We start from the raw sequence: 231763 nt of genomic DNA on the forward strand, positions 1-231763 counted from the left end.
CTTTGCCATCTAGGCCAGACGCTTGTCTCATCTTTTCTCTACATTCCTGGACATCTTTTTCTTGGATTCTACCTTTTCCATATCTTGGTTTATTCCCTTTTTGTGCTAGTGTACATTATCCAGTAACTTCCTAAGAAAGGGTGCGTAAGAGGTGGTCTTTCTGAGTCCACTCTTCTGTGTCTGAGAATAGGCATGTTCTATTTCATTCTTGATTGATAATTTAGTTCAGGATCAGCCAACTACTGTCCATGGGCCAAATCTGTTTTTTTGCACAGTTCATAAGTTATAGGATAACCTTTTTACATTTTTAAATGGATGAAGAAAAAAAGTCAAAGGAAGAAGAAGCATACCCTGGGACACAAGAAAATTATATATAATTCAAATTCTAATGTCCATCAATAAAATTTTGTCAGACCATAACCAGTTCATTCATTTACATGTTGTCTGTGGCTGCTTTCATGCTACAACAACAGAGTTGAATAGTTGGAATGTGACTCTTTACTATTTAAATATAGTATCTGGTCCATTTCAGAAAAAGTTTGCTGACTCCCTCCTGGTTTAGTTTTGGTCAGAGCCAAAACCCCAAGTACTCACTATGACCCCATGTGATCTAACCATAACCATGTATGGCCTGGCTTCTCTTGCTTTCCTTTCTCCTCTCTTCAGTTCCAGCCAAGCCCACCTCCTTGCTTTTCTTCTAGTATACCAGTGAAGCTCTGGAGGCCCCAGGACTTTAGCACTTGCTGTTCCCACTCTATGTTATCGTCTTTCCTCAGCTGTCAGCTGGCTCACTTACTTCCTTCAGATCATTGCTCAGAGGTCATCTTCTCTGTCAATCGTTCCCTGGCTACATAATCTAATTTTTAGTCTAATTTTCTTCCTTGACTCAATATATTTCCTATCTTGCTTTTTTTTTTCCCCCTCCTAAGCACTTATTACTACTGAACACATGATCTTTTACTTATCTTGCTTAGAGTGTATGCCATCCTAATTGAAGACTGGCAGCATTTTCTTTATTGCTCATTTTCTGCTGTATTTCCCGTGCCCAGAGCGGTGCTCCAAAATTTGTGTTGAGTGAGTGAAAACAATTCTAGGGCAAAATTATGGTGTTACAGAATTTTGCTCATTTGCCTTCTAACTCTCAATGCTACTTAGAAGAAATCTGGAATCTTTCAGTTCCTTGCATCTGAGGAAGTGGCTTATTTTCTCTATTGGGGAGATTTTAGTATTTTCTCTTTGTCTTTGGAGTGTGAGACTTTTACATTAACCTGAAATTCCTCATCCTGAGCGTTCAGTGAGAACTTTGAATCCCAATACTCATAGACTTTTATTATGGGAAATCTTTTATGATATTGCTTTAAAGAGGTCATTGAATAATATATCCTGAAGGATTTACTTGAATTTATCACCCATCCCTTCCATTAACATCTTTATTTGGCAATCATACTTATAATATCCAAAAGCTCTTTCTCGTTTTTAGGTTCCTTATTTTTCTTAGCACTCGTTTCATTTTTCTGATACAATATCTTCATGAATCTTTGAGGGGGAGATCAATTAGAAGGTCACTTTCTCCACTTACTTACAACAGTTTACAGTTACCCCAGCACATGCTGAGTGATGCTCTAATACCAGAATGTGGAGTTTTCATGCTGGGGTGCCCATATCCACATACATTGTCTGTAATCTTCACATAATTTCAATATTTTTAGAGGTAAATCTTCCACAATATTGCTTGGGGTGGGGTAAAATGGCTGTCCACAGCCTGGTGCATGCTTGCTGTGTAAAGGCTGGGCTGTTAGAGATATTTGAAAGGGGAGTCTGCGCAGGGGTGCCAGTTGGTAGTTTCTTAGAGACTTTCAATCAATCTTCCTTCTTTCAGCCCCATCACTTACTTAGATTTTCTTTTTTCAAATATCTTTAATGTTTATTTACTTTTGCGAGAGAAAGAGAGAGTGAGAGGGAGAGAGAGAGAACGAGTAGAAAGAGATGGAGAAAGAGAGGGAGACACAAAATGGGAAGCAGACTCCAGGCTCTGAGCCGTCAGTGCAGAGCCCGATGCAGAGCTTGAACTCACAAACCATGATATCAAGACCTGAGCTGAAGTCAGATGCTCAACCAATTGAGCCACACAGGCGTCCCTAGATTTTCAAACTTCTCGTGGATTTTTGTCTTAGTTTTTGTCTTCTTATGAAATGAATATAAAAGAAATTAGAGGAAGTCTGAAACCAGAGACTGAAATAGTTTTTCCACTATTTTCTATTTCCCAAAGGCAATCACTTTCACCAAGTGGTAACTTTATTATATGTCCTTGTTTTCTCTGCTCCTCCAACAGAATTACTTATTTTTAATAGTTTTTAATTGACATTTCGATTGTGAGGCATAGGCATAGGGCATTTTGGAGTGTAGGCTATGTGTAACCTGTAAATTTAAAAACTTCTGAAGAAGCAGAGACACCAAGCATGACATACAGAGGATCTCCACTTGGATTTTGAAAATGTTGCCTTGAGTCTTTTGCCACTTAAACTGTGGATCAAATGTCACTGGTTTCTATCTGGATGTCAGCTGTTAACTGCACATCTTTAATTTAGGAAGATACAAGGGCAATTGAATTATTTACTTCTCTACCCAGAATGACCATTTCCTCCTTGCCCCCAGTGGATGTAGGCCAGGAAACAGCCCTTAAAAATGCTTACAAAGGAAGAAGGAAGGAGTGGTATGCTTTTGTACCAATGCTGGGTTGGTGGGGCTACAGCAATGAAGCCTGGTCATTCTTAGGAGGGACTCATTGAGTGTCAAGAGGGGAAAAGCCGGGGTGCCTGGGTGGCTCAGTTGGCTGAGCATTTGACTTAAGCTCAGGTCATGATCTTGAGGTTCACAAGTTCGAGCCCCATGTCAGGCTCTGTGCTGACAGCTCAGAGCCTGGGACCTGCTTCATATTCTTTATCTCCTTCTCTCTCTCTGCCCCTACCCTGCTCATTCTCTGTCTCTCTTTCTTGCAAAAATAAACTAAAAAATTTTTAAAAATTTTTTAAAAGGAGGAAAAAAGCCAGGTATTGAGGAGTTCTGATCCCATTGAGATGGATGCTTAAGGAGATTATATAAACCCACTAAGAAATCTCTGAGTTTGTTTGGAGGCTTCTCATGCTTGTGGTTAGGTGAAAAGTTGTTCCTTTGATTGAAATTGCAGATTCTAAGCTAGTTTTATAGTTTATTGTAGGGTTTGCTTATATATTAATTTGTGTCTTGGAGATGGAATAATTAGAGTCATTGGGTTTTCACATCTGAGCAGTATGATCTTGGTATATCTTGGGCAGCAGGATTTTCTTGTAGCGGTGTGACTATGCTTATGATTTTATTTTTAGATGAGTTTTCCCTTTTGTTAGCATTTGGCTGGACAGTGACGACTTGAATTTGGGTAAAATTTTACATACTGTATCTAAACCTAAAAGATGGTCATGTATCATCCCTGTCCTTGGAATTCACACTGCATGACTCCTTCCTGGGGAAGGACTCCATGCTGGGGGAAGCCTTTGTAAGTGTCCATGGTCAGGTCAGAAGGACCAGACGTAGGACTTTAACCAGGAGCTGTACTCCTCACTCTCATTGCCTTTCACTATTGCTTTGTCACTCTGGTGAAGCCAGCTGTCATGTTGTGAGCTCCTCTACAGAGAGGCCTATGTGAGGATGCCCTTGGTCCACAGCTAGCAGGAATTGAGTTCCTCAGTCTCATAGCCATGAGAAACTGAATCCTAGCAACAACTGCATGAGTGAGCATGGGAGAGCTCATTTCTCCAGTCCAGCCTCAAGGTGGCTGTAGCCCCAGCTGACCCCCTGCGGTTATAGCCTGCAGGAGATTCTTAGTGGGAGAACCCAGCTAAGCTGGGTCCAGACTTCTGACCCACACAAGCCTTAAGGTCACGTGTGTTTGTTGTTTTAAGCCTCTAAGTATCAGCATAATCAGATAACTAATACACATGCTAATAATTTAGCTCCCGCATTCTGGAAGATTGCATTGGTCATGAGCTCAGTTTTAATGGTTTTTTTCCTTCTCTTTGAAAGCAGAGTATAAACATAGTGAGATTGTATTCTCCCTAAGAAGCTCTAAAATAACAAGATGCTGCCGTTGGAAAGGAGAGGAGAAAGGGCAGGAATTTAGGTGAGGAGTTCAAATATCTCTGACTCTCAGCCCGTCATTTCCTTGCCTGGTGTGGAAAAGATAAGTTTCACTGTTGGAGAATTTATTTTTTGTGCTGCAAAACAGGGGCAGGCTAAGACTTTTTTTTTTCTTTTTTTCTTTTTTTTTTTTTTTTTTACCATAAAGTGGTTTTAATCTCTATTTAGAAGAGCATTATGGACTATTAGGAAAAAGAAGAGAAATTTGAAGTAAGACTGAGCCTAAAAGAGGATGATGGTTAACAAGTGGCCTCTCCACTAACCACACTGAGAACAGCTCTGTGAACGTTCCCACCCTCCATACCTGTGTATAAACATCTTTGCCTCCAAAACAACAACAACAACAACAAAACCAAAACAAAACACAAAACCAGGTAGTGTTTTGTACGTGTGTCCTGGAAATGAATACACTACATAGTGTTTAGGGAGAAGGGAAGTCAGATGGATGGGACACGCCCACTTTGTGTGCATGGTGCCCTGGATTTGGGAATCGAGGCAGGGATCAATAACAATAAGAGGGAAGAACAAGAAAATTGAGGAAGTAGAGATGATAGATACTTCCCCTTCTTTCGAAAGAGCTTACTCTCTGCTCAGCTTCGGATCTAGTCCTGCGTTAGACTGAGCCTCCAGAACTGTAGCTGCTTAGAGTGGAATCCTCAACCTTTTCCTCAGTGGATTATGAGTTTTCTGAATTCAGGGATAACTAGCCAGCTCTTGGATTTACCCTCTTTTTCTTGCATGTAAGTAAAGTCACTCCTTGGCTGATGTATCAGAAGTCATTGCTTGGCTTATCAAGATGGCAAAGGAATTGCTATCCTAGCACTCTCTTCAGAATGGTGAGAAGTTTTAAAATGTGACTTTGGGGGCACATGGAGGACTCTGTTAACTATCCGACTTGGTTTTGGCTCAGGTCATGATCTCACCATTTGTGAGATCGAAACCTGAATCGGGTTCTGTGCTGACAGCGGGAAGCCTTCTTGGGATTCTCTCTCTCTCTCTCTCTCTCTCTCTCTCTCCCCCTCTCTTTCTCCTCCCCCAAATAAATTAAAAAATTAAAAAAATAAAATGTGACTCTCGGGATATGATGTTTGCTCAGCTCTTCATAAACCTGCTGCTGGGAAGTCCCGTGTTAAAGTCACTCTTCAGCTCTCTTAGAGAATGATTGTAAACTCATTCTGCTTTTCTCTTTCTTAAATGGATGTTGTATTGATAGTTGCTTGGACTGCAGACCCAGGGTTTGCTCTAGAAAAGTGCCGTTTAGCATTTGTTGGGGGTCCTGAGGGGTTTGCTTGGGGAAACACTCTGTGGCCACCCCCTTTTGTGAAGCTGTGTTCTCTACGCAGAGTCCCCTTTGCATGCAGGCAGCTGGAAGGGATTTTACTCTTAGGTAAAGCTCAGGCTTGAAAAAATACCTGCATAAAAATAAGAACTTAGGTAATGTTGGTTCCCAGGTATTTACCAAGTGCATCTGGAGCATTTGGTTTTCTTTGACTGCGTATATGTGAAAGAAATTTAATTGTAGGAGTCAGAGTAGTCACTCTCCAAGGCATCTTTGACTGTAGTAGTGGATTTTATTTGTCTGCAGGGGCCCGGATGTTCCTAGTACTGTTCTGGGCATTGTGTAGTCATATATAGATCCTGATTCCTCTACTACTAATCATTTTACATAGAAAATAGGAACAGAAAGAATATGGGTTTCTTTTACGCAAGTGAGAAGGAAAAGGATTTTAGCATATGTAATTGTTGAGGCACTCTTTCATTTTTTTTTTAATTTTTATTTATTTTTGAGAGAGAGACAGAGAGTGAAAGGGGCAGAGAGAGAAAATCCCAAGCAGGCTCCATACCGTCAGCATGGACCCCAATGTGGGGCTTGAACTCACAAACTGTGAGATCATGACCTGAACTGAAACCAGTCAGATGCTAACCAATTGAGGCACCCAGGTGTCCTGAGGCACTCATTCTTTAATCGATGTTTTAATTTTCTTCCTTTCTTCTTGTATATCAAGGGTCTTTTCTGGAGAGGGTCTGTGTATAAACTATTGCAGGCTAGCTGCATTAAGCAAATACCTATGATCTGAGTAGGGAAATAGGAAGTTCTTGCCTGCGGTAGTTTTCTGTGGCAATAAGCGATAAGAGATTACTTCATGACTATTGCCTGAGACTTTCCTTTTGACTCGTGTATCCTTCTCAAACAGCTCACTTCTGTTTTCCATCCAGCATGGAGGCTAGTCTGTGTGAACTGGTAATGTAAACACAGGCTGACAATCTGCAAGCATGTTTCATATGGTGAAAATGAAGAAAGTCCTAAAAAACAAATGAGCTCTTGGTGTTGAAAAAAATCCTGCAAATGGGGGAGTTAACTATACTCTGAGCACTCAAAACAATGTCCACCACATAGTATGCTCTCAGGTTTTGTTGAATGGATAGATGATTAGGATTGCTCATACAATGATCATAGTAGGGTGGCCTTTGCTTTATCTCTGTTATCCGGGTACTTAAGGAAATGCTTGTTGGAGGTTGAAGTGAAGCAGGCGAGGAAGAGAATATAAAGGTGAAGAGAGGAGAAAGGGTATGTAGGCATGAGATCAAAAGAAGTAGTGACGGAGATAAGAAGCTCTAAGGGTGGAGATACAGTGGTGATGGAGGTGGTGGGATAGAGTTGGAGCTGGTGGTGAAGGTGATGGCCGAGGTGGTAGAAGTAGCAGTGAAGATGGTGGAGGTGGTGGTCATAGACGTGGTGGTGGAATGGAGATGGTTATGGGAGAGCAGTATGACATAGTCAGGAGAATACATGGGGTCAGATGCATCTATTTAAAATCTGTATTTACCTCTTACTAGTTCTATGAACTCTAGACCCATAAAGCAGTGATTATAATACTCTGAGCTTTTTGGATTATGTGTAAAGATCACAAATCTGACTGCACAGAGGCTGCTACATCAGGATCTTGATGAAATGGCAGTTGTCAATGTATTTTCTTCAGCTTTAAAATTATCACAGCCACATTTAAAAATTTAACTATCAATTTATTTTTTCTTCTTTTTATTTTAAAATAATTTTACCTTTATTTATTATTGAGAGACAAAGAGAGACAGAGCACAAATGGGGGAGGGTCAGAGAGAGAAGGAGACACAGAATCCAAAGCAGGCTCCAGGCTCTGAGCAAGTTGTCAGCACAGATCCCAAAGCGGGGCCCGAACCCACGAACCATGAGATCATGACTTCCTGAGCTGAAGTCGGACCTTCAACCGACTGAGCCACCCAGGTGTCCCTATATTTTCTTCTTTAAAAATTATCATTTTTATTTGAGAGAGAGAGAGAGCAAGCAGGGGAGAGGGGCAGAGGGACAGAGAAAGAGAGAGAATCCCAAGCAGTTTCCATGTTCAGCATAGAGCCTAATGCAGGGCTTGATCTCAAGACCCTAGGATTATGACAGAGTCCAAATTAGGAGTCAGATATTCAACCAACTGAGGCATCCAGAAGCCCCTATCTTTTTTTCTTTTTGCTTTTCAGTATTTTCTAAATTACATAAATAAGCATGATTATTTAAAAAAATTATGTATTAAAAATAAATGTTACAAGCCTAATTATCAGGAAGGTTAAGCACATGGCAGTATATACCATCAACACAGTGATGCTTATGGAAGTCTTGCCATTAATTAGTGCTAAGTAAAAAAAGACGCACAACCTTTTCAACTATGTAAAAATATTGTAGAGAAGCAGGATGGAGGTAAATATGTTTAAATGTTACTATATGATTAGTAGATTTGTAGCTTATACTTGTCTTTGTAACTTCCTATTGTTTTTTCCAAATATTCCATTAGTAAAGCATATCTGGATTATTTTAATAATCCAAATACAAAGTAAGTGTTGAATTAAAATAAGTGAAAAGAAATTTAGCCCTCTTTTAATTTTCCACCAAAAATAAAACAAAAGCAGGGGCGCCTGGTTGGCTCAGTCAGTTGAACGGCTGACTCTTGATTTCAGCACAGGTCATGATCCCAGGGTTATAAGATCAAGCCCCTTGTTGGGCTCCACACTTAGTGTGGAGTCTGCTTAAGATTCCCTCTCTCCCTCTGCTTCTCTCCCTGGCTCATGCTATCTCTAAAATAAATAACTAATCTAAAATAAACAAACAAAGGAATGAATGAATGGATGGATGAAACAAAAGTGGCTTCTTAGTTATAGTGTGCTAATATTTGTGTTCATTGCAATCTAAGGAATGACACAATTTATGTTATTTAATCTTTGTATGGGGATTCCTTTGGAGATAAAGACTGGTATGGAGTCATGTGAAAGCTCTAAAGTGAGAACAAGCAAGTCAGATCTCACCTGGGACTGACTGGTCTCATTAGTGCCTATAATCACATAAGAATGGGTTATTTTCTTTGGATGATTTATAACTGCCTCTAAACCTGTATTGGATGACTTTCTAGCAAATTCAACAGTCAATTCAACACTTAATGGTTCTAAATTAAATCTAGACTTGACAGCATAAGAGTACTTAATTTAAAAAAAAGTTTATTCATTGTTGAGAGAGAGAGAAAGAGGAAGAGAGAGAGGAGAGAGAGGATCTCAAGGAGTCTCTGCACTGTTAGTGCAGAGCCTGATGTAGGCTTGAACTTATGAACCAAGAGATCATGACCAGAGCTGAAATAAAGAGTCAGACACTTAACCAAGTGAGCCACCAGTTACCCCAAGATTAATTAACTCTTTTAGGGCAAATTGACTTATCTTTATCATCTTAGCATATATAAGGAGAGATCAGGAAAACATTTTTGTGAAGTCAGGAAGTAATTCTTGTTGGGCCCTGGCCATCCCATCCCGTGTGCCAGCCTGTCACTGAGTCGCTGATCAGAGACTAAGCCAGAATCCAGTATCTTGGCTTATAGGTGGTGAGCAAATCTCCTTTGTCTCATAAATGATCAAGTGAGAGATATTTGCCCAAGAGACAAAAGATGAATGGTTGTGAGCTGAAGACAGGCCTCCCAAACTGAATGACTATTGGAATAGAAGTATTTGGAAAGTGAAATTTAGCAAGTTTTAAGTTCACCCCAATTGCAAGAATGTAGATAAACCCTTTCAAAAATGTCTGAATACGTTAGTGAAGATGAGTTAAGGTTAGATATGCAAGAATTAACCTAACAGACAAGCAAACTCATGCCCAAACAGGCCAGCACGGAATATGAACTGCACTAGAAATAGCAGACTTTTGAATAGAGAGTCCATAGCATTTTCTGAATATTTCATGTGGGGAACACTAAAGAAAGACCAGTGATATTACTGAACACTTGCTATGTTCCAGGCACTATAACCGGCGCTTTTACTTTACATGAACAATTTCAGTCACTTCTCAAGACAATCCTAAGAAACAGCACTGTTGGCCTCCCCATGAACCTGAAGACCAGAGAGGAAAGTACTCTGTCTAAACCCTCATGCAATGCAGGGGCAGAGACAGGATTCTAAGCCAGATCTCTGTGTCTCCCCTGGGGCCTGACTACTGTGCTACAGGGCCCTATGTTGTTTTCATTCGCATTAGAGATTTTCTTACATAAACTAGTGGTTCGAGGCCAAGAACTGCGAGGCAAAGTGTGGGTCTGAACAGATGCATCATCTACTTTGAAATTTTTTTAAGTGAAATTCCTTTCCATTTCCTGACTGAGGAGGTCAAAAAGGAATTTTTCTTTTGTCTTCAGGGAACTTCCCCTGCCCTGACATGATGGCACGTATGGTTGTTATCATAAGCCAACTTCTAGAGTGTCTGGTGGTACTGTGTAGGGACCACCACCCAACCGGCGGCAGGAAAGAGGTCTGGGGGACAGTGGCATGCAAAGCTCTCAGGACCATCCCCGTGCTGTCCACAACCCCAATCAAGGTACACACAGTTTCATCTCCACAAGGATCCTTTTATAACAATACCTTATCTAATTTGGAAACATTCAACTTGCATTTTGAGTGTCAGTGGACCCATACTGATTGCGGCTTTATATTAGGCTCTGTGTGTTAGTGGGGGCAGCTGAGATCCACAGATGAGGAGACCCAGGCTGCCCATGACATATGACAGTTGGGTGCTACCAACCAAGTCATTTAACATGAGTCTCCTCACCTATAAAACCTGAGATAAAAATTCCCAACCAGTATGCTCTAGGGTGTGGAAGAAAACAAACACATTATAAAGCAATGGGTACTTCTGTTTTCATTCCTATTCCAGTTTCTTACCATGTCGAGACTCATCTGGCATACAAGAGCTTTGTGGCAGAAGAGGGGTAAAGGTGTTGAGGGGTGTTATGGTCTCGGTTGTGCTTCCCTCCCCCCAAAAGATATGCTGAGGCCCTAACTCTCAGAACCTCGGAATGTGATCTTATTTGAAAATAAAGTGGTTGTGGTTGTCTTTAGCTGAATTAAGGTGAGTTTCATAGTGGATTGGGCCCCTAATCCAATATGACTGATGTCTTATAAGAAGGCAGTCCTGTAAACACAGCCACACAGGGAGAATGCCATGTGATGATGAAAAGAGAGATTGGAGGTACAGAGCTGCAAGCCAATGAAAGCCAATGAATGGTCACCCAGCACCAGAAGTGTAGGAAGAGGCAAGGAAGGATTCTCTCTTATAGTTTTGGAGGGAGCACAGTCCTGCCACCATCTTGATTTCAGACTTCTGGTCTCCAGAGCTGTGAGGGCATACTTGTTTGTTGTTTTGAGCCACTCAGTTTATAGGATTTTGCTACTACAGCCCTAGAAAACATACAAGGGGAAAGAATAAAAGCCATTTTAAGTGCTAGTGATAAACTCATCCGTATTGCTGGCAAGCACTTTTAGGGACCAGATCCAGCATGACTCATTTCTCTGATTTAACCTGTGGCTTTGGGCCTCAAACAGTAGAGTCACTTCATCGTTGAGTGGGGATGAATAAAGACACTAAACAATGAAAGACATTTACAAAATGAAAATCAGGATATTGTGAAATCCATAAAAGGGCATCCTTTCATAAATTGAATTGAGCTAGGGATTCCAGATTATTGCACCAATGTAGTCATTTGCTAGACATGGAACATTTGTGCCTACTTGGGAGGATATTTACTTCCCCAAGTTGTATATTGGAAGCAAAGTTTAAATATTCTGGCTTGGAAAATAAATGTGATGGTGCTTTGGTACCATCAGTATAAAATCTACTTCAGTCTAAGCATATAGCAAATGGAAACTCCCTAGTTAAAAAGATATCAGGTGATCATAGTGGTTTAATCTACAACTGTTGACTCCTTTGGTACATAAAACTAATGTAGTACCTACATAGCTATTAGTGACAGCATAAATAACCTGGATTTCAAGCATATTCTTGGGTTTCTCTGCAATATAAGAATATGTTAAAAGATCTCTTAAATCCCCTTTTCAATAGAGTTTAAATTACCCTAATTCTTATTACCATAATTACCCCTAGGAGAACAACATTCTTTTAGCAGGAAAACATCATTGTATGAGGCTAATCATTTAATCTGCATAAAACTAAAAATATAGTCTTGCTTCCCTTTTTAATTGATCCCTATTTGATTTTCTATAGTATATGTGCTGCCGAAGCGAACACTATTTAATTTTCTTTAGACTTGTTATTCATTTTATATAATCTCTTTCAAAATGCTAGACAGAAATTTGTGAAGTTTGATTTCAAATTTGAACAGGGTAGTTTTTTCCTCTCATGAAGGAAAATGCTTTCTTAGGAGGCTCATGCACTCTTCTGTAATGTCAGACAGAAATAGAACATTTAACTACTTATGGGCAAATGTGAGCCTTGGTTTAAAATAGGAAAATACAGACCTCTCAGAAAGAAAAGAAATGAAGCTGACTCAAAATACTTCCCAGGAACCTCAATTTAACATTGTTCATCCCTGTAGAATAGAATTCAGTGTTAGGTGATATGGCTCACTTGGGTGAACTTACACTAAGTCAGGTTTAATGTAAAACCTTTAATCTTTTCAAAAATTGAGCCTTTAAACACAGAAACCATACTTTCTAGGCTACTTGTTTATGAGTATTCTGTTTGGATACCAGAGAGTATAGCATGGTATCGGTGAAGTGCTTCTGGAACAAATTTGAAGATTCTTGCCTAATATTTTCCAGGTGTTTTATTGCCAGAGCACCAACAAGAATACCTTTTCAGTTCCCTTATACATATAAATTGACAGTACGTTTGCTTGGTTAGGTTTAGTTACAGCCATCTGTCACAGAGAAGGATCTGAACTTGAACTCTCTTGGTCAAATGTGGCCAAAGTTTTCCAGCTAGAACTAGATTTCACCCTGGTACACAAACTACCGAGATTTCCTGTAGCTGGATTTTCAACTTGATTAATCAAGTGGAGCCACCTTTGCGTAGGTAATGGGGACTTAAGAGGGAATTGTCAAGCAAGATTTGAGATAGGCAGAAGAGTACCATTTAGTTTCATTTTGTGAGCACTTGTAAACATTCCGAGGTTATGCACAAATCCATTGCCTTGAGAGGAACGCCAGTTATTCTGAGCCGAGAAGCCAGCAAGCTAGTGTGAGAAGAGAGACACCAGAGCATGTATCAAAGCAGAGTAAGTGAGCAGAGCAAGTAAGCCTCAGGGATTCTCCCTGAGGTGACTTCGCTTTCAAGTTTTGGTATTCCTCTTAGCAGCAGCATTCTAGACTTGGGGTATGGTCTTTGCATTAAATATCTACTCCTGTGTGCTTTGCACTGGGAGCCAGCTAGCAAGAGCCTCCCTTCTTAATCCTGGACTGACTTCTGGCATTGAGGACCTCTGTCTATGCCCCACAGGCTTGTGTTTCTTACCACTGCTCTCAGAGACTCCACTTTGGTCAAATCTGGGGTCTTTCTCTCTACTCAGCCCTTGGATTCAGCTCTTTCCAGATGGATCACGTATCCAAATTATTACTTCTATAGACTTCAGGACTCACAGCTTTCTACCACTCCTACTTTAATGCACTTAATTTTCTCCTTAAGCCTTTCAACTGTAGCATCTGCTCTGATTTACTTCTTGGTTTCTCTGTCTTGCAGTCTCTAGAGTTTCTCTCTTGGGAAATTCCCTGACTTCAATTCTCTTCAGGTGTTGTTGCACAAAATGATCAGACCACGCATCCTTCCAGTCCTGATCTAACCTCTGGTTCCCCACTCAGTCTCCTCTTGCCAGCAGGGTGACGCATCTGCACTGACATTATTGTCATGTTTAAAGTTGAATTATTACCCAACATTCGCTGGATGTTCTCCTTTGGGAATTCATGGAGAGTTGTTCAAAACAAATGAACTTGGTTAGGTATAATGTTTAAAACAGACATTAGATTCTCTTCTTCCCTCATTTGGGGGTTGACAGCACTTTATCCGATCATACTATCTTACACATTGATACTGTGTGCTTGTGCTTGTCCCTGGGTCAAGTTAGCTTTGTGTCTAATACTTTTCTTCCTGGCCAGCTGGTCATTCAAATAAGAAAAACTTTCTTCTTTTTCCCATGTTCGGCCCAATCAATAGTCCCCAGGCAGTCTTGGCTGTGGCCAAATGTCTTTTCTTCCCTGCTACCCCCAGTTTCTGTACTTCTTCTTCATGATTATTCAGGCACCTTGGACTAATCTCTCCACTGAGCTCTACCCTGTGCTTGCCGCCTCCGCATGTGTCCTGTTTGTTGGTGTAAAGGAAAGATTCTGTGATCCTTTGACTTACCTGAATGTCTTGCATCCTCTGGGGCTTTGGGCAAGTACGACAAAGGCTTGGGTTTAGTAGTCTTTTTATTATATAGACCTTTCCATCAAAAGTCTCCTTTATTCTCCTGGAGAGCCTAGAGAAGTTTCACATATGGACATTTCAGGGTCTATATCTTAGGATTGGGCAAGTAGGAAGCTGCTTTTTAAAAAAAATGTTTTTCTAGCCCTTTTGTTTTCTGTTTTTGTTCTGTTCTTTCACAGGGAGATGTCCTTCTAAACCTAAATGTCTATTCCCATGGAAGCTCTGAGCTGTGGCTGCTTTACAATTTACTGAGCATGTGAATGTGCATTTTCTTATACTGATACCAAGACATTGTGCTGTCTGTATGTGGGCCAGATAGTAACACATCCATTGAGGAAACTGAGGCTCAGAATGGTTCAGTGGTGTGTCCAGGCAATAAATGGCTGAGCTGAGTCTTGCACTCTGGTTTACTGTCTCTTACAGGAGGTTTTTCCCATTTGGAGCATCCTATTGTCTGGCCTTTATAGGTAAGTTGTCTCTACTGATTTATCATCAGGGTGAAGTTTGAGTTCAAGTCTAGTCATCTTCTACCTCTCAGTGTCTCCCAGTCTGGATCATCCCACCAGGCATGTATTCTTAACCTTATACTTGCATGGGTTGGGAGGCCCCCACTCATCTGTCTCAGATGCCTGGTGTCAATGCTTATATCATAGGATCAGATGTCGAACCTATTTTAGCTCAGAGGGAATTTAGACTCCATTTACTCTAACGCTGCCACTTTATGGATAGGGAACTGAAGTCCAAAGAGATTTTGTGATTTCTGTATACAGCTTGTTGTGATTGCTATGTATGGCTTGCTGGAAGTAATACTCAGTTCACTGCCTGGATTTCCTTATTCTAGATGTTCTTCACTGTTAAATCTGGGTTAAAGTGGACACATTCTCAGAAGAGCAAGGTCTTTAAGTTGTCATGAGTTATTAACACCAATGTGTGAATTAGCCTCTCAGATCCTTCCAACCAAGAGCTAATTCAGATTGCCAACCCAACTGGCCCACATACCCAACCTCGAGCTGACGGATGCCTCATCTAGACTCTCTAAATGTTAACTGTCCGACAGCAAAACTGCATCATTTATTTTGTAAGGTTATTTCAGCTTTTGTCATTTTAAATGTCTTTCTGTCAAAGACTTGATGATTTGGAAGTCTGTACAAGATGGAGGTGGAGAAGGGCACTCTTAATTGGAATAGAAGTAATGGGAATTCCAGTACAACCTCCACAAAATGCTTAAGCCTCTGAAGAGAGAATCTCTTAAAACTTTTGCCAGATTTTTAATCAGAAAGTTTTTAAATACACACATACACAACAACCAATTTTATCTTCTTGATTTATCAAGCTTAGACTCTCAGATGAGTACTTGTCATTCACAGGCTTTCCCCAGAATTTGAATTTGCTTCATAAAAAGTTATCAGTAGGCCAAATGTCTGGCGGGGTACCATGTATGAAAATATCATGTGTCTAAATGTGAATTAATGAAATTGTAGCAGATTATTCTTGGTGGGAACTGTGTCTTTTAAATATGGAAACAAAAGATTCATTTATTAAGGTTCACCTTTAGCGAAAAGACTGTAGAAAATGCTGTATCAAACTTCAGAACTAAGCAAAGCTATTTTTGCCCTTGGGAGTCTCGAAGGCAATGTACAGTGATAAAAGTCAAAAGGTAATCAGCACTTAGGAAGCCTGGTTCCATGGCTGAACATACTCATGAGGGGCACTGTAAGAGAAAATTCTTGGATTGGTTTTAGAGTTGCAACCAGTAGAACTTCCTTGGGCAGAGTGTTAGTTGAAAGGGAGGCTGTAATTTCAAATGTGCTGTTGGTATTCTGTTAAAAGGAAGGTTGTTTCCCACCATATTTTGTTCTGGGGGAGTGGTTTGAATTGGATCTCTTTTGTCCCATACTTTAAAAAATTGGATTCTGCATCTGTTGTTGGTTATTGATGTATCAGAGAGGATTATCCTTATGAGGAAGTGTTCTGGTAGGTAATATGGAATTTCAGTTCTTCCCACCCCACACATACTTAGTCTTTTCATTTTCTTCTTCCCCGGGGAACAAGAGGGTGCTCCTTAAGACAGAGGTACGTTGTGCTGTAATTCATACAGATGGGAACTTTAGGTTAGCTGTGAGCTAATACAAAATTTTAGCAGCATGGATTCAGAGCACAGCTAGAGAGTGCTCTAGAATACGTGGAGAGGAAAACAAAGATTCAAAACTGAAACTGGTCCCGATTTGAGCTGAGAATATAAATTTCTTTGATGTCAGGAGATGGCTTAATTAGCATAAACTTGTCCGGAAATCTATTCTTTTTATCACTTGTTTCCTCAGTCTTTGGAGGCATTTGACCTTTCATAACACAAGGCTAGTTTCATAACACGGAACTATTTGGCACTCACACAAGTAGAAAATCCATGAAGAAATCATCTATTTTCTTTTTTGTATGACTGATCTAGGAAGACATGGCAAAGTTGTTCCTGTGAATAGTTACTCATAAATGTTACTCTTAGTTGTGTTTTCAAAAAGGTAATTTTAAACTTTTTTCTCTTTCCCAGAAAAAATTAGAACCTGAATGAATACTTTTTTTGTACAGCTTGGTGTCTAAGATTATTTCTGTCATCTTCTGAGGCTATGCTTAGTAGCCTTGAAAAGGGCTTTACACTATTTTTGCTTGCTATTTCTGATGCACCAGTCTGTCTTTTAGGTTGAGTGTCACTCCCTATCACATTAATCAACCCTAAAGCATACATTGGAATTCCCTAACAGCCGATTGTTTTTACTTGGCAGTGTTTTGAATAATTAGATGGCATTGAATCCTTAAGTCGCTTAATTTTTCTAAAGTGAAACCAAGAATCTAGAATGATAAAGTAGAATGGGAACCTCAGACATCATCTGGCATCAACACTTAGATTTTAGACACAAGAACCGTGAGGCTGGAGAGAATCTGAGTCTTCCGTGAGGTCATACTGCTAACTCATGGCAGAGAGAAGAGTGGAAGAAAGAGAGGCTCAAAAGTTAGGCAACATTCTTCACTGAAGGATTTTTTTTTAGAGCCACTGATATGCTGACATGTGTTGTAAATCCCCAATGTGGAGAAAATGTTTAGTTGTAGGGAAATTTAATAAGCAGCTTTCCCCAATTTATTGGCCAAAGAGCTACCTTTCTGGCAGAACTGAACAAGCTTAGTGTTCATTAAGCATGCTTTAGAAATATTGTTCTTTTACTTACTCCATGCTTTAACCAAAATATGCTTTTTTTTTTTTTTTTCAAATGAAATGATCTTGACAGCTGTAATTTTACATTTTTGTTGGCCTAATTGTTTATAACCAGAGGAAAAGCTATGGAGATGCAGTGGAAATGAGAACAGTAAGTGACATTGGAATTGTCTTTGCTCTGAATCCTCAGGACACAAATTAGATTTAAATCCTAAAAAAAACCTGAATTAAGTGGCAAGGGAATGAGAAGTTTCTTAACTCTCGATAGGTAAACCATAAAACAAAGACAGAGAATCAGCAATGTTTTGTCGCAAGGGGAACAAAATTCTTAAATGTTATGAAGAGATGTGGATGCATAAAGGATGAACCTTGCCTTGCATCTCCTAAGTTGGCAAAGTCTATCCAAATCATGATAATGACAATTGTGTCAATAAAAAACTATAGTAACTATGTTATATGAAACTGAATGTATCCACTTAAATAAAACAAGGGACATCCAAAGGAAATGTTCATGAAATGGCCATCAAAATTACTAGACTGAACAGAATTCAATAGAGACTTTTATTATTCTCTCCTCCGGAGCACGTTAGAGCTCTGAGGACAGAGACTCACATTTGTTGTCCACTACCTGAACTCCCAGAGCTTAAAAGAGTGAGGGGTATAAAGCGGATGCTCAGTAAATACTTGTTGAATAAAATAATTTAGTTTGTTTTATTAAATATTCTTCATTGATAAGGCGATGCAGACATTCATTTAAAAATTTAAACATTACTCGGGCACCTGGGTGGCTCAGTTGGTTAAGCATCTGACTTTGGCTCAGGTCATGATCTTACGATTCGTGAGTTTGAGCCCTGCTTAGGGTGAGCTCATGCCTCACTTCAGTGAGCCTTGCTTCTCTCTCTCTGTCCCTTGTTGGTTTGTACCCCCCCAAATATTTAAACATTATGAAAGAACACAGGTTGAAAAGTTATATTTACTCGTCATCCAAAACTTCCACACTCCTACCATAGAAGAAACCACAGTAACCAGTTTGTATAATATTCTTCTAGAATGCTCTATGCAAATCAAAGCATACATATATATACACGCATATATAAAATTAAAAATTTATCTAATTTTTAATTTTTTTAGGAGGAGAGAGCACATGCAAGTGGGAGAGGGGCAAGGGAAAAAAGAGAGAATCTCTTTTTTTGTTGAGAGAGAGAGAATCTTAAGTAGGCTTCATGCTCAGTGTGGAGGCCATTGTGCGGCTCACCCCCATGACTCCAGGATCATGACCTGAGCCAAAACCAGGAGTCAGAAGCTCAACTGACTGAGCCACTGAGGCACCTCTACACACATATTTATAAATACCGTTGTTTTTAAACAGGTAGAGGCACACTATATAGATTGTTCTACATCTTGATTTTTTTCACTTAAATATCTATCTTAATGACATAGATTTTAAGAATCGCTTCCAATAAATGAAAAGCTGTATAATATTGACATTTTATTTTTCATTTCTTGATGATTTCATATGTTATAAACCATTTGTGTTTCTTTTCTATGAACTGCCTCTAAGTTCTTTGTCAAATTTTCTATTGGTTTAATGGCCTTTTATGACTGATTTGTAAGAGGTCTTTATATATGAAGGAAATGAGCTCATTGTCATATGTGTTGAAATATTTTCCCCCGTTGATCATTTGTATTTTGACTTTGTAGGATATTTTTTTCTGTGCAGAAAAAAACATTTTTTTAAATGTAGTCTTATTCACTAATCTTTCTGGAATTTGCATTTTGTGTATCGCTTAGTAAAGCTTTCTCATCTCCAAAAAGAAATTCCCCAATATTTACTCCTCATCTGAACAACATCAATAGAATTTATTTTGTCAATTTTCTAAATGTCTAAGTGGATTTGTAATATTTTCTCAGCATAGAGAAAATATAGAAGCAAGTGTTGGGTGACAGTATGTATTAGTGTATTTTGTTATTTTGTGTTTCTGGCAATATTTTAAGTTTTATCTTAATTATTTTTCAATTTATACCTAGCTAGATTTGGTGAACCAAAGGCACAGCTAGTGTTAAAATATGCTGTTGCATTAAAATATAATCACTGCCAGAGAATGAGAAGACAAGCCACAGACTTAGGAAAATATTTGCACAAGGCCTATCTGATAAAGGACTACTATCCAAAATATACAAGGAATTCTTGGGGTGCCTGGGTGGCTTAGTCGGTTAAGCGTCCGACTTTCGCTTAGGTCATGATCTCGCGGTTTGTGGGTTCGAGCCCCGCGTCGGGCTCTGTGCTGACTGCCAGCTCAGAGCCTGGAGCCTATTTCAGAGTCTGTGTCTCCCTCTCTCTCTGACCCTCCCCTGCTCACTCTGTCTCTCTCTCTCTCCTAGAAATAAATAAAAATATTAAATATATATATATGTATATATATACAAGGAATTCTTAAAACTCAACACAAAAAAAACAAACAACACAAATAAAAAATGGGCGGAATATTTGCACATACACCTCCCCAAAGATACAGAAGAGAAATAAGCATATGAAAGATGCTTAGCATTTTATGTTGTTCGGGAAACGCAATTAAAACAACCCATTAGCGTGGCCCAAATCCAGACCACCGACAACACCAAATGCCGGTAGGGGAGTAGAGCAACAGAAACTCTCCTACGTTGATAATGAGATTGAAAAAGAGCACAGTTATTTTGGAAGAGAGTTGGGTGGTTTCTTACAGAACAAAACCTATCCTTACTGTACTATCCTTCAATCACACTCTGTGGTATTTATCCAAAGGACTGGAAAACTTATGTCCACACAAAAACCTGCACAACAGACATTGATAGAAGCTTTGTTCAGAATTGCCAACGCTTGGAAGTAACCAAGATTTCCTTAATAGGGAAATGGGTAAATTGTGGCCCATCCATAACAATGGAATGCTATTAAGTGCTAAATGGATATGAGCTTTCCAGTCATGGCGGAACCTTAAATGAATCTTCTAAGTTGAAGAACGCAGTTTTGAAAAGGCTGCCACAGTATGAGTCTAACTGTATCACATTCTGGAAAAGGTAAAACTATGAAGACAGTAAAAAATCAGAGGATGATGGGTTGGGGGTAAGGAGAGGTTTTTTTAGGGCAGTGAAAATATTCTGTATGTTACTATACTGGTAGATACATGTCATTATAGATTTTTCAAAACCCATAGAATGTACAGCACCAAGCATGAGCTGTCATGTAAACTATGGACTTTGGATGATAATGAGATGTCAGTATAGGTTCATAAATTGTCACAAATGTATCACTGGTGGCAGGAGAGAGAGTAGCTGAATTCTCTGTCTGTAATGGTGAGTTTTCTATTTTTTTTTTTTTTCTGGCAGTTTTTATCAGCTTTTGCTACTTGTATTTTGAAGCTCTGTTACTATATGTTTAAACTTGTAGGGGTTTAGGGCACCTGTGTGGCTCAGGTGGTTAAGCAGACTCTCGATTTCGGCTTAGGTCATGATCTCCTGGTGTGTCATTTCGAGTCCCTGATTGGGTTCTGTGCTGATGGTGTGGAACATTCCTGGGATTCTCTCTCTCCATCTCTCTGTGCCCCTCCCCAGCTCTCACTCTCTCAAAATAAGTAAATAAACTAAAAAAGAAAAGAAAAAACTTGTAGGGTTTTCAGAGGTTCTTGATGAATCAACTCCTTTGGCATTGTGAGATGTCCCTTTATATTCCAGCTAATATACTTTGCCCCAGATTAACATAGCTTTCTTCTGATTGTTTCCATGGTTCATAATTTTTCTATCCTTTCTCTTAACCTATTTGTGTCTTTATTTTTGATGCATATTTTGTAGGATAGTTGGATATTGCTTATTTATATCCAATTTGACAATCTCCATCTTTTATTGGAGTGTTAGAGCATTTACATTAAAAATAATTATTTATGTAGTTGGGTTTTAAACCTACCATATTGCTATTTGCTTTCTATTTGTCATGTTGATTTTTTGTCCCCTTTCCTCTAATTCTTTCTTCTTTGTTTTTAGTTCTTTTTGTTTGTTTGTTTGTTTGTTTGTTTTAGAGATAGCATGAGCAGTGGACAGGGGCAGAGAGAGAGAGAGAGAGAGAGAGAATCTAAGCAGGCCTCATGCTTAGCATGAAGCCCAAAGTGGGGCTCAGTCCTACTACACTGGAATCATGACTTGAGCTGAAATCAAGAGTTGGAAACTCATCCAGCTGAGTAACACAGGTGGCCTTATTCTGTCTCCTTCATGATTAATTGTATATATTTTTATAATTTTATTTTGTCTCCTTTGTTGGCTTATTTACTATTACTCCTTATGAATACATAATTGGGATTCTCTGCAAATCTCTGAGAGTCATTTTCTGTATAGCTTTCTTTTCTCACTTCCTCTGTCCTGTGAACTCTGATTGCCTTGGTGTTCCCAACAAAGTTTTCTCAACTTAGAAAGACCTCTACACTCTGCCTAGGGTCCCCCCAACTCTTCTGGGGACTGAAAGCATTCTCCATGCACTAAACTGAAGTGATCATGAGGCTTACCTCACTTGGTTTCCTATCTCTCAGGCACCACTCTCCTACATTTCCTGACTTCCAATGTCATGAAAGCCATTGTTTCATATAGTTTGTCCAAATTTTGTTGTTGTATTAGGAAGGAGGGTAAATCCTGTATCTGTTACTCCATCTTGCCAGGAAATGGAAGTACTTATGAGGACTTTTGTGATAGTTGTTCCCTCTGCCTGTGGTACTCTTCCATTTGAACTTAACATGGCAGAATCTTTTTTAACCATTTAGATCTTAGTCAAATGTTAGCCCCTTAGAGAAGTTCTTGATCCTCAATCCAGAAGAGCCACCTGACACTATTACACTTTTCTATCCCTTTGTCCCTGATACTACTTTCTGATATTTTCCCCAGATGATTTAATTATTAGGTTTTAAAAAAAATCTATGCTTTTTTTTTTTTTTTTTTTTTACCAGATTGTAAACTTCAAGAGATTAGGGATGTTTAGATCATATTCACACTGATCCCCAATTGCCTGTGGCGGTGCTCGACACATGGTAAGCATTTGACGTGAGTGAATGAATGAATGAATGAATGAATCCTTATTTATGTTGCATTGCAAATTATGTAATTCTGTCTCCAAATGTGGTCTGTCGGGGGCGCCTGGGTGGCTCCATCGGTTAAATGTCTGACTCTTGGTTTTGGCTCAGGACATGATCTCAAGGTTTGTGTGTTTAAGCTCCACATTGGGCTTTGAGCTGACAGTATGGAACTTGCTTGGGGTTCTGCCTCCCTCTCTCTCTCTGCCCCTCTCCTGCTTGTGCACACACACAAAAACAAATAAATAAACTTTTAGAAAAATGTGATCTTTGGACTAGTGTCAGCTCACAAAATTACTGGTCTGAATTTCTCAATTCATAAATTGAGAGTAACTTTAGAAACCTTCTATCAATTCAACACAGCAATTTTGTGTTTCTTAAATCTAATAACAAAAATTTGAGTTCTTGTAGCTTGTGTGCTTTTTAAAAAATTTTCTTTTTCTTGTAACTAATTTGTCTTTTATAGAAGCATCAGTCTGTGATGGATTAGAAATAAAAATAAAAATTGGCCCTTTCAAACTGTAGATAGTTCATTATTTTGGTTTCTTTTTTTGTTTTTTTGAAGTTTATTTATTTTTAGAGAGAGAGAGAGAAAGAGAGAGAGAGAAGGCATGCTCAGGAGCAAGGGAGGGACACACAGAGAGGGAGAGAGGGAATCCCAAGCAGGATCCATGCCTTCTGCACAGAGCCTGATGCAGGGCTTGAACCCACTAACCACGAGATCATGACCCAAGCCAAGATCAACAGTTGGATGCTTAACCAGGTGCCCTTCAAACTGTAGATAGTTTGATAATCTCCCGATCATATGCCATGGGCAAAAGAGTATTGAATTTTTAAAGGAATCAAGTTTCATGAAAGTCATTTATTTTCTACTTAATTCTGGCTCAATATACATTAATTTGAGGTTTTCATATGACAATGAGGGTGATGCACAATATCAAGAGTTACTACTTTTCTTTTTTCATACTCTGTTCTGTGGAAGCAAATTTGCTTCCCTTCTTGGAGGGAAGGTATCTATGTGTATTTGGAATTCTTCTGTCATAAGGATTTGTCTCTTCTCCTTTATTTATTATTCAATCTTTTATTTATATCAGTAAGGGCTCATGAATACTTCTTTTATATTTTTGGTTAGAATTCAATAATATGTTATTACTTTGTTGTTCTAGTCTTGGTGATTGAGTTCTTTTCAGATTGGCTAATGTGTCCCTTTGACACATCTCTGTCCTTTTCTCTTTTGAACACTTCCTTATTAAGTGTGCAATTTCAGATTTTATGAGCGTATATATCCACATAATCATCACTCCACTCGGAAATTAGAACTTTTCCTTATTCCAGAATGTTTCCTGAATTTCCTTCCTGTAAGTTTCCACCCACTGTAGGCAACCACTGTTCTGATTTTTATCACTATAGATTAGTTTTCCTTTATCTTGAACTTCATATTGATGGAATCATATAGTAGGTACTCTTACGTATTTCTAAGATGCTTCATGTTGTTTTTGTATCAGCAGTTCATTCTTTTTTATTGCTGAATGTAAGTACATTATTTGGATATATGATAATGTATTTATCTGTTATTTTGTTGATGAATATTTGAGCTTTTCAAAATTTTTGCTATTATAATTAAGGTGCTATGAACAGCTTTGAGGACATTTACTCTTATTACTTTGAGTAATTATTTGGAGTGGAATTGGTAGGGTACGTGCAGTTGAATATTTCCCACAGTGTTTATCATATCTTAAAATCCAGCAGCAATACTTAATGGTCATGGTTATTCTACATATTCTCCAATAATCAGTACTGTTAGCCTGTTGATTTTAGTTATTCTGTTAAAGTAAAATTTGTGTTTCCTTGATGAAATATTGAACACATTTTTCTCATGTACTTATTAGCTTTTATATGTCTTTTTTTGTAAAAAATTTGTTCAAATTTATTTTCTATTTTTAATTGGAGTGTTCATCTTTTTTTTTTCTATTTGTAAGACTTTTTATATATTCTGGATAAAATCTTTTTTCTTACATATATTTATAATGCATATTTTCTCCTGGCCTATAAGTTGCTTTTCTATCTTAAGATATCTTGATGAGCAATAGTTTTTTTTTTATTTCATCGAATTTATCAAATTATTTTATGTTTTTCCCTGTTTGTATCATATCTAAGAAATCTTTCCCTATTCTGAGGCTGTGAAGATATTATCCTGTGTTTTGATCCAGAAACAGTATTGTTATAGTATTTAGTTTGGATGTATAAGGCATTTCAAATTAAGTTCTGTTTGTGGAGTGAGTAGAAGTTGATATTTACTTTTTCCCATATGAGTATCCAAATTTCCAGATATGTTTAAGGAAGAAAAAGAAAAAAGAAAACACTTCCATTTTCCCATTGAATTATTTTGGTTTCTTTGTTGAAAATAAATTGACCGATGTGAATTTATTTCTGGATTCTGTATTTCATATTAGTGATCTATTTGTCTTTTCTTGCACCAATGCCGTATTGTCTGGATTCTCTAGCTTTGTAGTAAGTTTTGAATTAAGAAGTACTATGAATCCTCCACCTTTCTTTTTCTTTCTCAAAATTACTTTTTGCTACTGTAGGTCATTTGCATTTCTACAAAATTTTAGAATCACTTGTCAATTTCTACAGAAATAGATTGCTGGGATTTTGATTGGGAGTGAATGACTATACTGGCTAATTTGATGAGAACTGACATCTGAACAATATTAAGTCTTATCTATAAACATAGTATATCTCTCTATTTAGGTCTTCTTTAGATCTTCTCTTAGCAAGTCACAGTAGTCTTCAGTTTAAAGACCTTACATCCTTTTGTTAAAATTATCCCTAAATATTCTTTGATGATATTGTAAAGGAAATTATTTTTTAAATGTTATTTCCCAATTTTTTGCTACTACATAGAAACATAATAGATTTTTTTTATATTAATCTTTTATCCTGTGACCATGCTAAATTCAATGATTACTTTTAAGATTTTTTAAAGAAGATTTATTAGGATTTCCTACATGGATTTCTTAGGGTTTTCTAAGCAATGTTTTGATTTTCCTTAAGATTTTCTTTAGGAGACAGTTATGTCTTTTCCTTTCTAAGTCTCTAAGCCTTTTATTATTTTTTTCTTCTTACTTTATTGCACTAGTTATCACTACCCATATGAGGATAAATAGAAGTAGTGAGATGAGAAATCCTTTGCTTTGTTCCTAACCATATTTTTATTTAATATTTTAATATTTAATAATAATATTTAATATATAATATTTATTTATTATATAATATTTAATATATTATATTATATTAAATATTATATATTATATTATATTATATATTATATAATATATAATATATTAAATATAAAATTTTTTAATATTTAATATTTTACCATAAGTATGATGTTAGTGGTAAGTTTTTTTCATAGATGGGCTTTTATTAGATAAGGTTCCCTTCTGTTACTTGCATACTTGGAGGTCTTTCGCTTTTTAATCACGAATGGGTTTTGAATTTTGGGAAATACATTTTCTGCATCTATTGAGATGATCCTGTGGTTTTCTCTCTTTACTTTTTAAATATGGTCATTTATATTGATATTCGAATGTTACGTCTGGGATCAACTCCCCATAGTTATGATATAATATTCTTTCTATATATTCCTGGATTCAACTGCCAATATTTTGTTATAAATTTTTACATCTATGTTCATGAAAAGTGCTGGTCTGTAATTTTCTTATAATATCTGTGTCAAGTTTTGGTATCAGGGTTGTGCTGTCATAAAAAGAATTGCAAACTCTTCCCTCCTCTGCCTTCTGAAAAGTTTGATAAGATTCCTTGGGTTTTTGGATGCTCATGTTTTACCTCTCCAAAAGTTGGAAATTTTATTTATTTATTTACTTACAATGTTTATTTACTTTGAGAAAAAGAGATAGTGTGTGCACAAGTGGGGGAGGAGCAGAGAGAGAGATGAGGAGAGAGAATCTCAAGCAGGCTCCACGCTGTCAGCACAGAGCCAGACGCAGGGCTCAATCTCACAGTTGGTGAGAGCATGAGCTGAGCCAAAACTAAGAGCCAGACACTTAACCAACTGACTGAGCCACTCAGGTACACAGAGAAAGAGAAAGAAATTTAAATGTACATACTATTCCCTTTCCTGAAATGTTTATCTGCTACATAATGAAAGGTCATAAGGCAAAAAATTTTTGCATCACCTGCAGGTTGTCTTTATCCACACATTTTAATTACTTACCTTTTTCTAAAATGATCATAAATATTTGAAGTTTCAGAACAGCAAACAAAAATTGAAATGTATTCATTTGTGCGTGCTCATGTGTGTACTTATGTGTGTACATATATTTGTTTGAGAAAAGATATAGTATTCAAAGTAGTACTTCTCTTAGTGTACAGTGTGATAGCTGGATTTGAGCAACTTTTCATATTATTTCATAAAATAGAATGCCTACAAATAGTATGACTAAAAATTTATTCTTGTGCTTTTTATTCAGTATGACAGAAATTAAGGATATTGAAGATAAGTTGCATTCTCAGAAGCACAAAAAGCTTTATTAGAGCCAGGTTTTCTAGGCTTCCTTAAAATAAAGTTTTTTCTCAGGGGTGTTGAGGCCAATTGCACTCATTTTAGTTTCATCTCATTTTATTTTACCCAATATCTTTCTTTCTAGAGTGTAATGAGCTGTGAAGTGGCCAAAATATAACCAGGGAAGAGAAAAGAAAAAACTGAAGCTCTTGAATTAGACACAGATTGGAAAAATAAAACTCAAAATAGTTGAAAACAATCATTCCTTACTTTCTAGCTTCTTCGATACATAGGAACTATAGTCAGCTTCTAAGATTTATAAATCACTCAGGAATTTTCGTTTTCATTTTACTTTGCTATTGCTTCTGGTAACAATATATGAATAGAAATAAGAGAACAGATATGTGGATTAAAACCCAAAGCAACAGAATGAAATTCAGACAAGATCAATTTATTCTAAATTAGTGTTCTGAGAATACTCTCACAATTTAACTATGCTTTATATTTTTGGGAAAATGTATGAATTTAAAATATGATTCACTTTGTTAAACAGACAGGGGAAGAATTTGAACAGATGTTTGTGTTGTGATTTAAAATTTTGGGGACTTAGAAATGATTACCTCTTGAAAGCCAAGAATTTTCTTTTCTTCTTCCTCTCTTCCTCCTCCTCCTCTTTCTTGTTCTTCTTCCTTTTGTTTTGTATTTGGAAAAACCATGCTTGAGGTTGGAACACTGGAAACATGAAACAGACTTCATGCATTTTTATATCAGCAAGAACTTTATTCAAAGGCAATCTTGCTAACCTTGGAGTACCACAGCCAAAGACCATTGTTGCTTTTGGTGGTTCTTAAAAAAATCTAAATAGATTACTTTCCCCTTCATATCTCTATTAAATTTTGTGTTTTTCACATACTGATACAAATAAGACATGACCCATATGCTGGTCAGGGTTGGGAGGTAACGATTGATACCAAGAGGGGATCCTGAAGCCAGAGAAGGGAATGGAGAAGGAAACAACGCCTGAGAAGGACCATTTTATCTTGTTTTCTTTATATAGAAATGTCTCAAGATGAGAGCAGAAACAATGTTTTGGACAACTATATTAAAAACATATTTAGGAGGCACATTTTCCAGTCATGTTATGATGAGAAACAGATGTAGATGCTGTTAAATCATGTCAAATATGAACTGCCTATGTACCCTGTGAGTATGTGTAAATATTTAACTAGAAAAACAGTCACATGAGAATGGCTCTGGAGTAATCTTGGAAGCAGGAAGCCACAAATTATAGGTCTGAAATTTACCATGCATGGCTTATGAGTTCAGATAAGTGAAACCAAATGAAGAGACTGAACGTTTTATAAATAGTTCAAGTTTTTTGGTAGGGGGAGGGAAGAGAAAGGATTAGGGAGAATTTTTAATGTACTTCAAGTACAATCAGTACAATTAATTATAACCAGAGCACCAAGAATCATATGATAGGAATTCAGTTATGCATTTGAATCGATAGTCATGATCTATGAATTCAGAGAATTATGCACCTATATTCACAATCTGCATTTATTTTACTTACCAATTTACACAGGAACAATTACTGTGAAATCATAGCTTATTCTTTTTTTTAAATGTTTATTTATTTTTGAGAGAGAGAGAGAGACAGAGTGCAAGCAGAAAAGGGTAGAGAGAGAGAGGGAGACACAGAATCCGAAGCAGGCTCCAGGCTCTGAGCTGTCAGCACAGAGCCCGATGCGGGGATTGAACTCACAAACTGTGAGATCATGACCTGAGAAGTCAGACACTTAACCAACTGAGCCACCCAGGTGGCCCAAATTCATAGCTTATTCTAATTAGGTTCTAAAGTCAGCATAGACTTACCCTGACAGTCTTCCTGGAAGACATCCTGTTGGAGACAGAAATACATGGCTCTACTAACACGGCTAGTTTTGCAACTGACCCCCATACTTTCTGCAGGTTTTGGAGGATGAGGATAGCTTTGGTTATGGGCCAAACACGAAGGGCTAACAATTGACATCCAGAACATGTTGCATGGGAAATATGTGTCTTTAAAACTAGAAGCACACTGTGATTCTAGTGAGATGGAGATGAAAACAGATTTGTGCTTTCTATCTCATCCCCAGCCTGGAGCTTATACTCCTACAGGGAAAAAGTGGAATGAATTTGCTCTATTTTATTGCTTTATTTGTTTTCATGTTTAATTCTCACTTCATCAAAATAATATTGTCTAATTACCTTCTGTGCTTTAAATCATTTTATTGGAATGTAGTCTCCATATAGTGAAATGCATAGCTAGTAAATATTACAGTTAGTTCTCGGAGATTTTTTTTTTAAGTTTATTCATTTATTATTTCTGAGAGAGAGAGATAGAGAGAGAGAGAGAGAGAGCACAAGCAGGGTTAGGAGAGCAGAGAGAGAGAGGGAAATACAGAATTCGAAGCAGGATCCATGCTCTGAGCTGTCAGCATAGAGCCCAACGTGGGGCTCGAATTCATAACCCATGAGATCATGACCTGAGCCAAAGTTGGATGCTTAACCAACTGAGCCACCCAAGGACCCATGTAGTTCTAGGAGATTTAACAAATGCACATATCCATGTAACTCACACTGTTACTAAGATACAGAATATTTTTCTTCTTGCTCTATTACAATAAATCCCACCTCTCTCTTCTCTCCAGCCACATTGTTCAGATGTCCTTCTCCACATATTGGTTTTGTCTGTTCCAGAACTTCCTAACAATGGCATCACTTGCATGCACTCATGGATCTGGCTTCTTTTGTTCAGCATAATGTGTGTGAGATTAATTTACATGGTTGCATGTGTCAGTAATAGTTCATTTCTGTTTATTGCTGCCTATTGTATCATATAAATATATTGCAATTTGTTTACTTCTTTTCCTGTTTTTGGACATTTGGGTTGTTTCCAGTAGGAGACTATTATAAATAAAGTCACTATGAATATTCATACACAAGTCTAGGTGCAGATGTATGCCTTCCTTTCTCTTGAGTAAATACTAAAGAGTAGAGCTGGTGGACATAGGGTTCTGTTTGCTTAACTTTATGAAGAAACTGCCAAATATTTCAAAAGAATGTTGTAGCTTTTTACACACTCATCAGTAATGTCTGAGACTTCTGGTTGTTTCCCATCTGGCCAACATTGTTTAATCATCATTAATTGTCATTATAGCTTGTATCTCACTGCAGGGCTGTGGCGTTTTCCCAATGATTCACTATGTTGAGCACTAGTTCATGTGCTTCTTGGCCTTTTGCATATCTTTTGTGAAGTGTCTATTCAAGCCGTTGCCCATTTTTAATTGGTCTACATGTCACTGTATTAATGAGTTGGAAAAATTCTTCATATATACTTGATGTGGGTCCTTTGCCTGATAGACTTTTTGTGAATACTTTCTCTAATATGTTGCTTGCTTATTTTATTAATGTCATCATTAATGAGCAGATATTTTTAGTACTTTCTTTTATATTTTCTGCATCCTGGGTATGAAATCTTTGCCTACCTCAAGATTTTGAAAATATCTCTTTATATTTTCTTCTGCAAGCTTTATAGTGTTAACTTTTATATTTAGGTCTATGAAGTAGGAAATGAAGTTAGTTTTTTAAATAAGGATGTCCACTTGTTCCAGGAGTATTAATGAAATGTCTTTTCTTTCTGCATTGATTTGCTCTGCTTTTTTTTTTTTGACAATTGATTGTGTGTCTCTATCTCTTAGCTCCCTCCTCCGTCCCATGGTCAATGTGCATATCCTTATTACACCCATATCATGCTCTCAATTGCCATAGCTTTATTATAGATCCCTTTTAGTTTTTCTTAACCATGCTTTGAATGTTTATTTATTTATTCTTGAGAGAGAGGGAGAGACAGTGTGGGAGAGGGACTGAGAGAGGTGACAAGAATCTGAAGCAGGCTCCAGGCACCGAGCTGTCAGTGCAGAGTCCGACATGGGGCTTGAACCCATGAACTGCAAGATCATGACCTGAGCTGAAGCCGGACCCTTAACCTGCTGGGCCACCCAGGTGTCCCATTCTTTGCCATGTTTTGTAGTTTTTAGTGTAGAGGAGTTAGATAACCTTTTGCTAGATTTAGCTATCATTATTTTTTGATGCTTTATAAGGAGTATTAATTTTTAAATATAATTTTCCATTTTTTCATCACTGTTGTATAGAAATACTATTGTTTTTAATGTTGACTCTGTTGCCTGAGGCCTTGCTAATTCCATTAGTTAGATATAGAAGAGTTATCTTGTAGATATCTTTGGATTTTTCTGTGTATATAATCATGCTGTTTGAGATTAGGACAGTTTTATTTCTTTTTATTTATTCTTTTTTAAGATTTATGTTTTTTATTTATTCTTCCTGCATTACTATACTGGCTAAACCTACCAGAACAATTTTGAGTAGAAATGGTAAGGATGAATATCCTGGTGTTCTTGATCTTAATTGGCAAGTGGTCAGCCTTTCCCCATTAAGTATGGTATTAACTGTCGCATTTTATGTATCTCATTTCTCATATTGAAGAAATTCCTGTTATTAATTTGCCAACAGTCTTTATTTTATCATGAAGGAGTACTGAATTTTTTCAAATGTTTTTTCTGAATCTACTAAGATGTAGGATTCTTCTCTTTTGTCAGTGTGCAGAATTCAATTGATTGGTTTTTAAAAGTGACAACAAACTAGTATTCCTGGAATATATTTTGCATTTTATATATAGTAAATATTTTAAAGGCATTTTGTGTTTGTGTTCATGTAGGATGTTTGCAATATTCTTTGGGGCACCTGTGTGGTGCAGTCGGTTGAGCATCTGACTTTGGCTCAGGTCATGATCTCATAGTTTGTGGGTTCAAGCCCTGCATCAGGCTCTGTGCTGACAGCTCAGAGCCTATGCTTCAGATTCTATGTCTCCCTCTCTCTCTGCCCTTTCCCACTTGTGCTCTGTCTCTCTCTCAAAAATAAATAAACATTAAAAAAGCTTTAATACTATTTTTTCTCATAATTTCATTCTTTGTTTCGATAAAAGTTACTGCTAGCCTCATAAAAATAGTTAAGAAGTGTTTCCTTTACCCTTTTCTGGAAAATAGAGTTAATAACCTTGTCTAAATTATATGGTTATTTTGAGAATTGATTGAATGAATTTATATTAAATCTTTAAAATATAAATGTGGTATACTATACACGCAAAATATTATTTTATCTTTTTGTTAATATTACATTAGTGTACCACATATGCATCTATTAAATGAAATGTTGCATTCCGACATTTCTAAGCTGTGGCAATACCATTTATTTACTTATTTGACATACTTAATTGGAAAACAGTATATTTAGTTCCAGGGTTATAAAAAAATAAATCAGATATGGTCTGCTTTTTCATAGATTTTTCTTATAATTATGAGTAGACACATTAGGAAATCCAAAGTTCATTCTGAAATATCAAATATATCTCCAATATGGTTTTGTATTAATATTTAAGTGTATCTTAGTTTTTGAAATGGGTGGTTCATGTATGGGGGAATTTGTAGTAATTATCCACCACACATTACACTACCCCTTCATACTTCTCCCCATCCTTGATCTTGTTGGCAAGTAGAATTTGTCCTAACTGTATGGCTAGAAGATATATATTTGATTATATACATGTCTTCTGAAAATATTCTGGGGTTCATCCTTATTCTTTCAAAAAAGATGATACTTAAAGTAGAACTTTATTTGAAAGCCAATAAACCTACCACTTTTGACATGCAAGGCACCCTCATTTTAATAAAATAAAAATTATTTTGAAATAAGATGTAGCAGGGCACCTGGCTGGCTCAGCCAATAGACCACATGACTCTTGATCTCAGGGTTATGAGTTTGAGCCCCACATTGGGTGCAGAGATTAGTTAAAAAAATAAATAAAATGTAGCTTCTTAAAGAAAAAAGTTATTTTGTAGGAAGTTATGCAGCAATTTTCACAGAGGGTGAACTGGGGGAAGAGAAGATTATGTTTGTACCTAAGTGTCTGAAATGCAAATGTATACTTATTATTATGAGATTCATCTACAGACACCTTTGTGTCAGTTAACAATCTGTTGTTTTACTTGACCAAGGTCACAATTCTTGTCCACATGTGGAGGCATCTGGAAAAGAAGGAAGGGACCTACCAAAGAGCCAATGGGTGGTACTTGAAGCAGGAGAGTCCAATATCGGGGCAGCCCAACCAGTACTTTACTGAGTGCTACCTCAAGTACGAGTTAAGAATTTATACACTTAATCTGGATTCTGTGTTTCTGTATCTTGAATTTCATTCCTTTCCTAACAAATATTTATGTTAAAAACTTTAACTTGACTTTGTGTTCTCTATCTGAAGACAGATAGGGGAGTCAGTATTCCGTGGCTACATAGAGAGGCCCTGGTGGACCTGGGCTATTAGCTCCCGAGCTTGGAGTAGATCCACAGGCCTGAGAGCTAAGATATGAGACTTAGAACACTGTCAACATCAGTGTGGTGGTTATCGGCCATTCCCATCTGTGATCTTTGCCACAGAGGAGATTAACTTAAGCCTCTGACCCTTTTCCTTCACTTCACCTTATGCCTTATATTATAACCATGTTTGAAGTAAAGATCTTCCCATTGATCTCTGCACTGGGGATCTGGGCTACTTGTAAATCATTTTATTCATGTTAACAAACAGCTGTTATTGGAGAAAACCCTTCGCTTGTGGTATTTAAAAGATCTTCAAATATCTAGTACTTTATACTTTTTGTGGGCCCTCTGTTTCCCTATGGAAATGTCATACAGGAATGATTTGTCCTGTGTCCCACAGAAGTGTCCTATAAATATTTATTGAACACCAAGACTATTGAGTGCTTAGGGCACAAGGGCAAGCAAAACCATTCACTCCACCTGTTCTCCTGAGGCTTTCAGTCTGATGTGGAGACAGATGTGAATCAAATAGTCATGTTAATGAAGACATAATTACAAAGTAGATGGGCCATCAAGGGAAAGGAACCCACTAGTATGAGAGCTTATCCCTGAAACCTCGAGACTGTTAGAGAGAAAAGGTCTTTTCAAGGACTTCTTTCATTGTCCTGATCTTACTCAGTTTTTCATTTACAAAACTGAGAACTTTTCAGAATGTTGTACTTTTCACATCAAGACTTGAGATCAACTAGTGAGATGACCAATGTGTGTGGAGAATTCAATTAGAACCACAACAATCAATGCATTTCCGGGTTTTCTTTTACTGTTGGGAGGGGCCAAAGAATCCTTAGGATCCTAAGACTAAAGAAGGAAACATGAGAGAAAGAAGAGATTGAAGAAAGTGAGATGTGGAAATGTTTTCCAGGTAGATAGTTTTGACCTTTGATTGGTTTGTCCTTAGTATTTTAGTTGTAAATATGCAGATAGGTATTTTTATATATTCCTTCATTTCTACTGTTTGGATCAAGCTTGCATATACACCAGCATCTCATTCATCTTTCCAGTCTGCTGGGCATTCTTTTGGAAGATCTGTTGGGCGCAGGGCCATAACATCTGATTTAATTTTTCTGCTGTCATTACCTTAAGCAGGTTCCCTTGACTCTGCTCAGTTTCGGCATCTATATGTTTTTATGATCAAAATAAAATCAGGTCAACTAGAAAGAGTACTCAAGTATAAGTGATGTGATTATAAGCCACGGAGCAAGGTAAGCTTCCTTCTTAAAGTCAGAGGAAATGTCAGGGCGACACGGCAGAGGCCATCTGTGGAACAGAGATGGAAACAGGAACAAAAGATGAAGTTTCACCTCTTTAGAGCTTTCTGCCTCTTTTATATGTGGATGGGTCCAGTTACACATCATTTTGGAGTATATTAGCTTAAATAATAATTCAGAAAAGCCTTTTTAATTGGAACAAAGATTGGGCCTAACAGGGGCTAGAGTTAACTAAAAATATCTTTGCTTAATTGAAACAATAGACAAATAACAAAGGAAAATGTTTCACATATTCACTAGAATTGACTTCTCTAGCCCCTTAAAACATCTTGGAAACATAATCTATATAGCATTAATCTGACCTGCCTTCTATTTCTTAGCTTCTCTAAGATATATGTGGGGCATTGATTTGTTGTCATAAAGCAAATAAAAACATAGCTTAAAAATATTATAAATATAATTTTCAGAATGTAGTTGAATAATGCTATTTTTTATATTCACAAGTTAATATAGTTAATTCATTTATTGATAATGTGAAAATAGAGAATATAAGTAGATATCAGACTGGGGAACAGAGGAGATGGGTAATGCCATTCATCAAGATGAAGATGAAGAGTGGGGCACCTGGGTGGCTCAGGTGGTTAAGCGTCCGGCTTCGGCTCAGGTCATGATCTCACGGTTCATGGGTTCGAGCCCTGTGTCGGGCTCTGTGCTGACAGGTAGCTCAGAGCCTGGAGCCTGCTTCAGAGTCTGTGTCTCCCTCTCTCTCTGACCCTCCCCTGCTCACACTGTCTTTCTCTCTCTCAGAAAAAAAAAAAAAAACCACATAAAAAAAAAAAGATGAGGATGAAGAGCACATTTTTTACAAGAAAGACAATAATTTGGGGGCAGTTGGGTCTGACTTTGGCTCAGGTCATGATCTTGCACTCATGGATTCGAACCCCACATCAGGCTCTGTGCTGACAGCTCAGAGCCTGGAGCCTACTTTGGAATCTGTGTCTCCCTCTCTCTCTGCCCCTCCCTTGCTCACACTCTTTCTCTGTCTCTCAAAAAAATAAAATAAACTATTAAAAATTTTTAAAAAGGAAGATGATAAGTTCATCTTTTTGCACATTTAGGAAACTATAGTACTTGGAAATGTGGGGTGCCAGTGAGCAATCTAAAAGACATCTCAGGAGCTCAGAATGTAATTCTAGCTTGAAATATGGATTTGGGATCCATTGTCATTGGTGACAGTTAAATAAAAATGTAATATGAGAAAGGAAACACATGAACAGGGCTCTAGGGAGCACCGATATTTAAGAGGTGAAAGGAGACAAGGGGGGCGGTAAGGAGTCTGAGGAGAGATGACAGGGAGGTGGAAAGAAGACTGGGAATCTTGAGAGCCAACGGAGGAGAATATTGAGACAGCATCCAGTGCTGTGGGGAGGTTAGTAAGAAAGGGTTGAAAAGTGCCCATTGAATGCAGCAAAAAAAAAAAAAAAAAAAGCCTGCCAGTTTTGATGTGAGTATCCGGATACAGCTGTGCCTGAAGTTCACTTGCAGGGCTTTGAGAACCAAGTGCATGGTGAGAACTAGAGCAATAAGAGGAATTTTTTTTCAAGCACCATGAATGGAGATTAAAAAACAAGCAGTGACTAAGTAGGGCTTTAGCAGGAGGCATTGTTTTAGAGATAGGAGGGATTTAATGATTGTTGTGCACTGAGAGGAGAGAAAGTAAAAAGGGATTCTCTGAAGGTACAAGAGATAGAAGGAGTGATAAATGTGCTTTCTTTGAAGGATTGGGAAGGGGTTGCTCCCAAACATGGTGTAGGGACTGGTCTTCAATGGGACAAGAAAGGCAACAAGTAAAAAGAATGGTTCTAACTCCACTGGGCCATAAAGGCTGAGGTGGCTGAGTGAGAGATGGAAGAAGGAAGGATGCATTAGATGTGCAGATAGAAAGAACTGCTGTCTCCTGTCAGTCACAAAGTCATTAAGCACATGTCCTGAGCTCTTCTTGCATAATGGGGATTAACCGATGAAGCAAAACAAGTATGATTCCTGTCACCACCGAGTGTTGGAGGAGGCAGACATTAATCTTTTATTGTCTTTGTTTTGCATTTTTCAGGAGATGGTCCACAGCGTCATCACCTTTTCGGTGCCTTCAAGGAAGGCCCATAAACCAGTGGCTAAAGATTAAACTAAATTCTAAATTTTTTTACCTTCATTTTTAATACTGATATATAATGGACATATTATATTAGTTTCAGATGTATAATGTAATGATTTGATACATGGGTCTATTGCAAAATGATCTCCACAGTAAATCTGATTAAAATTTATCACCACACATAGTTACAAATTTTTTTTTCTTGTGATGCAACCTTTTACGATCTACTTTCTTAGCAACTTTCAAATATTCAGTACGGTATTGTTACCTATAGTCACATGCTATACATTACCTCCCCAGAACGTATTTATATTATAAATGGAAGTTTGTATCTTTTGACAACTTTCACCCATCTTGCCACCCCTGCCCCTCCCAGTTCTGGCAACCACCCATTTGTTCTCAGTATCTGTGAACTTGGTTTTCTATTTTGGTTTTTGTTCCTTTTTAAAGATTACCTAATTAAATGAAATCATATTGTATTTGTCTTTCTCTTTCTTACTTAATTTCATTTAACAAAAGGTCTTTGAAGCCTATTTTTGTTGTCATATATGACAGGATTTCCTTTTTCATGATTGACTATATTCCAGTGTGTGTGTGTGTGTGTGTGTGTCCATGTGTGTGCACCATATTTGCTTTATCCATTCATCCATCAATGGACACTTAGGTCTTGCTATTGTAAATAATGCTGCAATGAATATAGAGGTGCAGAAATCTTTTCTAGTTAGTGTCTCATTTCTTTTGGATAAATACCCAGTGTAGGATTACTGAATCATAAGGTAGGTGTATTTTTAATTTTATGAGGAACCTCCATACTGTTTTCTGTAGAACAGACAAATAAATACAAATTTTTGGTATTTAAAAATTTTTTTAATGTTTTTTATTTATTTCTGGGAGAGAGAGAGAGTCAGCGTGAGCAGGGGAGGGTCAAAGAGAGAGGGAGTCACAGACTGAAACAGGCTCCAGGCTCTGAGCTGGCAGTCAGCACAGAGCCCGATGGGGGCTCGAACCCACGAACCGTGAGATCATGACCTGCGATGAAGTTGGACGCTTAACCAACCGAGCCACCCAGTCGCCCCTCAAATTTTTGGTATTGATAAGAGCTCTGAACAAGAAGTTTTTGGAGTTCTGGGTATTTTGACTCAGTCGAAGAGCTGAGGGAAGTTTACCTGACAGATTTTTGGAAAGTGGGGAGAGAAGCCTAGATACATAATATTTAATAAATGTTAGTTTTTCTTTTTCTTTTTGAAAATCATATCACTTGGAAGAGACAGTGTGTTTAGCATGCAATAATCTTCTTCCCCATATGTCCCTTTACAAAACTTTCCTCATCTAAGATGACTTGACATACTTATAAGGGAGTTCCTTATTTTAAAAAAATGTACGTGTTTACACTTCTAAAATGAGAACCATGAGGGACTGTATCACCCATTTTTAATAAACTGTGTTCCTCGGTTGCATACATCACAACTAATCTTAAGCTGAAAAATATTCTCATCCTGTGAGACTGACAACACATTAAAACATTCAAAATATTATAGCCTTATGGATAATGTAGAAATTAAAAGTACACATTACCATCCTCTGTATTGCAATATGGCTGGTGTATTTATAATTCCTTTACTGTCCCTACACAGGAAATCTGAAATTAATATGAAGTGTGAGTCTGATTTCTGGTTAAGTTTTTTTAAAAAAAAATGCATTCAGTGGTAACTTTAAATATTGGACACTCATTCATATATTTCAGGAAGGAGGGCTGCCTGGGTGGCTCAGTCAGTTGAGCGTCCAACTCTTGATTTTGGCTCAGGTCATGATCCCAGGGTCATGGGATCAAGCCCCTCCAATGGGTTCTGTGCAGACGGTGGAGCCCACTTGGGATTCTCTCTTTCTCTCTCTGCCCCTCCCTGGCTCCCATATGCACATGCTCTTTCTCTTTTTCTCTCTCTCAAAAAATGTTTTTTTCAGAAAGGAATATAAGCACATTTATCATATATTTGGCCCCTTTTCATTCTGTTCTTATTTATTTCCACAACCACCATCCTTTCTTCTTTTGTTTAAATTCAAGTATAATTAGCATAGAGTGTTATATTAATTTCAGGCGTACAATGAAGTGTTTCAATAGTTATGTACATTATTCAGTGCTCATCACAATAAGTGTACTCCTAATTCCCTTTACATATTTCACCCATCCCTCAGCCACCTCTCCTCTGGTAACCAGTTTGTTTGTTATATTCGAGAGTCTTTTTTTGTCTTTATTTTTCTTTGTTCATTTGTTTTATTTCTTAAATTTCACATATGAGTGAAATCATACGGCATTTGTCTTTTCTCTTTTTCTAAATGCTTATTTATTGACTTAGAAAGAGAGGGAGAATCTTAAGCAGGCTCTGCACTGTCAGCACAGAGCCCCCACAGGGGCTTAAACCCATGAACCATGAGATCATGACTTGAGCTGAAACCGAGAGTCAGACGCTTAACCAACTGAGCCACCCAGGCGCCATGGTATTTGTCTTTCTCTGATCGACTTATTTTGCTTAGCATAATGCACTCTACCTCCATCCATCTTGCCAATGGCAAGATTTCATTCTTTTTTTTTTTTTAATGTTTTATTTATTTCTAGGAGAGAGAGAGAGAGACAGCGTGAGCAGGGGAGGGTCAGCGAGAGAGGGAGTCACAGACTGAAACAGGCTCCGGGCTCTGAGCTGGCAGTCAGCACAGAGCCCGACGCGGGGCTCGAACCCACGAACCGCGAGATCATGACCTAAGCGAAAGTCGGACGCTTAACCGACTAAGCCACCCAGGCGCCCCGATTTCATTCTTTTTGATGGCTGAGTAATATTCCATTTTGTGTGTTTGTGTGTGTGTGTGTGTGTGTGTGTGTGTGTACATCTTCCTTACCCATTTATCAGTTGATGGACATGTAAAATTGCTAGATCTTAGGATAGTTATGTTTTTAACTTTTTGAGGAAACTCCATACTGTTTTCTACAGTGGCTGTATGAGTTTGCCTTCCCATTCCCAGTGCAAGAGGATTCCCCTTTCTCCACGTCCTCACCAATACCTGTTGTTTCCTGTGTTGTTGATCTTAGCCATGCTGACGGGTGTGAGGTGATATTTTGTAATATTGATTTGTATTTTCCTAATGATGAGTGATGCTGAGCATATAGTTTATAAGTACATGTTTGTAGGAATTTATCCATTTCTTCCAGGTTGTCTAATTTGTTGGCATATAATTTTTTATAATATACTCTTATAATTGTTTGTATTTCTGTAATGTTGGTTGTTATTTTTCCTTTCTCATTAGTGATTTTATTTATTTGGGTCCTATCTCTTTTCTTTTTGATAAGCCTGGCCAGAGGTTTATCAATTTTATTGATTTTTTTTCAAAGAACCAGCTCCTGGTTTCATTGATCTGTTCAATTATTTATTTTAAGTTTTATGTCATTTAACTCTGCTCTAGTTTTATTTATTTCATTTTTTATGGTGGCTTTAGCTTCATTTGTTGTTATTTTTCTAGCTTCTTTAGGCATAAGGTTAGGTTGCTCATTTGAGATTTTTTTTTTGCTTTGGGGGCGCCGGGGTGGCTTAGTCGGTTAAGTGTCCAACTTTCGCTTAGGTCATGATCTCGCAGTTCGTGGGTTCGAGCCCCGTGTCGGGCTCTGTGCTGACAGCCAGCTCGGAGCCTGGAGCCTGTTTCAGTCTGTGACTCCCTCTCTCTCTGACCCTCCCCTGCTCATGTTGTCTCTCTCTCTCTCTCCCCTAGAAATAAATAAAACACTTAAAAAAAAAGAGAGATTTTTTTTGCTTTGTGATGTTGGCTTGTATTTCTATATACTTCCCTTTTAGGATCATGTTTGCTGCATTCCAAAGGTTTTGGAACATTTGTTTTCATTTTAATTTGTTTCCATGTATTTTTTTATCCTTCCTTGATTTAGTAGCATGTTGTTTAAACCTCCATGAATTTGTGGGCTTTCCAATATTTTTTCTTGCGGTTCGCTTCTAGTTTCTTAGCATTATAGTAAAAAAAGGTGCCTGGTGTGATTTCAATCTTTTTGTATTTATTGAAGCCCCATTTGTGAACTAATATGTAATCTATTGTGGAGAATACTCCATGTTCACTTGAACAGAATGTGTATTCTGCCATTTTAGGATGGAATGTTCTGAATGCATCTGTTAACTCTGGCTGGTTCAGTGTGTCATTCAAAGCCTTTGTTTCCTTGTTTATTTTTCTATTTGGATGATCTGTCCATTGTTGTAACTGGAATGTTTACGTCCCCTACTACAATTGTGTTATTAACAATTAGTTCCTTTAGGTTTGTTATTATTACTTTTTTATGCATTTGAGTGTTCCATTTTGGTTGCATAAATATTTACAATTGTTATATCTTCTTATTGAATTGTCTCCTTTATGAATAATGTCCTTCTTTCTCTCTTTCTATAGTCTTTGTTTTGAAGCCTAGTTTATCTGATTGCTACTCAGGGTTTCTTTTGACATCCACTTGCATGATAAGTGTTTCTCCCCCCATCGCTTTAGTGCAGGGCTCTCTATGGGACGTGATCTCACTAACTGAGAGATCATGACCTGAGCCGAAACCAAGAGTTGGTTGCTTAACTGACTGAGCCACCAGGTGTCCTTGCCCTCACTTTCAATCTGCAAGTGCCTTTAGGTCTAAAATGAGTCTCTTGTAGGCTTCATTATCAATGAGTGTTGTTTTTAATTTATTCTGACACCTATGTCTTTTGATTAGAGTGTTTAGTTCAATTGCATTCAAAGTAATTATTGATTAGATAGGCATTTAGTGTGATTTTAATACTTGTTTTGTCATTGTTTCTGGAGATTTTCTCTGATCCTTTTTTGTCTTTGTCATTTTTTTGTCTCTTCTCTGCATTCAAAGAGTCCCCTTGATATTTCTTGTAGGTCTGGTTTAGTGGTCATGAACTCCTTTAGTTTTTGTTTGTCTGGAAACTCTTTATCTCTCCTTCTATTCTAAATGATAGCCTTGTTGCCTAGAGTATTCCTGGTTTCAGCTTTTTCCCATTCAGCACTTTGACTGTATCTTGCCATTCCTTCTGGCTTGCCAAGTTTCTGTGGAGAAATCTCCAGCTAGCCTTATGGCTTTTCCTTTATAAGTTAAGGACTTCTTATGCCTTTCTGCTTTTAAGAATTTTTCTTTATCATTAAATTTTGCAAATTTAATTGCAATATGACTTGGTGTTGGGCTCCTTTTGTTGATTTTTGTGGGAGTTCTCTGTGCCTCCTAGATCTGGATATCTGTTTCCTTCCTCAAATTAGGAAAGTTTTCTGCTATTGCTTCTTGAAATAAGTATTCTTCCCCCTTTACTCTTTCCTGTTCTGGGACTCCCGTAATATGAATGTCATTATGTTTGATGGAGTCACTGAGTTCCCTAAATCTGTTTTTGTGTTGTATAATTCTTCCTCTCTTTTGTTCAGCATTGAACAATTGTTCAGCATTGTTAATTTTCATTATTTTGTCTTCTAGGTCACTAATTCATTTCTCTGCTTCTTCCAGCCTGCCGTTCATTGCATCAAGCATGCTTCCAAACTTGTTTATTGCATCTCCATCTCTGACTGATTCTTTTTTAACTCTTTTATCATAGTGGTAAGGATTTCACTGATGTCTTCTCTTCTCAGCCCAGTGAGTAACCTTATGACTGTTGGTTTAAGTTCTCCATCAGGCATACTACTTATATTTGTTTTGCTTAGATCTCTGGCCATACCCTTATCTTGTTCTTTCATTTGGGATAAATTCCTCCATCTTGACATTTTGTCTAAGTCTCTACCTTATACTGTGTGTTAGAAAAGCCAGTTATCTCTCCTGCTCCTGAAAGTAATGGCCTTATGAAGAAGAGGTAAAGTAGTGCCCAGGGCTTAATTCCTCAGGGAGTATACCTGGTGTGAGCTGCATGCACTTTGCTATTGTGTTTTGGCCTCTCTGTCCTTCAGGCCAGTTATCTATAGAGGCTCTGAAGGCAGTGTTTGGTCCCTCGTCTGAATGTGGTGAGTTTTAATTAGGTGTGCTCTGGTCTGCCTGTAAAATGAGACCTGATACCAACTCCACCAGAACTGAGGCCCTGAAGAACTCATTTGGGATATGTGGTGTGGACAGAGGTTTGTGCTGGTCTTTGGGAGAAGCCTGCTGCACTGGGACTGAAGCCAGCTTGTCTGAGAAGGGCAGTTCTGCCAGAGTGCATGGGGCTGGGGCAAGTTAGGCAGCCAGGGTTGGTGTTGCACTGCTTACTGCAAGTGGGTCTGTGTTTATGCTGGTGGGGGGTGGGGGAGAAGGAAAATGGTAGCTTCTAGTTCCTTTGTTCCCAGAAAGACAATTTCACAAACATTGCTTCTCAGGGACATTCTTGGAGAAGAGTGAATATTCTCTCCTTGTGTGCACAGGCATTCCTCAGATCTGCCCTTTCCATTCTGTCTGCTCCTGGGTTTGTTGCCTGGCCTCTTTCCAGGAGTAGTGAAGTACCTTGAGGGCTCTATCCTGGCCAAGCCTGCTGACCTTTAAAACTCCATGCTTTAAGCCTCACTGGTTGTAAGAACTCATGAAATTCAGTCCATCTCATTTTCTAAGCCAATAGCTTTGAGGAAATGTTCTCCTTGTGCATTTGCCTGTATCCTCTTTCTCTCTCTTGCCCGTTTTCATGATCATGGCTCCCCCCACTCCACAGCACCTGCGATCCATTTCTTCCCCTAAGCCATGCATCCACACTTCCTACCTTCTTTGATGTGGCCTCTTCTCTACCATTAGTTGTGAGCTTGTTCTGCCAGACTGCAGGTAAATTTCTGGTGTCTTTAAGATGATTTGATAGTTATCTTGTGTTCTTGGGATGAGATAGATGAGCCTAGGGTCTTCCTACTCCACTGTCATCTTCCTCCCCTTACTATTTGACCTTTCTGGGCTTCATATTTGTCTCACATACAATGGGTTCACTGTGAGGATCACATGTCACAGTGATTCTAAGTCTCAGCTTAGAATAGAGCTGGTGGGTGTTCCATAGTATTCATCTCCCTGTCTCTATCTGGCCATGTAAGTGCTTTCCTGAGAGGAGCTGATAAAGTTTGGTGTGTGATCCTGAGAGCTTTCTGACAGTTGGATGTCACAAACCATCTTTGGGTCTTAGTTTCTTGACTGCAAAAAGATGAGGGGATCAAACTGCACTATTGGATGGTAACTGAAGGTCTTCTATTTTTTTACTCTAAAATGTTATGGTTTTAAGGAATTGAAGGAATTTTAAAGAATTGAGAAGGTGAGGAAGGGGGTTCTCAATAAAGGTATATTATAAAATAATGAGAAAACAAGCTAATTTTGTAAAATTGGGGCTAATTTTACTTCCATGGTGAGTTTCCTAGAATTAGATGACAAGAGTGGGGTAGCCAGGGAGAAGAAGAAAGCTGGGGGTGATTTCATTGGTTGCCAAAGAAAGCAAGAGATCGAGAACTATTATTGATGTTTTTAAACCAGTGAGATGTAATTTTTGTGAAAGATTTTTCTGAGTATGTATAGAATGGACAAGTGGAGAAAGAGGGAGAAGGCCGAAATTTAAGGATAAGCAAAAAGATAGGTGAACCTAGTGATTGTCGTGGAAATGGAAATAATCCATGGTGAGGAATGCACAGGAGAAAATGATCAAGAGGGTGAAGGAAAAGGGAGATCTAAACTGCAAGGCAAGCGTGATGAACCAGGATGTTTAGCTAAAGCTTTTTTTTTTCTCTCCTAAGAAAGACACCTGACTGAATAAACATTGATATAGAGAGAGCTGAGTGGACAGCTGGAGGCACCAGCCTCCTTACTTATTTTTCTATGATTTAAAATAGACAGACTATTTTAGGCATAGCAGACTGACTCTGTCTAGAAATGCAGATGAAGAGTTGTTTGCTTTCCTGAATTGAAGATATGGTTGGAAATTTCCCAGGTTAATGTTATGAACTGGGTGTGGTGGTGGGAGGGCAGCAGAAAAGCATGGGTAGGTAACATCTATGGATTTGGTCATCTTCACCTCCTGTTTTTCAGGATCTCTGGCTTCTGATCCAGATTTTTATGATACCAGATTAGGAATCTCCTAATATACGCAAACTTTTGTTCAAGATATCTAAATAGTGATTCATGCTTTTACTCATCTATTAAATGTTTGCAAATGTCCTAGGTCACGGGCTAAGAGTTCGGAATACAATGGTGCATGAGATGCCAACCCTCTCTTCAAGAAACTCCTGGTCTGAGCGCTGACAGTCATGTTCATGTACATGTTCATAAGACACCGTGAAAAGCGCTGTCATACAGCTGTATTCAAAATCTGATGGGGACTTAGGAAGAGTTACTAAAGCTGTTAGCTGGTGATCCACGATGCCTTTTGTATTTTGAAGGCCATCTAATATGTCTGGGTGCTACAAAGTCAATAAACAGGAAAGTGGAGGAACATGTCAAAGGATAGGAAACAAATAATGCTTAAGCATCTGATCCTACCTGGGTAAATGTTTGGAAATATGTCATTTCATCCTCACAAACATCCTGGGTCCTAAGTTGTCATATATTCACTTTACAGATGAAAACACTATGACTTGAAAATAACTATTTTCCCCAAAGTTCCGCAGCTAGCTGGAGGCAGAAGCAGGATCTCAATATATGTCCACAGCCTTTCCACCACCTCGTGTGGTTACAACTAAATGAGACAAATTAAGGCTCGGGTGAAAGAGGAAGTGGGAACGCTTGGTTTTGCTGCCTCTGTGAAAATGTGTATATGACTCAGAGATTTCAGACACTGGGTCCTGGTGGTTTGGGTTGTCAAGGTCTGTAAATATTTCAGTTACTGAATTCAGGATGCTAACTCAACAGTAGAAGCTTGCTGTCAGTCAGACACCAGGATAAGCTTTGTTTTTGAGTTCATATAGAGACATGTATATGGCAACAATGAGACCTCTTTGAATGATTTTCACAGAAAACCAAGTAGTGTTGAATCTCACTTATTTGGAAGCTGGACTCTAATCTCACACATCTAGCACTCATCAAAGAATCAGCAAGTAAGTGAAACTCTGTGAATACTCAAATAAGTGTCGTAAACAACAAATAAATCTCATGCATTGTATTTTTTTATTCCATTCAAAATACTCATGCCCTCTATCTATTCATTATTGCATATCTGATTTCCAAAGCTACTGTGAGGGTAAAAGTAATGTCTGACAAAAAAGCATTAGACAAAAATAGAAGAAGCAGCTTCAAGAAATCAAAGATCTCAGCATCAGTTCAGATAATGGTTAAAGACCTTGCATGGATCCTGGACATGATAAAGAAATTACCCTTGTAATGTGCTTGCTCAAGAAAGCAGACATTCTCAGTGTTGACCTAGAGTCATCAGTATAAGATTAAGCTAATTTCAGGCTACCCTTCTAAGTATGTGAGGGCTATAAATTACATTTATAATACATTCAGTTGTTTAAGAGAACTAGCATCAAGAAGGTGTCATTGCTGGAAAACTTATCAATTATACAAAGTGATGTATACTCAGGATTTAGATAATTTGGTGCTTTATTTATTTATAAGCTTCAATTTCCAACTACATCTTTCACTGGACTAGTGCAGGTGGCCCATGGATAACATCCTTCTGATGGCCCAGAGGAGAGAGGAAAAAACTCCCCTGTCCCAGGGGAGTCCACCATACCTCCTCACTCTGGGTTCCTGATGGAGTTGCAGTGTGGTGGGGACGGGAAATTTCTCTGTTTCATAATCAGTCTCCTGATCTTAGATCCAGGGACATGGGAAGTGGGGTCAAAGGCCTTTCTGCCCATGGCCTTTTGGGGGTGGTCTTACCACAAGTATACTCTTCCCTTCAACACACCCACACAGACACTCACACTTCTTTGTACCAGGTCCTCATTGTGAATGTCACAACAGTAACTAAAAATAATTCTGAAGTGTGTGTTAAGTAATCCTACTGACAGCCTTTTGTTTTACTTCCTTATTCTTGCCCTATTCCAATTGTGCTAAAAGTGTCAAAGCGTCTGGTAAAAATTGAAAAGAAGTTTGACATGCAAGGGAGAGAAAAAAAAATAAACGGCAGAGCCTCAGGTAATTTGCAAAACAGATAACGAGTCTTTACATGATTGAGTCAAAGTACTGCTTCTTGGTAGAGGTTTTAAATGTTAAATCAATTGGGTTTTTTTTCTCTTAGTAACCGAAATGCTGACCCAAAGTTTCACAGAACTGTTAAATGTTTTTTCAGAAGTTGCAAGGGCAGACCTAAGAAAAAGGGGGCTGACCATGACTTTATCTTGTAAAATAATAGGAAGGCCCAGGCAGCTTCTACTTTTCCCTTGTATTGAAAATAGGAGGCCACTGTTTTCCAATCAAGAGAAACCAGCATTCCATAATCATGGCACAGATCTCAGTGAGGTATCTGCAAAGATACCTGTAAAGATGTTACCAAATACAGTTTGTGTTTGTCAGAGTTTTAAATTCTTTTATGCCCTGGACACCCTTGATACTCTTAGGAAGCCTATGGGCTCCTTTTCAGAGTACTGTATTTTTTTTTTAATGTTTTATTTATTTCTAGGAGAGAGAGAGAGAGACAGCGTGAGCAGGGGAGGGTCAGAGAGAGAGGGAGTCACAGACCGAAACAGGCTCCAGGCTCTGAGCTGGCAGTCAGCACAGAGCCCGACGCGGGGCTCGAACCCACGAACCGCGAGATCATGACCTAAGCGAAGTCGGACGCTTAACCGACTAAGCCACCCAGGCGCCCCTTCAGAGTACTGTATTTAAATGTACGAAACAAAGTACAAAAGATTACAAGGAAACCAAATATATAAAAATAGGATCATAAAAAATTGTGATATAGTAATAATATGTGTTTCTTTATCAATGCATTAATTAACATGATCCAGCAGCAAGTCTAGTGACATTTGAAGGTGATGATGAGTGTAAGTGATATTTTCAGAGAGCTGCTACAACCCAAATAAGAGATGGGGACACCTGGGATTTCTACGGAAAACAAACTCACAGATACTGCTCATACTTCCGTGGTTTGTTGCCAATATTCATTTTTGAAGGAAATGTTAAAATCAGTGAAAATGAAGATCAATTTCCCCACCTAAGAGTGTAGACCCCCTGAATTCTGTCCACACACCCTCTGGAGGGTCCACAAGCCCTAAGATAAGAGCCCCTGGAATACATCAATCGTTTTCATGTTTATGAGCATGGCTGAGATAAATCCAATTTCTTCAAGTAAATATTTGTATATAATTCCAAATGCAGTAATGAACACTTATTTTTTAAATTATCAAATGGAAATGTCATTCATTCATTTATTCATTCATATTCTTCCTTATTACCTGCCTTGTTTGTTAAAGGATTTGAGGCAACTTCCGTAGATGTATACAGCAAAATAGAATACAATTAACAGTAAGTGGAAGAGAAAGAAGGAAGAGAAGAAAAGGTTGTGTGAAAAGTAAGAAGTGTCTTTCAGTGAAGTTAATACCCAAAGTGTATGTGGGAAGGCTCTAGATCTTTACTAGAGTGCAATGGATATATTGATTCTAAGTTTTATGATATGCAATTCAAAGGGTAAAAGACAATTAGTTACAGACTCATGATCACATCTCCTGTAAAATAAAATGAGATGCCCCACTTTTTGGATTCTGAAACTAGAGAGAAATTTCTTCCATAGACTTTGTCTCATAATGACTGTCAGGGTCGGCTTGAGTGCCTGTAGTGAAAAACTATAGACTAAGTTGCTTAAACAACTTATTTCTCAGTTTCGGAGGTGGGAAGTCCTAGATCAGGGTGCCCAGATGGTCAGGTTCTGGTGACACCTCTCTTTCCAGCTTGCAGATGGCTATCTTCCTGCTGTGTCTTCCTAGGGAGGTGAGCGTGTGCTCTCTTCATATAGAAATGGGTTGAAATATATCTAGTGTAGGGGCGCCTGAGTGGCTCGGTTGGTTGAGCATCCAGCTCTTGATTTCTGCTCAGGTCATGATCCCAGGGTTGTGGGATTGAGCCTTGCATTGGGCTCCTTGCAGGGCATGGGGACTGGTTGAAATTCTCTCTCTCTCTCTCTCTCTCTCTCTCTCTCTCTCCCCCTCTACCCCTCCCCCCACTCACACACATGCTCTCGTTCTCTCCAAACTAGAAAACAATTTTTTAAAAATCTCGTGTAAGTTTTAACACCATTTTGGAAGTTTAAAGTATCATTATTACTTTCTTTTTGGTACCACCTCCTAGGAGGTACTTATTCTTAAAATGCAGATTATTAATTTTTACATGTCATGGACCTATTTGAGACTCTGATGAAAGCTATAAATGCAGACACACATTAAATTCTGCCTATAATTTTAGGGAATCATACACCTCTTAAAGCCTCAGCACTTTGAGTAGTAAATAACTCTGGGATATAGAGTAATGGATATGTCTTTAAACATATTATATAAGTATTGCTTATTGTAACTGAGTGTTTGACATGGATTGAGAACAAGCCAGTGGATTTAAGGCTCTTGGCAAGCATGGGAATGGAGCTATTCTATGCTGCAGAGTAACCAAATGCTTTCCTCGCTTGGAGAATAAGAAACCTGCAGGCACATTTAACAACACAACATACAATGCTAATATTTCAAGGTTGGAGGGATGCCTGGATCGTACAGCCTCAAATCTTGTGCCTGAAGTTCTCATGCCTCTTGGAGGACATCACAAGTCTCTGACTACCACTATTGTATCTATATATCATCTAAGGACATGACCACCCAAATGTGGGTACAGCTTCCAGACCACCCCCTCAACCTCTCCACCACCACCCTCATCATTTGCCAGAGTCCATCTGAGACCAAGCTCTTATGTGAGTAATCAGATGGCCAGGATTGATCTAGACTTTGTGGGGCCTGAATCTTAATACAGCTTGGAGAGTCTTCTTTAGGAGAAATAATAACAAAATTACAAAGAGAGAGTTGTAAGAAACTTAATATTTAAAAGACATGCTGGAAATGAGAATGAATTTCAAATTTTAAAAAGCTGACAAAATACCAAAAGCAACACATTATCTAGAAAAATAAGATAATTTTAAAATTATCTGTCTGACATGTCTCTAAAACACATTTTCCTACATTTTTAGCTGTGTGATTTTTGGTTGCTTCTTTATATAATGATTTTGTAAAATCATTTTGTCTAGAGAATATAGAAAGTAAATCCAGTCTGTCATCTAGTGTGAGTTGATCAGAATTGTTTTTTGTTTTTATTGATTATTTAGAAAAACTTCTGGCTTCCCAGTTGATTACTGGGAATGTACCTTTTTAAAATTTCTCTCTTATGTTTCTTTCAACTCTGAGGTTTACAATTTGGAAGATTTCCTCATAAAGTTGTTTCTGGTTCTGTGCATTAAAAGCCTTATTTGTCTCCACTACCCATAGAGACAGGGAGACACAGGACTTGTTTATAGTGTAATATGACCTCTGGCCCTGAGCCAGCATGTCGCCATGCCACATGAATTGGCCAGTGGGAAGTAGAGTGTCACTGGAAATTATCACTACACTTGAACTGCTAGTAGTAACTTAACTCTACATGGAAGAGAGTATGAGCAACATAAGTATATCCCGTTAACTACAAAATGAATACGTCCATCTCTAGAAATGCTGGCTCTCAGCACCGTTAGGCCACAGCTCACCCTCATGCGATTTTTTTCACTTTGCTCTCTCTCAGCCCACTCAAAGCACTGGCTCATGAGGCTGCAGCCATCTTTACAGCACCTCCGCAGAGTCATCTAGTAAGATTCCTTAGGGTATAGGTTCATGAGAACAAGGCCAAGACAGAAAAGAAGAGATAAATTTTTCTTACCATGTCTCAGTGTCCAAATCTTTCCAAGTTTTTTTTTTGTTTCTTTTTTTTTTTTTTTTTTTTTTTGACACTGGGAATGTATACTCTCTCCTGGAAAGACCTCATTCCCAATTGCAGGAGAAACATCTTACTATAGGTTCCAATAAGACAAATACCTCAGAACATCCCAGCCTAAAATCAGCATGAGAAAAGGCCACTTGGAACAGTTTGGGATCTATTTCCATTAATAGGTACAAGAGTATTTAAGGCCATAGACACATGGACCACAATATGACTACAGTGATTTTTATGATGGAAAATTTAAGCCTGATAGAACCATATGCTCCTTTCAACTATAAAACGCAGTACAGCACACATGGAATATTTTAACTGATTAATATAACTTTCTGGCAAATGCCCCAAGGTAACTGGCTGCAAAATATATGTTTGGAAAGTGGCTGAGTTAACTTATTTTATAGTTGTACTGACTACAAGCCAATTAAATGTGGAGTTAAGTCTAACAAAGATATTCCCTTTGGGCTGAGAATAGTTGGTCTGCAGCTCTTTTCAGGGTCGAAGTACCAAGGCAACTTCTCCAAAACCAGCTACAATTTAACACTCCTGGCTGGCAGCAATAATAGCTATTGTTTTTTGAATATAAGAATTACAATTTTATTACGTATCAAAGGGGAGTGTCTGTTGATTTCATCAAAAGTAGAGTAAATTGCAAAGGCACATGAAATGAATGTCTGCTTCTTCAATGCCAATGGGAAGCACAGTGTTTGTTTGAATATACTTTGCTTGTTTGTTAAAGAAGAAAGATCCAGGGGCGCATGGATGGCTTGGTCAGTTGAGCGTCCGACTTCGGCTCAGGTCATGACCACATGGTTCGTGGGTTCGAGCCCCACATCGGGCTCTGTGCTGACAGCTTGGAGCCTGGAGCCTGTCTTCAGATTCTGTGCTTCCCTCTTTCTCTGACCCTCCCCTGCTCATGCTGTCTCTCTCTCTCTCTCAAAAATAAATAAAAACATTAAAAATTTTTTTAAAGAAAGAAGAAAGATCCATTTCTCTCAATGCCTACATTCAAATAAATTAAAAATAAAAATGTTCAGAGACTAAGAACAAGTGAGAATTCTTTTAGTATAATGGTTTAACCTAAAATTTCCTCTTTTTTGGTCTTTATCTACAAAGAGGCCAAACCTGTGTTTCATTTTTAATGGAAATGGAGAGAATCTGTCCTTTTCTTCTGGGAGGAGATGTGAACACCATATACAGCAGTGGGAAAAATTTCCTCCTTTGTATATAAGGGCTTAGAAAATGAGTGATGACGTGGGGGACTGGAAGTGGCAATATGTCCACATTAGCTTCAAATGGTTAATAACAGGCATAGGATCTCTGAACTTTGGAAAAATAAATTAGATAAAATAAATTAGATAAAATAAATTAGAATACAGGTTCTAAATTTCTAAAGAAAATTTTTTTTTAAGTCATAGAACCCTTTCTTTGGAGGCAAGTATGACCTGTGGTCCTGGGTGAAACCAACACGTGCAGAGACCCCCACCCTACCCAGGCTCCCCGCAGCCCCTTCCTAGGTCCTTCCTCTTCCCACACAGAACTGGTATGTGGGTGGGCACAGAACACATACCCAGCATCATGAAGCACTGGCTGGGGATGGACTGTTTAGGTTTTAGGAGGCATTTTAAGTCATGGATGATTCACAACCTTTCTGTGATATTTGAAGAGAGCTTCTGCGTGAAGTACCCCAACAAATAGAAATACAGGTGTCCTTTCTTCCTTTGATACTGTGTGTGTGTGTGTGTGTGTGTGTGTGAGAGAGAGAGAGAGAGAGAGAGAGAGAGAGAGAGAATGGAGGGAGGGAGAGAGGAGAATAGAAGAAATATTGATAATATTGATGCTAGAAATCTAAATAGGAGTTTTTCATGCTACACTGAAAGGAGAGGAGACCCTGAACAGTTTTTCATTTTTTAAAGGAAAGCTACTCTCCGTGTCCCTTGCTTTCTTTTGGGTTTGCATCATTTTTCAGTTGAATGAACTAGGCACATTCTCAACAAATAAAAATGTCCTCTTGATTTGAGATTATATAATTGATTATATAATAACTCATGAAGTGTTTGGGAAGTTAAAGTTAAGCTTCTGGCTTAAATTTAGCTTGAGTTATTATTAAGTTTTCTACAAGTCAATTCTAGAAAAGCACTTGAGGGACGATTAGAGAAATTGTTAACGTGGTGTGTATATGAAATACATTCTAATATATTTTCTAATGTGTCCTTAAATTTTTTTAAGGAAATTATTTTAAGGTTCTCTAAAATTGAGCTGGATGACCCTGAATCTTACGCTTTCCTATTAACAGTAGACTTGAGGCAAACAATCTCTGCATTCTGCTGCTTATGTGGCTCTTTCCCTAAAAGAACATAAAAGCTTTAAAGAATGAAATATTTGAGGTTGTTCCAATCGTTGAACCTTGAAAGTGTTACTGGTCTTGTTCTCAAAAGCACTTTTGTGCTTCATGTGCTGGTTTTCAAACACTGAAAATGTACATGTGGACTTTCAGATTATTCTGCACCCTAGGACCTCTGGCTCAACAACTGAGATAAGAAAAGAATGCTCTTCAGAATATTACAGCTCATTAGGGTGCTGCCTAAAATCTCATCCATGCCTGATAAAGTTAGTGGAATGTCATGGCCTCTGCTGTGATTAAAGGTTCTAAATATGAGTTATCAAGCAGCTCAGATATATTATATTAGCTATAATCCACATCCATGCAGAGCTCTAAGATGAGGCCTTGTAGACACAGAGCTGTATATACAGAATACCTCTGGTTGCATTACAACTTTTCCAAATGAATGGAAGAAAATGGAGCAGGAAGTACACATTAGGAACAGGTGTCTCTGGGCTTTGAGATTATAGGTGATTTTTGTTTTGTTTTAGCAACTTTTCTATTGTATTTTAAAATTTATAACAAGGCAGATATGTATTTTTTTTGTATCAAAGTTTTATTCCTAAGCAGTGGAATAGATGCTGTAGTTATTGGCAGAACCAACCTTTTAGTAAGGACACGCTGAATATACCCTGTGGCTTCCAACACTCAATAGTAGGCACCATTGTCAGACGTGCATATCAACTTTGGGTTTAAAATCACACCCATGGTGGTGATCAAGAGGCAGCTCTATGCAAGAAGGACCAAACAGCTAGAAATGTAGTCACTTTAGACCAATAGGGAAGAGAAGAGAAGCGGGAGATTTACTGTGTAATAAACATTTAGCACCTGCAGGCTATCTCCTCCTCCCTCCTACCATTGGAAATTGGGAGTGGGTGGCTCCTGACAGTCTCTTTCACTTTAATGTTTTCTTTGACCTTACCTAAAACCAGGGACGCGGATACCCATGTAAACAGCATTTTATGTGGAATGTACATTTTGGTCAGAGAGAGGTACAGAAGAAGACTTTTCCTCCCTGGAGGAAGTTGACACAGATGAGCCTCTACTCCTGGGAGTGTCTAGGGAGAGGGCAACGGAACTTTGGAGTGGGCTAATAAGGTTAAAATATGTGATTTTGGCCTCTGAGAGAAGCAGAGTCGGGAGTGGCAAAACTCTGAAGTGACTTTTGTTCTTAGAATTCTCCTGCCTTCTTTATGTTCCCCTTCTGGGGCAGCTCGCTTCCTGCCCTCATGGCCATCTCTGGCGGTCAAGATCCCTACAATAATACGCCCTTGAAATTCCTCACCCCCAAGGCCTTTTTTCCTTCAGTTTTCTCTTCGTTCTTTTCTTTTTCCCAGTGCTTTGCCTTCATCCTCGTCAAACGTACCACAGAGCTCACAGTATATCAAGGATCAAAACATGGAAAAGTTTGAGTCATGCACTTGCCTCCTTCACATAGCTAATAATTTGGAATAGTTTATTTATTTATTATAATTTACAATGATTCCAAATTATTGAAAACAATAGTATTTTGAACCGTGTCAGGGCGAGAGTCCGCTGACAAGATCTGTGAGGTCAGACAGCAGCCAACCCACCGCTAATGCGCACGCGAGTCAAGGCGGGTCGCCTCCCCCGCAGGCAGTGAGCAGCTGAACCATTTCAGAAAGGGCTCAGGGAGAGTCAGGTGCCCTGCCCGGAGGGTGGGGTGGGGGGAGGGTGTGAGTGTCTCAGAGCCCTGGGGAAGAGGGGCTAAACTTCTCTGCAGTTGAGGTTTAGGCATTACACACGTGCCTGAAGCCCAGGTCCCCAAAAGGAGGGGACTGGGAGAGCCCCGGGAATGCTGGTAAAAGCCTAGATGAGCGAAGAAGTCTGGCTGCGTGGGAAGAGGCATTGCTCTGGCATTGACCCTTCCTGTTCTTGCCCCTCCGTAGCCCCTCTCTCTTCTAGAGTGTCTGTGGGTTCCTAAGGGAGAGAGCTGTGGTCAAAGGAAGGCATGTATCACTGCGGAGAGTCCTCATCAACGTAAGGGTCAGAAACAGGGGCACCTGGGTGCCCCGCTTCGGCTCAGGTCATGACCTCCTGGTCTGCCTGCACAAATTAAGTAATAATCAGAGTTCAATAAATGTTGGCTATTTTTATCTTCATTGTTTTGGGGAGATCCCTTCTGTCTACTTAACCATCTACTTACTTTCAAGTGATTATGTAGATTTTATGTGATCCAATATGATGAATTTTGGCTGTGTTTTTAAGCAGAGGAATTGCTTCTCAGGATGTATTAGAAAACGGTTAGATTAAACCTTAAGTGGACTGAACTTTTAAAAGTTCAGAGGAAAGTTTTAAAAGTCATTGTGGCATCTCGAAGTTGAATTTTTACCAAATAAAAAAATTGGGCACTGATGTCATTTTATGCTCCAGGAAGATTGTGAGAATAACTAATAACACTTGGTGGAGGTTAATATAGTATTGAAAGTAGTAATTTTAACAATTTTGAACTCATTTTCAAAGACATAATTGGAATAATTTTCAATAGACATCAGTCTTTATTTGGGGGGAAATTACAGTGATTAAATTAACGGCAGGCAGCCTCTCTTATTGTTATTTGAAGATAATAGTCTGTTGGGGATTGGTGGGAAAAAAATGAATGATACATGTTCTATTAAAGACTTTATAACTGAAAAAAATTTCATCACTCATCTGTCTGGCTACAATTTATATACTAAAAGCGTAATGATCAGATGCAGCTTCCTTTACTGTATTTGGCCTGGAAAACTAATCCAAATGAACAATGAGAATAATGCTTTTCCTAGGATTAAAATATAGATTTTTCTTTTAGGGAGATGAATAATATGCCAGTTCAAAAGAAAATAATATGCTTGCAGAACTCTGTGCAAGTTGAAAGAAAAGAGATTTGTTCCTTTGTTAAGTATTTTCAGGTTTCTGTCTCTGCTTCCTTATGAAATTGAACACTGGACAAGGGCAATAATATCATACCCATTATGTAGGCATTTGAAATTACTCTTTTACTTTGAAATGAGGCAATCAAATCACTGAATGCTGATAAATTGTTCATGGATGAAAGAATAAGTGGATCTTGATCTGTCATCTCAGCTTTAGGCTCTTTGGGTGTGGCAAAGTGGCTTTTATCAGTGGAAAATATCACTCTGTGTCCTCAAGATCTTTCCAAACTCAGTAGGATTTAGATAGTGTGTCTGAGTGTAAATACCACCCAAATAGGCATCTGCACTTGTTCTTACCTGGACATGGGTGTAAAAGTTGTCTGTAAAAGTTGTCTGGCTTTTACTCCCATAAGTACCCATGACTTACGGATAGGAAATCCTAATGTTTAAGCTCTTTCTGGCTGGAATGTCTACTTAAGGATCTATGCATTGGTTGTGAATCAAGTTACATACACTGATAACCAAACTTTTCCTGATTGGATCCTAAACTAAACATTATTGGGACTGTGAGGTTCAAAAGTAAAAGGAAAATTAAAAAGTAACTAATTTAATATGCTTAGAAGTTCTTGTAGTAATATTGATTACTATGCTATGAAAAAGAAATGCTGTTTTCATGCTTTGGGAAGCAGAAGGAATTGACAAAAAGTCTTGTTCTGGGGAGAAAAGAAGAGCTGGTGAATTACTAGTTACACCAAATGCAAAGACATAAAAGTGAACAAAGCCAATTACTTGGCATTCAATACAGCTAACATTCATCTTCTTTTATATTGTTTCTGCTTTGATTATTGTAATTTCAAGTCATTACAGTTAGAAAATGTTTTGATAAGGCATAATATTACATTGCCTTGTAATTTAGCGTACTAGAGCTGTAAGGCACAGAGTGTGGACAATGGAGAGTGCAGGCTGTAGAAGAGAAAAATCGTCTAGATTTATTTCATGTGAAAGCACAGGGCTTCTTACTCAGGATGAGACTTGCAGTATTACTATCCTTAATTTTTGGCCACAGATACTGTCTCCTAGTTCCATAAACTTGCAAAAATTGTCATTCAAACAGAAAAGATGATCAAAAATACCTACCTGGTGGAGTTGTGCAAATCGAGTAAATGAATCCCATGGCAGAGCATTTTGTAAATTGCAAACTATGACATTAATTTACTTTGTAGAAGGCAATCACAAAGTGTTATTAAGTGACTGAAAGAACATATTAACCCAACCTAATTTGTACTTTTTCTAATGTATAAAAAGAAGAAAAACATTCCAACTTCACATGTGTCTCTGCCAAAATTTTCACCTGAGTGTAATTGTGAAGAGACAATTAGATAAACTTAATTTGAGGGACATTACACAGAAAACAACAGGTGTGAACTCTACAAAAATGTCAATTGTCAAAGACAATTTGTATATATTGTCATATGTATATGACATATATACAATAATGATTCTTGATTGAATCCTGGCTTTAAAATAAAATGTAATAACTACCCAGACTGAGACAATTGGGAAAATTTGAGCTGTTTATTAGATAACGTTATTATATCAAATTTCCTAAGTGTGTTTATTGTTTTGTAATTATGGTAGGATATTTGTTCTTAGGAGGTACATGCTACAGTTGTGTTTTTTAAAGTTTTTATTTATATTCCAATTAGTTAATACACAGTGTAATGTTAGTTTCAGGTATACAATTTAGTGATTCAACACTTCCTATATATCACCAGATGCCCATCACAAAACTGCATTCTTTAATATCCATCATCTATTTAACCCATCCCCCCAAACATCTCCCTTTGGTAACTATCGTTTTGTTCTCCAGAGTTAAGAGTTTGTTTCTTGGTTTGCCTCTCTCTCTCTCTCTCTCTCTCTCTCCCCCCACCCCCATCTCTTTGTTTGTTTGCTTTGTTTCTTAAATTCCACATATGAGTGAAATCATATGGTATTTGCTTTTCTCTGACTGACTTCATTTAGTTAATACTCTCTAGCTCCATCCATGTCATTGCAAATGGCAAGATTTCATTCTTTTTTTATGGTGGAGTAATATTCCATTATATAATACACACACACACACACACACACACACACACACATACACACACACATCACCTCTTCCACTTGGGTTATTTACAAAGTTTGGCTATTGTAGATAAAGCTGCTATAAAACATTGCAATATATGTATCCCTTTGGATTAGTAATTTTGTATTCTTTGGATAAATACATAGTAGTGCAATTGCTGAATCATAGGTAGTTATATTTTTAACTTTTTGAGGAACCTCCATACTGTTTTCCAGAGTGGTTGTGCCAGTGTGCATTCCCACCAGCAGTGCAGGAGGGTTCCCCTTTCTCCACATCCTCTCCAACACCTATTTCTTGTGTTGTTGATTTTAGCCATTCTGACAGGTACAAGGTGATATCCATGCTAAAGATTTTCCGGATGAACCATCTTTATAGGTAATTCTCAAATGGTTTGGTAAAATATTTACATATATAGACAGAGGTAAAGCAAATGTGGCAAAATGGTAATAATTTTAGAATCTAGTGAAGGCTACTCAGGTGTTCATTGTTAAATATTCCCACAGATTTTTATTGTTTAAAAAAATTCAAAATGAAAAGTTGGAGGAAGATTTATAAAGTTAAAAAGCCCAAATACTCAAAACACTTGAGTCATTAAAAAACAGATCTTTAAATATATCTGTCCTTTACAGATCATGTTTTTCTACCATCTCATTGTGCTGTGAGATATAAATATATAGGCTTAAAAAAGAAGAATCTTGCAGCAAAAGCGGTGCTTGAAGGAAATTTATAGAATGGAATGCATATATTAGAAAAGAAGGAAGATCTAAAATCAATAACCTAAGTTTCCATTTTGGAAGCTTAGAAAAAGAAGAACAAATTAAATCCAAAGTAAGAAGAAGAAAAATAATAATATTATTAGCAACAATCAATGAAATGGAAAACAGGCAATTAACCAGCTTTCATGGAAGCTGTAATCATGTCACCTCTTTCATTTCTGATATTAGTAACTTGTGTCTTCTCTCTTTTTTTCTCACTTAGCCTGGCTTGAAGTTAATTGATTTTATTGGTCTTCTCAAAGATGCAGCTTTTGGTGTCATTGAGTTTCTCTATTGAAAACTTACGTCTGCACAAAAATCTGCACGTGGATATTTATAGCAACTTATTCACAACTGCTACAACTGAGAAGCAACCAAAATGCCCTTCAGTGGGTGAAGGGATAAAGAAACTGATACGTTTAGACAATGGAATATTATTAAGTGCTAAAAGGAAATATGTTATTGAGCTATAAAAAGACATGGAGGAAACTTTAATGCATATTACTGGGTGAAAGGAGCCCATATGAGAAGGCTACACACTGTATGACTACAGCTCTTTGACATTCTGGAAAACACAAAACTATGGAGACAATAAAAGTTCAGTGGTTGTAAGGGTGGGAGAAATGAATATGCAGAGCACAGAGGACTTTAAGGGTGATGAAAATGCTATAATATTATATCATATGATATTATAATGTATGATATAATGATAGATATATGTCATTGTACATTTTTCTATAAACATAGAGTGTACAACACCAATAGCGAACTGTAAGGTAAACTATGAACTTTAGCTAATTACAGTGTGTCATGTAGGTTCATCCTTGGTAAAAAAAAAAAAAAAAGTATATATATACATATACATATACCATTCTGGTGAATGATGTTAATAATGGGGGAGACTATGCACCTGTGCAGGCACATGTGGGACATAGGGGACATCTCTATATCTTCCTCTCAATTTTACTGTAAACCTAAAACCGCTCTGAAAACTGAAGCCTTACAAAAATCTGTACTTTTCAAAACTTATGATTTAGGCAATGAGTGGGATGATTATTACTAATATGAAACATTTTCCCACTGACAGAATTCCAGGAAAACAGATGGAAGTTCTAAATCAATGGGCACATCTTTCAAGATATTTAAAAGCAAAGTAAAAATATATCTTGAGGAGTGTTCAAAGGAATTTGAACATTATTTTCACTTTATCTTTTAGAAAGCATTCAATTCCAAGGGATCTCAGTTTAATGATTTTCCTGCTAGTTTACTACCTAGGTCTTCTTTCTGATGAGATAGAACTTTTTGTCTCATTTTCTAATCAGATAGTTATTATGATGAGTGAGTTATTGTTTTGTTGCTTTCTTCTTGGGGTTGATATAACAGGATTATGACTTCCTTCTAGGCACTTGGGTCCAGAAAGGAATCTTATGACCACTTTCTTGTCTTTTTCTTGTACAGATCAGCGGCAAAGGAACTGGAACGAGAACACTCATAGCTTTTTTGGTATGTAATTGAAAATTCCTCAAAACTAATCCTTTCTTTTAGTGACTTTTATGACCTGAAGGGCCTGTACTCCACTTTGTTATTCTAATTTGCGAACCAAACTGTAATAGCCTAGCTATATTTATCCCTTGGCTAGTATTAATGCAGAGCGAAGCTAATAGTATTAATAAATAACCACCTATGTTTGGTTCTCTAGATTTCCCTTGAAAATGGATTCTTGGTGGTAATTCCTTGTCAGTGGGAGCAATTTTTAGTAAAGCATTTTATATACGTAATGATCTTTTTTGACCTCCTGGGTGGTAAGCAATGTAGCGTATTGATCAAAGTACCATAGATGTATAATTATGTGAGGAACCTATTTTATAAGCAAGTATGTGTTTAGAGGCCCAAGTGCAAACTGCATGCTCTAGAAAATGAGGCATTTACTGATCTAAATTTACTACTGATTCAAATAAAATATTTATATTTAATAACTATAAAAATTAAGATAATCTTGTTCTTGCCTTCAAAGTTCATCACTAGGGGATCTAGGCAAGACTGGAGTACTTTGAATATGTGTGTAGTTCTCATTATTCCTTTGATTTTATATTTATAAAATAATCTTTTAAAAGAATTATTATATGTCTTTGCTCCTGACTAAGACATCCATCTCCTGTTCGGTTTAAGTCCTTTATAAAGATGAAATACAATTCTAAACTTGCTGGGGAATGCATGGGAAGCATTCTTTTCAGAGCTTTCTATCAAGGACACATTTTTTGGTATGTGACTCTATGGATATAACTGAAAATCTGGTAGTTTTCCAGAAAAATGTTAGTACATGAAGTTAACTATTATTTTTCTAAGAGCCAAACCATAACAAGAATGATCACTATTGCCTTTGGTATGGACTTTCTCCCACTCCCAATTATATTGCAACTGTCTTTGAAACATTGCTACCCATGACCCATTAGTCACTATCATCCTTTTCAGTGACCATCTCCGTCTCTTTTGCTTCTATAATTGTTAAAACCTGTTCTTGTTGTCCAAGTCACTGACAAAAAAATTAGTTTTGGTGCATATGTTTACTGTTTAGATGTCTTCAAACACATAAAGTCTTATTGTTTCAACATGTGTGTACTTAAGATATGCATTTATTCACAAGACACATTGTGTGATTCAGATCAGTAAAACTCTCACGTTGCCTTCTATGGTAAAAAAAAATGTGTCATTGGTCATAACATTTGATATTTCATTGAAGAATTTTAAGTGATACTTTTTATACTTACATTTTTCATTGATGATTTCCAAACTAGTTACCTGAAGGTATTGAAAAAAATTGGTGGATTTTACCGTCTCTAGAAGTTGTCAAATACCACATACTTTTTTCTAGCAAAGCATTTCTGATCCTTAGATTAGGGATCTCCTCATTATGGAAAGTATCTGGAAAAAGCCCAGCTTGTTATCAGAAAAAGGTATGTTATGAGGGAAACTTGTACTGGTGGAAAGACTAGGTTAGTTGAACTCTCTGGTCTCTTGGAATATAAAATTTGATAAATCTTATGGGTGATGATACTCAGGCAATGACCAAATTAGATCACCTGAGTTTTGCTAAGGATTATAGAAATTCTTGCTCTGAACAAAATCAGAGACAGAGTATACTGGTGAAGATGGTAATCTGAACTCAGTTGGCCTGGGTTTGATCTCATCTCTGATACTGCCTATGTGACCTTGGTCATTTTACTAACATTTATGTGCCTCATTTCCCTCACGTGTTGAATGGAGATAATATTAGTATCTCATAAAGTTGATGCAAGGATTTAATGAGTTAATGTGACTATAGCTCTTAGAACAATAGATAGTATACAGTTAGGCACTCCATAGTTAGTTGATAGTAATGAATGAATGATATTGTCATCAGCTGGGGCATTTGTGCCTCTTGGAGAGACTTATACATTTGTCACCAATCCCCCAAATTTATGATGCTTAAGAGTGGAATGCATCTGACAATGATTTCTATGAGTTTCTAGCAACTAACCTCTTCAAGTTTCTTGATGCAGTCTTGGTTCTACCTGAAGCCAACATGAAGACAAAGCTCATATTGTTCTTACTTTCTATTTACCCCAACATTGTTGATGTCACTTCTGTCACGCTGTTTTTCTTCATTTTCTGGGCTCAATTTTCTGTCTTCCTCTCATTGCATTACGTAGGCCTTTCTGCTTGCATTTAAACACTTCTGTCTATAAGATTTGACAACAAAGGGACTTATAGTATTTTTCTAGCAAAGCTAGATGCTTATCTAAGAGAAAGTCTTGAACAGCTACTAGGGTAATACAATGTCTTCCAACTTGATGCAAAAGCATATTAATCACTTTCATCTTTACTAACGTCATTAAGCAATTTTACAGTCACTCTGATATATTAAAGGCATAATTTCTCAGTCCAAGTGTGTGTAATGAGAGCAGACAGTTCATATTTAGTTCTTATTTACACGTGCCTACATTTCTGGTTCTATGATTATTTTTAGTTCTTCACAGAATTTTTCTTCACTTTTTAAAATTGTGGTAAAATACCCATACCATAAAATTTGCAGTGTGAGCCATTTTTTAAAGCTTCTTTACTTATTTTGAGAGAAAGAGAGATCAGGGGAGGGACAGAGAGAGGGGGGGAGAGAGAGAGAATCCCAAGCAGACTCCGTGCTGGAGATCAGGACCTGAGCCAAAACCAAGACTTGGATGCTTAACTGACTGAGCCACCCAGGTGCTTTCCTGTGGGAGCCATTGTTAAGTGGTATTAAACACATGCACATCACCATGCAGCCAACACTCCAATCCATCCCCGTAACTCTTTTCATCTTGTAGAACTAAAACTTTACACCTATTAAACAATAACTCTCTATTCTCCCCTCCCCTCAGCTCCTAGCAACCATTATATTTTTTGTCTTTATGATTTTGAAATGCTAGTAAGCCCTTCATATAAGTGGAATTGTACAGTATTTTTCTTTTTATTTTTCTTTTTGTGATTGGCTCATTTCATTTTGCCTAATGCCCTCAAAGTTCATCCATGCTATAGCACATGTCAACATTTCCTTCCTTTAAAAGGCTAAATAATATTCCATTGTGTGTATATACCACATGTTGCTTATCCATTTATCTGTTGATAGACACTTGGGTTGCTTCCACATTTTAGCTATTGTGAATACTGTTGCTGTGAGCATAGATGTATAAATATCTCAGTGCGACCCTGCTTTTAATACATATGGGTAAATACCCAGAAGTGGAATTGATGGATCATGTGTTAATTCTGTTTTAAATTTTAAATTGTTTTCCACAATAGCTGTACCATTTTGCATTCTCACCAACACTTTTCACAGAATTCTTAAGTACAGAATGCTTGTCTAATTATTTTGACATATTCCTACTGGGCAGTGAACATGGTGAAGTTTGAAGTGAATACATTTTGAACGTAAGGTTATATTTTTCCAATTCCTTTTTTTCCTGCTGTGCCTATGAAGGCTATGTTCTAAGGCCTACTTAATGTTAATTTATGTTACCAGGTGATTCAGAGCGTCAATGGACTTTTTCCAGAACAGAAACGTGTGGGACCAAGTTTCATACCTCTAATGGAAAAACAATTTGGACTCCAAGGATTTATTGGCTTAGTTTAAAATAAACTCTATATTAAAATCCTATGTCTTGGCAGCTAAGGAATAGATGACCACATATGTTTTCTTCTGAAAGCTCATAAGTTTGTTTGTTTTTTATTTTTCACAAAATACACCAATGTGACCAGGAATGGGACAAGTGGATTACAAAGAGGGAATTGGCTAGCTGAAAAATATACTTACTTAGAGGTTTGAAACAGAATCTGCAAGCTTTTCAAATTATCAATGGAACAGGTTAACATTTGTGGTATTATTTTTTCTGGTTAACTAATATTTGTGCTTTCTTAAATTTTGATTCAAAAATACAGATACAGCTTTCTAAGGGACAGAACCCAATTCCAAAACTGAGAAGTTATTAGCTGAAAATCTCACACTCTTTTGAGGTTATTTCTACAAATTAGTGGGACACTTTCTCAGAAAATCTGCATTTATTGTTTATGGACAGTGAGTGTAGAAAGGAGGAAGAATAAGCTTACTTAAGGAGCAAAAGTATTCTGGTTGCCAGACATTTCATTTGTTGATTATTTCACTTGAATATTAAAAAAATGTAGCAAAGACTTTTGTAAATGATTAGTGAGGCCCAAGTAGCTCTTATCAGGGGAGGCTAGGCTATGCTGTGGTAGCAAATTAACTTGAAGCCTCAGTGGCTTACCACAAGGAATTTTTATTTCTTATTCATGCTATGTGTTCAGTGCTGGTCACATGAGAAGGGGAAGGCCCTTCTCCTTGACATGGTCTCTCAGAGGGGTGAGCTAATGGAAGCTCCATCTTCTTGTGGCACCACCATAGCAGCAGCTGGCTTCAGGGTTTGCCATGACAGGGAAGAGAGAATGAGGAGCACTCTTCTCCAGACTGGAAGTGATGCACATCACCTCCATCCAGAACCTATGGGCCAGAGGTAGTTGCATTGCCTTTCCTAACAATCTGGGGCCGGCGGTCTTCCTGGGGTGCAAGGGAGGAGAGAAAAACTGGATATAATGAGCATGAATAACTTCCTCCTTTGATGAATTCTGCTGTAAAGTATTGGATTAGGCATCTCTATAAAATACTTTTCCTTCTGAAATCAGTCACACTCATAATTCTTTCTGTTTTTCTATGTAGGTAAGTAATTTTCATCTTTTTAAATTAACTTCACATTTTTAATGTGCTAATGTTAGGTAGGAATAAATAAAATAAGGATTATTAAGAAGGAATTAGTAAAGGTATAGATGTAACCAACCATGAACAAAATGTCTATGGAAAAATGGCCGTCATATGTCAATGTATCTGTAAGCTTCATTTGTATTATCAATCATATTTCATTATTTCTTTTTATTTTTTGTAAAACCATAACTAAAACTTAAATGGAACTCCAAATGTAGTAAGGCTTGAATGCAAAATCAAATACTTTAGATCAGTTTTAATAGATTGTCCTTAACATAGTTTATACTACCCGCCCCCACACACACCGTTGTTTGCTCATCTTTTCCTGAATCTTAATCTCATGGTTTTTTTTCCTTTTGTACATTTTGTTTTTCTCCTTAATTTTCTTTTTCCATTTATCAAAGTATTTTATCAAGCAATATTTTCATAGTGGGTACATGGGAAATAATCATGTCTGCAAATGTCTTTATTTTGTCCTCATGACTGTGTGTTTGAATATAGAATTTTATGTACACATTTATTTTGATTCAGAACTTAGAAGGCATTGCTCCAATACCCTTTAACGTTCCATGCTGCCTATGAGAAATCTGATGTTATTCTTTTTCTTGTATCTTTGTAGATAATACCATTTTATCCTGTCTGTAAACTTTTAGAATTCTTTGTATGCCTTTGCAATTCTGAAATTCCATAAGTCATAGTCCTCATATTCAGCTGTACATCTTCTTAAAAATGTCTGGTTCAGCATTTTGTGGCACAACAAGATTTCTTTTTTTTCCCCTCTCTCTGGAGGCTCTCTTCCCATTCTTTATTCTCCCCTCTAGGCCACCAAGATGGCCACTGTGAGCTCTAGGCTTGCACGATCCTCGTGGCTCAAATCCCAGGAAAAATGACAAGCTTCCTTCCCAATGCTGCAAGCAGAATTTCCTGACTAGTCTCAGTTCATTTACTGTTTTCTGAATTGGCCATTGTGGCAAAGGTGTTAAATTCTTCAGTCCGTTTATTTCTTACTGCCTCTACTCCCTTCACTGAGGTTCAAAGCACTCTCCTTTCTTCTCCGGATTATTGCAATAGCCTCTTAATTGGCCTCTCGGTTTATGTCTTTGCTTCCTTCAGTCTCTTCTCAGTGCTGGAGCCAGAGCTGTTAACATGTGTGTCAGATCAAACTCTGGAAAACTTGCCTGTGTCACTTCAAGAAAAACCAAAGTCTTCAACAATAGCTTGAAAGACCACCCAGGATCCGCATGAACTGGCCTCCCATAATCCCTACACCCTCGTCTCCTACCACTCTCCCCTGATTGCACACTATGGCTCTGCCATGCTGGCCTCCTCGCTGTGCTCACACATGCCAGACACACTTTCATCCCAATTCAGGCCTTTGCCTTGGCCGTCCTCTGGCTGCTCCACTCTGGGACTTCCATAGGTGGTTTCCTTATCTCTTTCTGGTCTTCGCTCAAATGTCACCTATTTAGGGAGACTGTTCCCATTCATGTATTTAAATACTTATCCCTATTTTTTTCCATTTATTTCCATCTAATATACTATTCATTTTGCTCATTTATCTTGTTAATTGTCTACCCCCATGAAATGTAAACCCCTTGAGGGCAGGGGTTTATCTACTCTGTGTTGTATCTTTGGGCTCTACAAATGTATGGGCTACATGGTTAGCCAATAAGTATTTGATAAATGAGTAAATGATTGGCAAACCTAAGCCATAGGCTTGCTCCTATTTCAGGGATGTGGGGCCATATGATTGACAGCACCACAAAGAGGTGGAAAGAGGCATTCCTTGAAGTAAAAGAGCTGGTCAGACAAAAAATTAATAAATGCCCAAAAAAAGATCCCTCTGGTGAACATTGAGAAATGGGGTCTTTGTTGAAAGGGGATAAGATGAGTAGCTGGAAAAAAGCCACAGACTGTGAAACAGTACAGTGGTTTTCTAATTTGTTTGATTTTGAATTTTGAGTGTATATAATTGTCCTTCTAGGTTACAATCATTTTTAAATGTTAGGTAATTTTTCCTGGAAAACAATTATGGGGAAAATAATTTTTTTCTGATTTTGCACATAATTTGTTTCCAATTTCAATTAGGTCTTTACTGACCAATGAACGAACGAATAAGCTAGATTTGGACAAGGAATATTCTATTTTTTTCAGGAGGGCAGGCTGCAAGATGGATTGTCAGGCAATCTCTCTATATTAGATTTCTTCTTAACTGTTTGGATTTGCCTGCATCCAAATGAAACTTTTGAAGTTAGTTTCAGGCTAAATAATTAGCAGGTTGATAGCTGTCACTCAGAAGTTTTTACTTGTATCTAATGCCCTCTACCCCCTTAATCAGTTTTAGTGGAGTTCTATTTTATTACTTTTTGTCCAAGAACTAGCTTTGCGTTTTACTGATCTTCACATTTTTCTATTTCATTGATTTCTGTCTTTATTTTTGCTATTTCTTTCATGGTTTGCTCTTTTGCTATTTTTCTACTTTCATGTGTTGACCCCTTAGCTTATTTGTTTTCATTCCTTCTTGTGTTCTGATGCATCTATTTAGGGTATCAGTGTTCCTCTAAAAATGCTTTAGTTGTGTCTCTTAAAGATGTTGATGTGTAGCATTGTCAGTGGTGATAAATTCTAAATATTTCCCATTTGATTTCTTTCTTGATTCAAATTTTTTTTTAGTAGTGTGAGATTTTGTTTTCAGACACTTAGACATTTTATTTATCCATCCATCCATCCATTTATCTATTTATTTACTTAGAGATTTGATGTCTGATCTTATTTATTTGTTGCTCTTAGAAAATCTCATTTTTGACAAGACTCAGAGGTAGAAGCTCTCAGAGAGAATAGCAATCTGTCCCTTGGCAATCTGTGCCTGGAATTTTTCTTTTGTCTCCTTCATTCCGTTGGCCAAAAGTTTATCATATTCTGTAGGCTCTTCTTTATTTTTCTCAGTACACTATTTCTTTTTTCTTTTTTTAAAATGTTTTATTTATTTTTGAGAGAGAGAGACAGCCTGAGAAAGGGAGCGTCAGAGAGAGATGGAGACACAGAATCTGAAGACAGGCTCCAGGCTCTGAGCTAACTGTCAGCACAGAGCCCAATGTGGGGCTCAGACCCACATACCATGAGATCATGACCTGAACCGAAGTCGGATGTTCAACCGACTGAGCCACCCAGGCGCCCCATCAGTACACTATTTCTTAAAAGCAATACACCCACATTTGTGTTGTAGGGCATATGGAGTAACAAGACCCTGAATCTTGGTTGCTTTGGTTCTACGTTTCTTACTTTCTTTGTGTAGGGGCTTTCTCACAACATACTTGCAGACATCGTCTTTTTCTTTTTTAATGTTTATTTATTTTTGAGAAAAAGAGTGTGAGTGGAATGGGGTGCAAAGAGAGAGTGGGACAGTGGATCTGAAGTGGGCTCTGTGAAAACAGCAGTGAGCCTGATATGAGGCTCAAACTCACAAACCTTGAGATCATGACCTGAGCCAAAGTCAGTCGCTAACACCCAGGCACCCCAACTTCATCCTCTTTATAGAGATTGCAGTTTGTGGATTCTACGTGCTCTTTTGGGTCCCAGATGACAAGGCACATAGTATCAGTGAGTCCAGGAATATCCTCCTCCCCTTTCTACAATGACCAAGTTGAGAACAGTGAGCTTGGCATCCTCAATGCAACCCCAAACAGATTTGCACTTTCTTTCTCCAGTCCTCCTTGGTCTGGAGCAAGGATGCCCCTTACTTAGCAGCAGGAGGACATGGCCATAGGTCAAGATACTCCTCTTCATGGGGAAGCCTTGTTTGTCATTCTCACCACTAATTTGGACCATGTAACCCTTCCACCCTTCACCCAGAGCATCAGTAGCAACTTCTGTAGCCATATGCTTCTCATAAAAGGTACAAAGTTTGCGTTCATTGCAAACTTCAATGAGTTTCTGGCAGTCAGTAGCTGGGAAAGAGATGTTCCACTTTATTCTGAAACAGGCTACCACCTCCAAAGCACCATGGAAAAAAGCAGACATGTAGATATTTTAAAGCTATGTTTTCACTATTAATTTCTACAATTAATGCATTATAATCAGAGAACATAATCTATGTTAAATTGACTCTGAAATTTATCAAGACTTCTATTGTATTACATTACTTTGTCAATTTTTGATATTCTACGACGTGTGATAGAAATGAGCGTGTATATTCTGCTCCTCAAGTACAGAGTTCTCTGTATCTGAAATTTACTAATATGGGTCATCTGCATTTCTTTTTACTTATTTTCTGTACAAGCTACTGATTTCTGAGAGATTTACTCTATAATCTTCAACTATAATTGCCAATTTACTCTTTTTCTAGTTCTATGAGTTGTGGCTGCTTGAGGTATTTTGAGGCAATATATGTTTAGGAAGGTTATATATCCCGGTTTTGTTTTTTTATTGGTCTGTAATGTCTTTCTTTCTCTATTAAATGTATGTTTAACGATGCATGGTACATATATTATAAATATATATGAATTTTTTATTTTCAGATATTAAAATTTTTACCACTGCTTGCTTTGGATTTATGTTTGCTTGGATATCTCTTTCTATATTTTTATTTTTAACCTGCCATATCCTTTTGTTTTCTGTTTTTCTTCTTTTATATGCGTATTGTTAGATCTTGGTTTTTAAAATGACTTTTATTTTGCAATATAAAATACATTATGTCAAATAAAATATACATATAAAGGAGTGTACAAGCAAATTTTATTATCTCAATGATTTCTCAAAAAGTGTAAGTTCTAGACTGCTTGAGTCAAGAAATAAAACACTGTCAGAAGCTTAGAATCCCCTCTTGTGCCCCTTCCAATAAATCTCTGCCATACCCCTCCCCCCACAAAGGTAACCACTCTCTTGCTGTTTGTGGTAGCTCATTACTTCCTTACATTCCCTTACAATTTTATGGCCCAAGTGTGTTCTGCTAAACACTATGGACATGCGTTGCTTGATTATATTATTTTGTGTCCAGCTTCTTTCCCTCAGTATTATGTGACTGAGAGTAGTAGTTTTTCTCTTTATTGCTAAGGAGTGTTCCATTGTGTGCGACTATACCACAATTTATCCACTTTCCTGTTGATGGACATGTGGGTTGCTTTCACCATTTTGACTACCATTAATAAGCCTGCTGGAAGCATTGTTATACGTGTTTAGTGTACCTGTGCGGGCATGTCTAGCACATATGCACCTCCCAGTAAAATTTGTGGATCAAAGACCAACGTGATCAACTTTGACAGATACTGCTCAACAGCCTTCCAGAATGGTTGCCCTGATTTACACTCCCAATAGCAGTGTTTGAGAGTTTTCTCATTGGCTTTACAATGTTGCTGACACATGGTATTGTCAATCTTTGAAAATTTCATTATTTTGGTAGTTTTGCCTTGCACGTGCCTGGTTGTTAATGAAGCTAAACACCTTTTCATATATATTTGGCTCATTGATATCCTCTTTTGTAAAATGGCTATTAAGGCTTTCCCATTTTTTTTCTTGTTTTTTTTTTTTTTTTTTTGCTTGTTTCTTATTGATCTATAGGACTTTACACATGCTGGTATAGAGTTGTAGGGGTTATGTATACTACACTATTTTCTCATTCATTTATTTGCTTTCACAATCCCTAATGTTGTTGTCTTTGGGTGAGTGGAGATTCTTTTTTTTTTTTTTAATTTTTTTTAAGGTTTTTTAATTTATTTTTAGGAGAGAGAGAGAGAGACAGCGTGAGCAGGGGAGGGTCAGAGAGAGAGGGAGTCACAGGCTGAAACAGGCTCCAAGCTCTGAGCTGGCAGTCAGCACAGAGCCCGACACGGGGCTCGAACCCACGAACTGCGAGATCATGACCTAAGCGAAAGTCAGACGCTTAACCGACTAAGCCACCCAGGCGCCCCAAGTGAGTGGAGATTCTTAATTTCAGTGTGAGTTCCCACGTATGAAGCTTTTTCTTTATGGTTAGATCCAATGCAGAAAGTGGCAGTGTTGTGAATAAATGATATTGAGCCACTTGGTTATTAATTTTTAAAATGAAACTTTACTTTTATTTGAAGCTATAGTCAAAACTTAACTAGAAGTAGATTGTAGATATAGTATGAAACACAGACAAGGAAAGCTCTAGAAGAAAAGGTAGGATAATATCTTTATGACCACAAAAAGAGTAAAATCAAAGGCAAATAACAAACACTAACCATAGTCATCTTTCCACTCTCGAGCATTGTAAACTAATTAATGAACATGACACATCCTTCCAATTATTTCACTCTTCTTTTTCAAACAACTTTTTAAATGTTTATTTTATTTTATTTTTGATAGAGACAGAGAGAGAGAAAGAGAAAGAGACAGAATCCAAAGCAGGCTTCAGGCTCTACGCTGTCAGCACAGAGCCCTATGCAGGGCCTGGACTCATGAATGGTGAGATCATGACCTGAGCCGAAGTCAGACACTTAAATGACTGAGCCTCCCAGGCACCCCTATTTAGCTTTAATTTCTTTCAATAATGTTTGATAGATTATTGATTTCTTCATAGAGATATTACACAACTTTTGTTAGATTCATTCTAATGTATTTGAAATTTGATGATGTTGCTATATATGTGTGTTCTTAAAAAGTTTATTTTCATGCTATTCATTGCTAGCATATGGAAATTTTATTGATCTTTACATATTGGCCTTGTATCTGTCAACCCTTTTGTGTCCACTCTATAGTCTTAATAATTCATGTGCAGGTTCTTTTCCACATGTAATATCGTATCATCTGAAAATACTGAGTATTTTTAATTTTAATCATTATAATTCTTACATTTTTAAAATGTTTTATTTATTTCTGAGAGAGAGAGAGAGAGACAGAGTGAGTGGGGGATGGGCAGAGAGAGAGAAAGACACAGAATCCAAAACAGGCTCCAGGCTCCGAGCAGTCAGCACAGAGCCTGATGTAGGGCTTGAACTCATGAGTCTTGAGATCATGATCTAAGCTGAAGTCAGATGCTGAACCAACTGAGCCACTCAGGTGCTCCTTAATTCTTACAATTTTTAAATGAGCCCTTCTAATACAAAGTTGTTGATGGTGAACATTTTTAGTTTATTCCTAATATTGAAGGAAAAGTTTTCTACATTTCATCATCACATATGTGATGGAGGAAAAAAGGACCGCTTTACTTATTGAAAATGGTGGAGTAAGAACCTCTTTCTTTTGCCCATGATAGGATTTGGGAAGGCCTTTGTCTGGTAGTTCATCTCTGATCCATCTGGTTATAGCTGGAATGGTTGGGAGGAGAATCTACTTCCAAGATCACTTTTTTATCTACACATCTAGAACCTTGGCATTCTTTGGGTTTCGTCTTCTCCATGTGGCGTTTCATCTTCCTGGGACTATCAACATGAGTTTGTATAGCATGGCCAGAGTGGCTGGGCTTTATAAATGTCATTTGGCCCCCCTAGAACCAGTCTATTTCTTTCAGATCTAAAATCCTATGAATCTGAGTCCCTGAGGTCAAATCAATTGCAATTAAACATATATATTTAATTTAAAACAATTTCTAATCTGAACTTTGGGCATAACCAAATTTTAGTACTAAGGGGTAAAGAAAAATAGATGATTCCCTTGGTTTTTGTGATGACAGACTTTTACTTTTGAGGTTAGCTGATGTTATCTAGGGTGCTGAAAGAGTGGCAGGTGCGCTGGTAAGTTGACTGTGCAGAGGTGGGGATAAAACTGTGTAGGTGAAGTGTGAGTGAGAAAGAGAGTGTGAAGCGACAAGGTTGGGCGGGCCACAGGAAGCTGGGCGGACCACAGGAAGCTGGCTGGAAAATAAAAAGTCTTTGGCTTTACTTAAAAGCAAGAACAAAATAACCCAAATGGAAAATCTCACACACCAAGTCTAGAAAGGGATGGAAACAGAAAAATACTCATACAAGTGTCCAGAGAAAGGTGAACTGAAGTGTCTGGCCAATTACAATCTACCCTGTAATCTTTGTGTTACTTCTCAGGACTTTATGTCAAATAGAGGAGCGAACACTTGGTGTAGAAATAAACACAAAAACATTCTTTTGTAAAACTTAAATTTCTGGGTTTATAATTCTACCAGGTGGAAAAAACATGCTCTATTGAAATCTAAAGAATGTTAAATTAGGGAGTCAAATAATGTTTCAGTCTTTGGTCTCAAGCTAAATAGTATACTTACATGTTGGTCCACTAGGTGTCTCTTTGCATGCATGTTACGATTCCAGCAAGAGGAAGCCACTCTATTCTTGAAGGAAATAGTTTACATGGATTCTGCCAACAAATTCCTCAGTTTGAGAGTATTTAAGAATAACTTTACTTGGGGCGCCTGGGTGGCTCAGTCGGTTGGGTGTCTGACTTCGGCTCAGGTCATGATCTCACAATTCGTGGGTTCAAGCCCCACATCGGGCTCTGTGCTGACAGCCAGCTCAGAGCCTGGAGCCTGCTTCCGATTCTATATCTCCCTCTCTCTCTGACCCTCCCCTGCTCACGCTGTCTCTCTCTTTCTCAGAAATCAATAAAAAACATTTTAAAAATGACTTTACAATGCTTCCTAAAGGATAAATAGATGTGTCTAGGCTACATCTCTCACTCCTGCATTAGAAGTGTTGGAAGCATTAACCCAGAGTTGTCAGTAGATGGAAAATTCAGGTACTTGCACTGACGGTGTTGACAGGCTGGTACCGCGCAGTAGCTGCCCATTTGGGATTATGACCAGAAAGTCAGCCCCATATTGTTTCTGAATGAAGCCTTGGCAAGGATACTCAATTCCAAAACAAGTTGTGTTTGGCTCTCCAGTGTCTGCTTCTAGGAGCCCTATTCCCTCCTGATCAGATCCTTCAAAATTACCCAGTGTCGGCTGATCTGTGGTCGCACATGTGGCCCTTTGTGTACAAGGTATCAATCGTTTTGAGTCACATAAGGCCCCTTTGAATTGTCCAAATTTGGTAAATAATTTACCCACTCTAACTTATCCTAAAATAAAGGTGGGGTCAATATAAGTCAATAAGTGCCTACTGGTATGTCTGGACTGTAGTATCTATAAGAATTATTATACTCTTTCATCTTGTTAGCATGTAATGAGATTTACTGTTTGCAGGAAAATTAAGCGTGTGGCTAAGAAGTTGAAAAGGCAGCGATTATTATAAGAGACAACAGTGCTAATGTCCGAGGGGCCGCGGGCTTAGAATATGAAGTCCTAAATTCAAATTCTGACTTTATAACTTGCTAGCTGTGTAAAGTATGTAGTCTGCCTGCTCTGTATTTCAGTTTGTTCATTTGTAAACATATAGGTAATATTACTTTACAGAGTTGACACGCAGCCTAAAATCAGTGTGTAATAATTCTGCTAAATATCATTATAAGAACCTCCAAGAGAAGTCACCCTATTCTTAATTTTTTTCCATTTTTTTGAGAAATAAATGACAACATAGGTGGCTCTGTGGTGCAATGGGTAGCTCATTGGACTTCTAGAGAAATAAATGACAACATCACTGTATATATTTGCAGCATGGCGTGTTTTTTTTTTTTTATTGAAATACGGTTGAAGTCTAATGTATTAGTTTCAGGTGCACCACGTAGTAATTCAACACTTATATACAGTACAAAATAATCACCGGGATGTGTAGTTACCATCACTATACAAAGTTGTTACAATATTATTGTCTACATTCCCTGACAGCGTAATGGTTTGATTTGTATATATTGTGAAATGATTGACCAATTTGGTTCAGCAAACATCTATCTTCTTATATAAATACAGTAAAAAGAAAAGAGAATAAGAATAAAAAAAATATTCTCCTTGTGTAGAGAACTCTTAGAATTTACTCTTAACTGTCATATATGTCCTACAACAGTGTTAGCTAGTCATCATGGTGTTCGTTACATCGCTACTACTTATTTGTCTCATAACAGGAAGTTTGCCTTTTAAGAGAATATTTATTTGCTTTTGAGAGAAACAGAGAAAAAGAGAGAGCGTGTGAGTACACATGCAAGAGAGAGAGAGGGAGAGAGAGAATCCCAAGCAGGCTCTACGCTGTTAGTGCAGAGCCTGTCATGGAACTCCATCCCACGAACTGTTAGGTCATGACCTGAGCTGAAATCAAGAGTTGAACACTTAACTGACTGAGCCACCCAGATGCCTGTTTATTTCAGATACACGTATAAGTGAGAACTTGTCTTTATCTGTCTGACTTATTTCACTTAGTATAATGCCTTCAAGGTCCATTCACGTTGTCCCAAATAGTAGGATTTCCTTGTTTTTGTTTTTTGTGGGATTTTTTGGCTGAATAATATTTTATTGCATATATATGCACCCAAACTTTTTTATCCATCCATCTATCGATGGACATTTGTTGTTTCTGTGTCTTGGTTACTGTGAATAATACTAAGATCATGGGGGTGCAGATATCTTTTCAAGTTACTGTTTTCATTTCCTTCAGATAAATACTCATAAGTAGAATTCCTGGATCATGGAGTAGTTCTATTTTTTATTATTATTTTTTTTTGAAGATCCTCCATACTGTTTTCTACAGTGGTTGCACCAATTTACATTCTCACCTCTAGTACACATGGTTCCCTTTTCTCCACATCCTTGACAGCTTTTGTCATTTCTAATTTTTTTGCTGATGGATGGCTATTCTAACAGAGATGAGGTGATTTCTCATTTTGGTTTTAATGTGCATTTCTCTAATGACTAGTGATATTGAGTATCTTTTCATGTACCCATTGGTCTTTCATATATCTTCTTTAGAGAAATGTCTGTTCAGGTCCTTTGCCCATTTTGATTGGATTATTATTATTATTACTATTATTATTTGCTCTTGAGTTGTAGAATCTCTTTATATGTTTTGGATATTAACTCTTTATCAGATATATGATTTGGATGTATTTTTTCCCATTATATAGGTTTGTCTTTTTACTTTGTTGATGGGTTCACTTTTTAAAAGTTTGTTTATTTATTTTGAGAGAGAGTGAGCGAGAGAGCAGGAGAAAGGCAGAGAGACAGAATCCCAAGCAGGCTCTACGGAGTCAGTGCAGAGCTTGATCTCATGAACCATAAGATCATGACCTGAGCCAAAATCAGGGGTTGGACGCTTAACCAACTCAGTCACCCAGGTGCCCGTTGATGGGTTCTTCTGCTGTGCAAAAACTTTTTTTAGCGTGATTTGGTCCCACATATGTTTTTAATTTTTTTGCTTGTGTTTTAGATGTCATATCCAAGAAATCATTGTTAAGACCCATGTCACGAAGGTTTATTCCTTATGTTTTCTTCTAGGAATTTCATGGTTTTAGGTATTACAATTGGGTCTTTAATCTATTTCAAGTTACTTGTTGTGGGTGGGGAAGGATATGGTGTAGGAGTGCGACAATACTTAATCTCCATCTTGTTCATTTCTGCCAATGACCTCCCTCAGGGCTTTGTGTTCCAGGCCCTTTGGAGGTTAATGTATGCCCTGACCCAAATGCAGGAAGGCTTGTTTTGAGCTTCTCTCTGGCACACAGATGGCGCCACTTTAGATAACTAGTAGAGAGCCTTTGCACACAGATGGTGCCGCTATAGTTAACTACCCTTTGACCTCACCATAATGCCCCTCACTCTATAAAACCTGTGGATTAAGATCTGCTGCTTTGTGGAGAATAGCTCCATAGCGCCTGGGTCATGACTGATGACCGATCCTACAGTCAGTAAGTTACCCTGAAAAAAGTCTGTAAACAGTATGTAGTGGTTTACTTGCGTTTTGGCCTCAAAGTACCTTCTTAATTTGGAAGATACTTTACTGTCCTTCCTCCACCTCTAACATATGTGTTCAGTTTCATCCTTTTACATGCGAATATCTAATTACCTAGCAACATTTATTGAGGAGAATTTTCTTTCCTCCACTGAGTATCCTGGGCTTCTTTGACAAATAATAGCTGACCTTGGGGTGCCTAGGTGGCTCAGTTGGTTAAGCATCTGACTTTGACTCAGGCTATGGTCTGATGATTTGTTGCCTTGAGCCCCACACGGGGATCTGGGCTGACGGCCTGGAGCCTGCTTCAGATTTTATATCTCCCTCTCTCTCTACCCCTCCCCTGCTTGTGCTCTCTCTCTCTCTCAAAAATAATTATTAAAAAATATTAGTTTACCATACATGCTTGGGTTTATCTCTGGGCTCTCTACTCTAATCTAGTGATCTATTTTTCTGTTTTTATACCATTACCTGTTTTGAGGAGTATAGCTTATAGTACAGCTTCAAGTTAGGAAGTACCTACCTTCTGCTTTGGTCTTTCTCCAGATTTCTTTGGCCACTTAGGGTCTTTTGTGTTTCCATATAAATTTCCGGAATGTTTTTTCTACTGTAAAAATGTTGATAAGGATTACATTGAATCTATAGATGGCTTTGGTAGTACTGATTATCTTATTTTTATTTTATTATTATTATTTTTTACAAATAGTTTATTGTCAAGTTGGTTTCCATATAACACCCAGTGCTCATCCCCACAAGTGCCCCGCTCCGTGCCCATCCCCCTCTCTCCCTGCCCCATATCCATCAGTCCTCAGTTTTTGTCAGCATTCAAGAGTCTCTCATGGTTTGCCTCTCTCCCTTTCCCCAACAATTTCCCCCCTTCTTCTCCCCCATGGTCCTCCATTAAGTTCCTCCTAATCCTCCTATATGTGCAAACATATGATATTTGTCCTTCTCTGCCTGACTTATTTCGCTCAGCATAACACCCTCAAGGTCCATCCATGTTGCTACACATGGCCAGATTTCATTGTTTCTCATTGCCATGTAGTATTCCATGGTATAGATAAACCACATCTTCTTGATCCATTCATCTGTTGATGGACACTTAGGCTCTTTCCATGTTTTAGCTATTGTGGAGAGTGCTGCTATGAACATTGGGGTACATGTGCTCCTATGCCTCAGCATTTCTGTATCCCTTGGGTAAATTCCTAGCAGTGCTATTGCTGGGTCATAAGGGAGTTCTATTGTTAGTTTCCTGAGGAACCTCCACACTGTTTTCCAGAGGGGCTGTACCAGTTTACATTCCCACCAACAGTGTAGGAGGGTGCCCGTTTCTCCACATCCTCGCCAGCATCTAGAGTTCTCTGATTTGCTCATTTTAGCCACTCTGACTGGCGTGAGGTGGTATCTCAGTGTGGTTTTGATTTGTATTTCCCTGATGAGGAGGGATGCTGAGCATCGTTTCATGTGTCTGTTGGCCATCTGGATGTCCTCTTTGGAGAAGTGTCTGTTCATGTCTTCTGCCCATTTCTTCACTGGGTTGTTTGTTTTTCGGGCGTGTAGTTTGGTGAGTTCCTTATAGATTCTGGATATTAACCCTTTATCTGATATGTCATTTGCAACTATCTTTTCCCATTCCGTTGGTTGCCTATTAATTTTCTGGGTTGTTTCCTTGGCTGTGCAGAAGCTTTTAATCTTGATGAGGTCCCAACAGTTTATTTTTGCTCTTGATTCCCTTGCTTTTGGGGATGTGTCAAGTAAGAAGTTGCTGCGGTGGAGGTCAAGGAGGTTGTTTCCTGCTTTCTCCTCTAGGGTGTTGATAGTTTCCTGTCTCACGTTCAGGTCCTTTATCCATTTTGAGTTGATTTTTGTGCATGGTGTGAGAAAATGATCTAGTTTCATTCTTCTGCATGTTGCTGTCCAGTTCTCCCAACACCATCTGTTAAAAAGGCTGTCTTTTTTCCATTGGATATTCTTTCCTGCTTTGTCAAAGATCAGTTGGCTGTATACTTTTGGGTCCACTTCTGAGTTCTCAATTCTGTTCCATTGGTCTATGTGTCTGTTTTTGTGCCAATACCATACTGTCTTGAGGATGACAGCTTTGTAGTAGAGGCTGAAGTCTGGGATGGTGATACCTCCCGTTTTGGTTTTATTTTTCAGTATTACTTTGGCTATTCGGGGTCTTTTGTGGTTCCATACAAATTTTTGGATAGTTTGTTCTAGTTTTGAGAAGTATGCTGGTGCAATTTTGATTGGAATTGCATTGAATGTGTAGAGTGCTTTAGGTAGTAATGACATCTTAACTATATTTATTCTTCCTATCCATGAGCATGGAATGTTTTTCCATTTCTTTGTGTCTTCTTCAATTTCCTTCATAAGTTTTCTATAGTTTTCATCATACAGATCTCTTGTATCCTTGGTTAGGTTTATTCCGAGGTATTTTATGGTTTTTTGTGCAATTGTGAATGGGATCAGTTTCTTGATTTCTCTTTCTGTTGCTTCATTATTGGTGTATAAAAATGCAACCGATTTCTGTACGTTGATTTTGTACCCTGCAACTTGGCTGAATTCTTGGATCAGTTCTAGTAGGCTTCTGGTGGAGTCTGTCGGGTTTTCTATGTAGAGTATCATGTCATCTGCGAAGAGTGAAAGTTTGACTTCCTCTTTGCCAATTCTGATGCCTTTGATTTCCTTTTGTTGTCTGATGGCTGATGCTAGGACTTCCAGCACTATGTTAAACAACAGTGGTGAGAGTGGACATCCCTGTCGTGTTCCTGATCTCAGGGGGAAAGCTCTCAGTTTTTCCCCGTTGAGGATGATGTTAGCTGAAGGCTTCTCATAGATGGCTTTGATGATGTTTAAGTAGGTTCCTTCTATCCCAACTTTCTCGAGAGTCTTTATTAAGAAGGGATGCTGTATTTTGTCAAATGCTTTTTCTGCATCTATTGACAGGATCATATGGTTTTTATCTTTTCTTTTATTGATATGATGGATCACATTGATTGATTTGCGAATGTTGAACCAGCCCTGTAACCCAGGAATGAATCCCACTTGATCTTGGTGGATGATTCTTTTGATATGCTGCTGGATTCGATTTGCAAGGATCTTGTTGAGAATTTTTGCATCCGTATTCATCAAGGATATTGGCCTATAGTTCTCTTTTTTTGCTGGATCTCTGTCTGGCTTGGGAATCAGAGTGATGCTGGCTTCATAAAATGAGTCCGGGAGTTTTCCTTCGACTTCTATTTTTTGGAATAGCTTGAGAAGAATTGGGATTAATTCTGTTTTAAATGTCTGGTAGAATTCCCCAGGGAAACCATCAGGTCCAGGGCTCTTATTTGTTGGGAGATTTTTGATCACTGATTCGATTTCTTCACTCGTTATGGGTCTGTTCAGGTTTTCTATTTCTTCCCGTGTGAATTTTGGTAGTGAGTGTGTGTTTAGGAATTTGTCCATTTCTTCTAAGTTGTCCAATTTGTTGGCATATAATTTTTCATAGTATTCCCTGATAATTGCTTGTATTTCTGAGGGGTTGGTTGTAATAAGTCCATTTTCATTCATAATTTTGTCTATTTGGGTGCTCTCTCTTTTCTTTTTGATAAGCCTGGCTAGAGGTTTGTCAATTTTGTTTACTTTTTCAAAAAACCAACTCTTGGTTTCATTGATCTGTTCAATTGTTTCTTTGGTCTCTATGTTGTTTATTTCTGCTCTAATTTTTACTATTTCTCTTCTTCTACTGGGTTTAGGGCGTTCTTGTTGCTCTGCCTCTAGCTCCTTTAGGTGAGCTGTTAGATTTTGGACTTGTGCTTTTTCTAATCTCTTGAAATAGGCCTGGAGAGCAATGTACTTTCCTCTTAGGACTGCCTTGGCCGCATCCCATAGATTTTGAATTGTTGTGTTTTCATTTTCATTTGTTTCCATATATTTTTTAATTTCCTCTCTAATTGCCTGATTGGCCCATTCATTCTTTAGAAGGGTGTTCTTTAACCTCCATGTTTTTGGCGGTTTTCCAGACTTCTTCCTGTAATTGATTTCAAGTTTCAAAGCATTGTGATCTGACAGTGTGCATGGTATGATCTCTATTCTTTTATATTTATTGAGGGCTGCTTTATGTCCCAGTATGTGATCTATCTTGGAGAATGTGCCATGCGCACTTGAGAAGAAAGTAAATTCCCTGGCCTCAGGATGTAAAGTTCTAAATATATCCGTCAGATCCATCTGGTCCAATGTGTCTTTCAAGTCCATTATTTCTTTAGTGATTTTCTGTCTGGTTGACCTATCCATTGCTGTAAGCGGAGTATTAAAGTCCCCTGCTATTAGCACATTCTTATCTATAAGCTTGTTTCTGTTTGTGATTAATTGTTTTAGATATTTAGGTGCTCCCATATTCGGTGCGTAGACATTTATGATTGTTAGTTCTTCCTGATGGATGGACCCTGTAATTATTATGTAGTGCCCTTCTTCATCTCTTGTGATTGTCTTTAATTTAAAGTCCAGTTTGTCTGATATAAGTATCGCTACTCCGGCTTTCTTTTGATTTCCTGTAGCATGATATATATTTCTCCATCCCCTTACTTTTAATCTGAAGGTATCTTCCCGTCTAAAATGAGTTTCTTGTAGACAGCATATAGATGGATTTTGTTTTTTAATCCATTCTGCTACCCTATGTCTTTTGATTGGAGCATTCAGCCCATTTACATTCAGTGTTATTATTGAAATATGTGGGTTTAGAGTCTTTGTATCTTTTGTAGGGTTCATGTTTGTGGTGGTGTCTCTGGTATCTTTGTTCCTTGCAACCTTTCCTTCAGAGCATCCCCCTCAGGATTTCTTGTAGGGCTGGCTTCGTGGTGACAAATTCTTTCAATTTCTGTTTATTTGGAAAGGTTTTTATCTCTCCTTCTATTTTGAATGACAGGCTTGCTGGATAGAGGATTCTTGGCTGCATATTTTTTCTGTTCATCACATTGAAGATCTCCTGCCATTCCTTTCTGGCCTGCCAAGTTTCAGTAGATAGGTCTGTCACCACTCTGATAGGTTTCCCTTTGTATGTTAGGGCCCTTTTCTCCCTAGCTGCTTTCAAAATTTTCTCTTTGTCCTTATATTTTGCCATTTTTACTATGATATGCCTTGCAGAAGGTCGATTCAGATTACGTCTGAGGGGGGTCCTCTGAGCCTCTTGTATTTCAACGTTTACTTCTTTTCCCAGGTCGGGGAAGTTCTCTGCTATAATTTGTTCCAGGACTCCTTCAGCACCTTTCCCCCTCTCTTCCTCTTCTGGGATTCCTATGATATGGATATTGTTGCATTTGACCATGTCGCTGAGCTCTCGAACTCTTCTTTCATGTTCCTGGATCAGTTTGTCTCTTTTTTTTTTTTTTTTGTCAGCTTCTTGTTTTTCTATAATGGTGTCTTCTAAATCACTTATTCTCCTTTCTGTCTCTTCAATCCGTGCATTGGAGGCTTCTAATTTATTATGTATCTCATTTATCACATTTTTAAATCCTTCATGCCTATTTTTATTCTCCATTTTGTCTGTAGCCATAGTTTCTTTGATGTCCCCTATGCTTTTTTCAAGCTCAGCTATTAATTTTATGATTATTATTCTAAAATCTTGTTCATTTATGCTGCTTATATCTGTTTTGAGCAGTTCATTAGCTGTCAATTCTTCTTGGAATTTCTTTGGAGGAGAGCTTTTTCATTTCGTAATTTTAGTTAGCTTTTCGGCTCTTGTTGGTTTTAAAGACCTGTTATGCTCTCTGCACCTGTGAGCGCTGCTGTATCCAAGAAGACTCTTTGACTATCCAGGGCCTATCCTTTCAGAGAGTGTTTTTTGAATGGTATCTCTTGGTCTCTCTTGTTGAGACCTTGGTTATTTTGTTTTCCTACTCATAGTGATATTTGGGACTCTCCACCATGTGTACTTTGGCTTGTTTCTTGAGGTAGCCCTGGAGAAGAAAACAGACTGACAAACACACAGGGAGCAGGGGCCCACAAATGCACAGACAGTTCCAACTAACATGCAAACCGAGAGGGACAGCGAAAAAGTTAAGAGAAAAGACAGAGGAGGGAGGACGAATAATAGAAAATAAAAAAATACATAAAAGGTCAACAGGAAGAAAAGAAAAGGAAAAAATACCAATGGACAAAGAACGGTTTATAGCATATAACCGGATTTCCCAGCTACAATTAAATAGCCGGGTGTATGCAGTGCTGGTTGAAGAGCATAGAGACAGAGAGAGAAGACAAGGCGGGGATGAGGCAAAATTGGAAATAGAATGAACAGGCAGAAGGGATAAGAAGCTTTTTTCAAAGAGTTAAAGGATGGAATATGGTTGGAGAGGTGAGAGAAGGACGCTGGCGTTATCCAGAGAAACTATATAGTCTAATTACTCCTGAGAGACAGAGGTGAAAAGGTCGGGAGGTGTAGAATTTACATCTACAAAATGGACTCAATGTGATTGTTTAAGCAAGCCAGTGACCAGAGTTAATCAGGTCAGTGTTCTGGGGGAAAAAAAGAAATAAAAAAAGAAAAAAAAGGGAGGAGCATAGCTCTCAAGCAGGGATGGGCGTGGGGTGATCCAATGCGTCAGGCGGGAGTTCTGCCTTGGCGGTGTGGGGAGGAGAGTGGCGGCACCCCTGTCCCTTCTTGAACCGAGTGCCCCACCTCGCTATTTTGGTCTTGTAAACTCCCAGGACCAGCGGCGCCGCCGAAGTTTGTTGCGCTCTTCAGCCCAGGCCAGTCCCAGCCTCCAAATCCCAGTCCAAGCGCCCCGCTGAAATTGCCGCAGGCGATCCCCTCAGGGCAATTCCAAGCCTCCCTCCTGGCTCTGGGGGCGGAGCCAGAAGCCGCTGCCCCTTCTCCTCTGGGTCAGGCTGGGGAGCCTGCGTGGGGCGGGGCCTTGCCTGCCGGGCGCGCCGAGCCCCCTGGAGTGAGGAAATCCAGGTCCCTCTGTGTCTCGTCACCCAAAACACGAACTCACAGGCAAATCTTCCAGTTTTTAGCTCTTTGCCTTCCCTCTAGAGTTCCAGCCAGCCAGGAGCGTGGACACCCGGTGCCTGCACGCGGCTCCTCCAGGGGTCCAAGCCCGCCAGGAAGGCAATGGCTGCAGGCCCGAAGCTTCTCTAGAAGTCCAGCCGGCCAGGAGCCTGCACAAAGCAGCACCTCCCCCCCGGGGCGAGTTGGCGCGTGGGGACCTGGCGCGCAGGTATTTTGTGCGCAGGGTGTTTCTATGCCCCGAGCTGAGGTTTTTCTGTTTCAGACTCTCTTTCCCCTCTCTCCCCTCACCGGGGGGATCGCCCCCGTCCCTGGAGTCTCCGATCCCAGCCCGATTGTCTTTCCCAGTTCGCACTCACATTAGAAGGCTTTCTCAGTGGATTCTGTGTTCTTTTTCTCTCAATCTCTTGGGTTCTGTAAGGTTTCCTATGGCTTCAGATCTTTTCCGTGTGAGGCATGGGTGCGAGTGCAAGTACGGAGCTCCCTACTTCTTCGCCATCTTCTGATTATTTTAATAATATTCATTCTTCTAATCTGTGAACACAGAATACCTTTCCATTTATTTGTGTCTTCGGTTTCTTTTTTCAAAGTTGTGTAGTTTTTAGTTTACCTCCTTAGGTAAATTTATTTCTGAGTATTTTATTGTAAATGGGATTAATTTCTTTACTTCTTTTCCAGAAATGTTGTCAGTTTATAGAAACACCACTGATTTTTACAGGTTAATTTTATATCCTGCAACCTTACTGAATTCATTGATCTAAAAGTTTCTTGGTTGAGGCTTTAGGATTTTCTGTATGTAAAACTATGCTGTCCCTAAATAGAGAAGTTTTACTTCTACATCCACTTGAAGAGCTCCCTGTAGCATTTCTTGCAAGGTTGGTTGTAATGAACTCACTCAGCTTTTGTTTGTTCTGGGAAGCCTTGATCCCTCCTTCATTTTTGTAATTTTTTTTGATGTTTGTTTATTTTTGAGAGAGAAAGAGTAAGGGAGGGGCAGAGAGAGAGAGGTACACAGAATCCAAAGCAGGTCCCCTAGCTTTGAGCCATCAGCACAGAGCCTGACATGGGGCTTGAACTCCCCAACAGTGAGAACATTGAGATCATGACCTGAGCTGAAGTTGGATGCTTAATGGACTGAGCTACCCAGGCACCCCAGTGATATCCATTTCTTTAGGGTCAGTGATTAGAGCTTTATCAGTTTCCTTTGTGGTGTCCTATTTACCTGATTTTTATAAGATCCTTCTTTCCTTTTGTTGATATCAGTGCATTTGAGTCATGGGGCTTCTTTTCTAGGCTCTATAGGTTTGCTTTTCACCAGTTAGCTCAGTTTGGGTTTCTGGGTGTGTCTGCTGGTAATGCCTGGGCAGGTGAGACCTGCTATTATCTATTTTTGGGTGAGGCAGCTGTTTGAGCTCTGATGATGGAGGTAGGGCTGTGGCACTGGCTGACAACAGTTGGATAGGACTACTGGCTTGGTTCCTTACCCAAGTGAGGCTGTAGGGTAGGCTCCACGGTTGCATGGATTCTGTGGTCAGGCTTACTGGATGGTCGGGACTGGGTACTATCTTCAGTAGTAGCTGAGGCTACGAATTAGCTTTCCTGCCCTGGCCGGCCAGTAGGCCAGGGCAGAGGGCCTGTACTGCTTGTTGATTGGGACCTGAGTCTGGCCCGAGTGTGTACTGAATTCCCGGTCAGGTGAATCTACCCGTTTTGCTCTGCAGATGGGGGAAACCACAGGCTGTGCTCTCTATTCAAGGGCCCCTGTATGTAGGGCTGTTGAATAAACTCTGCAGCTTCATGTGTGCTTTGGTTAAATTTTCTTGTCAGACAGGCTGAAGGCTGTGTTCAGTGATGAGTAGGGCTGTGAATTAGATTCCCTGCCCAAGTGTAGTGCAAGCAGCTGTAAAGCCAGTAAAGCTCTTTGTTTGTTGTCCTAGGCTGACCTGTCTGACTTTGCTCTGCTAACCACTGGCTGTCTCTGCCCTGCTCTTGACTTGAGCACCACTAGGTTGCACACATTTCAGGTATTTTCACCAGCCCTTCTGGTTTGATGGGACCAGAAGACACTCTCGGCAGCTAGTGGGGCTGAATCTTGGCCCCCTTGCCTGGGTGGGAGGGGAGGAGCCAATCCAGGCTATTGTCAATTTCCCAGATAGGTTGTCTATTTGGGAGGAACCAGGAACTACCCTCTGCCTTGGCTATGAATTAATCCGCCTGCCTGTGTATAGCGTGGGAAGCCTCCACACTTGGTACTGGCCTTGCCCTGGGAGAGATCAGCTCTGTCCTTATACCTCATGGCTCCAGTGCCACCGGGCTGCACAGCGTCCAGGGGTTCATCAGCCCTTGTCGTCAGATGGGACTGGAAGGTGCTCTCCATAGCAGGTGGGGCTGTGACTCAGCATCTTGCCTGGGTGTGGGCCAAACAGCTTTGGGGCTGACACAACTCATTGCAGGATCTGAATCAGACAGATATGCACCCCTCTCCTCCTACTGCACCAGAGTTCCCTGGTCAGAGTGCGCCCCCAACTGGGTTCTGTAGATGAATAAAGCCACTGATTGAATTTACTACTTGGGCACTGCAGGTATGAACTTGGGCTCCCAAGATCTGCGTGCTGGTTGTTGCAAGCTCATCCTTACACTTCTGTCACAGTCAGATTTTGGGGGCTGGGCACTTCAGATTCCTCTAGGATCCCTATGAGGCGATATTAGGGTAGAGTCCCCTACAAAGTGACTCACAGAGCTGGGAAGCTGGTTGTCACCCCTGGTTTTCATGGGAGATCTCTGCACATGGTGCTGCCCTGTCTTGAGGGAGAGGCCATGTAGTCAACACGTAGCCACTTCTCTTACCCTTCTAAGGCATCATCGTGGTCTTTGAGCTGCAGGGGGCTGCTTCAGCCTCACCCTTATGTTCTAGAATTCTCTCAGTGGTGTTTTGTTCATGAAAAGATGTTACTTGTTCTTCTCATGAGAGGCAGCAAAATAAGAAACAACTTATGTTGGGGCACCTGGGTGGCTCAGTCAGTTAAGTGTCTGACTCTTGGTTTTGGCTCAGGTCATGATCTAATGGTTTGTGACTTCGAGCCCCGCATCAGGCTCTGTGCTGTCAGCGCAAAGCCTGCTGTAGATCCTCTGTCCTCCTCTCTGTCTGTCCCGCAACTTGCACCCTCTCTCTGTCTCTCTCAAAAAACAAACAAACAAAACAACTTCTGTCACCATATTGGTAATGTTACTCCAGTCACCTTATTCTTTAAAAAGGAAGCCTTCTCATTATTATGCACAACAGCTTAGCTCCTATGGTCTCTACATTCTCTACTCTGACAAGGCCTTGGGCACTCCCCTCACAAAATCATAAAGGCCTGTCAAAGTGATATTTCTCCATGAAAGCACTACCCAGACAAAAGAGGAATTTTGGCTCCAATCCCACCTCAATAGGTGCACACAGCAGGCAGCTTTTGTAATAGGTTTTCTTTCTCTGGCATTCTTCCAGCCGGCACCAGTCTCCTCATGGAGACCATTGCTCCCTAGGGCATACTTTGCTCACTTTGGTGGAATGCGTTCACTGTAAGACCATTTGGCAAAGCTGAGTCAGAATGATGGGCTGTCTCAGAGCAGTATACGTACAGTCCAGATCTCACAAGCAGAAAACGTACTCTCTTCCATAAAGCGAAAAGATGATCATGAGTCTTGTAGAATAATGAACATAGCGTAGAGAAATTTAGGGATGCGAATTGCAGAAAGGTCAGGGCCATCACTTGCCGTTTGTGTCTGGTCCACCTTAGAGCACTGCATCTGCCCTCACCACAAACTCGGGGGGAGAAATCTTCATACAAACTGTTGCTCAGGGGCTGCCGTTGGAGGGAACCAGGGTGCACTCCTGGGTCCGACTGTAGTGGACTTAGAGACTTGGCCTGGGGGCTCCCAGTGTTTCCTGTGGCCTCAGCAGAAGCCTAGTGGCCCTTTTCCTACTTGATGTAGCATCTTGGTGCTAGTATCAACCTTTGAGGAGATTCCTTGGGTTTCAGTTGCAAAAGCCTTTGATCAGACGTAAGCACACAGCTAGATTGCATCTTAGAATGACTGGCTCCTACAAGTTCCAGGGATCTATCACTGTCCTGGGAGAGGAAGTAGGTACCATGTGGGTTTTATCTGCATCATTGTACAAAGCTGCTGTTAGGGTGTGTGTGTGTGTGTGTGTGTGTGTGTGTGTTTAGGTGGGTGTGCAAATATTTTTGCAGGTCCCTTGTCTATATAAAAAATTTGAATAGCTGCAAGCGTGCTAGCCTAATTCTGGAAGGCCTGTGGGAGCAATCACTTGCTGGGCTGGCATTATGGAATTTAAGATAATCAGGGGAACAGACTCAGCCCCATGGGGTTGAGTCTGTTCCAGCATCTAGTCAATCCTATGAGCTGGGGAAGGGAGAGGGCCTCCAGTAGAGCAAGGGCACAGGGAGAGATCAGCAGGGCTCCGCCCACTTGCCTGAGCCCTAAGGGCAGGCATGTGGGGGTGGAGACCACAGTCTTTGAAGTTTGAGGCTCTGGAGGCTCAGGGAAGAACCAGACTGCAGTGCAGAGACACTAAGGGGTTTCGTGCCTTCCCAAGGGGCGTGGTCAACAGCCACGTGTACCTGGTGGCGCAGGTTCTGCCAGGAGGTAGAAGGAGCAGATTGTTCGAGACGTCTTGCAGTTTGCCACCGGCTTGTTACTATAGTTAAATAGTCGATTGGGATCAGACATTGACATGATTGGCTGAAAGAGAAGCTATCCTTGCTTAGATTTGTAGATTTTTCGGAGTCTTGGCTGTCGGGACTGGCAGCTTCTGTGGGAATGTAAGAAGGGACAAGTGAGGGAGAGGTCTGCTGGTCTCTTCAGATGAGGTATCACAGTATTTCGGTGGTGTTGAAAATAAAGTAATTTTAATCATCATAGTTTATGTTTTAAAAAAAACTGTGGCTCCGAAAACCATCTGTCAGTTCATCCTCAAAGTGGAGAGACGGCAGAAAAGAAATGTAACAAAATGGGTGGAAAACTTAACAATAAAAAGAGAAAAGAATGAGAGAGAAAATAACAAAAAAAGGATTTTTAAAAGCACGTGGGGAATGGATTGGAATCAGAATGACAACGGAGCTTAAATTTAAAAGAAAAAAATGTTTGCGATAGTTTGGAAAAGGATTTTTCCTTTTATGAATTTCCTGGACAAAGTATCAGCTCCAGACCATCCCCACGCCATACATCACGGTATTTGTGCTGAAAGGGGGGTCATCTTGTATTTTGCTCCCTTCTCTGCCTTAACAAGGGATCTCCTGCTAACTGGCAAAACTAATGGATTATCTCATGCCCTCTGCTTTTACATATGAGCAAAGATGAATTTTCTCTTTTGCTTCCCATGGCATTGCTCTGATGGACTACCATGTAACAGAGGATGCTTGCTTACGGTTCTCAGGCTAGTTAAGGGCGCACTTTGTTGCCACATGTATTTCATGCTTTTTGATGATGGAGGCTTCTGCCTCTAAAAGTGACCAGCATTTTCTATTTCCTCATTAGCTCTAGTTCCTGGACTAAGAGTAATGGACGTTGTTTGCTTATGTTCATGGACTTTCTATAAATCCATTTGTTACTCTCCAAATATCTTGTCAAATGCTAGCATTGTCATTTTAAAGGTAAGCATGTTCCGAATTAGCATGTGCGTTTTTAAAATTGTAGTTCAGAGTTGTCTCTGTGGAAAAAAGGAAGCAGCTTAGGCCATCGTTTCACTTGAAAAGCTATCTTTAAATCACAATAAATTGCCTTGTTTCAAAAAGTTGTTATTTAAATTCCAGTTAGTTAACATACAATGTACCATTAGTTTCAGGTGTACAATACAGTGATTCAGCACTTCCATACAATGCCCCGTGCTCATCTGAATCACCTTCTCTTTAAAAACCTTTAGCACAGTAGGCATGGTACTTGTTTTGTTGCATATAAGGTCTAGGGGGGAATAATCAAGGGAGTTACTTTTGGATCAGTTGAAGCAATAACTACCTTTAGTCAATTTTTTCTTTGTTCTTAAAAAAAAAACCCAACCAATTATACTAGCAACTGCCTGTATAACATTGGTTGCCATGTTGATATTCTTGGTTTATTTTCTGGTTTTAAAGTGATGTAAGACTGGAGTCCATATTTTTGATTGAACGAATTTGCTAAATAGTTTCTAAAATAAGTTGCCAAAATAAATTTGCATTTTGTTTGTGTCTAAAACAAAACAGAATGATTCTTTACTAGTGTCTTAGCTCGGGCTTCTAGGAACAAAATACCATAACTGGGTAGCTTGACAACAACACAGATTTATTTGTCATAGTTTTGGAGGCTGGGAGTTCAAGATCATGGTGCCATCATAGTTGGGTTCTGAAAAGAGCTGCTGCAAGTGTGGTGACTCTTCTTGTCTCTTCACATGATGGAAAGAGAGTGAGCTTGCTCTCCAGCCCCCTTAAAGACCTTAATCCGATTTATGAGGACTCCAGTATCATGACTTAATCAGCTCCCAAAGGCCTCACCTCCAAACACATCGCATGGGGATGAAATTTCAACATATGAATTTGGAGGGGGTTGGTGGGACACAACATTCAATCCATGACAACCAGTCTATTTTAGGGCATTTTTCTTCTTTGAAATTAACTTTATTGCTCATTTGGTAATGAAATGTATTTTCCACTTTTCAGTTACAGAACTTATCAGGACTACATTTTATTTCATTTCACAAACTTAAGAATATATTTAAGACCTTGTTTTGGCTATGGTGTGTTAAGGCATTGTGTTTTTAAAGAAGATAACTGTCTTCAATGTGACTGAGGAAACTATTCCCTGAAATGCTTAAACTCTGAAACCAGGCACGCAAAATATGTCTGGGAGGGTAGGTTGGAGAGTTTAATCAACCTTGAAGAGTAAAAGCTATTTTATTTGATGAAACCTGTTATCAAACTTGCTCACATCCTTTAGTTGTGTGCTATTTCCATTAGGAGGAATGGTTTTCTATAACTAAACCATTTCTAGGTAATTGCTCCCATTCAAGGTAATTGCTATCATTTAGTGAGCCTGCATAGGGTCCTGTAAGTTTCTCATATGATATTTCATCTAATTCTCACAAAATCCCTGAGCTCGTTGTTATTATTTCTCTCTCAATATTCAGGGAAATTAAGTGATTTTAATAGGTTTCCACATTTAAGGAGCGGCAGAGTTTGACCCTAATCCTTGTTTGTGTGTAGTAGTAGTAGTTTTGAAACGTGTTATTTTGGCTGTGCACCCAGAAAGTAATTTGGAAGTCCTACGTACTCCATGACTTTACATTGTCACATAGGATATTTATTGTATGTTTAAATAGTTGCAAAAGATGTCATTCTGCTGTAATAGTACAAAGGTTATATTTAAATATATGTAAAAATATATAAAAGGTTATACTTAAATATAACCTAAGTGATCTAAATAGCACAGAGATTTTATGTTTCTTTTTTTTTTTTTAAAGTCATCTTTGGAGCTTTAATTTTACATTGTTCTATTTACTCCCATACCCTCTGGAACTCATATTTTCATTCTACCACTCCATGGATTTTTTTATCTAATTGTATAATTTATTTTCTGCCTCAAAAACTTTCATTGATGATATTATACATTTCAGCAAAAAGTATATATTTAAACTGAAATTAATTTAATTTTTTGTGTGACATAATTCTCTAAGCCAATAAGATTTTATTTGGAGTGAGTTATATCATAATTATTAGTAGTACATAATTTGACAGCACGAATATGCTATTTTGACAAATAATGATTAATACAAGAGGTACATATTTTTATTGAAAATGAACCATTTAATGAGATAGGTGATGCTTTTCCTCTAATTATGGAACTACTTCTAGGTGAATATTATTTATTGCTAGAATGAGAGAGAGTTCAGAGCAAATTTTAATCCTATTGTTGGTTTTTATGTATGTGAGCACTTAAAGCTTTTTCACATAAATAAATAGATGGAAACGAAGCACTTTTGAATTCTTTCCAAGTATATGCCAAATACCTCATGTGGTCTATCACAGCAGCTAATTTTAATCATTAACAAACCATTAAAGTGGAGTTTTCTTTAATTTTGTTGAAAGCAAAGAACTGCAAACCTCTTGATTTATGAAAGTTATTTGTTGCCTTGTCATTAGGTTCTTATACATTTTTAATTCCTGGGAATTACACAAAAATCCTGTAGTAAAAAAAAAACTCCTTTGTCAAGACATATCAAATAACGACTTATTCCTTTTAATTCTTTTTACTTATGGGCACCTTGCTGAAACTGATATTCTCAGGAAGGATTGGGAATAAGGCAAAATTGTCACTTTCAACAACACCTTAGTCAGCGTCATTCTTATTTTTCATAAACTCCTTTTACTGTGTGCTTTAAAAATATTTTTATCAAAATCTTGGACCTACATATTTAACGTGTCAACATATAGATAACATGTGTGCTGTACCAAGGTCAGCTGAGGTGGTTCTCACTGTGAAAACAATAAGCAAATATATTTACCTTAGTCTTCATGACCCCCTTCTTAATTCTTTTGGATTATGGCTACGTGCTTTGTATGGAAGAGGAGAAACAAGAGTTGGGCTTAAATTGTTTTGATGATTCTTTCTGCCCTGAATTATCTTTGAATCATTTTGGTGAAAATTTTAATTTCATATATGTTCACTACTTCAAGAAGTACTGAAACTCTAAAATTATTAAGTAAATACTCACAAATAGCCTCTACAATGGCACGTCATGCCTCGGTCTCCCAACTTACTCCTCCCTGCCCACACCATGGAGCACATATTGTTTCTATCCATTTGCTATCTGAATTAGGGAAGTCTGACATCAATGCAGTTTCATTACTACCTTCTGCAGAGAGGGAAGGGGAATTCTAATGGGATATTCCTGACAACACTATTCCCCTGCACAAAAAACTTTGGAATTTATAGGTTTTCCTTATGGAAACTCATCCAAAGTTCAGTACCTATACATTTGTGTTTTTAATTCATTTACTCACCAAATGTCTGTTGAATCCTCCTGTGTACAAAGACTGGGGATAGATCACTAAAAAAGTGAACAAGATAGGACACAGTGCCAGTCCTCAGGTAAGTTATACTGTAGTGGGGAGTCGGATGTTAAAGGACCAATTGTAACATTAATAATTCTGTACAATTTTGAGAACTTCTATGAATTAAAGATGCTGGGGTGCCTGGGTGGTTCAGTTGGTTAAGCGTCTGACTTTATCTCAGGTCACAATCTCATGGCTTGTGAGTTCAAGCCCTATGTTAGGCTCTGTGCTGACAGCTCAGAGCCTGGAGCCTGGTTTGGATTCTGTGTTTTCCTCTGTCTTTGCCCCTACTCTGCTCTCTCTCTCTCTCTCAAAAATAAATAAACATTAAAATTTTTTTAAAAAAATTACGGGCACCTGGGTGGCTCAGTGGGCTAAGCATCTGACTTCGGCTCCAGTCATGACCTTATGGTTCGTGAGTTTGAGCACCGTGTCAGGCTCTTTGCTGTCAGGGCAGAGCCTGCTTCAGATCCTCTGTCTCTCTATCTCTGCCTCTCCCTGCCTCTGTCTCTCAAAAATAAACATAAACAATTATATATATAAAAAAAGATAACGTGCTATGAGAGCATGCAAAAGGAGATTGATCTCTCAGAGGAACTGGGGAAAGCTTTCTTGACTTAATGACCTTTGGTGTACGGGCTGAAAGATTAGATGGTAGGTATAAACCGTCTTGAGTGGGAGCTGTTGAAGAGCATGCATAAAGCTCCTGAGATTAGTAGAAATATGTTTAAGAAATTTAAAAAAAAAACAAAACTCATGAGTCAGGAAAGAAAGAGATATGGAAATGACCCAAGATGGGGCTAGAGAGGAGGCAGAAGCCAGGCAAAGCCTTCCTTGTAGATTTTCATGATATTGGTCTTTACCTCATGTTGCAACAGCCATTGTAGAGATTTAAGGAGGGAGATAATAGTGAAATGTGCATTGCAAAAGCATCACTCTGGGTAAGAAGGTAAGCCAGGACATCAGCTGGGATGTTTCTGCAATGGTTCAAGAAATAGGTGCCTTTGACTACGGTGGTTGCAGTGGGTGTAGACAGAGTGAACACACCTAAGAGATTGTTAGGAGTTTAAGGAATACAATATGTATAAGAAAAAATATTCCACACGATCAAAGGAATGCTTAAAATCAGTGTCAACAAACCCCAGTGCTTAGTAGAAGAATTAGAGATAATTTTTTTTTCTCTTTGTCTTCTATCCTCTTCTGTCAGTTTGGCTTGTTTTGCTATTAGAAATCTGGCTGAGTGAAGGGATTCAGAATTCCACTGAAATAAGAAGGTTTTCTGAGGGTGTGATCTGTTAGTTAAAAAAATCATTTTGACAATTCTTGACTAAGCTATGTGCTTCCCTGGGATAGGCCCAGAGACATGGCCTCTAGATTGGCCTCTACCTTTGATATTCTCATTGTCCAATCAGGGAGACCTGTCCACAGCATCATGTTATATAAAATACCATGGCTATTGAAGGGTTAATTATGAACACTGTCCTGTTGGGGGGGACGAGGGTTAACGAGTTAAGAGAGTAGCTGTGGAGCCTGGGTTTGAATCTGGAAATATCCATTTGCTATCTTCCTCTTCTAAGTTTCCTAATTGCCTCATCTAAGACATAGGAGTAATAATACTGGATTATTCTTAGGTGGTTCTAACAATCCGATGGCATGAGACATGAAAGTCATGAATTGGCAGATGTAGTCATGGCTTAATAAATACAATAAATGTAGCCATTATATTATTTCTAGGGGAGGGACTGGTAAGCCCTCTGAATCAGGAAAGGCTACACAGCAATGCTTTATATCATATTTAAAGGGTATATATAGTTGACCTTTAATAAGTGTGTGCTTAAGGCATAAATATGTTTTATGAAAGTAAAAGAATTTATTGACTACTTATTACATGTCAGGTACAAAGATATTTTCTCACTTCATTTTTGTCTGACCTTAACAAAGAAATACCAGGGGCGCCTGGGTAGCTCAGTCGATTGAGTGTCCTACTTCAGCCCAGGTCATGATCTCCCTGTCCATGGGTTCTAGCCCCACATCAGGCTCTGTGCTGACAGCTCAGAGGCTGGAGCCTGCTTCAGATTCTGTCTCCCTCTCTCTCACTTCCCCTCTCCCGCTCACTCTCTGTCTTTGTCTCTCAAAATAAAGACATAAAAAATTCTTTTTTAAAAAGAAAGAAATACTCTTACAGTGCCCATTTCACAGATGAGAGGCCTAAGGTCTCAAAATATCAGTCATTTGCCCAATATTACACAGTAAATTGGCAAACTGAAATTTAAATCCAGTCCAGACCAGTGGCTCCTGGGCAGCTCAGTCAGTTAAGCATCCAATTTTGGCTCAGGTCATGATCTCATGGTTCATGAATTTAAGCCCCGCATCAAGCTCTGTGCTGACAGCTCAGAGCCTGGAGCCTGCTTCAGATTCTGTGTCTCCCTCTCTTTCTGCTCGTCCCCCACCCACTCATACTCTGTCTCTCTCTGTTTCTCAAAAATAAATTATAAAAAGTTAAAAAAAAAATCCAGTCCAGACCAATTCAAAGCTTTGCTCTTCTATAAGTTTACAAGCTTCGTTATCTAAAAGTGCTGCTTAATTTAAACCAGCTTTGTTTATAATGTATTTGCTCAATCAGTGGATATTAAAAATACATTGCTATAAAGAGTCAATAAAATATTTATAGCATTTTATCTGAACATTTTTATAAATACTTATTATAGGAAATAAATACCTAGGGGAGCAAACAATATATTACATGGATATTCCAATTCTCATAGATGATTACTATACACATTTTGCCATAAATATCTTCGGACTCTCCTCCCTCAATGCACTGGTGTATGAGATGTATGTATAGAAACCTATTTTTTAATGATAAAAAATGAATGGGATCACACTGCACATTTTTTAACCTATGTTTTTTCATTAAGACCACATTATAAAACCCTTTGCATGTTTAGGTTGGTAGTGTGTAGCATAATTGATAGCAAATCGTAGAGACTCAGCAGATATTGGTGGTCATTGATTTTCATCATCATCATCTTGGAAAGTTGCCCTCTTGCTATGCTGTAATAATTTGACATTTCAACAACACAAAATTATTCTTTGTAGCACACCTTCACCAAATGTGGCTTCTACTTAATTTTTGTGTGTGTACTAATCTTGAGGGTTAAAAATGAAATCTTGGTGGTTCATTTTGCACTTATTTTATTGCTAATGAGGTTAAACATCAATCATTTGTATTTTTATTTTTTGAATTTTTTTCACTTGTTATTCTATTAGTTGGCTTATGGTTTTCTCATCTGTGTTTAAGAACTCTTTATAGTTATGATTTTTAAAAGATTTTATTTTAATTCCGGTTAACATACAGTGTTATATTAGTTTTAGATGTACAATATAGTGATGCTACACACTTCCATACATCACTTGGTGCTCATCACAGCAAATGAACTCCTTAATCCCCATCACCTATTTCACCCATCCCTCACACTCTCCTCTCTGGTAACCATCAATTTGTTCTCTATAATTAAGAGTCTGTTTCTTGGTTTGCCTCCCTCTGTTCTTTTCCTCTTCGCTTGTTTGTTTTGTTTCTTAAATTCCACCATCTAAGTGAAATCATGGTATTTATTTTTCTGTCTTATTTTGCTTTGCATATTACTCTTTAGCTCCTTCCACATTGTTTCAAATGGCAAGATTTCATTCTTTCTTTATGGCTGAGTGGAATTCCATTGTGTGTATACACACACACACACACACACACACACACACACACACACACCACCTTTTCATTATCCATTCATCAGTCGATGGACACTTGGGCTGTTTCCATAATTTGGCTATTGTTGCTATAAACATCGCAGTGCATGTATCCCTCTGAATTAGTACTTTTGTATTGTTTGGGTAAATACCTAGTAGTGCAACTGCTGATTTGTAGGGTAGTTCTATTTTTAACTTTCTGAGGAAATTTCATACTGTTTTCCACAGTGGCTGCATCAGTTTGCTTTCCCATCAGTGGTGCAAGAGGGTTCCCCTTCCTCCATTTCCTCACCAAACCTGTTGTTTCTTGTGTTATTGATTTTAGCTATTCTGACAGGTGTAAGGTGACATAGGTTTTGATAGCTTTTTTTTTTTCATTTGTAGTTTCGATTTGCATTTCCCTGATCAGTGATGTTGAGCATCTTCTCATGTGTCTGTTGTCATAAGTATGTCTTCTTTGGAAAAATGGATACTTCCATCCTCTGCCCATTTTGTAATTGATTCTTATGTATTAAGAATATATTGCAGCTATTTTCAGCAGCTTGTGATTTGAGTTTTTTACCTAGGTTTTAGTCTATGTTTTAAAATAAATCAAAATTAAGTGATTAAATTTGTCAATCATTTTTACTGTGGTTTTCTCTTTGGCATTTTACAAATAAATGTTTTATTCATATCTACGTAATATAGATACGGCATTTTTGACATTAAAAAGAGGTGTTCATTCATTGAGATTTGGGAATCACTGGTGTAAGGCATAAAGTCACACAGTGCATGGGTCTGTATCTCTGGTGTTAGAAAGAGAGTGAAAGGCTCTGTGCTTTGGAAGAGTTTCGGTGGCTGGTGGATGCTTAACAAGTTTCTTGCTTATCAAAGTCTGAAAATAAGGGTTTTCTTTCTTTTTGTTTTCATCTGCCTTTCTTGAAACTACAGAGCATTTTGTCTTTCAGGTAATCTACTACAAAGTGTAATACATCAAAAAGGGGCTCATCTTCATACTAATGTTGGGATTTCTGAGGCATGGGGATTAGTTACATTTTTGGAATTGTTTAGCTAATATAATTCGGATAGTATTGGATCAAATATTTCCACATCTTACACTGTGTTGTTCATAAAGAGGAAAACATTTTCATTTTTCAGAGGCATTTGTTTATATATAACACAATATTAAGTATGTAAATAATCTGCATGTCTTACTATAGACATGAAAGGATACTGACCCATGTACATATGGAATTCTGGCTTCTTTTATGAACTCAGTTTTAAATGTTGCCTTAAATAGTTCTGTGTTAAAAGGCCATTTAATTAAATGCTTTTATCATGAAATTCATCAATCAAAATAGAATGCCTCTCCCTCTATCAAAGAGATAATATGCCTTTTAAAAAGTTTTAAACATTTATTCATTTTTTTTGAGAGACAGAGAGAGACAAAAGAGCGAGCAATCAGGGGAAGGGCAGAGAGAGAGACACACACACACAGAATCCGAAGCAGGCTCCAGGCTCTGAGCTGTCAGCACAGACCCCGACATGGGGCTTGAACCCACGAACTATGAGATCATGACCTGAGTCAAAGTCGGCCACTAAACTGACTGAGCCACCCAGGTGCCCTGAGATAATATGCTTTTATGAACACATTTAACTGAAACTCTTTTTTTTTTTCTCTTCTAGCTTTTGTTTTTACCAATTTGACATCATACATGGCTACTGATGGCAATGCTCTTGTGAGTACCATTCAGGACACTGCAGACTTAAATATTAATTGTCGGTTTGATGAATGAGTAAACAACTAAGCAAGTGGATCTTGACTTTGGCTAGCTATTTATTTTCCTCCATTTCACTGGCCACAGTGAGATTCAATGGTCCTTTTATTGGGATTCAGGGATTTCTTAAGATCACCAAGCATTTAAGACTGCTGGCTATTTGCTCTTAAAGATCAAAATCATAACCATGATTTTAACATATGATACATAAATTATCTCTGTGTTTTAGGTCAAGTATGGTAATAGTGCAACTTCTCATGCAATGTCAATGAGAAAAATTCTGGTAATCACTATGCTGAAAGTTTAGGTTCTTTTGAAAATACTTTTAGAGCTATAAATTTGAATATTTAGGTAAATCCATTGAGCAAGTGTGTTATATTTATTGACTAAGGACACTTATGTAGAAAAGATTAAACAGTTGATATCATTAACATGATATTTCTAATAGGAGGGGGTGTGGGGTAGTGTGGGACTGTATAGTGTGTATCTTTTGGCAAATCTAATGACCTCATGATGGATGAATAGGATAGAGTTTTCAGAAGAGCCAAAAGCAGAACCAGAAGTGGGGTGTTGGGAGAATACAGCATAGACGTCTGCCAAATAGGGAACATGTCCATAGTTTCCTGATGCAAATTAGGAAATGGATGTCAAGGCAGGTTGTAGGAATAGTGATGGAGAAATGGAATGAACTAGAAAGCTCCTGGAAAGGACACCTTCTAAAAAGCAGGGCAGTTGATTAATTCTCTGCTTTGTTAACAATTTCCTATTCCAGAAACAGAGAAAGCAATGAGAGCACTTTAATTCTGATGCTAATTCTAAATGAGAAGGAAAAGCTTGTTAGTGATGAAAATGGTGGAAACTTTGGGAGACAGGACTGCAGAAAACGAAAAATGAAAACACAAATTATAGTTAGTTATTTACCCTGGGAAATTTGCCATCTAAAACTTGCAGAAAAGGAAAATGTGATCCCTTGGACACAAATGAGTAGGTGCTGTTTGATCGTAGAAATATGAATAGCCATGGTGAAGATAAAGAAGAGAAACACCTAAGAGAATAAATGTGGCTGCAGTTGGAGACTTGGCCAGGATTAAATATGAAGGTGTATGTGTAGGGTGTCAAAGGAAGGTCCCGTGGTAAAGGGCAAAAGAAGATGGGCATCACAGATTTGTAAAATAGTCAGGAACACTAACGTTTAGAGTACCTGGCATTTATAAAAATTTTTTAAAAAGAAAAAGTGCATATGATGATAAAGACATGTTCTATGGAGAGCAAAGAAATGGAAAGGAAGAACTGGAATGGTTAGATCCTTGAGAAAAGTAATGGGCGGTTTAATTCTTACATCATTTCCCTTTTCTACTGAAAGAACGTAGTGTTCCAACTGAAAGGAGTTCATCTTCTATGTTTAAGAATAAATGGAAACTAAAATAGTAAGAGAGCACTTAAGCACTTTAAGAAATTCATTCACTCATTCAAACATTCATTTAAAGTTCTAATTACCTCTCCGGACTCTGTTGTGTATCACCCATTGTGCTAGGTAGGAGCTGGAGATTTAATTATGGCTTGAAATGTGTTAGAATCTCCACATCTTAAGGAGAGTGTAACCCTGGCTATCGGAGCACACTGAAGATTTGATTACCAGAGGACTAACCTACCACCCACACAATTCCCAATGAGAGCCAGTACCGCTGCAATATGGAACCTGCTTCCCCTTGAACCTGGACACAGGTGGATTCTACCCTCGTTGGTGGGAGCTCTGGCTCTTTATGGGTCTTTCTTATTTCCTGAGCCATCCTCCACTCCCAGACCTAATCAGCTCAGCTCTCCTCCTGTGCCTGTTTACCTGTTATTTTTATCTCACAGCTATCAGTGTCTAGGCGGCACAGATAAACCTCTCTCTTAAGCATTTCTTCCAGCTGCTTTTCAGTGGTTACCCTACTTTATATTTCCATTCAGAAAATTAGTTCAATTTTCTGCTGTCATTTGTTCTCTAAATAAAATGTAGCACAAGAGACCTATTTTTATGCTAGGTAGTTTCAGTAGGCTTGACACATTTGACCTAATCACATCCCGAATTACACTTCATTTCCACTAACCTAACATTTATTGAGCTATATGTGCTGAGCACTCTGTTTGGTTCTTATGATGAGGAGCTTACCATTGGCAGGGGTGAAGGGCAGTACTTTGAAGGCACTTTTGTTGATCATGACCTGATAGTTACTGAGGTTGGTATGGTAAATTATGCCAATGAAACTGCTCAAGAAGCTAGAGTCTAAGCATCTGAGATTCTATTATGTGTGTGGTAGAATAGCAATTTTTTTGCTTAAGTTGAGTTGTTCATTATCTGATAGTAGCCTTTTCTCTCCTCTGAAAGAAACAACAGAATTTTTAGAACTAAAGCTTAACAGAGAACCAAACATATTCACTCACCAAGTTCTGCTTGTTTTACCTTCTTGGTATTTCCCCGCCTTCGCAGGCACAGCCCTGCCTTTCCGTCTCTCCGCTGGAATCCTAGCCTCTGCACCTGCCCTCTTCCAATCCACCTGTCATGCAACAGACTGAGTGAACTTTCTTTGCAAATGACATCGTGCCCCTTGCCTGCTGACATCTGTTCAATGGCTTCTCATTGACTTTTGGATAAACCTTATACTTTCAAATGTAACTTACAAGGTCCTGTGCGATGTTGGCTTTACTACTCTCAGTGTGGTTATTCCCCAGTACTCTGTGGTCGGTGTTTTCTGGTTCACACCTATATCCCTGTTTTAGAGACTCTCATGCTCAGGCCTGCATTCTTCAGGACTTTGTTTTTATCGACTTGCAGTGTACCTCCCCTGACTCCCTGGTCCTGGGTAAAGGCACTTCTGTGTGGACCTCATTATCTTTGTTCAATTCTCTCTTTTCTGCGTCTGACTGGAAGCTGTGTGAGAGCTTGGTTGCCTCTGAATCTTGGGTCCTTGGCACTGAGTAATTGTACAAGAACTGGTGGCTGAATAAACAAAAGCCACAATTTACCAAACTGTGGCCTGAAAGAAAGAATTAGCATCATCATCTCTAGGATCTGGGTCATAGCTTGTTGGGAAATCTACAACATAATGATTAGATTTGGCACAATCCCTAAACATCTCTAAGAATCCACTTGTGGTGTTCTCGATATTTATAAGGCTTTCTATACATCAAGCTGTGGTGATAACACAGTATTATATACTAACTCAGTATTGCTTATTTTTGTTATGATTAGTTTCTCACCAAAATAAAGAAATAAATGAATAAGCAAACAAACAAATCACAACTAGCACATATAAATCTTAAAGGCTTGATTAAGAAAGTTCTCTGTTCTCAGATTTTAGTAACAATGTTTTGGCTAAGAAAGGAAAATAGCCTTACCTTGAAGATGACAAGGCTCAGAGGGAATGCGACACACCATATCTTTTACTGTTGTATGTAGTTCTTTTACCTAAAGCTTCTGAGAATTCTTACTTTCAGGGATGACTCTCGTGGGGAGGAAATGGTCAGATTCATCTTAGATAAGAATGTTATAACAGCGGTTTCTCAAGAATTGTTTTAAATAAAATAATTTTATTAAATACTGCCTGAAAATAAAATGTCAAGTGAACACTTTGTCCTGAAACAGCAAACTCTGCCTATGAATCATGGTAACTTTGCTCAGTTTTCATGTTCAATGAAGACATCAGGCTCCTTGAATGGGGAGGGACATCTACGTCTGGTGCTGTGTCTGGGTTATTTGCTGTCGCCTGCACTGTTGTCTGTGGGATGATTTGTCTAACAGCAAACTGGCATTTGTTGTGCTTCCTTCACAAGAAAGCTCTGCATTCATTACTTACAGAATGTGTGGGCATCGTGTTCCGTGTGTGGTGAACAGTCTAGACGTGATTCTGGTCCCCATGGGGATCTGCCTGTTCCTCGCTCAAACTCTGTGCCCATAATGTATGTCTAAGGGCTGTGGTGATATTCGGAGATGAAGTGGGGAATTTATTTTGCACGTTTTTGATTAAAAAGAGCTCACTTTTTGGCAACGTCTTCATTTAGGCCACATGAACATAAGTGTGTGATGCCAACACTGCTGGGCACAGGCCTGGCTTGCAGATCGGACTTGGGAGGCCGTTTAACATAGTTGCCATTCCTCGTAGGACTTCCAGTGAAACAGTGCCTGACAGCGGTCCGGGGAGTAGATTACCGGGTAGGGTCTTGCCAACTGCCACTGGAAAACTTCTGTCCCTCCTTCCAGTCTTCTTCTTTTGCCCCATGCATTCTTATTTCTTTGGTTTCGGATTCTTACTATTTGGGGGATATGGTTAAACACGATTCTGGAGAAAGGTGCGATAGTTTTTGAAGAAATGGTGTTTTAGATAAAAGTAGAGATTTGTTTAGCACGAGGTTATTTTACCTTCAAGGAAACATCAAGGGTCAACACTGCAGGTGGGGTCACATTTAGTGTCAGTCAATACCAGAAGTTTTTCTCTACACATGTGCTGCTTTGCGGGGCGGCGGGGGGGGGGGGGGGGGGGGGGGGCAAGGAAGGTATTGGGGCCAATCTTCATGTTGCTTAGCTCTGCTGATGTTATTTAGTAGAGTCATTTTTCAGCTCTATGTAACCTAAGCAGTAGATGTCTTTCCAGATATTTGTTAAATCTCCATGTGTGTCAGGACTCTTAGTAAGGTGGCATGTGAAGTAAAAGTTGACATAAGGCACTGTTAATCTTTTGGTAAATGTTTATTGAATGCCCCCTCTGTGTCAGGCATTGGGCTAGGTGCTGGAGTTTGAAGTCATGACATGATCAAGAACATCAATTCTATCTTGAAATCTTGGCCAATCATTGAGTCTGTAGAGAGTTGTAGTCATTCAAGTATGGAGTTGATAAAAGATAAGAGAACTTGAAGAATCAAAATGAACAGGGACAATGATCGAATAAACATGTGAACTAGGGGAAAGGCCTGAGATTACTCACAGGTTCTGGGTTGGACCATCTGGTGGACAGGGTTACCATCACGTATGTACTACACAGATATATAAACATGAATTATGATATCCATTGCAGAGCCATCAGTGAAGTGTGGTGGGATATAGAAGACAGAATAGGCCAAGTAACATAGTGATAAACAACAGGCTTAGGAGTCCTACTGGCCTGGGATCCAGTCTTAGCTCTGCTACTAGTTCTGTGTGCTTTAAGGAGATGTTACATAACTACACCGAGATGAAGTTCCTCATTTTTCGAAAGGAAGATAAAAATAGTACCTACCATGAAGATTTTTGGGAGATAATATGAAGCAATTATTACAGCGACTACAAATAAATATTGCTGCATGAATATAAGATTATCATGGAGCTAACTGCCTTCTAAAGTCAGAGAACTCTTCATGGATGAGGTGGCATTTGACTTGGGTCAGAAAGATGAGTAAGCATTCAAAGGATGAAAACTTGGGTAGGGAAGAAAGCATTCAGAAGTATGGAGTTGTCAACATACTTGACATTTCTGCATAAAAGAATAAAATTTAAGGTGCCAGGAAAGGAAATGAATGGATGACTTGATAGCATATTGAGGCTACTATGGAAAGAGAATTTCTTATCATTTGAGCTGGGATTTCAAAATAGAATCTTATTAATGAAATGACTGGTTTCTTTCAGTAATGGTCCTGAGTTCACACTGTGATATCATACTATGCTGTAAACACAGAGCAATGCTAGATATAGAGAAATAGGGAAAACCAAAAAAGCACAGATAGGTTGAAAAACGTAGCAATCATCTCTGAGGAGCAGAAATGATAAGCAGCAAGCAAGACGGGAGCTATGGGACTAATGGGTACCTTGTCCAGAGGGAGGAAGTAGTTTGTCTCCTGGACCAGGTGAAGGGGGTTAAAAAAATGCTCTACTAAATGTGAGGAGAGCTACATTCACTTCTTGATGACAAATAAATACGGGCCACCCCGCTTGTGAAAGGTGCTGAAGATGAAAAGAAAACAATTGTCAAACCACTGGCTGGGGTTATGCAACTAACCACCTAAAGGTTAGGGAGTGGGGAGACAGGAACAGCCTCAGAATTAAGAACTGAACCTACTCACCTGCTAGATCAGTGACTGGCTATGCAATATTTGTTATGATCACCTCAAGACATGATTGCAGGGCTGATTCCACACCCAGCAGAGGCTATCTCCAAACTGATAAAAAAAAAAAAAGGGAGCCATGGGCACAATAGGGGAAGGGGGAAGGAGAGGGGGACAGAGAGAGAGAGAGACACACACACACACAGAGGGAGAGAGAGAACAGATACTCAAAACCTCTCTACTTATATTCTGCAAACCTAAATTACAAAACATATTTTTAAAATGCCAAGAAAGATAGAATATACAATAAAAATTCCAAGGTAACTTTATTTTACTTGAAATCAATTTTAAAAATCTGACAGAAAAATTAACTATGAAACTCCAAGTATCTTTGAAAAATTTTTGAAACATTATCTGGTACAAATAAAAAGTATGAAAAATAAGTGGGTTTTGAAAATATTTAGAGGTATTAGAAGTGAAAATATATTCTTTGAAATTGAAAGCTCAGCAAATGGCATTAACTCAACATTGGATCATTTCAAAAAGAATATTGGTAAATTGAAAAATGTATACAGGACATATGTGGTACTGAGAGAAACTGATTAAATATTAAGAAAAAGGAACTAATATATATTTGACAGTAGTGGCAAAAGAGGAGAATGAAGAAAAATGTAGGAAGGCATTATTGAATATTTCTGCTAATTTTCCATGCTTAAGAAAGGATACAAATTCTCTGATCAAAAGTTCACCCTGAGGATTGAGCAGTATAAATAAGAATATGTCCATAGCTAGATACACTGTAATAAAACTACATAATATCAAGGACAATAACTATGTCTTCAAAGAGTGAAAAGATCACATACAAAAATTACAGACTGATAGCAATTTCATCAATACAATAAATGATAGAAGACAAATGATTAAAATCACCAAAGTGCCAGGTGAAAATAATTTTATACTCAGCTAAACTATCATTCAATTTTGATGGTAAAATAAAGACATTACTATTTAGATAAATGATAAGTATTTACTACCAACAAATCGTCATTACAAGGGCTGTTAAAGGAGGCACTCCAGTAAAAAGAAAAGTGAACCCAACAGGCAGATATTTGATAAAGGAAACAAAGTTGATTACAGAAATTGATAACATATGGCACTAAACTTAATTGTCTATTGATGAGTAATGTTGATAATAATAACATTTTAACAGAAAAACAAAAATCTAGCATATAGTACCAAGAGAGAAGGCACTGAAGCAGGAGTTAAAAATGTGCTGAATTATGTGACATATTCATGATGAATTTAGAAATACTAAATTTAAATACTACACTGAGCATCAGAGGAATAGCTTGTAAGGAAATGGATGAGAGGGAAAAAATAATATGTAAACTGAAAACACAAAATGAAATTCCAGTAAATGTTAGTAGATTAAACATCTATCAAGAGGCATATATAATCATATTAAAAAATATAAGTCTGGCTATAGGCTGTTCATAAAAGAAACAGAAAAAGTAAACATAAAACTGTATACACAAAAATGCCACACAGAAAAAAAAATAAGAATATTAATAAAGTTATAGCTCTAGCAACAAAATTTACATAGAGACGGGATATTTGGAAAACAAAATTAGCAACTTTGAGGTTTAAATAGAATGCTTACAAAATTTGAATGGCAAGTCATAAATAAATGTCAGCATATTTCAAGAAGCTGATATCATGAAGATCGTGTTTTCTGAACAAAAAGCAATGACATTAGGACTCAAAAAGAGAAAAATGGTAGAAAATTCTCATATGTTAGGAAACTTACAAGTACACTCTAGAATATCTCACGAGGTGGAGAGAAATGACTTAGAATTGAAAAACGGAGGTTCAGGTAGAATTGAGATGTAAATATATTGCTCTAAATGTATTATTAAAAGCAAAGAATAATAATAAATGAGGTAAATATCACATTCAAGAATTAGAAAAAGAATAACATAGTAAATATACAGAAATTTAAAGATATAGGGGTAATAAATTAAGAGCAGAAACTAGTGGAATAGTTAAAAAAGAAAAAGAAACAGAAGGATTTTTTAAATTCTGAAATAGAACACGAACAGTTCTCTAGGTTGCAGAGAGCTGAACATTTTATATATTGCAGGAGATTCTAAGTAGAACCCTTGAAAGCAATTTGGAATATATCCAAAAAGTTAAAGAACATTCATATTATAGCTCATTGAGTATATATTTCTTCCTTCTTTTCTTTCTTACTTTTTATTATTTTTAAAGGAATAAAATACAAACACAGTCATGTTTTCCTATTGATGCCATCCTTTTCCCTCTTATTTACCCCAGGTTACATTGTGATGTTTATCATTTCCATGCAGTTTTAGTATTTATAAGCAATATTTAACATTATAAACAGTAGAATTAATATAGGCATTTAATTTTCGACATAGTGTTTTCGAGAATTGTTTCCCCCACGTAGCACTAGTTCTGATAAAGCATGGCATTGAAGGAAACGGACACTGTTTATCCACTCACATACCAAAACACATTAGGTGTTCTACAACAATTAACAAACTGCGATCTCCATTGTGCATAGGGGCCTGTGTTTCTCTGGGCTGGAGTATTTATCTGAGAGTGGATCTTTCTTTTTTACATTGGTAGCTTTTGATGTTTTGGACTCACCTTTCTTTCAAATCTCTAGGTCAATTCCAGGACAACCCGTCTTCTGATCTTCTGTATCTTTTCATTAGCTGTTATGCTCAGTTTCCTTGATTGTTTCGTTGTTGCTACCATATACTATATTGGATCCCCTTCAGATTCTGACTTCAACTCTTTGTCATTCTGCACACATGACTGATCTTACCCAAGCTCAAGTTTTGTACTCTATATACATTGATGGTTCCCAATTTTATATCCTTCTTCCAGATTTTCTCCAAATTCCTAGACCCTTAAGTGCAATGTACACAGAGCATTTCCACTTAGATGTCTCATGTGTACATCAAATTTGATGTTTACTACTGAACATGCATATTTAAAACCATGCTGTCTTTATTGTTGTCATGTATCCAATTGTCCTAAGCTCGAAACTGAAGGATTTTCCCTGGAATTTAACTCTCCCTCACTTTCTGCATTCGCTCTTTCCCTCTCCTCACTCTCCCCTTCCGGCCCCTCCTCCCTTCTCCAGCTCCTCTCTCCCCTCTGCCTAGTCTTCCCATTTTCATTCCTTCTCCTATCTCTCTTCTGTGCATCCTGCTCACATTCCCTGTCCCACTCCTTTACATAATATCAACAACAAGCACAAATATCGTAAGAAGCTACCACTAGGCGAGTTTTATTCTTGAAACAAACATTTGCACGTTACCATTTACTTTTATGACTTTGGGCAAAATACAGGACCTCCATTTGCTTCAATTTTCTTCTTCCGTGAGATGGGGAGCACCTAGGCCATAATTATTGTGAAGATTCAATCCAGGTGTCTGTGAAAAGATGCAGGGCAGTCCTGGCACATGGCAAACATTCTATAAGCTGTAGAATAAAAAATATATATTTCTAGCTGTCTTTATTTCCTATTATAGTATTATTAGAATGTCTATTATTTGACTCCATTTTTACTACTATTTTTTTCACATGAATTATTAAGTAATATTTAAGGTAGGCTAGTCTTCTGAAAAAATGAGTGAATTTTTCATGTATTTTCTTGGGTAAAATTTTAATAATTAAAAGCCTTAAGATTCCCTTTATAAAGTTGAGTTTAATTTTCCAGGAAGGAGACACGATCTATGTGGGGGAAAGGTGTTTGTGGAGAAATGTTCCTAACAGCTCTGTCTGCTGGAATTGGCTTGACTGTAAAATACTTAGGAATTTTGTGGCTTGGTTAAAGTATTGGTAGTTTGTAATTGACAATGATACCAGGCTTTACACCATGGAAACTGGTAAATGCTACAAATCACGGTGCATTTACAAGCTTATCCCTGTACAAATTTGCTAAAGACCAGACTCATTATGAAGTTTCATGAAGTGACAAACCATTTTACCGTGAATTTCAATATATCATGGAGGTAAATGGTGACTGCGGGATTTGACAATTACTATATAGATTAGAAGTCACTATACTAATTACTCTGTAACGGGTGTTAGCACCATCATTCAATACCAAAGGAGAGTCCCTTTGTATATTTTGTTTTGGTTCCTTTGTATGTTTATGTGCTTTTGAATGATTAATAACCAAGTGAATTTCTGCAACCATTTTGTAAAATAAAAGTATTGCTTTCCAGTAAAAAGGAAATATATATTTGAAAGAAGAATTCCCCCCCCCCAATTTTAGAATCAAGTTAGTGCAAATTCAGCATCCCAATGGGAAGAGCTTATTAGGCTCTGGATACTTATTCTGATAACAAGTTGTAATTCCACTATTGAAAAACCATCTCATAAATTGCTCAACTGGTTGTTTGACTTTTTTTCACTTACCTAGTGAAAAAAAAAACCCACATATAAGATCTTTTTGAAACTGACTAGTTCGTGGGTTCCACTTCCTGTTGTGAGGAGTAAAGTGTGTCTTAAAGTCACTGAACTTCTCAAGATTGTTTTCATTCTCTCATCTAAACCAATTTAGGTTTCAAATTCACATATATTAGGTGAAACTGGAACTTCTTATAATTTGTTATTTCTATAATATGCACTGTCTTTCTGGTTGGGGGAAAACAGTTTTAAAAGTTAATACAGGTTTTATAATAATTTGTCTTAGGGGAAATATTGTTGGAGGAAAGCATCCTCAATGACTGAACTCCTTTGTCCCCCTTTAAAAAAAGTCTAAATCCTTCTTGGTGTTGAGTGCTTGCTCTCTCTGAGGTATTGTCCTGCTCCCAAGCCCACCCAGCCCGGGCACAAGATTCCAGCAAACACTAAGGGCTGATCTTGGGCAAAATTGAGTCAAAACCTATAGTTTCCTTCAGGCTTTCTCTCGAGCTGGCCCTAAGCTTGGATGGAGGAGCTAGAGAGTTCCAAGTCCCATTGGAGTTCATAAGGGGTGGATGGAGGAGATTCACTTGTTCCCAGTCAGGAGACATGGACCCAATGGTGCCTGACTTTACAGACTCTACAGCTTTCTTCTCGTGACTTTCCTCTCCTTTGTTCATAGAGCCACTCTTTTTCTATGTACTAATGTGACTGACCTTGGTCATTTGGGGCCAGGACCCTATAGGAATGCTTCTATTCCCACATCTAAATTTACTTACTTCTTTGTCTTTAGTCCTGGCTCTTACCTAAGTTTTAACTGTCCAAATGATACACCTATTTGGGCTAAAATATTTCTTTTTGGTTTCCGTGATCTCAGATAATTGCTTAGTAAAAAGACCCCAGGAGACCATTGGAGGGAATGGTGGGAATTTCAGATCAAGTTGCAGGTCAGAGTGAGTGACATTTGGTGAAGAGGAGCTGAGACTACCTTGTTGTCACAATATGCCTAAATTTTAGTCAGGGGTCAGGACTGTAATAAATGTATTCTTGCCTAAGACTTAGGGCAGACACTGCCTTTGTTATGTCCTTTTCTCACAAGGATGATTGATTCCTTCAGGACTAAAGTTTTATTCTAACATTTATAAAATAAAAAGTCAGGATGAGATTTCCCAGGAAAAATAATTGAAGCACATTGACTTCATCATTGTGGTTGAAGGAAATACGAGTCCCACTTATCCTAAAAATGATGCAATTTTTATTAGTATAAGTATTTGCTTATATCTGTAATAATGCAATATGAAATGAAATATAGTTATATAATGATTTTTGGTTTTCAGAGCATTTTCACATGCAATCTTGTCAAAAATCTATAAGATTTATAGGATTGGGATTATTAGAAATATCTTGATTTTGCTAACAAGGAAGTGGGTTCTGAGTGGTTAATTGACTTTTTCCTGGATAATACAGCTACCTGGCCAGCCCCTGGATTTACAAATCCTACCATTTCCCCATATCATATGCCCTCTTCAAACATATTGTAGAACCATATACAAGAGTTATTAGGTCAATAGTTAGGTATGCAGAATACTAGCCAGGAATATCTGTATTCTAAAATGTTGTGGTAAGATTGTATGCCAACTATTAGAGCTGCTTGTAATTCTGTACAATATTTTCAGATTCTTTACTTGTTAACATTAAAGATTAAGTCTCTTAAATCTGAATAAATTCAGCTTAGATAATGTGTAGAAAAAGTGGAACTTCTTCAGTCTAAAATGTCTCTCTTGCTGCGCACACATGCACACACACGGTCATTTGAAAGCATTTTTTTTTTTTTTTTGGCTATATCTATGTTTGTCCATAGTCTGACCTTACACAAATTATTTAAAATGTATTGTGAACGATGTGTGTAGCAGATATATTATTTTATGTCCGGTTTGAATATTTGAAGAGTGGGTATAAAATAGAAGTTGAAATTAACGTATCTTCTGTAAAACGGGTGAGAAATATTCAGAGATGCTTAAAGACAGGATGAGTAATTTGAATCTGGCCATAGATAAGAATTTCCTGATAAGGAGGATTGATAGTTACTTAGATGTCACCAAAAGAGGTGTGGAAGTTCTTTTTCTGGGATATTTAATTCATGTGGTGTTGGTGTAACCCTAGGTGGGGGCAGGGCCATGGATTTAATAATCTGATATGAACCTGTAATATTGGGACATCACAATTATCTTCCCGGTTTATTTAATTCATTGGTGTTCTTTAAAAAATTGCAGAAGAAGCCAGATCTCTTTTTTGATTCTCTCACAAAAAAAAGTCAAAGGGGGAAATATTTCACTATTTTTAAGAAGTTCAGTGCATACTGTCAGGCCCTAACAGAAGTGGCAGCATTAAAACTGTCTGTGGTGGAAACAGGAAACATTAGTGATAAACGCCGAGTTACGCATCTTTGTATCTTTCTTCAGGTTCAGCTCAACGTATACCATTCTAATTAGCACATTTTGTGCCTCAGCGAGTAGCTCCCCTTTAGCGCTGCTTGGAGAGTTTTTTTTAGCTTCCATTCTGCTCATAAACACTGCCACCCCCCTCCCTCCTTCTCTCTTTACAAATGTTACAACACAATCAGAAATTTCCTCTTTTCTTTCCTTCCTGCATTATCAGCAGGTTCCCTTGCGTCAGAAGCAGAGAAAGAAAACTCAAGGTAATTAGATCTCTTTTGTTTCTTTATCCCGTTTTTGTGTGCGTGAGTGTGGGTTTTCTTTCGGATGCCTTCTTTGGGATCAGATTTTTTTTTTTTTTTTTTTGGTCCGTCTTAATGCTCATATCAGAAGGTGGACGGCAGATTAAATTTTTGGTTATTTTTGGATCGATTTTAAGAAATGACGGCATGCTGTTCATTTGGATTAATCCCTCGTGGTATGTCAATAAAGCTTAGAAAAGCTGGCACCGAGTCGGGAGGTAGCTGTGTTTAGGTGGGCATTAACCCTTCTCTATCTATTGCATAATGACTGCTATTATTTTGAAAGGAGCTGCGTTAGTACAACGATGTGCCTGCCAGGCTTCTGATTTGAATTTTTTCAACTTATTCTTGTTGAATAATATTCTTAGACTAACACTTGCATGTTAGCCTCCCTTTTCTTTGGTCATCTCGTGTACCTTCTAAGCACCGAATGAATGCTTAAAAATAAAATAAATAAATGACTCTTCTGTCTTTTTTTTTTTTTGCATTTACTTTGCGTAAATTTTTGCAAAAAATCCTCCCAAGAGGTAAACAATTAATGGTTACTGTTCACTCAGTCACCTACAACAGGGTACAATGTTCCTTACCTTTTCATGTAATTGTTGCAGGTTTTTTCACGATGAGTCGGAGGAGGATATCCTGTAAAGACCTGGGACATGCTGACTGCCAGGGGTGGCTCTACAAGAAAAAAGAAAAAGGAACTTTCCTAAGCAACAAATGGAAAAAGTTCTGGGTGGTACTGAAGGGAACGTCGCTCTACTGGTACAGCAACCAAATGGTGAGTGAACAGTCTTTGCTGTCCTTTTCAGCTGCTCTGGCAAAGGATGGATGAAAGATCACTGAGGAGCTGGTGGTTCCTATGGGAAAGTTCATTTTTATTCTTGGAACTTGTAACAGAGCAAATAAATAAGTTCTAGAAACCTTTTCTGATCCAATAGATAGGAAAGCTAATGCACTCTATTTTATGGAAGAGAAAATCAACCGGCTTGACTCATCGTTAGTTGGAGAAGGCTGTCCAAATTTATATCTATCTATGAATTTTATTTTTTTTCCATGAGAAATTGTACTCATTTCAAGATTTATATGGACAGCACTTTATATGGAAACTTTATGTTATTAAGATTTCTACTAAAACAAGGAATCTGCTTTAAGACCTATTGGGGTGTAAACTGATCCCGTCCACAGAATGTATTTTCATTTCTCCTTCTTTACTATTTTTTCCTCTCCCCTTCTTTACTGAGTGGGTTGGTTTGGGAGTCGCTAATCTGTGGGCCAGCGCTGGGCTGCTGACTGTTTTCTCTTGTTCCTTGGCATGCTCGGTGATGGCATTAAAGAATGATGATCAGACACCACTTGAAAAGAAAGTTGCCTGATTTATCCTTAATCAGCAGTACACTTCTGTGGTCTGCTTCACAGGCTGGTTTTCTCTTGGGAAGGGCTGGAAATAAAGTTATTGTGGGAAGGTTTGCTGATTGTTCCTGGCTAGCAACACTTTTGAAGACAATGATGTTGTTGAATATTGAATGAGTAGAGACTTTTCATATAGGAATTCTCTCCATTAACCCCCAGTGGCCAGTTGGTGATCCTGGGAGAGCTGGAGTTTCTTTTGGGGTCTAGTGAAGGTCAGCGATAGATGTCCTTTAAGCAGTTTAGGGGAAATTACTTAGGAATTGTCCCTAAGCAAGAGACATCCTTTCTGTATGATGCCATTCTTCTAAAATGGCTTGTGGACTCCCATCACTCAAGTAACAGAGCTTTAGAGCATAGAACTTCATAAATGTAATAGAGGTGCTGCGTATACTTTGTGGGCAAGATTTTTAGTGGATCAATTTACATTCATTGGCTGTTAAGATGAAATTTGTTATTCCCATGGCTCTAGGCACCTATTCTGTAAAGATTTGGTAGAACTGGACCCAAATTCAACTCTAGTGCTCTGGGATAAGCATTCACACCCCCCTCTCCTCCCCACCTCTCCATGCTTCTTTCTCTACAATCCCTCTCCAGCCTCCTGTTCTCAAGCTAATTGCTTTGGTTTCACCCCATGCAAAACATGGTACAAGGTCCTTCATTGAATTCCATAAAACATATATATTTTTTAAGGCTTTCGTGAGCTGTAACAACTTTATCGAAGATTTGGGAGGGTTGCATGAAAGAATCACCTTGCAGAGTATGCAGGTACCTGCTATCTTCCGTCTCTTTTCCCCTTTTGGGTATATCCATCATCTCTTGTTTAGCATGGGATAGTTTTACCCAAATTAAGGTGACCTAGGGCTGGGGTCGTGCCTTCTGTCTTCAGAGATTTTTCCTAAATGAACAGCAGTTTCTCTTATGAGGAATTAAGGTCATTACAGATTTCTTCCTCTTGTTTCATATTACTTTTGACTCTTGCTTTTGGGTAGTTGCAGCCAGTGATAATCTGCATCTTTTATAAATTGAGAGGACTTAACTGACACACCTTTTAATAGCTCTCTGGGAATTTCCAGAGGCTGTTGGAAGGATTGTTTGGGTATTGATCGAGCATGGCACATCCGTGGGAAGGAACAAACTCAGAGAGAAGCATGGCATTACTTTCCTCAATGAAATTATTGAGCAAATATGTTCTTAGTGCTGTCCCCATCTTCACAGAATTTAAAGGAAGAAGGACGCCCCCCCCTCTGAAGTGCACATATTTACAGATTTGGCTGATTTGGTTCGTTGGCTCATTTGGCTTAAGCTTCTCTTACAGGAGGGACTTAGAGGACAGTTACGTGTTTTAGGCATTAGGAATCTCATGTTTCCACAGGGAGCAGCAGTGTCATCTGAGATGAGATTGGGAAGAGGTAAAGGAGAGAGCATCCGACACACGCAGGTGCCCGATCCTCATTCGCTTTCATGCAGACTTATAAAGCAATATTCAGGTAGCAAATTGTGTACTTGAATAGAATTAGATTAGCGATATTGGTTGGAGAATAAGTTTACTGTTATCTGGCCTCGGAGTTATTCTAAGAAACTAGTGGTATGTAACGGAGGGACCACCAGTTCCCTAATTCTATGACTCTATTATAGGGGAATTCTCATTCTTTTTCTTTCTATGCACATACACATACATACACCCACGGGAGTGGGCATGTGTGCATACCCTGACATCTAAATTATATGTTTGTTGTGGGGAAAAAAAGGCTACTCAATGAATACTTAATTAGCAGTCATATTCCTGGTACCCATGTGAATCTCAACTGTGAAATAAGAACCAAGCGCATGTCCTCAAGCTAAGAACATTTATTTACTTTCTGCCACATAAGGAATTCAGATTCAACAAAGTAGCTCCCAAGGCACTTAATGCCTAATGAGCAAACCTCTTATTCTCTCTTCCCTATTCTCTATTCTTTATTCCATGGCCTGCTGCTGGGAGGTAATGGAGCCAATAGCATCCCAGCCAGAACTGCCTCTTGCTGAATGCCTACTATGATGCCAAGGGATAGTCTAGGTACCCTTAACACATGCTCTTTCTTACTCCTCAAAAACACCCTCTGAAGTAGTAATTGTCACCGCGTTTGGAAGTTGGGAAGGCTGAGACTCAGGGAAGATTGTGTGTATAGTTTCGTGATGGAAGTAGGAAGCAGGGAAAACAGATCACCTTCCTCCCCTTTGGCTCCGCAGCCGGAATTGTCACCATATGCTGGCCTGACCCCATGCAGGCACCAGGATAAATGACAGCCTTCAGTAGGGTTCTGAGAGAATAGCTCTAGAGATGAAGCCTAGGGCCATTCTCAGATGAAAGGATGGTGCTCTATCTCCCCGGACCCCTCTGTGTGTCTCTTGCTCTCAGATACATCACCCTCACCATTCCGGGCACCCTTTTTGTCCCCTTGTTACCCAGTAATTGATTCGTGATGTACCTTCTTCCTTCGTGACACTTTGCTGCTTCTAACAACACTACCCGGATTTCCTTGAGAAAGGTCAAGTCCAGACACTCATCTGCCATTTTCACACCCCATGTTATGTGCTTAGAATGTGATACAGCACACAGGAATGTGTGCCAGGTCTTATAAAACCATGTTCAAGTTTACGAGCCACAAATACCCAGGCTATTTGCAATCTTGCATTTGAAATCCACACAATTGTTTTCCCTTCCCACTTGGATAAAGTACACATCTCTTTCCTTGCTTGTGAGAGTCTCCTGACCTGTATCTCTCTTATTTACTCCCCTCCCACACCCCCTTCTCTATCCAACTACAGAATTTCTTTCAATTCCTTCTTAGCATCACATATGCTGGCTCTCTCTTTGAGCCTTTCTACACATGCTGTTTCTCTGTCCAGAAAAACCTTTGTCTCCAAGCCCAAAAGTTTTTCTCTCACACAGTCCTATTGACCTAAGTCCTCCTTAGAAGTCAAATTTTAGCTTAAGTAGTAGCCTTCCTTCTACATGGTCTTCTCTTATCCTCTGACCTAAATCAGGGCACCTCTGCCTGCTTCCATAGAAGCTTGACTTTTCTTAGTTTTATGCCCTTCTTCCTCTCGTGTCCATGTTTGTTAGGCTTGCTGTTTTCTGTAACTGATGATAATCTCTGAAGGTCAGGACCACAAGTATATCTTTAGTGCAGTGGCTGACACTTACTAGGCATTTGATTAATATTTGCCGATTTCATGAAATGAGGGTTAGGAATCATTAGCATTTACATTCCCCATGGGGATCTTGAGAAATGGTTTGGATAAGGACTGCTTTTAATGGAAAATATTTTTCCAGTAAAGAGACTTCTACTCGTATTCTTAAAAATAGGTACAGGAGAAGGTGCAATTTGAGATTTGCTAGAAGGGTTCCATGGTCCCATGTAGGTCCCACATAGCTGCTCCCATTTGGTAACATTGTATTAAAGGTTGTTTTTTAAGATTACTTCTAGGGGCGCCTGGGTGGCTAAGTCAGGTTAAGTATCTAACTTTGGCTCGATCATGGTCTCACGGTTCATGAGTTTGAGCCCTGCGTTGGGCTCCGTGCTGACAGCTCAGAGCCTGGAGCCCGCCTCAAATTCTGTGTCTCCCTCTCTCTTTGCCCCTCCCCTGTTCTCTCTCTCTCAAAACTAAATGAGCATTAAAAATAAATAAATAAAAGATTATTTCTAACCAGGGCCACTGGCTATAAACAAAGGTCTGGTTATCTTGATCAATTTGATCTTGATCCGACTGGGGGCAGAAAATGTAGAAAGGGAGACAGATGTTTTCCCCGGGAGACTCTGGTTAGATGCTAGCACTTCACCTGGACACTAGACACAGCTAGAGACGTTTGGGAACAACATCTTCTCTCTGGGGAAGGAGAAGCGAAGTTCTGAATTACTGTTTTCCTTCAGGTGTGTCCCTACAAAACAGTGACAAGCCCTAAAGATGTTATTAGTCATTGAAAGTGTCTTCTATTTTTAAGGTTTTAGATTTTTCTGCTTTTGCTGGAACTTATTTTCCTTTTTTAAGAATTTTTTTCTTTCTTTATTTTTTCTTCTCTCTCTCTCTCTCTCTCTTTTTTAGAAAGAGAGAGCAGCACGAATGAGGGAAAGGTGCATGGGGGGGAGAGGAGAGAGAGAGAGAGAGAGAGAGAGAGAGAGAGAATCTCAAGCAGGCTCTATGCTCAGCATGGACACCAACATAGGGCTGGATCCCAGGATGTCGAGGTCATGACCTGAGCTGAAACCAAGACATTAACTGGCTGAGCCACCCAGACACCCCTCTTTTCTAAGAATTCTTAATTAAAATCTTGCTTAGTTCCTTGAGAAATATATGGTGGATTTTATGTATACCCAAGACCTATTATAAAGTGAATGTGTATTATATAACTCACTTAAAATTAGTGAAATTCTTTTTTTTTAATTTTTATTTATTTTTGAAAGAGAGGGAGAAAGAGGACAGAGCACAAGTCAAGGAGGGGCAGAGAGAGAGGGAGACATGGAATCCAAATCAGAGTTCAGGCTCTGAGCTGCAAGCACAGAGCCTGATGCAGGGCTCGAACCCACAAACCATGAGATCATAGCCTGAGCTGAAGTCAGATGCTTAACTGACTGAGTCACCCAAGTGCCCCATGAAATTCTTAAATGTTTCTATTCAAAGAGCATTAAGTCATCTCACTGATGTATTTTCTTACATTATGCAGGAGTGTATGTGGACTAGCAAAATACACTAAGATAACATATGCATTATGCTGGTAATCAGCTTGGAGGCATTGCCTAAACAAGTTAGGCTTTAATTATAAAGCATAGTTAAATATTAGTTATAGAGGATAGATTTAAAATATTTTCTTTTTAAGTGAACCCACCATGAAAAGCTAATCATCCACCCACCTACTCATCCACCTTCCCACCCACAATGCATATCCTTCTACCAGTATTAGTGAGGTCTTAATAATTGGGGCAAACAGTTGTAAATGTCATTAAAGGATTAAATATATAAGGGACTGCACTTCTTCTCTCTATTAATGGCTTCTAGACTGGTAGAGGAGAGAGAGTCATATAAGTGAAGTAATCAAAGAAAGATTTGTGGAAAGAAAAGTGGCTCTGAGATTGACAATACAGATGAATTCTGTAAATTCTGGGGAGAAGGAAAATATTTTGGGCCAAATGTAAGGGACTTCTGCCCCATTGATTTTTTTTTTTAAATCTCTCTTTCCCCCTACCCCTCTTTCTTTTTATCCTATCTAAGAAGGTGTGTTTTACCTTTTTAAAAAAATTATTTTCTTTTTTTTTAATGTTTTATTTATTTCTGAGAGAGAGAGAGAGACAGTGTGAACAGGGGAGGGTCAGAAAGAGAGGGAGACACAGAATCCGAAGCAGGCTCCAGGCTCTGAGCTAGCTGTCAGCACAGAGCCTGACGCGGGGCTCAAACGCACGAACCATGAGATCATGACCTGAGCTGAAGTCGGACACTTAACCGACTGAGCCACCCAGGCGACCCTAAAAGAATTATTTTCCAAAGCTGCATGATTTTCTCGGTCAAAGATTTCCTTGACTAGGTAAACATAGTTTTACCAATCAGGAAACATTATTTCTGTGGGTTGCAGTGAATATAGAATATCTGCAGGGAGAAGGTTCTCTTAAGCTCTGTCTTTGAAGACAGTTTCCCTCCCCGCCTACGGCCAAGGAGAGTAGAGGATGGGCATCCCAGTCCAAGGGAATATGTGAACAGAGGAATGACAATATAAGTGAATGTGCCAACCCACTGTTAGATATTATATTGACTTCCCATAACCCAGCAAGATAGATGTTATTATTCCCATTATTTCAGGGAGGTTTACTGAAACTTAGGGAATTTAAGTAACTTGCTCAAAATCACGTAAGGAGCAAGTGGCAGAGCTGAGATTAAACATAAGATCTACCAATACCAAAGCCAGGCACTTTTCCCTGGGCTGCTTGGTGTCCCCATTTACAGGTGAGCCGGGGCCAGTAAATGGGGGCATCAGTGCACAGTGCAGGAATGTGGACTTGATCCAGTAGGTAGTAGGGAGCCAGTGCACGTTCTTGAGTCTGATAATGATCCAATGAAATTAGCAAGTGAAATATTCATGTAGCAGTAATAAATGGATGTATTGGAGAAGAATGGAGCTTTCAGAAGCTAATTTTCAGAAGTAGATATGACAAAATGCAGGCATGAAACATGAACTCCTGGACTGCAGTGGACATAGCGAAAGCGTGAGGCGCATTTAACAGCAAGAAATGGCAAACTATGTTGAGTGCTTGAATATAAGACACAAAACATTTGAGGCTAAAATAAGAATGATTCCAAATTTTGGAGCCTGGGAGACTGAGAAAAGGTGTAAACTGAGGGAGGAAGAGTGTGGCTAAAATGTGAATTTCCTTTAGATTCACTGTCTTTCATTTTATTGTTTTGGTTTCTTTTAGTTTTGTGCATTTTATCTTTGTTCAAAATTACTAGAAACCTGCATTGGTTAGGAGGTAAGTAACTGTTGATTGATTTCATTTGCTCTGTTGCATCAACAATTCAAGAGAGCCTAGGGCCCTTTGGCCTCCCATAGAAATGGTGAATCCACCAACTCTATATTTCATGAAAACTGATGAGGTTTGAGGATAATATCTGGTTTAATATGTATTATGTAGACTTTTCAGTTCTTTGAGAATCCAGTCTGCCTGCCTGAATGTGACCTGGTTTTTCCCCTCCCTGTCAGAATGGTTCCTCGTGTCTATGAGTTCAAGTAACTGTGTCTGTATCATATGTTTTCGGTCTTTCCCTGCATGAGCAAATTTCAGAGGGAGCTTTCTTTTCTGGGACTTGGTTTCATGAGAATATCTACAGCAAAGATCTAATCAGGTTTTAGATTAGGCAGAATTTACTTTTGCAGGAAATGATACTTGAAAGCCAGAATTTCTCTTTTTGTGAGACAATGCTTCTGAAAGTTTCAGTAAATATAAAGTGTGTTTCAGCCTAAGAAAAATAAAGAATGAGTTCGTTTTCCCTTGGAAAGAGACAGTTAAGTCTTCTGCACCTGTTATTAGTAATCACCTCTTAGCACAGAATTTGGGAAAATGTCTGCATGAATTTACCATAGATTGGAAAACATTTCTGAGGAATTTATGAATCCTTCAACCAGAGCTTATTATTTTTTTTCTTCTCTTACCCACTATAGTGTAAACACCTGAGGGTAGATTCTTTACCTCTCTGGTTTAGGCTGTGTCTCTAGAGCTTAGAACTTGTAGGGACGGGGCGGGTACCAGTGATTTTTGAGCAAATTACTTATTACATTGCATAATTATCAATTAATTATGTAATTCAATTGATCAAAGCACTATTGAGCACCTTATGTGTTCCCAGAGTTCTACCAAAATGAGATGCTTTGGAATAATGGGCTCTAATTTATGTCAACTTCATATTCATTGTTCTTAGTCAACAACCAACTTCTGAGTATATCCCAAACAAAATTCCAATATTTAAAAATGTCTGTTCAGAGAAGGCAGTTCAGACTAATTATGTAAAATTTGATGAGCCCTTTGCCAGCATATGTTCCTAGAGTTTGTACCAGAAAAGGGAAAATGAATCATGCAATACTGATAGGTCTCCTCAGGGCAAAATAAGATGTGTTAGCAGCTTTAAGGAAGCAGTTTACCTCAAGGTGACGACTGAGGGATGAAAGGGGTCACAAGGACTGTTTAGGTACCACTTGAAAATCTGAATGTAAGAATAATTGAGGACCTTTTAAATTCTGTTACTTCCCTTATTATAATTTCAAGTAAGTGGAAAAGATCTTTAAAGGGGACATTTTTGGGGCACCTAGGTGCTTTAGTTGGTTAAGCATCCGACTTTGGCTGAGGTCATGATCTCTTGGTTGTGGGTTCGAGTCCCTGCACTGGGCTCTGTGCTGACAGCCCAGAGCCGGTAGCCTGCTTCAGATTCTGTCTCTGTCTCCCTCCCTCTCTTCCCCTTCCCCCACTCAAAAATAAAATAAACATTAAAAAAATGTAAAGGGAACATTCGGCTTAATTAATTTATTCTCTTTGATATTCTCTGTCTCTGTGTCCTAACATTGATTTTCCTTGTGGGGGGGGGGGGGGCTGTCCCAGAATCAATTTCCAAAATAATGGTTCACCACCAAAGCTTTACGATCACTCAGTTTATAGGTGGGTCAGGCTATTTTCAATAATTTCTTGTTGCTAAATTCATATAATGTGAGAACAATGGCTTTTGTTGCCAATAGTATTTTTCTTTAAAATCTTTCCAAACTTTACATAATCACTTATGAAACACCAAGGCTATGAAATCCTTTGTTTCTTTTGTCTTGTTCTCAGGAGGCAGTCAAATGGTCCAGCATTGCTGATTGGGAAGAGGATGTCAGAGTTAATGACGTAGGTTGGGCTGTAGGAGAGGACAGTCCCCTTAGCTCAGAGCAGTGACTGGCATTTTCATTCAGGGGCATGGTGGGCAGGGCCTGGTGCTTTTGCTGGTGTTTCCACAACTTCTTTCTGTTTTATTTTATCTTTTTTTGGCAGAATCCATTTTCTTGTTTGTTGGAAATTTAAATCAATTTTGAAAATGCTTGAAAATACTATAAAATAATATGTGCTCATTTAGAAAAATTAGAAAATAAAATTAAGCAAAGTAAAAAAAAAGGAGACAAACAGAAAGAAGTAAATGCATTATGATTATTTATTTATTTAAATGAATCAATCGTATCAGCTTGATGTGATCACTGTAAACATTTTGGTATATATGTCTCCATTTTTTCCTACGCTTTTCAAAAATAAAGCACTGTATATTTTTATAACTTGATTTTCTCACTAAGCAATATATTATCAATATATTTTCACATCTACACATAATATCATTTTGAGTAGCTCTGTGTAATACATATGGTTATACCATAGTTTAATTTTTAATATGTAGAATTTAAAATTAGAAATTCCTTTCATTCTAAAATTTCTTAAAATTGCTAATAGGTGATAGAATACATAAGCACACATACACTAACTTAAAAATGAAGTGATACACACTTAACTTATATGTATAAATATATGTATGTTTGTATAACTATTAGTATGTATATACCTATTAATCTGTGTGTATAAATATACTGATCTGTGTATGTGTATATAACTTATAAATTCTCTTACTATTTTAGAGAGAGAGACAGGGAGAGCATGAGTGGGGGAGAAAGGCAGAAGGAGGGAGGGAGGGAGAGAGAGAGAGCGAGCGAGTGAGCCAGCCTTAAGCAGACTCCATGCTCACTGTGGAGTCCCATGTGGGACTGGATCTCATGACTGTGAGATCATGACCTGAGCAGAAATCAAGAGTCCCGACACTCAACTGACTAAGCCACCCAGGCACCCCTAACTTACAAATTCTTTTAATATGCTTTTAATATTTAAGCAGGCAAGAAGGTGGATTTCATCAGCATGGTGTAGAATCCATCACCTGGATTCTAGTCTTGTAGTTTCTTACAAGTTGAGTATCCCTTGGGGCACCTGGGTGGCTCAGTCGGTTAAGCATCCGACTTTGGCTCAGGTCATGATCATACAGTTTGAGCCTTACGTCTGGCTCTGTGCTAACAGCTCAGAGTCTGGAGTCCACTTCGGATTCTAGTCTCTCTCTCAGTCCCTTCCCCGCTCACATTCTGTCTCTCTGTCTCTCTCTGTCAAAAATAAACATTAAAAAGAAAAAAAAAGAAAAAACCCAACAAAAATAAATGGAATATTCCTGGGTCAGTGATGTAACTCTTTTTGCATCCATTCTCTTACAAGTACAATTTTACCACGAACAATATCTTTACATAATTCAGAGCAACTTTTAGAAGATCAAATGCACCTGAAAACATTAAAAAAAAAATCAAAGGAATACAAAGAAAGACAATTTTATATACACATAAGGTGAAATGTGCTCACATAATACTGTGCAGAAGAATTGTGCTAAGGGTTTTTAGACCCCAGAAATGGTTTCTTTAGGCAAGAATGGCCTATCCTGTGCTACAGATTCTGAAACATGCACCTAATAGCCCTGTGTAGGGGTTGATTTTAAGCTATGAAACGGGGTACACTAGAAAGCCCTGGGGGATTCTTCAGCTCCATAGTTCCTGACATGGAAGAAGAATTTAGATAATACGTGATTATTTCCCAAGCAATAGAATGCCACATGGCCCGTGGGATGAGCTGAACTTCTGGTTAGAGCTGAGGATTTTCCTGCGATGTCGTTATTTGCAGATTTATCATCCCACTGGAGCAAGCTTTTTTAAGGGCCAAAGGCCCAGCTGCTTCTACAGAAAAGCTAACTGATGAACTCATTTGTCATTGTGCTGCTGTGTTTGGTCTCCCACAGAGCATGGTTCAAGAGCATTTCAAAAGGAAACTGTGCAGTGGGAATTAAAAAAAACAACAACATATTGAATAATTTTTGAAGGAGCCAGAATTTAGGAGAACATGTTTGAAACAGTGTCTTCAAAAAAGACATCAAGAAATAATGTAGTGTGGTCTAAGATGATTCCTGGGTTCAGAATCAGGAGGACCGTTTCTACTCCCATGCTGCAGCTACTTAATGTCTTAAGCAAATCGCCCGCCCTCCTGGGCCCTCTTCCTTATATCTGTAACAGGTTCCTACATGGATGGCTCTTACCTGTGAAGGAGATGATGCTCATTGACAGCATGTTAGCCATGATTTTCATACTTTCAATCTTAAGACAATTACTGTGGCAAATGCATTTTCATCCTTTATAATGAGTTTTGGAGTAGTATCTTTAAAAAACATTTTAAATTTATTTTTTTAATTTTTGGGATGCCTGGGTGGCTCAGTCGGTTGAGTATCCAGCTCGGGATTAGGGTGCTAAGGAGATGTGCTGCTCATGAGTAGGAACCATGAATAGAGATTACTGTGAGAGAAATGGCCCCTCACCCACTCACTCATTCTCTCTTTAAAGTAAAACGCAAAAAAAAATTTAAAAAAAATTTTTATTTTTGAAAACTTGTAATGAAATACATGTAACATGAAATTTCCCATTAACCACTTCTGAGGATATATTTAGTGGTAAGAAGTAGATTTGCAGTATTGTACAAGCAGCTCCAGAACTCTCTTCATCTTACGATACCTAAACTCTGGACTCGTTAAACAGTTAACTCTCCATTTCTTCCCTCCTCCATCCCTGACAGTCACCATTCTACCTTCTCTGTGTGAATTTGACTATTCCAAGTACCTTATGCTAGTGGAATCACAGTGTTTGCCTTTTTGGGTCTGGTTTATTTCACTCAGGATGTCTTCAAGGTTCATACATGTGGGTCAGATTTTCCTTTCTTTCAAAAGCTAAATAACATTCCTTGTATGTGCAGACCACATATTTTAAAAATCCATTCATATTTGTTGGTGGACAAATTTTTCGATTGTGCCTACCATTTGCCCGTTGTGAATATTGCTGCCATGAACATTACCGTACAATATCTGTTTGAAATCCTGCTTTCAACTGTTTGGTTTTTTGTTTTTTGTTTTTGTTTTTGTTTTTTTGGTTATGGGCCCAGGAGTGGAGTTGCTGGATCATACAGTACTTCTATTTTTAAGTTTTTCAGAGACTGCCATGTTTGCTGTAGAGGCAGCACCATTTTATATTCGCCCCAAAGTGTACAGGGGTTCTAATTTTTCCACATCCTCACAAACACTCATTATTTTCTGTTACTTTTTTATTTTTATTTTTATTCTTTAGATAGTAGCCATTCTGATGTGGTGAGGTGTTATCTCATTGTGGTTTTGATTTGTATCTCTCTAATGATTTTTTTTATGTGTTTTATTTATTTCTAAGAGAGAGAGAGACAGTGTGAGCAGGTGAGGGTCAGAGAGAGAGGGAGACACAGAATCTGAAACAGGCTCCAGGCTCTGAGCTAGCTGTCAGCACAGAGCCTGGTGCGGGGCTCAAACCCACGAACCGTGAGATCATGACCTGAGCCAAAGTCAGACACTCAACCAACTGAGCCACCCAGGCGCCCCTGTATCTCTCTCATGATTATTAACCCAGAGCATCTTTTCATGCGTTTTTGGCCATTTGTACATCCTCTTTGGAGAAATGTCTTTTCTTATTTTTGTTGGCATTGAGTCATACCTTAATGGCACTCATGAAACGCATGAAAATGGTTTAAAGATATTTGAAGCTTCATGAAGTATTGGATGATTTAATGTGCACTGTGTAAAGACAAGATTATGTATTATACTGACTGTTTTTAAAAGCATTAACTTTATTTTTTTATTCCTCCTAAATTTCTAATATTGAAAGAGAATGCACCAGGTTTTTAATTTTCCTAAATGCTGTTCTTTATTTCCTTCCCCCACTCCTACTCTAACAATGTAGATAAAGTTTATTAGATAGCAAGATATGCAATTTATTCTGTAATAGTGAGATTTAACCAATTTATTCCTATTTATTTAAAACCTTTCCTTCCTATTTAGTGCTTTCTTTTCCTTCCTCCCTCCAACTCTCACTCTCCCTTCCCCTTCCCTCCTTTCCTCCCTCCCTCCCTTCTGTCTGTCTTTCTTTCCTTTTCCTCTCTCTCTCTCTTATTCTTTCTTTCCTGCTGAAGAGACCAACCCTACATAGGTGAAAATTATCTCTGGGGTTTTAAGGTTTCTAAAAGAATAGGTGGGAGATAATGTTGGACAGAACCAGATCATGGAGGGCGTTGTGTGCTCAGGGTTTTATATTACAGAGAACAGTGACACGAGATCTTTTACATTATGAGATTTCCAGCTCAATTGTTCTTGAAAATGATATTTCAGAAGGCAGTGACTATCTCCATGTGTCAGATTACCAGAAAGTCTACTAGTAACTTAATTTCATTTAAAATATGATTCCATAGAAAGAGAATAGAAGAATAATAAGAATGGCCAACTAGTAGAGCTGATTTACAAATCATAGAATAGGATTCCAGTAACTTCTTGGTCACCACTTAAATATGACCTTATGTGATAGTGATGTAGTCGTGGCCTTGGGTGACACTTAGGAGGAAATAATGAAGAGGGATGATGGTGCTAAGGAGTTGTGATCCTCATGAGTAGGGACTATGAGTAGCAACATTTCTGTGAGAGAAATGGCATCTTGGTTGAGGTGTTCCAGAAACAGACTCTGAGAAGATGTGGGTACAAGTTGTGTATTTAGGAAGTGATACCAGAAATACTTGGAAAGGGAATGGGGAAGTGAGAAAGGGTAGAAAATCAGCTAAAGAAATTCTCCCTCACAGGCAAATTATGACTGTGGAGAGCTGAGGCTCAGTTTTGCTAGGGAACCCTGAGAGCCTTTGGAAACATGTCCCACAGAGTTTTCCTCCCAAGGGGCAGGGGTTGGGGGATTTAAATACCAAGTCCCATCAGTCATGGCTTGAGGGCTCATCTTGGGACCAATGAGTGCTGAGCACCTTGGACAGGTGGAGAAGTAGGCTGAGAAGCTCACCCACAAAGGGGTGCAGGTGCTGTTAGTGGGAAGTCCAGCGGGTCTGGCCTGGTGGTGAAGGATGGGGGCGTGTGGCTGGCTTACAGACAGCATCGCTACAAGGGCTCTGCTCCCTTCAGATGTCTTTCTCTTCCCCTTGTTGCAGCCTCAGCACCCACAGAACTATCATTGTTATCATCACCAGCAACACTTTCAGTCCATTTCATAATTAATGTCAGGAATGTGCAAGTTCTGTAGGAAATTGGACCTTGCTGTTAATTAGTTAAAACCTTTTACTTAATACTTTCCATATGGCATATCTGTTTCTAGGCATTTGTAAAAAGAATCTCTGGATCGAAATTTCATTATACTCATAATGTTAGATAATCTCAAATGCAACAATATTTGAACAAAAACATGCACTAGGTAATGTATGAAGGATATAGTGAGCTTGCTAGCATTATAGTTGTTGTCCATAGAACTTAAAATATTTTTTTACAGCGATTAGTCTGATGCAAAGAAGACAGGAGAGAGCTAAGACATAGAAACAGTTATACAGAGGGCTTCACGGACAATGGACAGAATAAAAACTCATTTTCCTTCATCTTTTTCTTTCTGGGTCATTCTTTCTCTTTTTGTTCTATTCCTTTTGATCCTCTTATGATTGTTTCCTTGTAATTGATGTCAGTAGAATCTTAAATTTTTTATAACTTTAACAATCTTACAGTACAGCATGCATCTGTGTTAACTCTAGTTAGTCTCAAGATGCTGATTATATCGGCTTTTTCACTGTGTGGACACTGACCTGAGTGTTCCCATTAAGATCACACAGTAAGGGGCTTGCATTGAAATATTCTTTAAAAACATTTGTTTTAATGTTTGTTTATTTTTGAAAGAGAAATAGAATGTGGGCAGGGGAGGGGCAGAGACAGAGGGAGACATGGAATCCAAAGCAGGCTCCAGGCTCTGAGCTGTCAGCACAGAGCCCAACGTGGGGCTTGAACTCATGAACCATAAGGTGATGACCAGAGCCGAAGTCAGACACTTAACTGACTGAGCCACCCAGGCTCTCCTGCATTGAAATATCCTGATTCCAAATCTAGGGTTGTTCTTCTGTTCTATGCAATGACTGTAGATTCTCTTCTTTGTTAGTGCCTGCATGAGACCATTTGGTCTCAGAATTATTGAACCGAATTCCGGGTTCTGGCCTGAGTTCTGTTTCTTTGATGTTAAGTAACCCCACAACTTTCCTGTTTTATGATGCCAATCTAGTTTGGTGTCGAGGTTGAAAAATGGATCAGTTTCATGAATTCTGGTGCTGAAGATATGATTAACTTTCCCTGAAGGCGAAGTTGGTAGAACCTCAATGGCCCGTGCTTCGCACTCAGTAAACATAGCTATTATTAGATGTTTCTCAGGTTTATCATGATTCTTAATGGATTTCAGGCCTCGTCACTGTCAGGCTTGCTTCTGATATCTAGGAGAAAGGAAGACGAAACAAAGGCAAACATCATTTTTTCTTGCTTCCTTGCAGGGCTTGTCACGGCCCAGTGCTAATAAGCGCAGCTTTCTGCCAGCAGGTCCAGGTAATATTTGCAGAATGTGCGTGCATTTCCTTTTCTGAAAGGAAGAGGGAGATGGGTTGCTTATCAGAACAAAGCAGCATTGGGGCCTCCAGCACAGACAAGCAGAGGACAAGGGAGCCTTTAGGTCACACGCACTTCTTTTGTGTGGGAAGGAAAGTCGTAAAAAAACTACTAAAACCGTCTTAAAAAAATAGAGATGTTGCTACTAAAAGTCCTTAGCCTGTATTCAAAATTATGTGCTGTAAGTTCTCTTGGAGTAGTTACTATTATTTGTGTGGGGCGACATCCTCATGTTAAAACCAGTTAGGTTCATTTGCTTTTAATTTTAGGGATTGCTTCCCCTTTTTTTTTTAAACGTAAATCATTTACCTCATTCCAGAGTGAAGCCTGTATAACAAATTAGTCAGATAAATCCTGCTCCCATTCCTATTTCTCTAGCCTCTTTTCTCCTTTCTCTTATGTTTGCATTTTCCCCATGATTTCCTTTTACAAATACAAGCAAGTGTGTATGGGGAGGCTGATCCTATCTCTCTCTGCATACAATCTGCATACTATATCCACTGTCCTGTATCTTATTTTTCTCTTACTGTGCCCGGGAGGTTACTCTATATGTATATATGCCGTGTTTTATCGCTATTCAATGCATGTGAATGCCATCGATTATTCAGTGGTCTGCTGATGATACACGTTTGGATTCTTTTATTTATTTATTTATTTTAATTTCTAGGAGAGAGAGAGACAGCGTGAGCAGGGGAGGGTCAGAGAGAGAGGGAGTCACAGACTCTGAAACAGGCTCCAGGCTCTGAGCTGGCAGTCAGCACAGAGCCCGACGCGGGGCTCGAACCCACGAACCGCGAGATCATGACCTAAGCGAAAGTCGGACGCTTAACCGACTAAGCCACCCAGGCACCCCTGGATTCTTTTGTAATGGCAAATAATGTTGTAATGCACATGTTATTACATGTATTTACATTTAGGACAGATCCTAGAAGTCGGATTTCTGGGTCAAAGGGTAAATGCATTTTTGCCAGTTACTGCCCAGTTTCCTTCCATTGGGTTCCATTGGGTACCACCACCAGCCATGTAGGAGAATGACTATTTCTCTGTAAAACTGAGCTTTCACCATTGATTGTATAATCTCCCTTCTTCCATATCCGTTTGTATTTCAGAGAATATAATTCAGATTTCTGTAGGGGTCACAAGCCTGTGTGTACTGTGAGGACAACTGTCCAAGATGTTATGAGAAAGGATGGCTCTGCTTAGAGCTTAGACTTTGCCTGTTACCAGCATGTTGGGGGTTTCTGGACAGAACTGAGTAAACCAGGGGTTTATTTGGAGAAAATGGAGTTTTGCAGCTTCTCCTGATTCTGGTATTCACTGGGTGACCTCACTCACATTTGTTTGCTTGTTTGTTTGTTTGTTTTTGAGAGAGTGAGTGAGTGCAGGGAGGGACAGAGGGAGAGGGAGAGGGAGAATCTTAAGCAATAATCTTAATCTTAAGGCCCAAGGCGGGGCTTGATCTCACAACCCTGAGATAGATCGTGACCGGAACTGAAATCAAGAGTTGGATGCTTAACCGAATGAGCCACCCAGGTGCCCCCCTCACTATGTTTATTTCAAGTAATGGCAAGAATGTTAACTCCATATTCACAGGTGCACAGAAAAGCATCTTACAAAGAAATATATATTTTGTTTTTTAAACTATTTTTCCTTCAAATTAAAAATTCTATTCATTTTAAGACCTACAATTTATTTAATATCAGGTGTTGGGGGAAAATGCAGCACTAGAAATACTCAAAGATTCTAAGATGCCTCTTGATTTCAGTATTATTTGAAGTGTAAAAAACTCCAGTTTCTTAGAATCAAGGAGCAATGATTCCACTGAGAAGAGAGAGATAATTATACTTTTTATTTTTAACTATGAAATATGTAACAATTTCCCATATTACACTTATCTTTTGTTCCTGGTTTTGTCTTCTTTAACCTACTTAGTCTCTGGAATCTATATATCAGACTTATTTTTCAAAGTCTATTTTTCTACCTTTCAGATATAGGTAGATTTATAAAGTAATTTTGTGTATTTTGCAAAGTATTTGTAGAATAAAAAGACAAACATTACTGCTGGCAATGGACACTGATATTTGCATTTAAATATAAAAATTTGATGCATAATGTAATTAACTTTCAAAAATATGTCTGAAGTGTGGCAAATTCTATATAAAATATCTTTGTCTCTAAAATCCTTGTAGTCCAGGGGTGCCTGGGTGGCTCAGGCGGGTAAGTGTCTGACTTTGGCTCAGGTCATGATCTCGCAGTTTGAGAGTTCAAAACCCATGTCAGGCTCTGTGCTGACAGCTCAGAGCCTGGAGCCTGCTTCAGATTCTGTGTCTCCCTCACTTTCTGACCCTCTCCCACTCTCACTCTGTGTCTCTGTCTTTCTGTCTCTGTCTCTCAAAAATAAACAAACACTAAGATAAAAATAAAATAAAATTCCTGTAGTCCAAAATGGAAGCCATAATTTAGTTTGAACCACAGAATGCAGGAAATATTAAACCAATTTTGTCTCAAATTTGAAGAAATCATATTGAGTCACCAATGAATGGGAGCACCTGAGACCTCATATTTTACCTTTTTTCAAGTCTTACTGATAGCCAAAGAGATTTTATTATGGTTTTCTATTTTCCCAAGCTTTCCTTGAATCATATATGTGTGTGTGTGTGTGTGTGTGTGTATTCAACCTTTCCTTGACCCTATATATATATATATATATACACACACACACATTTATATATATTTAAATTTTCTTTTAATGTTTATTTATTTTTGAGAGAGAGGAAAAGAGTGCAAGCAGGGGAGGGACAGAGAAAGAGGGAGACATAGAATACAAAGCAGGCTCTAGGCTCTGAGCTATCAGCACAGAGCTGGACACAGGGCTGGAACCCATGAACGGTGAGATCATGACCTGAGCCGAAGTCAGAGGCTTAACCGACTGAGTTACCCAGGTGCCCCTGCATCTTATATCTTTAAAAACAGTTCTCTTGAAATACATTCTACAAATCATAAGATTCACTCCATTAAAATTTACAATTCGGTAATTTTTTGGTAAAGTTACTGAGTGATGAAGCCATTATAAGGATCAGTTTTAAATAGTTTTCATGACATCCATAAAATCCTTCATGCCCGTTTACAGTTAATCTTCATTTCCACCCCCAACTCCAGGCAACCCCACTATTTTCCTTGCTGTCTCCATAGGTTACCTTTTCTCTACATTTAATATAAAGGAATCATACAATAATATGTGACTTCTTATATCTGCCTTTCACTCAGCACAGTGTTTTCAAGGTTCATCCATCTTTTTAGCACTTGTTGGTAGTTCGCTAAACAGCATTCCATTGTATGAATATACACACTATTTCTTTACCAGTTGGTGGATATTTAAATTGTTTCCAGTTTTTGGCTATTGGTAATAATGCTGCTATAAATATTTGCATGCAAACCTTTGCGTGGGTATAAGCTTTCATTTCTCTTGTGTAGATACCTAGGAGTGGAATTGCTAGGTTCCATGGTAATTATATGTTTATGTTTTTTAGAAATTGCTGAACAGTTTCCCAAAGTGGCTTCTGCATCTCATTTTAGCACTTTTTTATAGCTGGAGGCAAAAGACAGTGATCCTGTCATTCATTCATTCTTTATTTATTTCATATGTATTGAATGTCTATGTTGTCCTGAGTATTAATGATATGACAATAAATGACAAAATTATTTCCTTCAAAGTGCTCATAGTCTACTGGAGAAACAAAGAAGTAACTGGATAACCAAATACAGTAAGAGAAGTATGAAAGTAAAGCCCAGCCCTGGGCACAAAGAGGAACGTACCTATTCCAGGCTCAGAGGAACAGGGAAATGTTTTGGTGAAGGTCAGAACTAGGTTGATTTGTGGAGCTGTATCCAGGGGTGTGAGATCGGAAGGGCATTGTAAATCTTTGAGCAGAAAGGCAGCCTGTCCTACTTACAGCCAGAACCCCTTTGCGCTACTCAACTTTACTTTTTTCCATCCTAGTTAATGTCTGCCATTGGCTGCATCATTTGTGTTATTAAATGTGTTTATTTGTTGAACTACTGTCTCTTTTCCCCTCAAGGGTAGAGATCTCTGCCTGCTTTGTCCACTGATATAGCCCAAATATCTGACACAGTACCTGACCCAAAGAAGGTACTTAAATATTTGTTGGACAAATGAATGCATAACATTAACAGTTTTCATAAAAAGGTGTCTGTAATGCTGTCTAATACAGCACCTGCAGATGAGATCCCACTGAGATGAACAGAATCAGAGCTGCTGGGGAAAGTGGATGGACTCATATGTGAGGAGGAACACCTTTGAGATTGTTGAACAGCAAACCAGAAATTGAAAAGCCTCGTCTCACTTCAGTATTTAAGGTAGACTTGGTAAAGCAGGTTTGCACAATGGTCAGAGGATGGTTTGATGGCTCTGGCGAGAGACGAGTTTATTACATTAGGACACAGAGGGAACATTGCAGGTACCAATGCAGAACTTTCAAGTAACTTTTCAGAAAGTTCGGAATTACTGAGGAGGAAGGATACATTCGCGACAGTTATTTTGGTTACTGTAACAAGAAGCAAGAGCTGTGACGGGGTAGGAGGGGAAGAAGGTGGAGGAAGAGGAGAAGGCTGTCATTCCTTTAGGATTTGCCCAAAGTGATTGTCATTTTTAAGGCATTTTTGCAAGTCAAATAAGCAAAGGCAATTTTTGACACAGTTATCTGTGATTTTGAATACAGCATGAGTGTCTTTAGTACAATGAAAAGCTGCCTTTGCTAATGAAGGAAAGACTTACTGAGGAAACACAAAGTATCTTTTACTCAAATTCATTTCGGTTCTTAGTTGAAAGATTGTCAGCCATTTCACTTGTGCATGAAAAAAAATCCACCTAAATGAAAATGTACAATTATATATATATATCAGTATATATCAAGATATATACAAAAACTGAAATATACAATATATATATACTATATATATACAGTATATGTATATATATACACTATATGTATACAGTATATACAATATACATAGTATATATATAGTATATTTCAGTTTTTGTTGATTGCTTTGTATTGTTATCATTTAAGATGGGCTCTGTGTACTGAAAAGAAATTGATAGAGAATAATAATGCTGAAAACTTGATGCCAATTCTAATTCAGCTCAAATGGGAGTATGATTCTTCTTTGTTTGAATTTTTTGTTTTTTTGGATGAGTGAGGGGGCAGGGGCATTGGAGGAGATGAGCTTGTGTAAGTAAGCAGATCATGACAGGTCTCTCCTACTCTTGCTAAGGCACTCAGACTTTGTCCAAAGGCCACTGGGAACGGTGCAGGGTTTTAATGAGAGAAGTGACATGAAGGGTGTTCAGGCAGTCAAGACTTGCTGTGACTGTGATTTGGACACCAAATTAGAGGAAACGATAGAGTTGGAGGAAGAGGGCTTTGCAGGACTTCGCAGTCAGTGAGGTGAGAGTTGGTGGTGAGCTGAAGGAGGAGCGAGGTGGTGCAGGCACAGAAGAGCTGGGACAGAGGCAGCAGGAGGTGATACATCTCGGTGATTGCTTGCATGCAGGGTGAGAAGGGGATCAAAAGTCAAAGACATCTCCCACATTTCCTTTTGACAACAGGATAGAAAGTGAAACCATCCAATGAAGTAGAGAACACAGGAGAAAGAAGACCAGACATTTTGTGGCATAAAGTAATACGTTTGGCGTTGGGTTTGTCACTCTTGGGCAGTGTCCTCGTTTGTACAGCCATGACAAAATACCTTCAACTGGTGGCTTAAGCAGCAGTCATTTACTCCCCATGGTTCTGGAGGCCGGGAAGTCTAATTAGGATCAAGGTGCTGATAGACTGTGCCTGGTGAGGGCCTTTCTGGATTGCATTTGCCTGCTTTGTTTGCTGTAACCTTACTTGGAGGGGGAGAGAAGTGGGGGGCTCTGGTCTCTCTCTCTTTTTATAAGGACACTAATCTCATCATGGGGGTTTATTGCTAGAGCCTAACAGTTTTCCAAAACTATACTTTTATATAATGCTGATGAGAGTTCATAGGAAGTATTGTGCATTGTAGAGACAGTTGATCCACACTCTGTGTTTTTAAAGTACTTTGCATTATTTTTGAGATAGAATTGGTGAAGCCATCATCTAGTAGGTAAACAGTTCATCAAGAGATAAATAAGTTGAGGGGTGCCTGGGTAGCTCAGTCAATTAAGCTTCTGACTTGATTTAGACTCAAGCCATCATCTCCTGTTTTGTGAGTTCAAGCCCCGCATCATGCTCTGAGCTGACAGCCTGGAGCCTGCTTGGGATTCTCAATCTCCTTCTCTCTCTGCCCCTCTATCACTCTCTCAAAATAAGTAAATATTAAAAAAACAGAGGGATGAGTTGAATGAATATATATATATTCATATATACATCATTTTATAAGAAGGAATTTCCCTTTAGAATTGACTTTTGAGCCTTACATGAAAGCATTTCAAGCAGAGAGTTTGGATAGATTAACTCATAGGAGAGGGAAGGTTGGACAGGCAGAGTTTCCAGTGTTTCACAGTTTAACTTTTCTGAAGAAAAAGTAGGAGCTGCACTCTGATTTCAGATAAGGGAAAGAGATGCAGGATGATAAAATGAAGTAAGAGGACCCATGGTGCCAAGTTAATAGCTAGTAGATTTTTAAATTTAAGATTGTATTATCAAGATCAAGGTTTTACTCCTCTGCCAATAAGCACCGAATGATTTATGATTAATCTTGTGGACTGAATTTCTGTACTCAGAGATACCAGCGTACAAGGAGGAAGATTTAGGATCGGTGACAAGCCATCTAGCCTCCTGTTGCTCAGTTACATTTTGTTCATAAAGATTAACAAATTCTTAGAGAGGTGGAACAATAATTACATTTCCTACAGAATTTTTGGTGTTTGGAGGTGACATTCATGCAATGTCCAAAAGGGCCATTTTTTCCCCTATAGTCTTTCCTTTGTAGAAACACCTTCTAAGAATGGATTATGGAACTGAGATTTTCCAAGATACGGCTCTGTAGTTTAATCCCAAGGAGCAGCCTATAGATTTGGGAGAGGAAGTAATGTTTGTTGAATAACTATTAAGTGTTTTATTTTTCTGAGCAACTTTAGGTTTTAGAACAACCGGTAAGGCGTAGATCCATGATATGAACCTTGATTTGCTAAGTCTAGAGTCAGGCCTCTTGTCGACCATCAGCTAGAATGCTAATTACGTTCTACCTTCTGTGCTTGTGGCTTACTGGAATATGAGAACTGGCTTACTGGCGACGAGAATGATGCTGAGGATGCCTACCAACTCAGCAGGGAGTGGGGCTCTGACTGGTTAGCTGGAATTTCCCAGGAAGACGGGAGAAGGGTGGGTGGGGTCCTGTGCATGCCATACATTGGCCATACCTGAGCTGTGTCATGTTACTTCTTGTGGAACGATTCTGCATGACCTACTGGGAGAATATTAATTTCTCTCATGAAATATGTATCTGGATAAGTCCAATGCTGATTCAGGGATGTATCTTTTGATTGTCTTTCCTTTCATTTATACGATCTCTATTCAATGTATATGATCTCTATAAACTTACCAGGATTGATGCATTTATTTATATCTGTTGTATGCATTTTTCTCAGGCAGAGAAAGCTGATGGATTTGTCAACCTGCCCGATTTCGCTGTGGAGAGAGCATCTGAATGCAAGAAAAAGCAGTAAGTTGTCTTATCATTTTCTACAAAACTCTGAGGCAGAATAACTTCCTTTAATAATTTTCATTTCTCGAGTGATGTGGTGATTTGTAAGTTAGTGACGATAACACCCAAATGTCTGAGAATTTTGAACTTTATGAGTTGGTATCCTAAATAACAGTATAAGCTTTTAACCTCTTGTTGTCTGGAATTTCATTTTGTGGAACAGATGGATTTGAAAACCCCATGGAGCCTTGGCATGGCATAGTTTTGAAATGGAATTGAAAACTAAGCTCCCATCCAGATTTAGCTGGGAGATCAAATGTCAAGATTTTGTCTTTCTAAAGAGAATGACCAGTTCAATAGGACCAGACAGAGCTACAGATAAGATACCAACATCAGTTTCTGTTTCTTAGTTCTTCACATTGTCATCCTGGATATTGAATGCTCTGAAATAGCTTAGACTTTGGGCTTATACCCTGATATAATTCAAGTCCAAAAGATTGAGAACAGACAGGAACCAAACAAGTCACCAGCTTACGGTCCTTGTTTTGCTGAGAAGGAAACAGCGCAGAGTCAGGGCTTGCCTAGAAACCGCAGGAGAGCTGGCTCTAGACAGCTAGCCATGCTCCCATCCCCATGCTGTTTCGTGATAGCATCTTGATGCATTTTGCAAATGTGCTCTCTTTACCTTTTTTTGTTCTTATTCTTTCTCCCACCTTTGACATCTTTTTCTGTTTCATCAGAAGCCGCTTCCCTATTGACCTGTGTTGCTGGTAGTGGCAATTGACTAGGTTTTTCTAAGAAAATGAACAAAATTATTGGCTCTAAGTCTCTTCCACTGTCATCGTGCTGCACATAGCCAGTGATACATGAGGTCATGTTCATTCTCGTGGTTTTGACTGGACTGGTTATTTACCAAAACCCTGGCCTCAACGGCAAGACTTCCGGTCTAGTGGTAAAGGGGATACATTTTATTGTTGCTGATCTTCCATGTTTCATACTTTTCTTTTAAACTAAAAATATACCTTATGCTTTTCCTTTACTCATAGAGGGTGGCTTGGATACAGGTTTTGATGTATTGGCAGAGTACAGAAGTTCTATACTTGATTATTTTCTTACATATAAAATTCTTGTATGTATTTGTTTGAATTTGAATAAATATTTTGCTTTAAGGAGTTGATCTGAGTATTTTGAAGTGATACTTCTAAGACTGAAAATTTTACTTTATTGTCTCTTTATAGCAAAGCAGTTAGCAAATGAAAATAAAAGACTATGCCCATATGTTTTAAGTAGAAACTATTGGCTGGCCAAGGCTCATGCCTACTCTGGGTGTCTCAACATGATAAATTAATTCTCTGCTCTCTACATGAAGAGATTAGGCAGTGGGTACTTAATGTAATTACATTATATTTTGTAAATTTACAAAGAAAGCAGATGAATTGACCATATTTATATTTGACTTACCTTCAAACCCATTGACAGCTAAACTAATTTTTTCTAATTTTTAATGTTTCTCTGCTTTCTCCCTTTCAAGTGCTTTTAAGGTCAGCCATCCACAGATCAAGACCTTTTATTTTGCAGCTGAAAATGCACAGGAAATGAGTGTGTAAGTAGAGAGAATTGCTAAATCCAATCTTTATGGGAGTAGATTATTTTGGTCAGGTGTTTGAATTTTAAGCATTTGTTCATATTCTTGTTTTGTTTATTTTTTGCTGCTTTAAAAATTAATCTCCTTAGCACTTACAGTGTTCTTTCTTCTCCCAATTGGAAGCATTTTGGAGAACTACATATATCAAAATGGCTATTTTAGGAAGAAGTGATAAGATTCTTCAGACGGAACCACTAAGTTGAGAAAGGAAAAGACAGAAATCATTATAAGAAAATGTTACAATGAGAATCAGCATCACAGGGATAAAGGCTTGAAAGTCTGTGACCGATTTCACAGCTTTTAGAAAATTCCATGTGAAAAATATCTATAGCATTTCTAATATGCTATGTAATTATCTTGATGAACCCTGTGTTTATTGCTAATCCATGTCCTATCCTGAAAATTTTGCAAAGTGTCCTTGCTTGGAGTACATCTAACATAACATTTTATATCCCTGACTCCATTTCCTGTTTTTTTTTCCTGTTTAAATAAGTGGAATATATGCCTCACGTACTACCTGCACCACTCCATCCCCTACTGGTTTAGATGATGGTGTGATCACAATGGCTGCTAATTGAATGAGGCTATAGATACTTGAGGTGCTTGAGGCATCAGTGGGCCTTCTGTTTAATTTAAGCCCTATTCAGAATTCTCAGTGTTCCTTATTACCTTTACATAACTAATAAAAATGTGTCAATGGAATACCTACTATGTGCCCCGCTGTAGCAGATCTTGAGCAATAGAAATAAAAGAATACATACATAATTCATTCAAAGAGCTTATGGTTTAATCTGTTTTGTTTATACATAATGATCTCCTGACCCATCTGTTCTATATAATTTCTCTTTACCTTCTTGCTCTAGAAACCTAAAGAAAAAAGCTGCTTTTCACCAAACATGTGTAAGCATGTGCATGTACATGCGTGCGCGCGTGCGCACACACACACACACACACACACCTTCTTGCAGGATATCCCCTGGCAGCCTCATCTAGCTAGAAACATTGTCACCTATTCCCTGAGCTCCCACCATGACCTTCAGATGAAGGCAGAATGGCTCTTTATAGACCTGGGGGAAAGCCCATGTTAAATATCAAGGCAACGAATTGACAAATTAATTCTTCCAGACAAGACTTGTATTTACTTAAAAGAAGAGAGACGTTTGTTTCTACCCTCTGTTTGATTTTGGCTTTCTCCTGCTGGCTTTCTCAAGGCCCCTGAGAAGGAGAAAAGCAGATGCCCAAAAGAAGATAAAAAAACCGCACACTCAAAGCTCTTTATTTTTTTTAATTTGTATTGGTAACTGAATCCAACTGATTAGCAAGCCATAGGTGTGTCAGTGGTGTGTGAAAGGCTTAACGTCTTACCCAGCAGTACTTGGAGCCCCATGATACTGAGGGTCGGCCTGGAGCTGAGCCATTGATTAATCCCCAATGGTCCTTTCTGGCCTCTGGTGGCATTAATAGCCATCAGTGTGGAATCTCTTTGGGCCTCCAAGTTAACTCCCTTCTCCCGAAAGATTTTTAAAGATTTTTTTCTGCAGCAGCACCTGAAGAGCTCCCTTTATTATTGATATGGCCAGTTTAAGCCAGTAAATAACATAGCTGGGTATTTCTTGGTGAGAGGCAGAGAATCTGGGGGAGTGGCGTGCGGGGAGAGGAGTCCTGTTTTAGAAGTTCGCTTCCTTGGGAAGCTGCATTTTTGGGTGGTGACATTTCTCTCAGGGACGATGAAGGGAAAGGTAATTATGTTTAAAAGAAACGCTGTGTTCTGCAGGGACCCTCAATTTACAAGCACAGGGGTAAGTAATTAAGGTCGTGGAAGAGTTGGTTTCTAAACAAAGACTGGCTGGTAGCTGCCTTTCTCAGACAGTGTTTGTGGGAAGAACCTTCTTGTTTTGTGTATCAATTTTTAACACTTCTGCTCCTCCAACACATCAAGTTAATATACAACAAACTCCCAGGAAACATCTGTCATCTTCTTTTATGTAAATATAAGTCTTTTTGTGCATCCATCTATTTAACCACAAATAGAAATTTTCTTACTGCCTTGATGTTTTTAAAAAACTGTTCTTAGCAAAGGAGGTACTGGAAGCCAGTGGGTTCTAGAAAGAAAACAGTCAAATACTAAGATTCTAAGCATTCACGTTTTCCATAGCAAGTAGCTAATGGCGGCAATTAAAAGGACATGCGTTTGGGGTAAGTGCTGAGAGGAATATTCATTGTCAATATTTGTGTGTTTTGCCATATTTCTGTATTTCCGTGTTCTGGGAAGGAACTTAGAAATGCCTTTTCAGGCATTCTGAGTTCAAAACTATTTTGTCTTGATATGTTAAAAAATTTTATCTATTTCACTTTTAGATGCTTTTTTTTTTTTTTGGAGGGGGGAGAGGATCAGTATAGAATTATGAAATGAGGCATAAACTAAGAATAGCTTATTTTGTTATTTTAAAAGTGAACCGTTACATTCATTGTGATTTGCCTGATCAGTTTATGAAATTGTACTTTAAAATGTTTCTTTTAGTTAAATGACACCTAAAACATATTCTTGTAAAAAATCTTGTAATACAGAAGGATGTAAAGTAAAATCCTTCCCATACCCCCACCCTCACCCTCCAATTCAATTTCTCTCCCTAGGATTAACCACTTTGAACAGTATGACTGACATATCTTTCCTAATGCTTTTCTTTGCACATGTACAAATAGATAGTTTTAAAAGTACATTGAATCTGACTAATCATACTGTTTTGTACTTGTTTTTTTCACTTAACAGTAAGTGAGGATTTTTCCAGGTCACCACAAGGCTTCTATTACCTTCATTTATAACATTGACTTTAATGATGAAATTAGTGCCATACTTGGTTCATTTTCCTATTAATAGATGATTATATTGTATCAGTGTTTTTTTTTTTTTTCTTTTTGCCATTGCAAGTCTTACTGAGTTTATTCTTCCACATTTATTTATGGTCTGTAGGATAGACTTATCATTCAAATTGTTGGGTACAGGGGGTGGATATTTACATTTTGATTAGTATCATGAACTTGCCTGCTTAAAACTGGCCGTCTCACTTTTGATGTTCAACTCAACAAAGGATCAGAATGTTTCCTCCTAAATTCCGTAAATCAATGGTATTTTAAAGTTTTGCCAATCTGGTGGTGAATATTTTCTTGTGTTTGTGCATTTCCCAAAATACTATTGATGCTGATAATTTTTTTCTATTTTCTTTACTAGTCATTTGTCTTTTTTCTGTGATTTATTATTGTGTGTGTGTGTGTGTTTTGTTTTTTGTTGTTGGCTGTTCATTATTCTACCAGGTCTTGATGAACACTTTGTGGTTCCTGTGGCCTGATCTGGCCGGTGTATCAGTTTGGTTTTAAGTGGCCATTAAAGAGCTCATGTCTATCATGGTGCTGAAGTGGCTCTTAAATGAGGCTGAAGTTCATCTTCCTTCTTACAGAACGGCCTATTTTATTTGTTTTTAAAAATCAAATTTATATATGTCTTGTTAATAGGAAATAATATGGCAAGACCATAGCAGGTTGAGGGTTGGGTAAGGATTCCTAATATGCTGAAAATTGCAAACTTGGGAGTATTTATGCAATGGCGGGGTGCAGCGTGCTGACTAGTTCATGAGGCAGCTCAGGACTAGAAGAAATGAAAGCACAAGTGAGTCAGAAAGTGCACAGCATTCTTATTGTTACTTCATTGGTATTGGTTGACTTAGGCCACTATCAAGTGTACTGGTTTCTCCCAAAAAGATGTGAATGTAAAATATGAACTACATTCTAAAAATCTAGGAGACTGGAGAGAAGTAGAAATCAATCATATTATCACTACCCTAAAGTAATATTTTCCCTTTAAAAAGAAGTTTAGATAGCTAGGAACATATGAAGTAGACCCATTTTGTGACTTTTAAGAATTTGTATAGTATAATATGCTCCTGGCTAACCCCCTGAGAAGGAACTCCAGTGGCCTGAAATCATGAGCCAAGTTTGAGTTCCTGAAGGTTTATCTAGTTCTGTTTTTATTATTGATGTTTGGTTGAAATTTATTGCCAGTAAAATGGTAAATCGATAAGAAGATATGACATGGTCAATTTTTGCCTAATAAAAAATTCTTCAAGGAGTTTAAAATTTCCCCAGCTTAGGAATGCCTTTCAGACTCTGGTCAGATCTTTTATTGAATAAAATAAAAATCCTGGCTTAAAAATGGATCATCTTTTCTTTCTTTTTTTTAAATTTTGTGGAATAAAATTGCATTTTCAGAATTATAGAGATGGAACTTGAATGGTCCAGTTAACTAAATTTAATGATAGAGGTTTAAAAAGAATTTTTTTAATGTTTATTTTTGAAGGAGAGAGATACAGAATGTAAGTGGGAGAGGGACACAGAGGGAGACACAGAATCTGAAGCAGGCTCCAGGCTCTGAGCTGTCAGTGCAGAGTCCAATGTGGGGCTCGAACTCATGAACTGTGAGATCATGACCTGAACCAAAGTCAGAAGCTTAAATGACTGAGCCATCCCAGGCGCCTGATACAGGTTCTGGTTGTTGCTAAAAATTTCAAATGCACAATGCCAAAAATTATATTTGTTTATATATTTAGAATATTTAATGTAGTTGTCTACCTTAACCAGCTGGGTAATGGACCACCTTGTTTCTTGTTTTAACAAAGAATGCCCTGAGTAAGGAAAATATTGGGGTTTTAGGTTTTAGTACCAAAGACTTACACTGTTACTGCAAATTTTAGACTGACTGTAAAATGATGACAATTGCATTATAAAGTCTGGCACAGATATTCCTTCAGGGCCTGGGGAGAAGGCGGATAGGAAGGGGACCAATGTCTTTGGTCAAGCATTTATTTACTATTTGAATTTTAGGTGGTTAAACAAGCTTGGATTAGCTGTAATCAATCGCGAATCTGCTACAAAGGATGAAGGTATGTTCTATTTTAAATTTCTGAAAATTTAGCAAGAATATTAGGATGAGATAGAATGGAGATAGAATGTCAAGTCCTATGCATAGTCTTGTCCTAATGAAACATACTTTGGCATTTAAAATCATCTCAAGATTTGTCGAGGCAGCCGTGTTCACACAGACTCGCCACCATGGAATAGAACTTCCCGTGCTGGCTAAGAATGCCTTTTACACTTCACCCACACGTTAGCAGCTGTAGGCTTCACTGACATCTCAAACTGCTGCCAGTGCAAATGTGTTATTGCTCCACTTACCGAATTCTTACTCAGAGACGTGATCTTGTCATGATCTAGACAGGTAACTTTCATCCCACTATTTCCTCTCTGATGTTCTAATACTTCCACCAGGTGTGTGCTGAGAACCTGAATGTCAGATGGGGACACAGGCCATATTTTTAGCTCAGTTTGCAGCTCTCTGGGTTCAAAAGCTAGAGGAGTTGAAATCTTCTTAATGAGGAAATTACGCCTGAATATTGAGAAGAGGGAGGCTGTCGGTATCAGGGTCACAGAGTTGACACTATTTCTGAAATGCTCAGACCATATAAATCTTGGCAGTTGAAAGGTAGCGAGTTATATCTTTGGATAGCAAAATTTATAAAAGCTTAAATTCAGAAATGGGACAGTGGCAATTTGATTTAAAACAAAAAAGAACCACAACACCAGAGTGTGAAATCAGTATCCGATTTATCTCCTTGGTCCTCTTGTTCATGACATAAATGCTCATTGTATATTTGAAGTGCATTTATCAATTGTGAGAAGAAAAATCACTGCATAAAAATCTCCTCCTTATCCTGGTATGTAAGGCCTTCTGTGATATGGCCTCAAGCAAACTTTCAGCTTTGATTTTCACATCCCTAAAGGGACTCCATCTACATGGTTTAGCCTGCACCCTTGACCTGGTACATTACTCTGTGTGCATCATTAATGGTTTACTTCTCCTGCCCTTTTCAGGTTATTATGGCTCCTGTGATCAAAATTAATCACTACTGATTTTATGCTCTTGTGGTATATGACTCAATGTGTCTTTTGAGGAATTATTGAAGACAGCCATGGCCCATACTCTTCCTATGTATTGGATCCTCTTCAGGGCAGAAACCCTAGTATGGCTAGTCAGTTTTTCCCCTCTTATGTAATCCCCTGGCACCAGGTAGCCCAGTAGATGAGTCCTTTCTGAATCAGATTGGAATTGCAATAGCCAGATGGAGAAAAACCTCGGCTCATGCATTATGGAATACGTGACAACAGTGTTGAAACAGTAAGCATTTTCATTTTTGTGTAGAATGCTACAGTGAGAGCGAACAGGAAGACCCTGAAATAGCTGTGGAGACACCACCCCCTCCTTACTCCGCGGAGACTTTCTCTCCTTTGGTACGTACAAACGTGGCTAGTCTGCTGGTCATGACGAAACGTGTGGATGTCATTCCTTCTGGTTGCATGGGATGTACTTTGACCAGTAAATTTTTTGAATGGGCTAAATTAAGGTACCTGCCAGAGAGCAAGTACTGTTCTAGGGGGGTGTTGAGCCTTCGCCATAGCAACCCCCACATATGACAAACTCAGCGGTAATGCACAGGGCTTCTAGGTGGTGGGCCAGTGTTGCAAAGATTTGTTCCGTAATGTTTATTTATACCTTTCTGGTCTTTGGAAAGAATAAAAGTGCTTGTCCTGGGTGTGTGTGCTGCAATCATGTAAAATGAACATAAAGGGGAAGAAGACAATATGCAAAGAGAAAGCTGGAGTCAGAAAGGTATCAGGAAGCCAGGGGTGAGGTCAGTGCATTCAATCTGCATGTGGAATGATTCTGTGTATTCACTAGAGAGAAGTCCAAGTTAGATTCTTAGCTTTGGAAGCGTCTAGTGTAGGTTCAGGTTACTAATGGATGTTAAGATAAGACTATGGCATGTTCCTCTGTATTTGGAAGCTCCTTGGCATTCATTACATTGATGTTCCCTGAAAGGATTCAAGTAAGGATCTTTGCGGAGGCTTATTTATAGTTTTCTGTCTACCATGTGGCAGGACTTATATAGACGCATTAAATATATTTACCCTCCCAAATGACCCTGAAAAGTAGTAGTATATAATCTGCATTTCACTGATTACTAATGAGGGCAAGCATCTCTTCATATCTATTGGTTATTTGGATTTTCTGTTTTGTTTAGTCTGTTAAAGTCCTTAGTACAGTTTTAGCTGTCTTACTATTATTATTTTGCATTTATAAAGTTTCTTTTTTATTCTATACATTAGTCCTTAGTTAGAAGTAAGGCACATCTCCTTTTCTGCTACATGGCTTCTTAATTTTTCTTTAAACTCTGTTTCATGGTTTCTTTTCATAGACAGATGTTCTTGATTTCAACGTGTCAGATTTATCCATTATTTCTGTTGTGGTTCATGCTTTTGTTTCTGATTTTAAAAAAATTGTTTCCTATTGCTAGGTCATGAGGAAGTGGATGCTGCTATCCTCACTTCATGGATGAGGAAACCGAGGTTTAGGGAAGTAGACTGACCTGGTCACACAAGGAGTGTATGGAGCACCTGAGAAGGGAGCCCCGGGCTGCCTCTGTCACTGCACTTGTCCATCCATGAACCCAAGTAACTCTAGGTTCTGATAGGTTACAGTGGCTCCTACTCCCAGACCTCTTTCATCAGAATTTTCTATTTGTGTGATGAAATTTTCATCTTTATTTGTGTCTTGCCGGTTTCTGGATTTAGGATATTAAGTGGCATTTAAATAATGACCTCCGTGGTGGTCGCCTACTGTCAGTGGAGAATTGTGGTCCCTTTTTTAGTTTAATCGGCTAGCATCCAAGTCCGGAAATAAATATTTGTTGATTGAGTATGTATATTAAAATTTCTATGAAATAGGACCAGCCAAAATTAAGCAAGATATAAATAAAATTAAACATTCAATATGGCAAAATTTAGACTGATTTCTGAGCTAGACTCAGAATATAATATATCCTATCTTATATCTTAGTATATCCTATCTTATAATATATCCTATCTTAGTATATTTGTAACTTTTCCTTAGTGTAGTCTTTCTCCTCTTTAACTAATTAGTTAATTATTTTAACATTTTCATTTATTTTTGAGGGACAGAGAGAGACAGAGTGCAAGTGGGGGAGGGCAGAGAGAAAGGGAGACACAGAATCTGAAGCAGGCTCCAGGCTCTGAGCTATCAGCACAGAGCCCGACGTGGGGCTTGAACTCATGAATCGTGAGATCATGACTTGACTAAAGTCAACTTAACAGACTGAGCCACCCAGGCGTCCCTCTTCCTCCTCTTTTAAAATCACTTTCTGAATTTAGAAAAGACTAAGTAGATGTGGCTTGTTGGTTTAATAGAGAGAATATATTTTTGTTTAGTTTCTCTCTGTTTCAGTCTTTCTGTCGTTGTCTCTTCTTCCCTATCTCTCTTTCTGTCTCTGTCTCCCTCTGTCTATTCTGCCTTCTCTGTCTCTCTCTCTCTCCTACTTTAACCTGTAACACACAATGATTTGGTTGGTCCTCCAGCCTTCTCTTCCTGAAATTCTCCTTCTCTTCTATGACTCCATATCCACATCCAAATCCTCCATATGACTCTTATATGATTTATTTTAGTTCTAAAATACTATGATTTTCATTTTAATAATGGCATACTCATAACACATATTACTAAGAGCATTTTCAAGAATCTAGAACTCGACTTGATGAAAGTAAAAGAACTGGATTGTCTTTGTAGATGAGAGATCATGACTCAATTGCTTTACACAATGATGGTCTTACCTGAAGTTATAGTAGAAGTTCAGAGAACACTTGTTTCAAAACAAAGAAATGAAAGGATGCAGGGGGCCATCAAAACATTAGGGCATTGAAGTGGGAAGATTCTTCAGAATTTTCTGAGTCATCAATCAAATATTATTTCTTACAGTTTTAAGTTGAGCATTTTTTGGAAGGCCACTAAGGCTAACATCTTTTTTCTGAAAGAATGTATTAGAAATAGATAAATGTTGAACAGTTATATTTTATTTTCCTTAGAAACAGAATATGTTCCTCCTGTTCACATATTTTCCAGGCAGATTTTGTTTTTGTTTCCTCTTGTTTCTGAAAAACAGACATGTAAGACACTTGGTTAAAATACCATTGAAACCTTTTATTTAAACAGATTAAAATTCAAAAATTTATGGGAACTTTTATCCAGAGCATGAATCAACTCATTTTGTTTTGGCTCAGTCTGGCATAGGCTAACCATGACTGAGCTGTATAAGTCAAATTGAAGATTTTTCCTCTCTAAGTTCTCACTTTAAAAAAAATATTTTGGGTAATGAACTTTCATTTTGGAATGATGACTCAAAGGTAGAAAATCATTCTTTTCTGGAAAATTATCTCCCCAAATTAAACTCTTGAATTAAAAATTTAATTCAGTGTCCAAGAATTCCAATTGCTACAAACCGTAAGATTTCAGCCCCAGACCAACTTGGACCTCTGCTTCTAATGGGTAGGACCTCATTCCACAAGACTGGAAAGAATACTTCAGGATCTTCCCTGTGTATGTTGCTTCTTCTTGAGAAGAGTTCACAGGATGGATAGGACTTCCATTTATTCACAGAGAAATGAGAAATGGAGACCTTTTGATAGGCTTACTAAAAAAATGTAAATTAGATGGGACTCTGTAGATTTCACTTTGGAAGATTCTTTGTAGAAGTCAGTATCCGTGATTCCTTGAAATTTATGAGTCTTTGAAACTCACAAAAGAGCAGAAAAGGAATTGACTTCATTCACTTTTTTCATTCAGTGATGTTATAAGTTACAACGTGACTTAAGAGCTTAACCATCATTAAAACTGTTATACGTATTTTTCCTCTACATTTAATTATTAAAAAGCATTGGTACCCTCAACTATGCTTATATGCTTATTCATTCATTTAACAAATTTGTTGAGAGCCCCTGTTCTAAATACTGGGGACATGAGTGAATAAAAAACACAATGTTTTGTTTCTTTGTGGAATCAGAATTTTAGTTGAGAAACTGCTAATAAACAGTCAACATAATAAGTAAATTATCTGCTGTGTTAGTAGATGTGGAGCACAGTGAATAAGGGGAGCCCAGAGTGCTGGGGGCAGGGCTGTGGCTGTGAATAGAACATCCAGGATAGGCCTGAGTGAGAGCTGAGGTTGGAGCAAAGCCACTGGAAGGTGGTGTGAGAGGCAGTCAGGTGGATATTCGGGGAAGGAGTTTTCCTGAGCAAAGGGAAGAGTTTGAGCTAAGATCTCCTTGGTGCATAGTTGGCAATGCATGGAGGTCAGTGTCGCTGGAGCAGGGTGAGCCAAGATAAGAATAGCAGGATATGAGATTGGAGGGTAGAGGTGGCCGTACCATGTAGGAGCTGAGGACCAGTTAAGGACTTTACTTGGAGAACCTTTGGGAGTTTTGAGCAGAGGAGTGATATGATCAGTTTCCATCTTAAAAGGACCACTCAGGCTACTCTGTGGGGGAGACCCTGGGAGGTAGGGGTACGACAGAAGCAAAGAAAAGGGAGGTTTTCAGTAGTCTAGTGTGAGAGATGGCGGTGATGCAGGTCATGGCATAATTGAGAAATGGAATGGGTGGATTTTGAATTTGGTAGACCACCCAATAGGTGGATTAGATAGGAGAAAATCTGAGAAGATAAATATTTAAAACCCCAGCTTCAAACAGCTCCTACAAATTATTTTAACAGGAGAGGCCTCATGTTTTGATGCTTCTTAGAAGTACAATTCCTTTATGTCCAAATGATGAAAAAAAATAATCTAAAGCCAACCAAAGAAGCAGTAAGTAAAAATAAATCCTGTAAACTGTGCTTCCTTGGTCAGTGGCAGAGGAGGAAATCAACGATTAAACACAGAAAGGGGTAAAATCAGTTTTAGAAACTCACATTTAATCTTGGTAGTATGATTGTTGCCCAGTTGTTGACAAAATGTCACTTGATCTTTTGATACATGGACTCATAAAATAATAGAAATGCTTACAAGTGAGATCGTTGTGTGAAAAATGATGAGTGACTACAAATACAAGCCAGGTAAAGGTAGAAAGAACATTCATCCTCTCTTCTGAAGATACAAACAGTTATTGCAAGCTCTCTGGTTGACCATTCAACTGATTTCAAGACTTGTGAAGTTAGTGTTTGTGTCTCTGCCCTTTGCTTCAGCAGTGTAATTCAGGCTCCTTCTCTGGTGGTCCATCACAAGCCTAGGGCTGCCCCAGCCCCTCCCTAATGCCTTACATTCCCATGGCTGTTGCCCCAGGTGGGGTCTGCAATAGCTCCTGCCCGAGTCTTAGAGATAGGAGGCTGTTTTTCTTTCTCTGTCTCTAATGTCCCTCTCCTCTTAAAACCCACTTCCAAATTAGTCTTCCCAAAGCGCAGTTCTGATGGAACTGATTCACCTGCACAGGACCTTCCAATGGCTCTTCGTGCCTTATCAAATTAATTCTCGACTTGTTTGTGTGGTATTTAAGGACCTTGGGTTTACGTCAAGCTGCCATTACAGTCTTGTTGCTGATTTCTCCTTTGTCAGCAGCCCAGTAAACTGTCTGCTGTCTCCCCAAAGCTTTCCAGACTTTCCTGCTCTTGTACTTGTATTGATGGAGTTTCTCCACTCATAGGAACTATTTGCTCCCACCCCATTCTACCTTCTCCCATTCAAATATGGCTTCCCTCAGTAGAGCTTCCCTGGTCTTCGAAATCGGGATAACCCTGCCCTCTTCTAAACTCTTTCTGTTCCTAGTACACTGTTTTTGGAGAGAGGAGGCACCTTTTTCATGTTGTTATCATTTGCCTTGTAGTACAGATTTTGTGTTTCTGGTTTATTTATTTAATTTCTAAATTCTTGAAGTCAGAGGCAGTGTCCAATATCTTTTTCCTTACCCACAGCATTTATGACTGTGCCTCACACATATTTGAAATGAAATAAATATTTTTTAATGGACCGATAAATGGGCAAGTGGGTGATTTTCACTTTATCCATGTTCTCTGCAGATTTGTTATTCTACGCATATTTTCCCATGTGAATTAGAACGTCACTACTTTACACTTGTCTAATCCTTTCACATGGCTTTAGGAAGGATGATTTCATTGGACTTTGATGTTCTGCACTTTACAAATGAGGAAGCCAAAGAGAAATAAATAGAACTATCACAAGTAACCTTTGCAAGCTGAGGTTTACCTTTTATTAAGAATATCCTTTCCTGTTATCCCATTTGTTCCTCTTGATAAATCTGAGTCAGGCAGGCCGGCAGGCAGCTAATGCATTTGTGTGTGTGTGTGTGTGTGTGTGTGTGTGTGTGTGTGTGTGCTTGTGTGTGCGTGTGTGTGGGAACCGTGTGGGAGATACTGTTGCAGACAAGGGAATGCTGGATTGAAATAGACCATATCTTTCCCGCAGAGTATCTTAAGTTCTAAGTTGAGGAAGAGGCATAATAAATTTGTGATTCAAACAAATAGTCTCAAGTAAGGATAAATGCTATGAAGAAGCTAAAATGGGGTGATGTGCTGGGGAGTGGCCAGAGTTGAGGGCAGGGAGGACATTGCGTTGCCTGTGACAATCAGGGAAGAGCCTGCTGATGTTTGAATTAACACCAAAATGGTGAGAAGGAAGCAGCTAACTGGAAATCCACAGAGAGGGCTTTTCAGTCAGAAGGCACCTGTTCTCAAGGGATAGAAAAAAGATTGATGGGACTGGATGGGGAGGTGGAAGGAGATGCAGCTGGTGGGGTAGATAGGGGGTCCATGTAGGCCTTTTCAGCCATAATGAAGACTGGCTATTTTTCTACTTGTGATGGGCAGTTCTTAGAGGATTTTCAGCAGGGAAATATTGTGATCTGTTTTATGTTTGAGAAACAGTCTAATTGTTTGGAAGATGGCCTGAGGTAGGGAGGGTGTGGGCAATGGTGGGAGGAGGAAGTCAAAGAACTAGGACATAGAGATAAAGTGGCTTCTGCAAGGTCACCGGATAGCAGGGATTGGAGTGAGGAGCAGGTCCTCTGTCACCTCATTGCCCAAGGTCATGTGGGAGGCCAGGGACGGGGGTAGGTGGGAATGTGCTCTTCAGAGTCTTTGGGCTTTCAGAGAAATGCTTCCTACTAGTATATGGTAGAAATACAAACAATACTTCCTAGGGTTTAGCAGCAATTGACTAATCTGTTTTTATTAATGTGGCCAATGAAAGAGAAGAAACGCTGTATACATTGTGTTTTTTTTTCTCACTTGATTTTATTATGTTTAGTCCTAAGTTATTTCTGTATTTTCCTTTTTTTTTTTTTAATATACTTTGNCAGCAATTGACTAATCTGTTTTTATTAATGTGGCCAATGGAAAGGAAGAAACGCTGGTTACATTGTGGTTTTTTTTTCTCACTTGATTTTATTATTTTTAGTCCTAAGTTATTTTTGTATTTTCCTTTTTTTTTTTTTTAATATACTTTGACTAATGTTGCATGAAATTTATAGGCTGACTCATGTCTGCCTAAGTACAGGCTTTGGTGGCTATCTTAGACTATTTTTCCCTATGTCAAATTTGTGTTTTTAAACAATTCAGAGAGAAAAAAGATTGTAGTGCTGATAAGTATTTGAATGAAGCTTCTTTGATAAATAAAATTTTGTAAGTGTTGCCTCACTGAATTCTACACTTGAAGCTAATATTACAATGTATGTTTCTAACTAGAATTTACATTTAAAAAAATCTTCTACAGAAAATGGGGAAAAGTGTGTTGGCTTTGGCAGCACATATAATAAAATAAGAATGATACGGAGAAGATTAGCATGGCTCCTGTGCAAGGATCACGTGTGAATTTGTGAAGAATATAAGAAAAACAATATTGATTTTTAATTTAGTTACATATAGTCTCTTCATTAAAACTTAGATCTTTAAAATGTCTTTAATTTTCTCATTAAAAAGTAAAATATTTAAAACCCAAATGTTCTGTAATGACTGAACAACCATGCAATTATTAACTTCTAATAGATAATACAATAATTTTGTTGGAGTTTATGAGAACACTTTGTGGGAGTGTTTGAAGTACAGCTAGTTTGAGTCACCCATAGATCCTGGGATTAAGATAAATCCTTTGTAGCAATTCTACAGAGAATTTCAGGATACTCCTCAAAGAGACTGAACTACTCTGGGCTGTTTTTCTTCTAGACCACTTTGTATTGGCATTAATTTATTATCAACTGTAGGTCAGGTATAGATGTAAAACACAGAGATGCAAAAAGAATTAAAAAACAGCCTACTCTCAGGTAGCTCCCTCCAAAAAAGATGAACAAGCCAATCAGCGATTATGGTGTTAGTTAACAAATAAACTGACATTCTACCTGGTGTGATAGGAGTGGCCCAGAAGTACCAGGCAGAGGTACCCATCTTGCCCTGAGGCCACAGAAGGATGGAGAGCTAGTCCTTGAACTGATACTGAAGGATGGGCTTGTGTTAGTCAAACAGGGGTAGGGTGAGGAGGAGAGACTGTCATTTCTTTCTACCTTCATTTGATTTGCAGTGAGAAGTTTTATGAGTATACTGAATGGATGTTTCATAGACGGCACGGAGCTAAATGTCCTCGGTTTGACTTGTGGCTTTTGGTTACTGCAGAATGGTAGAAATACTGAAGCATGATGTAGAACCACAGTATCTATTTATTAAGTACATTTTTATATGCCTTCCTCTGTCACAGCGTTCCAGGTTCACATTGATTCATATTTTGTTCGCCTCTCTTCTAATAAAAACTCCCTCTGACCTGATACACCTCATTTTTTCCTTCTCTCTCGTTCTTCCTTTTTCCCTCTTGCTCACTCTTTTCTCCGTTTAAAAATCAAATTTGTGAATGTTACATGGAGCAAGAGCAAAGACAATGGATTGAAAGCATTTGAGTTGTGCTTTCAGAAAGGACTATACTTCCCAGAAACTTCTGATGCTCAATGAACATGTCTTTCCTCAGTCTTCAAGGACGTTTCCTTACAGCCCATTTTGCTACAATCAAATTGCAGTAGCATCAGCTGGAGCAACAGGAAGAGCTTACACTTACTCTCTTTTCAGAAAAGGAAGCTGACTCCACCAAAGCCAAGTTTTACTAAAATAGCTCACAATAGGGGAACGTGTCAGGACTAGGTCTGAATGGTATTTTTGTTAATGTTTATTTCGTAGCTCATTCTAATGAGTAAACAAGTCTTGGCATTTATTTGGACAGCTTGGGGGTGGCGGTGTGCATTCTCTCCTTTAGATAACTAAGGTTTTATTTAGTGAATTGCAAATCTTTGATCTCTTAGTTGTTAAATCATCTCTGTGATTCCCAAACTCACTGACATATTCTTGAATGGAAAGTTTTCATGTCTGTACAAATGCATTATTAATAAGACATATATGGTAAGATGGTATCTTAACTGGATGTTATAATGTCATGCTACTAAAAAGTGGATCTGTTGATTGACAACGTATGTCTAGTATTCAGCAAATTGGGCACATATTGGGTAAATACTAGCTTTTCCCATCAGAACTCAGGAGTTTAGAATCTGCAGAATTCTTGGGGACATACTGGTTGGGAACAAAATCAACCATTCTGAGTTAGTTGCAATGATTCTGAGATTTTGGGGAGAAAATCTTAGTTTGTTCTTCAGCTTCTTCTCACTAACAATTTCCTTCCTACCACTTCTTTGGACTTTTGAATGCTTAAGATTAACATGGTATCCCACAGGATGACCTGATGAAACTGAACTATAAAATGCCTTTTCTGTCTCATCTGCCATTAGAGATACAGGGTGACCCACAGAGCACTGTTGTCTCTGTTGCCTAGATTTTCGGAGTTTATTGACCAGTAAAATTAAAAATGAGGGGACAACATATGGTTGACAGATCTTTATTTTGCTATGTGGGACATTAAAAAAAAAAGCTTAAAAAGACAAAACTAACATCTACTATCACCATTTTCCAAAACAGAAGGCATATATTTTACCATCAAAATGAATCAAAGATAAAATCTCTGAATAAATGGAATTCTTTCCAAGAGAGGGTGATTGGCAATGTTGTATTGATGTTTTCTCCATGGACAGATGAGCATTTTACCAAAGAATGTTGTTCGCTCTTGCATCGTTTATTAGGAACTGCTTTCAGAAGATTCTATATCATCAACCCACTTCTCATAGTCTAGGTACAATTTTTGGTTTCTTTTCAATGAAGTAAGAGCTTTCACATGGATTCTTGTCTTTTTTGGTGAAAGTTTATTAACAGTTTTAAATTATTAAAGAGCTAGTGAGTTAACATGATTTCATCTATGTAGTTATGAGCTGTAGCTGGGCATGGGCTAAGGAATATGTGCATGATATTGAGGGGCTTAAATATATGTACTTCGTCCACATCCATGGTCTTCACTCAGTTAATATTTTGCTTCCTTTCTGGCATCTGCTTTTGCTGAGGCTTTTATTTCTCTTAATTCTTTCCCTTAATCACCTTTCTCAAGACTTTTTGCTCAATTCAGTGATAGATTACAATCTGCTTTTTGTTCAAAATATCCTTCAGTATTTCAAAGAATTCCCCAAAGGGGACTTTTACATTTCTAGGGAGCACTGAAGAATGGGGTAAATCATGTTATGGGGATCTTTTAGATACTAAAACAGAGAATTCAAAGCTATACAAATCAGTTTTGGAAAATGGCATCATAGTTCTAGGTTCTTGTCACGTGGATATCAATATCATACATCTTTCTTTTGATTCTTTTTTTTAGACTAGTTTAGTATTTTTAATATATTCCTTAAGAAGACATTACAGCACACAACCGAACCCCCAGCGTGTTAGTTAAACATCCATAAGTAGTAGAATGGAATTTAAATTTAAATTTAATCTTAACCCCAATCCTTTTGGTAACTAACGGAAATACTGAATACAAAGAGACCAATTATGTGTCGGTGTATTTTATCAAGTCTTTGTAACAGTTTTATAATGAACTTTACTGTGATCTGTTCAAAAGTCTTCAAATTAAATAATGAAGATGCTTAAAAATTGTAATTTTTCCCTTCTAGCAAACTCAAGCAGAATAAAAAACAGAATAAAAAGGGATTGTACAAATAATCCTCATATGAAATCTGAGAATGAATGTCTCATGCAAGGTTAACGCAGCTATTTCTGCATCACTGAGATAAAAAGTTAAATATGATGTCTTCAGCTGTTTCAATAAAAAGGGGGGGGGTTAAATACAAGAACAAAACTCAAAACGTGTAAATGGTTTTAAAAATGATTTGTTACTAATAATTTGTTTTTGAAACACTGGAGTACCTTCACTGAGAATGGAAAGTAGAGAATGCCAGTTGAATCATGATTTATTTTATTTGCTTTTGGTTGTGTTTGTAAAATAGGCTACACAGCAGGCATCTTCATCTTCACCCAAACTGAGTGACACGTCGCGTTCTTCCTCTTCCTTGGAAAATACAGTAAAGACATATGGCAGCTTGGCCTCCTCCTTATCTAGAGAAAGACAGTCCTGGATCGACATAGTTAATAGCTCTGCGGCTGCTGACGACGATGGACAGTCTATAACACTTGCAGTGAATGTTCACTCGCCGGCACCCTCAGAGGCAAACAGTCGCAAGGCCCTGGACAACAGCTGTGCCACATCAGAATGTGAATTTTTGAACTCTTTGTCTAGTGATGACACTTCTTCATTGAGTAGCAATCTGGACCATCTTACTGTCCCAGACAAGCCCACTGGATCAAAGATGGCGGACAGAGGTAAACCAAGAAGTTGTTTACTCTTCCCTAGAGAATGAATATTTGTGGATAGATGTGGAACTCTAAGGTTAATTTGTAAAAAGAACATTTAAAGGCATGAGTGAGAATTCAGTAAGTAAACGTTCAGATGGGGCTAAGCCCCAGGGGCTGCTTCTGTAGAGGAGTGTGTATGTGGAAGACTTCAACTTCAAGGCCATTAATCACCTGCTGTAACTGTCACTGGCCAAATGCCTACAGGTATGAGACGTGATTTTCCACTAATCTGAGGAAACCCTTGACTCCTTATTTGGTCCTGTGTCCTATGCTCTGGGGTTTGTGATGATTAGGTTAGCGTTTTGTAAATTGATACTTTCAACATTGTCTTCATGGCTCCAAACAAATGGAGAGCCATCACCTTCACTGGACCACAACCACAGGCAAGGTCTGGGACCTTGCTGGTCAGCTCTTGAAGGTGCCCATGTGGTTAAAAGGAAGACAGACAATTTGCATGCAGTTTGGAAGGCAGCACTTAGAACTTTCAAGTGCAAGGGTGAGCACAGTTTATGCTTTTGAAAAAAAATAATTTAAGTCTTAGCAAAGGAAAGATTTAATGGAGTATAAAAATTAATAATGTGAACTTAATACTCTGTGATAATTGGTCTTTTTCTTCTGTTCAGACAAGCTTTACTTTTTTTTCTTAGTTTTCAGTCATGATGCATCTTTTGGGATGGTCTGTACCTTATTTGTTCAGGTATAAAACAAGCTGATAAAAGATACTGAGTGATGAGAGAATGCCGAGTTTGGTTTATATTTTTTTCAGTGTACTAGTGAAAAAAAGTTGACCAGTGAGATTCTCATGATACGTGGCCTGAAAACACAGGTGGCTGCTCACTTGATCAGAGAAAGTTTCCTTAAGACCTCAAATTTTCAGGTGTACCCTGTTAACTTAATGTTTGGTATCAAGGTAATTTAAGCCAAATATCACAACTGCAGGCCCAGTTGTGTGTGTGTACGTGTGTGTGTGTATGTGTGTATGCATACATAGTAGTTTGAAATATACAAATTGGAACGCTCAGGCTGGGAACTCTTTCTCCAAGTCACCGTGGCTATCACCACTCCCTGTGGCCTTACCTGAAGATTCTTCACGCAGTTGAGTTGCCTGCCTGGCTACTCATGGCATTTTTTGCCCTAATTTAGGCCAGTGATCTACTTTACATTTAAAAACGTGGAGTGAATGAAGTAATTGGTGAAATAACTTATGTCTCTAGGTGAAGAAGGCGGGACAGGGGAGAGAATGGGAATACAACATGAGGAGTATAGAGTGAGTCACAAGTGGACTCTGAGGAAGGGAAAACAGTAGACACAAGCTGGCGTCTGGTTTGAGAGGTGCCATCATGTAGAAGAAGTGTTGGGCGTAATCTCTCTCTCCTTGGAAGTAAAAGCTCAAGCAGATTGTGAGCCTAGAGGTGCAGGTAAAAAGGAGGTAGTTTTAAATTCAGCATAAGAACCTTCTTTGTAATTGGGGCATCTGGGGAGCTCAGTTGGTTGAAAGTTTCACTCTTGATTTTAGCTCAGATCATGATCCAGAGTCATGGGATCAAGCCCCATGTGGGGCTCTGTTGCTGAGTGTGGAGCCTGCTTAAGATTCTCTCTCTCTGCCCCTCTTCCACCCCAGCCCCCTACCCCTGCTTGCATGCGTGTGTGCCCCCCACCAAAAAAAAATTAAAAAGAAGCTTCTTTTTAATGTTGAAAACCATTCAAAATTGAATGGGTATCTTGGAAAGGAATGCATTCCTTGTCTTTGGAGATTTTTCCTCATTCTGAGACAACCATTTTCGTTGGGTATTAAATGCTTATCACAAATGATCAGAGTTTTTGTTCTTACAAAGATGTGCTGAAGAGAGGATTTAAGTATCTTGAACTGGATGGCCTTTAACTTGATACTTGGAAGAACCTTCCAGATACAGGGCTGCTTGAACTGAAGAAAATCATGCAAAGTAGGACATCTATTATTTTCCTGCTAAAAACTCTTACTTTATTCATAGGGCCATAAGTAGAACGAAAAAGTGTCATGTGTGTGTGAGTGTGCACGTGTGCATGCACATGCACGCGCACGCACACAGCCCGTCTCAAAATGAAAATGGCTTTAAAAGCAAAATAGAGAATAAAATTCCATTTGCATTCTTTCCTGCAGATTGAGCTTTCCTTTAGGATGAATAACCTGCGAGGTGTGGGAAGACACATGCGGCTCTTGTCCATGTCATTCTGAGAGAGCAGGGGTTGCTGACCTGGCTGGAGACCAACGTCTCTTTTAGCCTAAGAAAAAAGAAATCTGGTCCTTTTAAATTTTGACTTAGGTGCAGATTGACCAATGGAATCTCTATGCTTCCTCACACTGCTTGACATGAAGGTATTCCTCTCAGTAGAAAGGAAGAGAAAATAGAAGTATTTCTCCCTCACTGATGTGTTGGCAGTTGCCATATGTTACAAAATTTTTGCTGATGATCCTCCCCTGTTACTGGGGATTTGGTTAAATTCCCAGAAGAGTTAAACCACATAAAGTCATTGCTATGGAAACAGCAATCAGGTCTTCCCTTGCGTTTGTGATGATTTGCTGTTGAGTAATCAGCCTGCGTATTATGCTTTTCTTTTCATGTGTGTTGGAGAATAAGGTAGCCTTTCATTTCTGTGACTTCTAAAAATTATTTTTTAGCTGCCAATTAAAAACAGAAAAGTCCTGAAATTCCTGTGTCTGGTATTGTTCAGGGTGTTTTTATGACAGGGATTGGAATGTCAACATTGTCTAAGACAGGAGTTAGGATTTTGATTAAGTCACAGTCTCAAGATGCATTTGCCAAGGAAAGAGGCTCATATCCTAGAAAAGATTCTTAAAGGTTAATAACTGCATCCCAAAACAAGCAGACAGCATGCATCATAGCCGCCTTTTTTTTTTTTTTTGACAATGAGAGAAATATTTTGCAGTTATGCAGTTATAATTATGGTTGCTAGAATTTTATAATGAACTTAAATGGCCTTTTAGACATCTCTTCCCTGTGGTGTGAGCTAATAAAAAAATGTAGGGTGTTAATTGCATCCCATTGCCTTTCTGCACTGGGAATTCCAGAGTTCCAGAACTATTCAGATTCCTCACGGAGTCTTTCCACAGAGCACAGTGGGAAAAGAGGTGATGGAGTCAGTGGAATAGTCATCTCAACTCGGTTTTACCGTGTACTGTTTCTTTCTTTTGTGAAAGGTTATCTGGTTACTTATGCGTTTGTGATCGTGATTCACATGTATATCTCTATTTACGTTATGCTGACAATGTGGAGACAACTTTATGTATGCTTATGCCATGAATGGAGTGACCACACCCTGGATGCTGAAAAGCTGAATAACTACTAATAAGACCAACGCTCAATTTATGTAAATAAATGGTCAAGTACAAGTCCACTCAGAATCAATCTGGGCATTGTGTTGAATTAAAAGAAATTTTAATGAAGAGACAGGCATACTAGAGTATGCATGACATCTCAAGAAAGTGACATAAATTAGCCAGATTTTACAAGTTAGTAAATATTACCAAAAATTTTACATTATCTGAGTGCACTCAGGATGAATGCTACATTATTTTAGCTAGCTACTTCAGATGTTGCTGTAGAAATTATGTGTCTTGTTTCTTTAGGAAGCAAGAGGGTAATTATATTGGATACTGAAGTCCATTCAGTTTAGCCTTATTTTTTGAGTACCTAACATGTACTCATGACTTTGTCCTACTAGGAAGACACAGAGGAACAAGATACAACTTCTGGCTTAAAAATGTTAACATCTAATGGAGAGAGTGGGAGGAATAAGACTTATTTAACAAAAGAAATCAGAGTAAAGTAAATGCCACAGAGAGATAGAAGGTACTTGAGGGATTTAAAGGAAAGCAGGCACTCAAAATAGATCACATCCAAGTAATCTGTGATCTGAGTGGGAGGGGTCTGCACACAGAGAGGGGGGCTGTGAGAAAGAGGGATGGAAAAGAAGTTTGGATGGTGTTGAATGCTGGGCTAGTCATTAGTTTATTTCAGTAGATCATGGATGAGTGTTTCTGATCTGCGTACTCATATCATTAAAGCAATTCTTTAGAAAAAATTATATCAGCTCTAGAATGTGGGGTACAAATTGGAAATTGGAAGAGTGGGGAAACTTGTAGTAGCTGGAGTGGCAGTGGAAATAGGAAGCAAAGGAGAAACTCAAGGGTTTCTGTAGTATGCCTGTCAGGATGAGGCGGTCTTGGTCTTTGTATCTCTATTACTTAATTTGGTCCCTGGATTTCCCAGGGATCCTATTTTTTGAAATATAATTTGAAAAGTGATCTCAAAATAGGGATAAATATTTACTATTGGGAAAATCTTGAATCTATAATTGTTGACCTCAGTGGCATTGCTCTCAAGCATAGTGATCCACCAACTGCTTTGTCTTCTCCATGCCAAGTGGATAAAGATCCCTAGAAGATGTCATGAAATAATGCTGATTAGGTAACCTGCAAATTTGGTTAATATAACTAGTTCATTTTATTTATAATTGTAAGTGTCTAAGTTATTTTTAAGTGACTCTTCATTGCCCAGTGCCATTAAACAGATTCTTTTCCCACGACTTGGATTGCCAACTTTATAGTAACATATCTACACATATACATATATGTCTGTCTGTCTCTCTCTCTCGGCTTATTTCTGCAGGCTGCAGACCGATGTTTTATCTTCCACTTTGATGGTATAGTAGTTAGATTCTACCTTTATAGCATGTTTTATTATTCAGCAGAACATTACTCTCCTTTGCGTTATCTTCCAGGTAAATTTTTGGATTTGATTTTCAAGTTTGATTTAAAAAGTCACATTTGGATTTTGATTAAAATTTTCTTTCTTGATCTTTTTAGATTAACTTGGTGAGGACTGCTATCTTTAAATCATTGAGTCATTCCATCTATGAACATGGTTTATTTCTCCTTTCAGGTCATTTTTATGTTTTTAAGTACAGTTTTCTTCTTATAAGTCTAGCATATATCTTATTGAGTTTTTTTTTTTAATGTTTGATTTATTTCTAGGAGAGAGAGAGAGAGAGACAGCGTGAGCAGGGGAGGGTCAGAGAGAGAAGGAGTCACAGACTGAAACAGGCTCCAGGCTCCAAGCTGGCAGCCAGCACAGAGCCCGACGCGGGGCTCGAACCCACGAACCACGAGATCATGACCTAAGCGAAAGTCGGACGCTTAACCGACTAAGCCACCCAGGCGCTCCATTATTGAGTTTGTTCTTAGACCTTTTTAAATTTTTCTGGCACTTGTGAATGGAATCCTTTTATTCCATTTTTAAATAATTATTATTGCCAATGTGAAAATAGAAGGTTTTTAATTCCATATTTGTCTTATACTAGTCACCCTACCTTATAATTGGAAGTTGTTTTGTTTCTAGGTAAATTATCCTTTCTTTATGTAATGACCATTTAGCTGGTCCTCTCTATTATTTATGCTTCATTTCTTTATATTACTCGTGTGATCAGAATTTGCCTGAAGTTTATTTGCTCTATTACTCTGAAAAAATCTTTGGCATTATTGATTGCTTATTATTTTTATTATCCAGTTAATAAAATTCTGCTCTTTCTTTGTGAATTCTTTTCTTTTTTTTTTTTTTTTTAAATTTTTAATGTTTTATTTATTTCTAGGAGAGAGAGAGAGACAGCTTGAGCAGGGGAGGGTCAGAGAGAGAGGGAGTCACAGACTGAAACAGGCTCCAGGCTCTGAGCTGGCAGTCAGCACAGAGCCCGACGCGGGGCTCGAACCCACGAACCGCGAGATCATGACCTAAGCGAAAGTCGGACGCTTAACCGACTAAGCCACCCAGGTGCCCCGAATTCTTTTCATTTTATTTAGAATTCTTTTGTTTGACCTTTGCTACTTCCTTAAGTTAACTGCCTAGTTGGTTCACTTTCATATCTTTTTTCCTAGTAAATATGTGCAGGTTCTGGGTACCTCTTTGACTAGAGCATGCAGTTTGTGTAATATAGTACTTTCATTGTTGGCCATTTGCAAACAGTAAGTTTTAAGAGTAATTTAACTTTTAATTTCTTCTGTAACCAAACATATTTTTAGAAGAGTGCTTTTAAAATTCAAAGTGAGTGCTTCAGCAGCACATATTCTAAAATTGGAACAATACAGAGAAGATTATTAATACGGTCCCTGCACAGGGATGATGTGCAAATGCATGAAGTGTTCCACATTTTTGTCAACTGGAATTAAAATAAAAACTTATGCACACACAAAATATTTTTCAGTATTTCAAAGTGAATGTGTTTTTGGCGGTCTGGATGGGATTTACAAGAGATCAGTGACAAGAGGTCCAGTGACATAATTTAAGGAAGCATCGTCTTTCTAGAAAAAGATGGTAGGTTTCTTAATGACAATGGCTATGGCAATCTGTCTTTGGGATATGGTTGCGCAAAGCTGACCATGACTTCCCCTGGTCTATAAGTCTTCTTGAGAACATATACCTTCAGTTTTACTATTTGCTCTGGGAAGGATCCTTGGTAGTTCTTTGAAATGCTCCTAACCTCATGGTCTTAGATTCATTTTTGTCTCTATATTCCTGGCCCATTTTTACCACTTTGGAGACCCTCGAATACATTTCTCTTTACTTAGTAAGGAACCACGATGATACCGACACATGTCTGTCTGAATTTGCAGCTAGAAAGGGCAAACCCAAGGTCAGTTTTACATGTAGACTTTTTCATCAGGACAATATTTTAAGCCTTTGTAATCTATTCCTGCCTGATCCTTCTGTCGTTAATTTCTAATTTTTCTCCTTACAATGTGATGCTTTCCTAATTAAAGCCAAAGCAAATAACGGTCTATCTTCCTCAGACTACACAGACTATAGTAAGTGTAAGATTGAAAAATAATTTTTTAGTAGACTTTTACCTTTTTTAACGCAGTTTTAGGTTCAGACCAAAATTGAGCAGAATGTACAGAGATTTCCCATCTGGCCCCATCCCTACACATGCATAGTCTTCTCCATTATCAACATTCCCTCCACCAAAGTAGAATATTGTTACATCTGATGAGCCCACATTGACACATGATTATCAGCCAAAATTCATAATTTATGTTAGGGCTCCCTCTTGGTTGTACATTCTGTGGGTTTGGACAAATGTATAATGACGTGTATCCATCATTATGGTATCATATTGAGAATTTTCACTGCCACAAACATCCTCTGTACCCTCTCTATTCCCTCCCTCCCCCTTACCTCATTGACAGTCACTGATCTTTCTATTGTCTTCATAGTCTTGCCTTTTCAGAATGTCATATAATATAATTTGCAAACAAAGTTTTATTTCTTCCATCCCAATATGTATACCTGTTATTTCCTTTTCTTGTGTTGTTGCATTAGCTATGACTTTCAGTACAGTGTTGAAAAGGAATGGTGTAGAGGGGAAATCCTTGCCTTGTTACTGATCTTAGTGGGAAAGCTTCAAGTTACTCACCATTTATGAAGTTAGCTGTCGGGTTTTGTAGATCTTTTATATCAAGTTGAGAAATTTCACTTCCTATTTACTGGGAGTTTTTTTTAAATCATAAATGGGTCATAGATTTTTCAAGCAAGTGCTTTTAAAATATCTATTGATAGGATCATGTGATTTTTTTTTTTTCTTTTTTAGTCGATGTGATGGATTACATTAGTTTTTGGACATTGAATCAGCCTCACATACCTGGGATGAATCCGTTTGATTGTATATGTATAATTCTTTATATACATCGTTGGATTCAATTTGCTAATATTTTGTTGAGGACTTTTATATCTAGTTCATGAGGCATGTTGGTCTGTAGTTTTCTTTTCTTGTAATGTGTTTGGTTTTGGTGTGAGAGTAATTTTGGCCTCACAGAATGAGTCAAGAAGTGTTCCATCTGCTTGCTTCTATCTTCTGAAAGAAATTGTAAAGAATTGGTATAATTTCTTCCTTAAATGTTTGGTAGATTCACCAATGAATTCATCTGGGCCTTGCTGTTTCAGAAGGTTATTAATTATTTTTTCGTTTTTAAAAATAGAGTTAGGTCTATTTATCTATTTCTTCTCATGTTAGTTATGATAGATTGTGTCTTTCAAGGGACTGGTCCATTTCACATTGGTTATTAAATTTGTGGACATAGAGTTGTTCATAGTATTTCTTCATTATCCGTTTGGTGTCCAGTGTGATCTATAGCGCTGTCCCCCTTTTCCATTTCTGATGTTGATAATTTGTGTCCTCTCTTCTTCTGCTTAACTAGCTGAAAAATATTTTTACCTTTGGCCTATTTAGATACTTGGAACTTAGTAGGTATAATTTACTTATTGAGTTTTTAAGAATTCAATTCCAAAATTAGCTCATTGCGTTTATTTGATAGAAGGATAGGTGAAGGGGATAAAAGTGAGATCAAGAATGAAAATTTTGGCCAAATAATGAATGCTTAACAGATATTTATTGAGAATCTACTATCTTCCTGACACAATTGGCCTTTGGAGATAGTTTAGTGAGTTATAATAAAGGCAACAGCCCTCTTGGGTAGAATTTATAATCTGGTGTATATGTCTGTCATGGCAGGGTAGGGAAACAATTAGGTAAATATAAGAAAATAATTTCAGGTGGTGAATAAGTTCTATACAGGAAATAAAGTAGGAGTATACAGGGTTGGAGGAAGGACCTTGGTTTAGATGACTAGTCTGGGAGGATCTCCCTGAAGAGGCAATCTGAGAGCCAAATGGCACACAGGAACCTATACATGTGAGCAATATCTGGCAAAGTGCCCCAGACAGAGAAAATAAAGTGCAAGGGCTCTAGCAATAGCATACATTTTGTGGTTCAAGAAACAGAAAGAAATCCCGTGTGGCTGGAACAGAGTGGGCAGGGGAAGCATAGGAAGGGCCTGGAGAAGTCAACAGCAGCTGGCTTATGTGGCAACTAGTGTGGGTCCTGTAAGGTTGTGGGTCCTGTAAGGTGTTTGGATTTTGTTCTAAGTGCAGTGGGATGATTTTGGAAGAATTGAACCTAGGGAGTGTTATAGGTGTGGCTTATGTTTTAAAAACATCACTTCATTCTATGAAAAATGTATATTAGGAAGCTGTAGTACACCAAGTATGAAGTTGTTGAGATATGTAAACAATGAAATGATGGTGGCCTTAGTTTGTAGCAATGGAGTAGTGGTCGGGGAGGCAGAAAAAATTATACATTTGGGGTATATTGTACACATTAAATGTAGGAATATGAAATTCATAAAGGATTCTTGGCTATTTAATCTATCCCTGGTCTCTAAAATACGCTGCCTTAGCACACAGCGAACATTCAAAGAGTATTTGATGAATTAAGTAAATGAATGGATCAGAGGTGCAAGGGAAAAAGTGGAATGAAGGTTGAGTTACAAGTTTTCCAGCACATTCAATCTCTTGTATAACTAAGTATAATTGCAGTACTTTAGAATTGGTCTCATTTCCTGGGAAAAGGTTTGCTAGTAAGGAGTTAAACTCCTAGTTTGCTAGTATGGATTCAACTCCATATTTAAATATATAACTCTAAATGTGTACACTGTGGATTTCCTCTAAGTCCAAAAGAAAGATGTTATACAAGTAATTATAGATCACACTAGACTATAATCATTGAGATAAAGAAAAGAGAGCTCCATCTTAAAAAGGTAAGAGCATTTATCTGCTCCAAACCTTTGGTTTTGCTTTGTGAAATTAAAATAGGGTAACTTCTTCTTTCCTCTTGCCTCACTGCCCTCCCATTTTTATATTTTGTGCTCACTTGTTTCCATCATGGATCTGCATGGTTGATGGACTCTACAGTTTTTAGAGCCAAGGTTGACATATTTATCTATGGTACATTGGATTTATATCCTTGATTTTAGGCAATTTCCAGCTATTTTTTCCTTTTATTCCCCATTCAACCTCTACCTTGCAAATATATTTTTTAGAAAAACTAAGGAAATGCCTTTTTTTGTGTGCATACCAATGTTTTTTGTTTTCTTAGGATGTGGGCAAATACAGAAGTTTGATGTCTACTTTACATATTTCACCTAATCCTGAGTGCTCTTATGATTGGAAGAATACATTTCAAAAACAAATGGAATATTTTTTCAAGAATGTAGAGCTCCTTACAGATAATTGGACCACGGACTCAATCTAAGATTATTTCTAAAAATCACTGCCATAAGATGCAAAAATAATAAAAAAGAACAACATTAAAGATCGCCCAGTAGATTAGGTTTGTCTTTTCAATAAAAGCAATAATAGGGTAGAAGAGTATTGAGTCACCTTACTTAATAGAAACATCACATACCCAAGAGAAGAAAAGATACATGACTCTGGTGGAGAAGGTACAGCTACTATTAAAAAATGAGGGAAATCAAAATGAAGCCACTCTTCTCTCAGGCTTTGAAGGGTACAAGTAAAAATACTGGTTTTCTACTTGGATGTTCTTTCCCAACCTGATTTCACTCTTTTAAAATTTATCTCACCTGCCATCTTTATTGCTTTGTTTTGTTTTGTTTTGTTTTAATGACCTCTTTCCTAACTCTCCTTCTTCCAATCTTCTTTTCTCCATGTCTATGCTTTTCTCTTTATTGTACACAGAGCCAGCTCCCATGACCATGACTCAGCTTTGGCTCCTGATTGGAACTGGATTATCTCCAGGTGCTCAGTTCAAATGCCCGAGCAGAGAATCTGATTATCCAGCCTGTCTCCTACATTGCTTAGGAATTTCCTGGTCTGGTGCCTTATTGCCCTGTGAGAACAGTGTTTGCTGTGCAAATCCTGGCCACTCCCTCAGAGACAAAGGCTCTGGGTGGGGATTTTTCCCTTGGAAGACAGAATAGTGAGATCAGGGATCTGAGCCTTGGTCTGTCTGGTCCAAACAGTTGTTATCTCATTGAGTGTATACCACCTGATTTGAAGTCTTTTCTTCATTAGGTTTTATTCAAAAGGAAGTTCATGAAATCTATTTAGCATAACATAGAGTTTAAGGCTGTGGATTTTGTTATAACCTATGTCTGTCTCTTTGTGGCTTTGGTCAGAATTTTTAGATCTTGACAGTCCTTTATATCAGGGCTAATATTTTCTGCATAGGGTTGTTACTAACTTAATGAGATATTGTTGGTATAGCAGGTAATATAGTGCCTTTTACATAGTAAAAACTCAATACATGATGCTGTCTCTACCGGCAGCACCAGCTGCAGAAATAGGCAATCTGTCTCTCAAAATTATACCATGGTAATGTTCTTGGTTAGTAGTATCCTTACTGTTAAAGTGAGTTATCCAGACTTATCTTAGTTACATAATCGAAATTTGTCTGTCAGTATTATTCTAAGTCTTTTGCTATGACGTAGAGTTGTCAGAATCACTAATTAGAGAAAGCCTATTAAGGTTTTTGAATCTATTTGCATCAGATAGGTGTTCTATTAACTAACATTTGCAAAGTCTTAATAGCTACACATGAATCAAAATAACCAGATAGTTGCTCTCTTGGCAACAAGTGCCTTCCATGATCTTTCCTTGATCAAACATTTGGAACGTAGTGCACAGAGCAGGGAATCCTGTTTTCTAGGTAAACCTTTCCAAGCATTGTGTGTTTGGGAGCTAACATTGTGCTCCTCAGGCTCCAACAGGCTTCCTTTCAAATTCTGATATGAAATATGGCCTATGAATTTCCTTCAGCACTTATGTTCTAAATAGAAAAATAAAAACCACATTCTAGAAAGCACAAGGAAACACCAAAAATAAGATAGTGGGGGAGGCAAAGTTGAAAATACTGCATTTAGGGAGATAATCTGCATACAGCGTTCTCGACAGCCAAATTCTGGGCCTCCAGGCGCGTGCCTGACCTGTCAGAGGCAGACAATAGGCTGGGGTATGTGGGAGGATGGCAAGAACACTGCACATTCATCTGGCACCATCTTGGAAAGGAGCACACTTCTAACCATTAGTTAAAATGTTGTTTTGTCTCATTTTATGATGTCACCAAGAAAAATCTTATTTTTAAAAATCCTATTTCTTTCTAGAGTCTAAATCTCTGAATTACATGGCCCTAAGTTGAGACAAAGTTTGCTAGCTGTACCCCCCTGAGACCTTTTGAGCTAGTCTAACAGGTGTAAAGGGCCCCAGAGAAAAAGTAGGTGAGCTGCTTTCTGGATGAGCCCCTACTTTTAAACTGTAACTCCAGTCCCTTTCTCTTCCAGTGAGTTGAAGCTGGTTACATGACAAATTGGTAACAGTCTTACCTTGCTGCACAAAGCATAGTCCGCGGGCCAGCATTTTCAGCATCACCTAAGAGCTTGTTAATAATTTAGAAGCTCAAAGCCATCCTAGACTGGCTGAGTACGATGCTGCATTTTAATGGAAACCCTGGGTGATTGCTCACCGATTAAAGTTTAAGACTGGTCTAGAAACTCACGGGCCTGCACAGTGTAGAATTGAACTTCTGTTCTTAGTTCCATCACCGATTTACATTTTGGAAAGATCACTTACTGTTTTTCAAGAATCTCCATTTTTTCCCCGCCATAAAATAAAAATAGTTATCATCTTCCTTGGCAAAGCCTTGCGAGCTGGATGAGTTAGACTGTCAAGTGCCTTATGTGACAAAGGGAATTAAAGTCCTGCTATTTTATGTAAGAAGGACTGAGCTCTTGAGAGGAAGGCTGGCAATTAGATTAACACCAGACTGTCAGAAAAAAATTAATTTATTCTGCTGCAGAAGACCAGGGATGTGGAAATGATAAAGTTGGCTTCTGTTTCCAACGTGAGACAGACCAGAGGTCTTGACTGGCAGTCTTTTTCCTTGCTCCGTCTACAATCTGGTAAAATAAGATATATAATCTACTATTTCTTGATATGGAATTATAATTTAGAAACATACATAAAAACACAAAAGGGAGATTTTATTTTAAAGTTTATTCATTTTTGAGAGAGCGCGTGCAGGGGAGGGGCAGAGAGAGGGGGGCACAGAGGATCTGAAGTGGACTCTGCTGACAGCAGAGACCCGGATGCTGGGCTTGAACCCACCGAACCCAGATGCATGACCTGAGGTGAAGTCGGGCGCTCGACCGACTGAGCCACCCAGGTGCCTGTGAAAGGGAGATTTTAAACATTACTTTATGCAGTAGCCGCTTTGAGGCATGGGATTAACACACCAGCACTACTCACCTGTACTCTGGGGTCAGGTGTAAGTTGTATTTTGTTGTGCTTATATCCGCTGGGTCTTCAGTCCTATGAATCCTGTTTATCATCTGCTTCCATTATTATTGGGCGTTCATTTCACGGTCCCACGCAGACCTAAGCACCAGCCATTAGCAGCAATAACATTACAGAGCTCCCAGCTGGGTCACAGGTGTGGCTGGATCATAGGTTTGTCCCTGAGAATTTAGCGATATGCTGTACATCTCTCAGATTATGACCCCAAAGAGCCAATAGAGGTATTTTCTTGACTCCTAATGTCACTATTTATTATGTTACTGTCCTTATGTTTGTGGGCAGTTCTGGAATCTGGTTATTAGAGGTCAGATGTACATCTCATCTTTCGGTTTCAGGTCTCCTCTGAGAAGGGATGGATGGATGGCTGGGAGGCAAGAACACAGCAAGAACATGTACCTTTTAGGTTTTTCCCCATTCCCCCAGCAGTTTTAACCTAATCTGAGCACTCTGGCACCTTCCTGTTTAATCCATTTACAAGTGAATTCAAACAGAGAGTGCTTTTGAACGCTATTTGGTCGTATTTTAGGTGAATTCTATACTAACTTTCAGTAATCCCAACAGGTCTGCTTTCCCTGTGGGTTTATGTCTGGGAGATGAAGTTGCACATCCATCACACACGCACACGTTCACCCACATCCCACCCCACACATACATGCATACCACACACACACACTGCACATACACACAGATACCACACACACACGCTACACACACATGTACTAGACCCTCATACTGTACACACCATACACACTACACACAAACACATCACACTCCACACACACACTAAACACACAGACACCACACACACACACTACACACAGACACCGCATACATAATGCACACACATACACACCCATATGCTCCTGTTTAATGCCTCCCAAAATTTAAGTCAGGGAAAGGAACATGTGTAGGGAAGATAGATAATTTCTGATATTTTAACATAAAGATAAAATTTATCTATATAAATATATTAAATAATGATAAAATTATCCAAAGGCAGCCCTGTTTATTTTTCATTTAGGGAATGTTCTTTATGCCACATTATTCTAAGTTTCTAACGTTATTTTTATCTTTCCTGGTTTAATATCTTTTGAATTAGATATGTGGTCTTAATATAATCATTTTACCCTGACATAATTATGAGCTAATGTATTAGTCATAAGTAATTTTATTTTCTATCACCATCTTTAATAGTACAACTGAGGTGCTTCATGAAGACAGAGAAATTTAAAGAAACTGTTTTATATTCTTGTTATATACTTATTTGGTTTGCTTCCTGAAGTTTGTTAAATATATAGAACTTAAATACTGTGGCACCAAAAGCTATGTGTTTAGGCTTTATTCCAAGTAGAGTCCCACTTCTCTTGCTGTTAAAAAAAAAAAAAAGACATAAAAACTATCGTGTCCTTGTGTATCTGAAATGTCCCAGGGTCCTCAGTGCTAACGTCCCCTCTGAGAGTCTGATGTCTGTTAATTTCGTTTTCTTAAGAATTTCTAGTATCTACAGCTTAACTGCAAGACTGTTACCATGCTTAGTATTTCTACTGTGCAAGTATCACCAGTTATCATGACAATCTCATCATAACCTTTCTCGTAGTTTTATTGAGATATATTCCACATAACGTATAATTCACATATAAAAATGGTTCAGTGGTTTTTCATGTATTTATGTAGTTGGACAACAATCTCCACAATTTCTGAACATTTTCAACACTGTCCATGCGCGCGTGCGCGCACACACACACACACACACACACACACACCTATACACATTTGGCTCTCATTCCCCATTTCTGCCTGCCCCCTTCCCCAGCCCCAGGCAACTACTAAATCTACTTTCTGTTTCTATGGATTTGCCAGTTCTGACATTTCATGTACATGGGCTCACGCAGTGTGTGGTCTTTTGTGACTGGCTTCTTTTACTTAGCAGAATGTTTTCAAGGTTCATCCATGTTGTAATATGTAGCAGTACTTCATTGCTTTCAATTACAGACTAATATTCCATTGTGTGCATATGCCACATTTGGTTTCTCCATTCATCAGTTGATGAACATTCAAACTCTTGCTACCTCTTATTTGTTATGAATTTTACTGCTGTGAACAGTCATGTACATGTTTGTGTTAGCATGTATTTTTAATTCTCTTGAATATATACTTGGGAGTGGAATTGTTGGGTCATATGGTAACTCTTTACTTGGTTTTTGAGGAATTCCAAACTTTTCCCTAAAGTGGTGTCTTCATTTTACATCTTACCAGTAACGTATAAGGGTTTCAGTTTCTGCGCTTCCTTGTCTACACTTATTTTGTTTGTCTTTTTGATTTTAGTCATCCTGACAGGTGTGAAGTAGTATCTCAGTGTGGTTTTGATTTGGATTCTCTGTAATGACTAATGATGTTGAGCATCTTTTTATGTGCTTATTGAGAAAAACTCACTTTTGTTTTAATTTTTTAATGTTTTTATTCATTTTTGAGAGACAGAGAGAGACAGAACACTAGCAGGGTAAGGACAAAGAGAGAGGGAGACACAGAATCTGAAGCAGGCATCAGACTCTGAGCTGGCAACACAGAGCCTGTCACGGGGCTCGAACCCACAAACCACGAGATCATGACCTACCTGAGCTGAAGTCAGATACTTAACCAACTGAGCCAGGCACCCCGAGAAAAACTTACTTTTGATGTCTGCACACAGTCTCAGCCAGAAAGTCTCACTGTGTTCAAATGCAGTTTTGAATATTTCCCCCCCTTTTGGAGTCTGTGTTGGTAGAGACCAAAGAGGTTTACTGACCAATACTTTAAGTCATTTGCAAAGTTAGTTCAACATCTTTGCTGTCCATTTTATGAAAAAATATGGGGAACACCTGTGGTGGCTTTCTGGTAGTAGATGAGGGAAAATTAATTATTGGTTAAAGATGTCTAATCTTATAAGAATAAACTGTGGAGTAAATCAAGTTTGCTTGATTTTGAAGCTCCTATATTAATATTGTATGCTACCTTTTAGAGAGACCCCCCCCTCCTTTTTTTCTAGTTCTTCCTAATGCCATTCTCAGGGTAAGATGGGAAACACACAGACACTAAAAAAGTACAATGTGGACAAAGAAATCTTGTTGTGTATCTTTCTTGAAATTATTTTCAGGGAATGAAGGAATAAAGGACCAAAGTTCTTAGTGGGTATTAAAGCAATATCCAGAGATGAAGATTTTCTTTGGGTAACCTATATCATTTGGGGTCCTTTCAGTTGTGTGTGATTGAAAACTACACTGACAGTAGCTTAACAAAGGCAATAATTGGTTCCCCAGAGTGGCAGGGACTCCAGTGGAGGGACCAAGACCCATATTTCAGCTGTATCCTGTAGACTGGCTCCATTCTCATGATTCTTGGGGTGATCCATGGAAGCTTCCAGCTCACATTATCACATATTTAGGAAAACAAGAGAGATTAATTTCCTTGATATCCCACCCAAGTCTCAGACCCGAGTCTTCCTGGCCTCAGCTGTCCTGACCTGAGACACCTGCTCATCCTTGAATCAATGACTGTGGTCAGAATGATGGAGCTGCCATTGCCTTATTTAGCCTAATTTATGTGGTTCCCCCCCTCCCCGGATCCTATGTGGAGTCACTTCACTAGAAGCATTTGGGGTGAGGCTAGCGAGTTGTGGTTAAGAAGGGGCGTTGGAGGTATGTGGCAGCCTGAGAAATGATCATTATCAAAGCCACATATCACATGGGGATTCCTTCTCTCAAAGGGCAGTTTTAGGAAGGACACTCATATCTCATCAGGGGCAATGGTTCTCAAGCTTCGGGCTATATATTAGTTTGCTAGAGTTTGCTTGTCCCATCAGTGTATTTTAGAAGCAGATAACTTGTTTCACAGATTCACAGATGGAGAGGAATTTTGCCACAGGATGAATCATACTCCCGAGTCTCACCAGTACCACATTTAGATGATACTTGGCTTAGACTTTGGACCTAAAATTGATGTTGGAGATTCTTGGAGACTTTGGGATGGGGTGAATGCATTCTGCATGTGAGAAGGACAGGAGTTTGGAGGGAGCTAGATGGTGGACTACTATGGGTTCAATTTTGTCCTTCCAAAATTCCTATGTTGAAATTCTAGTTCAGAAGTATCTTAGAATGTGACCTTATTAGAAATGAGGTTGTTGCAGATGTAACTGGTTAAGATGAGGTCAGAAGGGGGAGCCCCGAGTCCAGTGTGACTGGCGTCCTTCTAAAAGGAGGAAATTTGGACACAGAGACATACACAGAGGGAAAACACCCCATGAAGACTGGAGTTCTGCCACAAGCCCAGGAACTGCCAGAACTAGGAGAGGCTTGGAACAGAGCCTTCCCTAGTGCCTTCAAAGGAAACATGGTGCTGTCATATCAAAGTGCTGTAAACTGAGTGGCTTCGACAACAAAAATTTATTGTGTCACAGTTCCGGAAGTTAGAAGTGCAAGATCAAGTGTCAGCAGGGCCTTGTGTTAGACCACAATGTCTAATGTTCTCAACTTGACTTTAACTGGGTGTATTGTTATTGCTTTTTTTAAATGTCATTTTAATAGAAGAAACAAAGATGTCTGAAGATGATGAAATGGAGAGACTCTACAAATCGTTAGAGCAAGCTAGTCTCTCTCCTCTCGGGGACCGACGACCTTCAACCAAAAAGGAGCTGAGAAAGTCCTTTGTGAAGCGATGTAAGAATCCATCCATAAATGAGAAACTTCACAAAATCCGAACCTTGAATAGCACATTGAAGGTAAAATATTTCAGACTATGGGTAAACTCTGTGGGTGTAGGGCAAGGAATGGCTGCTTCTGCAGAGAGATGCATGCTCACCAGTGTGTTTGTGTGGGCAGCGGGGAGGGCTGTGAAAACCAATATTATCTCCGTAGGGTGAGATGACCTTTGACATCCTTAAAACACTGGAACATCCACACAGGAGCACCAAATGCACTTTTCTATGATAGGCCTTGATTTTTACATTCACTTTGGTATAAAAGTTCAAAGGCTAAGCTCCTGGAGGGTAAGACCCATGTGTAATGTTTTTTGGTACCGTTTACTTAGCACAATAAATGTTGATGAAGGCCTAGGACAGTCAGCTTGTGAGAATAAATAGTGAGATTCATAAGATTTTTGAATTTCAATTAAAGCATCCCATTCTTCTTCTCCCCTACATCTGGAAGAAAATCTCTAGATTTCAGATATAGCCAAGACTTCGTGATTCTCAGACATAGGCTCTGCAGTAAAGAAACATGTGAGAGGCAGGCAATGGAAAAGGTACACTCAATGGGAATAGACTGGCAGATGTTTTCACAATGGGAATGAGGGACAGGGTACAAAATGTACTGAGGCTGTTTTCAGGTCCTCTTCATATATATTTTTTAATGTTTTATTTATTTCTAAGAGACAGACAGACAGCATGAACAGAGGAGGGTGAGAGAGAGAGAGAGAGAGAGACAGAATCTGAAACAGGCTCCAGCTCCAGGCTCTGACGCTAGCTGTCAGCACAGAGCCCGACGTGGGGCTCGAACCCACGAACTGTGAGATCATGACCAGAACCGAAGTTGGACGCTCAACCAACTGAACTACCCAGGGGCCCCTTTTTGGGTCCTCTTCAACCAAAATGGTTCTTCACAACAAAAGCATCCCGCTTTCACATGTAGATTACAGCATGAACAGGGGGAGGCTAGGATACCTGGTAACATAGTCCCAAATTAGCAGAAGATTTATAGATGGCTGAAAAACCTTGATAGATTCTGCAGTTTAATTCTGGGTTGTACATGTCCTTTTGCATCAAGAATTTAAGTCTCTTTCCAGGAAGAAATAGCAGCAACTGAAAGACAAGGCTACAAAGAAATGGCTGAAGGACTCTTTCTTAGTCAGATATCCCTGTTAGTAGAATAGCTAAGCTTCCTAAAAGGCTATAAAAAATGAGGCTGAAAAAGAAAAGGAAGAAGAGTATTTTAATTATGCAAAGAAAACCAAAAAGTAGAGACATTCTCTAACATTTAATGATGAAAGACATCAGTAGCACTCCTTTCAAAGCTAAATATGTAATATTCCATGGTATGTATGAAGCTGATAAATAACGTTTGGTCATTTAATGTAATATACCATAGTGTGTTGGGATTTTACTGTCTTATTTGTGATAACTGATGCGAGTGAATACCTTTTTCATTAGATGAGTATTTCCTGAATTTTACTGTGTACCAGGCTCTATTCTTGGGCACTGGAACCTTTGAGTGCACCACACTGGATGGTGGAAACAGAGGAAAGTAGAATGCAGTCTGATGCGTGGTATAGCTGATACAAACTTGGGTGCTGTGGTAGCCCCAGAGGTGGGGCATGGCTGCCTCTCTGAGACCATTAGGGACAAATGGTCATGACAGCTGGTCCATGAGTAAGAGATGAAGAATATAAGGGTTAGAAGAAAGGACATTCATGGAGGAGGAAATGTATGTCAGTGGATGATATATTGTAGCCCATGTTGGGAGAAACAAAGAGCAGGCTAAGGAGAGGATGGACAGTTCAGGCCATTTCTAGAAGAAGAAAGACTATGATCTTAGCAGAAAAACTAAGAACATAATAGCAACTCAGGACTCCAGGCTGTCACAGGACCATGCCCTGACCTGGCCACAGAGAGGCCAGATTTGTACAAAGAATTCGAAGCTTTTACTGGCCCATAATAGGGTTCTGTGTTACCTCTTGCTCTCCATGCACAGTGGCTATGGAATTTATGAATTCAGTAGCTTTTTCTTTTCTCCATGTGTATTAGTTATCTATTGTGAGGTAACCCCAAATTTACTAACCATAGACAATGAATTTTTGTCAGCTCAGAGTCTCTATGGGCCAGAAATCTTGACACGGAGCTAGATGCTTCTCTTCGGGGTCTCTCACAAACTGCAGTCGCGGCGTCAGCTGGGGCTGTGTTCAGTCCTCCACTGGGGAAGGTGTGCTCTATCATATGGTTGTTGGCAAGATCCGGTTCCTTGCAAGTTGTTGGATTGAGGTCCCAGTTGTTCACCCAGTTCCTTGCCCTGTGAGCATATGGTGGCCTCCCAAATGGAAGGTGGCTTTCCTCAGAGTGAGGAAGACAGGAACAGTGAGAGCAAGATGGATCAGTCCTGTCTCCGCAGTGACACTACATGACAGTCACAGTGCTCTATGCATTAGGAACATAGAACCTTGGTAGCAAAGTCAGCCGGTATTCAAGGAGGGAGAAATTACATAAGGGTGGGAATGCCAGGAAGGCAGGGAGCATAGGGGGCCATCTCAGGGGCATCACACCCATCTGAACATCTGTTGTCTCTGTACATTGCTGGAAAGAAGCCCTTTCCACACATCCCTTAGGCCTCACAGAAGTGTAATGCTAGGCTGGTGAAACATAATCCATGTTTCCTGAGAACCTCATCATGAGATGGGAAGACATGCTGATGAGGAAATTGACCTTGTTGGGGAAAAAATGTACATCAGCCTATTTACTAGAGAAAGATAATTTAGTACCTGTATGTTTATTCATGTCAAAAAACTTTAGCTATTTTTAATTGAATCACATTTAATCATAATTGTTCATAAATTCAGAGCAGCTGAGGAAAGGGGGAAAAGATGCCTGGGAGGGACCACAGTACAGCTTCTGAGGTGCTGGGTAAGGTCCCTTCTGACCTCAGTGGTGGTTTGGTTACGAGATGTGTCCATTTTGTGGTAACTCATCAGGTACAAACCTTTTTATATACGTGATTTTCTGTACGTATTACATTGCAATATAAATGTTATTTGAAAAATATTTCAAAGATGCAGTGTGGACAGGCACACCAAGTTGTTGGATTTCATAAAGAAACAAGAAAACCTTTAACAATAATATTTGCATTAGTGATAGGCACATTCCATAAATAAAGAAAAATCCCTGCACTGGGATTGTATTGAAACTAATTCTCTTCATGGAAATTCTTCCAGAAAGTTGAACAAACTATCATGTCGTACACTAAATGTAGATCTTTAGGAAGTTCTCATAACTCAACATCCATTGAATTTTAGATAAACCTGTCTTTATTTTAAAATGAATGACTAATGGAATGATTAGTGGGCTTGCCTGGAACTTACTCTCAGGATCATTCTGGTCTGTGTCCAAAGAGAAATGAACCCTCCTTTCCTCAACTGCTCTGGTAGAACACATTTCCAGCGCTTAGGTCTTGAATCAGGTCATGTACTGACTCTTTGGAGTGACAAAGGAACATATAGTGTTGTCTCTTTCATGGTACTATCTGGAAGCCTTGCCAGACCTGGCCTGCCTACGAGAGGACCAGGAGGATATTATAACCGTAGTTAAAAGCATCAGGTGGGCCTTCTGCACCACAGGGGAGGATGCAGGGCCAGTGCGCCAGGCTGCTGACTGCAGGGCTGGGCTAGGAAGCCATCCAGAGGCTTTCGTTGTTTCATCAGTTTCCTTCCTTTCTATTCTCGTCTCCAGCTATTTCTTTTATCCATAAAAGAACTTAGCACAGACTCGAGGCAAATGGTAAAAAAACTTGAATTGTTTACAGCTGAGAACTATAGGAGAGGTGTTAGGCCGAAGTTGAAGAGATCTTTTCCTAAAACCTTTGACCAGATTGAGAGGGGTGGTCAATTCATTTTGCCTTAAGAAAATCAAGTCTTCAAATTTTGTTACTCTGCAAAGATCTTATTTAGTTCTTTCAATAAAAGATTAGGATCTCTCTCTGAAGCGATGTCACAGTATTTTGTGAGTGAAAGAAATTATAGATTTAAAAGTTTTTATTAAGTTTTGAGATTTTCATTCCCATATAGTTAACATAAAGGGTTATATTAGTTTTAGGTGTACAATATAGTGATTCAACACTTGTGTACAACACCCGATGCTCATCATGAGAAGTGTGCTGTTTGAACTCTCACCTATTTCACCCCAGATATCAAAATTTCTTAAGAACAAAGTAAAATTCCTTAAATAACTTCATATGAGTAGCACTACTGTAATATCAAAGGAGGAAAGCTTAGTATTATTATTATTTTTAGAGGGGAAGATTGTTATTTGAATGTAGGTGTTGAGAACTCAGAGAGAAGAAAGAAAACTCTCTTGGCCTTGCTTGACTTTCTACCACCAATCTTTTCTAGTTATCCACTTACTTACCCAGCCTTCCCTCTGCTTCTGATTCACAGTCAACCTGCTTGTTACCACTCTGTAGTAACTTTCCCCCTACACAATTTTTCTTTCCTTCCTGGAATCCATCTATATATTTTAATCTCCATCTGTCATCACATTATTGCTCCCTTGATTCAGAATTATAAATCTTACCACTCGGACTACTATAATACATAGTACTTTATTGGAAATCCACATTTTAAGGAAATGGGAAAAAAGGAAGCAAAACGTAGTAAAATGCCCCAAGTAAAACATAGTTAAAGTTAAGTGTGAGAACAAATAATACATGTTTGTGCCAATGTTTGTGATTGTCTAAGACCAGATCCCTCATTTGGATCGAATAAATGCTACCAATTCTAGAATCTCTAAAACTGTATGCAAATGTATGGATATAAATATCTATATATGTAAACAAATATGACATATATGATAAATACTATGTATATAAAATACACACATATATAAACATTTTTGTTTATGGAGAGGATTTTTTTAGACTCTAAATAGAATTCACAATATAAAAAAGATTTAAAAGCAGAGGCGCCTAGGTGGGTAGTCTCTTAAACATCCAACTCTTGATTTTGGCTCAGGTTGGTGAGTTTGAGCCCTGTGCTGTGCTCTGTGCCGATAGTGCAGAGCCTGCTTGGGATTCTTTTTCTCCCTGCCCTTCATCTATGCACTCTCCTTCCCTCTCTCTCAAAATAATAAACATTAAGAGATTTAAAAGCAAATGGGTGATTATTCATTCACATTTTATTTCATATATTCATTTTTCCCAGGAAGCATTTAGTGAATGTCTACCATGTCTGAACCATTTTTTTATGAACTTGGGGTAGCACAGTGGGCATGCCAGACAAAAATGCCTGCCCTTAAGAAGCTTATGGTTAGGTAGAGGAAAAAATAAACAAAATAAATTAAGTAAATAAATAAATTTTATAGTATGCTAAATGATGATAGACTTGGTAGAGAATAGAAAGGAGGGTAAGGAATGCTGATGGGATGATTTAAAAAAATTTTTTTAAATGTTTTGTTTATTTCTAAGAGAGAGAGAGAGACAGTGTGAGCAGGGCAGGGTCAGAGAGAGAGGGAGACACAGAATCTGAAGCAGGCTCCAGACTCCGAGCTGTCAGCACAGAGCCTGATGCAGGGCTTGAACCCACAAACTGTGAGATCATGACCTGAGCCGAAGTCGGACGCTCAACCGACTGAGCCACCCAGGCACCCTGTGATGGGGTGATTTTTTTTAATGTTTTTTTTTAAATTTATTTTTGAGAGAGAGAGACAGCATGAATAGGGGAGGGACAGAGAGAGAGGGAGACACAGAATCCGAAACAGGCTCCAGGCTCTGAGCTGTCAGCACAGAGCCCAACGCGGGGCTCAAACCGATGAACCGTGAGATCATGACCTGAGCCGAAGTCTGAAGCTCAACCGACTGAGCCAGCCAGGCGCCCCAGGGATGATTTTTAATTAGGATAGACATGAAAAGCCTTTTTAAAAGATGGAATTTGAGTAAAATCTGAAAAAAAGGGAGTGAGTCATGAAGCTATCTGAGGCGGAATGTTACTGGCAAAGAAGAACAAAAATGTAAGTGCCTTGGGCTGGGAATATGCTCAGTAGGCTTAAGGAAGAGCATGGAGGTCATTTGGCGAGTGGGGTATGGATCATGGGGGTAACAGCTCAGAGGGGCAGTGAGGGATTCTATCATACAGTGCCTTATTGCCATTGCTAATATCTCAACTTCAACCTCAACTTCAACTCAGTGAGATGTGCTGTAGTCGGACATATTTTGAAGGTAGAACTCAGGATTTGCTGGTGGATTGGCAGTGAGAGGAGTCAAGGATGACTCCAGTGTTTGGCCTGAGCTACTGAAAACGTAGAGTTGCCATTGGGTGCTTTGCAAAAGGTAGGAAGAAGTTTCAGTTTGTATTGGAAGTTGAGGTGGGTGGGGCACTCAGAATAATAGGAGCTTCATTTTGGACATGTTATATTTAAGATGCCCAGGTCAAGTCCAGGTGGAGCTAAAGAGGAAGTTTAGGCAAACAGGTATGAAGTACAGGGGAGGGATTAGGCTTACAGAATAAATTTGTGACTCTTAGTGCATAGGGAAAATGGGAGACATGAGATTACCAAGAACATGGATTTACATACAGTAGTGGCTAAAGGCTGAGATTCTAGAGCTCTCCAATCTTAAGAGATTGGACTAGAATAAGGAATCAACAATAGAGATTAAGAATAAATGATCATTTGGGAATGAGAAAAATCTAGAAAAAATGTCACAGAAATGACATGATGAAAGTGTTCAAGAAGGAGGAGTCAGTAGTTTCAGATGCTGTTGATAAGTAATAATGATAGTTATTGGATTTAGCAACATGGAGGTCATTGATGGCCTTAACAAGAGCAGTTTGGGTTGAACCCTGATGGGAGTGGCTCTATGAGAGAATGGGTAGAGAGACATTGGAGACAAGGAGAAAAGTGGAGCATTTGCTGGAGCAGGGATGTGGGATTGTGAAAAGGCTTTGAAGATGGGAGAGGTAATGGCATACGATTATCAAGTGAAGATGGGAAATTAATGAGTCACGGGAAAGAGGGGAGAATTGCTGGAGTGAATTTCTTGAGTATGAGGGAGTGGATGATAGTGTGCAAGTGGAGATTGGCCTTTGCTAGGGGCACAGATATTTCATCCAAAAGAACAGTAAGGAAGCAGGGATATACTTGTGTGGATATAGGTAGTGGGCAAAAGAAACTTGGGAGGAGTATTCTTTTGATTGTTTCCATTTCCTAAGGAAAAAAAAAAATAGAGTCTTCAGCTGCAAGGGAGGATGGGGGAGGAGATTTGGGCAGAGATGAAAAGTTTTGAAATAGTAATTTGGTAGATTGGGAGAAAAAAGGGGGTAGGAAAATGTGACTATAGATCGTAGTGAAAGCCACTTAATGGCAGTGGTCATGAATGTGAACCACAACCACTGATTCTGGTTGTGAATTTTTAGCTATACGCATGGTGGCCTGGGGATAGGCAGAAAGATTGGTTTAATAATAAACATTTATGGGGTGCCTGGGTGGCTTAGTTGGTTAAACGTCTGACTTTCGCTTAGGTCATGATCTCGCGGTTCGTGGGTTCGAGCCCCGCGTCGGGCTCTGTGCTCACTGCCAGCTCAGAGCCTGGAGCCTGTTTCAGCCTGTGACTCCCTCTCTCTCTGACCCTCCCCTGCTCACGCTGTCTCTCTCTCTCTCCTAAAAATAAATAAAACATTAAAAAAATAATAATAATAATAAACATTTATGTCTCCCAGGCACTCGGCATCATGTGATGTGCAAGACACACAGGAATCAATAAAATGTCACCTTTCTTGAGAAGCTTTAGAATATGGGGCACATGAGTGGCTCAGTCGGTTAAGCATCTGACTCCTGGTCAGGTCATGATCTCACAATTCATGAGTTTGAGGCCCACATTGGGCTCTGTGCTCACAGCTCAGAGCCTGAAGCCTGCTTCAGATTCTGTGTCTCCCTCTCTCTCTGCCCCTCCCCCTCCTCTTGCTCTGTCTCTGTCTCTCAAAAATAAAAAAAACATTAAAAAAAATTAAAAAGAAGCTGAAGGGTAGGTGGCATGACAGATCCATGAACATCTAAGTGTAACATGGTAAGTTCTAAGCATTGGAAGGCATGAGAGCATGAATAAAGCTTCTCAGTGCAATTTAGGGGTTTGGAGAAGATTTTCTGGAGAACAGGATGCCTGAAGTGAGTGTTGATTTATGAGTTGTAGTAAAATCTGATAAAGAAAGATTGGAAAGTGTTCCATGTGAGGAAGGCAACTCCAGGAAGTAGAGTTCACTAGAAGAAAGATACGGAAGGTCCTCCCTGTGGCACCACATCGAGGAGTGTGGACTGGCATTATAAGGGAGAGATGCACATCAACACTGTTAGAGCAGGACATGAGGAGGAAGTGGGGATCAACAGTTGGAACGCAAATCTGTAGAACCTTGGACATGAAGGAGAACCATTTAGAGGACTCAGCATTTTAGGTGGATGTTCTGCACTGCCATGTAGAGTCTGGGTTTGAAGTGAGAATTGGAGGCAGGGACGCATCAAGTGTGATGCTCTGGACTTCATATTCAAAATTAGGGTTACAGTCAGAGGGACGGAGGAAACAAGAATAGATCTGAGATAAAATTGTGGACTGAGTGAACTTTTTTTGAGCTTGGAGGCTGTTCCACCTCATTTTTAGCTCATTCCTGGACTATGGAACACTCCCCTCACCTGAGCCAGACATTTCAGATGTGTGTGATACTGGTTACAGAGGAGGCAGGGTGAAACAATACAGATAGATTGTTCTCTTAGCATCATTGGAACACACACTGTTTTGATGGAGGGTTAGTAGTCTTTTCTTTGAATAAAAAGATAGCCTATATATCTTTTATTCTGTGTGTGTTAATTAAACACATGCATGTGAGTTATTAAAAGTGAAGATAATTTAATAAAAATAAATATCTTTTGTGCTATCTTATGTCTTAGGGAATTGGGACTATGTCCTAGTTTTACTTAGTGAAGTTTGGGTGGTCAATGAAATGATTATATGATTATAAGTTATAGAAGGAATAAAGCTCTCTCTGAGATAGAAATGCTACCAAGGTGTAGAATAAGGATCAGTCAGGGAAGATCCACATGGAAGATCCTGGCTGTCTGTCTAGTTCTCCTACCAGCCCTTGGGTAGGATACTTAACTTCTTCTTGGCAGATATATGCAAATGAATGTCCTGCCGTATCTCTTAGGCTTAGGGATTAGAATATTAATGTGTAAAAACACTTTGATAATTTTATGATGAATGTATATGCGTATTTGTAAAAGATTTGAAGAGGGATTATTGAAATTAAAATACTACATCTCACCCCCCTCTTTTTGTCCCCCCCCCCTTCTTGGACAGTGTAAAGAACATGACCTGGCCATGATTAACCAGTTGCTGGATGATCCGAAGTTGACAGCCAGAAAATACAGGGAGTGGAAGCTGATGAACACCCTTCTGATCCAGGACATCTATCAGCAGCAGCGGGTCCCTACGTCTTCCAATGAGGGCACCCCCCAGGGACTCGAGAAATCACCTTCTTCTGCCCGTGTTGAAAATTCTATTTGAGGACAAGCCAACATTCTCTCCCTTTTTATGGTACCCTATGCAATGCCTCAAGATGTTGCGAGAGCTCTCCTTAAAAGGAAAACTGAAATCAATTCCTCAAGCAGTGGGTCCTTCTCTAAAGATGCAGCTTAGGTGAGGACCTACTGTGTCAGGAGCAAGAGTCGTCCTCTGGTTGCAGTGCTTCCATGGAGACCGGAGGAATTGAGTCCAGTTGAACAAACACCGTGTTCCTCCTGGAGGTCATGGTTATGCTAGGCTTTAGGTGGGATGTCAGAAATGTATATACTGTTCCTTGCTCTCAAGAGCGGGACAAAGATTCTAATGGACAAAGATCATGTTCTACCAGGGATAATTATTCATAGAAATGTTGTTTTCCAAAAGAAGAATGTAAGAATGTATATATTCCACCGAGTTGGGTAGTTGAATTCTTCGAATCATTTACGTTTTGAGTGGAGGAATGCGTTTCACAGCAGCAGCTGGAATGAGATACCTGTGGTATTGTGGAACCAAAATCTCTGGCCTTTGGTCCAGAATGGCGGTGCCTTTTCCATGAGCTGAGAAATACTTCAGAGCGAGTCGTGTGTGGGAGAGGAGGCGTGTCCTATCTTCCCACTGTCTCAGAGGACAGTTTGATGGTTCCACACTCTTCCCCAGTGGGGCAGGGATCTGATTAAAATTTCCTTTCCACAGAACAGCTAAAGAAATCTGTGTCGTTACGCTTCGAGACTTCCCCTCCCTCCTAGCCTTTCTAAACCACCGAAGGAGGTAGAAGGAAGTCCAGCAGGGAATGTTTGCTGCGTTTGTCCCTGGGTGTGGTGCCTCTGCACAGTGTCCATTTATATCCGGTTTCCCCCGGATCAAGATCGACAAGGGGATTCTGCTGTCTGAATGGTTTTGATAGCCTCACTCCAAAAACCCAACGAAAACAACAAAAGTGTTAAAATATGATTGTTTTATTTTTGTATGTTTATGTGTCACTTTGTGTCCTATGTGAATAGCTCTCTCTTGTTTGTTATTTAAGTATATTTATAGAAGGTCAAATTACTAGTGTTTTAAAAGATGGTAATTATACATTTTGCTCAATATATATTCTCCAAGTATATACTTTTTTGCTTGAGAAAATAGGAAGACTGTTGATTCACTGGAGTTATTATGTTGCACTATGCTGTGTGAGGAATGCTCAGGATATCTTGTGGGGCAAATACGGAGGTATGCACCAATAATTTTTCATTTTCTGGCTTCTTTCTCTCCCGCTCTTTCTTAGCCCAGAGTGTTCAGATTTCTCTTATCTGTGATAAGTCATTCTTTTAACCAAAAAAGGATTTTCATCTTAGGTTCTTTCTTCTAGGAAATAAATGTTGTAAGCTTTATGCACATGTATGCCCACAAACCCTAAACCAAATGAAATACAATGAATACCGTCTTTTGTCTAAGGTCTAATAGAAATTTTGGGGCCTGTTGTTGAAGAGAACTCATTTTGTTACTAATTACTGATTGCTAATCATGAATATTTCTCATCGTAAGAATAACCGCAACCCAGCAAAAACCCAGCTTGGCCTCACCCCTAGCAAATTGTCAGGCTAACACGGTATGCTTTGTAGAGTCAAAGTGTGGCTTGACATTGAAGTGGAAATAACCCTCTTATTTTGTCTGCAAACTAAATGGAAATAGTTGTTGAATATTTCCTCCAGCTTTACACAGAAGTGTTAATACTTTGTAAACAAAAACAACCCTAGTATTAAGAAAGAAAAAAACAGGAAACAAGGCAGACTAGAAGCTTCTGTAAGATAAGAGGGCATGGCAGTCCCAAGGGCCCAACAAACATTTAGGAGCACCTAACCCAAGTGGAATGTACTGGGCCGAGGACTACCCAGAAGAGGGAGCCTGGCCTCCGATGAGTTTTCTGTTGGCCCCAGCACTGAATGTAACTGTGCAGGTCCTCAGATTGGACCCTGAAGCTCCTGCATTGAGAGGCCAGTGGTTTAATCTCTTTACTCTGGAAATCATCATTGATTATTTCTACAATTAGCTGCTATTCAAGGTTAATTGTTTAGGATTCACAGTGTAAGCAGGTTGTTTTGCGAAGGAGAAGTAATGGAGGAAAGAATACTATTCTTCCACGTTCTTTTCTTTGGCTTGAAATACTAATGATCAACTTCAAAACAAGTTTTATAAATTGAGGTGCCGCAGAAACTATTGGCCAGGGCTTGTGAATACACCTCAGTGCTTTACTTTGGCTTTTCATGAATACCCATGGAACTGGCCATGTAGTGTAAATTCCTTAAGAGCACTCAAACTTAAAGGCAAAAGGGGGGGGGTCCATGAGATTCCTGAATCAAACCTTTCAGTTACTTTTCAAAGTCAGGTTAGTCTAGAAGCTTTGGCTTTGTTAAAGCACTTACTGTGCAGAATGCCCCCCCCCCCCCCCATGAACATGAGACCCAACTGCCTGGTCCTCGACCCTCTTTTCTAGACCAGGCTCACCTTCTGGCTAGTGTTTCTCTCTCTAAAGACACTTTCACTCTGCATTATGTTGTGTTAGGAAGTAAGAGGCTGCCTCTGCAGGGTCCCAACTTCAGCTGTGGCCACTAAGAAGTAGAAGGCAGTGGGAAGTGATGGGAAGAGTGGGTGACACTTTCCATGACACTCAATTTAGGAATAACCCAGCCTTTGTTGTTGTTTCAAAGGATATTAAGACTGGATGACTTCCAGTTTACTCCTGAGGGTTAGGTCATCTCTGAAATGAATCTGGGGTCATTTCATGGGTCTACGGGGTAACTCTTGTGTCCATCCCTGTAGATGGAGGGTCTGAAGGCTGTGGAATGAACAAGAAGCACAGCTACTCAGGAAGCAGAGAACCTGAGCATAATCAGGTCCAAACCTGTGGCACCCGCTGTGGATTAGGATCTGGATGGGACCCCCTTTGTGGTTGTGGGAAGGACCACTTCTCTCTGTTGTTAGCCTGTAGACCCACAGTCGTGCCTGATAGGATATCTCTGTGGCTGGTACATTGCAGCACACACGGAATCGGATGGTCCCATACTTGAAGGGCGTCTATTGCTTTTAAGAAGTCTTTGTTCTGGCACAACGTCAGCGTGGCATCAAAGACCTAGGAAGTATCATAAGGTGTACTACTGCCAAGACTCCCGGAAGCCTAAGAAAGATTGTATTTGGAGCCAGATTTCAGTGCGAAACCGAAGCCTTATATTTATGTAGCACTTTGTAGTTGGGAAATCTGTGTGTTTGAGCCTCACTCCTTCCCTCCCCAGTGGTCATTGTGGGTTGACTGTGGGAGATCATTCCTCCTTTTTGACAAGGAGGAAATAAACTCCCATTTCTCTCATTCCTCTCTCTCCCTCTTCCTTGCATGGTCACTGTTGGGCCCCCAACCCTGTGACGTGCAGTGTGTATGCATTGCCAGGGTGGCTGGGGTGGCTTTTGTGAAGTCATCCATTGGAAACCTGAGGGGGGCTCTTTTGCTTGAGCACAGTCTCTTCCTCAGGGCTGGGTTACTGTCCTTCCTGCAGCAGCCGGCTGCTGGGCTGACTGTGAGTTGGGGTGTGACCCCACTCTGTGCTTCCTTTCCTTCCTTCTGTAACTTACATGCTTGTTGGGTGCTGTGAGATCCGCGGATGAAAGAGGTAGTTAAAGAAATGGAGTTCGTTTTGTTTTCCAGTCAGATGGAGCCTAATGACTAGGGGTTAGGCCCTAAACCTTCCTCTCCCAATTTCTTTTCCTTGTAGCATTTTGATACAAAGCCACGCAGAAGATTTAAGTGAGTGATTTAGGTACAGAGGATGCCTATCTAAAACAGGCCAATATATCAAAAATAACCAATAACTTTTGGTTAGTTTTAGGATACATCTCTTCTTCAGTCTATTAGAATATGATATTTGAGATTTTCCAACTTATTTTCCTTCTCATTTTTTGTATGCTTATCTCGCAAGAGAAATCGAGCCCTAAAAATGTCAGGTGACCGCCCTGCTTTGTAATATGTAATTAGAAAGCCCCTGAAACTAGATTTTTAACAACCTGTATGAGACGGCTTAGGGAGCAGGAATAATTCCACCCGTCACAGAAAGCCACTCCTCTCTGTGAACAAGATTTTGACAGCTCCTGTGTTTTTCTATGTTGTGAGACAGGAAGCAATTTCCTTGCTTCCTCTGCACATTTTTACTCTTCCCCATTCTACCGTAGACCACAGAAAACATAAAAAATGATTCTCTATTAAAAACAAGTGTTTCCATATCTCTTACCGTGAGACTTAACTGCTCTGTATTGATACTTCTTCATGTTGAGTCCAGTGGGGAAGCATGCCCCATGGATATATTTAGCATCCCGTAAAAAAACCAGAATTTTTAGTCACCGTAGACTTTAATGTCCTTGCATGATGGGGATGTGACTTTTAGCACTGCATGGTGTTTGGGGCAAGATGATAATGTGGAAATGACACCTTCAATTTCATCGTGCTTTCATTCTCTGTCACCTACCCTCTTTGAACTGATAAAAAGAGGCATGGCTCCTTTCTTCTGCTTTGTTTTTTTGAGATTGACTTGTAAGATACAAATAAAAACAAGAGAAAATATATCTAGTAAAATGACATGGCAAAAAAAATACTGAAATCTACTATTGGTGTTCATTTTCTGCTCTGCTGTGTTGCTTCCTCCAAGAACAAACTCCCTGGGGAGGGTTTGATGGCTGGCTTTTAGTTTCTACAAAGGTTCTAGTGCCCTCTCGTGGCCGTCATAAGAATAAATGCTATTTTCAAAGCCTTTAATTATGTTGGGAAGTCTGTTTCAGTAATAACAGATGTGGTTATTCTCCAGTGGTCCTTACCTAACAGGCTTGTTAGTAAAAAGATATAATTTTTGTTGATCCATAAAATTTGACTTACACATTACATCGTTAGGCACTCACACTTTGTTCAGAGAATTTTTAAAATTTGCAGATCATAAAAATTAAGACCTGCGGCACATACGTTCCTTAAGAGGCTTAAACTGTTTTGGGGAGAAACGAACAGAGAAAATATTGAAATGGCATAACAAATTGCCCTTACTTTGGATCACTGAAGGGGGGAAGTTCACTTGCATTTGAACTTGATTCACACATCTTTAATTGGTGTCTACACAAACAAAGGGTTATTTTCCCACACTCTCTGCTAGTTCTCACTCCACATGTTCAGCCCTACCTTCTTTTTTTCTCCATCTGGGTACCACCAATTATGTCTAGGCTCCCACATAGAAGTGGGAAAAATTATTCTAGACCAAAAGGATGAGCAAAAGGCATACGTGTGATGTGTTCCTGATTTCTAGAACAATCTTACTGTAGTTTTCTATTGCTGCTGTAACAAATTATTACAAATTTAGCAGCTTCAAAGAATGTGTTTTCTTACAGTTCTGGAGGTCAGATTTTAGCTTTCTTGGGCTAACATCAAGGTGTTAGCAATGTCATGTTCCTCTGGAGGCTCCAGGGTAGAATACATTTCCTTCCCTCTTCAGGTCACCCACATTCTTTTCTTCTTGGCTCCCTTCCTCCATCTCCAAAGTCAGCAATATCGTGTCTGTGTGCACCCTTCTTTCTATTCAACCTTTTCTTAAGGACACTTGTGATTACATTAGGTCCATTTGATTGACCTAGGAGACTCTATTCATTTTAATGCCAGCTGATTAGGAATCTGGCTTCAATCTGTAACCGAAATTCCCCCTTTGGGTACATACATGGTTTCCAGTGATTAGGAGATGACCGTTGTTCCACCTACTGCAAACCTTCATTTTCAAATAGCCTGTGTAGTCCCCCTGAACCATCAATTTCTCCTAGAAATTGTAGGATTTCCAAGTTTTAAGCACAAGCATGTAAGTTCTTCATCATACGATGGGATTTGAATTTCATTTCATCAAAATATGTTCACCATAAGAAAGGTAATTCCATCTTTATGAGAAGGAAACAAAAAACGTCTTAGCTTTTTAAAAAAAATTTTGTTAATGTTTATTTGAGAGAGAGCATGAGTGGGGGAGGGACAGAGAGAGGGAAACACAGAATTTGCTTTTTTTTAATTTTTAAATTTTTGTTTCTGAGAGAGAGAGAGCGTGAGCAGGGAAAGGTAAGAGAGAGAGGGAGGTACAGAATCTGAAACAGGCTCCAGGCTCTGAGCTAGCTGTCAGTACAGAGCCCGACACGGGGCTCGAACCCACAAACCATGAGATCATGACCTGAGCTGAAGCCAGAGGCTTAACCGACTGAGCCACCCAGGTGCCCCATGGAGACACAGAATTTGAAGGAGGCTCCAGGCTCCGAGCTGTTGGCACAGAGCCCAACATGGGGCTTGAATTCATGAACTGTGAGATCATGACCTGAGCTGAAGTCGTGGGCTTAACTGACTGAGCCACCAAGACACTCTCCTAAAAGTCTTAGCTTTTAAAATCACATATACCCAGGTGTAACAGGTGCAGTATTTTAACAATCAAATCAGGGTTTAATACTTGCATTTATTTTTTTTTAATTTTTTTAAATGTTTTATTTATTTCTAGGAGAGAGAGACAGCATGAGCAAGGGAGGGTCAGAGAGAGAGTCACAGAATCTGAAACAGGCTCCAGGCTCTGAGCTGGCAGTCAGCACAGAGCCCGACGTGGGGCTCGAACCCACGGACCATGAGATCATGACCTAAGCGAAAGTCGGACGCTTAACCGACTAAGCCACCCAGGTGCCCCACTTGCATTTAAAGACAAAGCATTTGTCACTTTAAAGGATCAAGTATCATAAAGCAAACGATAATCTACGCTTTGTATTCTTGGGTTTGTGAGCTTCCCTGTGCAATGTCAGACTGACCAAGGGCTTGGCCAAGTCACAGGATAAAGAGACTCTTGTGAGTGCAGGTAGATGTTCAAATGTACTGACAGCCATAGAGTTTTTAGAGGTCCTGGCCCTTATAAATCACAATCTGACCATTATAGTCATTTTTTTCTCTTAAATAACCGAATGAACAGCCAAGGAAACCTATATTTATAGGTAATTCTATGATGCTGGTCATTAGTTTTTCTCGTCATATGTTTTAGGACGTCATAAACACGCTACCAGCACTGAAGTCTCCACTCAGCATGTCTTGGCAGTTCTGTCTAGAGTGGGAGGTGTAGGGAAGGGACAAAGTTCCCAGGAAAACAGCGTTCCTGGATATTTAGCTAGTTATCACCCTAACACCAGAAGTTATTATTGGCGACACTGTGACGCCTGCCCAGAACCCTTCACCTGGCCAGAGCTTTCATCCCCAGTTGCTATGAGGTTTTGTAGCCAACAGCATCCTCCATTTCCAGAGAGCTGTTCTCAGCTAAATGAGAGCCACCTAAGCCAGGGGGTTATTTTCCCCATCCCCAACCAGGGTGGCCATGGCCAGTGACTAGCTGAGGCCAGATGGCAGCACTTAACAGTCATCAGCAAGGCCGTCAGAATTACTGTAATGGGCAGCAAGGTCAAAGTGGCAGCCTGGAACCGGTGCTGACCATGAGGATCTTTGGAGATTGCTAATAGAAAATGGTTTCTCTAGAGACAGGATATATGGGAAGCCAACAGTATATCAAAGGAACTTGGATACAGGACCTAACTTGTGCTGATTCTTAGGAAGCACCCCCAAGTATTATGGCCACTGTATTAGGGTAGGGTAGGGGCATATACAAGTCACGTGATAAATGGCCCTTATCTTTTGTTTTCTGAATATATAGTTAGAATGGCCATACGTCGTGGCTAGGAGAACTGTTAATATTGGTTCTTTGAAGGACATCCAGATGGCCAACAGACACATGAAACGATGCTCAGCATCCCTCCTCATCAGGGAAACACAAATCAAAACCACACTGAGATACCACCTCACGCCAGTCAGAGTGGCTAAAATGAGCAAATCCGAGAACTCTAGATGCTGGCGAGGATGTGGAGAAACGGGCACCCTCCTACACTGTTGGTGGGAATGGAAACTGGTACAGCCCCTCTGGAAAACAGTGTGGAGGTTCCTAAGGAAACTAACAATAGAACTCCTGTATGACCCAGCAATAGCACTGCTAGGAATTTACCCAAGGGATACAGAAATGCTGAGGCATAGGAGCACATGTACCCCAATGTTCATAGCAGCACTCTCCACAATAGCTAAAACATGGAAAGAGCCTAAGTGTCCATCAACAGATGAATGGATCAAGAAGATGTGGTTTATCTATACCATGGAATACTACATGGCAATGAGAAACAATGAAATCTGGCCATGTGTAGCAACATGGATGGACCTTGAGGGTGTTATGCTGAGCGAAATAAGTCAGGCAGAGAAGGACAAATATCATATGTTTGCACGTATAGGAGGATTAGGAGGAACTTGACGGAGGAACAAGGGGGAGAAGAAGGGGGGAAGTGGTGGGGGAAAGGGAGAGAGGCAAACCATGAGAGACTCTTGAATGCTGACAAAAACTGAGGACTGATGGATGTGGGGGGAAGGGGGGGATGGGCATGGAGGAGGACACTTGTGGGGATGAGCACTGAGTGTTATGTGGAAACTAATTTGACAATAAATTATTTGTAAAAAAAAAAAAATATTGGTTCTTTGACCAAAAACTGTTATGGTAAGAGAGGGCAAACAAACATCTCTGAAGCTATCTCCTTGAGGGAAGATGGTAAATAAAAACCAATATTGTGTCCAATGGGAATAATAGAGCTTAGTGTCACCTTAAAAGACTTCAAGGATATAAGGTTAGCGGCACCTGGGTGGCTCAATTGGTTAAGCATTCGACTTCGGTTCAGGTCATGATCTTGCAGTTCATGAGTTTGAGCCCTGCGCCAGGCTCTCTGATGACAGCTCAGAGCCTGGAATCTGCTTCTGATTCTGTATCTCCCTCTCTCTCTGCCCCTCCCCCACTCGTGCTCGCTCGCTCTCTCTCTCTCTCTCTCAAAATAAATAAAAACATTAAAAATAAAAAAAAAATAAAAGGTTAGTGGCCCCAACTCATAGCTATTTACCATTTTGACTCCTGAAGAACCATAATGGATCATGACAAATTATACTGGATTCTTATAAACTTAACCAAACTATAATCCCAATTGTAGTTGCTGTGTTGTATGTGGTATCTTCCCTAGGGCAGATTACAGCTTCAAGTGCACGGACTTTGGCTAGGTACGTGCATTCTTTTCAATATCGATCGTGAAGGCAGGTCAGAGGCATTCCATGTTTTTACATGATGGATGACCAGACACATGTATGGTCTCCCTCCAGCTCTATGTTAATTCTGCTGCCATATGCCACAAAACAGTAAAAATAATTAAGGAATTTTTTCCCTTATCTGACAGTGGACCATTTAAACAGGACATAACATGATGTTCCATAGAACATCACATCAGTCCACTCTATTGATCATATCATGTAATAAACAGTAAGGACTTGAGGGGCAAGATGTGGCAAGTGCTCTGGACGCTATGATTAAACACAAGGGCCCCAGAGAATGAGAGAGAAACCCTATAGAGATTCAGGAGACTGCCAAATATGTGAACTCTTTAGGGGCCTGATGACCTAGGGAAAGCTAGGACATGTCCTTCAAAGTAGAGGAAAAGTTCTTGTATCTTGTGCTTCTCTCAGTAAGAAAGAAGCATAGTGCTTGGTGGGCCTGTTTCAGTTTTGAAGGCTAAATATTCTATGCTTGTGAAGATTGTTCTGACTTTATTCAGTGACCTACATGGGAAGTTTCTAGTTTTGAGTGCGGACCAGAACACGAATGGGCCCTGTAGCAGGATAGGCCTCAGTAATATAAGAGTCACTGGACCAAGGCCATGCCATTTGCAGTAAAGAGTCACCATTTAAAAACTAACTCCTGGAATGCTATTTAGCCCTCCTAGATACTAACTGTGGTAAAGTGTCTAACCATGGAGTATTGGCTAACTTTGCAGCCAGAACTAAACATTATAAGGTGGCTATGAAGAGACCTAAGTTAGGGTGGTCCAGAAGTAATTCATTGTGAAATGGGGATGGCACATGCTAGACAGGGCTTAAGCAGCTCCAGAGAGCATAGAAATTGCATGAACAAATGACTCAGACACTGAAGCCACTCACCACCATTGCATCATTACCTCTCACTCAGTTCACACATTTGACTTCCTGGGGGAGTTCTCTGTCAGATAGAGGAACAAAATGCCTGAACTTAGGTCATTAATGGGTTGAGTTGATATGTGAATTCTAGCCCAAAATGACTGTTACTGCCCTATGCTTCACTTTCTAAAAGCCACTGGTGAGTGGAAAACTTCCCAGGAGTCTGAGAGGCAATGCACCAGGTCATCTATTTTGTGTGGAGAGAGAAGTGGAAAAATCAGGAAATGGAGAGAGCCCAAGGAAAATCAAAGGACAAGGAGGTCTGGGGGAGAGATTTGAGAATCTACCCATAAGAGTGGGCATAATATGTGAAGATCTGATCTTTGCATTAAATGCTAATACCCATCAAAGAGCATCATTTCAGAAGAAGCACTAAGCAGGGGCGCCTGGGTGGCTCAGTCTATTGGGCAGCTGACTGGCTCTGGTCATGATCTTGTGCTTCATGGGTTCGAGCCCTGCGTTGGGCTCTGTGCTGGCAGCTCAGAGCCTGGAGCCTGCTTCAGATTCTGTGTCTCCTTCTTTCTGCCCCTTCCCTGCTAGCACTGTCTCTATGTCTCTCAAAAATAAATAAACATTCAATAAAAAATTTTTAAAAATAAGGAGTAGGCAACCAAGTGGACAGTGTGAGTCGTCCAATTGATATCCCCTAGCCTCTGTCATTTACCACTCTGGAACTTGTGCAATGGGCTCATGAGCAGTGAAACCATGGTAACAGAGATGGAGGCTAACCATGGGCCCCAGAACATGCATTTTGTTAGCAAGCTGAAAACTGCTGCTGCTGCTGAATATCTAGTCCATTCGTAACAAAAGCAATGCTGAGTCACAAAAGGGTACCATGATTTGAGGAAACCTAGCAAACACTTGTTGGTAAGTTGATTAGGTTGGACCCCTTCAACCTGGGATAAGGCAATGTTTCACTCCAACTAGGACTGACGAGTATCCACATATGGATTCATCTTTCTACAGTTCCTCAGCCAACACTACTATTCCATGGCTCATAGAATGTTTGATTGATGTATGGGGTCTCACATAACATCTCTAATGTGGACTGAATGTTTCCTATGGACTCAGCAACATAGATGAAATGGACGAACTCCTCAAAAATTGTAAACTACCCATATGTTGAAATCTAATCCCCAATGTGGTGATAACAGGAGATGGCACCTTTGGGAAGTAATGGAGTCATGAAGGTGAAGCCCCCATGAGTGGGATTAGTGTTCTTCTAAGAAGAGTCCAGGGCAGTAGCTCACTCTCTTTCCACTATGTGATGATAAATCAAGAAGTTAGGAGTGTGGAGTCAGGAAGAGGGCTCTCCCCTGAACCATGCTCATTCCCTGATCTTGAAATTTAAGCATCTGGAACAATGGGAAAGAAATTTCTGTTGTTCAGAAGCCTCCTTCCACCTTATGGCATTTTCTTATGAAGCAATTTGGGGGGCATATATATTTACAATTTTTATATTCTCTTGATGGACTGATATATTATCATTATATACTGACCTTCTTTGTCTCTTTTGACAGTTTTTAACTTAAGCTCTATTTTGTCTTGATGTAAATATATCCACCCATGCTCTCTTCTGGTTACCATTTGCATGGAATATCTGTTTTCACCCCTTCACTTTCAACTATGTAGCTAAAGCTATATTCTTAAAGCAAAAGTGAGTCTTTTGTAGGTATCATAAAGTTGGATCTTATTATTTTCCCACTAGTTAATCTGTTCTTTAGACTGGAAAATTTAATCCATTTATATTTACAGTAATGATAGGTAAGCAAATTGGGAAATATTATATTTTCTGGAAGAGATAGTGTGGAGTTGGTGTTAAGTATTCTTTAAAAGTTTGGTAGAATTCTTTAGTGAAACTATTTGGACTCAGAGACATCTTTTTCTGGGAATTTTTAAATAACAAATTCTGCTTCCTTAATACTGGGTATACAGATTATTCATATTGGACAAGTTGAGATAGTTTATAATTTTTGAGGAATTTGTCCTTTCCATTTATGTTGCTAAATTTATTTGGGTTGAGTTGCTCATCATATCTCCTTACTATCTTTTTGATATCTGTAGTAGGGTTTATACTGATAACTCTTGTTTCATTCTTGATATTGATAATTTGTCTTCTCTTCTTTTCTTTTTCAGCCTTGCTAGACATTTGTCAATTTTAAGGATCTTTTCACTGATACTTTTTAGTTTAATAACTTTATTGTTTTTCTGTTTTCAATATCTAGTTATATTTTATTGGAATATTTAGTTGTATTTTATTGGAAAAATAGGAAGAAGTACATTTATTCAGTTTTCCTAGAAATGGAAATAGTTGATGAATGCTTACTAGGAGGTCATCAGGCCCTCCCTCTCAGACTCAAGTGCAATTCATTTACCTTTTCAAAAGATGCTCTCAGTGTTTTACTCAAATGCCCTTTCCAGTGGCTTATACAAGTGAAGATAGTTTTAGTCATTCTTATTAATCTTTATCTCCTGTCCTGGAAAAGAATAAATTCATTGTCAAATGTGTGTCACAGAAAATAATTATAAAGGGTGCAGATGAAGAAGAGAAAACTGTGTCCTGGAGCAATGAAGGAAGGCTTATTGGGGGAGGGGAGATTTGAGCTGGATTTTGAAATGTTGATTCTAGATGGATCAAGAGTAAGAGAGGAACCAGGTGTCCTAGTCTGAGACACAAAGGGACAGCATGAAGTCAGAAAAATACAAGATGTATTAATGAGACAGGCAATTTGGCTTCCTTTAGAAAAGTAAAGGAATATTAACTTACTTTTTATTGAGCATGGATTATACTGGACTGGTGCATTTATATGCATATGTGTATGTAAATATTAATGATCAGGTGATCTGCTATGTTAGAAATGTGACTCTGTTATTCTGGCTGCAAATTTTCCACTCTGGGCAGAGTAAGTTTAGGGAATTTAAAACCACTGCTTAATTGAACAGAACTTAAAAAGACATGAAAAAGAACTGGTCCACAATTGGGGTTGAGATAAGGTCACACTTAGTTGATGGATCACAGGACATCAAATGAGGCTGATGTAAAGAGGAAGCTAAGTAACAGGGCCTGCGGGGCTCTTAGGATAGAAGTATGGCAGAGAGAGACAAAAGCTGGAAGGAACAATTCTGAGACGATTATCACACTAATGCCAAAACCAGAAAAACTCAGGAGAAAAAAACCATAGACCAATATCTTTCATAAATATAGATCAGAAAATCTTAAAATAATAAAAAGTTCAGCAATATATAAAAAGAAGTACATACAATGACCAAGTGGAGTTTATTTGGGATGCAAGACGGATTCAATATTTAAAATTAATCAAGAAATCTACTATATCAATGGGCTAAAGAAGAAGACTCAAATGATTATATTAATTGATACAAAAAATTCATTTGACAAGTTCAACACCTATTCATAATAAAGCTCTCAACAAAATAAGAATAGGTGGGAACTGCCTCAACTTCATAGAGCATTCTATCAAAAGTCTATAGATAATATTATTATTTAAACGTTTTTTATTTTTTTTTTTATTTTTGAGAGAGAGAGAGAGAAAGAAAGAGACAAAGTGAGCAGGGGAAGGACAGAGAGAGGGAGACACAGAATCAGAAGCAGGCTCCAGGCTCTGAGCTGTCAGCACAGAGCCCGATGCAGGGCTCAATCCCATGAACTGGGAGATCATGACTTGAGCTGAAGTAGGACACTTAACTGACTGAGCCACCCAGGCGCCCCTCTAGATAATATTATAATTAATGGTGGAAAACTGAATGCTTTTTCTCCAAGACTGGGAAGAAGACAAAGATGTTCACTCTCACCACTCTTATTCCCAACTGCTGGAGGTGCTAACCAGTGTAGTAAAGCAAAAGGAGGAAATAAAAGTCCTACAGATCACATAGGAAAAAAATAGTTTTCCCTTTTTGCAGACGACATGACTGTCTGTGTAGAAAATCCCAGAGAATCTTAAAAAAAAAAAAAAAAAAAGAAGACAAAAAGACAAACAGAAACCTCCTGGAACTAATAAGGGAGTTCAGCAAAATCACAGGGTTCAGGATAGATGCACACACACACGAAATCAGTTGTATTTCCATATCCTTGCAATGGACACATGGATACTAAAATTAAAAATAGAATACCATCTATAGTCATTCAAAAAAATGAAATATTTAGGTGTTAACCTGACAAAATTGTATAGATAGGACTTACATGCTATAAACTACAAAACACAGAAGAAAGACATCAAAGAAAACTAAATCAGAGGAGAGACAGACCTTGTTCACAAGTTAGAAATCTCAACATAGCAAAGATATCACTTCTCCCCAAACTGATACACAGGTTTAATGAAATTCTTATCAAAGTCCAAGCAAGGGGAGAGATGTCAGCAAGACAGTGGAATGGAATTTTCCAGCACTTACTTGTTCCCTCAAAGAAGCATCAATTTGAAAAACTATCCCCATTTGAAAATACTTTCATGAGAGATAAGGAACCTAGGTGAAAAATTAAAGCACTTGGGTATAGCACAGAAATAGGCCAAGACTAGACACGGTAGAAGGAAGAATGTACAAAAAGACCCACACATGGTCCCAGATTCCAGGTTCAGAGTGAGTGAGGGTTAGGCTGCTTGCATTTTCTTTGCTTCAAGTGCCCAAGTGCCCTGAGAAAGAGGAATCCATGGCACTGCAGGTGCCATAGGTCTACATGGGAACGTGTGGTGTAAAACTTGGTCATGAGAAGCACAGGACAAAGCAGCAAGACAGACTTGTAGACGGAGTAGCGTTGCAGACCAGGAGCGTGGGACCTCACACATGAGGGCTGGATTATAGGCAGCCTTGTTGTCTGAAGTTCTGTGTGGAAATGCTGCCAAGAACCCTGTCATCCTCGCTTCCATCAAAGCTTCTGTGGGAATAATGAGAGAGGGAATTAATGGGAAAGACTGGCCTTTCAGATACGATGGACCTGGGGGATGTAGGCTGAGGCTTGGGGGGCAGGATTGACCATTAGAATATTTATACTTACCAGCTGGTAAAGGCTGAGACAAACTGGTAACTTTGGACACGTAATGCATGTTGCCTACATATTGTGTGTGAGGCAGTGTGCCTGATACACACTATCTCTTTTACGGGAGGTGGGTTTTATCTTTTTCATAAATGAGGAAACTACACTAAAAAGCTCAGAGTGGCAAATGCTTTGCCCCAAATTGTGCATCCAGTAATCCAGCTGTAGGTGGATTAAATTTTTTTCCAGGTTGGCTTTGGCTCCATTACTGGAGCTCTGGAACTACACATGGGTCATTTGCTCACTCTGGCTTCTACAGTGTCTAGTACTGGCCTGTAATTGGAAGGTGGCAAATAATGATTGATTTGACCACATTACAAGAGCAGTTGTAGAATTGGTCAGGGTGTGACAAAGTAGAAGCAGTCCTCAGGAGGTGTGCAGAAAGGGTGGTCTCTTTCAGGTGATCAGTAGGGTGGGGAGTGTAGAGATGGTCCCCCCTGTGGCTTGCTGTCAAATCTATGTTTGATAGTCTCAGAGCTTTCTGGGGGTTGCATGTGATTCTTAGAAGGAACATCTGTAAGCAGCTCTTCATAAATAAATGGCTGAACTTTATATTATTTTAAGGTTGATGATGCAATAAATCATAGGTCTGTGAAGAGAGAGAACTTGAAAGTTGGAGTTCTTAAAATCTTACTTCCTCTGGGGAGGATAAAAGCTGTGGTTCTTTTGTTGCGATAATGACGGACTGTCAGTGTTCAGTCTGCCCGAATACTGCTCTCTGAATAAATGCTGGTAATTGCTAATTGCTTTGAGAAGAAAACTGACTCATAGCTCAAGAATGACTTGCATATCAATGTTTCGGGCCCTCTGTGCTGGTTTTCTGATGAAAGCTGGGAATGCGTTACTACTGGAGTCTGTATGCTTGCTTCCTCTTCTTCCTGTGGGGTAGGCCATTCAAATGTGAGATACCATCGCGAGGAAATTTAAATGTAGGTAAAGGGATCATGCTCCTTGGGTAAAGGGATCATGCTCCTTATTTCTGTCCATTTTGGTCTGCAGATCATGTCCTTCATTTCATATACAGGGGAGAAAACGAAGAACATTTGATTACCTTTTTAGCAAGCTAACGTGACAGGGGCTGATGTAAGTGGCCACCCACACTTGCCTGGGTCTTTAAGTGTCTTTCACCCTGATTGCTTCTCTAAAAATATGTTATTAGCCTGCTACAGATTTATGGCTTTGTTAGGTCCAGCCGCAGCCATAGTGACAACCTTCCTTTCTTTAAAGACAATTCTAAACTGAAAAGGATGTGACCCTCATGTCTGTCAGGGGCTCTTTCTTAGAAGCCAGTGACCAGATCAGAGGGAATGATTTGGTCAGAGTGAATGAGGACATGGGACCACTCAAAGGGACTTCTATTGATTGCTGTCCCTTCCATTGCAGTTGGTGAATGGTGTGTATTTTCTGGCTTGTGGTTTGCTGCAGGTTGAAAGAACATTTAAAAAGAAGGGATTGTATGGGGAGAACTCAAGGAGTTTGAGAAGCACCATAAAGGGGAGACATTTTTTAATGTTTATTTTTGAGAGAGAGCACAAGCAGGGGAGGGGCAGAGAGAGAGAAGGAGAGAGACACAGAATCAGAAGCAGGCTCCAGGCTCTGAGCTGTCAGCACAGAGCCTGACACGGGGATCAAACCCATGAACTGTGAGATCATGACCAGAGCCAAAGTTGGATGCTTAACCAACTGAGTCACCCAGATGCCCCAAGGGGAACAATTTTTAAGTCCCCAAAGGACTGCTCCTGACCTTTCCCATACATGGTACACATCTGATCCTCTTCCCATCTTTTCCCCTGGATTCTGATACCTGTTAGCATAAAATGAACAGATCTTTTACAATCTCTAGGAGTGAGAAAGAGAGTTTTATTTGAGCCCAAGTTAGGATATCTTTCCGGGAAATGCCCTCTTCATGGGGAAGAAGGTGCTTGGAGAATGAACAGTTTTTTTCCAGGGTTATATGCTTTTTACATCTTGTAAAAGGTCAAAAGATTATGATAATAGATTAGCATATAGGCAGGAATCACGAGTTCTGTCACAAAGGAAGGCAGGGTGCAGGAGCATTGATGGATATCTCAAGACAAGATGGTTTTTCTTTAGGCTACTAGTTCACAAAGCAGATGTACAATGCAAGTGTGGCAGCCGTAAATCAGGTGTTTGGGTTAAACAAAGCTTATACACAGTCACGCTGACTTAGAAAGAGATCTAAACTGGCCTCCCTCATCCATCAGGCCTTGAGAGTCTTTCTCTCACCACACCTACTACACAGGTCAGGAATCACCACTACCAAGACCTCTCCCTGGCTGTCTCCCTACTCTGCCTTATCTCTTCTGCGTGTTCAACCCAAAGGCACACTCATAAAAATTACCTGGGGAATTTTTAAAAAGTCCTGGTCACCAGGCCCTACCTCCAGACACTTCAGTGATAGAATTCATCTGGAATGGGGTCCAGGCATTGGCATTTTTTATTTATCTTATTTTATTATTTTTTTTTAAAGTTTATTTATTTTGGGAGACAGAAAGTGTATAGACAGGAGAGGGACAGAGAGAGAGAGAACGAAAGAATCCCAAGCAGAAGCCACACTGTCAGTGCAGAGTCTGACACAGGGCTCGCTCTTGTGAACCATGAGATCATGACCTGAGCCCAAATCAAGTCAGACACTTAACCAACTGAGTCACCTGCATGCACCCCAGGCACTGGCATTTTTTAAAACAATCAGATAACTTAAGTAAATAATGGGTTGATAATCACTTCTATGTAAAGGCATTCTAAAATATTAACATTATTAGAAAACCATGTACCTCTCATTTTTATTTTTACTGAAAGTTTTCTATAGACTGTCTAATTTAATTCTCATTTCAGCTATTAATAATTTTGTAGTGGTAGAAATAGGCTCACAGAGGTTAAGAATAGATTAGTGAGTAGAAGGGACCAGCGGTTAAGCCTGGTCAGTGGGTCTGTAAAGCTCAGAATTTTAATGACGTGCTACACTATTATGGATGCTGTTTTAATTTTTTGTTTTGTTTTGTTTCATTTTACTCTGGGGTCTGAGCCCCGTGAAGACAAAGGCTATGTCTTTTCCCTCTCTCTTTTCCTAGCACTTAGCATTGTTCCCAGTGCAGGTTGGGATGAGATGAATTTTAAATGTTGTGCATGAATGCCAGGGCCTTTCAGCAGACCGGCGAGTCTCAGCATTGACCTCTGGGTCTTTAGTGCTAAAAAATAAAATTCGAATGAACAAACATCTTATTGGCTTCATTCAGCAGTTCTTGAATCAGGCAGTGTCGAGTGTAGCAGATAGAAAGGTGCTCCGAAGACCTATAATCAAAGAGAGATTTTATAGGTAAAAGGGAGCAGGGACAAGGAAGTGGTGTTCGGCACAACAGGGGGCTGAAGAATTGCAGACTTCTTTCCTTATAGGGGAGGGCAGGTTGTCCATCAGCAGGACTGTGTCATTGTCCTGGCCAGGAGATTCCGGATTGGCTGGTTGGAGACGCCATTTCTGGAAAGGCTGAAATTGTCATTAAATCAAGGCTCCACTTGGTGACCTGTGGCTTAGCACAAGCAACTCCATTTTGGGTCTGTTGCCTTGTTTTTAACAAGAGTCATTCCTTTTCTTGTGCGAATATCTCCTGTGAATCTCTCTGCCTCCCATGTCCTTCATCTTCCTCCCTGCAGATCTTCATTTCCTACTTCCTTCATCTTACCCACTTCATCTCACTTTTCCAGTCTGACTTGGCTGGAATGGCTTTTCTTTCTCTGAATTTTCATGGCACAGAAACTTGTATTATATTGTATGATATGATTGATGACTGAATCTGTACACTTTTTTGTTTTATGTAAGGTATAAAGCACTTCTTCTGTTTTGAATTTCCGATAGCCCTTAATACTTCAGGTATAAAGCACTTGCTGATTAATTTCTATTTAACTGACCCTCTCCAAATTATAGAAAAAATTTTTCTACTGTTAGAAAATAAAATTATTGGCATCAAGAACTGAGTATGTAAAGGCTTATTTCTTTATCATAAAAGAATTTGTTGATCTTGCATAAATCATGCCATGGAAAATAAACAGATTCAGAGACAACAGATATGTTTTTAAATAGTAAATGTATTCCTATCTGTCCTTTCTTTTTTTTTAATTTTTTTAAATGTTTTTATTTATTTCTAGGAGAGAGAGAGAGAGAGACAGCATGAGCAGGGGAGGGTCAGGGAGAGAGGGAGTCACAGACTGAAACAGGCTCCAGGCTCTGAGCTGGCAGTCAGCACAGAGCCCGACGCGGGGCTCGAACCCACGAACCGCGAGATCATGACATAAGCGAAAGTCAGATGCTTAACCGACTAAGCCACCCAGGTGCCCCCCTATCTGTCTTTCTTTTTATCAGTGCACATAGCTGTGATCGTCTCTTTACCATAAGCTCACCTCTAGCTTTATTTCTCTAATTATGGGCTTTTATTTACATTTCACTTGCTTGTCACCTATATGCTTGGGGAATAATTTTTGAAAGAATTAGTATAATGTGGAAGTTAAGAGCATTGTTTTGAAATAACTTACTACCTGAGTTACATGGAGAATATAACCTCTCAGTCTTTATTTCCTCATCTATCAAATAGGGTGCTGGTAGCACTGCCTGATAAGATTGTTGTAGAGAATCAATGAGATAATAATTGTAAAGCACTTAGTGGAAAAACTGTAGGTAGTTTGGGTTTAATGAATGTTCACCATTTCCCTTTACATCTTCATTATCAGTAACAGAATCATGAAGTGAGTATCTTTTCTCAAAGACTCTTTACATTCCCAACTAGTGGTAGAGAGTTGTTGTTTTTTTTTGTTTTTTTTTTTTGGTCAGGGAGGTGTGGGCAGCTAACTACTACTCTGCCTGCTTCACTCTTTTGTCTTTCCACTGCAAGTGAATGGGTTGGAATTCCTCAAAGTCTAGATCCATCCACATCGTATGGGTAGATCCCAGAAAATAGCTGCTGGCTTCCATTGCACTCTCCATGTATTTGAATTTAAGGAGCTGTAAATTTTTGCTATGTCTGCATTTCAGAATGTGGCTTGGTGACTATCTCCCAGGATGTGGGGCCAGCAAGGCAAGACGGTTCAGGAAAGGGGCTGAGGGCTAAAGGTTAAAGTGGGGCATGAAGTTCCTTAGTCAATCTAGAGAGGGAGTATAATGTGGCCATGAGGGATATAGGAGAGCTTAGTCTGCAGGATCACTTGGTGATATCTAACATTAGTTTCTACATTATTCCATGAAAACTTGATACCATCGCTTTATTAGAAGAGTCAAGGAGAGCTGAATATCATAAATTCCCATAGGGCTTTCCTCTCAATTCTTCTCTCCTGTGCCTTAGACAGAATATTCTTTATATTAATTATTTAGTTTCAGAATGGGGCTTTTAACTTGGGGCAGTTAAGAATGGGAGGAATGAGAGAGTAGCAACCGAGATGAAGAAGTAGCAAGGCAGGAAGTGACAGGTTGTGACGCAGGTAGAATTGTGCATGTGATCTTTTTGGTATGGCTTCTTAATTTTCTATGATAGTTCCAACCCAACGAATTCATTCAGCCATCCATGTGGCCAACCAGGCCTCTCTGAGACATGTCTCAGGCTTTCTGGATGGACACAGCTGAATTATGTCTTTACAGGTCTTAAACAATCAAAATATGATGGGCCACCTACCTTCCCTATGCATATCAAAAAAGTGAAAATACTCAATACTAAAAAAAGGAAAGTCCAAAAATGTTTCAGATTTTTCTATTATGATTACACTGGTATTTCTTTTTGTTTTTAAATGTTTATTTATTTTTGAGAAAGAGAGAGAGAGAGAGAATGAACAGGGGAGGAGCAGAGAGAGAGAGGGAGACACAGAATTGGAAGTAGGCTCCAGGCTCCACGCTGCCAGCCGAGAGCCCGATGTGGGGCTTGAACTTGTGAACCTTGAGATCATGACCTGAGCCCAAATCAGATGCTTAACAGACTGAGCCACCCAGGAACCCACACTGGTGTTTCTTTAGGTAATAGCAAATATCAAATTCTTTCCATTTGCTTCCTAGCTTGGTGTTTTCAGTATATGTCTGCGTTGATTTTTCTCTAAGCAAGGGCATATCTAGTTTCAATGGGAGAAAGCCTGAGCACTGCTGCCAGCATTGCATTGTTCAAGGAAAATTGTAAAAGGAACCCCACTACTGGTCACCAGCGGGAGCCCCTGTGTCTCTTTGATGAGGTGGAGAGGCTCAAGAGGCCTGGATAAGAGGCTCCGGGTGGCTCAGAGAGGCTGGGCACTGTGGCTGGCTCAGTCTTTCTACATGGAGCCTGCCACTAGGGAGAAGATATAATTAAAAAAAGAAGATTCCCTCCTGGATCTGGACAAAGATTAAGTCCATTAATAGTCTGTAGGATGGGTACACAGACTCAGTAAGGGAAGACATCTATTCTCATAGACTTCTAGTTATTCTGGTCTAGTTTGTTTTTGGAAAAGACAGACCTAAGTAATTCCACAAACAAAGCTTTGTCAGGGTGCAGACTATAAATCTGACCTACAGAAATGGTCCAAGGCTGAGTTGGCCATCTGACTGCCCTGAAAGCCCCATGATCTTGTGGGAAATGGGCAAGAAACAAAGAAGGACTCTGAGATCTTCTCTTCTCGGCATCAAATCTAATTTAAATAGACAGTTCCTGTCATCTATTTTTGATAAGTGGGTTAACTATGATTCCCATTTCCTCTTCTAGAATAGTGTTTTTCTTTGACTCTTGTCCTAAAAATGCATACGAATTTTTAAATAAGCTGCTCAGTCAGCCAGTTTCTGGAAGAGAACTGTCTGTATTTTTGCAGGACTGTCTGATTGCTCCTGCAGTCTGTGTTAGAAGTTGGAATACAAGGAGTCTGAGTCATGGATGAAGATCTTTTAACAAGTTGTTGCTTTGTGTGTGTCTCATGGTACATAGTGTATGTTTTGTTCTGCATGTGTTACGTGTCCATCACTTTTTAGTGATGAATGTGTTCTCTGTCTCAGGGAACCTGGGGGTTAGAGGAAGAGGGAGCAAGGGAGTGGGAGTCAGGGTGGGTCATTTGGGCACAACTCCAGAACAGAGTCATTATGTCTGCTTTCATCACCTTGATGGCCCAGAGAAGTGCACCTCTTTTCTGCAGACATGAATTGGTTGAGAGAGGGTGACACTTTCCTGCTTCTCAAAATAAGACTTGGACTGAATGTTGGTGCCTTAGAAAGAAGCACATTGCTGGCTGTGTTTATTCTAACACCTGGGGAAATCTCTTCCCACCCTAAATTGGGCATGAAACAACTTCTTCTCTGCTTTGAATTCTGGGGGGAATAGTCCATTGCCCAGCAGGTGGTATAAACATAACTCTACTTTTAAAGCAGGTATATGGGAATTTACATGGATAGATTTGACATGGATGGTTCTGCCTAGTGATGTTTCAAAAATACAAATCTAATCATCTGACTCTCCTGCTTAAAGATCTCTGATGGTTTCCCACTGTTCACTGAAGAAAGTATACTTTCCTTACATAACATTCAAAGTCCTTTAAAATTTGGTTTCAGCCAGACTTAAAGCCGCTGGCATTGTTCATCTCTCAAACCCTATGCCCTAGTCACAGTCCTTCCCAGCGGGCAACACTTTGCATTAATCAAAATCTCTTTGGCCTTTTCTGTAGAAATCAACAAGCTGATTCTAACATTTGTATGGAGAAGCAAAGGGCCAAGGATAGCAAAGTCAATCTTGAGGGCAAAGAACAAAGTTAGAGGCCTTATGCTATTAGATAATCAAGAGTCTTTGCAAAATTTCTCTATCTAAAACAGTGCAATAGACGAATGGAACAGATTAAAGAGAAACAGATACATTGGGACACCAAGGTGGCTCAGTCAGTTGAGCATCCGATTTCAGCTCAGGTCATGATCTCACGATTTGTGGGTTCGAGCCCCGCATTAGGCTCTGTGCTGACAGCTCAGAGCCTGGAGCCTGCTTTGGATTCTGTGTCTCCATCTCTCTCTCTGACCCTCCCCCACTCATGTTCTGTCTCTCTCCTAAAAAATAAACATTAAAAAATTAAAAAAAAAAAGAGAAACAGATACAGATATATAAGATTAAGTGAGTTATGGCATGGGGTAATGCTAGGCAGAGGGGATTCTTTCTTTTCAATAGTGGTGGTGGGTTAATTGAATGTCCATATGGAAAAGCCTTCTTAATTTCATACACATAAATAACTGTGTATTATGAAAGGATTATGGACAGTGAAAGGTAAAAGATTCTAGAAGAAAACATAGACTATCTTCTTGATTTTGTAGTCAACAAAGATGTCTTAAACAGGATGTAAAAACCACTATCATTGATAAATTAAAGTGTTTTACAGTCCAGAATTACGTTCACTCAAATATGCCTGTGAAAGCGTACAATGTCAATCCATAAAGTGGGAAAAGATACTTTCATTGAATGAATCCAACAGAAAACTTGTAACCACAGAATGTAAAGAGCTGTAACCCAACAGACAATGATGTACAACCCCATAAAGAATGGTCAAACACGTACATAGGCATTCCATTTTCTTTTCTTAAATAGTTTATTGTCAAGTTGGTTTCCATATAACACCCAGTGCTCATCCCTACAAGTGCCCTTCCCCATGCCCATCACCCCCTTTCCCCTCTTCCCCATCCCTACTAGCCCTCAGTTTGTTCTCAGCATTCAAGAGTCTCACATGGTTTGCTTCCCTCCCTCTCCCCAACTATTTTTCTTCCCCTTCTCCCATATGGTCCTCTGTTAGCTTCCTCCTAATCCACCTATATGTGCAAACATATGGTATCTGTCCTTCTCTGCCTGACTTATTTCGCTCAGTATAGCACCCTCAAGTTCCATCCATATTGCTGCAAATGACCAGATTTCATTCTTTCTCATTGCATTTCAAATGCCAGTGAGGAACTGATAAGTGCTCAACATAATTATTTTCAAGAAATACAACTTAACCCCCTAGTAACATATCATTATATACCACCAAGATGGCTAAAATTGTTAAACACTGACAAGATGAAATGTTGGCATGGAAATATAGCACTGGAAGTCTCTCACCTACTGCTAGAGGAAGCGTAATTTAATGAAGTCAGTTTAGGAAATCATTTGATATTATTTACTAAGCAATTCCACCCTCAGGTATGCATTCAAGAGAAATCAATATATATGTATATGCATCAGAAGATGGATGTCATAGCATTGTTAATGACAACCAATATTGGTAATAACCCAACTGTCCATTCATAGCAGGATGGATGAATAAATTGTGGTGTATCCACACAAAATATGAAGATTCTTAAATTTTTTTAATGTTTTATTTATTTCTGAGAGAGAGAGAGAGAGAGAGTGAGAGAGCAGGGGAGGGTCAGAGAGAGAGGGAGATACAGAATCTGAAGCAGGATCCAGGCTCTGAGCTAGCTGTCAGCACAGAGCCCAACACGGGGCTCGAACCCATGAGATCATAACCTGAGCCAAAGTTAGACACTTAACCGACTGAGCTACCCAGGAGCCCCTAAAATATGAAGATTCTTGTACTCCATGAAGGCATTCGACTTTAATAGATAGGTAATGGAACACAATTCAGAGGTTTTGAGCAGAAGAACAAAGCTGTGCTTCAGGAAATTTCTCTGGTAATGGTAGGCAGAGAAGACATTTACATGTATTGAGATCTGGGCCAAGGTTTTTCTTTTTAGAAGTTTCATGTTTATATCTTTTTAAAGTATGTAATCTGGAGTTATCCAATATTATTTTATAGTAGTTTTTTCTTACCACAAAGTGTTTTTGTGTGGAGACAACTTCCCCATTCAAAAAATCATACTGAACAACTTAAAGTATGCTCTAAAATTTACCCTATTGAACTTCTTGTTTCTTGCAAAGAATTTCACTGCTTAAGCTACCAAATTCATTTTTGAAAAGAAGACTCCAAGTGAAGGTGCCTACATTTATTTCAACAATGGACTTTATGGCAGGGGATTATTTCCCTATACAGTTGGATTGGCGGTTCTAATTGAAGAAGTCATGGTTGTCAAGGTTAAGGGACACTTTGGTTTTAAAAGTAAACAATTGAAGAGAAAAACCCACTTATTTCATGCATTTTAAGTCCTTATTCAAGATAGAAAGCCAAAAAGACTCCACCAAAAAACTGATAGGACTGATAAATGAATTCAGCAAAATAACAGGATACAAAATTAATGTACATACATCTGTGGCATTTCTATACAACAATAATGAAGCAGCAGAAAGAGAAATTAAGGAATCGATACCATTTACAATTGCCCCCCAAACAAGAAGATACCTAGGAATAAGCCTAACCAAAGAGGTGAAAGACCTGTATTCTGAAAACTCTAAAACACTGATGAAAGAAATTGAAGACGATACACGGAAATGGAAAGACATTTCATGTTTATGGATTGGAAAGAACAACCATTGTTAAAGTGTCTATACTACCCAAAGCAATCTACAGATTAAAAAAATTTTTTTAATCTTATTTATTTTTGAGAAAGAGAGAGAGAGACCATGAGCAAGGGAGGGGCAGAGAGAGAGGGAGACACAGAATCTGAAGCAGGCTCCAGGCTCTGAGCTGTCAGCACGGAGCCCAGTGCAGGGCTGAATTCACAGACCGTGAGATTGAGACCTGCTGGGAGCCACACTGGCCTCTCTGATGGCAGTCACAGCAAGGAAATGGCAGTGTTTGCACAACTCCTGCTGTGAGAAATGAAAAATGTATCTCCTTCTGCTACTACTGGCTCATATTAGAAATGAGCCTGCTGGTATTGACCGGGCCTCACAATATTCCATATCAGACCCATATTCCGAACACAGATACCACATAAGGAAAAGCATATTCCTGCCTTTACAAAAGAGATTTTAGATGAGAGCTCTGTGGGTGATTGTCAAAAGCCTCTTCCTATGGGCCTTGCATATCAAAGACAATTGAGCCTGGCCCCAAGACAAAGAGCCTAATTTAGAGTTTAGGAACAAACAGGGGTAAAACTTAACACGTACAGCTTCTTCTAACTGATGATGTATGGCAGTCCCTTCCCAAAGGCATACCATCTGCAAACATCCTCCCTTACAGGTGGCTGGGATGAGGATAGAAAAGAGTAGCTAACACATAACCCAAAAGCAAAAGGCTAACACCTTTAGGGCCCCCGTGGTGTTCACACATTTAGCATCAAACAGGTTTCCACAAACTAACCAGTTCAAAAACATTCATCCTCTTGAGAGCCAAACAGAATAATTCCTAGCCTAACTATTTACGACTTAACATATATATGTCATCCTATTTTTTTCATTAAGAACATCCTGTTATTTCCTTAGTTGTACAATTCAACTTCACTATGATTGAGGTAATTCACAAAAGGCTTCCCATTGTAAAAATTCCTTTTTCTGATCTCATGTTGTTCTTGAACCTTTAAATAAAGACACCAAAACCGACAGGTCAGAGATGCCTGCCTGGTGATCAGAAAGAATCTCGGGGCTCTCTCACTCTCTCTCTCGCCGATACCGTCCATCCTTCAGGGACCCCTGGACCTGTTGGAGCAGGCCTCCGACAGAGACCTGAGCCAAAGTCCAACGCTTAACCGACAGAGCCACCCAGGGGTGCTGCTATCTACAGATTTAATGCAATCTCTATCAAAATACCAACAGCATTTTTCACAGAAAAAACAATTCTGAAATTTGTATGGAACCACAAAAGACCCCAAATAGCCAAAGCAAACTTGATAAAGAAAGTAAAGCTGGAGGCGTCACAATTCTGGACTTTAGGTTATGTTGTAAAACTGTAGTGATCAAACACTAAGGAACGGGCACAAAATCAGACACATATCAATGGGACAGAACAGAAAACCCAGAAATAAGCCCACAAATATATGGTCAATTAATTAATTAATATTTTACAATGCGGGAAAGGATATCCAGTGGGAAAAAGACGGTTTCTTCAATAAACAGTGTTAGGAAAACTGAACAGCAACATGCAAAAGAGTGAAGCTGGACCACTTTCTCACACCAAACACAAAAATAAATTCATTTGGATTAAAGTCCCAAATGTAAGAGTTCAAAACATAAAAATCCTGGAGGAGAGGGGTGCTTGGGTCACTTAGTTGGTTAAGAATCCAACTCATATTTTTGGCTTAGATCATGATCTCACAGTTTGTGAGTTCAAGCCCCATGTCAGGCTCTGCACTGCTGGTGTGGAGCCTACTTGGAACTCTCTCTCTCTCTCTCTCTCTCTCTCTCTCTCTCTCTCACTTTCTGCCCCTCCCCTGGTTTCTCTCTCCCTCTCCCAAAATAAATAAATGAACCTTAAAAAGTCTTAGAGGAGAACACAGGCAGTAACCTCTTTGACATTGACTGTAGCAATTTCTTTCTAGATCTGTTTCCAGAAGCAAAGGAAACAAAATAAAAAATGAACCATTGAGACTTCATCAAGATGAAAAGCTTCTGTACAGCAAAGGAAACAACTTTTAGCAAAACTAAAATGATTAACCTACAGAATAGGAGCAGACATTTGCAAATGACATTCTGATAAAGAGCTAGTATCCAAAACATATAAAGAACTTACAAAGCTCAACACTCAAAAAACTAATAATCCAATTAAAAAATGAGCACAAGACATAAATTAGACATTTTCCTAAAGAAGACATATAATGGTCAACAGACACATGAAAATCACTAATTGTCAGGGAAATCAAAATCAAAACTACAATAAGATAATACCTCACACCTGTCAGAATGGCTATAATCAACAACACAAGAAACAAAAGTTGGTGAGGATGTGGGGAAGTGGGAACCTTCTTGCACTGTTGGTGGGAATGCAAATTGGTGCCACCACTGTGGAAAGCCGTATGGAGTGTTCTCGAAAAGTTAAAAATAGAACTACTCTAAGATCCAGCAATTGCACTACTAGGTATTTACCCATAGAATACAAAAATACTAATTCAAAGGGGTACATGCACCCCGACGTTTATAGCAGCAGCATCTACAATAGCCAAATTATGGAAACAGCCCAAGTACTCATAGACTGATGAATGGAAAAAGAGGAAGTGGTATAGATATACAATGGAATATTATTCAGCCATAAAAAGTATAAAATCTTGTCATTTGGAATGACATGGATGAAGCTAGAGAATATTATGCTGAGCAAAATAAATCAGTCAGAGAAAGACAAATACCATATGATTTCACTTATATGTGGAATTTAAGAAACAAAACAAAAAAGTTAAGGGGAAAAAAACCCCAGAGAGTGAGGCAAGTCAAGAAACAGACTCTTAACCATAGAAAACAAATCGATGGTTATGAGAAGGGAGGTGGGGGCGGGGGATGGGTTAAATAGATGATGGGGATTAAGGAATGCACCTACTGTGATGAGCACTGGGTGTTGCATGGAAGTGTTGAATCACTATATGGTACACCTGAAACTAATATTATGCTGTATGTTAACTAATTGGAATTTAAATAAAAACTTAAAAAGTAAAGTACTTATTCAGTGTCAAAGTTACCTGTTAGCTAATTCTTAGACTCGTAAGGAGCAACAGTCTACAGTGCAACATTCACCTGGAGAATATTCTTTTTAGATAGGTAAGTTATGAAGTGCAAATGAGAAAGACAAGGAAAATCTATATATCACTATCAGATTTCCTTTATTAGTCATATATATCATTGTACATTACATGCAAGAAAATCACAATATAGCCCACATGGTTAAGTATTCTGGCACAACAAGAGTAATACAGTCAAAAATTTGTATTTTTACATACAACTATCTTCAATAGTCAAATAGGAATAATGTGAAAAGAATTTACTGACGTGCTCACCATTTGATGTACAAGGTCAACATTGAGGTCTGCCCATGAGACCACTGGCATCTGGCAGCTCATTCTTTTGAAAGCTAAAGCTGACTATCCTCTCCTACCTGGAAATGTGCATAAAGTGTAAAATGATAGCTTAGTCTTTACTGCAAGTGGAAATATTTTTCTACAATTAAAAAAGAAGACATTCTGATGGGACCAACACATTACTTAAAACCAGGAAAAAATTTAAAAAAAACTAAAGAAAAACTACCAGACCATCAATATGAAAAGAATGTTATATATTTTTAAACATTACTCTTTGGTGTTACCACAGCCAAAAATATACTGCTGATCCTTGAAATAACCTGGGGAGCAGGAATGATATGGGGGAACTGACCACCAGCCCCCCCCAGCACAAAGCTGAAAATCTGCATAAAATTTTGACTCCCCCAAAACTTCACTATAGTCTATTGTTGACTGGAAGTCTTACAGATAGTGTAGTCAGTTAACACATATTTTGTATGTTATACATATTATGTACAGTATTCTTACAATAAAGTAAGTTAGAGAAAGAAATATTATTAGAAAATCATGAAGAAGAGAAATACGTTACAAGACTGTACTGTATTTATTGAAAAAAAAAAAAAAACAGTTATAAGTAGACCAGTGCAGTTTAAATCCATATTGTTCAAGGTCAACTGTATTCATCTGTCTCTATTTTCCCAGCAAGAGCACACAGGTGAAATACAGACACCTAGGTAAATAGTTTTGATTTATTGTGCTACGGAAAGATCTGGGGAAAGTCTTAAATACAGGAAGCATGTTGTGTTCACCGTTAAATCTATGGACTTCATACTATTTTTCTAGTGATGTGGTTATCATTTCATTTACTTGGATAGAAAATCTGTAAAACGTGAACTATTCTAGACTGTCTTTTTACGTTACCTGTTGGCATTTCTATAATCAGCTCTTTGGATATTTGCTGCATAGAGGCTGAATCCATACATAGAAGAGCAGATCTGTTTCTTTCCTTTCATCCACAAGATGTTCAAGGAAAATGATAAATTCTGCTTTATTTTCAGATCCCTGAATGGGAACCGTGAGAACAAAATCAATGCATAGAGAGTTGATTGCTTCTGGTAGGTATGACTTGTAACTATAGAAAAAGGAAATAACATTTCTGCTGCCATTTCTATTGCTGGGGAAAAAAGGTAGTTTGTGGGCAGTATGTGAGAGAATCTGTACAAAAATATTTGTACCAAATCAACCACAAAGAATCTCATTTAACAAAACATACTTTTAAATAATATTTTGATTTTTTCCCATGGAAACCTTGGTATCTTCTTAAACTGTTTTTAGCTGCTTGAATTTCAAATATAATTTAGAGCATGCAGCACCCCTTCTCCTCTCCTCTTCTAATGGAAATCATTTTAATTATCTTTGGAAAACAGAAATGTGTCATTAATGTTACAAAAAATTTGATAAGTGACCAAGCACCCAATGCTTAGATTCACACCTTTTAAAAGCTTGGCTGTTATATCTCATAGAACAGATTTTCTGTTTCTTCTTTTTAAAATTCCACTTGTGTTTTTTTTCATTTAACAGAACAAAATAAGAACAACAAGACCACTTGTTTCAAGTTTCCAGAATTATTATTGAGCAAGTGAAAAATTCAGAAAATGTATGGCCAAGAGAAGGATGTGTTAGTGGAAACTGGCACTTCTTTTTAAAATTCCCATTAATAGGAATTTATATTCTTATATTCATAGAACAGAAATTTTTATGGTGGGAGTATTAAATTATAAATTATAGCATTGAATTTTATGGATTCAAGGTTTATGACTCTTCTGACTTTTCAGTGAATTTAATGGTTTGGGTGGAGATAAAAGCATAATTTGAAGTTCAAATGAAGATTTAAATAGGGAATGTATAGTTGAAAGCATTTTCTAAATTTCACTTTATTTACAGAGTATACATGTAAAAAAGCTTGCAAGTAATTAATTGATGCTGGACTTCCAAATAAGGAGCTAAGTTCTTGATACATTTTATTTCATTGATTGCTTTCTATTTTGATTACAATTACCATATAATTTCCAGGGCTCCATTTTGTTATGTGTGTGTCCATGATAATTATGTTCAAAATGCTATGTAATGCAAAGACCTGACTGATAACAGAAAGTTCAATCGGACTAGACATTCAAGAATCACGGCATCCTCTGATCTCAAGGGGCTACAGAGCTGCTCCCAGAAGCTTGGGAAGTCATCTGTTCACCCAGCCATAATGAAATAAAGACGTTTGAGAAAACGTGTAGAGCTTTTTTTCAAATGATTATAGACTCTCTTCTAAAATAAAATGCACATCTAAAAATATTATCAACGTCTTAGTTTTCCCCTTATGGATTTTCTCACACCATGGGCACTTGAACGCAAGTTGTTTTTGTATGAGGGAGTCTCCAACATTATAAAATGCTGACAAGAGCTTCTTAGACTTCAAAATATTACAAAAGTCAGTTTGAAGTCGCAACTATACTCTTTTAACACAACAGAGTCACAAAGGACTAGTTTATAGATCCAATCTAACATTAATTTCCTGCTATTTACAAAGGTATCTGTGTGTGGTGTGAAACCAGAGCCAGAGGAAACACTACTTGCTTTTAATTTTATGCCAGAAGCAGCACAGCTATTCTCTTGCAGTTACTGTTTAGTGGCCTTTTCCCCCATGGTGTCTAACTGCTCACTGTACAGCTGTCTCTAAGTGAGCAACTAGCTTGTTAGAGAACAACCAGCATGATCACTTCAATGGTCTTCAGGATCAATAAGAAAACAAACCAAACTGATCTTCCAATGTCCTCCTGGAAGGTTCAGCCTTGTTAGGAGAAAATGATACTTTAAAAGAGATACTCATATTCTTATGTGCATATCCATGTATATGGACCAAGCTACATCCTGGTGCAAGTAACTTCCTTTAATGAACTATTCATGTTTTTTAGATTTCACTGGAATTATTTTGTAGGGGACATTACTAAAATAAGTGGATCACCAGCCATTATTGGGACTTGTATTATACAATTTGGTTTATGTATTTGGTTATGATAAGATTTAGTTCAGGGGTGCCTGGGGGGCTCAGTGGGTTAAACGTCAGATTCTTGACTTTTGGCTCAGGTCATGATATCATGGTTTGTGGGTTCAAGCCCTGCACTTGGGCTCTGCTCAGGCAGCATGAAACCTACTTGGGATTCTCTCTACCTCTCTCTCTCTGACCCTCTCCCACTCTCTCTCAAAATAAATAAACATTAAAAAAAAGATTTAGTTCATTCTTAGAAAAGATTTCATAATATAAGTGAAAAATAAATCGTGTAATCAACATTAACTCTACCTCCCAGCCCCAGTAAATGGATGAAATTTATCAAAACAAACAAAAATCATGGAGCAGTTGCTGTAAACACAAGTTTTTCTTATTGTTGTTATTCCCTCCCCCCTTAGGTGATTGATTCACAGGATCCTAAGAGTTACTTGCCAGGTTCTACTATTTGCAATATTGAGTTTATAAATCTCAAAAATAACCTGATGCTATTTGAACCTAATTTATATAGATGTAGTGGCTTGCATGGAAAGTGCCTCGCTGGGTAGGAGCCCTATTGTTTTCCTCTATTCTCTTGAGAAATAAGGGCCATGAATTTCCATAAGGCAAATGAGTTTTGAGTTAATACAGCAATGATCGGTAGCAGCTTCCTACTGAGTAAGAACACTGGGTAATCCTGGGGGCAGATGGGAACAAATTGTCTCAAAGCCAAAGTGTAAGGGGAAGGTCTTGTTATTTTTCTGTTTTTTGAATGGACTCCTACAGAAGCAAGAGCAGATAACAGGAATCAGGTTTACCACTTGCAGAGATCCAGGAAAAGAACCAGCTGATAGGTTCCCTGTGCTTGTCAGGATATTAAGGGTTGAGTTCTGACTGATGTAAAGTCCAAATGATGTAGAGAAGGGGGACATTATTTGACAAAATGGGAAATGTAGGTGGCCCACCATGATGTCAAGCCATTAGCAAATAGATGTCTCGACTGTCTACTTTATTCTGGCAATGATGACTGCCTACCTTGGTCATTACAAAGGGAAGTCCATTCAGCAGAGAAAATGGAAAACCATGCATGTGTGTGATGACAAATATCCCAGGGTGAAGTAAAAAATGTTGAACAGCACCAAAAAATAAGCCAGCAGCAACAATAACAACTCTCCCCAAATCAACCAGCTAAGCAAGCAACCAATAAACAATAAACCTCAAAAAGGCTACAAATAAGGAATAGGCATTCTGAAACATCTGACTCATGTTTTATCCTAACTTACTTTGTAAATGGGACTCTCTATATAAATCTCCTCTTTTGGAAGTCTTTGGTAGTCAGACTTCTTAGGCAATAATATCCACTCATTTTAAAATATGATGTCTTGACCATGGCAAGGAAAAAGTCACATGTGCTACTCTGTCATGAAAACTGTAGAGACTAATACCACATCTCAGTGTTATGCCATATAATGGGAACTTCATGCACATTGTATTATCTTATTTTGGGAAAGTAAAGCTCTCCTATGTCACTCAAAAACCAATGGGGATCCACAGGTTAGCCTCTGATTAGAGATCTTTTGAAGGGATAATAAAGGCTGTATGCCTGTAACTGGCTCTTTCTGACTCAGAACTGGGAATATCTGTGGAAGCCAAATCTATGTAGGCACTTACAGACCCAAAGAAGCACCAACTGATATTTAGGCTTGGTTGTTTTGATGCTCTAGCAGTGGGGGCGGTGACATTATGGCCAGAACCAGATATGGGATGTGAAAAGTATCTCTGCATCCCAGAAGCCCATCTCTGAGGGAACCATAGAAGGGGAGCCAATGAGACGTATAAATTTTGCAAATATCATGTAGTGTTGGGACATTATTTCCCTCCTCAAAATGGGGGAAAATAATTCTGCTTTTCTCAGTGATTCATCTGCTGTGTCCTCCACAATGGATAGTAAACTCACAGTCATTGGCTCACATAAATGTGATCTGCTCTCTCTTTACCCTGGGGCTCAGTAATTGCAGCTAGTTTTGCTGTGCCTGGATTAACGAAGTTCACCTATGTCTTTCAGTGTATATGACAATGATGAGTTTTACCCAGGCTCTCGGGAACATAGTGTCTTTTCTATTCCTTCCCTTTCTCTTCTCAAATCTCCCTCTGCTTGTATCCTTTTTTTTCTCTCATTTCCATTTGGCATTCCATAACCCTCTGTATTCATTAGAAACTGTCTAACTCGGGGCGCCTGGGTGGCTTAGTCGGTTAAGCGTCCGACTTTCGCTTAGGTCATGATCTCACGGTTCGTGGGTTCGAGTCCCGCGTCTGGCTCTGTGCTGACTGCCAGCTCAGAGCCTGGAGCCTATTTCGGAGTCTGTATCTCCCTCTCTCTCTGACCCTCCCCTGCTCACGCTGTCTCTCTCTCTCTCTCCTAGAAATAAAAATATTTAAAAAAAAAAAGAAACTGTCTAACTTTAGTGGGTAATACTGACTAAATAAAACATTTATGTATCGGAAGCAAAACAACAGAAATTTCTTTTAAGAGACTTGAACGTATATATTATAGCCTATTCTCAAGATTTAGGTTCTTTCAAAAATCAAATAGCAAAATAAGAAGGAAGTTGTAGGTAATGTTTAATCCACCTATTAAATAATAACTAATATTCCTATTAAATAATCCACCTATTAAATAATAAATAGGTAATCCACCTATTCCTGGAGAATTTTTGTTGCTAAACATTCCTATTACAGGGCATGACACAATACAAAGATGTATTTTCCTCACTGTCTCCAAAAAGACCTCTATGTTCTTTCTCGGAAACCATAAAACAAATATACATTTATTCTTTCCAGGCAATGCATACATTGCTAAGAATGTGACACTATTATTTGGAACTTAAGCAATAAACTTTTTCTAGTTACACTGATTTAGATTTCATGGACCTAATTGTAGGGGGAGAAGGAAACAATGTTAGACTTAGGAGATAGCTCTGAATGACAGCAAATCATTGAGATGTGTGTGCAGTCATTGAGGTATATAGAGGCAAATTCAGTTACTGCAAAAATTATGAGCATCTCCCCTTATGACATATATTTAAGACTACCATTCTTTCAAAATCAAAACTGAAGACACTGAGTCTAAAAAACAGAAACATATCTATGCTTACATTGAAACATTTGAGGTTGTTAAAATTAATATTGGACAATTTTTATACTACATAGGGTTGTTTTGTGTTCTTTCTACAAAGATAGAAAGATGGGGTTTTGTGGATGAGGCTTTACTGAAATACAGAGCTATAAAACTTGCTTGTTTTATGTAGGATCTGTTTATTGTCTAATATATCCTAAAGAATCACTGCAACTTTGGATAGATTACTATTACCTGTTCTGCAAAATATTTGCATAATTTTTAAAGACAATCTCTTAGAATAAAGGGTAGTAATGCCAACCAGTTCCTCTGAGTGGTAATGAAGTATGATGCCAATAATTCTGATGGAAGAATGAAAGAAAATGAAGACATTCTCTCCTTCCTTGCTTATCCCTACTGGTTCCACTTGATTCTTAACTAATTTTTCCCAAATAAGAAATAAACATTTGGTGTTGCCTCAGAGCTGATAGTACACTCCAGGAACATCTTATCTACTGCATAGAGTTTTATTTTGAGTTCAAGCAGATGGGGTACTTTTTTGTATGTGAATGGATCAGAGACTTAACTAAGTTTCTGGAGGTTGAGAGAGAAGGAAGGAGTTCGTGCCTTGTACCACATGAAATCATAGGGCTCTTCTTTTTAGGTGTGGGGTCTGGGGCCTGAGGACTCAGAGCTCTAAGCATTAGTTTCTAGGTGAGTTGGCCATGAAATGCAAACCTGAACCTCTCTCAAAGAGCAGAGGAAGCAGTAATTGTTCAATTTCCTCTGTAAATTTGTAAAGTTTAGTGCAATTCCAAGTGCAGATTTTAATGGAATTCTCACTTCATACAATGTTATAGGGCATGCAACATGGATTGAAAAATTATATTATTAAATATGTGACGGGAAGAACCCCGCCCCCCTCCAAACTGATCTTTCTCTGAATATGTGCCCACGGTCTAGAATCATCTCACATATTTGAGTCAAGATATGCTTCCAAAGATTGATAGATTTAATTTCAGTTTTTACTGAGTTTTTAAAACTCCTTTAAATGTATATGCAGCTATTCAATGTTCTTGGAAAAGTACCTTGTTACAGGATGTATTTTCAGCCCACCCTCAACCCATTTTCTGTAATCCTAAAATCTCAGTATCAATGATCTTTATGTTTGTAACTCAAGTGTCTAGGACATAATACTATTTGATAAATTAAATTGAACTTGACTTATGTGCTGACTCCTTTCAAAAATGCCATGGCATTACATGGCAAAAGAATGAATATTTGCCACACACCATAGCACACTAAACTTTGCAATTTTGTTTTGCTTACTTTTGAACAGCTAGTAATGTATACACTTCCTTGTGGTTTTAGTTTGATCTCAGTGGCAAACAATGACTAGGTTGAAATTATTTCTAATTAAATTCAACTGGCTTTCAGATGGATGTCACAAAGCAGACCTTTTAACTGACTTCTCGCTGTTGGCTCTAACATCCTAATGGTAGTGGTCTTAAATATAACCTGGACATCATATTCTATCACTATGATCCTGCAGTGTCTCACTCTAGGGAAAATACAGTGGTTGGGCCAAGGCACTGATGAAAGTTCAAGTTTGTTCCCATCCCTTCCCTTCAGCCAAGCAGTATGGCTTGTGAGAAAAAGAATTATGTTGAGAATCTCAGCAAAAACCTTGATGCTTTTGCAATGACAGTGAGGAGGCCTGAAGACTCCTGTTTCCTATGGGTGGATATTTCTATGAAAAGCGTAGTGTTTGTGGCTGTATATGCACAGTCACAGCAGGGACGTGTGTGGCTTACAGAGAGGCTGAGAAGCTGAGGCTACTATGTCTTATCCTGGGTTCACATCTATAGTCTCCTTTACTGGAATGGCACACCAGAAGAAATCCTATCCATAAGGACAGGAAGGTGAAATGAGAAGGAAGAACAAAACAGAACATTATATTTAGTTTGTATTCAGATTTCATAAGGGCTTCAGTTCATCAGATTGAGTCAGGGCTGGCCCTTCCCTATTTGTCAAGGAAGAGCAAGGTAGTTCTAGCAAATTTATGATAAAAAATGGTTTTGAATGAAAAATATTGAAAAAACATACCTATTTATTATTTACTTTAGAATGTCTTAACCAAAGCAGGTCCTTAGGCAGACAAAATGATTGTTGAGAAACATCCTCACGAGCAGAAAGCCATAATATGTCATCTCTTGAGAGAACTCCTGTTATTACAGCCCATTAAGGGGAAGAATTTTCCTCCCTAGTGACTTACAGATATTTCATTCTCCCTTATTGTGTTTCATTTGAATTATTCTTCTACTTGTGGAAGATCTAATAGTGTATACATGCATTTATGTATTTGTACACAAATACATTTATTTAACATCCTCGAACTTTTTAAGGCCCTGGTTTTAATGACTTTGCTCAGAAAAAAATAAAAAAATAATGCATATCCATTCTGGGACAAGATACTTGAGAAATAGATTTTCAGAGATGAATATAAGACTTCAATATTCAAGATAAAATATTATCTTGGCTTTTGTTTCTTCTCATCCAATGGGTATATGTATTGGGTCCACACAGCTACAGCCAACTGGATCTGAGACAGTAAATTTAGTTACCCTGATCCAAGACAGCTGTCTTCCTGAAATATTGCCTCTGGATGTCCGGTGCACGTTTGTGCCTTATTATATTGAGGAACAGACACAAATTTTAATGTTGAGTCTACTGGCAGCTTGTAGAGTCAGAGATATTCTTTTAAGGGAAGGTGGCACCCTGTTTTCTACGATGTCTTCATAGATAACTACAATGTGCTTGATTCATTTAATTAATGGAGACAAAAGTTCATAGTGGAGGGCTTCTTGGCATGAGCCATCTAACTTGACTGTCCACATACATAAAATAAAATGGATGCTTGCTGAATCTCTACTGTATTTTAAACAAAGAAAACCAAAGAGGAGACTTGTCTTAGAGAAATTGCTTAGAAGACTGAAATTTTACAAAGGAAATCTTGACATTTAGCAAAGATCAAGGAAACCCACATATTGGTGGTAACATTATATAAACACAATCTTCAGGAAAATATTCTTGGGTCATTGTTAATATTTTGTGTCCAAGTAGCTACGCAGGAGTGAAAAGATTAGCCATTTTTTAAAAATCTATGGTCATTTGAGTCTTTCTTTTTCGAGATTAAGCTTATTGAATCCATATTTTTCAAAAGTGTTCTGAAAATCCACCAAAAAAATCTGTCATTTTATCACATCGATTCCAAAGGCCTAAGCATTCTGAGCAGAGTTTAAAAAAAGAGAAAATAATATGCAAAAGGAGCATGCAGTAAGGAGAAACTACTGAGAAATGAAGAGTAAGTACATTTTAATGCTTGACTTCCTGCCCAGATGAAATGATGAGCTCACTGATCCACTATTACCTTTTATGAATACTTAGAAGAAGGAAACTGCACAATTAGAACTAGGGAGCAAACCACCGAAAGCCTAAGAATGGATAATCTCCCTCTGAGACTCTCAGGAAGTACCTGCAATGCATGAGAATCAACCTTTCTGCAGCTAACACATTGCTGTGTTTCAGATTACCTTTCATGTGATTTCTTCTCTTGCAGTTATGGAGCTGGGTAAGGGATGCTATTCTTTTAAAGAATACAACACCAAGACTTGAAAGTGGAGATGATATCTCAACCAGAAGATAATTTTAAGGTTAATATTAAAGGTAAAAAAGAGAACAAAGTATTCCTTACAGAAGACTAGAAAGTCTTGGACTTTCCACACAAGGTCCTTGGATCAGAGGTAGCATTTACTTTTCATGTCGCTATGGTGAATTTAACAATCGATGGTGGTTTCTTTGATGAGACCATCAATGTTTACTTGAAAACAAAATATTACACATAGAAGGATCATCTTCTAGGATGACCCGAAATCACATACCACCATGTGTTTTGGTCCTATTGGGTGTCTTCCTCATGATTATGTACATAAACTGGACTCTTCAGTGCACTATAGTTCTTTCTTTCCCAGCACTTGACTTAGCTTAGATGTGCCTTTCAGGTACAGAGTGGAGTGGCCACAGAGGATCAAGTTCTGATGACTTGGAAGCAGGCACTTTCATAGGAAACTAGAGCCTCCCAAATGTTCCTGCAGCGACCTACTTCCACAGAGATGGTGGCTTTTGAGCTCAGTGAGGGTCTGAATGGCATGAGACCCACTTAGGGCAATGGAGCAGTTTCTGCTTCCAGATTTTCCAGCTGAAAGAAGAAAAAGAGTAAAGACAGTGAGCATTTCCAATTGGGTAGCAGCACACATTTATGGGGCATCTTCTGTGTGTCAGAGCTGCACTGAGGGTCCTCAGTATACTTCCACCCTTGACTCTCAGGGCTTTTTCTAAATGTCAAGACATTAATTAATCTCTTGGGTCATCACAAACAATCTCTTGGATAATTAAGAATATTCTATTGCACTTGTATACACTAATGAATAAGTTAGTGATATACTAACCATCAGATAGATACTACTGATGCTTCCTTGAAAAAAATACATTTTAATCCAAACCCCTTATGTCCTTCTGTTCTTGACCAACTTCCTCCGTCTTTATCCTCAAATTATCATGACTTGACAGAATTTTCAAAAGAAAAGCAATGACTCTCTTTGTGATACTTTTTATATTCTTTATTTCTAGACAAAGAAATCTTTATTTTTCACCCAATTCTCAAAGTTAATGGATTTTTTTTCCTGAAGCAACTGATTTGAAACACAAGGATTTTCCCACCCTCCCACCCCCATTGTCAAGCTGGCATACATGTTGAGCGATCCCATGACATTTGTTCACACACGTAAAATGTGACTTGATATTTTCAAATAAGGAAGGAGAATTGTGGAAAAGAAATAAATTTTGTAATTAACAAGTACTCATTGTTGTCATTGGTACTATAGTTTTTGGTGAGAAGAAAAGGAGGTATGTAACTTACTATAAGTGTAACTTACTATATACACTCTATTTTGGTAAATTTCAAACTTCAGGAAAAATGCAAGAATGAGATAGGCACAAAGAACATTTGTGTATGCTTTACTCACATTCACCTGCTATTACCTTTTTATTCATTTGTTTCATCATGTGCTTTGTATTCTTTTTTTTCTCTCCCTCCACACACACACTATCTTACTGAACTATTGGATACTAAATTGACTTTTTATCACTAAATATTTCAATATATATTTCCTTAAGAATAAGGAATAAAATCATGATCACCATTTGGTAAGGCCATCTGACAGGGACTCTGGGTTCGCTGCACATCCCTGTTGACTGTGCCAAACTGTGAAGCTTACCTCTCCTGGTCTGGAACAGTTTCTGCAGATGGTCACACAGACAATTAGGTAGGCCAAGGTGACCACAGCACTGATTGCTGTGTAAAGTGCTTTTTCCGAGGGAGGTTTGTTTATTGCTTGCCCCAAAAGGGGCTGAGACTTTAGCTCTGGGTTCCTTAACTGTGACAAACCCATTGTGTGTGCAGCCACCATCTGGTCCCATCCCACTGCCTTGTGGGGTGGGGGTAGAGGAGCATAGCTATTGGGAAGCATCTGCTTTTTGCTGTGCTGTGAGTATTAAACTGTCTGACATTTGGTCTACTTGTAGCATCTAAAGAGTTGTAGTAAGACAGCCTGTTTGCTCAGTCATCTCCTTCAGAGTCTGGTTACTTCTTTCCGAAGAGGTACAGCAAGCATTGATACTCTTTCCTCTGGTCCATTGAATTACATTGTCCATTTTGGTCCCCATGGAACAGTGCCAAACCTGCCTGCTTGCCAAGATACCTCTTTTGGAAACTTGTAACTCCCTGCAACTACCATTTTCTAAGATGGTGCTTCTTTCCTGACATAACCACAGCACCATTATGGATTCCAGGAAATTTGACACTTGACAGGGATACACGATTTTAATGTATCATTTTCCAATGTTGTCAACAGCTTTTTGAACTGTTATTTATTATTTTTTTTCAGGAAGTCAACTAACAAGTCCCCTTGGGTTATATTTTTAACCTATTTTGAACAATAAAGTTTTGAAAAACTTTTAGATTCAAACTGAAGTTTCCTTGAGGCACTTTTAATCTCTATCCATACAATGGCTGGAGTTTGTTTACTACCCAGAAGGGAATTTAAGAGATTGTTATTTATTTATTTACTTACTTATTTAGCCAATTCCATTTGAGGACTTGAGAGGTGAGGTGACATGCCTCCTGGTTAGGGAAAAGTTGGTCCAAAATTTTTATTGTTGCTTTTTGCAGCCACTATTTTTTGCTTCCATTTTATTTTCCCTGTTTGTGATGCCATCCACAGAAGTTGCAACTGAAGCCAAAAACTGAGTTGGGTCCTTTTGAATTTGATCAGAATTTCAGCCAGCAGTAAGCTTCAAAATTTCATTCACATAGAGTCATCCAGACAAGGCCATGCAAAAAAAACTGGGAGTTGATGACTCATAGGCAAAACTCTACATTTACCTAAATAACATAGAACTCATCTTGTTTTCTAAGCTCCATTGCCTGAATAGACATATTAGGATCTGGAGTATGACAAGGGGTGAATCTTCGGTCAAGGAGAATGTAAGGACTGAAATAATTGTGTAGTTTAAAGGATCCAGACTGGATGATCCATATGCTTCCTTTGGCTTTTTTTTTTTTTTTTTTTAAGTTTACTCATTTATTTTGAGTGAGGGAGAGGCAGAAAGAGAGGGAGGGAGAGCATCCCACAACAAATGTCTTGATCAGTTACACATGGTTGTCAGGTTAGAGTGATGGTTCTCAGTTCATTCCCTCCACCTCCCCATCCCAGGTGACATTTGGCCATGTCCGGTGACACTTTGGCTGTTGTAACTGGGGGTAGGTGGGTGCTACTGACATCTAGTGGATAGAGGCCAGGGATGCTGCTGAACATTGCAGCACACATTTCCCCACAACAAAGAATTAGCTGGCCCCTAATGTCAACAGTGCCGATGTTGAGAAGACTTAGCTAAGACCAGCCTTATGATTTCTTTTGGCACCATTATTTCATCCCTTTTAAAATTTTCTTCATAAAAGCTGTAATTTGGTTGCTTGGGGATAAGACAATGAAGGAGATGAAAAGTGTAAAGCCTAACTGAGTGGCTTAGAGTAATAGCAATGCTAGCCAGTTGCTTGGCAAAGTACAGAAACTATGATCCCTCACGTTCAAGTTAAAACTAAGTCCTAGCTACTGAAAATACCACCATTCTCACAGAAGTAGCAATTGAAACTGGAGAGTTCCAGCAGTTTACTCAGGAACATTCAGCTGGTTAGTGGCAGAATCTGGATAAATAAATGAGCCACCTAAACTTTTAGGATTTTATATTATATCTGCTATCCTTATCTAATTATCAGGTGTTCCCTTACTTGCTGAAATTTTTAATTAAATTTACAAATACTAGAGTTTATGTAATACGGAATTACCTGACTTTTTTTAGTCATAAAAGTTGTCTTAAACTCTATTTGAAAGCCAGATATTTGAAAAGATTCTATCATTTTTTATATTTGGAAAAAATATGCATAGTCAAAAAAGTACGTTTCTGGCCTACACTTTCCTCATTTGTAGAATAAAGGAGTTTGAACTGGATGGTCAATCTTTAACATTTTTTTTTTCAGTTCGCAACACTTAAGAATTGTGACTATTTTGTATATGCTTGGTAACTCCAATTGCATGAGTGGGACTTAGATGTTGATCTTTACTTGCAATGTAGTCATTTGAGAGTCTACTTGTCCCACTGAATTTCCGAAATAGCCAGAAAACTTTTCGTTAACATGTATGCTCACCATACTGCAAGCTTTCATCTGCAGCGTAGTGAGGTTCTGAGAGTGACGTGTTTCTCTTCTATTTCCTAAGGGTAGCTCAGGAAAAGCAATTTTTAAGTTGATGTTTTGAATTTGAATGAACCCATATATAATTATATTTGGGGAGTTTTGAATATAATGACATTTTAGCTAACATGACAAAGAAGAAGAAAAAACAGAAAGAGTGAACTGTTCTTGCTAAGTTGGTAAATTATAGAATGGGTTAAATACATGATTGTATTGTCAAATATATAATGACCACATTCTCTTCCACATCCACTATGTGCTGCATTTTCTTATTAAGTTTCTTTTTTCAACAATTTGGCTTTTCTTGAGTAAAATATTCTTATTTCTTAATGACATTTTCCATAACTTTTACTTTTTTGCTTTTTTATCAGATGTATTAGAGGTAAATGTTTCACTACAATAAGAAAAAATTACTCATTTCTTATGCTTTGAGGGACTTAGGCATACCATTTGGGATTCTGGATCATGAAGATCTGATAATGTGGATAGAAAAAAGAGGAAAAAATTAGGTAGGGCTTGATAGATTTTCTAGATTTCTGGTATCCATAGGATCTCTGTTGTCTGTGTGGACAATAGAATAGTAGGAAGAATATGGCTGATTTCAAACACAAATATACTCTTTTTCTCCCTTCCTCCCTCCCCTTCTCCTCCCCTCCCTTGGGCCCTCCCTTCCTCTCTTTCTACCTTCTTACTTTATGAATTCTATGCTTTACAGACAAATGACATGAGTTACTTTTCTCCATATTAATTCTTGGACTGACAGAGCTATTTTTTAAATCACAATGAAACTTGCAGCTTATATTTATACGTATTCAATTTTTGAAATAATATGTAGCTAATTTATCTGGCTAATTATATATTTGCATGCGTTCCTAATGAGTTCAGGTGTTATGGAAAGAAAAAGTAACTCATTTCCTTTGATTCACAAGCAGTAAGTCAACAAACACTAAATTAAATGTAAATTTGACTCCCAGGGGCGCCTGGGTGGCTTAGTCGGTTAGGCGGCCGACTTTCGCTTAGGTCATGATCTCACGGTTCGTGGGTTCGAGCCCCGCGTCGGGCTCTGTGCTGACTGCCAGCTCAGAGCCTGGAGCCTGTTTCAGTCTGTGACTCCCTCTCTCTCTGACCCTCCCCTGCTCGCGCTGTCTTTCTCTCTCTCTCCTAGAAATAAATAAAAATCTTTAATAAAAAAAAAAATTTTGACTCCCACCCAGGTATTGATAGTAAAATAATATTTATGAGTATTCATTCCTTCAGCATACATCACTGGTAATGTAGAAGATCAAACTTGTATGGCATCTGGAGAGTAGGCATTATAATCTTTTGGATATGTGTCATCAAAATGATTCATGTTTTGAAAAAGTACTATTACAATGATTTAGCACTCAAAATGAATTGTTTGTAGCCTCCCCTTACCGTCACCGTGTGTGTGTGTGTGTGTGTGTGTGTTTGTGTGTGTATGCTTTTATTGCAGTATAGCGTTCTAATATTTCACTTTGTCATGAAAGTTTCTACTAACTTCAAAACCAGGAGCTCCATTATATAAGAAAGAAATGCCTTAGTGTAAAGGGAGAAGGGCAACAAAATTTGTGCCTCTAGGTTCTTGACTTCCATGAAAATAATAATTAGGAAGGAAAAATTATGACATGTTTTATTTTAGAAACTTGTGTTTCTCATAGTCTCATCCCCCAAATACTTTTACTATTTGAAAAGCTGTATCAATTTGCAAATATTTATTGAATTTATCAAAACATAGTTTGACATTCAAAATTAATGACTGGTTTGTGATAGGTCTTCTTCATTCAGATGGTCAGTTTGTTTGGGATGAGGAAGAAAATGCAAAGGCAAAATAATAATATGTAACTGCATTTCAAATTCATAAAGGTAGAAGAATAAATGTGTTGTGGAAGTTAAGAGATCAAAATGCCTACCCTTTATATTTAGCTCCCAAGATGCAAATACGAATAGCGAATAAAGATTGACATGTTCCAAAGTACTAAATCTCCATGTGAGAACTTTTCCACGATAATGATTATGAAATATCAACTTGCCACTTACGGTTAGCCAAATAAATAACATCTCATTTAAAGTGAGTTTTTAAAAGCTACACATATTGCTTTACTTTATCAATTAGTTACATCTACTGAAACAACAAGCACAGGAAAATACCGCAGTAATTATATTAGTTAATCTAATCTTTAAAATGTAACCTCTCTGAAAGATAAGAATATTCATTCAGGAAGAGCACTAGCCAAGTCATGTTCACCGTATGGCTCTGATATAGAGAATAATCTTCTGGTTCAATTCTCTTATGTGCAAGTTCTTGTAAGATGAAAGGGTTTGCTCCATCGCATGTTGGGCAGGCATAGCATGACAACTTGAACTTTCACCTGACCCCCTGTCTTGGCTTCCTCTAGCACCGCCACTCATCAAATTGCCTTCTCTAGTAGGATAAATGTGATTTATGAAAATACTAAATGAACCTCTCTGACATGAATGAAAATTTTTAACTTGCGGAAAAACAAATGCTATCATTCTGTGAGCATCAATATGGACTTAATGATGGCAAGAGTTTAGTTCAAATAATTTGAACTCATATAATGATAACCAAAGTTCTCATCATTGAATTTCTAATTCCCCAGGCTATTCATCAATCTATTGTGATGTTTATCGTTACACACAAAGATATCCTATGAATACATCAACACAAGCCTACATAAAGACCTTCCGGCATTTGAATTGTTAGTATGTAAATGCAAAAATTTAGTTCCAAAAGTCACCAGTCTTCACATAGATAAAGATCCATTCCAGCTGGATTCTTTCCTCAGCCATACTTTTGTAACTATGACTTTGGGCAGGTTAATTCTGTAAACATTGGTTTCCTCGACTCTGTGGACTGTATGGACTATTATCCATACCTCATGTGACTAAGTAAGACATACTGGACACAAACTGATCAGTAAGTGTTATTTCTAATAGTCTAAGAGACAGATTTTTCTTTGAATAAACATATTTTCAATTAAACAATATTTTCTCCTCCCAGATTATGGCCAAGTTATAGAAACATATGAAATTCTTCTGCTATTTATTAAAGATAATGTTCATTTTAAATCTAAATAGGCTCTGGTACTACACACACTTAAAGAGGCACAACAATATCATGCACATACACGCGCACGTGCGCGCGCGCGCACACACACACACACACACACACACACACACACTTGTAACGGGAACCATTTTCTTCCTAAACCCTAGAATTGAAAGAACAGCCATTTTGGTTTAGGAAAATATGGATTAATGAGGTCAAGCTCTGTTGTTTTGTGAGCTATTTGCGTTTGGGGCTTTTGTGATGGAATTGAAATGTTTTTCCTTTTCAAATTATCTTTCTATAGATATTTTATTTTAAAAAAATCAAGATCTAGTTTTTGAGAGTGACGTGGTTGATTTAAAAAAGTAGTCTTCTGCTTTTAGTTTAGCTGGGGGATAATATAGCTTTGTAGTCAATACAAATGCAAAGCATCTCCTTATTTCTTGACTTGTTACCTTGCTTAAAATGTCAAGAAAATGCTTTAAAAATGGTAACCAGAGGGCTTACCAGCCGGACTTGCCATATTACTGAGAAGAAGTGGAAGGAGGTACCATAAAGTTTGCTTTATCACCGTTATATTAATTACTATGTCTTATAAGACTCACTGATCGATATATTAGAGAGTTTAGGATTAGTCCAACTATAGCTACATTATCCTTCTAAATATAAGATTCATTTGGTGAAAAAATTCTTACTAATCAGCTGGACTAAAATGGTAGCCACTTCAGACAAAATAGTAACTTTGGTAGTATTTGGATAAAGTTACAGTTTAAATAAGTTTTCAGTTTTGTGTTTTATTCAAAAGGCAGATCCTTAGATCTCACCTTGACCTTGATGCACTGAACCAGAATTTCTTTCTTTTTTTTTATTTTTTAAATTTTTTAAATATATTTTTTCTTAAATAGTTTATTGTCAAGTTGGTTTCCATATAATACCCAGTGCTCATCCCAACAAGTGCCCTCCTCCATGCCCATCACCCTTCTTCCTCTCTCCTCCATCCCCATCAACCCTCAGTTTGTTCTCAGCATTCAAGAGTCTCTCATGGTTTGCCTCCTTCCCTCTCCCCAACTATATTTTTCCTTTTCTCCTCCCCCATGGCCCTCCGTTAAGTTCCTCCTAATACACCTATACGTGCAAACATATGGTATCTGTCCTTCTCTGCCTGACTTATTTTGCTCAGCATAACACCCTCAAGTTCCATCCACGTTGCTACAAATGGCCAGATTTCATTCTTTCATTCTTTCTCATTGCCATGTAGTATTCCATTGTATAGATAAAACACATTTTCTTGATCCATTCGTCAGTTGATGGACAGGCACTTTACATGTTTTGACTATTGTTGAGAGTGCTGCTATGAACATTGGGGGTACATGTGCCCCTATGCATCAGCACTCTGTGTCCCTTGGGTAAATTCCTAGCAGTGCTACTGCTGGATCATAGGGGAGTTCTATTGTTAATTTTTTGAGGAATCTCCACAACACTATTTTCCAGAGGCGCTGCACCAGTTTACATTCCCACCAACAGTGTAGGAGGGTGCCCATTTCTCCACATCTTTGCCAGCATCTAAAGTCTCCTGATCTGTTCATTTTGGTCACTCTGACTGGTGTGACGTGGTATCTCATTGTGGTTTTGATCCTCATTTACCTGATGATGAGGGACGCTAAGCATCATTTCATGTGTCTGTTGGCCACCTGGATGTCCTCTTTGGAGAAGTGTCTGTCCATGTCTTCTGCCCATTTCTTCACTGGATTCTTTGTGTTTTTTGATGTGGAGTTTGGTGAGTTCCTTATAGATTTTGGATACTAGCCCTTTAACTGATAGGTCATTTGCAACTGTCTTTTCCAATTCCGTCAGTTGCCTATTAGTTTTATTGATTGTTTCCTTTGCCGTGCAGAAGCTTTTTATCTTGATAAGTTCCCAATAGTTCATTTTTGCTCTTGAGTCCCTTGCGCTTGTGTTGCGGATGTGTTGAACCAGAATTTCTTAGAGAAGTTTTTCAGCACTTACACTCACAGTAAGGTTTGAGAGCCTCTGGCTGAGACCATGTAATAATATTTAAGAACAAAATAACATTTTGTAAGAAAGCAGAGGAAAGCTTTGGATTAATATTAGAGGCCCAGATATTTGTCTGGGTTCTGCCTCTTATTGGTGGTTTGATCCCTTAATAATCATTTAGCCTCCAATCACTTCTCAGCCTTTTGGCTAAGATCAAGTGTATAATCATTTAGCCTCCTTGAGCATTTTTTAAATATATATTTACCCATCATTAAATGGGTTATAGGAAGCCAATGTGATAGTGCACATGAAGGCACTTTTTAATCTGTATGCTGTAGGATACAAATATAGGATGGCATTATTATTATAGTTGTGGTTAATACAAACTTCTTAAATAATAATCCAACTGGTCTAATAGAGTTGTTTCTTTTCCCATATAATGTTAAATAGCAAAGGGCATAGTCTAGATGTCGAAACAGAAAATGCATTATAGAATGCAGTCAGAGTGGAAACCAAACAGTGAAGGCAGTAAGAGTGGCCAGCATCTCAGGTCCGAGCTGACCTGAATTGATCTGAGCAATAGGGGAAGTATTCTGAAGCAAGGTGGAGTCCAGTAACAATGGTAGGGTGGTACATGTACAGAGAAATTAAATTGCAAGGAGAGCAGATGGAAAATGAATATCTATGCCTGATTTTCCCTAATAAAAATCTAGAAGCCATAAAGACAAGGAGCTGAACATAAATCAGGCATGGGGTCCTGCAGCTGGAGTGGGAGACTGAGCCCCAGGAGGTATAAAAGGACAGGAGAAATCTTTTCTTTTCTTTCTTTCTTTTTTATGCTTGGCCAGGGCAAGTCCTCTTTAGGGCCCTAATTCCTGTTTTGGCCTCCTTGTCAATAGCTCTTGTTAGAAATAAAATTAGAAGACAAACACAAGTATAACAATTTTTTTTTTTTGAAAAGTAGAACTTTTGGTCAGAGAACTAGAGAGAAGAAAATGAAAAACACTGCTGTGAATATCTTCCAGTTACTGAAGGATGAGACTGGAATAACGGCAAAGCATTACATGAGCATTGATGTTGTCAATCAGTCGTATAAAAAAGGGGTCATCCTTACCACCCTCCATATCTCCTGAAAACATCATGAGCCCTCTGATCATCATT

At 38.7% G+C, this 231763-nt stretch overlaps 1 protein-coding gene, 2 non-coding genes and 1 pseudogene across 5 annotated transcripts; 3 read left to right on the plus strand and 1 right to left on the minus strand.

The window, feature by feature from the left end:
• Positions 1–4670: 4670 nt before the first annotated feature.
• Positions 4671–187279, plus strand: IPCEF1 (interaction protein for cytohesin exchange factors 1). Of its 3 annotated transcripts, XM_039234090.1 has the most exons (12): positions 4671–4913; positions 60076–60120; positions 98131–98183; positions 111384–111420; positions 112068–112237; positions 135602–135675; positions 137189–137260; positions 142178–142236; positions 143553–143641; positions 154622–154994; positions 172786–172979; positions 182296–187279. In XM_039234090.1, exons 3-12 carry the CDS (start codon positions 98160–98162, stop codon positions 182500–182502), a joined length of 1299 nt encoding a protein of 432 aa, XP_039090021.1. In that variant the 5' UTR covers positions 4671–4913; positions 60076–60120; positions 98131–98159; the 3' UTR covers positions 182503–187279. The 3 variants fall into 3 exon arrangements, with proteins under 3 accessions (XP_039090021.1, XP_039090023.1, XP_039090022.1); XM_039234092.1 differs by lacking the exons at positions 98131–98183; positions 111384–111420; XM_039234091.1 differs by lacking the exons at positions 4671–4913; positions 60076–60120; positions 98131–98183; positions 111384–111420 and adding an exon at positions 111561–111635.
• On the minus strand, positions 67700–68923 carry LOC120233026 (annotated as a pseudogene).
• On the plus strand, positions 150991–151097 carry LOC120233049. Its single transcript, XR_005528706.1, has one exon. It is a non-coding gene; the product is annotated as a U6 spliceosomal RNA (small nuclear RNA).
• LOC120233053 lies at positions 161130–161235 on the plus strand. Its single transcript, XR_005528709.1, has one exon. It is a non-coding gene; the product is annotated as a U6 spliceosomal RNA (small nuclear RNA).
• Positions 187280–231763: the final 44484 nt, after the last annotated feature.

Source organism: Hyaena hyaena, unplaced genomic scaffold (genome assembly GCF_003009895.1).
Source record: "Hyaena hyaena isolate Hyena2069 unplaced genomic scaffold, ASM300989v1 scaffold_81, whole genome shotgun sequence".
Classification (NCBI taxonomy): Eukaryota; Metazoa; Chordata; class Mammalia; order Carnivora; family Hyaenidae; genus Hyaena; species Hyaena hyaena.

Excerpts from the sequence above, each read along its gene's own strand:
- IPCEF1 (XM_039234090.1), top strand. The coding sequence starts at position 98,160 with ATGGCTACTGATGGCAATGCTCTT. Across the intron at positions 98,184-111,383 it reads CTACTGATGGCAATGCTCTT|GTTCCCTTGCGTCAGAAGCA; the intron begins GTGAGTACCATT and ends CATTATCAGCAG. Across the intron at positions 172,980-182,295 it reads CCTTGAATAGCACATTGAAG|TGTAAAGAACATGACCTGGC; the intron begins GTAAAATATTTC and ends CTTCTTGGACAG.